The 288,358-nt window shown below is 41.1% G+C and overlaps 6 protein-coding genes and 2 long non-coding RNA genes across 11 annotated transcripts; 5 read left to right on the forward strand and 3 right to left on the reverse strand.

Moving 5' to 3' along the window:
- Positions 1–41,026: 41,026 nt before the first annotated feature.
- On the reverse strand, positions 41,027–68,226 carry LOC119719799 (basic helix-loop-helix transcription factor scleraxis-like). Its single transcript, XM_038189291.1, has 2 exons — positions 67,019–68,226; positions 41,027–42,855 (listed from the first exon to the last, which is right to left on the reverse strand). Exons 1-2 carry the CDS (start codon positions 67,580–67,582, stop codon positions 42,724–42,726), a joined length of 696 nt encoding a protein of 231 aa, XP_038045219.1. The 5' UTR covers positions 67,583–68,226; the 3' UTR covers positions 41,027–42,723.
- Positions 43,439–45,744, forward strand: LOC119719800. The gene is made up of 2 exons (XR_005269997.1): positions 43,439–43,592; positions 43,884–45,744. It is a non-coding gene; the product is annotated as an uncharacterized LOC119719800 (long non-coding RNA).
- A 20,945-nt stretch (positions 68,227–89,171) lies between the features above and the next one.
- On the forward strand, positions 89,172–199,760 carry LOC119719336 (dynein heavy chain domain-containing protein 1-like). Its single transcript, XM_038188749.1, has 91 exons — positions 89,172–89,271; positions 90,381–90,755; positions 91,214–91,292; positions 91,836–91,940; positions 93,007–93,156; positions 94,526–94,681; positions 95,729–95,845; positions 96,080–96,229; positions 97,138–97,310; positions 98,056–98,214; positions 98,802–98,885; positions 100,654–100,746; positions 100,924–101,004; positions 101,475–101,638; positions 102,751–102,937; positions 103,804–104,078; positions 105,295–105,451; positions 105,970–106,144; positions 107,177–107,395; positions 108,034–108,156; positions 109,033–109,194; positions 110,002–110,103; positions 111,747–111,944; positions 112,888–113,058; positions 113,250–113,490; positions 114,021–114,181; positions 115,401–115,535; positions 115,751–115,846; positions 116,520–116,651; positions 117,634–117,874; positions 118,210–118,383; positions 118,690–118,918; positions 119,628–119,776; positions 120,451–120,582; positions 121,364–121,626; positions 122,353–122,485; positions 123,990–124,096; positions 124,208–124,306; positions 124,854–125,034; positions 125,810–125,988; positions 126,887–127,024; positions 127,623–127,779; positions 129,456–129,736; positions 130,663–130,839; positions 131,464–131,649; positions 131,901–132,180; positions 133,152–133,317; positions 134,855–134,926; positions 137,753–137,985; positions 139,311–139,464; positions 140,969–141,158; positions 141,998–142,096; positions 142,843–143,053; positions 143,230–143,540; positions 144,093–144,291; positions 158,029–158,169; positions 159,066–159,175; positions 162,816–162,894; positions 163,918–164,001; positions 164,492–164,545; positions 164,921–165,198; positions 165,986–166,064; positions 166,273–166,415; positions 167,365–167,632; positions 168,322–168,492; positions 169,143–169,303; positions 171,457–171,660; positions 172,603–172,773; positions 173,570–173,665; positions 175,329–175,474; positions 176,127–176,400; positions 177,802–177,924; positions 178,867–179,139; positions 181,160–181,219; positions 182,253–182,409; positions 183,328–183,558; positions 183,844–184,006; positions 185,040–185,452; positions 185,587–185,771; positions 186,252–186,809; positions 187,057–187,158; positions 187,851–187,949; positions 189,760–189,931; positions 190,832–191,046; positions 192,193–192,403; positions 193,280–193,416; positions 194,340–194,437; positions 195,533–195,728; positions 196,424–196,629; positions 197,479–198,019; positions 198,449–199,760. Exons 2-91 carry the CDS (start codon positions 90,466–90,468, stop codon positions 198,818–198,820), a joined length of 16,047 nt encoding a protein of 5,348 aa, XP_038044677.1. The 5' UTR covers positions 89,172–89,271; positions 90,381–90,465; the 3' UTR covers positions 198,821–199,760.
- Positions 148,050–156,153, reverse strand: LOC119719335 (tripartite motif-containing protein 2-like). Its single transcript, XM_038188748.1, has 2 exons — positions 155,959–156,153; positions 148,050–153,066 (listed from the first exon to the last, which is right to left on the reverse strand). Exon 2 carries the CDS (start codon positions 152,987–152,989, stop codon positions 150,482–150,484), a length of 2,508 nt encoding a protein of 835 aa, XP_038044676.1. The 5' UTR covers positions 152,990–153,066; positions 155,959–156,153; the 3' UTR covers positions 148,050–150,481.
- A 2,643-nt stretch (positions 199,761–202,403) lies between the features above and the next one.
- LOC119719431 (protein boule-like) lies at positions 202,404–228,759 on the forward strand. Of its 4 annotated transcripts, none has more exons than XM_038188883.1 (11): positions 202,404–202,581; positions 208,058–208,174; positions 209,355–209,446; positions 215,042–215,099; positions 216,894–216,953; positions 218,271–218,295; positions 220,876–221,066; positions 223,034–223,165; positions 225,929–225,982; positions 226,728–226,883; positions 228,207–228,759. In XM_038188883.1, exons 1-11 carry the CDS (start codon positions 202,561–202,563, stop codon positions 228,597–228,599), a joined length of 1,299 nt encoding a protein of 432 aa, XP_038044811.1. In that variant the 5' UTR covers positions 202,404–202,560; the 3' UTR covers positions 228,600–228,759. The 4 variants fall into 4 exon arrangements, with proteins under 4 accessions (XP_038044811.1, XP_038044812.1, XP_038044813.1 ...); XM_038188884.1 differs by having other exon boundaries at positions 228,237–228,759; XM_038188885.1 differs by having other exon boundaries at positions 220,921–221,066.
- A 10,412-nt stretch (positions 228,760–239,171) lies between these two features.
- On the forward strand, positions 239,172–246,094 carry LOC119719686. The gene is made up of 6 exons (XM_038189181.1): positions 239,172–239,181; positions 239,421–239,684; positions 241,794–241,895; positions 242,993–243,085; positions 244,368–244,625; positions 245,841–246,094. Exons 1-6 carry the CDS (start codon positions 239,172–239,174, stop codon positions 246,092–246,094), a joined length of 981 nt encoding a protein of 326 aa, XP_038045109.1.
- Positions 246,095–273,179: 27,085 nt separating this feature from the next.
- LOC119719687 (monocarboxylate transporter 12-like) lies at positions 273,180–276,881 on the forward strand. Its single transcript, XM_038189182.1, has 4 exons — positions 273,180–273,375; positions 274,240–274,383; positions 274,855–275,709; positions 276,336–276,881. The coding sequence occupies exons 1-4, from the start codon at positions 273,180–273,182 to the stop codon at positions 276,479–276,481; spliced, it is 1,341 nt and encodes a 446-aa protein (XP_038045110.1). The 3' UTR covers positions 276,482–276,881.
- Positions 276,882–279,722: 2,841 nt separating this feature from the next.
- Positions 279,723–280,876, reverse strand: LOC119719754. Its single transcript, XR_005269993.1, has 2 exons — positions 280,729–280,876; positions 279,723–280,435 (listed from the first exon to the last, which is right to left on the reverse strand). It is a non-coding gene; the product is annotated as an uncharacterized LOC119719754 (long non-coding RNA).
- Between the last annotated feature and the right edge of the window lie 7,482 nt (positions 280,877–288,358).

Here is a 288,358-nt window from a genome sequence, read left to right on the forward strand (position 1 = left end):
TCAGGTCCTTAAAGCGATACAAGTATCTTTATACATATTATGACAAAATTATCGTGTTATAAGTCAACATTTACTTGATCGTACTGTAAGCATTATTGTGACAAAGAAACAGAACATTGGTTTTCATCTTTGGATGAGAAGATTAGGTATGTGTTTATTAGTTCTATTGCAATTTATCTTGCCTCACATGTGTTGTTCACACTGTCAAAATGTTCGTCGATTGCCCGCTATTTTCCATCACAGTGATGGTGCTCTTTCCATGTTGGCAAACATTTCGAAGGCAATTCGCGAATGTCTAACCACTGAAACACGATTAAATCTATTGCAGAAGTACTGTGCTGCTAAATGCTCATGCGCACCACTTTTTCAATGTTCTAAAACATTCTTTAAAACAAAGGCATTTGCAACCAGGGAGTAAGTTTATTCGAACAAGCGTTTTTCTGACCTCATTTCGAAGGGATCTCCGCACCCAGAACATGAAGTTGGCTGAACTGATAAATTATTCAAATTCCACTCTTTTGAATGCCGATAAATAATTTGGATAGCGCATACACCTTTTACATATTTTACGCTGTGTGCTCATTCCATCAGGGTAAATCATTATTGTTTTTGGATAATGTCGGCGAAATGAGGTGATTTATTCCAGCGGAGAGAAAATATACATCTCACGTCAAACCTTCAGTATTTTGAGGAAAACAAGATCCGCCCGATAATGCGGAAAACAGTTCCGCCGGTGCGTGTCGGGACTTCGGGACCGCGAATGCGATGTATTTACGAGGGACCGATTTGGGCGAGATTTATACCGTGGACCCGTCCGCGGCTCCACGCGTTATCCTAGCCGCGTCCCTAGCGGTCGGAGCCCGCGTCTGTGCCGCGCACACCGCGCGGTCCGCCCGGGCGCGCCGTCGGGCCGGCGGTACCTTTGAGTAGCCGGTGAAGGGGGCAGTTTGCCGCGATGTTCCCGTACCGCCGAGACTGCCTCTGATTGATGGTATCTATTTGTTGGTAGTTTTCTGGTCGGGCAATCAAATTTGTAAAGTGAACCAAGCCCAGGAGGTATTTGTAGGCACACATCAGGGGGCTATGTCGAAATGTGAGGATAGCGCAATGTAATGAAAAGTTTCCTTGTAATAAATTTAACTGAAAAGTCTACCATGAGATTTGTAACTAGTACACTGAAAAATCGTAAGAAAAGCGTGAATTAATAAGATAATGTAGCTTCAAAATAACATTATAACTATTGTGCAACTTGGGCTGTTGCTTTTGTAACATTTACAAATCCCTGAACTTAATTGTTTTGATCTATAAGAGGTGTGTTTTTATTGACATAGCACGACACGACTGCGTTCTACAAAACTACAAACGGAAATTGTAAAATGCAATAAAGCTCTCCTCCGAGCAGTGATATCGAAATATAACACCACCAAAAAGATGTTAAAATCGCTGAAGATTTTCGTCTGATTTTCATGGTTAAATCAAAAGGGATCAGTCATTTTAGTTATAGTTGGAATCTTTTATCCATTTTAAAACTGTGCTCTGTATAAGGTGGCGTTGAAATGACAAAGTCGTGGAGATCCTCCGCGAAAAATACTCAGCATCGCATTAAATGTCACGGCCCACTTTCGCTACTGTGAGACTTTTTCACATTGTGACGACCATTCGGAGCTATCGTAGATTTTCTCATACAACACTATTAAGAAAGTGTAATTGAAACACTGACAGGTGTTTCTTTGCGGCCGCAAAAGGTAAGACAATACACGCGTTAAGCTGTTGAGAGCCACACTCTCTTTACATCCAATCGTAACCCTTGCACTCGATTCTGACATGGGTGTTTCACCCTCGCCAAATTAAAGAATAACAGCCGCGTAGCCCTATGTAATGCGCTTCAGGCCGTAAACCTAACCCTCTATCACCCACAACTGATAGTAAACGAGTTTGAAAATTGATATCAGATCCACGCTGTGGCGCGATTACATAGATCCTTATTGGATAATAACATCTTTCCTGCTGAACGTATTCGATTTCTATACCAGCAGTAGGCCTGGCCCGACCCCGGCGCTTAACCCCACCTGCTCCATGCCTGCGCGTTCACCGATACTTACCAGAGGTTTCTCGGGGTTTTCTTCTGAGTGATCGTGGCAGTGAACCCCGTTCCTCAACCCGGGGCAATATGCGGACACTGGATACCGTATTTACGCGCACACCAGCTGGGGAAATTATTAGCCACTTAGAAAAGGGGCACACGACTGCCCGATAAATCTTGTGGGACATATCTAGATCCAGGGGTTTTTAGGGGTGTGGGTTTTTGGTTTGTGGACCAGTCGGCACTGTAGGTGCACGGCTTGATATTTGTTTCTGTCTCCAGTCAGCCTGAAGCGGCTTGAGAGTTATCAAGGTCATGACCATACAGGTTGTCTTTGCGAAGTGTTAATGATGAGTGAAACTGGGAAGAAAAAGAAAAGTTTGTGATGTGATCGGCAATGAGATGAGAATTTGCGGTTGCAACATCGTCACAAGAAAAACATTTGGGAGCGAGTTTGTGAGGTTCTGCCCGCAAACGTAATCTTATTTTTGCTTACTTCACCATGCGAACCCATTATGATGTGATTTCTTCAGGATTCTAAAGTTGAGTGGTTTTGTTTACGAAGCACAGTTTACAAATCATACCGTTCCCGAATTTTTGTCACACGAACCCTGACAATGATAGTTCGCGGCACAAACGTCCAAAATGGCTGCGGCTGTGCCTGTAGATTTACCAACGTTTGCCATCAAGTCTGACTTGGGCAGCTACAATAATTGAATGGTGTACATATCATAATACTTTTCTTGAGCCTTCAATAGGCTTTGGCTCACATTTGAGACGTAACATCATATTGCAAAGCTGCTTGGTAGTAGATGCAGTTGACACAAGAGTAAGCATTCATCGTCCATTCAGTTAGAATGACTTCTGTCCTGAGTCAAACAGAAGGTGACCTGGATTAATTATTGTTTCCCATTGAAAAGCAATTTAATTTGATACACCAATGGAGCACGCATTAAACAAGCACTTTCTTCCACTCATGTGAAGAAAAAAAAGGAATTACTGAAAGTGACCCATGCTATCGGAAGTTATGCATGTTTTACAAAAAAAATACAGCTGTCCATGGAATGCTAAATGCTTAGAAGCTGTTCAGCTAAGTGAGAACCAGAAATGATACACATACATTCAAATACAAATGAGATTTTAGTAACTTGAGTCAAGACTGAAACCTTTTTTACTGTCATATTTTGTGTTTTGTGTATGAGAAACAAATCAAGCCTTTTTTCTGAAATGACGACGGTGATTGTTGTTTGGTTTCCTTTGCAAGTTTTGGTTCACTCACGGAGGTAGGAAAACCCCCATGGTCCAGTGTATTTGAAAGGTATTCATCAATGCGTATCATTAAATGATCAATGGAGGACAACTGAGGTTTGTGGTATTTCAATTAAAATAGAGATAACCTGCGATTAGAGTATGCAAATTACATGGAATTGTCACAGTTACTAGTCAATAACAAGTACTTTATTCCTATGCTATTTATTTTCACTGAATGGGGCGAGCCACATATTTTGATATATTTTTCCAACTCGGTCACTTTCTTTTCGACTCACCCTGTACTTTAGGGTGTATGGGAGTGGTTACTTTTTTGAGAAAATAACCACAGTAATTGATTTTGAGTGGCTGGTGTCATTACGAATTGTGGACTTCTTATGAGTAATCATCAATACCTGAGCTAGTCAGGCTCCAAGACTCAAAGACTCAAGTATTAGCTGTAACTACGAGTTGTAATAACAGTTAATTCTGTGCTTGTGAAAGTCCAAGGCCTTTGTTTTCCATTTAAAAGAAATTGACGGGTACCTATTACCTCAGATACCTAACATCAGGTACCTAACCTCGGGTACCTAATCTCGGGAACCCTAACTTGGAGGGCCAATGCTTACCCTTTCTATAGTGGACAAAAATTACATATCAATTCTTTTTGACTCGCCCTGTTCTTGTAGTGTGTATGGGAGTGGTTGCTTTTTGAGAAGACGATCACAGTAATTGACTTTGAGTGGCCGGTGTCATTACGAATCATTGTGGACTTCGTATGAGTAATCGTCAATACCTGGCTGAAGGTATTGAGTCATCATTTGAAAGGTAAGACACGAGATAGATCAAGACTCCAAGACTCAAATTTTAGCGAGTTGCCGTTTCGGATTATCTGGCTAGGGTGTGACCGTCTTTGGAATAACGGATTATCTTGTGCTCGTGGAAGTCCGAGGCCTTTGTTTTTCAGATGTTTACGGGTACCTTATCAGGGGTACCTAACCTGGGGTACCTAACCTCGCAGGGCCAATGCTAACCCCTCTTGTTATCGGACAAATTGCCCATCAGTTACAGTAAGAGTGCAGTGTTCAGGTGAATATGGGTACCAGAGTCACACTATGCCCCTTTAGGCTTGGTCTACCCAACCATTGCGAAATGGTTGCATCCATCACACTCAATTTGTCAAGCTCATGGCCACGAGACGTGAGAGTCAATTCTGGGCTATTCGAAACATCTTTTCCCCCTTCTCGTGAGCGAGACTTGCCCGGAAAAGCAACCGGGATCTGTCCCTTGTCTTGATGTCTCGAGGATGATTCACCTCCAAGGATCCTGCAGGCAGCGTCATCAACCGACACCTTACGGGAAGCCAGTCCGAAGGGGCGTGGCCAATTCTTGCTCTTTAAGGGCGTATTATTTACGATCCACTGTGATCAAGAGCTGGCAGCTGTACAGACCCATTCACAATCCACAACCCTGGTGTTTGGCTGGAGTTGCTAATACTACGTGAGGTCTGCTGGAGGACGACATCGACCGCAATACGGAGCCCGGACTCCAGAAGCTAATTGACCCCGGGGAGGAGGCTGGGCTAACATGGTTGGGGAGCCTGTGGGTGCAACCCCCTGCATCCCCCTGCCCTGGCTCGAAGCACACGACCGACTTATACGTCTTACAATCGGCTGCACTCACTTAGCAATCATTACATACACTCCTCAGATTTTTTCCTCTATTTTCCAAATTCAAAAGGAACAGACGTAATAACTACCTTTCCGCCCCTGTAGGACGTAGAGAAGTCTGCGTTATGGTTTGAATTAAGGCCATATTGTTTAAAGCAGATAGCAGTGCATGCATTTTGTGAGGTTTCTTTTAAGAGAAGGTGTGGTGGCTGTGCTATGTCTTGGGGCGCAAAGACGCATCTGTCCCCGAGGTCTAAACCGGGGATTTGAAGACGGATGGCACTCCCTCTTCTTATTCCCAGAGCGTTCGATCGATGGGTCAATATCGTTTCTATATATTTCTTTTGCAAGTTTCAGTTGTGTTTGCAAAAAGTTGTATTCTTTAAAATACAACATTTTATAGGCTACACTTCGGCACCGGCCTTAAACGTACAGCGGCTCAAGATGTGAAGGTTATTAATTAAACATTTTCAGCTTAGGTACGTATGCTCAATAAAGAATTTGTAGGTATGGTAATTTCATTTTAATAACCGCTTTTCCAAGGTCAAAATGCCGCCAAGTGGACTTTGCTATCGATGACCTGGATAGGGTAATCACGAGAGGGCGCTTTACCATGTTCCTCATTGTTATCTGTACAAAAAGGGGAATTCTCTGTTGTACACCTCTTGACGGACTGATGTAGCCAATATGGCTTACTTTTTGTGAATGTGCAATTTTCTTCCACAAACCTCAATTCTAACACTATCGAAGTATCTCACATTTCGGTTAATTTCTTGTCCACATCAGAAAGGTCAAGGGTGTGTCATTAGCGCCCTCTTGCGACCGACAACCCCAGGTAAAACGTCATCACAATTTTTTTGAACTGAACAAAAGGGCAACAACAGATGCAAGAGTCATCCATTAGCAGCGAAGGTTCCACGACACTTGACGGGTTACTAATACAGAGAGAGCCGCATACCTACCTGGCCGCAATCACATGCAAATGGAAAACTCATGTGTTGGAGTACTTCCTGGCTTGCGCTGAAAGAAGTGGCCGCGTACTCCTGGGAGAGACACACACCGAGAAAGATACAAAGGAGACGCATTGCGAATATGTACAATTGCAAGTTGTAGACACAAAAACACTGTTGTGAGTCAAGGGTTGGGAGCTAGGGATTTCGCTGTGTGGACAGCACAGAACAAGCAGGACAACCCACCGTACGCACGTGCTTGGAAAACAAGCCGACAACCCAAACATTGCAGAGGCCCGCCACTGTCCATTACAGTGACTGATTGTCGACGTCATCGACTGTCATCCTGCGATAGCTAGCCAGTAATGTGCTTTCATGTTCGGTATTGTTTTCCAGTCACATCTAATCAGTACAGATTCCACGAGGTTGCCCACAACTCTCTCCCAAGTCTGAAAGGTGAAAGTCTGAGGCGGTGAGTGACACGCGTTCGTGGAACCTACTTTCTCCTGACAGGCACGCGTGTTGCAATTAATAAAAGGACAGGAAAGACACGCACCGAGATGTGGATAAGTGTCTGAAAGGTCGTCGATCTTATAAAATCATTTCATACCCTCTCCGAATTCCTGAATCTTAATCAAAATAAGGCATGGCATCTACAGGCCCCTTTCCTTGACCATTTTGACATTTACGTCGAAAAGCATCGAAGCATCAGGACTCCATTTGTACATCGCGATTACCATCCGTCCAATCCCATGCAGAAAGAAAATCCAATCTGCTGTCGTATTGTAGTTTTCTCGATTGCATGATTGCTGCACACAACATAGCACACGTCCAACTTCCTCCAGCCACACCCCTTCTCAAGACCTCTCAAAGCACGCCCACTCCAAACGCCACCGCCAAAATATTAGAAGTGGTGTCGTGTTCATTGTAATATGATACAACATAGACTGCAAGGGAATATTACGATATTCCGATCTGTATCATAATCCATAGGTTTTGGTATCGCTTGAGGCGCGCCTTTTCATGGCATCAGATATGGCGGGAACGATACCGATATGGCGGGAACTGTACAGCTAACCTAAACCACATGATCACGCGGTGTCAAGTTTCCGCGCCAAACAGAAAGAAGACACCTCCTACTCGTGCCCTCCAACAAACTTGTAAAATGATACCAATCGGGTGAGAAGGAGCAACAAAGGCCCAATATCAGTTACAAATGGAGTATAAATCACAAGTTAAAGAGCCTAATGAGTTGAACCATGAAGCTATAAAAATGTTTAACCATCAAGTTGCAATGCTATATTTATTGCATAGCTCAGGGGCCATGATAGCTCTGAGTTTCTCGCTTGTTCTGATAGTGATGTTCCGTCAATTTAGTGTGCAGGGAACTCTGTGAAATGCCATCGAATGACGGAAACAGCTCCGATAACATGCAAAGGGGCTTTAAAAGTGTTACTTGCTGAATTGTTACTTAAAATTGAAAAAAAAACTTGAGCTATCACTGATAGTTACAGTGTAGTGTTATAGGATCGCTTTTTTTCTCGACACAAAACCAGCAAATCTGATCTTGCCAGAAAGCAACTGAATCGAGCTTATAGTTCTTTTTTATATTAAGAAAACCGAGAGAAAAAATGTGACTGGTATAGTCTCTTTAAAGAATAGACTGACACCAGATTCCACCGAGTTTGTGGGGAGAGATTATAGCTGTGTCAGATTCCAGGATGTGACTGTATATCGAGGCAATAACGGTGTCGGCCAAGAGTTTGGAAATATAGTAACGAACACCAGTAGGTACGGGCAGGATACCCCGAGACCCGTTCCTCCTGCACGGGCCTTCTGTGGGTAAGGACCCGGTCCCGTCTGGGCATCGGGCTGTCAGGCCCCGGGCCCGAAGCTAGTGAAGAAGGTGTTTCATTTTAACTGTGGAAAAGAGTCCCAGCTGAATTTCCCCCCATCTCTACACCACATCTATTGATCACAGTCGCGAGTGATTAAGCTCAAAATTTTTCCCCGGTTGTAAGAAAAAAAATTTCTCATGCTCGGATATTGCAGGTCAAAACTGTTATTGCTTATGGTTTGTATAATCCACAACCGGTGGGTCAGATTGAATTTTTGCCACGTCAGCTGCTAAAAGTACGATCCTTGTTAAAATCAGAAGTTATGACGATGGGTGTAAAAATAAACTATGGCGAAACTGTGAACGGAGAGTGAAGAGTGTCGGCAGATGGACAAATGCTTGTCATGCATTGTTTTGTCGTCATAAAAGCATGCTAAGCAGGCTTTGACGTCAGTAAAATCATAACTTCTTGTTACTCACACATTCCGTGAAGCAGGATTCGAACCAACCAATTACAATTTTGATGGCTATAGTGCCTGTATGCAGAAACCTTACGTTTGTTCAAATGACATTTACAGACAAAGTAGGAGACCCAATGATGAAACACAAGCTCGAAATTAAACACAATGTCGAAATTGGTAAAAACATATCCAGAAATTGGTCAAGCGATACCAATGTATACATGCGCACAGCAGTTACTGCAACTGTCCATGTTCCAACAGCCATAACTTCTTCCCAGCAGTACCAGGTATCATCATTATTATCATTGGCATATCTAGGATGAATGAATGAACCCTAAGCGTAAGACCAGAAGATTTCAAGGGCAAGCAACCTGAGAATACTGTCAAGGCTGCTCATCAGAAAGAAAACAGGGTGCCCATGCTGTCCTCCTTATTTCGTCCTCGTCAGCCTCTGTGGGTCTTCCATCATGAACTCCCCGCGGTTCAAAGCTCGCAGCACACCCATCGAGGTGTTGATAAGGATGACAGAAAATCATCCTGACACCGTGACATAAACTACTCATAACATGACACCGATTTTGATCCCCGTTCCCCCCCCCCTTCTTCTTCCTTGCTTGACACGCACGAGAAGCCTTGGCCCAAAATGACAGGCTGCAAATTGGCGCATTATGAATTTCATATCAACAAGTTAAAAGTAGGCCTAACCATATGACTCGACAGGGGGTGGGGTACGGGTGGGTTCAAGCAGAGAGAGGGCCCGGGGTTGGACCGTGCCGGCCTGCACCCCCTTCCCTGTGCCTTGATTTTCGGAAGTCCCCCTCAAAGAGGTTTAAGTACACATGCCTGAACTGGACATTCAAGGTTATATAATATTTTTAAGGTTAACTTGAATTATATCTTATGATGCACCCTATTTATCTCGTAGCCCATCCGCTTTTGTTGATCCTATTTGAAGCCCCTTGTTCCTAGCTTACGGTCTTTTCTTGCGAGGTTTCTGTGTAGTTGTAAATTTATTTACCGTCTTCCCTTTACTGGCATAGCTCACACTTGCATTTTGTTACCATCATCTCGAAAACCGTTAAAAACCTTGATGTAAACAGCAATACATGCAATTTAATACTCCCATGAATGTGAAGTATAAGCATGCATGAATATTTAATGAAACAAATTAGCTTACTAGTAGCAGTTGTCGTGAAAGTATAGGCTGTCTCCGATCGCGAGGTGGGCCCGCTTTATTCCCTCCTATCTCATGGACGTAATCTCTTTCCACTACCAAAACCTTGGCACGTCAGTCCGAGGATTATTTTTCTTTTACCTCAACCGTATGAGTACCCAGCCGTAAATCACCCGAATAAAAGTCACCCATAAAAAAAGGGAAACCCGTTTCCCCCGTATGGGGTCTGAAGTTGCACCCCAAACGAAGTGAGTTGACGGGGCCAGGATGAGGCACACCTGCAGGGCGCTATATCCCAGCTCTCCAACGGTATATTAAGTGGACGTGGAAATTTTTAATACACCTATAAGACAAATTAGGTATAAGGTGACCTAATTTTCGGTCATTCGCCTAAAACACGTGCACAGTTAGTTGGTTAAAAAGAATGCTATTGGGCATGGTTATTTACCTAACATTGATATGAAGTTACATCACTTTTGGTTAATTTGGGTAAAACTTAACCCACTATTGAGAAGGAGTAAGGAGTATAGGCTGTTGGTATGTTGACCGACATTGGGCAAAATACACATTTGCCCAGCTTTGTTTTTATAGTGTGGCGATCATCTCGAAAACAAAAGCGATTCGAACCAAGCAGTTATCTTTTTTGTCAAATGAGACATAAATACATATTGTAAATAGTTCTAAATTAAGGACAGCCATCTTTTTTTTCTTTTGTTTTGGTCTAAATTCAAAAAAGTTTCTTTGAAATCGATATGAACGCTGCTTGTCGTCGTGAGATAGTCCTTCCAATTCACTAAGTGTACGCTTAACAAATAAGAATGATTCGTGGAGCAAAATCTGAAATGGTCCTCTCGTTCATAAGGTCAAAACCAAGTCTTTTTCAAGTAAAACGAAAAGGACCGCTTGCTAATGGCGATTTTTGTGTTCCTCATAATAAAAATTGCAGATTTATGCAGTCACTAATGGCATGGCTTATGTGGTCAGCGGGATCCGCAAAACAAAAACGAACGTGCCCCAAACCCGACCCAAACCCCGCCGGTCTGTACTCTGAGGCTGCCGCAATCCTTTGATAAAACACCGATCAAAATACATCATCGAGAAACTTTCTAAAATCCGGAAACTGTGGTCACTTCGAGTGATTGTGGTCAATATTTTTTGTTGGTCCCACAGGGTGGTCACTCAGGCGCAAATTGACCAAAGACGTGTCCGCTGCATGTTGATATTGAGGTACGTAGTAAATTACGACCTTTTGTGGCTACACGAACGGTGTTGTTAAAAGAGTCAAAATGACTACTAAAATTGATACGAATTAAGACATTTTGCTAGGTGTTAAAACAAGTTTCCCACGAAATCTGTGCCAACATTGCTCCTGATACATTGGCCTATGTAAAAAAAATGTTTTGTACCCAGGAACACTAACGGTTAAACAGATTAATACTGGCATTTAATTTACGATTTGCAAAAAGAAGTATTTATCGACCATGCTGGATAAACTCTTGTACTTCATTTTGAAGTCTTAATCCAAGAAAAAAAATATTAGAACATTTATGTATGTGTGACCACTGTATCACACAATTTATACGTAGCAGTTTATTTGCGTAGGAGCTGTTACGATCAGTAATTAAGCTTCTTCTCGGAAACCTTAACATTCTTTCAACTGTACCGGTCAAAATTACTGTAGGAAAACATGAATGATTTACACACCGACAAGCTTCACGTCAGCTCACTGCAGGCCATGTTTTTACATGTTGTGGGATGATATGTTGTTTTAAACACCAAGAGTTCAAATATTTTGCTATGGTGAAATGTGATAGTGACATCATCGTCTACCGACGCATCCACGAATCGCAGGCAGAGGCGAGAAAGAAAGACAAAATGGCTCTGCCATCTGCCGCAATGTGGGACCCATCTCTCATTGCCGTCACCAACTGCCCTACTCCTTCACCGAACTCAAGATCGTAAATACCGCTTTTGATTAATGCATAAAAATCCCCATCCCGCCCAAAATATGCATTTATGACATCTCTAACTCCCAAATCAGTCTTTCAAGAAAAAGCAAAGTACGAAGTCATGCAGTCTTCCCATTCAAATGTCCTCTTTTTTTATAAGCTCTGTATTGTTCTGTGATGGTAATTCGCAACATTTTATAGATGGTGGAGATTTGTGAGACTTGAAATACGGCCGGCCGTAACGCGGTTCTGATGCGCCCCAAGGGAGTTCCCCCGCGCAAATTCCACTCGCACTCGTGAACTTGGGGCCTCCTTTCGCGAGTTCCCTGCGGGCTCGCCGGGAGAAAAAAAAAAACCCATCTGCTAGAATCGTTTGGAAGCCGTGGCAAGATAAAAATATTCCTTAAATTACCCCGGGCCGAATTGCCTGCATTGCTAACCCCCTTCTAGGCACGTTCGAGTTGTGATTACCCAAACCCCTTAACAAATTCACAACCACAACTACTAAACTTTGTCCTGTTTTGATCCCGAAGTCCAGGTAATAAAACTGACCAAAATTTACGTGGAAAATAACCAATTTAGGTAAGGGTCGCGACGAGACGCATGATATATGCACGAACAACACTCTCCAGTGTGTCAAGTGTTAAACTTACGTCGTTATTTTGACTTTTATGTTTTAATTCTCATTTTTTTTTGGTTTATATGTTATATCATCGCAATACTTATGGTTCCCTGGTATTGTGTGATCCCCTAGAGATATACATGTTTAGGTTCGACAGTGGCTTGTCAAAAAGTCAAAGTTTCAAAACGATCCCTCGAAAACTGCAAAACCGTTGACCAAAAACCTCGGAGCGGAAAGTACGTCAGGAACTCTTGCTCATAGCTGCTGTTGCCTGGCTGTCAAGACATTCTTTTCATGATGTTATTTATTTAGAAGTTATTGAAAGTTCTTGTTAATGTCGATTGCAAGTTAAATGGTATTCTCCATGTACTTAATGGGCCATTTGGAGCATTTCGAAGAGTCGAAACGCCCCAGACGAGAATGATGTTACTCAACAAAAAATAATTTACTCTTGTGCCTGATATGGTTCAACCGTCTCTTCTCCTTTTGCCAACTTCTTTTGACATTTCTTTTGACATTTGTAACATCGATCTCTCTTGTTCTTCACCATCTTCTCGTCCGTCCTCTTTCAAGTTCCGACCGTCCTTGGTTCCTTCTCCTTCTCGTAATTGATTTCCAGCGGTCGGTCCTTTTGAGCACGACCACGGTTGGCCGAATCTCGGTCAGCTTGCTCGCAGGCACTGTCCACTCTGCGCATGCGCGACACCTGTCGTCATCCTTGCTAAAAGCGAGTCCGATCCCAGGAATTAATGGGCACTCCGGGCCCAACGTGGAGATGAATAACGACTCTTGATGACAAATCGTCACAGGTATTTTATTTGGAGGGGCCCTGTCTTTTTTGGTGATGGGCTCAACGCGGCTGTTGTTGACTTGTCAAGACAAGAGAAAGAGTGGGCCGAAGAAGGAGGCCATTATCTTTGCTCGAATTTCTTGGGTCAGAAAAACCAGCTGTGAATTTCTCTTGCAAGACTCCCCAACACATACATGAACTTCCGGTTTATTCAAGGGTTTATGTGCTGCACTGGACCAATTCGATACCGTCCCTCGGTATCGATACAACTCCCAGATGCAGAGTTGACATCGTCTTGTACCGACACCACACAACCAAAAAGCCCACTTCCAGCATTGGATTGTTGAGTGATGGTTTTAAATAATACACGCTCTTTTTTTTCATTGAAAGACTGCCACCATTCATGCTCCCTTTTTATGTAGTACCAAATAACTTCACAGTTCCAGAATTAGACCAGAAGTGGGGCTGCCATTGGCAGATGAGGATTATTTTAATCATGAGTACGTAGCTGTATTTCTGCATGAAGAGTTTGAAATAATGGTAAAGTACGATTTTTGGGTAAATATAAGTAAGAGAACTTGGATGTTGCCATCATATTGTGCATGAGTGTGCACAAAGGCTACACATTTACAAGTTTAGGTATATCCCTATTGAATCTGCAGTGGGTAAACTACAACTTTAACCAACACTTGGTCTGGATATAAAGAACATTCTTAAATGGCAATTTACGTACCAAGGCAATATGTAGGTCTATTCTTCACTGTTCACACGATACCTCTATATTTACAAAACTAAAAGCTCAAGGACAAGACATTCCATCTTTTCACCGAGGTTTTTTTTTTTCTTCTCAACTTTCTCCGACACTCGTGACAGACAAGACATAACTGGGCCCTCCTGTAAAGGTGCTAAGCCCAAAGCCTGTCTTCACCTGTTCAACTTGCTGGGAGGCGATGCTGACATCTACATTAAGACAATATATAAAAGATATACGACTGATTGATGACAGCGTGGTTGGTATGTGGCGCGGGCTTTTGACCAGTCGTGGATGGGGCAGCTGGAGGGCGCCACCATGCGGATTAATAGTGGCAGACTGGGTATAGGAAGTTACCGAAACCCCGGTTTTGTCTCTGGTTCGGCTTCAGGCTCCAGTTAGGTCCATTTTCTGTGTCAGGGACATCCGTTTCTGTAATAGGAGGCCGTGCCAAAGTCCATTTGGTTTGATTGAGCTCAAGAATAAAGCTACAGCTGGAACGAGACCGAAGATTTGAAGAAAGAAAATGGCGTGGGTCGCATCGTGTAACAAATCTGGATTCGTAAATCCGTTGCCATTCTTTTGGTTTCATTCAGTTGTTTTGTGGTTTTGTATGTTATTTATACCAGGCTTCCATCAGATATTTGTATTACTTTTTCCGAAATGAGCGACAGATTTCATCCATGGTTGTGCTGTGTCCTTATTATGTAGGTCTTTGGTTGAATGTTGCTGACAAGACTTTCTTATAAATGAGCATAATCGTTTCTGTGACCTTCTGGCACTACTTCTTCGGTCGTCAACCTCATGTGGGTTACATCTGTGTCGTCAAAATGCATGTCATTTAAACAAAGGAATGTCGCATTGAGTGTTGTACAAGGCCTTTTGACACATCTCTCTCAGGTCGTCAACCTTACACACTTTTTGTTTTGTTTTCAAGACAGGCCATTACTTTTTTCTGGACATATATTTTTATTAACCGTGACGTCAAAAATGATCCATTAGAAGTTGTCATTTTGGTAATTGCTGCGGTGCAGACTGGAATGGCTGGTAAGCTTGGAAGATGTTCTTTGAAGATTGGGCCAGAACGATTTAAAGATGTGACATGACATAAAGTCATTGTGTGGCATTCATTGTGTGAGATTGACACCCGACGTGACAATCCAAAGAGAGACAAGGTATTTTAACCACACACCAAACGGTGACCGTTTTACGTGTGACATCACAATGGTTCACATCATCTTTTGGGATCCTACGAGAGACTACATAAGTTTGGGCTTGAGACTGAGATAGAAAAGAAGTAAATTCTAGTCTATATCTATCGTTGTTTAGGCACTTGGACTTAAAAACGAAACCATTTCTGACTTCTGATTTCAGCAGCCCCCATCTTCAGTTCTCCAATCGAAGTAATCTGTATTATCTGGCTTGTCAGGCACTTTACGACTTTCTACCCTAGTCTATCTGTCGTTGTTTAGGCACATAGACTTGAAATTACCTCTAGGCAAGCAGACACTATCAGAGTTTCATGTTATCTTTTAAAATAGCTTTGATCAAATCAGTGTGACATTGGAAGATAATAGCCGCTAGCTGTTCCCGTTTTTTGTTGTTGGAATCTACCGGCACCAACCTCCGGTACGGTCGCTTGAAAAAAAGGTAGGCCCTTTAAAACAAAACCCGCGGTCATCAACCTGAAGTGTGTTCAACCAAGGAGACATCATCCAAGGAGAGGATGTCGAAGCCAACAGACCTGATCATGTAACGAGGAAAAAGAGACGAGCTATGGAGAGACATTTCATTCACGCAAGGCCAACGGGGTCAACGCACCTCCTCCCCCGTACAACAAACCCCAGGTGACTGCCGGTCGTCCTACGTTCCTCGGTCTTTTTGCGATCGCAAATTTAAGCCCCTCCCCCTCTCCCTCACACTCTTCATGATGCTGATGGCGAGTGATGAGACAAATTGCTTTAATGATCAGAGAAACCAAGCACAGAACACCCGAGATAATTAATGACGGCCGGGGGGAATAAACGAACGCGTCCTCATTATAATCAGACCAGGGAGATGACGAGAATTTACCCCTCATCTTCACCTGGACCTTGTTTCGGTCGTAACGGAAGTCCGTTCCGTTACAGCTTCTCCTTTTTGTTTTGTTGGACGGCCTTGTCTGTTTCGATTATTGCCCATTTTGATTTACAGCGTGAATTACGGCCAGGTTGCCGGTTGTGGTCTGATCCGAGTTAGCTGTAAATTAGAAAGTGTCCGTCAAAGTGACAAGTGGTCCAGGCCCGACAAAGGAAAATGATTGCATTTTGTACGGACAGTGATTGAATGACGGAAGTCTTACTTGCACATTCAAATCGTCAAGTCTTAATTTGAAATCATACGAAGATTTCAAAGTAAGATTTTTTCACAATCCAACCGCAATGTGACAAAGTGGGCATTGTTGCTCAACAACTTGATATTTGCAAGACGTTGATCAATTCAAATGCTCACACTTTGGGGCAAAATAAACCATAACACAGGGCAGATTTTTATTGAATGGTCGAGGCAATTTATATTTATACCATTGCTTCTTCAATGCAGGCAATTTATATTTATACCATTATTTCTTCAATGCACTATTGGGCCGATAGAGGGCAGCCTTCAAATTCAAAGGCACTTTTTGAACCAGTTTCACAAACAACTTTTTTGTTTTTACTATATAAGCACTTAAAACACACCCGTTCTCTTTGCTGGTAATTCGTTTCCTTCGAATGCATATTTGAAACGTAAGTTGTATTGGAAAACTATTTCACTCAGTGGTATAGAGAGGTGGTCCCGACATATTTGTTTTCTGCCAGAAATTCTTGTCTTGAATCAGACGCCGATCTCAAGGTCTTGTGAATTTCTTTTTCTTCAGTGAACTTTCCGCTGTGGCATACCAAGCGCTGACCGGAAGGAATAGGGATTACAAATTAATGAAGGCACTTTCATTGTGGAATACCTTTCTTGTTGACTCCTCTCTCGTTGTATTTATAATGAAATGCACTTTCATCAGATTGACGACCCGTGACAAACGCTTCGCGTGCAAGTTCGCTAATTACGTTCGCAAATTGATTGTGTTTTTGAGTCGTCGTCCAATGTATGTTGTTGTTTTGTTCATATATTGAACCGAATGTGCACAGGATATCTAATGCACAACAAAACGTTTATAGATAAACATATTTATATAGTCCATTTTGATAAGTGTAGGCCCTATTAAGTTACCTGACAAGTGCTATAAAGAGACAAAATTACGAATACTATAGTGTTCTGGATACTAAAATGTCATGAGTCCCCTATGATGACATGTGAAGTGGGTAACGACAAATATTACGTCACATGCACAAACGGCACTCAAATACCGCCAGGCACATTATTTGCGGAAAACAGGGTAACGAATTCGGTGTAAACCTCACAATGCTCAAAGATTATAGGAATACTGTTAAATATCAGTTTATAGCAATAATATTTATGTGAGATCATAACGTAAATCTACTTATTACGGGTACCTCAGGGGGTCATTCCCATAGGGAATACGAACTCTGTTATATTTACGTTTTGGACCACGAGCAATCGATCTAACCTATTGGCGACATTACAATGTTGCCTCTCAATAGGAGATGTGACAATAGGGAGACACTGAAATGTCTCATTAATGTCCGGTGTGTCCCTAAGGTATAACTTATGACGAAAAATGTCTCCTGAAGGGTACATTAACAGGAATAAGTTTAAAGGGAAGATACAACATTTGCAAACATCAAAAAACAAAATGATCAAATTATCACTAAATATCTCACTGGGTTGTTAGGCCCTGACAGTCCAAAGCATCCTGTAAAATCGTGGCTCCTGGTGTGCTGACATTTTCAAGAAAAATTGTATTTTTCCAGCACTGGTCGGCCGACCATCGTTGGAGAAAACTGGCCTTTTTCAAAAAGTGCTCCTGGTTTTTCATATTTAGTTATTCCGCATTTTCTTTGCAATTGATTACACACCTGTGAAGGGGTACAAGCCTGCTAGACTGATTCTCTGACCTAACAATTTCCCAAAGTCTATAAATTGCTCCGTTTCATCTTAAGTGGGGTCAGGGAGCCAGACTACAAGAATATGGTTGGTTTTCTTGGATTTTCAAAAATCTACGAACCCAAGTCAAGTCAGTTTAACAATATTTGCTATAACATACTAATCCTCCAAATCCATTATTTCTGAAAATTGCAGTAAAAGCAAATGTTGTACATTCCCTTTAAGTTTAATGACCAATTGGTTGTTGACTGTTTTCCTGGGTCCATGAATTTACCACGGATTGATTGCCCATCACCCAGAGACCGGCTGGCCCGTCTCAGCCAGCCCAGGGACCCATCATTGGGCCCGTCAGCCCCGCGGCATGAGACACCCTCAACCGCTACAAGACTCCCCCACGGGGTCCCGGGGCGAAACTAATGACCGGGCCGGTGCGGCGAAACATACCCGGAAGACTCGGCAGCGGGGGTTGGGGGAAACTGCAAAGAATTGTTTTTAGACCAAACTATTATCATGCTTATATGGTTAGAACATAGAGCAAGGGGAATAGTGATGACGGTGAACTGTACAAAAAGATGTGCTGCTGAAATATCCGGGGGAAACAAACATCTTGTTTGATAATATCCTCTGATTTAATGGAAGAAAAAACAAATTGTGTGCGAAAAAAATAATCATCCAGAACGGACGAAATAGGCTTACTTCACTGACTTTACCGCACGAGGTTAGTGAAACCTATGTTGGATTGTTGGGCACTGTTATTCTACCTGAACATTGGTATGAAGTTACCGCAATTGTTAGTTTATTCAAGTAAAATTTTACAAAAGTTTGGGAAGTATTTACCGAAAAATGTAGGCTACAGTACTGGAAAATATTCCTCTTTTTTTCCCCTGGTACTGCCTCTGTCTCCTTGGAACTCTCAACCGCAATCATGCTTCCCTTCTACATTCAACCATTCACTATTCAAGCAAAACGTGAACAGATATCTACTTTCAATATGACTTCTTTCTTGCTAATGTTCTTTATAGTTTGTAGCCCACGCCTTTGAGTGTTCCAAGCCTTGGGTTTGGGCGATACCCATGTTTAAAAAAAAGGATAGTTTGATTACCATTTGGCAAGAAGATAAGTAACGGTTACTTAATGTGCATAGGTTGTTTTACTGCAGTTGAACTGGTAAAAGAAAACACACGAAACAAAAACCAACCACAAATAGCCAGCTCGAAATGTATCCAATATCTGAACGTTTTAGCATTCTGTAGTCGCCAAGATCATGCCAAGGCCTCTCCTTGTTTTGACATCCAAACTTTTTAAAATGTGTAAGCGGTATTTATTTCTTAATTTGAAAATTCCCAAGTCCCGCTTTTTTATCTTCAATTACAAGACCTCCCGCTCACGAACGGAAGCGAGCGCGGGCTAGCGCTAGCAGAGTGGGGACGCGGGACGTTATGGGGAGATATGGGGTTCAAAATTCCTAGCCTCGCGTTCCACTGAAAGACACAACCGGACCACACGTAGGCCTACGGAATGGGTTGTTTTCAAAATGGAAGAAATTAATTTACGGAGGTGCGAGAAACAAGCGCGGTTAATTGACCGGGTCGGAGCTGATTGATCGGCAAGTTTTTTAAAGGTGCAACCGCTGCCTCAGATGAGGGGCTGCACTTATCAAAGGGGGAGGGGCAGTTGCTCGCCGGGAAGGGGGGGGGGGGCGAGCCACCATTACCGACGGGCCAGCTAACAATCAACCTTTTAAAACTAATCAGAACTCTCATGGGCAAATGTTGTTAGCAAAAGTGATGAAACAAGCACATGTTGATCTTAGACTGTAGCTTCTTGTTCTTTCCAAGTTTTAGCTCGAATTCTGGTGTAACCTGTCTTACCGTTTCTCAGATTGTTTTATCTTGAAGATTCTCCAACTGGTATGAAAACTGTCGGCTTTTTAAGTTTAATAATAGTTCATTTTGCGCTGGAAACATGTGCGAAGTCAAAAGTAATGTGATTATTAATGCATTCGAGAGAATACAGTGTTTTTATGTTTTGGAAAAGTACCAACTCGGGTTGGAGCTGTGAAAATTTCGATTCAATATTCGCGACCACGTCACTCCTCTGCTGTCTGGCAATGAACTTATAGCTATGCACAACATAAACAATAGGCCACGAAATATCTTGAAATGTGACAGTATCATTTCATAATGGACGCGAACCTTGGTACACATCTAGACTTTTCACTTCATAAACATTCACCTTCAAAACCGAACCAGATGCGGTCTGGTCCCTGACCCGTGAAACCCCATCACTCGCCCTTCATTCACCTGCAAGCGTGACGGCCACCAGACTCTTCCAATTTTCAGGAAGCCACCAATCGGAAGCTTCGTCTTCCCATCTCACAACTCATCCGTTTGATCTGATTTAAAACTAAAACCCTCATTTTTTACCGATGAAGCGGGTTAGGACACCAGGGGGTTTGTGCCCCTCCCTTCCCCTCTAGAGCAGCGTGGGGCGTCTGGTACCGTTTAACGGTGGCCTGGTAGCCCTGATGCGGTATATAGATACCGGTTGTCAATCACGGTGATTGATGCTGACGGGAAAGAGAGTAAGGCTGAGGTGAAAAATGCAACACCTTTAAGAAATATCCAGAATGAAACGGTGAAGTCCCACACGCATTTCCTTTAAATCTAAGAGGATTATCTGCGTCACGTAAGACGAATCACTATACACTAGATACATGTGGTTCTTGTGAAAGAAAATGGAGATTGGCCCCTATGTCTATTCAATCCCATTTCAACATGTTTATGCTATACTTGAACTTAGATATATTTTATCTGTTCTGATAATCGTTCTCGAATATCGATGTTTGCAGACTCGAAATATGAACCTTGTTCCGGAAAGTGTCGATACTCGGACTAGAATTACACATTAATGTGTACTGTAGTCGGAGTTGACGCTTGATCGATACCCTCAGTTCCGATTGTACTCAGTATTTGCAAAAAGGTACACGCCTATAGCAAGTTTAAGTTTTATTTTGCTGAAATGCAGCATCAAAGGCAGCACAATGTTTTTACGGCCAAAATGGTTAAAATTCAAGCTTCAAATGATGTATACAGCCAAAAATGTCGGATTCTTAAAACAGATCTTTGGTGTTTCTGATAATAAGGCATATATTTGATTTCAGCTGTAAAACTTCCTTGCTTGAGGAGTTATTTTTAACAAATTGAGACCCGATTTCAGTGACACGAGCTTTGGCTTAGTCACGGTTTCGTTTTCTTCGTTAACAGTGTTTGAGTTACACTGACTCCTTATCGGATGCCAATCTGCAAGATGGATGGGAGCACGGGACACGCCCACAAGGGAAACATCATAACGGCGTTAGCAGGTGTCGCGGGCCCGCCCCTTGTATCCTGACCGCTCTACGTGACCACAGCTCGGCATCTTTCTTAAAAATCTTAGCTTTCCCTGAAGCCTTCTCAATTATTGAGAGAAACCGAGTCTGTCTTTTGTAAGATGTGGACAGATCTGAGCCACAGAACGAGGTTGGCATCCAGAGGTCGTTCGAGATTGCAGAGATAGATCGCAAGTTAAAGTGACAGAGATTGATGAGCATGGAGAGAAGATGGTCGGGGAAAAAAACTCAGTGGGGAAATCGGCGGGATGATTAAGCATCAGGCGGCCATCTTGTTTTCTCAAAATAATAAACTAGCACATTGCGTATGCGCATACGTGGTCAGTGAAGACTTGGGGGACAGTCCACGCATGCGCCCAGCTCACCACCCAAAATCCACAGGGAGTTACAATCAACGATTCCTTTGCGAACTTTGACCAAAATATCAACTTATAAGTATTTTTTTTTACTGCAGTTTCCCTTTTCTTTCTCTTTCTTTTTGAGATTTGTCTGGTAGATTAGCTGGGCCGTCACTGACAAAGATCGATGACTAAATTACCCAGGGAAATGGAAAGTCATCGGGGAGGCATCCAGCCCAATAGGCTCATACGTCAATCCACCCAGTCCACCACAAACTCTGTTGTCCCTAGACATAGTTACACGCTCTATTTTTGAGGGTATTAAATTACAAAGTTCAGCCCTATCTTTCTTCGTATTGTGTAAGAAGTCGAGGATACTGATTTTGACAATGTGGATTAATTCATACAAAGCATAAGCAGAACCATGTGCAAGTCATATGCCACAACCTCTCTGTGGTCCTGTTGGCCTATATGACTTACTTCTTCTTTGTCATTTTTTTTTACCAAGCCACAGTATTAATTTGGACAAGTCACGTCTCATTTTGTTTAAAAAGTCGGCACATCTTCCATATATTTATCTATCTTACCGACTGACTCCCCAACTAAATGACTGCCCGACTGACTGTCACTTATGAGTCGGGCAGTGCTATCGTATATGATTACCCCGTAACGCCAATGAAAGGGCACAATTCGGCCAGTTGTGTAGACCACATGCATTAAAAGACTTCCAGTGAATGGCCATTTTGAATCAATTGAATAAGAATTTTGTGTACTCTGGGACAAACTATATTAGGCTTGTTACTGCTGGCACGTAACAATTTTCGTGGAATATTTTACACTATCTTTGTTGAGAAGAATATGTTATTTGAAATCACCTTTTTGACATGTACTGAAGTCCGTACTGAAGGAATGCACTTAATATCTTAAGCAGAACCAAGTGGTGACAATAATAATTAGAGTCACATACATGAATTTGAGTGAAGGTGCACACCTAAACTCTAGTTTATCAAACAAAAAACTTTGACACCAAGCTGTGGCCCCATTTTTTTTCTTTAACAGGAGTTGTTCCTCTTCATAATGTGCTTTGAATTTCTTGACCAGCTGTAGGCGTATTAGCGTGACCCGAGACATAGCACCATTGCTGTTGATTGATGGAGCAAAATGTGACCTGAAACTTATTTTTAGGTTTTTTTTCTGGATTCAGTTTGTGATGATGTCATCACTCCCTGGGGACGACCCCAATAAAGTTTGCCCCTCTTATTCTACATCGATCGTGCGGATTAAACAAAGGTTTTAAAATCAAATGCACTTTTCTGGGGCAATTTGATCAGCATTATAGCACTCAGCCTAAGGCAGGTATAACTCAAAGAAAGCTCAAACATTAGGATTGATTCAGTTTTAAAAAATGTTCTTTCTTGATATTGCTCATTTTTTCCCTATGTAATACTGTCCTGATTTTAGTACTCCTTCAGCTTGTTTTCCCCTGCCGATTTTCATACACGATTCTTCAATCTCGAAAACTGATAATCGATATTTAATAAGCCAGTAATGTGAAATAATTAGACTTTTTGTCTGATGTCTTGCATCGAGGTCACGAGCTTTCGTTCTTGAATGTTGTGATTTCTCTAAAAGGAACCTCCCCCCAATGTGGTCTCGGGGGCTCACCCCTGTAACATCTGCACCTCATGGTTTGTTCACTCCACCAGAAAAAGCCTAACAGTTTTATGGTGTGACCGGGTCCAAAACTCCCAAATTTGTTATGTGACAAGGTATAGGGGCCCGGGAGAGGTCTACCGTGATGTGACAGCCGGGTGCCCCGGGACTTCCTCGGGCCGCTTCCTCCCCAGATGCGCTCAATTCTCCCCGGGCTCACTCGGACCTGTCTGTCAATTTAGCATTTTGCCAGTCCCGTGTGCAGCAGCGTGGCATGCGACTTCTAGAGAATTACGCCATTCCGGTCAACTCGGCAGGTAAAAATAAAAACAAATTTTGCACGTGTGGTTGACGGTAGCGCTTGTTAAAACTTGCGTGGTGTTGAACTTAGCCATTTCCTTTACTTGAGCTTGAAGACTGTAAATGCCACTTTTTGCTGTGTAATCACGAAAAAGGTTGAACATACATGTATGGTTGTTTGGGTTTGAAACTGCGACCTGCGCTGTCCACTTGGACTGTTTATTACCGCCGCCAACGGCGCCAAGGAGCTTATGTTTTCATCGGATTTGGTTAGTTTGTTGGTTGGTTGGTTTGTCTGTTAACAAGATAACTCAAAACATTACAGACGGATTTGCATGAAAATCTGGGGTGGTCCTTGGTACAAGAATCGATTAAATTTTGGAAGTGATCCGGATCTGGGTCTGTATCCAAGATTTTTTTAAAAAGGATTCTTCACGATTTATGTGAGTTTTTCTTTTGGGTGTACTGACAATATGTCGGAAAATTGTTTAGCCTAGGCGGAGGTTTGCGCTCTCTGAGTGCTTTCTAGTTTTGAATGTGTTGTACCGTGGGTTTAGTCTTCATCATGTAGTGCCTAATTGAAGGAAATATTGTTTACAAGTTTTAAGGTATAGGCTATATCCTCATAGAGGATTGAAAAGCTTTTGAAAATAACTGGAAGTTTTTGGGAAAAAAAAGTTTCTAAAACTGTTTTGCAAAAGTCATAATTCCTTGAAGTCAGATTTTACTGCAGTCTGCAATGCCAATCAAGTGCACAGAACATTTTGACATCAATAGTGACACGCGTAATGAAAACTCGTATTTAATTTTTTGGAATTACGTGATGCCATTTCAAGATGGATTGATTTAGATTTCAGGGCCGGTAGCGTGGTTTACATTCATTGAGAGTATTTGCCCGCATGTCCTTATTGTCAACCACCTTTGACGATATTTCACGACTTACGAGGGGAATTTGGCTCGAATAGATTAACTCTTAGCCCTAGTGGATGTCGTTGACTTCAGATCTAGCCCCAGTTTCTCATCCATAATTTTCTGATAAAAACACCATTCCAACATTAGAGGTGAGAAAGTTCAAAATAATCTCACCGAAGTTAGTTGAATAAAACACATAATGCAATGCATCGTATATTAAACTTACGCAAGACACAACCCGCTGAGCATCTGCATCCTAAACTTTCACAACTCATAGTTCTCTGTCTAAAGAGTTCACGATGAGAAAAGCCCCAATAATTAGGCCTATTACGATTGGAGCAGTCATAACCACAACGTATGAATTTAAGTTTGATACAAAACTTCAGGTTTACACAAGATAACGCATGTCAGTTAACCCTGGCCATTTCTCAGTTTCACAGGCAAATCGTTGGCATAGATTGTGGCATTCTAACTAGGCTGAGAGTCTACGGTCCAGTTGAGGTACATCTTGTACCCCTCTAAACCCCTACCTCCTCATCGCGTGGGCCTGAAACCAAGGACACCCACCATGAGCCCCGACATCCGCCTAGGAAGATTGATATCACCTTCATAATTCACACCTAATCCCAATCAACAAACCCTGGCCAGCTTCACCAGGACCGTAAATTGCCCTAGACGGGCCCCGGGCTCTCCGAGCCTCCTGACGGCCCAGCTCCCCTCGTTAAATCACGGTGAACTGACTGAATCGATCGTCCGTGATTGAGTTCTAAATCTAATCCCGCATCCTTGTATTGTTTCCGGTTTTTGAGGAGATCACAAGAGTCTTATTGCGGCATGTTGTCCTCATTAAGGCGCTACTGCCAATTTGGGGTTGTCACTTCCCTGGTTTTCAGGATGAGTTGATTTATAGAAGCATAGTGTTCTACAGCACAGCTTTGCCCATCTGGACAAAGTGCCAATTTACCAAAATGTGGCCCTCATTTTCCCCTGACAAGAATAGACACCAGATTACAACATTAGACACGACGACCATCTCATCCATCGTAAATTACGGCCACTGCCACGAATCTATTTGTAGGACTAAGACGTTCGGATTTGTCGAATCAATCAAACGTGGACCTGCTTGTGTTTGTTAGCCAATGATTTTTTTTTTATTCATCTCTCTATGACTGTATAATTATCACTAACATGTCTTACGTAACGGATTGCTTTGGTTTCATGCTTTTTAACTTAGCAAGTCTTCGCAGGTCATAGTTGTCAATTCTTGTATTCTTCACCATACCTTCGGCAGTTCATCATTTAAATTACATGGTTGAAACAGTTCTCAAGTTGGATGGTCAATAATTCAAAACGTAATAATAATAATAATGTCGGAGTCTTCTATAGCGCACGTATCTACCAACTATTAGGTACTTAAGGCGCTGGAGATATGTCTATTATTAAAGAAAGGTAAATAAAGTTTATGAGAAATATGAGACCCGTTATGTAGCACCTTATAAGGGTTTACAAGGTGCTGCGGCGCATATTGCAGCCACTGCCAGAAACACCGGGGCAAACCCCTTCACTTGGCGATAAGTGTTACTGGGTTCTTTAACGTGCATTACACAACACACGGGACCTACGGCTTTACGTCCCATCCGAAGGACGAAGCAATAATGGTAAAGTGCCTTGCTCAAGCACCATGTTCCCACGGTCAGGATTCGAACCCATGTATCACGGCACACGAGTCGAACACCGTAACTATTGGTCCACGTTTGATGGTCCACTGATAGTGACACAAAATGTTGTCATAATAGGTTCTAACGATATGCCAAGCAGTCAAGTCAGTACTTGGCCTTGGTTCATAGGTACAGTACTGTATCACCGTGAACTATGAGTGGTATGGCAAACACGTTCTTAGCTTCTTGAAAAAAAACAACTTCCCTTTGCTAACAATTGAAAGCAATTAAGAAAAGCTTACAAACTGACGCTTTCCATTCGTTTTGTAAGCTTCAAAAATAGTCTACGTCGGTATCATCACAGTCATGTAACTTTTCCATTTTCAAAAGAAATACGGAATAAAGCATTTACAATTGGAGTCAGTTTTAAACGGCTGTCATTTTCCATCGACTTGACCCAATTCGGTGTGAAATCGAAGCTCGTATAGGATTTGACCGCCGGTCAAAAACAGCGATGATGGGCCTGAGCGTTTGCCTGCTATAACTTCAATAACGTTTTGCTCGCACGCAACAGCTCGTACCGTTCTCAATCTTAGGTTCACGGCCGACTCAAAGGTACGTTTTTTGAGCCAGGCCCGTAGTTAAGCTTGGTGCGAGGGGTTGGTAATTTTCACTTGAAAAAAGTGGACTTTTTGTGTTTTACTTTTCGAACGCTTAAGTGAACTCTTTACGTGCTGGATTTTGTGCATACTTTGGTATTAGAATTAGAAAACAGAAAGCTAAATATTTACCTATAAGTCGAATTCGGAGTGGGTCGTTCGACCCGGTCATTCCCACCACCCCTGGCTACGCATGTGAGCTACATCTTTATTCGATAGTAATCAATGCATGGTTTAGCCGCGTTAAATGAACCTTTATCTAGACCAGTATGCTTAGTGGTCAACTTCTAACTTTACTAGAACTCGGTGTTTATATCAGATTGGATAAATGGGCATTATAGAATGAGTTGATAAATAACTACATGTACCCCGAAACTGACGGCAATCTCATGCATCAGTTCTGGCGAAAGCAGTGCACATTGTTGTAGTATTACTCCTGTATTAAAGTTGTTATCAAAATCTGAACAATTGCTTTTAAGAAATGAAGAACGTACCAATTTGTGTAACTTCTCGACTCCCAGATTCCAAGCTTCCGCAGAAAAAAAGTGGTTCCGATTGCTCTGAATGGACGCACCATGAGCTCCTTGCATGAAGTATAGGTCCCTCTAGTTCTGAAGTTGTGCACAAGTACGATTGACCGCCTGCTCCAAGCTGTCATCCACTGAATCAAACTTTGAACGATTCTCTCTCCTTTTTCTCTTTTGAATTTTTTTTTTGCGGCGGTAGACCGATTAAATGTGACAAGTCAGTTCCGTTTCGTCTGCTCCACCACGGCTCAACCATCGGGCTGCGTGCATAAATACCTGTCGTCTGCGCATTTTTTTCAACGATGGTACACGCGCAGCGATTGGTCAGTGGTTACCTAACGCGGTCTCTGATTGGACCTCACCTGATGCTCTTCCACACCTGGTATAATTGGCGCCTCTGGATTGCCATAGGTATAGCGTAATCGTAGAAGCCTCGCCTATGCAAACTACTCCCGAGGGAGAACCGAACGGAGTGCATCAAATTCCACGAGTCTTATACCTGTTTGGACAATTGTCCACTTTATATTTTTACATCCCTGTTTAGCTCTTTTCCCTTCTCTCATTTCTTCTTTATTTCTTCCGTTGAAAGATTTTTAGGGGATAATTCGGTTTAATTTGAAAACAATTAGAGGGACCTCCGACTGCGGGCCCGTGGTCTCGGGACGTGAGCGGGGCTGACGCGGTGCCTCCGCGGGGAGCAAACGGCGCGGTGGTCGGTACACCTGAGTCAATAACGTGGGGTACCGCGGTGACACAATGATCGCGGACTCAACGTCCAATTATACCGCACGCCAAGAGCGCTGTTTTGTTTAATTTTGTAGGGGAACCCCAAAAGGATATAAACACGTCCTGTTACGTAAACCAGATCGGTTACACTGACGCTTCTGGCAAATTGGAGGGATCAGATTACCTTTTAGTTGGTACAAAAATAGTTCACAAAAGTCCAAACTGAACCATTTTTCTTGTACTTGTTTTGACCAAAAGCAGGTTTATCTTATTAGTCCTTAAAATTTAATTAACATCTGGCAAAGCCAAGAAACTTCACTTAAAAGGGAAAAAAGAGATAAGGTGTGTTCATCTGCTCACCTAGAGTTGCCAGCCAACTGCCTTACCCTTTGGTATTTTTTGGTCCAATTTCATTTTACTCGAACAACCAACGTTTTTTACCAATTGTCTGGGGTTTTTTAGTCTTTATCATATCAATGTCCATGTAACGTCTGAATAATAATTATTTTCAGATAACTAAACATACTCTATCTTAATCTTTACCGTCGAGATGTTATAACTTAACATAATGTATTAAAACACTGAACCATTTACTTAGGTCTTCGTCACAAGTTCTACTCAAGAAGGCTCAAGCTACTGTAACGCCCCCCCCCCCTTCTCCACCCCACACACCCCACCCATTCCCGAACTGCACTGTCATTCCCTGATCCAGAATATTTCAAGTTACACAGATTGACCCCTTGTATTAGTTCCGTGAATTCTCCCCAAAGTGAACGCGGCTGTCAAAAATAATGTCACAGTCACATTTGGACTTCCGCGGGACATTTCCCGAATTTTGAAAAGCCGTGGCCCGCTTCCAGACAAGTCAATCACAACTCGCCTGCGCGAGCCCAAATATTTGCACAACGTCCAAGAAAGTCAGGAGCAATTTCGAATAACGTCCATCATGTCGTGGGTACACTTTCAGAGGGCAAAACAAAAAAAAGTCTAAATAGTTTTACCACATCTGTGTGGCAGACAGGACGGGGGCAATCGAGCTGGGAGACGGTCGGGAAAAGCCCGCGCTGTCTCGGTCTTGCCACGCGAGAGAAGCCTTGCTCTACGTTCCAGTGAACGAACGCCGAGGCATGAGAAGAATGCTAAGGAAATGTGCACTTTGGAGTAAAGAAAATGTGGAAAATAACGCCGGAACATGGGGCCGTGAGGGAGCAAAGGGGGATAAAGTCTCCCTCTTCTCTCCCTGACTTTGCTGGATTGAATCTTCTTTGCCTAACCCACAGCTGCACAACTTGTGGCTCTAGGCCTGTAGATTACTGACTTGCAGTAAATTGAAAAGAAAGTTTCATGAAACTGTCCCATGAATCTAAATGTTTTGAAATACTTTTATGTTAAATCTCAGTTGTACAGTCTGTTTTTGTTATTCGCACGTGTATAAGTATAACTTTAAAGCACAAATACAATATGTGTAGAAGGAATTCAAAACTGCAGGGCAGCGAGTATGATACGGATCAGATCTTCCATAGGCCTACATTATGTAGCACGATATGAAACAAAGGGAACACCCCCGCCCCTCTTTTGTGTTGGTCATTGTGTTACCAGAATCTCAGGAATTCTTTTGAGATATATAGGGCGAATGTGTTAGGCAACAATAGTCTAGGGTGTGTATAGGGTGTAGGGAGATTGGGTGGGGGTACCCCTCTGTCACATATTGTGCTAGACATACTTCATTAACTGTACAGCAAAGTTTGGCAGCTTTTTAACGGCTGGTAAACAGCGCCCTCTGCTTTTAATTCCCATGGACATGGTGTTTCTTCGTTAATGCAGATGTCTTCTTTTTTTTTTTTTTTTTTTTTCTTTTTTACATGATTTACAATTTATGTGTGTCAGTGAATTTCTTGTGGATGTGATCATACTATTGGGCAGAGGATATAAATTTAACAAAATTCACTGCGCTAGAATTGTTGGAATGGAACACGACAGATGTCAACATCAAGTACGCACCCTGGACCCATTTGTCATAAGCTTGTTGATTCGTCACGTGTATTAACTCTATGTGATCTAGATTTCAAACCGATATACCCAATTTCTCGACCTCTACTGCCGACCTGCGTGGACTATTTACATCCAATTTTCAGGCAGTATCGGTCATTAGCGTCCAGCGTCTCAATTCACACCTCCTCTAAGTCCATACGATCTATTATAATCAAGTGCCCGATCTGTCCACGACTTTGTCAATTCCCGCCCCTGCTTCATGCAAACAACTTCAAACTGGGCTATCACCGCGTTCACGCGAACTCTGTCAACGGGCTCTGTACGGTTATGTTTCTTTCCCACGATGACGATCGCGGTTTTGGGGCCGGTACGCGTTTACGGGAATCAAGGGCCGCGATGTTTCACCACAACGCATCAAGCAACGGAAGATTTCTTGTACAAACAAACGGATCTTGTATTTGTCTGTCTTCTTCTGGGATGTGTTCTCGTACCTCCGTGGTTTAGTTGGGTTGCGGTGACTTGAAAGACACGGTGTTGTGTTCTATGTACTTCTCTTCAATGAAGGAAAGCGGGGCCATTGGATAGCCATTGGGAATGGTAACATTCCAAATGTGAGTTATTTCCTCCAAGTATCCGGAAAACGATCAAGACATTTCAAGAACGCTACTTTGTTTCGTTTCAGATGAGCCCATGTGGGTTATGTAACCAGTGGCGTAACCAGGCTTCTCATCATAGGGGATGAGTGAGGGGGGGGGGGGGACTGGATGTTACAGTGCATGGGGGCTCCCAATTTCTGTTGAAACCCGTTAACGATGGTCACTTAAATGACTAACAAATTTCCAGTGGGGCGGGGCTGGGGAGGGGCGACGGTTTTTTTTTTATTGTGGGGGAGATGCCCCAACCCTCCACACCTCCCCCCCCCCCCCCCCCCCGGCTACGCCGCTTGGTGTAACTAGAACAAAGGAAATTGTAGCCACTAAACCTGCCGATGGCGATCGGCCATGATTGATTTTTATTTTTTATTTTTTTTCATTACAATACAACAATTTTACCCAGTTATATAACCATGTGATCATAATCAATCATTTTATCAAGGTACTTCATAGGCATGCTCATCCAATAGTCAGAAAGTGAGCAACCCAAATCACCCACACCCAAAGTATAGTACATGATATACTGTAAAATCTCGCAACTTACATCAGCCCCCATCTCTCTGCGTGTAGCCTCAGATGACGCAGCATCCTTGTATTGAGATTGGTAACAGCGCCCTCATACGCCAAGTGGATGATAGGACCAACCAATAGAGGTTGGGTTCTTTACTTACCAAAACGGAACAGCAACAAGGAAGTCGCAGGTTCAAACCCCGCTCCAGTCAATTCCTTGGTTCAACGTTGAACAATATAGGCAAAAACATTGTTACAAATCAAGAACTAAATTGTGTTGGAGGAAAAGTCTATGAGAGTGTAGTTGATGTCTTGTTTGACAGCGATGGCATTGTACACTAGCTGTTTTCCCCGTGTTATGACTCTGGTTTCCCCTCCATCCATTAGACAGCTACTCTGGACGTTAATTTACGAGTTTCGAACGTGCAAGAACGCTGAATTTTTTGGGGGCATCGTGGTTTGTGGTCTTGATTTGGAGGTTAGTCGGCGATGCAGTACAGTGTATTTGTATGCCACCGACTTTCACAGCTAGGCACATAATCAATGGGGGTCTATGGCCTCGTAGTTAGCAGGCCCGTTCGTTCCCTGATCCGAGACTGGGGAGGAGGGGGGGGGGGGGAGTCTTCAAACCCCAAGGTGGAACTTTTTATTTACGAGGACGGAGCGTGGCCCATTTAAAAAAAAAATTCTGATCGGAACTCGTCACCGAGCGGGGGGGGGGGGGGGGGGGGGGGGTGTCGTTCGAACTCCCCTAGCGTACGGACCTTACTACACTAATCGAGCAAAATTAGTAGGCTTTACCCCCGGACCCTTCTGATCCCTTAACCATGAATGTCCAAGTCCTACATAGTTTCAAGAATCATTGTTTTTGATAGGATATACTCTGCTAGCTGGATTAAAATTGTTGAATAATTTAATTGTTCCCATAGCACGTCTGTCGTTGCAATCGAATGAATCTATCTGCTTTCTCTTGCAGTCTCCGTTTGTCGGTCAAAGGTTACTGACAAAATCAATCTGTCTAGTTTTGAAAAGGCATAGAACACATCAAATTCATACATGTCAAAGATCGAATAATAATTGAATGTAAGAATGTATACCCATGTGTGTGCCATGCCATGTGCGTCCCACACAGCGCTGAGACATTACCCAGCATGTGAGGGCGGCGTACTGGCATCGCGTGGTCGACCCAGTCGAATATTTTGGCGCCGGCGGGAAAAACCAATAACAAAACCTCAACACGAAACGAACGTGAGCCTACCACAGCAAATGCAGCTAGACTGACCACAGTAAAGCTTCTCTGTGGGAAAAGTGTCTTTTCTTAGTTTTACTCTTTTTTATACATTAAAGAATTAATAGTAATACAAATACGAGTTTTCCTGTTTTTCCAAATATTTTGGTCCTCCGAATAGCCATTTTTGCCTATTCAAAGTGGTTTATTGGAGCAAAAATGACACAATCAAGGAAATTTTCTGGACTTTTTGTGCAATGAACTTCTTATAATTAGATTTATGTTTAATTGCACAACGACTCTGGTTTGTTTGTTTTTGTGGAAAATGCAAACTTGTCACATTATTCTATTAAATGTGATTTGTACGTGCTCGTCAAACTTCACGTTTTTTGTATTCAACATAAACTTCTAATAACCTTAGCCGGATGCTGGTAGCAAAAAGTGGTTAAATCAAATCAGTCATGTCGTAAATAATCTGTAAACAGCACAAGGAGAAAATACCAGTGACCCAAGCAATAACTGAAATGGCCACGATTGAAATGCATTGGTTTCTTAACAGGCCACGGCGCCAGCTAACAATGCTCTGTGATTGATTACTGAAATTCCTCGTTCTCTCTTTTCCTCCCTCCTCCTTTCCCCTCCGAGATCCACATCAATTCCTCACATTTCAGCATCAGTACTTAAAGATATCTCTCACTATACATCTCCCCACTCCATCCAGTATCCTAAAACCTAGTGCCTGAGATTCCTTGAGTCCCCAGCGAACCAGCCCTGACCTAGATTCCAAGATAATAAGAGCAAACGGGACCGATCTTTGTATCCAAGGGCAATCCTCGCCTGCTGACCCAGAAAGTAAAACAAAATCGTGCATGGGATAAAATAAGCTAGCTCGGTAATACAAACTATGCACGCGTACACTGGTCAAGATTTGACGATTCTTACAACGGCGGGGTAAACAATCTATGCAAAACAGTGTAGAGGTACCGCCAAAATATAACTTGCTTTGCCTATTAAGTAAGAGCAAACATTTCGAGAATAAGTTTTTACGGTTATTTTACGTGCTCAAGGTTATATGCGGACTGCTTAATCTTTTTGATTTCATGACAATATTGTAGATTGCAGATGCAGCTACCATTCTCCCATATAAGACATGCTAACATTTCTCTGCTTGTTTTTATCATTTCGAATGAAAACTCTTGTATCTTGATTTGCATATGAGCGGATAGCATTCCCAATAGTAAAGTCAAAAACTAGCAGCGTCACATTTTTGTGCAAACTGTACGATAGTCCTTTCGGCAAAAAGAAAACGGTATTTGGGCACCGCTCGAAAGACGTGCGATTATACGAACTCATGCTTTTATGGCGAGGCCGTGATAGCTGGGATGGTTGGAGAATGACATGAATTCGCGCGCAGTGCATATACGCGGCGGTCGGTCAACCAACAGTAATTCTAGACCGTGAATTCTGAACTGATGACGGCCTGAAAGTCTACACGGAGATATACCTGCTGAATGACATGTCAGGACGAGTGGTATACTAGCCTGGTGGTGGCGGGGGGGGGGGGGGGGGGGGGGGGGTAGAAGGTAGAAGGGGGGATACACGACGATATTCTTTAACCCCTCCTTAATCAGTGTAGTACATCTCCCATACGGTTCCGGTGTAGCGTGAATATCCGACTCCATGAAATATGGACTCGTTGGTAGTATTGCGCTTGCTCAAGTATGTTAATGAGGAGAGTGACTGGTCACGTGCGAGGGATTAACCAATAATAGGGAAAAGGAGTCCGATTTTCATAGGAGTCGGATTTTCATGTGACACCGGATCACCTTTTCAGGTCTTGGTGGGCGCCCTCACGAGACCGATAGTGGAACGAAAGTTGTGTTTTTTTAAGTGGTTGGGTACCGAATATATCATCTTATTCCTGTGATTTTAAACATGTGATTGATAAGTGATTATATTTCACATGATGGACTCAAGTTTACATTTTTCTTTTCGGGAGATCATTTTTCAGGCATATTAATTTTGAAGATCGGCACGGCCACATTTTATCCGTCAAATAAGCCTATGGCGTTGGCTCGCGATCGTGCAGTCGACGCGTCAGGTTCGTGTGGGCCTATTTCAAAACCTGAATATTGACCTTAGTTTATGCACAAGTTCAAATGAAAAAAACACACAACAACGCATGGAAATCAACGCTTTTATTACACGCGAACATTTCAAGCCTAGAACGCGACCCGCATTGCCTAATCCGTATCCATCGTTCTGCTGACCGTTACATATATCAGAGATGCCACTTTTCCGGTTTTAACCGGAATTCCGGTTTTTAAAAAAAATCTCACAAAATTCCGTTTTTTTCCGGCTGTCAAATTAACCGGAAAAAGGGAAGAAAAACTGTGGAAATGCGTTGATTTTTTACCTCGTTAGCGCTCTCGATTTAGTACATTTAGGCGCACGCACGAACGTTGTTCGTTGAAGGAGTCTTAAAAACAGTCCTTGTGTATGTTAACGTTGTTGCCGAGCCTGCATGCGATACAGGCAGCCAAACGTACTGGTACTTAACATACTTGCACGCAGTATACAACGGCGCCTCGCTCGTGCTTCACCGCGTGCGGGCGTGTTGAGCGCTAAGCACACGTAGCATTCAGCCTGGAAATCAAGTCTATCATTTCAGCTATCGGTGGCTCCGATCGCAGTGATATATGTGAATACAAAAAATGCCGGGTACCAACCATGTTTTCGTCGAGCCCATTGCGTAGTGCAACGATCATGTACACCGACAGCAGTGTTGTGTTTCGTGTCGAATATTACGTTGGAAATTCGGGTAGGCAGAATAAATATTGGAAATATGGAAAAAGTCAAAGTGATTGAACGAACCGACAGCTTAAAAGGCCATAGAAGCAAACTTAAAAATAAGCGGAACTGGGCTAACCAAGATAAAGATGACAACGGGGACTATGTGTCGGACATAGATTAGCTTTTTCACACACACAAAAGTTCCGTTTTTTTCAAGCAGCTAGTCCGTTTTTTTTTCAAGCAGACTCAGTTCCGTTTTTTTCAAGCAGACCCTGTGGCATCTCTGATATATAGAGCGCCCTCTATCGCTGAACAGTCGGATGCAGACGTTCTGCTGACTCAGTAGCTTTTCATTGCATCCACGCTTTCGTCTAATACTTTTCTCGGGTTTCTCTGTTAGTTGAATTGACATTATTTTAAGACTAAATTAATAAATTATCCTTTCAATTATCATTATTCATTTATATATTCAACACATTTCCAACTCCTTTTGACCAGACCTTGATTTGTACATAGCGCCCTCAGGAGCATCACTTGAGCTACTTGGACCATTTGGACAAGTAAGTGAAAATAGCGCCCTCAAACGATTTATATCGTGAAGTCGCATTTGTATGACTGTCATTTTTTCATATTCCTGTCCTCGTCAGGAGTTATTAATATTGACGGTTTTGTTGTCATTCTGCTATTTTGCTACTTTCAGGTAACAATGATTCCTCACAAGGCTAACTTAAACTTGCTTGAGACGTGACTATGTATTTTATCTTAAATTCTTCATTTTGTTTTATTTATTATTTTTACAATTATTAACCTTTTCTTTGGGTGTTGTTTTTATTATTTATTTGGTATTAAAGATTACACTAAATTTTGTAGGATTTCAAAGAAATTTCTTGGACTATTTGCGAATTTTACTCCACGAGCAGTTCCAAATTAACGGAAGTGCAGGAAATTTAAATCTCTTCCTACCGTAATCCTCCCCCTACGCACAAAAATACAAAACGAACTCGCTAGTAGAAATGCGGATAGAAAACGTCTCTAATCGCTTATAGATTTTCAGTCGCTTCACAATTTCATGCAAGAATTTTTTTTCTTTCTTTCGAGGCGGTGACGTTACTAAGAGTACGTGCAGTAAAGCTCGGATGCTAAATTATTTCAATCCAACAGAGTTCAGAAGAGTTCACGGAGGCAGCCCAAGCATCAACTTCATCACTCTCACCCGTCATTCTCGGGTAGTTATGACCACAAAAATAGAACTCCAAGACTACATTCTCGTGTTTCGCATCCGGCCTTGTTTTATTTCGCACACCGTGAAATATCTCCGCATCGGAGGCGCGAAAAGCGATAGCCCGAGCCTGCTCTAGCTGGGAGGGTTGTCCGTCGACACCCAGCCGACCGCGCCGTCACCTGTTCGCCCCGCCGTGTTACTCGCGGCCTGGGACGGTATCAAGTGCGGGCTTAAGCCCCGCTGATGATCGCTAGCCGGAGGGCTACACGCGGGATTTCTTTTTCTTCACGTGCCGTCTAGAAATTGCCGGAGAATCGCCCTAACAAAATAATATTACCGAAAGATTACTGGGACCCGCGTGCTGGGGAGAAAGGATTTCGCGAGTAAAATGTATCTAAATGGGCGGCGCCATTTTGATTGGTTATTTTGCTCTGTACACCTGCTGGGGTTGTGAAAACGGAGCTTAGGGAGAATTTGTAAATGATCATCGCTCCTAGACAAATTGTTTCATTGGCTAAAGGTGATGACTGAGGAAAAGCCCTTCGGTATTTGTGTTGTTGTCTGCATTCGGAAAGTGTTTCAAAATGTTGGAATGTGAAGACTACATTTGGACATCTTCTTCTTGCATCGGACTATCCACTATGCAATCTTCGTTTATACAAACCCTTAGTTTAACACTATCAGGGTATTAAATCCAACCCATCCTTGTATCGTATCCTCTTGAAACCTACTTAAAAGTAAAAAAAAATATTTAAAAAATGCTATTTTAGGAGCATTCAACCCATCTTAATCTAATCAAGTTTCAATCTAGTGTAGGTCAAAGTTCATAGTAAAAGGTCAAAGATCATTTTTGCATTCAGCGTTATGGTATCTGGGTTATCTCCAAATCTGTTGAGTATTTTTCAGTCTGATTACAGTAAAAAAAAAGTTACAGAAATAGTTTCGCTCAGATCGACCTGTGTCTTCCCACTGACTTTCGATTGTCATGAGGCCGCCCTTGAGAGCTCACCATTTTGCAATTTATTAACGATAATTAGTGAACACATACTTGTACAAAAGAGCTGTTTTAAAAAAATAATATTGAAACTTACACGACGTAACGAGGTGATAGCCATCTTCTTCAAAATGATTTCCATACATCGGGCGAGAGTATTTTTAGTCAGGGGGTTAATTTGATAAAAACCGTTTGCCCCTCCGGCCTTTGCTGGTTAAAATTTTAAGAAAGGTCACCCCTCAGCTTTGTGCTCGTGCCGCCCGTCACAGCCAATCGGCGATGGAGTTGTCAGCGGCAACCAACACGTGGTTTCCATCTCAATAGGTTTTTTTTCTTTCGATCAATTCCCGCCAAATTAGGTCAAACGATTTCAGGTCCAAGATTTAGATTTCATAATGATTACCAAACGATGTTTTGAAGCCATTTTGAAGTCATTTGGCGGGCTGGCCGACTTGATGCGCATGCTCAGTGTTGCCCTGTTGATCGGTACAAGACCCCGACAAATCCTGGAGTTGTTCAATCTTCAAATCTCAGACCCTAAACGCTTCGTCTCCAGGAAATAGGTTCCCTCCCCTTGCTGCGATCCACATGACTTTTGTAAAATGTTGTCCACAAGGGAAAATGAAGAAAATTATGGTTACTTCCAAAGTTCTTCTTACATAAGCGCTTTTTGTTCGCATGTTTAACTGTGTTTAGGGACTAGGAAATGCTGCACATGTTCTTATTTTCCCTTTCATCAGAAAAGAGATTGGGGCGGAGCTTCAGTAAGCATAGCAGTATTATATTTTGTGAAGATTAAGCGGATTAAGTGAAACGATTATGAGTGATGAAGATTAAGGACTGATGGCATTTGCAGTTTACGAATTGTGTTGTTGCTGTGGATGTTTGTTGTTGTTTCTGCTGGTCCCAGTGAGACAGCCACGTGTCGTCTTTGCAGTGCACCCATCTCACATGGACCGGGCAGTGCTATCGTATAGGATTACCCCGTGAGAACTCCCCCAGTGAATAGCCATTCTTGAATAAATTGAATATAATTCTGTGGGCTCTGAGACCAAATTTACGAGGCTTGTCTGGTCTAGCCTGTGTCGTCCAGTAACGTGTCGTCTATGCACCCATCTCACTGACCGACTGACTGTCAATTGTGGGCCGGGCAGTGCTATCTTATAGGATTACCCCGTGACAGGTGCGTAAAAAGTCCCCAAGTGAATAACCATTCTTGAATCAATTGAGTAGAATTCTGTGGGTTCTAAGACCAAATTTACAAGGCTGGTCTGGTCTTGTTGGCTAGCACGTGAATCATTCAAGCTTTCAACATTTTGTAAAAGAAACAGATACACAACACACACACACTGTGAGAGTTAATAGCAATGCTACATGTATGTATTTCAACCGGGTAAACAAAACAGTACACAGAAAGTTATTCTTCCCTCTGAAAACATGTTGTGCGACAAACAGCAGCCGACTTATAAGTGTACAAAAAGTTACTGTTAAAAGTGCCCCGCCTTAAATTCATTACGTTTTAGGATTTCAAAATATCTGCCACAGAATCCATCGATCAGCAGATAAGAAAATGTAATTCATTTACTTGGTATTTATACAAACAAGAGAAAGCCGAGTACTTAAATTTTGAAACATTTACATCATTGTTAATGCCTTTTTAATTAGTGATTCATCGAAAACTTATGTCGAAGAATATCCGTATTAAAGTATTTTACAAAGTACAAAAGGACAAACTTGAAACTCTCAAATACAAACAGTGAAGAAAATGTCAATCTGTGTCGGACTAATTAAATAATAGTCATTACTAAATATTATAAAGTTATAATACAGTACATTTAGTGCTTTTTGTATCCCATTCTTAATTGGGACAAAAAACCGTACAACCCTTTGAAAAAGAATTAACCTCGGATTGAACAGCACTTGGTCTCGGAGGTTCTAGATTTCAGCCCGTGTCACACGGTCACATACTGAATTTTCTCTTAAGAATAAAGTTCACCTTTTCAGAAAGGACTGTTGTATCCTTTTTTCATATATAAAACAGAGGCTTATTGTGGAAACACAAACTACATCGCAGTATATGAGCCATGGTAATGCTTCCCACAAACATTCTGCTGATGAAAGATGACGAACCCTAACGAAATCGCGACCTTATACAATAGGACTGCACTACCAACTGGGAGAAACCAAGAACTCTGAAGCAATTTAATACGAGTCTATGAGAGTAAACCAAAAAAAAAGTTAGAATTGAAATGAATCGTACATATTCATAGTCCATATAAGGTTTTTTACCTATAGTACAAAGGTATTATTTGTTTTAAAGTACTTTTCTCGAACATAAGGCTCTTAAGTTCTTTATTCCAATTGTTCCATTTTATTTGCTGTCAATTTACTCTGTAATTACATTAATAGCAAACCCCTCAGTAAGAAAAGGTACATCGATATCTTGAAATGCGATGTTCCTCTGCAAATTTGTTTATGGTTACAAGTTGATTGTTATTGTGTTTTAAAAATAAGGCTAATATGAATGTTATTTTAGTAAAGTTGCCCCAGTTGCACTTAATGACAACCAATATTTAGAACGAGACATATACGAATTAAGAAACATGACCTCTACAAGCCTCCCGAATATTAAACCAAAAAACCCAATCCCCACAGGTAACAACTCCACAAGGAACCCAAAAGTCTGGAAAATAAACTTCACTATTGACTTTAAAAATATGATTTTTTTCCCTTTCTTCAGACTCTCGCACGTTTGATCTTTCTATCAGCTGCTATTCTCTCTCTCAAGCAAACCTGCGTTTTCCATCGGGGCATATGGTCAGACCATTTGCTTCATGTAACCGATCAGGATTTTAAACTGAATGCACTGTATAGCATACGCGTATGTCATCGAGATACTCGTCATAGTGAGGGGGCTTGGCCGCAATCCAACGAGTTGTGTTTAAAGAATGACAACTATAAATCAAACATTGCTACATTATGATTAATACTACTTGAGCGTCTGCTGAATGTTGGAAAAAAAAGTACCGTACAACTACCATCGATATTTTTATAAGTTAACGCATCTTGTTCAAAGGTACAATACTCTCATTTGGAAACATATTATAACTTGCTACGTTTATCAAGCGTTTCATAAAAACTGACACGGGTAGAAATGCGCCGTTTTGTCTAGCAGCTGAATTCGGATCAGTTGCTGCGAACTGATACTTTGCAATTTGAGAACGAAGGCATCTTTTTAATTTACAGTATGGACAGAATAACTGAATTATTTCATGGGACACCAATTAAAAGTACAATGTTTGTCGGATTGGCTTACCCAGGCGTACTTCGCACAGTACAGACCACTGACCCGTGAATGTTCTATAGACCTTTTGCACGGCAGCCATTTCAGAGAGCAGTGTATTTGTATTGCCAGGATATGCATTGGTACAGACGTTTGTTCATGCGTTAAAGGGAATGTACATCATAGGCTTTTGCTGTAATTTTCAGAAATGAACTGTTTGAGGGGTTAGTATAATAGATCAAATATTGTTACACTGACATGTTTGAAGTTTTGTGTTTAAAAATGCTGGAAAAACCAAGAGAAACAAAAGTGTTCAAGTAGTCTGGTCCCCAGACTCTACTAAACATAAAATGGATCAATTTTCAGATGCCGGAAATTGTCAGGTAAGGGAACCAGTTTAGCTGGCCTGCACCCGTTCATGAACATGTAACCAATAGCAAACAAAATTTTGACTGAACAAAAATGGTAAATTTGGAGTAGAAGTTGAAAAATATGTAGGTTTTTCCAACGGTGGTCGGCTGACCACCCCTGGAAATGTATACAAAAACACCATTTTCTTGAAAATGACTTCACACCAGGTGCAAAAATTTTACAGGATGCTTAAGACTGTCATTTACCAACATCCTAGTAAGATATTTCGTAAAAACTTGGTAGTTTTATTTTTCGATGTTTGCAAATGTTGTATATTCCCTTTAAGTATTGTGAACTATATAAAGTATAATGTCAATATTAACCAAACCGTGGGCAGATTTAGTTACAAGACTTTAATTATAAAAACTGTTTCAATTCATCCCGACAAATGAACTGCCAAACGTCCTTCACCCTGTTTTCCAATAGTCGTCTTGATAAACATACGCACCAAGAAGTGTAATTTAGTATTACTTGCCAAGCACAACACAGTTTATACGGTCATTGTGGAATCATAAGTTCATACCAAAATGCTACAGGTTAAATTCATGTTACCATTATAGCCATAATTCTGCATAATACTCATCGGTGGATCAAAAACTTGGGTTTTTTTTACTACAGCGAAATGCTTATAATAAAATCATATCTCACTTTTGCTTATGAAAGCAATATAACAAACGTTTCAAAAACAAGAATCTATTCCCGGGAGTATTAAAATCCACTATTTTGCCTGACCCCGGAAGTACTCCGGTGACCTCAGCTAGTGACCCCTCGTCCTTAGTGTACAATCTTCCATCATCGGAGGAATACACGTCATCACTGTTCTATGAGAGATAAGGTTCCACCAGTGGCTCTTCTAGTGCAAAATTGGCAATGTAACAGGACAACAGGAAACCATGCCATATTTATCATGTGCTTTCCAAACGTTGCTTATGTGTATACCAAAAAATGATCCACTTTTGTGTGTGTTATCAATCCTTGTGGATATCCGGTGTACGTTGACAATTCTTTCCCTTGAGTTTTCCTCTGGATATAGGAAACAGTACTGGGGCAGGACCAAGGACATTCGACTTCAGTACAGATATGAGACGTCAACTCAAGACGTATTTAGCTTGGCAAAATCGAGCAGGGTTGAGAAGGTCATTGCGAAAGCAACATGGGTATTGTGAGTGGTGGATTGCGAATTTATGGAGGCTGCAATTTACACCAAGATAATGATGTGCTGCATCAGATATGTGCTCATTGTGCTGCATCAAATACAACCAATCCTAACGGAGGTGGAATTTTTAAGTTTACCAAACTGTTGGATTGAAAACTAGTACACTTACATTGTACTACGGATTTACAGCTGGCAGTCCTACACCATACTCTGATGTTCAATATTTTGCTATAAAATACAAAGCACCAAATCCATCAATTTCTAAAAATTACAGCAAAACCAAATGTTGTATATTACCGTTAACCATGATTTCCTATGTGGTTCATTGAGTCTACTTCCCTGAATACTCGCAACACGACGTGAATGTTTAACCTTTTCTTGCACTTAAATCCCCTGGAATTTTCCTCTACCAAAATCCTTACAAAAAAGAAATACTAAGTTTCTTATAAACAATCCCCATGCGTAACTATAACTTTTCTTTTACAGGATCTTATTTTTACATAAACGAGAAAAAATACATATTTGTACTGTTTTTGACAAAGTGTCCGCAATAGTCCAATCAAGAACTTGGCGAAGTAATAGTCCGACACTGGGAAGGTAGTTGCGAACCTTCTAAAGGTTCTCCAAGGACATCGCTTTTTTTCCTCATTTCGAACATTGGTGCGAAGTACAGTATAAACAAAATGGCGCCCTCGTATCAAAAGAGAGTCAGTCCTGTCTGCGCATGTGCAACATCCGGGCATTTCATCTCATCATGGCGGCCGTCTGCTGGTGGTGATGGTGGTGATGATGGTGGTGCATGGGGTGTGTGGAGGGATGGTGGTGCACCATGCCGTTCATGTCGTTCATGTTGTGCCGCTGGCCAGAACGCATGGGCTGGAGGGAGAAAAGGAAGAAAAACAAAATTGTAATATGACGTGACGTTTAGTGCATGGTAAACATACCAAGGTGGCACTCAACGAAATCAGTCGAAATTGCCAGAGCTTCTTTTGAGCTACATGCTATTGAGCTAATCGGGCACAGTCAAGACAAATGCCACACAATGTCTATATTAATCGGAACGTCAATATGATCATCACAAATGAGCTGCGTAAGCTCTTTCTAAATGCACATGGAAAATGATAAAGTGATCTGAGGTCTCATTTGGCTGCCTTCGTCACAATTTTTTTTCAAAAGGCTCCGTTCGGTCAGTCGTCTTTACCAAGCTGTCTGTCAACATTCTGTTCTGCTCTGATAATTGTATTGCCTTTGTCATTTTATGGTTAACACAAAAGGAGTATCCACTTGTCAAGCGCTACATTGGTATTTTTGTATGTGCCTTCCAAAATGGTGGGTAACAGACATAACCAATAGCATTCTGAAGATAACGAAATACAAACTACATGCACCACAAAAGATATAATGGAAGTGTTACACTAATGGCGTTACTATACAACCGTGTTTTTATTTGTTACAGTGCGACCGGTATATGATCAGAACAAAATGAACGATTGAGACGAAAACTGGAATTCAACCATGTGACGAAATGATACATGTCGTGGATATCTTGTACCTCAGCGGACAGCAGAGACTCAATCCATAACACAAGGTGGGATGACATTGGTAGAAGAGAGGTAGGTGACATTGATTCATCTTCTTACAAGTGTTATTAAACAACTGTTACTTGTTAAGATTGAGAAATATTAAACAACTTAAGTTTGATCAGTCACAGACAGTCACACATTTCTTTCAATTCCTCTGCCATGCATTTGTATACAGACTACTAAAGTCTAGTAAAATCCATTTGATTGATTTTGACTGCTGTGATAGCGTAGATTGTGTAGATACCACACGAGCACCTTATTAACGTTTTCTTGAACAATGAAATATTCCCCCGGTAAAATCTCGCTATTAATAATCTCCAGATCCTCCAGATCCTCTGGTCTGGTTTCCGTTCCGCCTTCTGATTAGCGCCATACGACAACTGAAAACCGAGGACTTATTGTGAAAAAAGTCAACAACGTGATCACAAGCGAGCAGCGGACGCGGGAGAGGAAATGACGGCCGCAAAAACATCCAAACTCTCCACGATCAGATTCCCCGAGACGTGCTGCTGATGTCTGTAACTCGATACTCCGAGCAAAAAAATATTATACCGAGATTATCTTGTTGAAGAGCGGGACCGTCTGGTGGCCTTGGCGGGGGTTTGGTCCCGTGTGCCAACTGACTCCGCTTGTCCGGGGATTTGGTGTCGCGTCCCAGGCTCATCATCGGTGCTTTGATTGCGAATCTCGGTCGGGGAAAACTTTGGTCGGAAAGTAGGTCTTCGAAATCTCGCTGATCACAAAAGTACCTCACTTGCAGCCAAATTATATTCTGTAAAGTCGTCGTATATTCAAGTCTCTTGACTGACCCTGCTTGCTATTTTGAAGATTTGCAGCATTGCCTATGTTGTTACCGTCTCGAGTTGGAGTGTTACAATCCTATAGCTGTATGCGGAAGTATAATGGCGTCAGTCATTTCTGAGATCCAACTTTGAATGCATTTTTATATGTCCCTCTAACTATGTTGCAAATCTAAACGATTGAAGTCTCTAAAATTTGATTGAATAATTTGAATCTAAAGTGTTCTGTAACTGTTTGTACACGGTTGTTACTAGCAAAATAGTACTGGAGATGGCGTCATCGAAATATCACGGGTGAAATTTTCAGATAGTTCTAAGAAAGGGAGCAGATTTAAAAGCACATTTTTTGTTTTATAAAACGACATTGTAGATATTTATTCCTTTTTGGAAACGAAGAATTCAGCGTCTTTGTCTTAAAATGAGAGGGGTGTATTTTTCATTTCTGGATCCCCCGCGACCCTGACTACCTCTCTCCCAGGGCTACACCGGAAGTGGAAGGCGCTACAGGTCACATCAACCCGTAATTACATATCGCTGCCAATGTCATCACCAGGGGGCCGATCGCTCTGATATTCCCCTGTGGATCGAGATTGCACACCAAGGCGGCAGCCATCAAAGGGGAAACCTGGTGACGACACGTCAAGGCCAACTCTCGCGAGAATTACAAAAGAGAGACTTCAAGAAAAGAAGAAACTCATCCGGCGGTGTAGGAAAAAACAACAACATTTAGTCCTTCTGAAGTAAGGACTTTGGTGGACGTGATTATATCCGACGTCTTATTGTCTGGGGCTCCTTGACAAGCTCTGCCGTCAATCAGACTTTTCTGCAATTCAATGTCCAGTGAGAAGAGATATCAAACATTTATGTCAGGTTTGATAACTGCTGCCGGTTAAGGCGTTGATTGATCAGGTGCGAGGCTGTTGATATTGGTAGTAACAGCCCGATGTTTTTCAGTTGTGTAAGTTGTACCAAACGACCCTCGGAGTTTTGTAAACTAAATAATTCATGTATCCCACTATTTGTCCAGTATGGTTGTCCGAGGCAAAACTGGATAGTTAGATGAATTCGTCATATCAGGAAAGCCATCTGTGCGCTCTTTGAACGAATCGCCACAGCCAGCCTTTACTTGCAAAACAAAAGCTCTTTGGCGTTGTTACTAAGGAACACATCCAAGAGACCGTTTAACTTTCACATTTAACAAAAATACCTTTTTTTCAACGACATCATTCATGGATTGCCTAAAAAGACTAAAAGTGGCAAAGACTACAACTGGGAAATTGTAAAAAAAAAAAAAAAAAAAAAAATTGACGGCGACACCGCCAAAGAGAACTAAGCCGGTTCATACCCATCACAGTGTCATTTACCGTTTCTGGCATACGGTTTCAGATAATGATTGAATGTAAATGATAGCTGATACTACGCGAAACCAAGCCCAACCATTCCTGTACTTGCGCACAACACACACGGAGCAGTTGCCGTATAATATTTTATGGTACTTTGTTTCCCCGCGTTGGACTAGCACGCACTGTGGGCGCAATGCACCGTAAAACCATAGAGTAGGTCCCTTCTCTACGGCCAAACCAAAAGTTTGATGTCAGTAAGGGTTTGATGTCAGTGTTGCAACTCCATGTGCGTGTATATCGGACACGCCGCGAATCCCAAAGGTCGAAAACTTCACCGACATTCTCAGTTTAGATTTCCGCGATGATATCACGACGTCCAGCATGGGTAAGGTGTGGCCAGAGACCCCGTGGGAATCGAATCCAAGACCTTTAATTGACTTGCCACATTTAAAGTGATTTTTAAACGTTTTACAATGCGCCATTTTTAACAAGATGCTTCCACAATAATATTTTATGAAGCATTCTCAGCTGAGCAAAATTAAACCTAATCATAAAATTTAATTGGCAGTGTCATCCCAAACATCCCTGATCTTTGCAGATAATTCCCAAACAACCAGATTAGCTATTAAATGTTTATTATTCACAGGTTGTGTAGCCAATCACAGCCAATCCCGCGCATAGCGCACGCCAACTTCCAGCCAATCAAAACACGCGCAGCTAACAATCGATCCAATTCCAAGCGCGAAACACCTGGCGAGATGCCAGTTTGTTATCTTTCATTTTGCAGCTGTGACTTCCGTGCAGCCAATCCGCGCCTCGGAAAAGTTTTCATATGGGGACTTTCAGCCACTCAGAGGACTAGAATTTTCAACCAGATGTTACGCGTACGGCACACATGTGGCTTGTTGTCACGCAGAAACTGCCAATGGGCCAGCCTTGAAAAATTCCAAACGACCACGAACGATATCAAAACTTGTAATCCTAATTTTGGGGACATTAATTCAGATCATAACATTAACGATGTCCATGGTGTTTATGTTTATGCTTCGTGTAATTATAGTTGCTGGATGTGATGCTTGTTGTGTTATGTTCATGCTCGTCAAAATGGAAATGTGTTTGGGGACAAACACAAGCTGTTTCGGATATCCCGGTATAGGTACTTATCAAGTTACAACCAAATTGAAACTAGTTATAGGCCTTAGAAAGTGACCCTTTAATGTGACGTTACATGACTTGTGATGACGTCATCATGACATCACTTAAATGTTCATCTATAATACGGTACTATATAAGTACCTACAAAGATTCGTCCCAATCGGACTTGTACTTAAGATAGAAGGCTTTGAAAATGCACCTTTAATGTGACGTAATTTGACACCTGATGACGTCAAAATTACCAAATTACCGAGAACACAAAGTGACAAGTTATTGAAGTTAACCATAAAACCGAATTACATGGAGTGCGCAGCGACAGCAGCGGGTAGCGGGGCCTGCGCACCGCAATACGGGCCCAAAGGCGCGCGCACAGCCGCAAGGTCTGCCGCGCGCTCCGAACCCGAGGCCGTGCTATACCCCGGCAGAGAAATTATCTCGTGATAATTTCTGATCGCTTAATAGTTTTACGACCGGATTTTCTTGGTCGGGGAGAAAGTACAGCTTGGAGCCGGGTCGTCGGGGCTGTGTGTGCCGACATGACAGATGAGCCAGGACAACTGGTGTACGGGGCGAAGGAAAAGAGAGAAAAAAGTTGACTGTGTTTGGAAAGTCCCTGACGAAAGTACAACATCTGTCAACTTGTTAAACATAACTCAATTACTGGATTTCTTCAATTTGCAGTTTGTGCACTCAGGTCGACGTATTCATTCTACACACGTTGAAGGACTGAACGTTATCTTGTTAAACCCCAATCGAAGGTTTCGCACGACATCACCCAAATGGTGTTCTTTCGTTTATCAACCTTTTATCCCCCAAAAATACCCTTAAATATTATAACCGTTTACTTACACTGTATGTACACATTGTGAAACAGGTCATTCTTCCTGACAATTGGTATAAGCTTACTTCAATTCTTTACAATTTGAGTAAATTTTACCAACTTCGAAACAACATTTTCTGAAAGACTCTTAGGAGACCCCTTTGTAGGAGTGTAGATACAAAAACACGAGCTTATTATGTAGAAGAAACATGAAGCTATAGAATCATTCACTCAGTAATTGTTTTTTTTCTTGTCTCAACTATTCGCGTGATCAGGATTCATAATCAATCTCTTGCGATATTTTGAAAAGAATACTAGTGATAATCCATGACTTGAGAATTTGATTTCGACCATTTTTCTATCGTGACACTAGCGAGTCCCTTGGCTCGATGTTTCCCCTAGCGGTCCCCGCGAGCCCAGGCTTCCGTTCCGCCTCAGGCCATCTTCATCCCTGTTCCCACCGATATATAAAACTCTCCAAGTCTCAATCCTCGCTTTATCAACTTTAAAAACCTCCGAGAGTTGGGTATTTCCCCCAGCTCGGTGTTTTCCACGGGCCAGTGGATCCGCGTCGACGGCCCGGACTTTGAGAAAACACCGAGTCGAAGGTGTGAAGCGACGGGGGCAGGACCCCACGAGCAAAGGCAGAAAATCACGGTGAACCGACGGAATGTACGGACACGCTAACCGAGTGATAAGATGTGTTTAACATTACTGCAATCCTGCTGATGTCACAAAGGATGAAAAAGGTGTGGAATAAATCACCCTACGGCGTTATTCTACAATAACATCGGTACTCTTTGTTTAGGCCTTTGATAACGACATCAAACTTTTAATACAACGTTTGTTGTCGTATCCAGAATATTCCACCTTCAGATCTGAAACATCTTTAGACTAAATTTAAGCAGCTCAACACAAATAGTCGAGGGACTGACGCACAAATCAGTATTCAATACCGTTACTTAATAAGGATAAAATGCTGGAAACACAAACTGTACACCATTGTGCTCTCTGAAAAAACCTCTCTGATTTAGACCAGAAGAGGGCGCTACAGGCAATGGTTAAATTGGTTTTCTTTCTTTGCAATTTAGTATGACACATCATGAGTCAGGTCATGTGAAGAGATTTACGACTTTGCGAATAGCAATTTGTGAATAAAAAACAGAGCCTCTGACTTCGATGTAGGTATAGCAGACTGCACAGGCAGAGAAGATAGAGACATTATTGTATAATATTCTATTGATTTGATCTGTTATGTTATCCATTTCCGATCCCTGCAGTTACACTTTAGGAAACATGAATGCCTGCAAAAAATGCAATAAAACCAATGACATGATGCCATGATTATACTGATGCCTGATGACATGACTACTTACATGTTTCTTTTCTTTTCTTTTCTTGGTTAAAATCTTGTCACTACTTTCCAGCCGTGTTACAAATTTTCCTGAATGGGGCTTGAGGCCTACAACCTTATATTACTTCATTATTACATCGAATATGTTACAGCATGGAGCAAGGAAATGGTTTGAATAACATTTTGGTCATCTTTTTCGTCAAGCTTAAAAAACAATAGTGTAGACCTTATTTCGCCATCGTGTCTCCGCGCCATAAGTGGTTGTTACAGAACAGTGAGCACATCTGCAGGTGCTGAATTTAAGATCAATCTCAATTTTTTATCCCGTTGAACGGAGGAAGCGGTGTTTGACCTGAGCGAGTCTCGAGGGACCCAGCTGTACGGTGAAGCGCGTCGCTGGGACGGGGGCACTGGGCGTGTAGCGGCCGGTGCCTCAAGGTGACTTAATGCGTAGTGTGCCCGGGACGCGTACAATAACACAACGGTGTAATAACATATTGCGGAGAAATAGACTGTGAATCGTGAAGGAATGACGACACTAAATTGTACCATTTCGATATTAAAGTAGCATAAATGGAATTAGAGGAGAACAAGTCCAGCAGATTTGTACTATGTGGTCTTTAATCGCAACGAATACGTTTAAGGCGTAGAAAAGAAATCTTTCATTTATATTCAGCCTAAGTTTAGACAAACAAAATGACAGTACCAAGGAGTGACACAGAGCCGCAACCAAAGCTGAAATTTCTGGAACGCCAAATGTCCCGATTAATTAAGCTGTGTATGTAACAAAACTGACTCAATTTTGTATTCACTTTATTTTTTGATACTTTCAATTGACGATGTGATCTCATAGGTATTGCGTCTTGTCAGTCAAGCAAGTGGTGTTGACATGATGTCAAATTTCATTAACCGTAAGCTGATGTTGTTCAGTTATGCACAGTTATTATACAAACAAAATGTGGACTAAATTTGGTAAAATGGGGGCTGCATTTGAAAAAATAGTCAGATTTTGCCAACGATGGTCGTTGTATTGTACAAAATTTCAGTTTTCTTTAAAATGGTAGCACTTCTTAGATTCCATGATTTCACAGGATGCTTGAGACTATTATTCACTGACAGTCAAGTAAGGCATTTTATAATAATTTGGTAGGTTTAGGTTTTTTTTGGTGTTTGCAAATGTTGTATAAGAATCAACAACATCGAACATCGAACAATCATTAAGTTGACATCATCGGCAAGAAACACTTCTTTGCACTTTCGCCTCTTGGCCTTCCACACACTTTTGAAATAATATAGCCCCAAAATGCGAGGGTTTAGAATAACTATCCTAATTCAATTGACTCAAGTTGTTATGTGGCACCACAAACATCTGCTGATGTTGTATATATATATACTCTGCGCTCAACCCCCGCGCCATCGTTAGCCACGAAAATATTTACGATCGGCGCACGCGCGCTCAACACTACCATGACACATTGGCGAGATCCCTGGAGAGTTGCAGTGAGAAGATGCGAGATTTGATTCACGTGCGGCGTATCAGAGGCCTTGCCGGTCTGATATATTCTATAGTGGTTTAATTAATGAGGATAACTAGCTTTTGTGACCTGAGGGATATAACACAGTGGGGGATCTGTCGATGTGTTGTATTATGGCGGGATTAGTCACACATCTCAGACAAAGACAGAGTGGGATCACTGTACGATGAATCTGTGTGCGCGTACATACATTGCACATTGTCTGTCATGATGTTTATACTCTTGTAAATGACCGCCATTTTGAAATAAACATATCTGCCGCATGGACCTTGGTGTAAACATCAGTTTCAAATGAGACGTTAACTTATACATCCGCATTTGCACTCGATAACTGCACTGTTTCTTGTAAAAATACCGAACGCAAATCTGTTCCTGTTACTTTGCCAACTGACGAATTTCAAAATAACTACGAGGCCCTAAGAGCGCCCTCTAGTGGCGACGATTGTAAAAAATAAATGTACCTCGTGTCCCAAAGTTGCTTTCGCGGCTTAACAGTGCAGAGTCTAAACAATGATGTACTTATTTTTAAAACTTGCCTATTTCATTCAGCTTCACGGCTTCAAATAGCGATGTCAAAACGGATACACAATGTAGTTTGCGATTTATTGCAAGCGCATGCTGCGCATCACTCAGTGACAACTGTTCTCTGTTGTCGCTCGCAATGTTTTTTTCTTCAGTTCCCGCGCTTTCTTCCGGAGTCCGTGACAAGCCCGCATCTTTGAGAAATTATCCCGCTCACAATTTACCGTTGAGTTATTACAACCATCCCTATTCTATTGGTCTCACTTAATGAAAAACGTACCCCAAAAAAATGTCTCATAGAAAAAAAAAACATACTATGGTGAACTATCGACACTCGCATATTAGAACTATTACTGTTGCGTTTTGCTGTGTGGATCAGTTCACGCTATGTTCATCGTATGGTTATTGTACCATTCTTACATTTGAGTAGCGCGTCTGTTAGCAATCACGGACGGGATTCGCAGCCGGTTTCGAGACAGAGAAATCACGCTCCTATTTCCCCTGACGGGACGTATTACTGTGCCGTAAAAATAGCTGCACAGCGTTGGCCTTTAGCCTGTGCAAGTTGACAAACGAAAAGGGCTGGACTCAGCCTTGACAAAATGATACGGAATAGAACGGGGAGTTCACCTTATTGCATTGCCGACAAAAAGCTATCGAGTGTATACATTATGTCACACGGCGAATGGCGCGAAAACCGTTGAGAAGTCATCGCAACGTGTCAATCGACATATCTAGCGCCCTCTACTTGTGAAGGTAGAGACTAGAATGCGCTGATCTCGAGCTGCTGCAAAAAACTTTTAATATCCTGCAACTAGTATACAATTACCTAAATAAAAAAAATTAAAAACTTATACAAACTTGTTCTGGGAGAAATTGCCCAAATGTGATACAATTTTACTATTGTGTTGGGAGAATTATGTGAAGTATAGGAAGTTGATAGTTTTGACCAACAACTGTGAAGCAGTTGAGTAAACGTTGACCAATTTAGTGGACGACCTTCCCAATTCTAAACGAGGAAGAAACTCTCATACTTCTTCCCGAGTCTGCGCTCCGAACCCCCGTTAACCGGCGTGCCTAGGATGTTTGGGCCCAGGATGTTTGGGTGTCTGTACACCGTAACATTTCCTCCTTCCAAGTGCAATCCCAATCGCCCGCAATCCATCATCCTAACGCGGTATCAGAGCAACAGCCGTGCACCCATCAAGGACGAGCGATGGACAGGTGCTAGGCTGGCCGCGTAGACCCCTTCTCTTAACCCAGCCACCTGACCCGCTCTTAAAGGGAATATACATCATTTGCTTTTGCTGTAATTTTCAGAAATGGATGGAATTGGGGGATTGGAAATATAAAGCAAATATAGTTACACTGACTTTTTGGAGGTTTTGGGTTCGAAAATGCTATAAAAACCAAGAAAAACGATCATTTACCTGTAGTCTGGTTCCCTGACTCCATATAAGAAGAAACAGAGCAGTTTACATACATTGGGGAATTGTAAGGTCAGGGAACCAGTCTAGCTGGCTCGTACCCGTTCATAGGTTTGTAATCGATTGCAAACAAGTGCAATAGTCAATTGGGGCCAGTATTTGAAAAAAAGCCAGTTGTTTCCAACGCTGATCGGCCGATCAGCGTTGGAAATTGATACAAAAATACCACTTTTCTTGAAAATGACAGTATACCAGGTGCCATAATTTTACAGGATGCTTTAGACTGTCATTTACCAACGTCCTATTAAGGTATTTCGCAAAAACTTGGTAGTTTTATTTTTCGATGTTTGCAAATGTTGTATATTCCCTTTAAATACCTCGGAATGACGCCTGGCGTCAGCCCCCTAATCGTGTCAATCAAATAGCTGATGATGCTACACATTACTTCGGCCGGACATGGAAAAAAAAATAGACGTTTATAATCAAAAGTCCAGTTAGAATGTTTAGGCCAACAAGATTTAAGTTAAACATATCGCAGTAAAATGTGCCAGTTATCTGTAACAAGTTACACGAGGAATACGTTTAATTTGGTAAATGAAGAACAAAAAGAAGTAAAGAATGTGTCTAGGTAAACAAAGTTGTGAGTTGTAAACATCATAATAAAGATGTACCCATCATATATTTATCCGTTAAAACATACACAAGAAGAAAGTAAAGTTTCCTGAAATCCACTACAAAAAGTCATCCTCCGCATACATTCTTTTCCAATGAACCACAACATTGGTATTCCCGGTGACTAACATCACGTTTTACTGCAGATAGCATAATGACCCGTCTGCTATGACAGGCACTTTGTGTACTATTCGAGTGTTGAAATTTGGCCAACATTATTACCGAATCGTGAGCTCATCTACCGCGGAATGTTTGATGGTGAGTTGACGAGTCTGAGGCTAGGCACGAACGCCGGCGCCAGACTGACAAGGAACCTTGAAGATGTGGTTCCTTAATGGTTGGATGGTAAATGGCCAAGCACGTGTACAAAACTATAAAACTGTATAGTGTTGGGATGTCATAATTAGCGCCAGTTGAAGGTTGTGTTGGAAACCAGCGTCTGATGATTCACAAAACTATATTTATGTGGCGTTGAATTCACTAGCCCTCGTTGAATTTAGCAGCTCACACTGTGAAAAATGCGATGTGATTTTAACACTGGTTGTATCTATACATGATAGCAGGACCGGTGTAACACTAAAAGCTTTTCACCTGTGGTCAAATTTTGATATCAAATCTTAGCACCGCTGTTTTTCCAGTGTAGAGTGATCTATCAACACAGAGTGTTGAACTGAGAATCGGTATCCAAATGATATCAAGCATTACTAAAAATTATCAGTTTTTATTGCAAGTCAAAATTAAAGCTTGTCGGTTCAGATTCGTATGTTATCTTTACTTTGTTACTTGAAGTTTACATCTTGCGCAATCCCCAATGGTCTGTTAAATTTTACTTAAAATACAAAAACACTTATGGGGAAAATGTAGTCTTGTCGGGTTGAACAACTTTTGCCCAACATTTTTGACCAACGTTGGCTACAAGTAATTCAGTTGAGAAACTCATGCTCAAAATCGGCAACTTTTACCGAGCCAAAATTTGACTAGAAATGCATTTTTTTTGTTGCCAAATGACAAATTAGTTGAACACGCCGTGCCTCTCCCAGCGGCCCTTGCGGCGCCATGTCGGATATACCCCCTGCGAGTCTTCGGAAGAGCCCTAGGGGAAAGGTCGTGACCTGGGTCAGGGGTCATGACCCCCTGGCGGCTGGCTCAAAGCCAAGTGAGTGATACCCGGGTGCGCGGCGCGTCCGATTGTAATGTGTCAAGTTTGGGCCGCGAACCGTTTGCCGAATGTGATGGATGCCAACAGTTTGCGAACTTGGCAAAATGTCAACAATTGCGTGGATGTTATTGTGGTATAGATTTATTATTTAACTGGATATTTGCCCATTTTTAGTCTCTTTCAAACTGTTTAAGTTAAGTTCAATTTAGAGTACATGTTTAGAAAACTGATAAATCTGCCTGTGCTTTACCAAAGCTACAACGGCAACGCACAAGAATGCATTGATATTGCTTTTTCTTTACACTGTAACAAAAATAGTTGTCAAAAATTATGGAGCAATTTTTTTTTCTACCAGCACCTCCTTGGTTGTGGAACTTTTTTCTCAATATTTGGGACTGATCTGCCACGAAATGTGGCCATAAATGATACCTGACCAATGTTGGGCAAAATGTTGAACTTGAGTTAAAATTTACCCAATTTTCACGTTCTAGAAAGTACGGGGAAATATAGTCGATAAATATGGCATTTTCATATAGATAATCCACTGAGAATTTTCAAACAAAAGTTCGCAGTAATTCGTGGTCGGATTCCAGTTCAAGAAAGTACACGTGATCTGATATTATACTTTTTCTTAGGAACATACTTTGTGCAACTTTCTACTCCTCTTAAATGTATATGAAAACTTTGTGACATCACTTGTTTGTTAATTTCATTTAAAAGTGCACTTCTTTAAACATTTAAAATTGTCCATGCTTTTCCGGACAACTGATGGCGCTGTTGCTGTGATGTCATTTCAGGAAGACACTGTTCAGTTTAGGGGTTTCTGTTCAAGTGTGAACCCAAACATTTGCTCAATGAAATTATCTTTGAGAAAACAATTAATCACTGGCTTACTGCCATGTGCTGGCACAACAACGAATCACCAAAGAACAGAACATTTACAACAGCAAAATCTCTAAAATTCTGGCAAGTTTTGGTGCTGAAATAGCTGTAACTTTGAGGTTTCTACCTGAAATGACATCACACTTTTGCTCATGCATACGGAAACTAGCATTAGCATAAAAAAAAACAAACAAAAAGGCACCAAAGTACTCTTGAAAATGGCAAAAAGAAAATTTAAAATAAGTTTAAATGGGACACAAAGGTACATTTTCCAAGGACTGTGTTAAAAAAATACATTGCACGGCCCTTTAATCACAGACGAGAAACAACATTTTGGTACACTTAACATGTCTCCATCGGATCGCGTGTTAGGCTAAGCTTCGGCATCCAATCCCTAATGAGTTCGATGAAAGTTCTCTCACGACAGGCTTGCTGATTATCGTCCTCTGTCAATCCCATCAAAAATTCCCCCTCACGTGACTGTCAAAAATCCGAGATGATTAAGAGATCAAAAAATTATACATAAAGAAATGGTAAAATGTCGACCAGCAAGTTCAAAAAAATATCGTTGGGCTAATTAACAGCTGTGGAAAGAAGCAGCTTTTCCCGAGATTACTTCCTCTCGATCCCTCCCTCTAACGATTTCGTGCAAATCCTCCGCATTTCCGTAGTCTCCATGCCGCGGCACACCGTGCCTCCGCCCTTGACTCGCCGGGGAACAGACGGCCTAGTCGTTAACGCCGACCCGCTGCCACCTTAGACTGACTGGTATATACGATGATTATTTTAACGGAGTTTTTTTTCTTTCTTTGCCATCAAAACTGTGTCTTCTTTCAAACCGCTTGACGGCAGAAAAGTACGATGACCGCTTGTGATCTTTTTTCCTTCTTCGCTGAAGGTCGATCTTGGTCTGTGTTTAAAACATTAGGCGATGATGTTTGTAACATAGTTGATGCAGTTATATTTCTGGTGCACTTTTCTGTTTATAATATCCTAGGTCTTGGAACCAGTACACCTAACCCAATGTACACGAAATCTCGTCTGAAAAAAAAATGCACAGGCCTATCTGAAAATCTTGGTCACAAAATCTACATCCTCCGTTGCATCTTAATAATAACAAAGTTCAATTTCATTCTGCCTTTCGAGTTAAATTCGTTGAAGAATGGAAAATGGGTGAATGGAAAAAAAGTCCGATTTGGGCGGCATTTTGATCCCCCCCCCCCCAAAAAAAAAACCCTCCAAAGTTTCATGTCCGAAAATGTTCCTTTTTTGCGAGAGAACATTCTGGACAGTTACGGAAGGAAAACGAAATTAACTTCACCCAAAATTTTGTTTTCAAAAGGTAATACAAGAGTGTTATAACACTTGCAATCGTTCACGATGTACCCTGGGACGAGGTTTTATATGAGGGTTGAAATTTGTGACCGCCAAACTGTACATTAATTGTATGAGCTCGTGGTTCAGTACTTTTTTGTGAGTAAAGTATAAGCATATTATTTGCAACATTAACACTGTCGTCAAACCTTGTAGAAAATGTACCGATAAGTTGGTGTCATTTTCCAGTTTAAACAAAATGCTGATGTAAATAGGCTTTGACGTTTGAGCATTTGAAACAGCAGCGAAATTCAACCGACCAAAATATGTTGGAAGCCTTTCAAACGGCAGGAGTGAGGTTAGCAAGTCTTTGGGAACACTGCTTGAGTAATTACCAGTTCTTATTACTGTGAAATCGCATCTTAATTGCATTATAAACCTGGAGACATGCAGTATCAAGTGTGCGCATAGCGTGCACGCGAATCGGCGATTAGTTACGGATTGGCGGGAAAACCGGCGCGCCAAATGAGAGAGAGAGTCAAAGTGTATTTTTCTCCTCTGCTGTTTACAGCTCATGGTTATATTTCTTCATCGTCCCACTTTCAAAGGCCTCAAGATTAAAAAAACCTTCAATATCGTCAAGGACATAACTTCTCAAGCAAGTGGTACGCGTTCCACTACATTTCGCACCAGTCTATTTCTGCCACCAGTTTACCAATTCATGCGGTGAAGTGCATCCCGTATTGTCGTCATCGGGTCTGGTGCCCAATCCCTTAGATCACACAACCTAACAAAAAAAACAGGTCTGGTTTCTACATTTCATAGCCCAGCGAGCCGCTGTACTTTTTCCCAGCGTTATTTTACTCGACTTTTCTAATTTCCCATACAGTCTTACAGAAGCTGTGTCCGCATCCAGACAAGCATAATATCTTACCGTTTTTTTTTTCTTCAAGGTCCTGGATTATAGCATAATATTATTTATGGGGTTGGATCGATCCAGCATCTGGTACCTAATCTCCCGGTAATTAGAAGGCAATCCTAACTAGCTTTGCCCTCGGACCAGCCCGCCATGCGATACAACACCCCAGACTATCCAGCGATATGAAATACCTTGCCAGTCGAGTTACATTACAACACGCAATGAAACTTTTAGCCTTCTTTCTAATCACCTTTTCGGCGCCGTTTCTGCGAGTTCAAAAAAGTACTCCAAGTTAAAACCTCATCTAGTGTCATGTTTTTTTTTAAATGTTGTTTTGATAGTATAGCAATAATTCTAGCCACAAAGATAAATGTGTTAGTGCTATAAAGTTTGATTTTAATAACGGTTGCCTCAGAAACTGAAGTCTCAAAACAACTGAATCTAATTTTGATATATTTGGGGTTTTTTACCACCCGCTTATTAACCATTATTCATTTACCGATGCTCCACCATGCAAAGCCTCAAATCTTATATTATTCATTTTGCACAAATTTGCTCATTACTCATTTCGTCACTATAGATAGTATTTCTTGTTTTGATAACCATTTCTTTGCTTACGTCATTGGGCAGGGCACGGTCCCTTCGATTTGTGCCACGTTTTCGTTTGCACTATTTGGTTTGCACGTGACAAAATTATCTAATAATGGTTCAGGGTCCCAAAAAAGAGAATCACATTCCAACAAATTATTCCTAGACCGGACAGAATGCAGACAAGTTTAAAGACAGGCTTCTAGTTCTACGATTGACAGAAATGGTCAGTAGTTGTGCGTTCTCAGTCCGCCGAGTCGTATAAAAATTGGTTCGTAAACCACGTGGACAAAAGTTGAAGAGAAAGTCGAAAAGAAGGACGGAAACTCTTCACAGTTTGGTTTAACTTTGATGAATTTAATTTAAGAAGGGGGAAAGCAGGATTCTTGTCAAGTACTCCACTTTACAAGCAAAGAAACCTCGAGATATACACCACTGTTTAGGCCTCCTGCCCTAGGCCCTAGGAAGCAGCAAAACGCGTGCGGGCATAAGGAACGACAAGTGAAATTCCTCCGTACTTCGCAGTTCAAGAATGAGACCGCGTCTTCGAAGATCAACCGACCTACCGCAGGTTTTCCCCCAGCTGTAACAACCAATAATCGCCCGCTGTTTACCTCCCCTTAACCCCTTATCCCAAGTCGTCCCAGGGCTGTCCCCTCTCTCTCTCTTCCACAAAACCCACGAGAGCTCGGTAAGACACTCACGAAAGACAAACACCAGGGGATTGATGGATTGTTTTCCCAACAAACTCCGGCTGAAAAGATGCTTGGGATCTGGCCTAAGCTATCTAAACAAGACGAGGGAGAACGCAAAAGGCCCGGCTGTCCGCCAAACTGACCCGTAAAAGATGCTTTCAACAAGGCTGAAAAAGCCAGTGCCGCACTCTCGAAATCAGGAATTCGTATACGTTTACCCTCAAAAAATTTGTAATAATTGATCTACGTCTTGCCAAAGTTGATTGACTGCCTGTACTGTGTTTCGGGCAAATTCCTTGCCAAAATGTTGTAATATTACTCGAATTAATCACCAAAACGAGGAAATTCCAAACCTATCATCGGGTATCTCAAACAATACCGAAACATTTGTCAAATTTACCATTTTTACCGTATATAAGTTCACAAATTACCTTCAAGCAGTCGACCAGATTTCACTGCACGTACAACTGTTCTAATTGAAAAAACAAACCCTGACGTCAAAATTAATTTGTTCTTGGCCTCTGAATTTTCAGGATTCTGAACACCACACAAAGATAAGCAAGCAACTCCTATTCCAATGCTCTCCGAAAATTGTCACAAGAAAAGATTTTCCCCAAAACCTTTCTAACGCTGTGCGCAAACACAAATCGCCCGTTTCTGTTTATTTCTTGAAGCGGTGTTATTAAATGATCATAGTCTACCTTATAGACTCGATTCTAAGTCACTAAATGACCCATTTGTCCACGATAATAATTTGGTAAAGAGAGGCGTGGTGTTCACGTTTACTCTCAATGATCTTGGAAAAAAAAGGACCGCGCACTCATTGCCAAACCGCAATGGTCAATTCCCGTACATACCTCTACCCTACCAAACCAACTGAAGCCAAGTTACCCACTGCGTACTTTAGACCCATCGTCATACTCCTACTCTTACGAAATTGCCATCAATATTGAATGATATGAGATATCATTCCGCGGTTGCAAAATGAAGGTCATTCTTTGATGGTTTTTACACGACGTTAACCCCACGGATGGACTTTCTCACGCCGAACTGATACTCATTTGAAACCCAAGGGTCAACTTTCAGTGTGGGCTGAGAAATTTGATGCTAAACAACTAGCAAATATTTATTTTCCCTGCTGTGAAAAGTGCTTTACGGCAATAGGCCCATGTGGGATCGTGCCAGGACCGGCAGCGGCAACTTGAAGCATTGTGTTTGCCCATCACAAGTCTATCACAAGTCCATCACAAGCTTATCACAAGTTCACCACAAGTTCATCACAAGTCCATCACAAGTCCATCACAAGTCCATCACAAGTCCATCACAAGTCCATCACAAGTCCATCACAAGTCCATCACAAGTTCATCACAAGTCAATCACAAGCAAATCACAAGCACATCACAAGTCCAGCACGCAAGAGACGAACAGTAACACAGCTCATTGAATACCTTGTGACTTGTCTTGTGATGGACTTGTGATGTCTTGTGGTGGACTCGACTACATACAACACGGACAAGTTGGGGCGAGAGCGCGTCTTGAAGCACGCCGTGTTCACCAGCCAGATGGTTTGGCTGATTGCGCGGCCTTTTGCCATGGCTCCAAGGAAATGAACGATCTGATGTCATAAAACATTTAGTCAACAATTCATCCACTTGCTTGGCCAGCTCTCTGACTCTGTGAGCTATTATAGTATTACTGCTTTGGTTTTTATTTTTGCTGAGTGGTATTTGATTGGTTATTGATGAGAGGTTCAGAGGTTAGATATGTTGGTATGTCGTCGCCGTAGTCTTGCTTTCAATTTGACTCAGGTTAACCCAGTGAAAACCGTAGCCTCCAACACCAGCAGATCACAACAAATATGCACGTTCAAACATATATTTTATAACTAAAAAAAACAATACATTGAAAAGGAAACAAAATTATAAGTTCTGCCCCAAAGCTCGTTTGTTGTGTTTCAAGGACGCACAGACGCCGGCAGAGTTGGCCCAATGATATTATTATTATCATTACCTAATTTTTTTTCTCTGTAAAACTTAACATTCATTCCTTTTTCCAGGAGGAACCTCGCCTTTTCTTGGACAGGCAAACAGGTTCGAGATCCGAAGCGGATACTAGAGAGTTAAAAAAAAAACATTCCGGAACCACATTTCATTATTATTGAAGATTTGGTAAACCGCAAGAAATTGGCCGGCAGAACAGATTTCGGTTTGATAGGAAACCAAACCGTGCAGTGACACGGAGATAAAACTAATTCACGTCAATTTTACTAGAATGAAGTATCGCGATGAATGCTGGTGAATTACATGTAGTCATGTTGTCATGTTTCTCACAGCAATTTTTCTGGTTTGAAAGTACCCGAGTAGTGCATTCTTAGCGATGTGTTTGTCGCGATTCCCCTACATTTTAAACGACTTGGGCCTACTAATAGCTTACATATTGCCATCCAGCATTGCGTACAGGCATTTTGATCCCCGCAAATCTCAGCAATATGGGCAGCATTAGCCGGCCAAACCGAAATCATTTATCTCCAAACAGGGGAAATTAAACACAGACGACACACAAACACTGCAGTGATGATGATGATTTGTCATAAAAAAAAGAGAAGGTTCCGGGGAGCCATCATAGCAGCGCGCGCCACTGTGACGCGTCCCGGGGCCGGCCACTCATCACCTCCCGGGCTCCAGCGGTGCGTTCATGCCCGTCCAGTCCCGCCGCTCCGGTGGAAAAAAACCTTCCACCGCCGAACTAGGCAATAGAAAGCAACCCCGTATTCCCTCTCATAATAGAATCCGCGTGTTTGTCATCAGCCATTTTTGAATCAGAATTGGAATTATCCAACAGAAAAAAATAACTCTACTGACTTTTTTTCTTCACAAAGTACAACAAGATGTCTCAACTTCATGCCCATGATCTTTGCTGCGATACAAGTTGAATCGCCTTTTTTTTTGCTTTTAATATTTTGTCAGTTTTTCTCTGCCCCATCTTGACGTCAACACCAGTAATTGGCAATTTAACTAGATAAAGAAGGCACATCTGTTCCGCGATGAATCAATTCCACTTCGATTACCGCGATATCGCGGTTTCCTATCCGTCGATGCCCGGCCGTATTACCCCAGCGGACCCGCTCCGGTGAGGACGATCCCTGTCTGCCTGCTCATCTCTCCCCCGCTCATCACCTGGCCTCAATTTCGCTGCCAGATCATATCTTCTACCACTACACGATGAACTCGTAATGCATAATTATCAAGCAACACTGTTTCAACTTGTTAACTTACAGCTCCGTCGAAACCTTACTATTTAGGGGGAAAGACCACACACATTTGGAATGCGAAGCTTAATTAAAGGGAAAATACAACTTTTGCAAACATCGAAAAATAAAACTACCAAGTTTTTACGAAATACACAACAGGATGTTGGTAAATGACAGTCTAAAGCATCCTGTAAAATTATGGCACCTGGTGTGAAGTCACTTTCAAGAAAATGGTAATTGTGTATACATTTCCAACGGTGGTCGGCCGACCACCGTTGGAAAAACCTAACTATTTTTCAACTACTGCTCCAAATGTATCTTTTTTTTTCCAGTCCAAATTTTGTTTGCTATTGGCTGCATGTTCTGAATGGGTGCAGGCCAGCTAGACTGGTTCCCTTATCGTACAATTTTCCAGCATCTATAAATTAATCCATTTAATCTTCAGTGGAGTCAGGGAACCAGACTACTCGAACATTTTTGTTTTTCTTAGGCTGCATCCGAATCAGTTGTCTAGAGCTAGGTCTAGGTCTGCGCCCATTGAAAATACGCGGGGACGCGTTGACAATAGACGTAGCCGTAGCTCTGGAAGCCCGTTTCGGACACGGCCTTAGTTTTTCCAGCATTTTCCAACACAAAACTTCAAACATGTCAGTGTAACAATAATTTGATATATTATACGAACCCCACAAATAGTTCATTTCTGAAAATTAAAGCAAATGCCAATGATGTACATTCCCTTTAAGGACATACGAAATAAGGATAGGAATTTAGCACATTAAGGAAACACAGAAACTGAACCTTTAAGGAATTAAAAACAAGGAACTTTTGGTGTGTTTTTTTTAGCAATCCTTGTACCTTGCAGTCAATTTTGAATAAATAAGGAAATTTTGGTGAAGAAAGGAAAGTTTCAGATGAAGAAGTCAAACGTTGACAAAAGAATAAACCGCATCACCTTTGCCCTGTTACTATATCGTTTCAATATTAATACGTTTCAGATTCGAAGCAAAGAATTACGATGCCGATAATCTGAGCCCGATCAAACTGCTGAATTCATGCCAGGGAACTCCGACAAACCCCTGTCAAGCTTCGGCACACGACATGTAAGTCGAAAACTGGTAGCCATTTGGCCAAGAAAATATTTTAAAAACCGTATGAAGACCAAAACCCCAGCTTAAACCATCCTCACTAAAATAAAAACCTCCAAACTTTCAATCTGACATGACTTTTAAATTCTAGTGACTAATATCGTATTATAATGCGTGCAAGTTATGATGGGATGTAAAGCTTCCGCTCTCTGCTTCAAGAAGACAAGGCTGTTAACAAAGTCCAGAAGGAAATCTGATTCGTCTCTGTATCTGGTGAGAGACCTGATGAGGTTAAGAATTGGCAGATTGAGGACAAATATCGAAAAAGGGGGAGAGAATGACAACTCAGGGCTACATACGATAGCTCAGTCGGTAGAGCACCAGTATGGTGTTCCGGTGGTGGCAGATTCAAATCTCTCTACAATCTGTTTGCAACTCTTAGCTCAACTGAAATAAATGAAGCCATTTCAATGGCGTTTTAAATTTATAGGCCCCATATAGCCTTAGTTAGAATGAAACACAGTGCAATGACACGGTCAATTGTTCAAGGCTTACAGTTTTGTTGTAGCGGAAGCTTACAAGAAACAAACATCTTTAAACCCATTTGAATGTCCCAGCAAAGTATAATGTGCTATCTTTTGTGTCCTCTAAACGGTTGTTCCAATCACATTTCACAAGAAATTGCCACATTCCTAAGATAATAATGAGGATCCCATAGGTCTTCGTGGGCAGAATACATTATGTGAACATCTATTAACCATTACATGCCCCATACTACAAAAGGCAATCCGTTCGTTTACACAGCGCTTGGCGCATGCACTCAACACAAGATTTTACTGTTTAGCTTCACAGAAAAATGGGCGTGGCGGGGAAAACCATTTTACCCCTCTGGTAAAGATTTATGCGTCCCGTGGCAGTTGAGTTCTTAAAAAGTTTGCTGACGAGACTCGATGATGGCTTTCGGAAATGGGGACCACGTGCACCCTGAAAATGGATCCCTGGTTGTTTTTTTTTATACAGCAGGACTGGGCCGGGAAGGCTATAAATATAGTCAGGGATCGGTGCGACCAAAAAGCTGAGCAAAGCGTGGTCGTGTTGGATGGCGAAATGGGATTATTTTGGTTGATGAAATGTTGAGTCAGTTCTACCACAAACAGAAACAATTTGAAACGTTGCTTTGTCAGGGGCACAACAATTTGCTAAGCTGCGAATGTATTTGCTTAATAAAAATAGGTTATAAGCCAAATAACACTCACGGGATGTATACTGCTTGTGATTGTTGCTATTTTTGCTAACCAGAAAATGTGCTAGGAACGATTGGGGAAATGCCCGCGAAACTTTGATTTGAACGTGATGTACAACTTTTTGCACACATCAACAACAAGACTACGAAACTATTAATATGAAAAGCCAAACTTGACTGTAAGTAAGAAATAGTCTCAAGCATCCTATGAAACTGAAAGCATGACACTTGGTGTGTTTTCATTTTTCAGGTAAAGTGCATGGCATTTTTGTACAATGCATATTGATTTCCAAATCAATTTGGAAAAAAAACCTGACTAGTTAGTCCATATTTTCTTTGCAATCGGTTACACATCCGTGAATGGGTACAAGCCAGTTAGTCTGGTTCCCTGACCTGACAGATTATAAATTGTTTCGCTACGTCTGAAGCGTTGGGTCAGGGAACCAGACTACAAGAACGGCATTTGTTCTTGTTTGCTTTTCCAGCATCCACGAACACAACATTTGAAACAGGTCAGTGTTACCATATTTGCTATAAAATATTGATCCGTCCGTTTCTGAAAATAACAGCCAAAAGCAAATGTTGTTTATTACCTTCAACTTAAGAGATGGGATTGCGAGATTCGAGTCAGTTTCGTATTTCTTTCAGTCTTATGAACAATTTGGTATAGGCCCTAAACTGCAAAATGTCATCGTGACATTGCTCTATTATTCAAATGATATGCATGTAAATGTTTAGAATTTAAGATGTAACCTGTACCTCATAGTCATACTCTTCTTTACTTCTTAATATTAATTTTTTTAAATTTGTTATAATATACATATTTCCAATAGATTTTACCACAATGTCAACACATGGAGTTATACTTATAGCAGATGCGATTACATTCAAGAAAACACGTGAAAGACAGAAAATACGGTCAACTCTGGTGTCGTAAATCCTAAACCAGTTTTTAAACAGTCTCCTTTTTACTGCAAGCTGTTCCCACGTCTTCGAAACATGACAGCAGTATTTTACCTACGGCGCCTACACTGCATCAATGTTCCTCTCGTCTCATGAGGGCCCCGCGTGTTTTGATCGTTAGCATACGCGAGGTGGTACCCCGGCTACGCTACATGAATTGATGGCTTTGTTAAACTGCTCTCATGTCCCTCAGAGAACGAACCGTGCGAGTAGGGAGCATTCACACGTTAAATCACGGGCCGGTGTTTTAAAAAAGTGAATCCTTAATTGGAGCATACAGAGGATTTCTTGCTTTTTATGTGTACATGTCACGGTGTAAATCAAGTATTTTCTATTGTTCCTCATCATCGATCTTTTATACACTTAACTTTTTTTTTGCAACAGCTCCCATTGGTTTGTACACGTTTTCTAATCGAGGACGTCCTCGAGTTGACTCCTGTCCTCAATTACACAAGGATGTTCCTCGTGCGTGTCCTCGATTTACACCATAAATAAACCCATGTAGTATGTGGACAAACACCTCCTAGTTTAATATGGCATTATTTATTTGTTCTGATGTCTTTTGACTCCATATTTCTGTGTTTGTATTTAAAATTGTGTTTGTCTGCCTGTTCTGTTTTATAATCATTCGAATTTTCTTTCTGTATTATTATCTAATTATTTTCTGTATTGTTATCTATCTTTTGTCGTTAATCCTTATTCTACACTGTATTACTGAAAGCCAGCAGATGTTCGGATAGGTCACATCGCTATTGACAGTTTACACTCGTGTTTTTTTTCCCCTGACAGCACTTGTTCACTTTCAATTGTTTGTTACATCTTAAATATATCTTACATGTTTACGTCTAAAAGATTTTAATTAATTATGAAAACATGTATTGCTGTTTTACTTCCCACAAGCTTATAGTATTAACTTATACTAGCACATCCAATTCTTAGCACTGAATTGCGGTTTGTAAATAGGTTGTGCAAAATATTATGATGAAGTGATAGGACTAGTAGTAGGAGGAAACGAATATACCTGTTTTATAAGTTTATGGTAATATCAAAAGTACAAAGTACTAAACGGTTGAGAATTTGCATCTTTCAATAAGTAAAAAGTACACTGCAAAAACTGTGTTCAGCAATTAAACACTTTTCTAGAAACTTTCTTGCTACCAGTTTGTAAACATGTTTACATACATGACATACTAAACATGTTTAGAGTGAGGATGGATAATGTTTAGCAATTGAACGTTGATGTTTAGGAATTGAACACATAATGTTTAGCTCCTAAACATGTTTACAAAGTGATAGCAAAATTGTGTTTAAATTGCTAAACACAGTTTTTAGAGTGTAACTTTATTTGTTAACTTTCATGTCATGTCGTACGACTCCGAGTATACTGTATATGCATGTACAGTGCGTACATGTGCATTTTTATACAAACAGATGAAAGTTGAGCACCATTATATTTTGTGCCATCGTACATCACACACGAATATCATACCGTATATATATCAAACACACGTAAGAATGTGTGTCATGCACGATCATCAATGTGAAATACTGTGCATATCACACAGCAAGTATTTGGCAATAGTATTAAACAGTCCGTATACTTGGTTTACGTACTACACATGTCATCGAAATGCGAAGCCACGGTGAGTAATGCCACGCTGTTGTTTGTATGAATGAATGTGATCATGGAGCTGTTCCTAGCTCCATGATGTGATGCAGTAGCGACTTACCGTTGCTTTCGCAGCAGCAGAGGAAGATGACCTCATATGGCTGAGGCAGAAGGTGCAGATGATCCTCGGCCCTTGCTCGTGGGTCTGCCTGCCCACCATGGCCCGATGCATGCAGGGCTGATCCACCTCCTCATCCCCGACCAGCAGCAGCGTGCCCAGGTGGCTGATGTAGCTCGTGGCCAGCCTGAGGGTCTCGATCTTGGACAGTTTACGGTTCTTGGGCTCGGTCGGGATCAGGTCCCGGAGGGTGGTGAAGGCGGAGTTGACGCTGTGCGTCCGGTGGCGCTCCCTGGCGTTAGCCGCCACCCGCGGCTGCCGGTGGCCGTCACTCCCTGTCTCCCCGTCCCCTTCCTCGTCCTCCAGCAGACTATCCATGCTGGCTTTGGGCTTGCGCCGTCTGCCCTTCGGCCCGTTGTTGTTGTTGTTATTGATGATGTTCTTCTTTCCGTCCTGGTCCGAGCGATCCGTGGAGCAGGAGCTCTCGCTACCCGAGCCCATCTCCTCGCATAGTTCGGCCTCGGCGGCTGCGAAGACCTCTGAGACATCCAGCTTACGCTTCGACATTTCGGCAGCTGATAAAAACAACTCCTTCCTTCACAAATATCAAATTTTCTTTTTACAAATTAGTCAACAAGAGTCCCAGTCAATACCAATGTGGTTACAGTGATGTGCACAAAATAAATGAGGGATGCACAGCTTGTAATGTACATGTACGTTCGTAGCATGCAATGACAATTTAACCATAAGGTATTACGCCAAAACTGAGTCTCTGACAACAAAAGTTTAGGCCAGAATTCGGTCAGTCATGAGCGACACGTTCAGCTCCGTCACATCAATATTTGGCTTGAACTTGGCGGCAAAATAGGCCAGACTATGCCGAGTACTATTTCCCACTCGATCCTGATCCGAAGAGAAAACACCGCCACCGGGCGTACGACGAAGGTTTGATGGGGTCGCTACGCTACAGTAGACGGTAGGTCATCAGCCTCTGCACTGCTCCCCAAACGACATCCTCGGTGAACACTTGCCAAGACTGCGAAGTGGGCAACAACCGGTGTCGATCAGAGCAAGAGACTGCCGTAAACTACCGGCGGTATCTCCGTTTGTAGTTCGGATTTTTTTCGTGCGGCGGCCGTCGCTTGTGCACACTAGTAGTAAATCAGTCCGTACCTCACGGGTCTGATCAGAGCGGCACCGGAGGGAATGACAGTTCACTCACGAATACATCAGTCTGGTTCGGGTGTTGTGTGATGACTAGACTTGGTTCGGGTCGGGGTTTTGGTTTGCTGACGTACCACTGAGGTTAATTTCTCATTGGTCATTGGGTTTGCTCACTGTGTACATCTTAAACTGCTGAGTGAACTACATAAATGTACCGGAGCTTTGCAAAACCACAAACTGTGACCTAACCAGGTCATGGACACCGACCAGGGTTTGTATAACCCGATCACATGCTTTTTGCCACATCTCGACCTCATGAAATAAAGCATAGAGTTCCTTGCTCTATGAATAAAGCACATTTGAAACAACCACGGCGACTTGAATGGCGTCTACGCGGTTACCAGGGTTAATGACATAGGACTGACGTCACGCTCGGAGGCGGGGACCTTCTGTCGATTGCGGGGCACACTGCCGGCTGAACACACACAGTTACTATTGCAGATACATCACCGCATTGACACTCATTAGAAAATTCGAGACAATTCATTTTTTAACGCCAATTTCAATGTTGTCGTGCGGTACGGTGGGCTCATAAACACAAGTACGTGACAATTATTGTGGTGGCTTCAGTTCCTGGTGTGAAAGATCAAAGCTTGTAAGCGTGCAAAAAATAACACTATAACTTCATGAAATTTCTTGGTACTTCGTGTTGACGTCTGTAATAGAGTAGGTACTTATGAGACCGAGTCAGAAACGAGTTCCTCAGAGCTACGGCTACGTCTATTGTATTGCCCCGCGTTGTTGTATTGGTCGAAGACCTTGACAATAGCCATAGACACAACTTTCACACGAAGCCTTAGTTCGGTACTCCTTGAAGTCTGGTTTCCATACGTATAGAAACAGATGTCTGTAAGTTCTGTATACGCAGTGGTACACGCGTCCGTCATAGAACCAGTTTGTGGTAAACTTGCGCAGGTTAACAATAATGATCGATTGATAGACAATCTGCTTTGTGATTTGTCGGTTAACTGTACCAATGTCGGTTAACTGTACCTATATAACTAAGCGTTACTTAAAGTTGAAATGAGAGTAAAGGATTTTAGGTTTAGTTCCTGGCTGTATGCATGTAAACCATTTTTTGTGAGTAAAGATTACCAGTGGATCTGTGTCAAACTATATAATTCATACCATACAGTAATTCCTAGTAGCTTTTTACTGCAACAAAATATCACGTCGGCGATTGCAGACTATTAGTCTGGCCGCGGAAGCGTGTTGGTTACCAAAGTGAAATGTTGCGTAAAGCTCCAGTCGCGATCCCGAGAGACGGGAACCACGACCGGCAATTTATTGAACGAGGATAAAACGGTCCTCACCGATCCCGGCTCGTCATCTATCATGACTAATCCACTTGGTAAATGGCGGTTTATACCTTCAAGTTCAACCTATAGCAAATACTTGTCATTTTCTTCGGAATTGTTTTTTCCTTTCATGAGCGGTTGTTTTCGTCGACTGTTGGCGGAGAATTGTTGATGATCCTCCCGTTAGAGTCTTGACAGAATAGCTTCGGCCGTCGAAACTGATTTCTGGTGACGATTCCCAACGTCTTACCCTTTTTTTACGGGTCGAGCTTCTGTGAGGAAATATTTTAAAAGAGTATCCGGAATTTTTGGTTTGCTAGTTTTTGGTTACCGCGGGGTTCAAGGTGTCGTCGGGCTCTGAGCCCCGATTTCCCCCACGAGACGCGTGCACTTTCCTGCAGGAGGTTAAACCCGGGGAAATGAACACGGTGATCAAGTGGGATATCATGGATTGCCTTTGGTAGTGCTGTCCTTCGTCAAAATGTTTTCAATGCTAGAGCTGTTTGAGGTCACCCACGCTATTTCCAGCTCTGATCTGTGGTTAAATGAGAGTGGTGCTTCGCCAAGTGATTTTCTGTACTGATTTTGAGCTGTTGCGGCATAAGCTGGCCACAGTGGTCTAGATTTGTCTGCTTGGATCGAGGTTGTGAATATGATGCTGACTGCACGGAAATTGCTAACAGGGCGAATTTCATTGAGGTGCGTGCAAAATAACCCCTTGCTTAGCACATGGTCTTGGTAACCAAAAAGCAGCCGGGTACCACTCACATGCGGTCTTCATGCGGCATTTTGGCTGGTAACTGCTTTTGCTACATAAAGAATTGTTTTCCGAGTGATTATTTTGTGTGCTTAAAGAGTATTGAAGGGCCTACCCTTCAAATCTCCTCCCCATTCCAAAAAAATAAATGCACAGCCCCAATAAATGCACCTGAAGCGTGTTTATGTAAATCTAGATGTCACCAGTGAGCTTATTACCTTCATATCCCCTTATTTCTCTTCCAACTATCAAACATTTAACGGTTAAGATAATGCTAGGCCAATATGGCGCCCGCCGGCTACCAGGGAGACACACACTTTGTGAACCAATGCACATTTGGTCACCCGCAATAAAAATTGTACAGTCGACTTGCAATACAATAGAGAGCTATAGTTGTCACAAGGTAGTTACCTGACGTTTCAATTTTTTATGCATGAATCATTGCATTTATTACGTTCATAAATTAATATCTAGGCCCACTTATTTGTTATTCATTTGTATTCTGATCGACTGTCGAAGCAGAAATAGCAACACCGTTCTCAGAACTTCTCATATCACCTTTCATTTCCCATTTCCACTTTTGGTTCCGGTGTGGTCGGTGCCGGGCCAGAACCAGCAGAATGCGAGCAGTTCATGGCTCTACCGGTGCCAGAAAGTCTACAGAAACAGCCCCATCAGCTCACTGCATAATACTCAGAAATATCCTAATCATTGGGACCAGTGTGCGAGACCGGGGTTCCCGTGTACTTTATGACGGTGGACCGAGCACGAACAGAGTCCCTGGACCGTTGAAAGACGCTAGGTATCCAGCCGCCTACACAAGTACCAACACCCATGCTACAGAGTTTCTTCTTGGTGTTGGCTCTGTTTTAAGGATTTGGGTTTCTGTTTCACGAAGGGTCTAGGATTAAGCCTAGGTAGCCGGACTATAGGTCTAAGTTTGTAAACAGTTAAAACTATTGGCTTATGCTTATGGCATAGAGCAAGGACCTTGCTCTATGCTTATGGGGATGATTTGGAAAGAGCTGTTAAGCATGAAATATTGCTTAGCCAATTCATACCATGCTAAGTAAACGTCTACTGGGAACCAATCAGAAACAGTATGCATTCAAGTACTGGCTGGTATCCTGTTTTCTGCCTATCAAGCACTAATTATGTTCTGTGCTGAGTAGTTCCATGGTTCAGAACTCAGATGTTCAGGAATAAGGTTGCAGTGTCCTCTTCCACGGGATGGCTCTCTTCTTTCCCTCTCTGTGTGACCCAGGTTCACGTCCCGCCCTGGACTACAGGTTTGAGTTCCACAGGTTCCCTGTTTCCCACTTATGATGTTTCCAAGGTATTCATGGTCTTCTTTCTACACATTTCTTCAAGCTCTCCGACCCAAACTGGTTTTTTAATATGATAGTATTGATACCTTCAAGAATCCATGGTTCATGGAACCAGATAGATGAAGACAATGATGTTTAGCCTCTGTTCCTGAAATGACATTGACGATTAGCAAGCCTGTATCCTTTTCATGAATTATTTCGTCCGGGCGATATAACTTTTTCTTTGAGGTTTTGCCTTCACCGAAGTTAATAGGTTGATGGAGGGGCAACACCAAATAATATATTATGTCCGTTCGTTGATCCTGTCATTTCTAAAGAAATCCGTGGTTGCGGTGCCCGATTCCCCCGTAAAATTGACCTCAAGCCACGGTAGAAGGACCGACGAACCACAGCAGTCGGTGTGGATGTACTCAGCGGTTGCCGACATTGCCTCAGCCATGTCGGGAAGATGAAAGATGTGATAATTGTCTACAGACCAAAGTTAAGCGAGCGCATTACCACTGTCCACTCATGGAGGAGGCCCCCGCCAATGGCGCAAACGCTGTGCCAGCTATTGTTCAGATAATCCGCCATGGGGTGGTGCTTTGTACAATAGCATGCACAATGCTTTCGCCATTGAAGGGGGCCTATTTGAGTGTACTGTGATACTGTGTACGCATAGTCGATAGCATAGAACAGCACTAAAGTCCGTAGGCGGCCCGAACCTTGAGGCATTACAATGTTCACCAATTATGAGTTAAGAGTTTAGATTTCAGAAATGCTGCGATATTTTACCCGGTGCTGGAATCATGTTTTAATCGAAGTATTAAGGAAAGATCGCCGAGCTTTTGTGTCGCGAAGCCGAATCAATTATCTCGTTACACTTGTCATTGGCATGCTGCGAAATCGAGACGGTCGATTGTTAAAATGCTATAAAGATGAAGTGAGCAAGATTCTCGCATGTCTCGTAAAAAAAAATATATCCTGGAGTTCGTTGACCGGAGAAGATGTGTTGCTATGGTGACGCATTGCAACCATATGTGAGGTTTTGATCATCTCTGTATTGGTAGTGAAGGTCTTTCGTCAGATAGGGCCTACTCGGGTCTTGAACGAACCCGATGTTCTGCTTACGATCTGGGTCTGCAACAAATAAAATGGCAGCCAGATATCTATGTCTCTGACTGACTAATCAGATTGCTCGAAACGTCGAGTTAACCAGATCTTCTTAGAACCACACCAAAACTAAGACACAAAGTGTTATCACACACAATCACGCTCACAGACAATTGCAATAAACTCTTAAGATACGATTTGAAAGTTCTCATGGTAAGATCAAATTCTACCTCCATGGTAAGATCAGCTGAATAAAAGTAAGTAACCGGTCACACCATGAGACAAGGAATCAGTTTTTGTGAGTCTGCGCGGTCCTTCAAAGAACCGGGGGTCAACTCAACATTTCGGACAGGACGCCTTGTCTGTTGTCGAAAGATACTGCCAGTACGGTTAGACTTTAGATCGGGCTTAAATTTGGGAGATTTTTAAGAGAGTATTTGCTCTCACTAAAAGAAACAAGCCGGAAAGCATTGAACAAATAGAAAGCCCCTCATCGTGTACCATACAGTTTGCCCTATGCTAACACCCTTCACGATTGTTCCATGCTTCTCCTTCACCTCCCCCTACAGACAGCGAGTGCCGACTCGACTCGCATGTGCCAAAGGGGTCCGCGACCCACCGTCTCCGTGCTAATTATCACCAGCGACGCGCGGGGCCCCGCGCCGGCCAGTAAATCACTCACCCGGCCCGGTAGGCGACGACTGACCGCGACCCGCTACAGTCGCTCGCCGGCCGTAAACAAATTAACTGGCGGCAGGTACCGAGGGGGATTTACGCAAGGAGCTGGGGATTTATCACTGGAATTCATATCTCTCAATTCACCTGTTCTGTCGTGAGCCTTCTAGGAAGTTAATTTCAAGGGCATCGATTTCAGGAAGTAGAAAGAAGCGCTTTATTTGGTTTAAACTATAAAGCACATTTTTCCAACATTGTCTGGTTACTTATAGACTCCAAAGTTGTGATGTAGGTCATACTCATTGAAAGTTGAAACCACCATCGAAGACTTGGCTCTGCCCCAAACGGGAGTTGTATTCCAAAAATAACAAATTGGAAAACTGAAATTAACGGTGGTATCATAACCAAGTATCCATAACCAATGTCTTTGAAAAGTTGTCCTTTTGAAGGTAGAGCTGAAAGTGAGGCTAAACAGGCGGGCCCCATCGATGCATCAGTTATTTCAATGGGTTCTTACGTATACACCTAAATAGTAACGACGCCAAAAAGTCTATGTTTCGGTACTGCAGTTTCTTGCAATGGGCTTTTTCGCACGGTTGAGTTCAAAGGGAGGCTGCAGGTATAAGCTTCAGCCATCTGAATGGGTTCCTACATGGCAGAGGCACCAACCAACATCACTAATGACGCCAGAGAGGCTCTGGGTTTTTTTGGTGTTAAAGCCTCGTTTTGGTATCAAAGTGGCGATATCTCCAAAGAGTGATTCTATCATGTGAGTGCAAACCTTGGGTAAGTCTGGACCAGCGCAGTTCGTGCAACAAAAGCCACAGAAGAAGGAAACAATGTATCAACTCCCAAAAGAAAAAGAAAGTACCAATGATTTACCAGGATATCGGGGGCTGTACCGGGGAGATTGCGCCCATTATTTCCCGGGGACCTGTGTAGCTTGGTGTTGACCGCTTGAGCTCTCCTGGTGGGAAGACCAGGAAATACGCTAATCTAGCATCGGAAATGGGAATCAATCAATTGTTGCCGGTTGATTATCCCCAAGTAGTCGGCTTGGTGCTCTGATTACTTGCAGATGTGCTCTCAAAATCATTTTTTTTTTTGGTATAAGGAGTTTGATTTATATCAAATATTGTAAATCATATTTTTTGGGGGGAGGGACACACGGGATTTTGGAACAGGGACAGATGTTTGAAGTACATGGCGCAGGCGTTGGAGACAATTTCGCCCAATTTCCCCTTGGCGTGGTCATAGTGTTCAAAAACAGGCAAACGTCGGCCCAGTCTTGAATGGATACTTACGTAATAGTTGTGCTACGTACCTGATACATAGAAACATCGCGGCAGAGTTTGTTTACAAGCCTATTATATCATTTCGTTCAAATATTGCGATTGTTAATATTTATACCATAGTCCTAGCTCTATGGTTAGACACTGTGGTTCATTATGGTAAGATACATTAATTATTTAGTACATTGTATCTTCATACTACACAATGTGTGTGCATTATGCATTAGTAGATACATTTTTCTTGTATTCATTTATCCCTAACTATATTTTACTCCGATCTATTAAGTCTTTCGAAGGGTAATTGATGAGAAGCGAATATCAGAAATTCATAATCAAATTTCTACATTTCAAAAGATGTAGATGTACATGCACATTGTTGCAAGCTCAAAAGTGCCTACAACGTCTACCTATATATACATTGCTCCAAAATGGTTCAAATCGTACGAGTCTTTACAATACACTCTTTATGTACCATGGAACAACGACCCTCATTAATGGAAATGGTTGTTGGGCTTTATTATGAACAATTTGTGAATATTTCTTTATGAAAGCGATGTTTGTTTAACTGATATTTTTTCGCAAGTGTTGAAAGGCATTTTGATTCCCTTTGGTACATGGTCCCGCCAAACAATGTCCATTCATCGGCACCGAATCGGCAGAAAAGCTCCCGGACTTAGCAAACTCAGCGGGACATCGGGACAAACAGCCCAGGGGCCACCGGAGCCCGCGCCCCGCATGGCGTTTTACGACTTCACGGTGGGGGAACCGATTTCATTGAAGACTTATATATCGTACACTGAGAAGAATATTTTGAAACAGATTTCGCCAGAATTACGCACAGCAGGATCCAATTCCACAAGCACTAAGTCATTGGTAGATTTACGAGTCTATTTTGGTCGGTCTTTGTGTCGAACTTTCTTCTATAACCAACCACTTTTCGGTTCACTTTTCAGAACAAGACAAAGCAAGCCTTGTAGAGCTGGTCCCCGAGATCACGAAGTTGTATTCAATTGATTCAAAATGGCTATTCACTGGAAGTCTTGTCATGCATGTGGCCTACACAATGGGCCGGGTGTAGCCCATTCATTGGCATTACGGGGTAACCCTATATAATAGCACTGCCCGGCTCACACGTGACAGAAAGTGTGCCAGTCAGTGAGAAATGTGCAAAGAGGACACTATGCTGGCCCTCTGGGACCAGCAATCCCAAGGCGTCATTAGAAAACACGCTGATTCATCTCCGATAATGTGCACCAAAGTTTGTAATACGGGCGATTCACAATAGTGCGCCTCCAAGAATTTGCACCGCGTTGGCCAATCACAATGCGCAAAATCTGTCGACCCAATGCGCGTTTGGAAAAGGTCGACTGATTTCGCGCACTGTGATTGGCCAACGCGTTGCAAACTCTTGGAGGCGCACTATTGTGAATCGCCCGTATTAACCTATCGCGGTAGAATCGCGTGAACGCAGCTTGTGAAATATTGTCCAATTACATGATGTACAAATGGACGCGGTACGCACAACATCTGAGACAAACAAAATTGAACGTACAAAATTCCATAGGGTTGTCTAAGGGGCGTGGCTAACTCGCAAACGGCGATAGGTCAATTATCCATTTAGTACATAGATGAGCTCTTGAACAAACGGTCAATCTTTCTGCCATGTGAACAGATTTCGTGATGCGAATTTCACCAACTGAATCGTGCATTATCACCAACTGAATTCAAATTGAATACAACGCTACATCAAGAGTGCAACTTCAAGTGACACATCAGCCACTTCGGGAGTACTTAGCACAGACACCTTGTATTGCCATTAAAAATGGTGTCTCACCAAATCTGCTTCTGAAACTCAAACCCGCATCGTTTGAATCGATGTTTTATCATTTTTGCTACTTCGGTGCTAGGTTTCTGCCCGTGTTGTTTCGCCTCACATTCCCCACAATGATTCCTGATCCGTCTGAGATTGCGCTGTAATTAAAAAGAGTGGGCAGCTTTGAGTTACAGTTACAAAATTTAATGTGCTGGGGCGACAGATTTCCGTTATCATGTTCTTTTGGATCTGAACATGGGATGAAACGTAAATCCGTCACACAATGACAGAGCGCTTCATCTGGGAGGTGGCGTGATACTATTTAAAACTGACAGAGATTGATCGACCCAACAAGTGTAGTGTGTAAAGTTACACTCACTCACCCTTTCGATTCAAACATTGCAGAATGCACTCGTCGACTTAAGTTCTATAGTCCTAATTCACGAGACTGCCGTTTTCGATTGAAGGGTACCAGACTGGTACCAGCCTATTTTAGAATGGGTGCAGTGCACATTTCACTATTAAAATTATATGGGCTTTTCCTTCACTCAATTCCAAAATATGAGATGACTTTCGGTTTCTAATTTAGAACTTTACATTGAATCGAATTGGATTAATTCGGTTCATTTTGCCTCGTTTTCATAAACAAAACATTGGCAGAGCTAGCCTCGTTTTTAATCCAAGATGGCCGACTCGTGAGTGAAGCGAAGTTGTTGTTGAAGCTATTTTGGTTGTTGCTATTACTAGCACGGAGGTAGGATACATTGTCACAACTTGTGCTAGTGACAACTGACGTTGTTGGTGTGGTTGCTATACTGATGAGGTGGCTACTTCAATGACTGGTGCTGCGCATGCTCATTCCAAGTTGGTCGGGTTCCAGAGTCGTTTGCAGCATTGGCGTTAAACACGACAGGTCATCCCTCGAATGCAAGAGGGAGACATCTAACGTAATTATTGCCTGCAAAAGGTTTTCAAATATTACTTAGCATACAGTCGAAATGAGCAAACAATTCTCCAACAAACAAACCGTAACAAACAAACAGATGAACAAGCACAAGCCGAAAAGCCTTTTGGAAGACATGTTTAGCAATGTATTATCATGTTCTGCATCTTATTTTGTATACTATGGGCTCAAGTTGTTTTGTATTGAACCAACAAAACAGCATATTATAAAACTTGTGATAGCCTAATTTGTTAACTACTAATTTCACTTTAGACAACATCATTCCACGTTGTCTTAAGTGCCATTTGCTGTCGTTCGCTGGATGTAAACTTGGTAATGCAAGTTGAAATATATATAGTACACAAGTGATTAGATACCGTATATCATTCCTGCTGACTGCTGACATCCGTCTCCATTTTGGCGAGTTTGTTTTCGCCGTTTGCTCTCGGGTCCCACTCCGCCGCTCTCGTCGTAAAAACACAAACCTCGCTGCTTCGTTATGGGAGTATTTAATCAGAGGTCACGGGAGAGTATTAAACCGGGTCACGACCCCTGACCTCAGGCATTTGACGACATCAAGGCGCGCACTGACGATGACAATGCGGACAGCTGCATTGTCAAGCTGGTTATCCCGTGCGGACCAATCAACGTCGAGAACTTGAGGTCCTTAAAAGAACAACAGGTGCCATATGGAGACAGGTGTGGTACTTTTGGAGGACATTGGCACCGAATTCCTTTATGAAGTAGTATTCAATTATAAGCATGAATTTGCATGTTGATATATTTCATTTGTTTGTCACCTAATATTTTCGACAGGACATGATGTAATCGAAATTCGAAACTTCTAGGTGCGATATTTAACACTTGATGGACACTTTAGGTACAAATTACCCGGTACTTTTGTTGAGAATTCGGCCAGTCATTTTTTTCATAATTGTACAATTTTAATCATCAATTCTTGCCAAGTGCATTGGTTAGCAATTCCTCACATGAACTAACATCGGTGTCTGGTGGCGTCGCCTTTCCAAGTGTGTGAACCCCGCCTGACAATACCCGGGGTCGAAACTGGGGAACAGTTAGGTCGACAAAACGTTTCTCGAGGACGTTTATGTGAATCTCATATGCTGTAGTTGTCATGAAAAAAAAATTAAGATAAGCGACACCAAAACGGAATCTAAAAGAAATTGACATACCTCTTTTCTATCATCGCTGTTCTTCATATTGCGTCACTGCTTTTGACGTTGTCTAAATACCATATCGTACTAAAAGTCAAATAGAAATACGACACTATTTGAAGATTTTATTACTTGCTGCTGCCCTAAAAATACATAAAAATTACCACTCTGAATCTCAGAGGTAATGTGACTCTGAAAGTCAGATCAGAAGCTCACCAAATAACTTACCATTGTCACGAAACGATTTGTACTGGCGATGGCTCGAATTGGACGCCGGCCATAAGCAGGATTTGCACTGTGACAATGGCCCCACAAACTTCCTTGCTAAGTTGAAACACAACAGAGAGCAAAACCACCGTCACAGTCCCACTTTCCCAATTATGAAAAAACCTGCTTGGAATAAATTTATAGCCAGTCTGGAGCCTAGCCTTTCTCTGACTGTTATTGATTAGCGCTTTTAACTTGGTGCGCCTTTTGGGGGAACCAGACCACATTCCTCGTCCTTTGATTTACTCGGGCAGCTCTTGGGCCCCTTGCCTGGGAATATCGATATTTGGACAATCCATGTTCACTGTCACACTCGGTGAACATTCTGTCACATTGTTATGCTGGGAATTATGTGAATATGTGGACGCACATTCCTTTTTTGCACGTGTTTGGTATACGGCTGAGTGTTTGAAACATCGGTTTCGTCGTCGGCTTTGGATCCAGAAGATGAAAGGCCACTGACCGTGGAGATCTCGGATTGGGTCCATTTTTACTTCAAGAAAACCGAATCCTATAACTTGAGGTCTCAGTTTGGAGATATTTGATTTGGACATAAGTCAGAGATGGAGCTGCCTACGAAACCGAGGTTTCAAAAATCCCATTGGTTAGCTATAATTATGATCTCGATATTAAAATAATAATTACTTCACTCTTCAGAATCTGCACTTGCAAAGCTTGGCTGAAAGTGTGCAGTTTTATGGATATTTCAACATTAATTCACCCTTTTATTTCACACGAATACGAATGTCAAGCGCACGAATCTGAAACTACCACAGGAAACGTTCACCATGAAAAGTTTTCAACTTGGCATCTGGTGCAAGCATTTAGGAGTCACGTGACGTTCACGTGATGTGGGCCGATACATAGTTCGGATACATACACGTTTTGGACAATGAGTTTCCGTTGATTGTGTTATGTACCTCTTGTTCGAAGTACTTTTTAAAAATCGGGTGATTTTGTTTACGAGTGTGATTAAAGTTGTGAGGATTTAAAGGGAATATACATCATTTGCTTTTGCTGTAATTTTCAGATATGGATGGAATTGGGGGGTTGGAAATATAAAGCAAATATAGTTACACTGACTTTTTGGAGGTTTTGGGTTTGAAAATGCTACTAAAACCAAGAAAAACGATCATTTTCCTGTAGTCTGGTTCCCTGACTCCATATAAGAAGAAACAGAGCAGTTAACATACATTGGGGAATTGTAAGGTCAGGGAACCAGTCTAGCTGGCTCGTACCCGTTCATGGGTTTGTAATCGATTGCAAACAAGTGCAATGGTCAATTGGGGCCAGTATTTGAAAAAAAAGCCAGTTGTTTCCAACGCTGATCGGCCGATCAGCGTTGGAAATTGATACAAAAATACCACTTTTCTTGAAAATGACAGTATACCAGGTGCCATAATTTTACAGGATGCTTTAGACTGTCATTTACCAACATCCTATTAAGGTATTTCGCAAAAACTTGGTAGTTTTATTTTTCGATGTTTGCAAATGTTGTATATTCCCTTTAAACGCATAAGATAAATGCGTTAAAGGAAGATTAAATTGGCCAAGTGACATTCATACCTTCATGGCGAAGGAAATTGGTTTTCTGGTGTGTGAGACATTGATAAAAGTAAGATTTGAGGCTTTGCATGGTGGAGATACTAAATAATGAAAGGATTGCGGAAACACCATGTGCGAATAATCTCTAAACTAAGAGAATGGTTCTGAAAAGAACCAGAGGTACTGAAAAGAACCAGAGGTATAAACTCGACGTTCCGGTCAGTATGCTCTGACCGTCTTCAGGAGAGTGCCTAAACTCTAAGAAAGTGAATACTTAAGTAGCAAAAGGCGAAGTCTTCACACTCCATTGACTTCGCCTTTTGCTACTTAAGTATTCACTTTCTTAGAGTTTAGGCACTCTCCTGAAGACGGTCAGAGCATACTGACCGGAACGTCGAGTTTATACCTCTGGTTCTTTTCAGAACCATTCTCTTAGTTTAGAGATTATTCGCACATGGTGTTTCCGCAAACCTTTCATTATTGATAAAAGTCTTATTTATTTATGTATTAAACAATGTATGTAAGATATATTTTTATTCATAGTCTATAAATGATGGAATGTTTATCCTCGCAGGATCATTGATAAGTAATTCACGCCCAGTCGTCCATTTCCTTGTTTGGCATGACTTTCATACGTCGGCTGTTATGCGGTTAGTTTGGTATGACTGTCATAAATACACACAACTCGCGGAACTTGGCGCACAGCCCCGTTATGTGTGATGACAGGGAACTATTTAAAAATAGAGCGGCTGATCGTCACGTGTACTATCAAAGAGGTTGTGGTGTGGGGAATTGTTGTTATAAAAACCGAGTAATATTTCCGGCATTCTCAACGAAAGAGGATATTCGGTTTAGATGACCGTGAACTAGTCGAGGAAAGTGGGTCCTCGCGAACTATCCCAACCTCGGGCAGCCGGCAAAAAGTTTCAATTTCTTTGTTTTTGGATTTCCCCTTTTTGAAATTCAGAACAACAAGCTGTGATCATGTGATGACAGTGGCCTTGGGCTGGTTTGTTTTGAATCATTTTCTGTATAAGTCATGTTTGGGTTATGCCTGCTACGCCAACTTGAAAGTGTAGGATAAGTTCATGGACAAAAAAAATGGGTAGGCGTCCTGGTTTCACATGTGGCCGTTGAGGGCGCTATATGCACGCACGTCAGCGATCGTGGGTGTGCTATGTCATGATGTTGAAAGTCTGTTATAAAAGGGTGGTCATGATCTTTTTTTAATAACAGGAAAACATATTATTGTTGAGACGCTGGTTAAAAGGGGTTAGTAAAGTCTGAAGAAATGAAACAGGTTGGGTACCTATCTGGTATGGTGCTTTGTTAAGAATGCAGGAGCAACCTGTGGCATAATAATTACAGGTCTTGTTGTATTGGGTACACTTGGGAATTCGGCTCATTTTCTGGAGGGAAGGGGCAGTTGGTCAGTCATACTTCCTAAGAATGGATTTCTCTTGTTGTACAATTCTGAGCATGCGAGAGGCACAAGTGGGCCGGGGCGCCTCGGCCTTTGGCGGGGGACCTGTTCCCCTGAAGTGAGCTACGTCATTCAGTGAACAAGTAACACTCTCAACGACTCCCCTCTCTGTTTTACCACTGTTTTCGCTCTTGTCTGCCGTTTCAAAACAACATGCTCCAAGTATGATCTTCAGTACAATCTGATCTAAGTTTTTGTCCAGAGAGTTGTTCGACAACCTATTCATATTGTGTAAAAAAAAAAGAAGCAAAATTCTCCCAAAATTGGAAAGATGAAATGTCTTCTCAGAAACAATAATATACCAACAAGTTTCATAAACCTCGCATGGCACCCCAACTTATCTCCATCGCAGATGCAATAGCCAGAAGGGCAGGCCCACACAAAACCTTAAGTTCACGGCTAAGAACAATAAAAGGGACGTTTTCTCAGTTAGAAACTGAGGTGTCTGGAGTATGTAACCATTTACTCCGCTGACAGATTTACGGTTATATCCCCGATAAATATGACATCTGCCGGGTTTCCGTGAGGGTACCTGCGGGAGTAGAAGCTCCGATGCACCCGTGCTTATCTCGGTTGCTCGGGGTCTGTCAACGCCGGGGAAATGTAGACCAGGCCCGGGTCAGAAATGGGTCGTGGCACTGCGTCAGAAGTTTTTGCACTGAGGGCCTACATCGTTTCAGTGACAACTTAAGTACCGCTAGGTTTTTGGAGACTATTTGGGGAAAGTGGTTAGATTATTTTGCTTTTGTAATGATTGTGGCGTTATAGTTATTCCCTTTTGTGCAGGATACGAAATTCAAATTATCAACACATTTTGCCCAACCCTTTTTGCAGTGTAGACACCCCATTTATATCAACACCCTCGTTCCTTGAAAGCTAGATCCCCCGCACTCGTTCAGGGGAGGTTCCAAAAATAACCGGGGAAAACTCGACGTTTCGGACAGTAGGCCCTATACCCGTCGTCATGAGACGTAACGGTGGACGGGGACGTCTCTATAGTCCGAAGTCCCATTGGTCTGAAGTCCCATTGGTCCGAAGTCCCATTGGTCCAAAGTCCCATTGGTCCGACGTCCCATTGGTCCGAAGTCCCATTGGTCCAACGGCCCATGCTCCATACGTTCCTTTGGTATAAAACGTCCCATTGGTCCGAAGTCCCATTGGTCCGAATTCCCATTGGTCCGAAGTCCCATTGGTCCGACGCCCCATAGGATAAGGGTTTGGGTTAGGGTCAGTCAACCTGAACCAGTGGAACTACACAGTATTATGTTTCATCGGACCAATGGGACGTCGGACCAATGGGCCTTCGGACCAATGGGACGTCGGACCAATGAGACTTCGGACCAATGGTACTTCGGACTATCGAGACTCAACCAAGACTAAACCAGACCAAAATCTAATCGATTTGTACTTGTACCAAGGACAACCCCGAAACAAATGTTCATGCAAATCCGTGCATAACGTTTTAGGTTATCTTGTTAACAGACAAACCAACCACAAACAAACTAACCAACCAACAAACAAAGTAACCAACGCCGATGAAAACATAATGGCGGAGGTAATAACATGCACATAGTAAAATTATGGACTAAATATTTAAAGACATTCAGATTATTTTTTAATGATTTTATGTTTTTGTTTGCAAGAAACACGCTAAGCATTTTACACTGTAACAGAGTTTTTCCTGCTGTCGCGCGTAAAAGAATAAAATATGTTCTCCTTTTGTGACTTTTCGTCGAAGTATACATCTGTTTAAATGGTCGACAAGGTGTCACACGACATGGATGCGAAATGAATGCACATGCGAAGAACTTGTGCATATTTCCATAACAAAAAACACATCTGTTCTCCGCAAGAATGAAGACACAAGACATCTGTTTTACCCCTTATTTTATTATGTCGCCACCGGAAGTGCAAACTTGTACACGGCTTAAGTTTCACAGACGAAGAACAAAGCTTTGAAAATAGAAAAATTCTCGGACCTTTGTCACTGCTCCGTTTATTAATAGTTCAGATGTGCTGCAGATTTCGACCGATTTTTCCAGATGACGGTCTAGCGAGCGGGACCTGCCAGAGTCGTTTGAGTGCTGGCCGGGCCGACAGCTCACTTTCACCGGGCTTCACGCCTTGTCAGTTCACCCGCCACATCAGCTAATAGTTCGGAGTTTATTAACGCGTTTTTAATATGATCCCATAAACACTGTAAACAAAGGCTATTCTGCCCGGTGGAATGAAGCTACCTTTAATATTGTTGATTAAGTCGAGAAGAAAAAGTTGACAAATTTTCGTGAGAGGTTTCCCCACACAATACGCTTACTTGAGCCAACGTTTCTCAAGACGTGAAAAGTTAACAATGTTTCCCAGGATGAAAAAAATAATGTCATCTTTACACGCAAAAATGGCTACACTTGTAAAATAACTGTAGTCTGCAGCTGGGCCCAATTTCATAGAGCTGCTTAAGCAGAAAATTTGCTTAAGCACGAACAAACATTGCTTAGTAAAATTAGGTTACCGGCCAAAACTCCATGTGATGTACATTGCTTGTGACTGGTATTTAGCTGTTGTTTACTTAGCATAACAATCGCATGGAGTTTTGGCCGGTAACCTGATTTCATTAAGCAAGACGTTTTTGTGCTTAAGCAAATTTTGTGCTTAAGCAGCTCTATGAAATTGGCCCCACATTATGTTAGTCCAACATGACTCACAACTGACTCTTATAAACTATCATCAGGCAACACCGAAAAATTGTCAAAAACAACAATACTTGCTTCATTCACGAGTCGGCCATATTAAATTGTAAGCGAGGTAAAATCTTAATTTTTTGGGAACTTGCGAATACAAATGAAAGCAATGAAATAAAATTAATTACAAATTAGTACCAGTCTGCTTGAATGAATAATTTAAATTTGTGATTAAACATAAAGGCTACCGTAGTGTTTAAAGCCACATTTAAAAAGAAAAATTAAAAGAGAGGCTTGGAACGCATAGTCTGGCACCATCCCCTTCAACAGTTTACAAATTATAAAACACATTCTGGGAACACGATCAAAAATGAGTTCCTCGCGAATAAAGTCTATATTGATGACTAAAACATCTAAGGTGAATGGGAAAACCGTTGGAAATCAAATTAAAGTACTGATGTTTGTAAAGCGCATATTCCTTTTTTTAAACTTCTTATAGCAAAACAAAATACCCCATAAACACAACTAGCGAGCACACGAGTATCCGAGGAAACGTTATTTTAAAGAGGTTTCTGGTCTGATAAGTTTTAATAGTGTTTTGGACCGGAATTAGGATTGTTGGTGTATGTTTGAGATCACGGTCCTGCTCGATTGAACCGACCCCACTCTTGACGCGGGATACCACACTCCACGCACTCAGCTCATAGAAAGTGCAGCAGTGTCACAGGTAGTCTCTCCTCTCCAGCCGTTCACAATTCGGGCGATTCACAATGCAGAGTGCCACCAATAGTTTGCCACGGAGAGTTCATTTTTCCCAGTGCATTGTGGGAGATGGTCGAGAAATTCGCAGCGCGGGACATTTAAAATTGTTCGGTTTTTTTCCGGTCAGTAGTTTCGTAAGCGATAACATAATAGCTCAAGTTGTCTACTGACACTCATTCAAATGGGCCATATTTTGTCGACCGTAAACTTGAAAAGTTGACTCTCCATGGCAACCTCTTGGTGGCGCACTGCATTGTGAATCGCCCGAATTCTCCCACTTTCAAACGTGTGTAAATGGTCCATGGGTGGACGTCGGACGGAGTTCGTGGGACGATGCCGCCTTGGTTCTACATATAGTCCACCCAATAGTGTCCGATGGTATTCGCGGAACACGCGGTGTTCTTCAAGGGATGGGCGAGACACTTTACTCTTATTGCTCATTCCAGCATGGGTAGTGGGTCCCCTATAATTATAGTAGAGACCACTGCACTGATCTCGAGCTGCTGAAAAAACTGGTCTCATGACCTGATGAACACTGGGTCACGGAAATTTTAGAAACCCTTTGAGACATTGACATAAAATGCTGTAAGCGCTATATTATTGTCGTTGTCATTACCTGCGAAAACCAAGAGAAAGAAAAGACGGATAATGTTTTGTTTGCTTGTTTTATTTCCATTCATACATGTACATACATAAGCAACAGTTTACATGGTGTAATACAATTAAATGTAGTTAAATAAATAAGTAAATAAGCAGAATTAGAGTATGAATGGGGGTGCCATCCAGAGAAGGACTAGCCTTCTGTAATCGGAGCACCCAAAACTGCCATCAACAATGTAGCTAATTCGATGTGGGTTTGATAGTCTTGGAGATTTGTGATTATTTTTTCCTGATTTTGTTTTAAGAAGCGAAGTGTTTATCGATCTCATTGAAAATGAAATGTATGGCACTTTATGCACACTGGTCTACATCTACACATTGACACGGAGGATGGGATTGTTGTTCAGCCTCGTATGGCAGACTAACTCCAGATCTCTCGGTGCGGATACACTATCACGTATGCTTCCCGCCTGGCGCCTAGTAGGCTGCCCAATGACTCGGAATCAGTTTCGAAATCAACCGCTTAATACTTCCTATACTAATTATAGGCCCATGCTTGTTGTTTTTACGGGCCCCTGGATTCAAATAAGGATGTATCTACTTCACGCCCTGGCAGTAATTGTGTAGTTGTCAAAAGCCAACTTGGATTAAAAAAAAAAAAATCAATTATTGACAACTAAATGGCACAGAAATGACGCATGCACAACTGAACGCAAGTGAAAGTGCACCGCGGTTTCCTAAAAAAATATTAACAGTATTTTTGTATTAGTTTTTGAGGCTTTACAGCCGCACTGAAAAAGCTTTCCTTTTGAAATTTGAAGAGTATTGGCTCTGCGCCAATGATATCAATAAAGTGTCTGATTAAAAGTGATAATTAATCAAGGACTTTTGTGCATGACATGCTTTGCACTTTTCAGGCCAATCTATTCATTTTCCCTGACACCTTTATTGAAAGGGACGCAATCGTACTAATTGCAGCTGATGGATGACAAGCAATGTCTCCTGCGATTCATCAAGAATCTTTTTCGTCTTCTTTCTTTCTCGCCCTTTTTTTCCCAGGCCATAAAATCGCCCAAGCACGACACAGGAGAAATTAACGACAAAAGCATCCGTCTTGCGATCGTTGGGAATGCCTCACACTAGCACGCCATCTGAACCACACTTGACCGCACACAAGGGGAAGGTTCGGCCATACTTCGCCGTTGTTGGGGGAAAAAAAAGAAAGTTCACCGAGACAACGCCAATTAATCCAACCGTTGATTGACGCGGACAGCCCCATCGGCGCAGGTAGTCCGAACACGGTCGTCACCGGGCACTGCGGACTATACTGAACATTCCACGTTGTGTTCGGCCGGGCGAGTTTTATGACCAAAGAAAATTGGGTCATCAAATTTTACTTGGTCATTTTTGTAACAAAAGGCTTATGCTTTCTGACTGATATTCGGTCTGGACTCCTTGCACTCCAACCCTCACGCGTGACCTGCTATACCGGCCATCTTGGGGGGGGGGGGCACTGAAAAATTGCCTGGGTTAATTTTACCAAAAAGGGGGAAAACTGGAACTACCCAAACTTGGGTTGTTCTATAACCAACTGTTTGGGTTAGAATTTCTGCTAAATTCAACCAAAACTTGTGGTCATTCAAGACAAAATTTAATTTGGTCTTTGTATGACTACAACTTTTGGTTGAATTTTGCATAAATTATAACCTAAACAATTGGTTATAGAACAACCCAAGTTTGGGTAGTTCCAGTTTTCACCCTTTCTTTGGTAAAATTAACCCAGCCAATTTTTCAGTGGGGGGGGGGGGGGGGGGGGGGGCACCTGGGTGCATACATTTTTCAAGGGGGTGTTGGGGGAATAGGGTCACTGGGGGCAAACAGGGGGGGATTTTAAACAGGAGGGGGGGCATCAGGGGAGTATGGACATCTGTTCGGGGGAGGGGGGGTAGTTCCGCCACTGCTTGAATTGCTTGTGTTTGAAGTGATAATGATCACATTTTTTGCTCTAGGTCAAGATGAGCTTTGTCCAATTCCTTCAAAAGCCACTTGTTTTACTCAATTACTCAATTTTATTACTGACTTCCTGTGCAACAGTCTCTCACAATGATGCTCAGTTCTTGTCCATGAAAACCTATAATTTAAACCACACTAACTAGTCTGCTCGAAAATAACTTAAATCCAATTCGGGTCATGTCATCGATCAAAATATTAATTTGATTTTCAGTTCCAATTATATTGAGTGCATGTTGTGGAGTGTTGTGTTACATTTCTTCCGCGTTCTGCCGACTTCCTGCCTAATATAGGGTCTGGGGGGAAAAAAAAGGAAAAGGAAAAACAGAAGAAGCATTTTGTTGTCCGCGAATGACATCCAACAACGAGTTCATTGTCATGAGAAGCGCCCGAAATTATCTCAGATTAAATTTCGGTCATCAATCAAGATTTAATTTCGCTTTTGAGCGTTGTACGGAGTCCTATGAGCTTCCAATGTTTTCCTGCTGCATCGTGTAACCAATCATCAGCCGCGTTCTCTCCCTGGTGTTAGTTAGGCTCGATTTCATCAGGTCTTGTAACCAGGCCCGCGCTTAGCTGTTCATTCAAAAAATTAATTGGCGATCTACGATGCTTTCCATCATTTTTGCTCTCGATAGAGGCCGCAGCTCATTATTACACATAATGGCGCTAGAGGGCGGTATTGTCAACGAGGGATCTGTCACTGATTCACCATGAACACGCAATGAAGGCCTAAAATATAAACTTCTAATTTCACTTCGTGTGGCGACTTGACACTTTTTTTTTCATGTTCACTTACTTGTTATATCTGATTTATTAGACCTCAGTCCAAATATAACTAATTCAAGACAGTGACTGTTTCAGACAGTGCCATATCCTTTCATCAGGTAGAACTTTCGCTGACTTTTCAAGAGTTCATATTACTGACGAGATCGAGTTGGCAGCAGACTTCTCATAATTTACAAAAAGGTCTTCCTTAAAATGAAACTCAACGAAGAAGTACCCAATAGTTCGTGTTGTTTCGTGTTTTGAGATGAAAGTTTTAGATAGTTCTGTTCGGGATGTCCCCTTCTCTAGTCGTTAATTGATTGACAACTGACTGGTTCCTTACGCTTATATTTGCGCTTAAATATTGTGAGCCTTGGTGAAGGAACCAGCGAAAAAGTTTGTGGACATTTCGTTCGGTGACGATAGAGGGCGCTCGTGACATTCGGTTTATTTATGTCGGAGAGGAAAATGGCGACTTGGCAACACGAAGCTTTCGTTCGGCAGTGTTTGACAGTTTTTTAAAAACGTGAAAAACTGAATTTGTTGGTGAGTTTTCACGCAATTTGTGGGAGGGAAAATGGTTACTTATACATTGCCCAAGGGAATTCATCAATACCATTTGAAGTTAAAGTGTAGAAATCTTGAAAAATATTTTGTCGGTTTAAATCAGTATAAATACACACTGTCCTGTGATCATACAATGTAACTTTGTTCATGTTGGTGGTGCCGCCGCGGCGGGATAAACCAGCAGAAACGTGGTAGCCAAACACACATGGGAAGGGGGGGGGGGGGGGGGTTGGACCTTCCAACCAAATCAAATTTGGCTGTTAAAGAAGTCAAGTTTGTTGAGAAGTAGGCCTAGAACATGTACAAGGATGAAAATTATAAAAAACAAAACTTGTTTTGGAAAGAATGCAGTATCCAGACGCTACTACTTCACACAATCACAGTGGTTGTGTACAAACAAAGTCTATGTCTAATTTTCCTAGTATTTCCTAACAAAATTGAAAATGTTTCTCAGTCCCAGATTCATGTCTTTCAATTTGTTTGCAATGACTGACCTTTATTGAGATGATACTAGGCCTAAATGAAGAAAAAAGGAGCGTCGGGTCGCAACATTCTGCCCCTTGTTTTTCAGTTGAGTTAAACCTCATCCACGCTCTTGTTTTGTTATGGGACCACCAGCATTTTAAATGGTGTTAGGGCCTACTGTCTCAAATAACGGTAGAACACATCTCGTGCGAGCATAGCTGCATAAATGTGGCCCAAATACTGGACTTCCTCCGTATTGTGAGCCACACAGTGGTCGTATGCTATTTGTGGGGAAAAGCTGATTTTGAGGAAATGGAAATTGGGCTGTTTTTTTCTCTTGATTATTGATATCTACCATGGAAGATACTTACCTGGTTAATCCTGTTAATATTAATACTAGCCAGGTAAAATTGAATTCTGTTTCTCTAGGTGTTTAGATGTGGTTTCCAGGCAAAATCTGCAGTGAGTTTGCCAACAAGTTTGCAGTAATTTTCTCTAGGTCATAGGTCATGTTAATTAGACCCGTAAACGTGCCTACACATATAGCCACGCTCAGTTCATTTGTAGAAATCTTTTTGTAAACATACACTGCTTATTACAATGTGTCAATATTTTTAATGCAGGCTCTGTGGACATCTTTTCATCATGATAAAACCGAGGCATCTACATTTTACCATCAGTGAGCTTCCGTAGGCCTAATCCCCAACAATGTCATCATCTACCAATGAAGTACCTTCCTCGCCAACAACTACTACCCAAAACGGCACAACCCCAGGAACGGACCCACTGACGCCCCTCAACACCAAGGCTTCCTCGTTGACAGACACGGACAGCCTTGCGGACCTCCACCAGTACGCCAGTCAATGGGCCGCCGACACTAGAGGGCGCTTGGACAGGGGGTTGCGGAGGGAGGCGGGGTCAGTGGCGACGGAGGAGGATGTCTTTGAATTGATGCAACAATTGAGGGAGGTCTTTATCGCTACGCTACAGAACAACAGGTAGGCGAAGCCAACCATGGTTGTCTGCTTTGACTTGAATTATTATTATTATTGTTTATTTCTGGTAATGAAACCAAGGATTCCTCAAACTCGAAAGCCAGAAAAAAGCTGTAGAGAGAAGACAATGAGAAGAAATTGCAGTTTATAAGTGGGAGGAAAACCCCAGAAGAATATTCTGGGGGAAACCCACGGAATCAGGTAGCGACTGAAAACCCAATCCACATGTGGACCAGGGCAGGAATCAAACCTGGACAGTTACCCCACCATTTGTCTTATTTTCCCATCAAAAAGATCAAACTTTTTTAACAGGTCGAAATTGACCTCTGCAACTTTTTTAACGTCAATGAAGGGGAAAACTCTACATTCAAAATGTGTTAGAATTGACCAGGCACAGAAACCAAAACAACAATAGAAATAGTTTGACTTGTGACTTTCTCCCATATTTCCTGTTCCTGTAGCCCAGCTCACTGGAGATTCCTTCAAGATGTTTTGGATCTCATCGTGCCCTACACCCATCTCATTGAAGATCGACAAGAGGTAGACTTAGGCCAAAAAAAAAAAGTCTCCGGTTTCTGGTATGCGCGCGCGTCGCCGTAGCCATGCGCGTCGGCAAAATGAAAAAGTTTTTTTTTCAATACAAGATGATGTTTCAAAACCGCCAAACTCACTGGTTTGACTGGAATTCTGCTGCTGCATAATTTTAACGTGTTTTTAGATGGGGTTATGATCGAGAATAAGATTTATGTGGCCTCTCTGGACTCCCATATATTTGCACTAAGTTTAGTCGGGCACCATTTGCAGTCATCAGCCGACATTTGAAGCCAAAAAAAAAAAAAAAAAAACAGGTAAAAAAAAAAAAAGCCGCGTCGCCGCACCACTTTTGGGGCAAGCTCCATACCAGAAACCGGAGCCTTTTTTTTTTGGCCTTATATTAATTTTTTTTTTTTTTCAAGTCACATCTGCAGTCCAGTCTCAAGTCAAGAGACATGCTTTTCCAATGTACTGACAACAATATTTCCTTATCATTGTTCTTTCCCTGCAAATTGTGCCCTGACTGTTTTTGTACTTTGTGTATGGCAGATCTCCCACTATGTGGATAGGATTTACTACCAGGCCCAACAGAGGGCTATGAAACATCAACCTCTCCTGAACATCATGGATAGTCTGGCCAGTGTCTTTCCAAAGGTAAAATCAAACATTTGAACAATGGAACTATTCAATAAAATTTGCGAAGCTTTCAAAATATATAAAAGCTAGCGTGTGATTTCATAATAATGAGTAACAACAAAGTTCATTTTTATAGCACCAAATCTATTGAAAATGTACACAGGGACTTCACATATACAAAAGGATTAGGAAGAATATCATAATGACTGATTTTACAATAAAATAAAATGAACATTGTAATTAATCAAAATTTAAATGAAGTCATTCTAAACATGAATATCATATGTTCAAACAGTTAATTAGATTTAACAAATTGTCTGAAATTCTTTTCAACCCTGTTCACAGATCTTTAAAAATCAGTCAGTGTTTTGGTTACGCAGTAAATTTTATTGAACTACGTACATTTAAAAAAAAAAAATTAATAAGGGAATAAATATGTGCTCCGGAGGTTTTTATCACTCGTTTAATACCGCTTAGAGTCTGGGTGCTGATAATTACCCGAGCCGGAGGCGAGGGTAATTATCAGCACCCAGACTCTAAGCAGTCTTAAACAGAGTGATAAATACCGACCGAGCACATATTTATTCCCATTCATAAATACCTTATCCGTAAAAAAAATCAAATAATTCGTTCAAAAAATCCCGATTTTGTTCAACAAGTTCACTTCATGCTTTTTGAAACATCCCTCTAGCAAAATAATGGAGTGTTCAGCTGGCGAGTAAGATGTAAACAACCCTTTTATGGAGATTGACGCGCGCGTAACATGTTCTGCGCGAAGTCACGCAGAACGCACCTGGGGCGTTGCGTTTTGAATTTAGAACTATAAAATTCTGACTCGCTTGTAGTGTTGCGCATGCCTACGTGAGGATTGTGAACGTTCTACCAATGAAACGGTAAGAGGCACTGGATTTCTAGGAGTCCACATTTTATTGTGACACTGGAAAAGTGTTTAAGACCAGCTAGCCATGTCTTTATCATCCGTTTAAGACCGGCCACGTGACGGGCTCTCGACCAATAGGAATAGCTAAACTGTCTGAGGTATTTATGAATATCTTTTAAAATTTAATTTTGTATTGGCTCACAGCGTGTAGAACTTCTTACCGCTTCCGGGGGCGACAACAGGAATTTCCGGACCCCTACTCCACCCGCAGTGAGCCTGCCTAGCTTGGATGATAACTCCCATGACCCTATGCTCCTACCAGACGGCAGACATCCTTACACGCTGGAACGACCCGTAAGTACAGTGTACAAAATAAGTGAAAACTTTAAAGGGGCACTAGGTCCTGAAATCCCCGAAAAATTTATGTTTTGGATTGTTTAATTAGCGTATTTCAAACATCTGGTTGAAAGGAAACCAACCTAATGTCTTACCGTTCCCGAGAAAAGACGAAAAAAAAACCACTTGTTTACATTGGACATGACGGAGTACGAATACGTTTTTCATGTCGTTCTCAGCGTATGATATACACGTTGTATGCCTCGGGAACAGCGGTGACCAATCACCATCAATGCAAAAAAAGTGGTTTCTTCAACGTCCGCAAAAGGCGAACACTTCACGAATGAAATCACAACTAGCATCCAAACAGCTCGAATTAATGGGGTCGCAAAAGTGGACCCCGAAATTCGTTCTCGCACGCATAATACAGGAAAATCATAAAAACACCCAGTTTTGAAAGGATAGTTGTGTGGATGTTTATATCCAACTTTTAAATGTTATTTCCGATTAACATCATCTCGTTCAAAGTGCGTTTTGTAGCCCAATTGGGCTGTTCCAGGACCTAGTGTCCCTTTAACTGGTCAAATTTTGTTTGTTTTTTTGCAGTGTGAAATCTTTTTATGTGAAACTCAGCCTACCTAGAGAACATGAGAACGAAATTGGAAAATATAAGTTAAACACTCGAATTGGTACATTCACCCAAAATGTTCTGGAATCTGACAAATGTTGTAATACTATGTGTGTATTCATACTTGATTGCTCTGGACGATTTGCTCAAATTTATTTCCGGTGAAACCATTGATGCACCAATAGCATATGAGCGGAGAAGTTACTATCAATATAGCATGACGTTTTGCATTGGAACCTCTTTTTTTTTTTAAGCAAATCTATCCCGAAAATAAGCCAGGTCTCATAGCTTTTTTTTTTAATTGTTCAAAATTCTGTAAAAATAAAAGTAAATAAGTTTTACTCACTAAATTTGTTGTTGTTACTCTCTGGTACATCCTTGGTACATTGGAAAGTCAATAGTAGTCATGTACATAGTGCTACGCCCTGAAACACTGTCCTGCACACAGGTGAATACCGCACTTTTTGCAGAAAATACGAGTGTCAGTGCTGTGCCCTCTCGCAAGAACTCAAATGAAACAAATAAATACAGGTTGTACCTGAGTGAAAATGATATTATTAGAAAGAGCGAGAGCGCCCCCTTGTGATAACATGCTTACTCTACCTCGTACATGTACGAGGTTTTGCGATTTTAAGTAAGAACATTACCTCGTACATGTACGAGGTTGGCAATTTCGAACTAACAAATATACCTCGTACATGTACGATTTTGGCACTGAAAGAGTTAAAGTCTTGTTATTGACAACGATCATTTTCCCAGGGTGAGGAGGCCCGATTCCAGCCCAAGGTTCTGTGCTTCAGTGACCTACGGGAAGCCCTGCCTGCTGTGGTGCAGGAGACCACCAAACGGGAAGCTGTCTGGAGCGAAGGATTGGGATTGACTGCTGCTGCACTCAACCTGGATCTACAGGAAAAGGTGCGGGAAAGAAGTAGTATAATAATAATAATAAACGGCATTTAAAGGGAAAATACAACATTTGCAAACATCAAAAAATAAAACTACCAAATCATTTTGAAATACCTTGCTGGACTGTTAGTGAATGACAGTGTAAAGCATCCTGTAAAATCATGGCACCTGGTATACTGTCATTTTCAAGAAAAGTGGTATTTTTGTATCAATTTCCAACGCTGATCGGCCGATCAGCGTTGGAAACAACTGGCTTTTTTTCAAATACTGGCCCCATTTGACCATCGCACTTGTTTGCAATCAATTACAAACCTATGAACGAGTACGAGCCAGCTAGACTGGTTCCCTGAACTTACAATTCCCCAATGTATGTAAACTGCTCTGTTTCTTCTTATATGGAGTCAGGGAACCAGACTACAGGAAAATGATCGTTTTTCTTGGTTTTTATAGCATTTTCGAACCCAAAACCTCAAAAAAGTCAGTGTAACTATATTTGCTATATATTTCCAACCCCCCAATTCCATCCATTTCTGAAAATTACAGCAAAAGCAAATGATGTATATTCCCTTTAAGAACGCTCTTATTAGTAAACTAAATCACAGCGCTTACAGTAGTATTATTACCCCTGATCATTGGGCCAATTAAACATTCCAAATACCATCTCAGCTCCCTGGGGAGTATACAGCTCGATGCAGCCTGTTAGGCGCAAGCAAGCTTATTCAATCACAATAACCATCTCTGCCCTCACAGGTACCCATTTACTCCTGGGCGGAGAGCAGCAATGAGTGACAAGGTGCCTTGCTCAAGAGCACACACACCATGACCCCGGCTGGACTCGAACCCACAACCCGCAGCTTTACCCACAGACCACGAATCCAGTGCCCTTAACCACGAGGCCACAGCACTCCGCATATTATATTCCCATAGAGGAATTGAGAAGAATTAATTAAAAGGGAAGGGGGAAAAATGAAAGAATAAGTGAAAAGTTGGTTTTCAGAAATTTACAAGAAGCTTTTCCCACTTCATATGACTTTCAATTCTTTCTTTTTTCTGCAGGCATCTTCCGAATCCGTCCTTGCCAAGTCTTCCACCGTACAAGAGACCCCGCCCTCCTGGACTGTTGACTCCACCCTCTTTAAGGAAGACTATGCCGTCAGTGAGGAAGAAGAATCGGTTTGTGTTTGTCGTTTCTTCGGGGGGTTTTCAAAATTTTTTCTCTGTTTTTTCTTAAAACTGAATTGTGATGCCTAACTTGGGATCTTTACTACGTTTTGTTTCTTCTCATTTTGTAGTTTTGTTTTCTTATTACATGAAAAAGACCAAGGCAGTGTTGCATTGCAACTAATGATCCTGTTATTACCTAATTGTTGCTTGATTGTTTATTGACTGTTTTGTTGTTGGTTGCAGCTTCCCCCTCCCCCACCCCTGACAGGCAAGGAGGCAGTGGAGCTCTTCGGCAAGGGACGTCACCTTGGCAAGGCCAAGTTTGTCTACCTCAACAAGGCTCCCAACCGTCATTTCCAGCCCTATGACCTGGTGGCCGTTCCAAAACACAAGGTATAAGCAGAAAACTGAACTGCAGCATGCTTATGTAAAACTTTATTAATGCTTGTTCGATTATGCCATTTCTTATTTTTCAAATCATAACTCCCTTGCAGCCGATTTCAAGGCAATGCTTCAAGTAGAAAAGTTGGGCTTACCTTAAATTAATTTTTTGGCGTAGACATGCCAGTGATCGCACACAGAGAATTTTGTAGTCATGTTGTTGGTTGTTATGCTGTTGAAGTTAAAGATATAGTCCATCGTTAGTAATTTGTGCATTTTGTTCGTTTGAGCAACAAAAGTGCTCAAAATCTAAAGAAGGGTGCTGAACAACTAACCTGATGAAGTTTCAGCTTAGCTTCAGCTGTATATTCCGAGAAAAACAGCATTCTAGGATCTCAATTTCAAATCAAAAGTTGCTGAATCATGTTTTGAATTGGGCCTGAATTCAGCGTCCAAGACACGTTCTCACTGAGCCGATTGCAGCTACGCGATGTTACGCACCCATCTGACGAATTAAAGCAACTGCGTGCGTGTGCGTCGTGTCAACGCTTGCGCGCGCTTCACCGAATAAAAAAACGAACTACCAACGGAAATGTCCAACGGTGCTTCATAAGACGCACCGTTGGAAAGGCCTTCTTTCGTTGATTTCTTCAAAGTGACAGCTTGCCAGAAAGAATAATTTCACAGGGAGTTTAGTCCCCGCACTATCTTTCAACCAAGTATGTTTTTCAACAATAATTATGCCACAGTTACTTCGGGGATAGCTGCAAATGATGGACTCTGGCTTTAAGTTAGTGTGCTATTTAGTTCGCGTACTTAGTGCTATTAAGGTTGCACATTTGGAAAACACTAGTTTGAAACGAAACATGTGATCATTTTTGTTCCTTTTCAAACAATTCTGGATTTTTGTTCCTATTCAGGCGGATCCCACTGAGCACTGGATTGTATCCTGCTTTGGCATCATGCACAAGGTCAAAGGTCAGACCTCTGAAAGCATGTCACTGTATGACTGGCACAGGGAAGCCATCCTGTGGAGCACGCTCACCAAGATGCCGTTCTTCAAGTATTTCCTCATCAGAAAGGCATTTCACAGGTGAAACTTCTCTCTGGTTTCCTTGTGTGTTGGTTACAAACTTGTCGAAATTTTCCAGAATTGTTAAAAAGTCATCACAAGTCAATTACTAGTCAACCAGTCTTAAGTCAAGTGCCATTAATTCGGGCGATTCACAATGCAGTGCGCCACCAAGAGTTTGCCACGGAGAGTTCATTTTTCCCAGTGCATTGTGGGAGATGGTCGACAAATTCACAGCGCGGGACATTTGAAATTGTCAGTTTGTTCCAGTCAGTAGTTTCGTAAGCGTATGATTCGAGTATCTGTTTGCCTTTTTCTTTTTCTTTTTATCAATATGGTGTTTTTTGTAAGGCAGCAGAACGCTACGCCCCAATCTATAACAAATTAGCTCAATTTGTCTACTGACACTTACTCAAATGGGCCATGTTTTGTCGACCGTGAACTTGAAAAATAGACTCTCTATGGCCAACTCTTGGTGGCGCACTGCCTTGTGAATCGCCCAAATTCAAATGAGCTTTTCGTCTTCCTTTGTGACTTGTGATTGAAATGTGATTGGGTTGATTTCTGAGAATAATATTCCGTTTACATGGTGAGGGGAGGGGGGGGGGAGCAAATCCTGCTATGTACATCTTAAGAAAAAGTTATATTAAACAGTAGGCCAAAGAAAAAACCAAAACCAAACTCATGGCAAAGATTACAGAGAAAGGCCAAAGCCTCGTTTTGATAGAGTCTTTTTGCCCAACTCTTCCCACACCTGTCATGACAGGTGGCGGTCCAATAAGAAGTTCTTGGAGTACAGCAGCATCCGTCGTCGCATCCAGCAGTCGCTGCTACCTGCCGTGCCGCTGTTTGGTGCTGCCTTGCTGCAGGTGTCTAAGCTGCTGCAGGAACTGTCCACAGTCAAGCTGCTACCCTTGGAACAAGAGTAAGCAAAACATTCCCAAAGAAAAAAACAACCCCTGCCCCCACAAAAACAAATGAACAGAAACGACCCAAAACAAGAACAAACATAGCTGGGATTGGCTGCTCAGTCAAACGGAGGAATAAGTGGGAGTGGAGAGTTACATTACAATTTCAAAAGTGGTTTGTTAGGGACAGTCAAAGTTGCCAACATTTTCATCGGACAGACTAATTCTTTGTCAGGAACCCACCCAGTATGAGTTGTTTTTATGTGTTAAAAAACTTGCCAAATTAATTAACCTTTCTTTGGTCAGGACACTGCAAATGTGGGCCAGGGGTGTGAAATCTCAGCTTTAAAGCTGATTTCAGCTTTTTTGGTTTTGGATTTCAGCTTTTTCCCCCAGCTTTTTCCCTCACTTGCTGTGTACAAAAGTATAGGAGATCTCCAGATTCAGCTTTTTTACACCTTTTTCAGCTGTTTTCAGCTATTTTTATCAGTGGTCACTCACACCCCTGATGGGCATACCGACTTATATGACATCGTAATCTGTAACCACTTGCTGGTTCTTGTTCTGAACTTATTTTACAAGTCTATTTGTCTTTGTTGTTCAGCCGTTGTTTTACCCTTGCCGAGTTTGAGCATGCTGCCAAGATGAAACAACGAGCTGGTGAAGGAATCCTGGACAAGTTCTTCAAGTAAGTCCAAAAGTTGCCAAGAAACAGAAAAAACCAAACAAAAAACACACTTCTGAATGCAGTGAACACATTCTTATCAACCTAGAATTTAGTAAATCAAATTAGGTTTTGCCCTTCACCGACGTTTTTTAAACACTGTATACTCAGTGTGTTACCTCCCGAGTGAAAGTTGGAAAAAAATCACTCGGGTGGGACTCGAACCCACGACCTCCTGCTTTCTAGTGCAGATGTCTTACCACTCGACCACCGAGCTAACGGGATCGGTTGGCCGGTTCGAATCTGATGTACATAGCAGCGGGTACCGCATTTACTATGATAAGATGGAATTTTGCGTCGGGGTGATATAAATCAAATTAGGTTTTGCCCTTCACCGACGTTTTTTAAACACTGTATACTCAGTGTGTTACCTCCCGAGTGAAAGTTGGAAAAAAATCACTCGGGTGGGACTCGAACCCACGACCTCCTGCTTTCTAGTGCAGATGTCTTACCACTAGACCACCGAGCTAACGGGATCGGTTGGCCGGTTCGAATCTGATGTACATAGCAGCGGGTACCGCATTTACTATGATAAGATGGAATTTTGCGTCGGGGTGATATAAATCAAATTAGGTTTTGCCCTTCACCGACGTTTTTTAAACACTGTATACTCAGTGTGTTACCTCCCGAGTGAAAGTTGGAAAAAAAAAAAAATCTTATCATAGTAAATGCGGTACCCGCTGCTATGTACATCAGATTCGAACCGGCCAACCGATCCCGTTAGCTCGGTGGTCGAGTGGTAAGACATCTGCACTAGAAAGCAGGAGGTCGTGGGTTCGAGTCCCACCCGAGTGATTTTTTTCCAACTTTCACTCGGGAGGTAACACACTGATTATACAGTGTTTAAAAAACGTCGGTGAAGGGCAAAACCTAATTTGATTTATATCACCCCGACGCAAAATTCCATCTTATCATAGTAAATGCGGTACCCGCTGCTATGTACATCAGATTCGAACCGGCCAACCGATCCCGTTAGCTCGGTGGTCGAGTGGTAAGACATCTGCACTAGAAAGCAGGAGGTCGTGGGTTCGAGTCCCACCCGAGTGATTTTTTTCCAACTTTCACTCGGGAGGTAACACACTGAGTATACAGTGTTTAAAAAACGTCGGTGAAGGGCAAAACCTAATTTGATTTATATCACCCCGACGCAAAATTCCATCTTATCATAGTAAATGCGGTACCCGCTGCTATGTACATCAGATTCGAACCGGCCAACCGATCCCGTTAGCTCGGTGGTCGAGTGGTAAGACATCTGCACTAGAAAGCAGGAGGTCGTGGGTTCGAGTCCCACCCGAGTGATTTTTTTCCAACTTTCACTCGGGAGGTAACACACTGAGTATACAGTGTTTAAAAAACGTCGGTGAAGGGCAAAACCTAATTTGATTTATATCACCCCGACGCAAAATTCCATCTTATCATAGTAAATGCGGTACCCGCTGCTATGTACATCAGATTCGAACCGGCCAACCGATCCCGTTAGCTCGGTGGTCGAGTGGTAAGACATCTGCACTAGAAAGCAGGAGGTCGTGGGTTCGAGTCCCACCCGAGTGATTTTTTTCCAACTTTCACTCGGGAGGTAACACACTGAGTATACAGTGTTTAAAAAACGTCGGTGAAGGGCAAAACCTAATTTGATTTATATCACCCCGACGCAAAATTCCATCTTATCTTAGAATTTAGTAGTAACACATAAAGCTGTGTGTAATCAGTGTTTTTTTTTCTTTTCCAACAGTTACTGCAAGCTGATCTTGGAAAGAACTTGCCAGGATTCCTTTGACAAGTTGCATTTCTGTGAGGCACAGGCCAAGAAAGACAAGGCACTCTTGTGAGTATAACGCCGAAACTTAAAACCCCTCCGCCTGAAATTACAAATAAAAAAGTACTCTAAAGCCATAAAGCAGTGGTGGCTTTGCATTACCTTTCTCACTGCTGCTAAATCCTCCAAAACTTTCTGGCGTGTTTTTAAGGCTCAAAGTTTTGTATTTTTTTTTATATCCTTCAGTTCAAAGGAGTCCCTTTATGTCCAACGCCAGAAGAAGGAACAGCGAGAGCAGAACCTGAAAAAGGCCCAGGAGGAAACGAGGTAGGGATTGCTCCAGCTCATGATTGGCTAACAGAGATTTTGACCATCACTTTCATTATATATGTTGGCATTCCCTGTCTTGTGTCCCCTAGCTGGATACTTTACAACAACAGCTATTGTGTGGCTCAGTTCCAGACATCCTAACAACGTTATCATGTTCACGCAGCTCTGGCCAGTGGACTTTTGCCTAGTGACATTTGTGACTTGTGAACAAGCATTGGCATTTGAATCCAGGAAGGGAATCTTGCTGCTAGTGTCCTTAAGCTGGACAGTTTACTGCGTTCATCTGTGTTTGGGTCTTGTTAAGGCATCTCAGTAAGTTTCTCTGGCTCGTAATTGGCTTTTAGAACTTTTCCAATTTGCTGTTTATGGTAATGGCATGCCGAAGTTGCGATCGAGGGGTCTTGCTGCTTGTGTCCCCAAGCTGGACACTTTACTTCAATTTTGTTTGGTTTTGTTCTGTCGTTCAGGTATCTTGGCAACTTTGTCCAGTTGGTTGATCAGATCCTGCTGTGCCACCTCCTCGCCCTCGCCAGGACAAACATCTGCCATTTTGTCAACGACACCATGGGTTGTGGTTCCCATGGCAACCGAGAGGCGCTGTTTGCTGCCAAGCTGGTGTTCAACGAAGACAGTAAGGATCCGTTGTAATTATACTTGATTTAGTTTACGAGCTAATTTGGAACAAAGTTTTATTGTCCTCAAATTTTTTTTTAATCCAAATTTGGCCAAAAATTGACTTTTCTCCAAACAAATCAGAAATTGCTCTGATTGGAAGAGGAGCATCAATTAATATTCAAACAGCCAAAATTTCAAAGATTTGGGCAAAAATCATCCAAAAAGTAAATTTTCGACGCAGTTTTTTTCTTTTTAATAGTACATCTGTCCAGAGACCGACTTGGAATAAGTTTGTTTCTGCATTCAGTAGGGGACATTGAACAATAGAGGACAATAGGGTCCTCAATTCCCGAGAGGTCCCCTATTTGGATTCGTGTGCAAAACATATGGGAGGTCTTCCTAAAAAGTTAGAGTACAAACAAAAGAGGGACATATAGGGGGTCCCCGATTGCAGGCAAATACACACTTGCGTGTGTTTCAAGCAAATTCAAATTAGGTTTTGCCCTTCAAGCAAATTCATTTTTTTTGCCTTAAATCAGTATAATGCCTTAAAGGGAATGTACATCATTGGCTTTTGCTTTAATTTTCAGAAATGAAATATTTGAAGGGTTAGTATAATAGATCAAATATTGTTACAGTAATATGTTTGAAGTTTTGTGTTCGAAAATGCTGGAAAAACCAAGAAAAACAAAACTTTTTGAAGTAGTCTGGTTCCCTGACTCCACTGAAGGTGAAATGGATCAATTTATAGATGCCGGAAAATTGTACGGGTATGGGAACCAGTCTAGATGGCCTGCACCCATTCATGAACATGCAACCAATAGCAAACAAAATTTCGACTGAAAAAAAAATGGTAAATTTGGAGCAGTAGATGAAAAATAGTTAAGTTTTTCCAACGGTGGTTGGCCGACCACCGTTGGAAATGTATACAAAAATACCATTTTCTTGAAAATGGCTTCACACCAGGTGCCATAATTTTACAGGATGCTTTAGACTGAAATTTACCAACATCCTGCAAGGTATTTCGTAAAAACTGTTGTATATTCCCTTTAAATCGGTATACTGCCTTAAATTGAAAAAAAAAACAGCAAGGGGTTAACATTACATTTGTTTGCATTTGGCATTCAGGTACGTTGAGCCTGTACCCCAGCCGACAGACCTTCACGGACAGCCTGACCAAACTACTGCATCAGATCCCCACCCTGATCACCAGCAAGTCGCACCCTATGGAGACGGTGGCTAGCGGCTGGGTGGGCGGGGAGAAGGAGCCCAGTCAGAAGGAGGTATCACCCATGAGGAAGAGTGTCCATGACAGGTATGACAGTCATTTGTGTGTTGTTATGTCTGCCAGATGGATCTGTACTTATGATGTCTTTATTACAACTCTCTTTATTTAAAGCTATAGTCCATCATTTGCAGCTATCCGAAAAGTAACTGTCGTAATTATTGTTGAAAAACATACTTGGTTGAAAGATAGTAAGGGAACTAAACTCCCTGTGAAATTAATCTTTCTGGCAAGCTGTCATTTTGAAGTAATCAACAAAAGAAGGCCTTTCCAACGGTGCTTCTTAAGACGCACCGTAGGAAATTTAAATTAGTAGTTCGTTTTGTTATTCGGCGAAGCGTCCTCAAGCATTGGCACGACGCACACGCGCGCGCGGTTGCTATAATTTGTCGGATCAGTGCGCGACATCGCTTAGCTGCAATCGGCTTAGTGAGAACGTGTCTCGGACGCTGAATTCAGGCCCAATTCAAAATATGATTCAGCAACTTTTGATTTGAAATTGAGATCCTAGAATGCTGTTTTTCTCGGAATATACAGCTGAAGCTGAGCTGAAACTTCATCAGGTTAGTTGTTCAGTACCCTTCTTCAGATTTTGAGCACTTTTGTTGCTTCAAACGAACAAAATGCACAAATTACAAATGATGGACTATACCTTTAACTGTGGCTGTCTTGCGATTGACTTGTGACTGACTTGTAATTGACTTGATGGACTATATCTTTAAGGCACTCACAATGAGCACATACCGGGAACATGTGCAGCCCTTTAGAAAAAAAGGTTTCCAAGAATATATTTTGAGTCGTGATGATTCCCCAATATTTTCCCCATACACCACTCAATCACACAAAAAAGCACCTTTCCTAACATGGCTCACATCTTCACCTTATCCCTTCCGCAGACATCAGCCAGCTGAATCCATCCCCGACAACAAGTCCACCACTACTACCGCTCGCAAGTCCACCGTCACTTTCAAGTCCGGCCCCAAGACGACGGAAGCAGCCCGGACGGAGTCAGAGATAGACCTACCCCAACTGGACGATGAAGACTCTAGTCGCGGGTCGGACTCCCACGATGGGGAAAGTGATTACGGAAGCATGGATGAAACTGACTTCAATGCAGAGCAGACTGAGGAAGGCGGCATTGCCATCAGTGCTCCAATTTTGTCGGAAAGAGGTGAGATTTTCTTGGGTGTCCTAGGGGAGGCGGTAAGTTTTTTTTGGGCTAAATCACCATTTTTGTTAGTAAAATTGTGTAGTTCTAGTTGTAGAGTACCCTGGTCCAATGGTTACAGTGTTCGACTCGTGTGCCGTGGTCTGTTGGCTCGAACCCTGACAGGAAACATGGTGCTTATGTTCTTGGGCAAGACACTTCACTGAAATTTGCTCTCTCCACCAAGGAATATAAATGAGTACCTGTGAAGGTAGAGACCAGATTGCGCTGATCTCCAGCTGCTGCAGAAAAACTGGTCTGGCCTGATAAACAGGGGTAATAATTCATTGCAGAGCCTACGAACTGGCCTATCTGAATTTTTCGCTATTTTTAGTAGTTGATGGAATTATGTTCTTTGTGCTACTGTCTTTCTTAATATTTTAAAAAAAAAGTGATAAAAATATGGTTTTGGCTAGATTTGGGAAATTTAAAAAATGACAGATCAAAGAAAGTGGAAATTTGTTTTTCACGAAGCGACACATTTGGATAAGTCACCTTGTTAAACCCCATTGCTGCTTCATCCTGATCCCACGAAGAGTCTCAAATGGTTGTTTCAATAAAAATGCATTGAGAAGCTTCTTCAGCAGTTTTTAAATATGGTTATAATTACCACATTTATATCAATTAAAATATTAGCAATTTTTTTTGTATTTTTCCAAATAAAATTGGTCATTGAATTTCACACGCGCATGCGTATATGAGATAGGTCGCTATCAGCCACGAAGAAATCAACATTTTTTGGTCCCACGAAGTGACCTATCGGAAAATGTCGCTGTGTGCGTGCATGAAAAATGAAAGTTAAACTTTCACGAAAGTGACGTTTGATACTGGGGATATTTTTAACCTAAATCTGCTGAGTTGTTTGCCTTGGAAACAAATTAATTTCATAATTTAACTATCAAGCTATTATATGTATAAATCCTTGGTCAATCAAAAATATTGATATGGGGGAAATAACTGATCCAAAATAGGCCCAACTTTAAACGTGTTTTTCTGGAAATGACAAAAACCGAGATAGGTCACTTCTCGGGACCAGCGACGAATTGTGAAGTGCTTTGAGACCTTTGGTATAAAGCGCGACATAAAGCACCACATTACTCTAAAAGAGGCCATCTTTTAAAGTGAAACTGTTTCAAGAGGAACGGTTCCGTGAATGATCAATTTAACTTCTCTTCCCCAGAGGAAAGGACCAAGTCTACTGACCAGCTAGGGGTCGCGACCCCTGACCTGGTCATGAAGGCCCAGTTCCAGGATGACCTGCAGGTCAGAGGTCATGGCATGATGGGTCAGTACAGCCCACTCAACAAGAACAACCTCATGGACACGCTTGAAAATGAGTAAGAATTATTATTTTTGAAAATGAAAATAACGAGGTTAATTTGAAAAGATTAAAATTGGGGAAGTTTTAACTTTGGTAGAAATTCCAACATGGGAAAAATTTTGCAAAGATGGCGATCCAAGATAGTGTTTTTATTTCAATGATAATATAAATGATTACATTGTCAATATTCGCTCCGTTCACAAGTACCCCCTCACCGGCAAAGAAAGTACAGTCTGTTGGGGGTGACCGACCGACGCCATCTTGCCTGACAGCAATTTTGCCGCGACGTGCGGCCATACCACTGCGTGTACATAGTATAAATCCCCTGGTGTACGTGCGTTACACACAAGGAACGGTGAGCGTCAACCAGCTAAATGTCCCGCCCATGGGACGTCGTTGCTAGGTAAAAGGACGCCCTCTTTCGTTGGCGCACAGAGCCCATAGGAATAAATCACAAAGTATGAGTGTGGTACCAGAAACAGCTGGGAATATGCGATTTCATGAACATTTCCCTGTTTGATCGACTTGTAACAGCGTTGAAGTGACGGCGGCCATGGCCAACTATCAGTCCCTGATGGAGTCAGCGGCTCAAGACATCAAGGCATTCTGTGACGAGCAAGCATGGTTGACGGAGATCCATCAGTTTACATTGAGCTGGAGGCCGGAGTCAGTCCAGGCCTGGAAACGTGCCCAGGCTTATACTGTGGAGGTAATGTCGGTCATCCAGCATTTCAATTTATTCTATTACAGTAAACTCTGGCTAAGTCGGCACTCTCGGGGCCCGAGAATTTGTGACGGCTTACGCGAATGCCGATATCTGCTGTAAGTCATCATTTTGCCAACTTACATGAATGGTCTTCTGCGCACATGATTCATTCCACTAATTGGCTTCGATTTACCCTGGATTATCTCCTTAATACTTGAGTTGAATCCAGCAAATTAATCCTCGAATTGTATCATCACGTTTGGGATATTGATAGTGGAGACCATGGTACACATGTGTACGTGCACAGTAAAGAATTAAATGCGTGCATGGTCTGGTATACACGCACGCATTGACTGCAGCAGTAGTCATTCAATAAGACGACCCCCAAAATGGACAGAGCGCATGCGTACAGCCGAGAGGGGGTACTGGTATCGATATGCTCGCGATGCATATGCGATGCATGCAGTAGGACACCCTTTTTCGACACCGATGCATGTAGCGATCACGGGCCATGCGAAACCACTTTTCACTCGACACTTTGCCAACCGCAGTACAGGAAGTCGATGCCAATGCGTGATTTGTTGAATGCTGACTTACACAAAGGATTTTGTAATGCTTTTAATGGAAGGGGGACTGAAAGAACTGGGCGACTTATAAAAGCCGACTTAGAAATAAAAATCCAATGGTAGTCAGACGGCCGACTTGAGCGATTTGACGAGTTGTACGATGTTGGTTTAGCCAGAGTTTACTGTACATTGACCTACTCCTTGACAAATCCATAAAACAATAGAGTGTTGGGCTGGTTTGGGGCAGTACAGGGAGCAACAGACAGGGCGATTTGGGGCAGTACAGGGAGCAACAGGCAGGGCGAGTTGGGGCAGTACAGGGAGCAACAGGCAGGGCGAGTTGGGGCAGTACAGGGAGCAACAGGCAGGAAGATTCGGGGAGGCACAAGGACTAATAGGTTAAATATTTGTTGAATATGAAGCTGTGGGATTGTGAAGATGTCTTTTTGATGCCTTTCTTTATTTTCAGACCAAACTTGGCCAGATCAGGGACTGGAGCGAGAAGGTCCGCAACGTGGACCGGAGCTTCAGGACCAGCAACGGCCTCTTCCATGTGGACTGCGGCGCCATACAGGAGGACCTGGTGCCGGCCCTGACCTCGGCCTTCAGGGACCTGCTGAACTTTGCCGCTAGCGAGGCCAAGAAGTTCTCCATGGCTTTCATCTCGGAGGTCAAGATGGTTGTTGAGGTGGGAACGGAAGAGAAGTCCTGGACTTTTGATGAATTTTGCATTAGGGAGATGTTATTCTATTTATTGTAATTAATTATTTCTGGTTATGAAATCAAGGATTCCTCAAAAGCGCCCTAGGCACTGTAGCTCGCAAGCCTGATGAAACCTGTAGAGAGAAGACAAATGAGAAGAAATTACAGTTTTAGAGGTTGGAGGAAAACCCCAATAGAATATTCTGGGAAACTCACGGAATCAGGTAGGGACTGAAAACCCTATCCACATTTGGACCAGGGTGAGATTTTGCCCTTTGAGTGAATTGTATTTTACTATTGGAAAGTAGAGCCCAGCAAGCTTGGTGGTCGAGTGGTAAGACGTCAGCACTAGTAAGCAGGAGGTCGTGGGTTCGAGTCCCGCCCAAGTAAGCTTGTGAGGGTTTTCTCTAACCTTTAGGTCGACACTGAAGATATAGTGTTTAAAAATTACATCGGCGAAGTGCAAATCTCAATGTTGAAACAATCAAACATTTGTTGAAGGGGCACTAGGGCTCAGTAGGGGAAGTGTTTTATAATAGGAAATAACATGTATTATCATCAGCATGATACTCACAAATCTCTGCATTCAAAGTTGTGTGTCTTGCATCGTATTTTTTTTACCAGGGCATGAAGAACAAAGACACAGACATCGCCGTCTTTGCCAACTACGCCCAGCAGTACAGCACCTACAAAGTCAAGATGCCAGACCTGCAGAAGGAAGTGGAGTATATCAAGTCGCTCTTCGAGGTAAGATTAGGCAGGCACATTCTTCAAATTGCCCCCTTCTCAACATTTTTTTTTTTTTTTTCAAAATAAGAACATTTTGCTTATAGATGGAGTACCCATACAGGGTGTTTCAATAAAAAGGAAACCCAACTTTGAAGAACCAGTATGGACAGACTAAATGTTTACTGGCTATAAAACTGGTATCATCTGAAAGCGTAATCTCTATGCTTTTCAATGATACCTTGTTTACATTTCCAGGGTCATGCATCACTGAGCGCCACTGTCATGAGATTTTGATGCAAAATTGCAGTTGGTTCACTTTCATGTCAAACACAATAGGCATGGTGTGCGTGAGAATAAGTATTCAAGAAGAAGACACGAGTGCATAAAAAGAAACCAAAAAACAAGTCGGGTTGGTTTCAAAACTGGATTTTATTGTTTGTCATGAATTTCTTGTTTTGACCAAGCCACGTTCAAAACAATGTGCCATTTTCCCGAGGATTAACATTCAAGCCATTTTACAGACATTTTCGTAACAATAGGCACACCGTGCCCAGTGGTTTTTTTTATTTATGAAAGTGAACCAACTGCATTTTTGCATCCAGTTTTCAAGACAATGATGTTCACTGATGCATGACTCAGAAAACCTAAACATAGTATCATTGAAAAGCATAGAGATTACGCGTTCAGATGATACCAGTTTTATAGCCAGTAAACATATCGTCTGTCCATACTCATTCTTTGAAGTTGGGTTTCCTTTTTTTGAAACACCCTGTAGGAAGGAATGCATGGACGGAAAACATACATTATGTTCCTGAGGAAAAACTTCAAAACTCTCTGATTCTACTGTATCATGACCCCTTGACCCTTGACCCCTGACCTTTGACATTTTTTCAGGTGATTCGTCTGAGCTACCGCTCCCTGACCACAGATGAGGAGAAATGTGAGGAGAAGGTCTGGCAGAGCTGGGAAGCCTTCCTGCTGCAGTTGCAGGATGCCGCTGAGTTTGTCAACACCCAGACCCCGATCCAGATGAGCTACTTGGAGGACACATATGAGGTATTCAGTCAATCACAGATCAGATCACAAGTCAATCACAAGTCTGTCTCTAGTCCAATCACAAGAAATCACAAGTTGATCACAAGTCCAGTCACAATTCAAATAAACACTCAGACGCAGATCCAGATGAGCTACCAGGAGAATACGTATGAGGTATGAGAGCCTGTTGAAATGCAATCACAATTACAAAGTCAATTACAAGTCAGTCACAAGTCAATTGCAAGGCAGCCACAGTTAAAATCATAAGTCGAGTCACACAAGGTAAGCCCTTTTTCACACTAGACAAATCTCAAGGTTGACGCAGGGTTGAAAACATGCATTGTTTCACACTTGAAGAATTTCAACCCTGCATCAACTCCGAGATTGATTTCGCCCCGGGTTGAACTCAACCCTGCTCTAGACCAGGGTTGAGATTTTCAACCCGGGTTGAAATTCTTGCCAGGGTTCAAAACAGTTACAACTGAGCATGATCAGCTTGATTTGCATGAAACAAGTGTGAAATGAAGCGGGGTTGAACGCGGGGTTGAAAAATCAAAAACTCAACCCGGGGCGGCACTGGGTTCGCCCAGGGTTGGGTTCAACCCGGGTTGAAAGGCTCTAGTGTGAAAAGGGCTTAAGAGTGGATGAACAGTAACAGAAAAGTGCTTTGTTTATTTCACTTGAGATAAGATGACTTGTGAGTTACCTGTGATGACGAGTGAGTGACTTGTGATACTTTTTTTTTACTTGGTTACAGCTCCGATAGCTTAGATGCATAATTACCTATGTATGAAATTTAAATGCATTTTCTTAAACTTTCTTGGTTAGAAACTGAACGCAGAAGCGGTGCGTATTTCAAGCACAGCAACCAGCGGTGACTACCTCGACCCCTCCAGGAACCCGACCAAGCTCCTCCCACCCCTCAAAGCGGTAAGCTTGCTTGCTTTTTGGAAGGTCATTTCATAATAAAAAGTTTGGGGCCCAAAAGCGCAAAAGATCAATGTGTGCGAGACAGCTCCACAGCTTGCCCAATTGACCTTGCGATTTGCATACCACATGCAACACGCTGGCCACGTGCACTCACACAACTGACCTCTGCAAGAAATCCAGTCATTGGGGGAAAACTTTGACGAAAAAATGATCAGTGGTTTCTTAACCAATAAAATCGAGTCTTATATGAATGGAAAGAGAACTTCATCCTCTTTACAAAACCGCTACCCACAGTGTGCTCTGACATTGGGTTTTTGAGATACGTTGAGATAAACAACCAAAGGTCTCTCACAAATGTCATTTTCTGTTCCGCTCCATAGGCAATTGCCTCATACCCCACATTTTTCAATAAAAAAATGATCGGTGGTTTGTATGCCTTTCCAAGCCAGACATAGATAGACTTAAAGCCAGAAGAATGAATTTTCATAATCTTCAACCCCAAGATTTGTGCGACCGTCCGTTCTGAAGATACAAGGAATTTAGTGTAAAAATCTTTGTGGTCATTTCCCCACGTTAAAGCTTGTGTGGACATTTCCGGTTGAGCAGATGCACGCTACTTCTCATTATGCTTGCAAAGTCATAAAAATATTCATTGCAACGACGTAAGTGTAATCCCCAACTATAAAGTGGCATTCTTGTTTGAGTCTAGGACTGGACTTGAGCTCTTGCCTTCAGTAGACAAAGCCTTGATCCTTGGATATTTACCGAAACTTCACTTCTGGTGTTGGCTTCATGTCTTTGTTTAAAGCCAGAGTCCATCATTTGCAGCTATCCAAAAAGTAACTGACGTAATTATTGTTGAAAAACATACTTGGTTGAAAGATAGTAAGGGGACTAAACTCCCTGTGAAATTATTCTTTCTGGCAAGCTGTCACTTTGAAGAAATCAGCAAAAGAAGGCCTTTCCAACAGTGCGTCTTAAGAAGCACCGTTGGAAATTTCAGTTATAATTGAGTTCGTTTTGTTATTCGGTGAAGCGCATTGACAAGACACACATGCGCTCATGGTTGCTATAACTCGTCGGATCGTTGCGCAACATCGTTTAGCTGCAATCAGCTCAGTGAGAACGTGTCTCGGACGCTGAATTCAGGCCCAACTCAAAACAGAACAAATTCAGCAACTTCTGATTTGAAATCAAGATCCTAGAAGGCTGTTTTTCTTGAAATATACAGCTAAAGCTGAGCTGAAACTTCATCAGATTAGTTGTTCAGCACCCTTCTTTAGATCTTGGGCGCTTTTGTTGCTTCAAACGAACAAAATGCACAAATTACAAATGACGGACTATACCTTTGGACAATTCCACAAGATGCGCAAAATTGGTTACTCATGTTACGAAAATGTAACGTAAGTAACCGATTTTGTGCGTCTCATTTATCATACATAACACATTTTTTCTTTGGTGCTTAGGTAGGTCTAGGTCTACTCTATCTACCATGGGGATAACAGTTATTAAACCTTTTCAGTAAGGTAATTACAGCCCAAGGAAACTCAAAAGTACATCAAAAATGTAACGTGAGTAACCGTGGAATTGCCCCTTTAAAGATTATTGGAAGTAACAAATGAGATTCTTGAATGTTTTCACAGCTGATCGAAGAGTTCAACAGGGTGCAGACCCGCATGGTGCAGTGCAGCCACTACCGGGAGAAGATCATAGGCCAGAAGTTCGAGACGTCTCAGCTGGGCCTCATGCTGGCCAAGATGAAGATCCGGCTGACTCTCTGGAGCTTCCTGGAGGTGTCTAGCTACAACATCAAGGACTGGAAACAGCAGCTCTTCAGGAAGGTAGGAAGGGAGAATTTTGATAACCAGCTTCTTTCCTTTGTGAAAGGTGAGATGACGTATGGGCTAAAACAGTGCCCATCTTCAGTTGCTCTATAATAATAATTATAATAATTTGGGAGGCTAATCATCCTTACTCGCAGCTGGTATGCTGAATTGCGAAGGACGGGGCTACAACGTGGTTGGGCCGCTGGCACGTAAAGGCGCCTAAGGCTGCCGGCCACATCGACCCATATATGACCACGGAGCATAGCCTGAGATCGAAAGTGTTCGATTTTCTGGGGGGGGGGGGAAGAAAATTGGAGGGCCCGGAGAAAAACCCTCGTGGCACAGGAGAGAACCAACGCACAACTCTACTCACATGCGATCTGCGGTCAGGCCTGGATCTGCGCTGGCCAGGATCCGCACCGTGGTCACCTTGTTGAGAGGCGAGCGCTTTACACACAAGCCACCCATGCCACCCAAAATATATTGTAATCTACCAAGTATACAATTTGATAGCGTGGCGAGAAGCGATTGTAGTAAAGGACCTTGCTCAAGAACACAAACGTTGCGTGCTTGGTTAACTTTTGCCCATCAATTTGAAGCAATACATCTTGTGGAGATTGGTCTTCTCAGGATGTAGTCTTGTTCATGTAGGTTCTTCATATTAGCTTGATAACCAATTAAAGCACGCCAACCTTTCAAACCCTTGACTGCTCCAAATGACAAAATATTTGATAGTCAAGTTGTAGGCCGGTTGGTTTGAAAAAAAAAGTGTTCTAATGATTAACCCAAACCTTTGTTACAAACATTTGTCTTTTTTTTATACTTTATGGTGCTTCTTGTTAAGGAATTTACATTTGTCAATCTTCAACTGCAAGAACATCAATCGTTTTTCTTAAACTATTAGACTAAAGAGTCTCTAGTGTTAAGCGATACTAACCTTTCTTTTATTCCCTCTCAGATGAATGTGACCAAGGCGCTGGACAAGGTGACCGAGTGGCAGATGGCAGCAGGCCAGTTGAAGCAGCAGCTTCCTCCCGGCGATCGGGTCCTAGCTCACTGGTACCGCCTTCTGTCAGACTTCAAACAAGACCTGCCGCTACTCAAGAAACTCTCCAGTAACTCACTCAAGGTAAGTGGAAGCTGCAGCTTCCCCTTGGTGATCAGGTCCTAGCTCACTGGTACCGCCTCCTGTCAGACTTCAAACAGACCTGCCTCTAAGGTAACTCAAGGTCCTGGCAATTGCCTTCTGGTATGTCCAGATCTAAGATTTATCGGTAATGAACCAACAAAGTAAACAGTCTGATTTTGTTCCGCCCAAAGCCTCGCCACTGGAAGGCCCTCTTCGTCAGCCTGGGTCAGGTCTACGAGCCCTCCCACCCCTACACTGTCCAGGAGCTGCTCTCCTTCAGCCTGAGCGAGCACAGCCTGCAGATCAACACCATCTGCAACGGGGCGGCCGGGGAGTTTGCCCTGGAGCAGTCGCTGATCAAGCTCAGGAGGCTGTGGGAGGAGAAGGAGTTGAAGCTGGCCAAGCACATCCCTGTCGTCAAGCCAAAGAAAGGTAGGATGGTGTCTTTGGACGTTGATCACATCGAACCGTTAAGCTGGTTTGAATATCTGCAGACTTAGAGTTGCAGTCAAGTTGTCACAAGTCCTCATAAGTTAAACCCAAGTCATCAACTCTCAAGACATGTAACAAGAAAGGTAGAGCAGGTTCGGAATTTGACATTGACCACAGGGAACTGTTAAACTGAGTGGAACGTGTCTTGAAGTCCTAAGGAGTCATAAGTCAAGCACAAGTCAGTCATAAATCAATCCCCTGGTACTTATGGCCTGACTCATGATTTGACTTTTGATTGACTTGTGATTTGACTTGCGATGGACTTTACCACAGGTCTAGTGTGCATACTTGCCGTTCACTGTACATGGTAGCTCAGTATATTGTGCACTAGGTTTGGCTGCCATACTTGACATGCTCTCAGCCAAACAAAATTTTATTGCCATCATCATTGACAATTTTTTTTTCATGGCATTTTTTGTTTGTTCATTTTTGTTGTTTCATTTTCGCATTTACTCACTATCATATTTTAGCCGTGGTTCCAGGCAGCAGCAGTAAACACAAGAGAGGAACCAAGGGGCATTCTAAAGATGCTTCAAGCAGACAGCCAGTAGCTACTAATATGCCGGCTATCACCAACTTACCGGATATGTTTATACTGATTGGAGAGGCGGAGCTTAAATATATGCTGGAGGTAGGTATGGAGTATTGTGGGCGGGGTTATGTTTTGGTGGAGGGAAGGGGGTTATTATGATGATGTCTCTGGGAGGTAACCAGTAGCTACTAATATGCCAGCTGTCATTACATACCGGATATGTTTATACTGATTGGAGAGGCGGAGCTTAAATATATGCTGGAGGTGGGTATGGAGTATTGTGGGCGGGGTTATGTTTTGGTGGAGGGAGGAGGGTTATTATGATGATGTCTCTGGGAGGTAACCAGTAGCTACTAATATGCCAGCTGTCATTACATACCAGATATGTTCATACTGATTGGAGAGGCGGAGCTTAAATATATGCTGGAGGTAGGTATAGAGTATTGTGGGCGGGGTTATGTTTTGGTGGAGGGAAGGGGGTTATTATGATGATGTCTCTGGGAGGTAACCAGTAGCTACTAATATGCCAGCTGTCATTACATACTGGATATGTTTATACAGATTGGGGAGGCGGAGCTTAAATATATGCTGGAGGTAGGTATGGAGTATTGTGGGCGGGGTTATGTTTTGGTGGAGGGAAGGGGGTTATTATGATGATGTCTCTGGGAGGTAACCTGTAGCAACTAATATGCCAGCTGTCATTACATACCAGATATGTTCGTACTGATTGGGGAGGCGGAGCTTAAATATATGCTGGAGGTGGGTATGGAGTATTGTGGGCGGGGTTATGTTTTGGTGGAGGGAGGGGGGGGGGGGTTATTATGATGATGTCTCTGGGAGGTAACCAGTAGCTACTAATATGCCTGCTGTCATTACATACCAGATATGTTCATACTGATTGGGGAGGCGGAGCTTAAATATATGCTGGAGGTGGGTATGTAGTATTGTGGGCGGGGTTATGTTTTGGTGGAGGGAGGGGGGTTATTATGATGATGTCTCTGGGAGCTAACCAGTAGCTACTAATATGCCAGCTGTCATTACATACCAGATATGTTTATACTGATAGGAGAGGCGGAGCTTAAATATATGCTGGAGGTGGGTATGGAGTATTGTGGGCGGGGTTATTATGGGAAGGGAGGGGTCATTCTATTAACGCCCCTAGCAGGGTCTTATGAATAGGCCACAACTTCAGCAGTTCCCCGTGTGGTGCTGACACCAGATATGTTTCTTCTTATTGGTTCGTGGTGGGTATAGGCGGGTACATGATGTTGGGCAGGGTTGGAGTTGACTGATGATATTCATACTTTTATACACCTAGGATAATCTGGTGACTCTGCAGTGCATGCTGGTCTCACCCCACCTCGCCGAACTGCGCACCGAGGCAGAGGTCTGGTGCTCGACCCTCAGACATGTACAGGAGATGCTGGACCTGTGGACCGCTTGCCAGACTAAGGTCAGAGGTCATTTTAACATCTTTTAATCTGACTGTTGATTTTTGAATAATTAATTTGTTTTTAATTATGCCGCTTTGTTATTTGTGATTCTGTAGTATGGGTCAAATGTTTGTATCCTTATATGTTTACTTTTTCCAGACAAAAATCTTGACTACAAAAGTTGATACTTGCACAAATTACACATTTCGGCTCTTGTTTTTTTTTCTATTGACAGTGGCTGTATCTTAGTCGAGTCTTTGGCGACGGCGATTTGCGGGAACAGTTTCAAGATTTGGCCATCCAGTTTGACAGCGTTGACCTCAAATACCAGGTAGGATCTAAGAACATTTCAGCACTATCAGTGTTAAAAAATGTATTCCAATTCAGGACCAAGTCATCCGCAAAAGAAAAATTCCACAAATGAACACACAATTGTTAAAGGGAATGTACATCATGTGCTTTTGCTGCAATTTTCAGAAATAAATGGATTTGGAGGATTAGTATGTTATTGCAAATACTGTTAAACTGACTTGTTTTACGTTTTGGGCTTGTTTATGCTGGAAAAACCAAGAAAACCAATCATTTTCTTGTAGTCTGGTTCCCCGACCCCACTTAAGATGAAACGGAGAAACTTAAAGACTTTGGGGAATTGTAAAGTCAAAGAATCACTCTGGCAGGTTTGTACCCCTTCACAGGTGTGTAATCTATTGCAAAGAACATGCGGCATAACTAAATATGAAAAAAATAGAAGCAGTTTTTGAAAAAAACCCAGTTTTTTCCAATGCTGGTCGGCCAACCAGCTTTGGAAAAATACAGTTTTTTTAAAAAATGTCAGCACACCAGGACTCACGATTTTACAGGATGCTTTAGACTGTCATTCCCTAACAATTCAGAGAGGTTTTTCGTGATAATGTGATCCTTTCGGTTTTTCATGTTTGCAAATGTTGTATCTTCCCTTGAACATACATACAGAGATTATGCAAATGAGTTGTTCTCTTATTCAGGAGATTATGAAAGCCGTTGTCGCTGATCCCAAGGTCCTGTCCGTCTTAGAGAAGCGCAAAGGTCAGAAGGGTCACCGCGAGCTACAGGGGGATACACTCCGAGAACTTTTGTCATCACTGATCATCAAAGAGGTAAAAGACTTTCGGTAACTTTGAGTTGGAGCTAATTTATTTTTTTTTGACGACAAAGAGCAAGTATGATTAAGGTTAACCAAGGTTTGACTAATCATTGAATGCACACTAGTCAATGAGGTTTGGACTGTTCCGGCTATTTTGACCAGCTGACCAATGTTGGTCACGATTATTACGACTCAACTGCAATGACCCAGGAGAGGTAGGATCAAGAAGTTTTATGATGAAAATTTGTTCAGAAGTTGTCTTTGAGATGGTCACACATTAGATATAAGCATAATGACATAGCATACCTCACAATACAACCTCTCGTCAAGCAATTGCCCTCGGTCATAGGTCTAGTCTAAGGTCCTCACTTGGTTTTCAGGCATTTCCTAAACACTGCTCTGTATACGTCAACGCAGAGCCCATGCTTGCAACTTGCCAAAATCTTTTGGCCTCAACTGACACACTTGAATTACAATTGAAGCCAGAGTCCATCATTTGCAGCTATCCAAAAAGTAACTGGCGTAATTATTGTTGAAAAACATACTTGATTGAAAGATAGTAAGGCGACTAAACTCCCTGTGAAATTATTCTTTCTGGCAAGCTGTCATTTTGAAGAAATCAACAAAAGAAGGAAACTCAAATTAGTAGTTCGTTTTGTTATTCGGCGAAGCGCGAGCAAGCATTGGCACGACGCACACGCACGCGCGGTTGTTATAGTTCGTTGGATCAGTGCGCGACATCGCGTAGCTGCAATCGACTCGGTGAGAATATGTCTCGGATGCTGAATTCATGCCCAATTCAAAACATGCTTCAGCAACTTTTGATTTGAAATTGAGATCCTAGAATGTTGTTTTTCTCGGAATATACAGCTGAAGCTGAGCTGAAACTTCATCAGATCAGTTGTTCAGCACCTTCTTTAGATTTTGAGCACTTTTGTTGCTTCAAACGAACAAAATGCAGAAATTACAAATGATGGACTATACCTTTAATACAGGAGGAGCTCCTGAAAGGCCTGACCTCCCTCCTAGACCGCGCCCGCATCGCCTCGCCCCGCCTCTTCTTCCTGAGCGACGAGGAGCTGATTGACATGTTGTCCATGACCCGAGATAAGCGTCGCTGGGTCCCCATGGTCCGACAGCTCTTTCCGGGGATACAGGATCTGGAGTTTGCTTTACCGCCAGCTACTAAAGACGAAGCTGGCATGATGCAGACATCGTTTGATTTGCAACTGCATGGTAAGCTCCGCCTTCTCTTCTTATTTGGTATGCAGTGTCATGGTTAGCTCCACCTTCTCATTTACATATTAGCTCCACCTTCTCATTTACATAGTCATTCTCTTGTATTGAAGATTATGCTAAAAGTTTCCAATCTATTTTTTTTTTATTTATCAGGAAAATTTAGCTTACATTTTTTGCTCGTAAAAACAATCATCTTTGAACAAGCCTGTTGTCAAATGTTATTGCATGTTGTTATTAGCTAAACCGTTATTGCTAATCAAGTTTTTTTGGAGACCTTAGCAAATTTGCTTGATATCATTATGAAAGGTCTCCATTTTTTTTTTCGTGACTAGCCAACAGACTCCAGGTTGTTGCCATAGAGGGCGCTCTTGGAGAAGAGGTCCCTCTGGCCACGCCCATCAGCCCCAAACTAGAGCCCCCGCAGTGGGTGGCTGGACTGGAGACTACCACGAAGAACACCCTGGGGGCACAGCTACAGGCTTGTCTGGAGACTAGGATGAGAGGAGGTAGGTTTGTAAAAGCCTTTGAGGAAGTTTTTGAAACTCTGGTTTTGTTTTCAGTTTCGGCTCGTCTCTTTTTTTTAGAATCATTTAGACGCCTGTAATGTCCAACCAAGTAAAAGTATAGTTCAGCTTTTGCCTTACACTTCAGTCTTTGATGTTAGTGAAGCTTTATTGAACCTCGCCTCTGCTAGAGCCTAAGATGGACGTGAAGCCATCATTTCAAAAACTTAATAAGTTAGTCTTGTGATATGAAAATGCTGTTCACATTCTGTGGTGAAATCAGTGAACTTTGTTCTTCATTGCAATCAGATCGCGCTGCACCAGACAAGATCCTGGCCGAGCTGAGCCTCCTGGAGGGACCAGCGCCCTCTACCGACGGCGAGGAGGCCAAGCTGAAGAGCGCCCTCAAGCGCAGCTTCAGCCACTGGCTGCTGCGCTTCCCGGTGCAGTGCGTGCTGGTCACGGAGGCCATCCTGTGGTCGGGGGACGTCAGACGCGGGTTGAAGGACGCAAGGAAGGAGACACTGAAAGGGATCAGGTAGGAAGAGTGCAGAATCACAACAAAATCAATAAAAATGACCAAATTCCTTACAAAACAGGTTGATTGATGGTCAGACTGATCCAATTAGCCCACGGAGCTTGTGGGGGCAACAACATGTGGGCCTTCTCAGTGATTGGTCAAAACGTTATGACAGCGTTTAACTCTTTCAGTGCCTGCAGAATTTGAAAAGTTTAACCCTGAAGTGCCCAACTTTGAACTTTTTTATTAATTGTTCAAAATTCTGTAAAAAAAAAAAAGTAAATAAGTTTTACTCACTACATTTGTTGTTCTTGCTCTCTGGTATATCCTTGGTATATTGGAAAATCAATAGTAGTCACATACATAGTAATACACCCTGAAACACTGTCCTGCACACAGGGGAATTCCGCACTTTTTGCAGAAAATACGAGTGTCAGTGCTGTGCCCTCTCGCAAGAACTTGAATGAAACAAATAAATACAGGTAGTACCTGAATGAAAATGACATTATTAGAAAGAGCGAGAGTGCCCCCTTGTGATAACATGCTTACTCTACCTCGTACATGTACGAGGTTTGGCGATTTTCAGTACGAACATTACCTCGTACATGTACGAGGTTGGCACTGTCGAACTAACAAATATACCTCGTACATGTACGACTTTGGCGCTGAAAGAGTTAATAGATGGATCTATTGAATTTGTTGGCTGTATCGTTTCTCCTATTCCCAGCGATCAACACCAGAATCGTCTTGACCAGTATGTCGCCATTCTGAGGGATAACTGCAGCCGATATCTGACCTCTGAGACGAGGACCAGACTACAGATGCTGCTAGGAGCACTGGTCAGTGCAGGGCTCCGCCAGCGGGACGTCATGCAGAGTGAGTTGAAGCTCAGTCAATATTCTTAGACTATTTCCCTCCTGTGGCCTTGATGTTAAGACCTTGAGTGTGTTTCATGGTCGATAGATTTACTGTTGCCCTTTCCAACAGTCAATATTCTGAAACCTTTTTCTATATGAAAGCCTTGTTATCCCTACCTGAGCCTTCCTTGAGTGTGTCGTTTGGTCAGTATACTATTACCCTATGTCTCAGTCAGTAATCCTTTACTACTTCCCTCCTGTTGATTGATGTCAAAATTTAAGGCTTCCCTGGGTGATCAATATAACCCTTTTGCTGCAGTCAATATTGCTTGGATAAATAACTTTACTGTTGCCTTTGATCGTAGTTGATATTTGCGAGTTATTTCCCTCCTATAGCCACATTATCCCATCACATGCCTTTCCTTGACAGCATTGTCTCTTGGTCAATATTTGTACTATTGCCCTCGGTTGCAGTTAATATTCCCATGCTATTTCCCTCCAGTATCCTTGATGTCGCTACCTGAGTCATCCCTAATTTGTCTCTTGATAAATGGTCGGTCGCACCACGAAGTGACGTATCGTGTGCACAAAGTCCACAGACGATACGTCACTTCGTGGTGCACCTGACGAAATATTTGTACTATTGCCCTGGACTACAGTCAATACTTCCAAACTATTTCCCCCCCCCTATAGCCCTGATGTCCCTGCCTGAGCCTTCACTGAGTAGCTTTGATTGGCAGAAGACACTCCATTATGTCATGGAGACCAGGCCAATATTGCAAGTGCAGACTGAGACACAAGATGACGTTGAAGACCAAACACAGGGTAGGAATCGATGCTGATCTGCATTAGCCAGATGAAGGCTGAAGAAATCTTAATGACTTGTTTACTTTGGTCATAAATATACATTCATAAATACCTCAGACAGTTTAGCTATTCCTATTGGTCGAGAGCCCGTCACGTGGCTGGTCTTAAACGGATGATAAAGACATGGCTAGCTGGTCTTAAACACTTTTCAGTGTCACATAAAATGTGGACTCCTAAAAATCCAGTGCCTCTTACCATTTCATTGGTTGAACGTTCACAATCCTCATAATATATAATATAGATAATTACCCTCGCCTCCGGCTTGGGTAATTATCAGCACCCAGACTCTAAGCGGTCTTAAACAGAGTGATAAAAACCTCCGGAGCACACATTTATTCCCTTAGTTAACTTCAGGGATTTGAAGTATGTTAACTTCAGGGATTTGAAGTATGTGAAAACAAAGTTTGCCATTTGACAATCAAACCTCACTTTTATTTTCATAGTACCATTGATAATTAAGGGTTGATATTTATAGGAACATGTGATGTCACATCAAGTATTCACACGCAAATTTTGAAAAGTTATCATATTTGCCCACGCATTATGACATCAAAATCAATTTGCATTTGCTTGAAGTACAAACCATGTTTTATGATATTTCTGATTCACTTTTCTTAGCTTATATTAAACCAGCATAACAGAGTCAAGCCTAATAATGTAGAGGTATGTTTTTTTATGAAGATCAATTCATGAACCTTGTAAAAAAGATTCTATGTTTCTGGTTTTCATGTTTATGTAGGACTCGATGTCCCGCCCACACCCAAGCCATGCCCATACACATCCGTCAAGGGCAAAATCTTTGGCCCCTGCACAATCCACCAGCTCGGAGCCTCATTTGCATATGATTACGAATACCTGGGTCAGGACGCGCCATTGGTCAGCACACCGTTGAGTGACAGGTGCCAGCTGGCCATGACCACGGCGCTGAGGAGTTTCCAGTGCGGGACGGTGATGGGACCGGAGCAGACGGGCAAGGCGGAGACCATCAGGGATCTGGCCAAGGTAGGGGTCATATCGGCTGAGTTCAAGCAAGTTACTCGTGCCAACACGAGTATACTCCTGAGCACAAGATTAACAAGGGTATGATGCATACAAGGGAGAGCGCATTTTTGTACTTTGCCTGAACAGAAGTATACGCTTGCACCCAAATGTCGTGTTATGAATAACTTGATTTCTAGATGATGTAAAGGTAAATATTGAACATCTTTTTTCCTTGGTACTTGGTTGGTTCTTCTCCTAAGGACTTCCACAAGGGAGTATAACTAGGAGGCCAAAAACACTGAGGGAAACCCCCTTCTCTTAGCGATTAGTGCTACTGGGTTCTTCCGAAGGACGAAGCAATAATGGTTAAGTGCCTTGCTTAAGGGCACAAGTGTCCGGGCCCGGGCTCGAACCCACGCCACTGTTGCCTCTGAAACACCAGAGCATGAGTCCGGTGCTCTTAACCGCTAGGCCATGACACTAGGCTTATATGGAGTTAAAAGAAGGGGGACCAAATTTGGTACTTTGGGGGATAGGGAGGGTATCCCTCTGTCTGGAAGAGGGAGGGAGTTGAAACAGGAGGGGGAGGGGGTTGGAACATGACCATGCTAAGAAGTGAAGGTTTAAGTAGAAAGCGAATATCAAGAAAAAGTCGTCTGGCAACTGTTACTGAGAAGAAAATCTTATGACTGAGATCAAAGCCAAATTCAGCTTGATTAAATCTCTTCTTTGTTCTGATTTGCATAGGTCATGGGTCGTCACCTGGTGACCTTTAACTGTGCGGAGGACACCAACATGAACGTACTGACCAGACTGCTTAGTGGAATGGTGCTGGCTGGAAGCTGGGTGATGTACACCAACCTGAACCACATGACAGAAGGTGGGTTGTAATTGATAATAAAGACAATTTATATTATAATCAATACACCAAGGGTCACACAACTTAAAGAGTTGGAAATGCAAAGATTTGAATTGTGTATTTTGTTTTTTCAAACTCAGTTTCGGATTGTTACTGTGGAGCAGAGTTGAAATCTAGTCAACACAGGTTAATTACAAGTCGTCTAGCCCCTAGTCAACTCACAAGCTATTTAAATGAACTATGACTAAGGCATTCCTTTGTCGTTCATCTCTTTGACCTGACTCGTGAATTGACTTGCAATTCACTTGTGATTGACTTGTAAGTCACTTGTGATTGGCTTTTAAGTCACTTGTGATTGACTTGTAAGTCACTTGTGATTGACTTGCAAGTCACTTGTGATTGACTTGTAAGTCACTTGTGATTGGCTTGTAAGTCACTTGTGATGGACTTGTAAGTCACTTGTGATTGACTTGTAAGTCACTTGTGATTGACTTGCAAGTCACTTGTGATTGACTTGTAAGTCACTTGTGATTGACTTGTAAGTCACTTGTGATTGGCTTGTAAGTCACTTGTGATGGACTTGTAAGTCACTTGTGATTGACTTGTAAGTCACTTGTGATTGACTTGTAAGTCACTTGTGATTGGCTTGTAAGTCACTTGTGATTGGCTTGTAAGTCACTTGTGATTGGCTTGTAAGTCACTTGTGATGGACTTGTAAGTCACTTGTGATTGACTTGTACGTCACTTGTGATTGACTTGTAAGTCACTTGTGATTGACTTGTAAGTCACTTGTGATTGACTTGTAAGTCACTTGTGATTGACTTGTAAGTCACTTGTGATTGACTTGTAAGTCACTTGTGGTTGACTTGTAAGTCACTTGTGGTTGACTTGTAAGTCACTTGTGGTTGACTTGTAAGTCACTTGTGGTTGACTTGTAAGTCACTTGTGATTGACTTGTAAGTCACTTGTGATTGACTTGTAAGTCACTTGTGATTGACTTGTAAGTCACTTGTGATTGACTTGTAAGTCACTTGTGGTTGACTTGTAAGTCACTTGTGGTTGACTTGTAAGTCACTTGTGGTTGACTTGTAAGTCACTTGTGGTTGACTTGTAAGTCACTTGTGGTTGACTTGTAAGTCACTTGTGGTTGACTTGTAAGTCACTTGTGGTTGACTTGTAAGTCACTTGTGGTTGACTTGTAAGTCACTTGTGGTTGACTTGTAAGTCACTTGTGATTGACTTGTAAGTCACTTGTGATTGACTTGTAAGTAAGTGACTTGTGTTTGACTCGTGATTGACTCGTGATTGACTTGATTACTACTCGGCTATGGAGCAAACTAATATACTGTGAATTTAACCCATAAGCACATGTACTTCCTTGTAATACATTGTGTTTATTCTCTGAGAAATCAATAAAACCAAAGGGTTAAGGCAATTTCAGCTGACGAATCCAGAAATTTTCAGTTTTCTGCCCGAGTTGTCCCTTGTTTTAATGTACTGTAACGGCATATTGATTCCTCCGTAGGTTTGATGTCTGTGTTTGGTCAGCAGTTGGATCATCTCTGTCAAGCCGTTAGGATTCTCCACACATCCACAGACAACCAGTATGGGACCAGGGGCTTCTCCCGACTGGTAAGAGCAAACTTAAACAAGTCAAGATTGTTGTCAGGTACTACTGCCTTTTGGCTAGATTTAAATGATCCAGTTTTTGTATTGATTTTCTATTTGTGTTTGGCCGTGCAGCCCAGACAGCGCAGAAAGTCTCTGGCCACACTGCATTCCACCTGCCCAGAGGAGCAGGCTGAAGCACCCAGGAGACGTGTGTCGCACCATCACAAAAAGGTCAGCAGGCTTTCTTCAGGCACTTGAGAGAATTGTGAACAGAACTCATATAAATCACATTCTTTGAAGTCTCTTTTGTTTTGAAGACAGATGTTTACCTTCAACAATGTACTCTTGCTCTTTGAGCCGACTGTCTCCCAATTGTTATTGATTAAAAAGTACTTCTCCAGTTATTGCAAGAGTAAGACCCTTGCAGTTATTGTGAACCAGAGCCACGTCAGACAAAGTAGGCTCACCTAGTTCTTCCAACTTCCCAATGCTGTAAATATTTACTGATTGGGACCCTCCCCAAAATAGTCTTGGAAGGAATTCGCTCTTTTTACACTTCCGCCATAGGCATGTAGAGCCTCGATCTGGCAACTTTAGACACTAAATATAGCCGGTTCAGTGATTCCCGTGTTGGGGTTCAGATCACTGAACCGGCTATTTTTATTGTGTAAAGTTGCCAGATCGAGGCTCTGCATGCCCAATGGGGGAGTGTGAAAAGAGCGAATTGTCATTTGAAGTCACGTCTTAATACTCTTTTCAATTTGTCTCCTTGTTAAAGGAATCCAAAACCAGGATCTTCTCCATCACACCAGACGTCGTTGACAAGCCAGAGCCCCACAGCATCCCCACCCTGCCCCAACGTCGACATTCCATCGGTAAAGAGTCTCGGATATCTGCCAAGGATCACTATACGGACCACTCACAGTCAGTCCAGCTGTTCCCTGAATTCCATGCTCAGGGTGAGTCTGGGACGATAATCCGAAGGGGGACGGGGTGGGCATGGGTGGAATATTTTCCCTTCAGTTTAACCCTTTCCTTACTATGGGCGACTTTTGTCGACAAGAACTACCCTCCTTCTGATTCCCATGGGCGATTTTAGTTGACAAGGAAACCACACACAGAACACCCTTAACACAGATTTATTAACTGCTTTTCAGAAAGGCGGCATGTTGATATGTTTGGCCGCCCATACATCAACCATATGCCAGCTGAAAGAGTGTTTTCGGATCGTTCTAATGGTGTAGTTTATTCATAGTGTTACAATTACAAAAAATGAGAAAAGTGCTTCAGAAGTATCCACGCACAAATTGAGGTATGGAATGCCATTTGGTCATGTGGTGAAATGGCTTGCAGTTTGATAAATGGAACCAGATGAACAAAAAGGCATAACTTTCTTATATTTGCACGTATGGACTTCATTTTTACATCACATAAAAGAGTAAAGTTCAAGAAACAAACTTTACGCACAACACCTATGATTTAAATCACTCCTTGGCAGTGAAAATCTGGGTTGAAAAAGTGAGTTTTGGACTTGTGGTCATTTTGTTCAGGCTCTAGTGATTTCCGCATGACTGAGCAAACAATTTGGTCCTGGGGAGAGCCAAGTCAATAAACAATGTGGTAATGAAAAAGTTAAGTGTCCATTGTCTATTGTGGGTTAACTTTTCTACTAAGTTTATTGAGAAACTGGCTTTTTGCTGTAGGCTTATTGTCCTTATACCCTTTACCCCTCAGGCAACCAGTCAGACCCCCCAGCCTCGTCCGTGCCATCCTCCCACTGGACCTACAAGCCCTCCATCCTGGGCTACGTCAAGTTCAACGGCGCCCTCATGCGAGCCAGCAGTAACTTTGGCTGCTTCACTACGCTCAACACCACCAGCTCTGTCACCAGTAAAATTCCCGATACGCTGAGAGTGAGTGTCTTACATTTAATTTTAATTTTAAAATTTAGCCAAGACTGTCAAATCTTTGCAGCTTGCTTTCAGATTTCTTTCGAAATATTCTTACTAATATGTGACCTGTTCTGTCAAAATCAGACTTTTCTGGGCATAAGGCCAAAAATGATATTTTTACATATTGTTAAAATATGTTCTTTTTCCTTTTAATAGGTGCTTTAATTTTTGAAACCGGTCATTCCTGGGCAGAGTTATGCTATTTTGAAGTTCATTGTGTCGAAAAGTAGAAAAGGAGAAAATGGCCACGAACGTCACAAAACAGTAATTTCTTTAACTGATATATCTTAACAAATCATCAAAAATAGTATATGTAGAGTTCAAATTAGTTTTTTAAACGTTTATAGTATATTTTAGACATGTTTAGGATTACAAATATGCAAAAATTTGAAAATCGATAAAAATCACCCCGCCTCAGCTTTTTTTTGCCCAATCTCAATATCAACCTCTGCCCAGAAGCGTTTGCTTTTGACAGAACAGGTCACATATTTTTACAGGACTGTCCAGTCAGTGCAGTGGTTTTTCACCAAACTTCAATCTCTGAAGAAGTCGTTACAACTGTAATGTCTGATTTCAAATCGAAAGACGATGAAGCGAAACCAAAAAAATATTGCAAGTAGGCAAATATTCCAAAGAATGTATATTGCGAACCCAGCGTACAGATTCAAACCAGCAAGTTTACCCAGCAAACTTGGTTGCCGTGTGGCTAAGACGTCTGGGCTTCTAAGCAGGAGTTTGTGGGTTCGAGTCCCACAAAAAATGCTTGTGCAGTTGTTTTCTCACAGTCTTTGAAACAGTGCTCATAATTGTGTAAGTTAAGGGCAAAAGTCAAATATGCATTCTGAATTATTTCCTGCAGTCGTTAATGCGTCCCGTCGCCATGGTTAAACCAGACATGCGGCTTATACTGGAGAGCACCCTCTACTGTCGAGGATTTGTCGCAGCTGACACCCTGGCGTCCAAGCTGTTCACCTTTTCAGATCTTCTCCAGGCACAGGTGTGTTATTGACTATTTCCTGATTATCAGGACTATTGACTGCCAACAAGGGCACTAATGCACAGACAATCGCACTTGCACCTAGAGGTGACACAAATATTGACTGGCACTGAGGGCACTAGTGCGTGTATATACACCCTGAGGTACTGTGAGATATGTTTCTCCCGTTTGACGTCACTTGCTTGTTCAGTCATTCACAGTCACTTTGTCACTCTGATAGAAATATTGACTGGCACTGAGGGAACTAGTGGGTGTATACACACCCTGAGGTACTGTGAGATATGTTTCTCCCTTTTGACATCACTCACTTGTTCAGTCATTCACAGTCACTTTGTCACTCTGATAGAAATATTGACTGGCACTGAGGGAACTAGTGGGTGTGTATACGCCCTGAGGTACTGTGAGATATGTTTCTCCCTTTTGACGTTACTCGCTTGTTCAGTCATTGACAGTCACTTTGATAGAAATATTGACCGGCAATGAGGGCACTAGCAGACCATTCAGGGTCAATAATTAGCAGGTGTTGCATTGTAATCATTATGAAGGGACAGGCATGTTGACAATAACACAGTAACAATTTTATGTGTTTTCCCACCAGTTTCCTGAGCGTACGGAGTGTGTCTTTGGCCTGCGTGCCATGCAGGCTGCTATCAACATTGCCATGGTCAGACTCTACTCCAAGAGACACGTCTACCAGCTATCAGGCAGGTCCACACGCAACAGCAGCGTCCACACACCCGACCCTGCCACAGAAAGTAAGTAACATAAGACTTTAAAGCTACAGTCCATCATTTGCAGCTATCCGAAAAGTAACTGGCGTTATTATTGTTGAAAAACATTCTTGGTTGAAAGATAGTAAGGGAACTAAACTCCTTATGAAATTATTCTTTCTGGCAAGCTGTCATTTTGAAGAAAACAACAAAAGAAGGCCTTTCCAACGGTGCTTTTTAAGACACACCGTTGGAAATTTAAATTAGTAGTTCGTTTTGTTATTCAGTGAAGCGCGCGCAAGCATTGGCACACGCGCGCGCGGTTGCTATAATTCGGATCAGTGTGCGACATCGCGTAGCTGCAATCGGCTCAGTGAGAACGTGTATCGGACGCTGAATTCATGCCCAATTCAAAACATGATTCAGCAACTTTTGATTTGAAATCGAGATCCTAGAATGCTGTTTTTCTCGGAATATACAGCTGAAGCTGAGCTGAAACTTCATCAGGTTAGTTGTTCAGTACCCTTCTTTAGATCTTGGGCACTTTTTGTTGCTTCAAACGAACCAAATGCACAAATTACAAATGATGGACTCTACTTTAAGAAATTTAAAAAAATCCCTTCCAGATTTCCCCAAAAAAATCCACTCAGAGGTTTTGGAGATTTAGCAGGTGTGAGAAAGTTGTACCAAGTCGTCACAATTCTTCATGTAGAATGCTCTGAGCTTAAAACCGAATTTGAATGAGTACATCCGTTTTTGATCACGCTGATTTGCTTGCTTGTAATCGTGGTTCAAATTGTGATGCACGGGGAAACTAGATTGTCTCAGGAATCAATAAATGACATACAACAGGCATGCAACTTTTTCTCGGATCAGCAAATTTCCTTTTTTTTTCACTTCACACTTGTGCCATCAAAAATTGATAAACAGATAAATAAGCTTGAAATGTCCTCTTTTTTTTGTTACTTCCCAGTTGCATGCCTGCTTCAACTGATACAAACAGATTTAAAGGGAAAATACAACATTTGCAAACATCAAAAAATAAAACTACCAAATCGTTTTGAAATACCTTGCTGGACTGTTAGTGAATGACGGTGTAAAGCATCTTGTAACATCATGGCACCTGGTATACTGTCATTTTCAAGAAAAGTGGTGTTTTTGTATCAATTTCCAACGCTGATCGGCCGACCAGCGTTGGAAATAACTGGCTTTTTTTCAAATACTGGCCCCAATTGACCATCGCACTTGTTTGCAATCGATTACACACCTATGAACGGGTACAAGCCAGCTAGACTGGTTCCCTGACCTTACAATTCCCCAAAGTATGTAAACTGCTCTGTTTCTTCTTATATGGAGTCAGGGAACCAGACTACAGGAAAATGATTGTTTTTCTTGGTTTTTATAGCATTTTCGAACCCAAAACCTCAAAAAAGTCAGTGTAACTATATTTGCTATATATTTCCAACCCCCCAATTCCATCCATTTCTGAAAATAACAGCAAAAGCAAATGATGTATATTCCCTTTAAAGAATACAGGCACATGCCAAAATGTTTTTGATAATGCTGCTTTCTTTAATAATCTAATTATTCTGTAGCTCCAAACTCATGCATGAAGTAAAAACTGATTTTCTTTAGTCTTGAGTCTGTTGTTTAGTAGCGTGAAGGGTCAGAAGAAGTCCAAGCATAATATCACCCACGAGGATTTTTTTCTCATATCTTAGGTGATCCCTTGGATCCGCCAGACGTCATCGGCCTAGAGCAAGACGAGGAACACCGAGAGGAAGTGGCCCTAGTCTATGCCATCCAGGCCCTCCTTCTGCCCCGCCTGCAGACCCCCGACCACGCCCGCGTGGTCAGGAACCTGCTCCGTAGCGTGTTCCCCTGGGGTGGGATGGGCCGGCCGGGTACGGCCGGTCAGGAACATGACCCGTCGCTGGTGGACGCGGTGCAGTGCCAGTTTGTAGCTGACAGGCTGCAGGCCACGCCGCAGCATGTCGCAAAGGTAACACAAAGATCGGCCTATTCCAGTGAGTGGTGCTTGACAAAGGAACTTGACAGTGTTTTGTATTCATTTTTTTTTCAAGTCCCACAAATATACTGCACCTGAAATTTTTACACCATGTGAAAAGCGTTTTCCGTGAGAAACAGTAATGTTTTGCATATACACTACTCAGAGTTTAACTCAGAGTTTAACTTATGCACTGTATGCAGACTGTCGATCATTTTGCAATTAACACCATTGCCTAATTCCTGCGCAAAGTGTGTGCCATCTTAGGAGTTGAATTTCTGGCAGTGTCTCTGTTTTCATTTCATGACATAATCATTTGACGGACCGAATGCATTATCATGATACTATTCATCAATTGTGTTTATATGACTGACATACATATCCTTGTCATATGATTGGTGGAACTTGCATCACATGATTGGTGGAACTCACATCACGTGACATTCGTTATTGCTCCCATTCATGCCGTGGCTCAAAAAGTACTATCCGCCCATGGGGAATGGGAAATACTATTCAACAGCAAAGGATCATTCTTGTTCCATGACGCAGTATTTGTGTATAAATGCATGCTGGTGTGCACGTTCAGCATTGCGCGTATAATGCGTATTGTTCCAAAGAGCCAGCGCTACAGCATTGCATTCAAACATTTTCGTAAAGGGGTGGTTTGGAAGAGAGAAATACATTTTCCTCCAGTTTTTATTTGACATAAAAGCTCAAATATATCAAATGACAAGGATCTATATGTCAGTTATATAAAACAACTATTGAGTGGCTTTAAATTGTGAAATGGGAGGAATATTATCGCTCGGTTAAATGTGGACTTCGCCTCGTGAACTGGAAAAGTCCAGATTTTACCTTGCGATAATATTCCTCCCATTTCACTCTGAGCCACTCAATATTTGTGTACTATTTGTGCGCAGGTGTTGGAGTTGTACGACAGCATGAAGCAGAGGTCAGGGGTCATTCTAGTCGGTCCCTCAGGGAGCGGCAAGACGGTCTGCAGGGAGACATTGGAACGAGTCTTGAATACCTTACACTCCAGCCCGCCGACGAAAGACGACGGCGGGAACGGGTCTACCAAGAAAATATCCGTTGTGGTGAGTCGGACACGGACATTGTCACATTTGAGTGGAGACGATCGTGTAATGGCCCAAGGCTTGATTGAAGCTGGTTGAAGAAAGACATTACATCAAACTTGACAATCAACTTTGCCGTAATGAGTAGTTGTAATAGTTTCAGTGGCACAGTGCTTATAGCTTGAATTAATCCCTTGCATTGGCCAGTGTTGATTTCATTAACAATCCTTTCAATCCAGATGAATATTGAAACTCTATTTTTGTAGTAACCTGAGCACCAGAAGTTGCCAAAAGTTTCAATTTTTTACCATGGCCACTTCTCCGTTTTTAGGTGTTGCTATATTTGTTGCTTTGTTTACATGACAGCAAAATCAGTGAGAAACCTTTACTCACAAGCATTTTCAATGATCCAAATTATTTGATTTATCTTTGTAAAAGAGACCCCTTGTAAAACTGTAAAGTGTATGCCTAAAAATCTACTGTTAGAAAAAAAGTATGGAGATTGAAAAAAGGTGAGCTTAAAAAAAAAATTTAAACAAAAAGAAGGCGTTGCATGACTTTTATACAGGTCAAAGGAATGGACATTTAGCCAAGGTGTGTAAAATTCCCTGCCTTTTTTGAAGTATATTGTCCGTTTTTTTCCAGTCCTTTTCTAGTGACTTACCAGAGTCCCGAAGATCGTCCGCCAGGGAGAAGTTCCGACGGTCTGCCGGACTCCTGGCCAAAGTCAATCTCTCCTGGATGGACATCGCCAGTCAGGGAGCAGAGAAGATCGTCTACCCTGCTGTAGACGCTAGCGTCATCTTCCCCGATGCCTTGTCAGTTGAAGAGGTAGGTCGGAAACAATACTAATGTATAGAATCATTAAACCTCATATGGGCAATGCCACCGTCACTCGCGTTACATTTATATGCGGCACTGAACTGCAAGCATCAACTTTGATCTGCAGGTCAGTTTTATGCTTAACAACTACAAAATCTGGTGTCCCCTGGATTCAAAAAGACTGAATCAATTTCTGAAAGCAAAAGAAAATAACCATCTGAAAAGTTGTCTTAGCCAAAATCCTCTCTTTGTGCTATTAGCTGCTGGGCAAGTACGACCCGACTGCCCATTCCTGGCGAGACGGCATCCTGACCCGCCTTCTCCGCGACACCGCTACTTCAGCCTCCGCAGCCGAGGAGCTAGTCTCCGCCCAGACTGACAAGAAGAACAAAGCATTACTCAACCCACCAAGCGTCATTCAGCGCTGGCTGGTGCTGGACGGAGCTTTAAATCCAGACTGGACGGAGAGTCTAGGAGCGCTGCTGAAGGGAGACTGCAGGAAGATGAATTTGGGACACGGGGAACAAGTACCGATGCCTGGTGAGTTGTGAATGAGGATATTCACCTGCTATAGCATATTGAGGAATAACCTCATTAGTCTGCTCCAGCATATTGAGGAATGTTGTCATTTACCTGCCACAGCATATTGAGGAATATTCTCATTAGTCTACTCCAGCATATTGAGGAATGTTGTCATTTACCTGCCACAGCATATTGAGGAATATTCTCATTAATCTGCTCCAGCATAATGAGGAGTGTTGTCATATACTTGGCACAGCATATTGAGGAATACCGCCTTTAACCTGCTGCACCATATTGAGGAACATCCCATTGAGTAATCATTTCAATAGAAATGACCAGCAATGTTATGTGAGATTACAAAAGAGCAATACAACTGCTCGTTCTATCAACGCTGGCTGATTTTGTGCATTTTGCTTCATTTTGCACAGGTTTAGTCTTAATTTTTGGGCAACATCTGAGAAAAACGATCTACTGTCTACATTTTTTGTAGCCTCGTCACATTTTGTTTGGATCTCTTTACTTTCGGGGAGTCAGGTTGGCGTAGCGGTACTTTCCTCGCCTTCCACCGCTGTGACCCGGGTTTGAATCCCACCTGGGCCAATATGTGGATTGGGTTTTCAGTTTCTACCTGATTCCATGGGTTTTCCTCAGTATATTCCTCTGGTTTCGTCAGGCTTCCGGGCTACAGTGCCTAAGGCACTTTTGTGGGACCCTTGGTTTCATTACCAGAAAGAAAAAATAAATAAAAATAAAATAAAATAAAATAACATCACAGTTTTGTGTTATACATCATTTCAAAACTCTGTAACGGTGAACACAGTTTTTTCCAACATTTCTGACCACTTTTCTTTGAAAGAAGTTGCATATACTGGCAGAGTGTGATTGTATTACTCTGCAATTGGCGTGGGGGGGGGGGGGGTTTAAGGCCACAAAAACGGTGTTCTTTTTATATTTGCTTTTCTTTTCTCTGATGTTTATTTTTCCTTCAGATTCCTGTTCAGTCCTGTTTGAGACCACAGATCTGTCCACGGCCTCCCCGGCCCTGATCTCTCGCTGTGGTATCGTCCACTGTGGTAACGACGTCGTCCACTGGAAATCACTAGCCGAGTCCTGGCTGGGCAGTGCCAAGTCGCATTGGGAGGTCACCAACACCAGGTATTCATTACAAAAAATACTCTAATCAATACTGAAAAAAATACTTATTTGCTCAACAAAAACATTTGTGTCATGTTGTGCATTGTATTTAAAGGAGTTGACGCTTGTCATTGCTGTCGCAGTCAATTTGTGTTAGATTAAAAATAAACATTTTCAGTTTCCCCTTTTGCTTTGTTAGGTGACTTTAATTAACGCTAACCGTCCCAAATCCTCCAAAATCATCTTTGCCAAATGGAGGATTTTGCAGGATTCAGGCTACATGGCTAAAGTGTGCTGCTGATTTCGGAGGACGCACTGTGTCAAGGTCTTGGCCGGACCTTGTGTTGTTTATTCTCAGCCGTGCATAAATTTTGGCCAAAATTATACTTGAAATCCTTTGCACTACTCCAGGATGTCACTGGCTCTGCCTCAACACACATTGACAGTGATTGCTGGAGGTTTTGCAGGATTGAGGCAGTGGTCACCCCTCCAAGGACCACATTCAAGAAATATTTGAAGTTACATCCTATGATCCTAGCAAAAATGCCTAGGGAGTTAGTGTTAAGCATTCTCACAGATTGATAACTGCTTGCCATTTCCCAGGATTGCAGTATTCCTGATGTTGCAGTCCATATAGATTTCATTGTTGTCTCAAGTACCCCCTTTAGTGTGTAATAAATATTCACTTTTAAAGGGAAGATACAACATTTGCAAACATGAAAAAATGATATCATCAAATTATCACAAAATACCTTACTGGATTCTTAGGGACTGACAGTCTAAAGCATCCTTTAAAATCGTGGCTCCTGGTGTGCTGACATTTTCAAGAAAATCTGTATTTTTCCAACACTGGTCGGCCGACCAGCGTTGGAGAAAACTGGCTTTTTTTCAAAAACTATTCATATTTTTTTTATATTTAGTTATTCTGACTTTTCTTTGCAATTGATTACACACCTGTGAAGGGGTACAAGCCAGTGCTAGACTATTCTATGACCTTGCAATTCCCCAATGTGTCTTAATTGCTCCGTTCATCTTAAGTGGGGTCAGGGAACCAGACTACAAGAACATGGTTGGTTTGCTTGGTTTTTCTAGCATATACAAGCCCAAAACGTGAAACAAGTCAGTTTAACAATATTTTCTATAACATACTAATCCTCCAAATCCATTTATTTCTGAAAATTGCAGCAAAAGCAAATGTTGTACATTCCCTTTAAGACAACTTTCTTTAAAGTCATTTCTGTGCTGTTGCCTAGTTTTTATTCCATTGAAATTTTTGTAGTTCTGTTTGTTTACTTCTAAATTGTTCTACTCTTTAAATTGTGAATTTGTGACGTGCATTTTAACTTCATGTTCAGTCTTTGTCTGCTTATTTTAACGACTGTAGGATTGACCAAAGTCTGTGGCACTAACCAAAATCTCACATTTTCTTGTAAAAATATAACCCTGCTTTTCTCATTTTAATCAACTGAAATGTGTATGTTGCACTTTGGTCTTGTATGTATGTAATTTGATCTTCTGTGTTTTCTTGATGTGTTTCTTCCCTGTGTTTTGTATCCAGTGGTACTAACGTCCGCAGATTATACGAACCGTGGCTTTCTTATAACATCCACGGGAAAATTAACAAACACCGGTGGGTCTCTGTGTCAGGTGCTTTCTTAATTGATTGATAACGCTTCATGCTGTCACGCTTCACCATCAATGCAATTGTCAACTGAATAATGTGATCATTTTCATAAGCATTGAGAGTAAACTCGCAACACGGGGATGTGTGCTGCTCTGTTGAAATGAGGAATAAATCGCTAGTGCTGCCTTTAAAGCCAGAGTCCATCATTTGCAGCTATCCGAAAAGTAACTGGCGTAATTACCGTATTGTTGAAAAACATACTTGGTTGAAAGATAGTAAGGGGACTAAACTCCCTGTGAAATTATTCTTTCTGGCAAGCTGCCATTTTGAAGAAATCAACGAAAGAAGGCATTTCCAACGGTGCATTACGTGAACAGCACTTTAGAAAACCTAGATGGATTCACACATACTTTTCAACCCCAGTGGGGAGTCCTTGAGTAAACACACTTCACCCATGTCCAGCAAGATAATCCCCCTAATCACTTAAAGGGAATATACAACATTTGCAAACATCGAAAAATAAAACTACCAAGTTTTTGCGAAATACCTTAATAGGATGTTGGTAAATGACAGTCTAAAGCATCCTGTAAAATTATGGCACCTGGTATACTGTCATTTTCAAGAAAAGTGGTATTTTTGTATCAATTTCCAACGCTGATCGGCCGATCAGCGTTGGAAACAACTGGCTTTTTTTCAAATACTGGCCCCAATTGACCATTGCACTTGTTTGCAATCGATTACAAACCCATGAACGGGTACGAGCCAGCTAGACTGGTTCCCTGACCTTACAATTCCCCAATGTATGTTAACTGCTCTGTTTCTTCTTATATGGAGTCAGGGAACCAGACTACAGGAAAATGATCGTTTTTCTTTGTTTTAGTAGCATTTTCAAACCCAAAACCTCCAAAAAGTCAGTGTAACTATATTTGCTTTATATTTCCAACCCCCCAATTCCATCCATATCTGAAAATTACAGCAAAAGCAAATGATGTATATTCCCTTTAAATAAACAACCTCCTGTGGACAACACAGCTGGCTGGGTGAGTGTTGGAACTACTTTCAATATGAGCACATGGACATGTACATGTACATGTACATACAAATCACGACCAGCGGTAATAATCGTTCTCTGTCATTACTTAATGGAATTTAACCGTTCAAAAAAGAAAACAAAATAACATTTCACACACGTAAATAATAAGATATTTATATGAATTTATATCAAGGTATTTAGTTGCAAAATTGTAAGCTGAATCGTTCAGGCAGGATCTCTTATCACACTCATTATAGGATTAGTGGTGATAACAATCTTAATCCCCTGGGGCACACATGCACTCTCCCTTTAGAAAAGCTCCAAAAGTATGCGTGAGGACCCGACCAGTTGGTAGGTTTGGTCGGGTCGGCTCCTAAAGAGCTGGATCCGTCATGCGTCTTAAGCACCGTTGGAAATTTCCGTTAGTAGTTCGTTTTTTTATTCGGCGAAGCGCGCAAGCGTTGGCATGACACACACGCGCGCCCAGTTGCTATAATCCGTCAGATCGGTGCGCGACATCGCGTAGCTGAATCGGCTCAGTGGGAACGTGTCTCGGACGCTGAATTCAGGCCCAATTCAAAACATGATTCAGCAACTTTTGATTTGTAATCGAGATCCTAGAATGTTGTTTTTCTCGAAAGTTACAGCTGAAGCTGAGCTGAAACTTGATCAGGTTAGTTGTTCAGTATCCTTCTTTAGATTTTGAGCACTTTTGTTGCTTCAAACGAACAAAATGCACAAATTACAAATGATGGACTATACCTTTAAACGTACTGGGGTAGTAAACATGCCATGTAATACATTCTCATTTCACAGTGGTTCACGTTTATTGACTGTCCAACATATGGGCTCTTTGCGCGAACGAGAAGGAATTTATTACCGCTTTCGAAAGCCCGGTGGACGGGACACATGCACGTACCGTTTGCGCGCACATAACGTGAAGTACGCACGACTTATTTTATTCTGAATATGCACAAGGCCATTGGGTCTTCGCAAGAGCGTCAGGCGTCATCGGCAATGCACTTGAATGTCTCTCCCAGCATTCTCCCCAAACTCTCCCTTTCTTGCCACCGAGGGGGTACTTGTGCACGGAGCCCATGCCATTAAGAGTTTATTTTCATGTGACTTCATCCACCAATCACCAAGCTGAACCATTTACATGTGCCAACCATCATCGCCTCGTAGCATTGCTTAACATTTGTGGCGTAACCCCTGCATGCAAATTTCATATTTGATCTGCTTTAACATAATGTGGACTTCAGGTATCCATAACTTTTAATTACAAGTGCCCCTAACAGAGGGTAATGACGAGAAATGAAAGTAGAAAGTTTGTTTGTGGTAGTTTCTTGATGGAAGAGTGTTCCCAAACTTGATTAACTGTACCGCCCCAAACTGCCTTGCCTGTTACTCCACATACAGACCCAGACAGCCCCAGACCACCCCAGACCGTCTTAAAACTCTGTGCTTGTACTGATTTATGGAGGAGTAGAACAATGTAATATGATTCAATACAAGTGCTATAAAAGGGTTAATATTCACTCCCATTAAAAGCCTTGAAGCTGCACATTCCATTCTGTTGTCAGTAGGAACAGCCTGCGAAAACTACCTCAAGTGATTCCAGATTTGAGATCAACCCTTCTTTAAAATAAAAATGGCATGTGCATGTTTATGTTCTGTTTGAATTATTTTTGTTTAACTGTTTGTACAATCATGGTTGCTAGATGCTATCAGAGAATTTCACGTTCCCCAACCTTTTTGAAACTCTTCCATTTGCCTTCCTCTCCTCCCCCCCCCCCCAGCCTGCAGATGCTAACCTCCCTCATCGACGACACCCTACCCCAGACCATCGACTTCCTCTCCCGACACTGCCAGCCCGCCCTCTCGGCCGACCTCCCTGCCTCCGCCGTTGCTAAGCAACGCATCGTGGACGGCATCCAGGAGGTCTCCTCCTTCCTGCGCATCCTGTCTGCGCTGTGCGACAAGTTTCTCCTTCCAGACGAGGAATCCTCTGTCAGCAGCAGCCCAGTCCCTGGTAAGGATCTCTGACCAACTTATTGGAGAAATCTGCTAAGCATGGAAAATCTTGGCTTAGCACAGCGTACCAGCCAAAATACCACGTATTCTTTATTGCTTTTGACCGGTTATTTTTTATTTCTTATTTCAGCTGGGTGGCCCATTCAGTGGAATCCACTGGTCTCCCATGGGTTCTAGCATACATAAAAGAAAAAAAAAGTAACAATCAACATTAAAAATTAACATTCACGTAGTCACGTTAATTTTAAAAGTCATCAAGCTTAAGAAATAAGGACACTTTCAAAGCAATTACCAGACACATTAATACTAATTTACATATTAAAAAACCCACAGATATGCATATGAATGTAATGAAGATAAAAACTGAGGACACATGATGTAAAAAAGACTGACATCTTCAAAAAATCCACTTTTGTATGCACATATGAACCCTCCCAAAGCTAATTACCAGAAGCATTAAATTACATGTTAAACCCCCCCCCCCCCAAATTATGCTTATATATGAATGTTATGGAGGGTACTCACTTTTTTCATGCTTAGCACATCAATTTGCTAAGCACCACTGCTTAGTGCCTCTGAGGGCGTTGTTGAATCAATGAAATATACAGTAAACTCCGGCTAAGACGGCACTCTCGGGACCAGAGATTTTGTGACGACTTACGCAATTTTCCTTCGCTTTTCATTTTCATTATATGCCATGGCTTAGTAGCATGCTTAGTTGATCAACAACTTCTGAAATTACACAGAAAACTTTATTTGTTTCGTGTTGGGTTTCGTGTGGGGCAAAGTTTGACAGCACCAGCAAATTTAGCTTCACGTTCACTAATGGGAAGAGAATACATGTCAAAAGGTTTTGGATGCCATTTTCTTTTACGGAATGGACATGTACTTCGTGTAAGCAAACGATGCACACAATGTACAGACTGTGCATAAAACAGTGTACACGTGCGATTAGTGTATACGTGCTGGCCGATGCATCAATCACGGGCCGTGCCATTGATAAACAGATGTCAGTTTAGCAGTGTGTGGGACTTTTCCCTCTACACTTCTTGCAAACCGCAGAGCACGATGCCGACTTATACAGAGGAATTTGTGTGGTTTTGAGGAAATAGGACTGAAAGTAACACGCCGACATAGGCGAAATGGCGGCTTACAAAGGCCGACTTAGAAATGAAAATGTCAATGGAAATGCATTAGAGACAATCGGGACTTTCGTCAGACGGCCGATTTAAGCGATATGACGGTTTATACGATGTCGGTTTAGCCGGAGTTTACTGTAGGTACCAATACCTAAATCTATTTATTTTGATATCCTGTTCACAGATGGCAGACCCACCCCGTCACCCACCCCCAACCGCTCAGGGACATCCATGGCTAACGCCCCAGACCCCTCAGGACAACCCAACCCCACCAGCCTGGTTCTCTCCATGTTTGCCTTCAGTTATATCTGGGGGTTTGGCGGCCATCTGCATCACAGGTCAGTATGTACAATGAAAAGAAGTCTTTGATATACCATTTTTTTTTGGGCAGTAAATTCCTTGTATATGAGATTCAATAAGACCCAAGGGTTTGCATGGTGGACATGATCAATGAATGGAGGTTTGTGGTAACACAACGTGAATGAAAGAATTGTTTTAGTGAATTGTGTTCTGAGAAGAACCAGTTGGTTTAACTCGACGTTTCGAACAGTGAGCTCTGCTCGTCTTGATCTTGATTGATATAGCTGCTAAGCTCCTACAGGAACATCACTCAGCTTGGAAGGGGTGGACATGCTATCGACGAGTGCTGAGGGATCTAAGGGTATCACTAAATTGATTGGTGTCTCCTATGCCAGTAATGTGCTGAGGGAGGTCGTTCCAGTCCTTGCTGGTCTGATAGAAGAATGAGTGTTGGAGTCCTTTGATATTGGTGAAGGGGATCTCAAGGTAGTTGGGTTTTGAGCGTCTCGTTGTTATTTCTGGCTGCCTAATGGTTATTTCAGGTGGAACTTTAACGTCGATCTGTCCATTGGAGATTTTGTGGAAGTTTGTGAGGCGCTGTACGTATCTCCTATTTTCCAGGGTAGGTCATTCCAGTTTTTCAAGAAGAGCAGTAACAGGTGTAGAATTGTCCCAGCTATATATGTTAGTGATAAAGCGGGCAGCTCTTCTTTGAACCATCTCCATCTTCTGTTTATTGGTGGCTGTGAAGGGATCCCACACCAGGTGACTGGCGGACTCTTGCTGATGTAGTGGTTTAAGTAGTGGATGCTAAGTTCAGTGGACCATGGAGGCGGGAGAATCTGGAACAGGATGCTAAATTCCGTGGACTGTTAAGGCGGGAGATTCTCACGGGATGCTAAGATGCTGGGTAGGATGCTGAAGGGGGCTATGTTTGCTCACTGAAGGAGAGACTTCTGTATGTTAGCTTCTTTACAAACGCCTGGTGTGGCTATCGCCTACAGCCTCATGGTGTATGTATGAGGATAACTGCCAGAAACACTGGGGCGAACCCCTTCTCTTAGCGATAAGTGTTTGCTGGGTTCTTTTATGTGCATTTATACAACACACGGGACCTACAGCTTTACGTCCCATCCGAAGGACAAAGCAATAATGGTTAAGTACCTTGCTCAAGGGCACAAGTGTCCGGGCCCGGGCTGGAACCCACGCCACTGTTGCCTGTGAAACACCAGAGCATGAGTCCAGTGCTCTTAACCGCTAGGCCATGACACCCCAAAGCATGTCTGAAGGTTGGTGGTACAGCTGTGGTGAACATCCAGCAGAGCGCCAAGGGTAAAGGGGACCCATAGGCCAAAACTAATGAGGGGGAACCATGAGGATTGGGTAAGGTCCATGGGTATAGAAACCCATTGGACCTACGATGATTGTGTACAGAGCCTAATACTAGAGATGACAGAATTACCCTTTCTTTCCAATTTTCATTTTTTTTTCCTCCATAGAATTGCATTTGTATTTATTTCTAAACCACTGTATTCATGACAGATACGTCGGAGTGTTCGACCAGTTTGCGCGGGAGACTCTCTCCCGGGCCAGCTTTGACATCCACCTGCCAGTAGAGGGCAGTGTTTATGACTACTGCATCGACCCTCACCACGGCGTGCTGGTACCCTGGGGGGACCGGAACCAGGATAAGGCCAAGACCCTGCCCTCTGGGTACACCATCATTCCCGAGGTTAGGATGCGCAAATGTCACAGCGAAATAATTACTTCATTTAGAGATTCATATGTCTCAAAAATTTGTAATCTCTGTATTCCATTTGAAAAAACCCCAAATAATTTCTGATTTGCACACAAAATTTACATGTGTAATCAGTTAATCTCTCTCCAATTTTGAATTCGTTTCTTCTTCAACACAACCACAAATGGAAACTGATTAAGTAAATTATAATAATTTTTAAAGTTGTACAAAGAAATTGACTGGAGTTGGGCTGGATAGCTCAGGTGATGGGGCGCCAGAACGGCAATCCGAAGGTCGCAGGTTCAGACCCCGCTCCAGTCAGTTTCTTTCTTCAACCTGGATGGATGGTAGTATTTAAATTCTTGATACGTTTCACTAGAGCTATTCTCAGAACGAAAAACAAAATGTAACTGTGACAAAAGAACACAAATGACTAAATTAGATGATAGTATATTTATAGCAATTATTAGGGTAAAAAATAGGAGTTTTAAACATTTGTGATGCGATGAGTCGTTTGTCGGGAATTTTTATTTGGAGAAACCGGCCAAAATAGGGCCACTTCATCACATCACTGCATCACATCTCTTGGTGTTCCGACTTTAATAATTTTTCAACTAAAGATGGTATCAGCATGCGGTTTTCACAGCAGTAATGCCGAGATTGTGCTCTTTTCAAATCTGTAATAAAAAAAAATTGACCAGGGTCGACAAACGACTCATGTAGCTTGATCACATCACATTTGATCACTGGTATTATTGAATTTGGACACATTTTCTGGTTTCCACAAATCCGAAGTTTGTGTTAAAAACAAAATGTGCTTTGTTGATGTTCAGGTGGAGAGATATTTCAACATCATAGATCTTCTACTCAGCTCCAGTTGCCCTGTGCTACTGACTGGACCTCCTGGCGTAGGCAAGACGTCACTCATGCAGGTACGTGGAATTCATTCTAGATGCCGTGAAATATCTTGTCTGTTCAGCTATTGTATTCGAGTAAAAGTAAAACCTGTCTTTAGTCAATGTAAATCATCAGGCGGGCGTTCATCTTTCCCTTTTTTGGCTAACACTGATACTGTTATCCCTGGATCTATGAACATCTTCATCCCTTAAAAATTTGTTAAAGAGCCATTTTTCCTTGAAATTACAGTTAACTAAATTTTCACGGATTTTTCAACATATTAAGTCAGATTAGGAGTCCATGAAAACACCCTTAAGCAAGTCCTTTGTTTACCCATGAAGATAGACCCAGTGAACTGTTATGTATAACCAATGATAATCCTCAGTACAGTGGCCAGGGTCATTAAAAAAACGTCAAACTACCCTTACAGGATTAGTCCTATATAAGCCCCATGTAAATGTCCGTGAAACATCTCTTAAAGATTCTTTTCACGGAGAAGTGGACTTTTAATGAAAATTTAAGGGATCAGATGTTCATAGTATATGGGATGCCTGTCCATCGTCAGTTACTCCTAAGCTAATGCTGGTACCCATTGATACCTCCGGGTGGAGAGCCAAGCACAGGTAAAGTGGCTTGCCCAGGGACTTGACGCATAGCCTCCACTAAAGCTAAACCGAATTTAAAGCTCTGTGATTGGGCCACCCAGCCCCATTTACAGATCGTGAATGAAGTTCATAGATGTACATCTGACCTATTCTGATATCTCTTCTTCTCCTTCTAGAACATGGTGCATCCCAAACACTACTTCCTCAAGACCAGCCTGTCTCCCGGTCTGAGCTGTCAATCATTTGAGGATGCCATTGTCAGCAAGCTCCGCCCACGCAGCGTCGCCATGGCAGCCGTTGCCACGGGCGGCCGGCAGCAGAAATCGACTTCAAACCACCTCTTCTTTGTGGATGATTTGAATTGCGCCCGTAAGGATGATAAAACAGGTACAATTATTTAGAGATTTGAAGTTTTCAGTTACTATGTATAGTACGGATGGATGGACTGACTGACAGAGTAACTAATCATAAGTAAAGTCCTCAACTGAGACTTTCTGGCCAAGCTTGATTTAGGCAAGCCTACTCATTTTTCGAATGTCTGAAAATTTCAACAAATTTTGCAGGTTCTCTGCCTTGCAACGACGTCCTGCGCCAACTCATGACCCACGGTGGCGTCTACGACCGCGAGCGTCTCTTCTTCCAGGCTGTCGAGGGTGCCAATTTTGTAGCCAGCTGCGCCCCGCCGGGCACCCCGGGCATAGGTAGTGGCAAGGCCTGCCACCCGGTGTCTCCCCGCCTGAGCCGTCTGTTCTGCGTTCTGTCGTTCTTTCCCCTGGGGTCGGGAGCCATGGACAGCTTGCACCGGTCCAACTTGCAGGGGTGGTTGGAGGAGTTTCCGGCATATTCGCTGGCACACCACTACGAGATGGCGCAGGTATTACGATAAAACTTGGAGTGTTTTGATAAAAAGTATTTTTGCACTTTCCAAGTATGGCCTCTGAAAGACGTACCAATGGTTTGAAATTCTTAACTTCCTCAGAAACAAATTCAAACATAGGTTTCTAGAAAAAGGAGAAACCATTGTTGACAACAGGACCAAATTTCATGGTTTTGCTTGCCGTATTAAAGTGACGAATTGCCAATAACAATAGCAGAAAATACGCCGCTGACAATCATGGATTCTAAAGCCCGGTTCATACTCGGTGGGAAAGCGAACGCGAATTTGTGACGTTGTGGCAAGTATTCGAGCTGCGAATTCGTAAAAGTTGAACATATTTCAACTCGGGCGAATTTCGCAGCAAATGCTTTGTGACGTCAAATTCGCTTCGCATTCGCATTGACGTGAAGTATGAACCGGGCTTTAGGCAAGGCATTTCAGCTTGCACTTACATGTTTAGCTCTAAAAATCTGTGCAGTTCTCCTGGTATGAACTTCTAGTTTTTTCCATTTCTTCTCAATTTTGTATCCCTTTTTCATTCCCTCCCAGGCCTTACTGACGGCCACCCAGGACCTGCAGGCAGCCGTCAAGTCTCGGCTGGTCCCCACACCCCTCAGCCCACACTACACTTTCTCCCTGCATGATGTGAACCGCTTGATCCAGGGACTGTACCTCATGTCGCCTCACACCCGGGCCAGGCCTCGCCATGGCAACCGGAGAGGGGGCGGGGCACGCCCACAAGCAGCAGGTAAGAATGTGTTCTTTAAAGCTATAGTCCATCATTTGCAGCCATCTGAAAAAGTAACTGACGTATTATTGTTGAAAAACATACTTGGTTGAAAGATAGTAAGTGGACTAAACTCCCTGTGAAATTAATCTTTCTGGCAAGCTATCATTTTGAAGTAATCAACGAAAGAAGGCCTTTCCAACGGTGCGTCTTAAGACGCACCGTAGGAAAATTTAAATTAGTCGTTCGTTTTGTTATTCGGCGCAGCGCCCGCAAGCATTGGCACGACGCACAGGCGCCCGCGGTTGCTATAATTCGTCGGATCAGTGCGCGACATCGCGTATAGCTGCAATTCAAAACAATTCAAAACATGATTCAGCAACTTTTGATTTGAAATTGAGATCCTAGAATGCTGTTTTTCTCGGAATCTACAGCTCGGAAGCTGAGCTGAAACCTCATCAGGTTAGTTGTTCAGTATCCTTCATCAGATTTTGAACACTTTTGTTGCTTCAAACAAACAAAATGCACAAATTACAAATGATGGACTATATCGTTAAGTCAGTGTAAGGCTGTGGCTTTCAATTATACATGTTATATAGGCAGCTGAAGCCATTCCTCAAAGTCGTGTGTTACTGCTAGTCATAGCCATTGGACATAGCCCAATTCTTCATTCTAAAGTCATAACACTTTTGCATGGATCCTATTACACGCAGGTTGACAATTTCTCCCAAAAATCTAAATTTGGAAACAGTACAATTGGTTGTATTCATCCGTACGTTGTACACATGTTGCGTATGGGCATTATTTCTCTGATGCTTGCAACGTCGTGAAACCACTACAGCTGCGTATTTGTTCTCAGCTTTCTTTGTTGGACATCAATTTTAAATGGTTAATGTCTTGTTAATAAATGGCCAATGATCATGAAAACAGGTTTTTTGAATCGTGATATAGTGACGAGGCACTTTTTTCAAAACATTGATGCAGATTTACACCTAAATGGGTTCCTAATTAGCATGAAGTTATAACATTTACAGAACACGATGAAAAAAAAGTATCAATACTCAAACAATGTTTCTGTCAGTAATATTTAATCCACGCTACTTTCAGTACACAAAGTATATTCAGACGTCTGAAATATAATACTTCTCCTTTTAATGATCATTTTGTCCAGAAAATCGGAATTTTGATACTGTCCCATACATAGAGTATCCCTACATTGAATCACAGTACTGATTTCAAGCTGATTTTTTCTATACATATAAATATCTTTAGTAAGACTGCAAATATGGTAATGGAATGCTACTGTAGTAAGCTTTTTAAGAGTTTTATACATGGCTTAATTCACATTGACACTGAATGCAGTATTTAGGACTATGATTTTTTTAACTAAGGTTGTTGCCCTTTACCAACATATTAACACTGTATACTCAGTGTGTTACCTCCCGAGTGAAAGTTGGAAAAAATCACTCGGATGGGCCTCGAACCCAGCCGATCCCGTTAGCTCGTAAGACAGAGTGGTAAGACATCTGCACTAGAAAGCAGGAGGTCGTGGGTTCGAGTCCCACCCGAGTGACTTTTTCCAACTTTCACTCCGGAGGTAACACACTGAGTATACAGTGTTTATACGTCGGTAAAGGGCAAAAACCTAACTTTATTTACATCACCCGACACAGAATTCCATCTTATGTTTTTTTTGTTAGTATGTGCAAAATACATTTGTGTGAAGCAGTGATCAGTAAAAAATGGAGGCCTTTTCAGCCAAACTGATAATTAACTACCGTATTTAACATAAGGCCTAGGATTTGGAAGCTTTTCAATGCTACCACACTGTTAGTTCACAGTTACTCAGTGATATAATGGTTTAGTTAGCAGTCCCCCATGTCTACACTTAAATCATCCATTAGGCTTTTAGTTTCCTACGCAGATGGCATCGTATGACAGACTTGGTAAACACATTTGTGTTGTTTCATTTTTATAGTTCACGCTTGCGAAACAAAGCAAACTTCCTGTTGTTTTAAAATGAGTTTGTCATTTTTTTCTTGAGTGGGAAATTCCAATGTCACAAATATTATCTTCAGTTACATCAAGTTGTTACATGCATTTTGAGAGAAATATTTTTTTTTGGTTGTCCAAAAAAACTTGGTAAATTTAAAAATCTCGTGGAATTTTTTTCTGCACTCCTTGTACATGCATCTGTTTACTACGTCTCTGAAGTGAAGCCTACAAACATGCATGCAAACAGCAAAGGACACTTTCATTTTCATGCTTAGATCTATCATAATTCAAAGTAAATAGCAACTTCCTGCAGCACGTATGGAAAAGGGAAGTTTCATCAAAGAGGCCAAATAGTTCCCTTCATTACATGTATATATACACATCAAGGGCAGGCATCTAACACAAAAAACGTATTCATTGAGATTGTGTTGAACTAGAAATATACGACTGTTTCAGGTCACTTCTTTGACGTCATTTTTACACACAGTGATACTGTGTTTAAAGGGAAGATACAACATTTGCAAACATCACAAAACGAAAAGATCAAATTATCTCGAAATACCTAACTGGATTGTTAGAGAATGCCAGTCTAAAGCATCCTGTAAAATTGTGGCTCCAGGTGTGCTGACATTTTCAAGAAAAATGGTATTTTTCCAACGCTGGTCGGCCGACCAGCGTTGGAGAAAACTTACTGTTTTAAAAAAATGCTCCTAATTTTCATAATTAGTTATTCCGCATTTTCTTTGCAATTGATTACACACCTGTGAAGGGGTACAAGCCTGCTAGACTGATTCTCCGACCTTACAGTTCCCCAAAGTCTATAAATTGCTCCGTTTCATCTTAAGTGGGGTCAGGGAACCAGACTACAAGAACATGATTGGTTTTCTTGGTTTGTTCAGCATCCACAAGCCCAAAACGCGAAACAAGTAATTTTAACAATATTTGCTATAGCACACTAATCCACCGAATCCACTTATTTCAAAAAATTGCAGCAAAAGCAAATGTTGTACATTCCCTTTAATCCTAACCCCCTTGAGTGATTTACTAGGAACCTTCCTCACTCTTGCAAAATCCAACACCATATGGTAAACTGTTGGACTCTGATTATGGCGGTATGCCTAACCCCATGCATATTGTAAAGCATAACCAGTTCAGTGCAGTACTCACTCCAACAGATTCCAACAAAACATGCAGTTGGATTTTAAAGGGTTGGGGTGGTTAGGGTTAAGGCCTGTCCTTACATTGGGAGAAAACAAATTTGAGACAACATGGCAAGTAAAATTTGAAAGAATTTTCGACTCAAGTACATCTTTGAAGGGAGCAATTCATCAAGTCCAAATCCTTTCACATGTTCTGACCTTAACAATTAACACTGTACATGTAGTACCTTTAAAAAGTGATCTTTCATCTTTGTAGATTTATGCCTATCTTGCCAAATGGTGCTGGTATCAAATACATGTACATGTACGTATTTAGTACAGTGAGTAGGGCACGCCTATATACTAGGGTAATAAATACCAATAATTGTTTTTTTTATGTCAATACATTGCACTCATGTTCTTCTCAATTTGCCTGTCGCATTATAATTAAAGGTAGAGTGAACCATTTGCAGCTGTCCAAAAAGTAACCAACCAAATTTTTGCTAAAAAGCTTACTTGGGTTAAAGATAGTAATAAACTCCCTGTGAAATTATTCCTTCTGGCATGCTGTTATTTTGAAGAAAACAATAAAAGAAGGCCATCTCCAAAGATGTGCCAAGTGACACATTTTTGGAAATTGCTGTTTGTAGTTGGTTTGTAATTTGGCGAATCCATGAATAGGTGCAAATGTTGACACAGTGCACATGCACGCGCAGTTCAGTGTGTTACATCACATAGCCTCGATCGGCTGAATGAGAATCATGTCCTGAACGTAGATTTCAGGATTTTGTCACCAGAGGGCCAGTTCAAAAAATGACGTGGCAACTTTTGGAATTGAAATCGAAATCAAAAATATTTGTGTTTTCTCGAAATGTACAGCATTCACAGAGCTAAAACTTAATCAGGTTAGTTGTGAGACACCCGTCTTTAGATTTTGAGCAGTTTTGTTGCTTCAAACGAAAAAAATGCACAGTGACAAATGACCCATTCTACCTTTAAAATCAACAGAGAACGCTACAGAAATATATACACAGAATAACACAGTTTTGCTATTTCCAGTACGAGTTGGATTTTTTGTACACTATAATCCAATAAGTGGGAGAAATACAAAAATACATGTAATGTTAGAGTATATATATACGCAAGAGCGAACATTAGAAAAAAATAAATATTGCTTATCATCAGATTTCCGCATAAGCCACACGTTAGCCTTGTATTTCACAACGAATATGTACAAGTTGCACAGACTTAGAAATTATATTCATAAATATGTTTACAGTGAACAATACACAATGAAAGTATATATTTACTGAAAAATTGTTTTGGTGCCATATGGATACATGTATATACAGTGCATAACTACTATCCTTTCATCAATGACAAAAAGAATGATAATACATATTCCTGCATGTCACTGTCGCTGTGCTTGGCTCCCAAGTGAAGATGCAAGTCATGTAAATAATTTGTGTGCTCTGCGCAATATGTACACTAAAACTTGTTACATTTGCTAATATTTTACTTGAGAGTTTGGCCACTGTCAGTGCACAGACTCCCTAAATTTGGGCAGCAATACATGATGTATCAAATGCTTGGTTAAATGTAATGGTAAAAAAAAAAAAAAAATTCAACATTTGTTGTATCTTGTTATGGACTTACCCAATTTTCAATCAGTGTCATGAATCAACTAGGTTTTATATCATGACATTTTAATCATTTGCAAAGTCTTCATCTTTTTTGTTGTAAACAAATTTACAGCTCAACATTATATTTCATAAAATTTGATATAATGTACACAACCAACATTTGACTTGTAATTTTGACACAATAATGAGGCAAATTAAATTTCTCTACAAATTCAGGAGAAAAACATTTGTTTTAGTTACGATAGTTTGGTAGTTACGTACGTAATAGAATGAGCATTCCCTGCTCTTATACACTGAGATCTAAATATAGACATGATGTTATTGAACAGCTGGTTAATATTTCTATGTATTTCCATTGTGCAAGGGTTGTAAAAATCCCCTCAGCAATAGCTCTTGGGACCTAGAGCCCTAATAATAAATTTTATTTCATTGTCAAATTTGTCTGAGGTAATGTAAGCACTTTGCTCCATAGCTAGAGCATGATGTATGTGACACTATGTACATAAACAGTATTTTCAGGTATCACCCTCGATAATCCAAGCGCTCTGTTCTGGACACGGATCATTAACTACCTAAGCATATTCATGCAGTCCAGCTTCCAAATATGCTACATGTACATGTACATGCAAATAATTTTGTCTGCTGCGACATGTACACTGTACAACGTCTGTATTACAAAAGTTGTACTTGCTGGTATGGCCATGAGTCATGTGAATCGATTTTTCTTTATCTAAAACAGTAGTTGCGTTAAATTCTCCAGGTCTTGGGTTCGAGTCCAGCCTGGGGCTATGATACGTGTGCCCTTGGGCAAGGCACTTTGTCATTCAATGCTTCTCCCCACCCAGGAGTAAATGGGTACCTGTGAGGGCAGAGATGGTTATTGTGGTTGATTCTAGCTGCTTTGCGCCGAATTGGCAGCATTTTGCTGTATACTCCGCAGGGAGCTGAGATGGTATTTGGAATGTTTTATTGGCCCAATGATCAGGGGTAATAATGACTTGTGTACAGCGCATGGGGACCTTGTGTGAAATGCACTTTTAAGCATGGTTTATTATTATTATAAAATTAATATGTTCATAATAACAAAGTTTAATGCACTTCAAAAAACAAAATCACTTTTTGGCATAATTTGGAAGAGCTGTCATTATTATTATTTTTTTTTACACATACATGTATTGTACATGATATTTACACAATTATTTTACTTTTAACTTTTTTTGCAATAATTGACATGAACAAAGAATGCACACGTGTTACTGACAACAATTACAAAACACAATTTCTATATTTTTTACAGTAATGCACTTTGCAAAAAGATATATTTCACGAAACCCGTTACCGAAACACATGCAGTGGTAATGACTCAAACTTCCATTGAAAGCTGCCGTCATGTATTCGTGATTGATTACCTTGTCCATTTTACGGGCGGGTTCCTCATTTGAAGCTGTACTTCCGGAGGCAGTTCCCCTTATGGTCAACCTTGACGAAGCATCCATCTGTAGTGATCGCCATCGCCTCTTGGAATCCCACGATGCCGTGCACCTCCACCGAGCGGACGATGTCGTTGGAGCGGTGGCTGAAGACATGGACGACTTGCGCAAGCTTCTCATCGTGGACAAGGAGGTACCCGTCCTTGGTCACGCAAACGGAGCCCGGATGCATGAGGGTGTCGCGGTCGCCAAACTGCTTCAGGTACTTGCCGTCTGGGTTGACCCGGACCACGCACTGGTTCCCCTTGTCACTGATGTACATGTTGCTGAACTTGTCCACGCAGAGGCTGATGGGGAAGTTGAGCTGTCCCCTCCCGCAGCCCTGGTTGCCGATCTTCTGGATCAGGAAGCCTTTCTCGTCAAACAAGAAGACGCAGCACTCCACGCAGTCCAAGAGGAGGGTGTCACTGCGGGAGTTGACAGCCAGGCTCGTCACGTTCTTGACTTCGCCGGCCTGAAAGCGGCGGACAAACTTCCCGTCCGTGCCGTACGTCGAGACGCACTTGCGATTCATGAAGAACAGGGTCAGCTTGTCTTCTGGATCAATGGTCAGCAGGGCGTAGTTTTTGTAAGACACATTGAACGTGTCCAAGAACATTCCATCCCCATCCAGTTTGACGATTTCTTGGTTCTTGAAGGTGTCTGCAAGATAGATGTTTCCCTTGGAACATATGGCTATGCCGGATACATCCTCCAGAAGGATTTCCTCATCCTTGGAGATGCATTCGATGACCTTGTGCACAGAGACAACGAGTGAGGGACCTCTTAGAGGCGTACCATCTAGGGAGATGGTCAGATAGTGGTCTCCAACGATTCTTGGATGGAACTTGATCTTGTAGGATCCATCAGCTGCAAATGCATCCTCAGTTTCTGTTTCATAGGACATTGGGTCTTTCAAACAGATATCAATGTTCATATCTTTGGGAAGGGATTCGGGAATACCCTTGCCGTCAGTTGCATGCAAGCGAATCAAACACTCCTCACCAACAATACCCGATTGAATATCGGTGTGCAGCTCTAAAGCGAGGATTCTGATTGGTTCATCATGCACTGGTTCCCTGGACACAGATACCAGCATTTCGTGGTACCCTGCAATGGTAGGAGAGTACACAATGTGATAGCTGCCATCCATATTGTCTTGGAGGTCACAGGTCATTGGGTTACCCTCTGGCGATTTTAGCTCCGCCTGCACAAGGGCGCCACCCTGGGTACTCTTCTCCCCATCAAGGTTCACCGTCACGAGGCTCAATTTGCACTCCTGGTTCACAAAAGCAGGGTAGACTTTCAGTTCAGTCTGAAAGGGAGCCACGTCGTTTGTGTAGATCTTGCCCAGGTCTCTCAGGCTGAGCTTGTACTGCATCTCAGCTGCATTGTGTTGATGGCGGAACTCGATGAGACTGTTGGCGACGGGTTTGGAGTAGAAGACACGATTGTTAATCGCAGTCAGGGTTGGCTTGAGCTTCTGCCACGCTCGAGCTGTCTCAACTGGGTTCCGATTCAAGATGGCTGTCTCCGTGAACTCCCCCGTGGCCATGATGGCTGCCAGAGTGGTCTCAGCTGCATCCTTCTGATCCTTTAAGGTAGATGCCATCTTGTCGTGGACAGTCCACGTCGCCTTGATCAGCTCCTGCTCGCGCTTCTCCAAGTCTCTCCTCCGCTCGGCAAAGGAGTCCCGGATGCCCTTCTCTGTGACTTTGGCGTTGGCTGTCAGCTTGCCCATCTCTGTGATGATGTTCCCTAGGAGTGTCTCCAAGGGTCTCTGCTGCATCAGACACTTCCCCATCAGGTGACCCAGCTCCCGCCTCTGGTCGTCAATCACAGATCCCAGGTCTACCAGACGGTGACCGTTATCGATGTGAGACAGATTGGAGCACACCTGGCAGACGGCAACCTTGCACTTCTCACAGAACAGGGTCAGCGCCTGCCGGTTGTGGATTGAGCAGAACAGGCGGCGACGCTGAAGCTCTGCTTCCTGATCGTCAGTAAGATCCATCAAGACATTGACATGGTGGTCATGAAAGCCGTTGGCATACTGATGCGAGATCACGCACTCCCGGCACAGGTAACGGATACAGTTAGCGCAGCAGACCAGCGCCCTCTCGTGTTTGTCGCAGCCCTCGCAGACAAAAGCGCTGCCGAACTTGCTGTCCGGGATCTCATCCATGGCCAGATACTCCCGGAGCTTCTTGACGTTGAAGTTGGTCGGGAAGGCGGACATCCCGCTAGGAGGGATCCGGGTAGACACCCGGCAGAGAGGGCAAGGGAACTCTGTCTTGCCATTGACAAACGACGACAGGCAGTGGATGCAGAGGGTGTGAAGGCAGGGCAGGCTCTTGGGAACCCTAGTCTGGTCATCGTAGGGCTGATTGCAGCGTGGGCAGGCCAGAAACTTCTGACGGAACTGCTGACGGGTACTGTGCAGGGCTGAGCTGGTGGTGAACCCGTTCTCCATGTCTGCTCCTGGTGATATGTCGTAAAGTCTCAATCCAAAATAAACCACCACAGGTTCTTTGGCTTAGTCTTCTTAGTCTGCATGGTGTTAAAAAAAATGGGGGACAATAAAGTTGAGTTTTTGTTAACAAAAAAACATATATAATCAGGTATTGTAATCAATTCAATAACCTTAAATTTTCTTTGTATTTTGGGGTCAGATTTTTTCCAAATCCGGGGGAAAACTTGTATTCCGGACCATCAAATACAAAGTAAATGGGTACCAGCATTTGTCATTATGTACATAATATAAAAAAAAGCAATAAAAGTAACCAAGTAATCAGAACAAGTAGTCAAAACATGGTAATTTGTTCACATGCATGCATGTACAACATCTGATATTTAGTTGTAACATTGAATTTTTGTGTTCATTTCATATTCTGAAGAAAAAAAATTGAAAAATGTAAACTAGAATTCTTTTCAAAAGATTTGATTGCTTGTAATGGGCCATGACAGGCTTTTCTCGTGGCTTTCGCAATGTTTTTCTCCATCACTGTACAATATGTTTTCAGTTTACCAGATTTTGTTCGGTCGGTCTGTCACAGTTTCCGGCATGGGAATGACAACATGTGTACATGCATCGTTTTTTAAGTGTTCAACGTATATAGGAATGCACTTAGGTGTTTACGGCAACGTTGCATGAAATAATCAATACTTGTTCCTATTCTCATTGTTTATTCTGACGCCCTTGGTCATCACAGATGGTACCAACAAACGGCAAGGTAAACCCCGGCATTGAGCCGTGCAGCTGGCCTTATAGGGAAAAAAAACATCCACGTCTTTATTTTCCTCAGCTGGTAAATTATCACTGGTAATCCATCTCCATTGGTAGTCTGACTCCATGTGACATGTAAAAATGTAGTGTACGGACATGACGGAGATGTGCAATAGACCAGAATTTGTTCCAGTATGTATATTGTTGATTTATGATAAATGTTGGTTTGAATTCAATTGATATCCAATATAATACATGTAATTATAACATTAATTTTGTATATTAATGAACAACGTTGAATAAATGTCTAGCAAAAAAAAAAAACCAGGATCAGAGCCAAAAGAATTTTTTTTACCCTGAGATAATAATAATATTAATAGCGGGTTTCTATATAGCACTTTTAACTAAGATCAGAGCGCTTTACATTATTATTACCCCTGAACGTTGGGCCAATTAAACATTCCAAATACCATCTTAGCTCCCTGGGCAGTATACAGCTCGATGCAGCCTGTTAGGCTCAAGGAAGCTAATTCAATCACAATAACCATCTCTGCCTCACAGGGCCCATTTACTCCTGGGTGGAGAGAAGCAATGAGTGACAAAGTGCCTTGCCCAAGGGCACACGCACCACAACCCCAGGCTGGAATTGAACCCACAACCTGCAGAATTACCCGCAGACCATGAAGTCAATGCCCCAGACCACAAGGCCATGGCACTCCACACATACATTATGCCTTCATTTTATGAGCGATCATGTAGTGTCGGGCCCCTTGTTAGTTTTGATCAAATTAGAGTCCAGGGTGTTTTTTATCAATCAAAAATGACCTTTCAACCTAAAGCCGACTTTTCTCAATTCTAATGACTCATTTTTTTGTAATTTTGAACAGTTTCTTGAGGTAGAAAATGCAATTTTCGCTCGCGGTTTACGGTTAGTGTTATGTGATTCAGTGTGGGATTGCACATTCACGGTACATCGCGGTACAGATCGCCATCTTTATTTTCGTGTTGCGTATTGTCATCGTCATACCTCCAACTTTCCCTCAAAAATTCAAAACCTTGCCCTCTATCTGTGACATACCTGTATGTTCTTAATGTCGCCAACTAGTTTTGTAAGTCAAATAAATTAAAAGTGGTTTTTGTTCTCTTATAGGGAACAGGGCCCTACACACACTACACAATCGCCATTTTATGAATGTATATTTCTATAAATTTCAGTTCTAATCAGCTGATGTCAGGACTTCTGAAGTTGGTTACTGACAATCAAAATTTCTTATCCATAAATAGGCCTAATACATACAATCCAATTAATTTCATGTAATAGTTTTTACAGATTTATTAATTTAAAATACTTCTGGTGTGCATGAAGTTGAACAGAGCATTACATCAACAAACATGACAAACCTGTTGCACTACATACACTTCAATATATTACACACTCCTTCAAATTGTGTAAACTACGCGTGCACCATTCACACATGCACCATGTATGTCGTGCAGAGCCTGTTTTGCACATCACGTACATGTAACCATGAAGTAGTTACTGTGCATACACTCAGGTGATAAGTACATGTACATGTAAAATCACAACATCATCTCAGCAACCCAGACAAATACAATCTTGCAAAATTTATGTTGGGCGCAAACGGTCAGTCTGTGCGATCGGTTGTTTGTGTTGCGCAGTGGATCGTTCGCGTTGTGCGATGGGTCGATTCTGTAGGATATCTTGGAGTTTACTTACCTTTTTAAAGAAAAATCCTCCAGAGTTGCGAATTACAAAATGTATAAAGAAAAGGTGTTCGAAGTGGTAGTGGGATCGACCGATAGTGTCATGATCGACCGATTGCGCAACGTGATCGACTGATGGCGTACATACATGTACACTGAACGCGCCCAACATTTATATGCATACTAATAGATGATGTACCAACATGGCCAGGCCCATTGCATCGGTGTTAAAAAACCATACAATCAAGTATGACCATGCACACCACAACTCATCATCAGGCAATCACTATGCTTGAATATATCCACAGAAGACAAAATCAAGCACCACTATCAGTTTCACCATGGTTTCACTTCAGTTTCTTATTTTCCTGCTGGTTCTGATACATGTACATGTACATGTATTTGAGTTTAACACAAGTGACATGATTTCATTTGATCGTACAATAACGTGTTTAGCTCCATAATTGTACCATGAAGTAGGTGTTCCTTACCGTTATTAACTCCATCCTATCCTTCCTCCCAGGATTATACCCAAATGTAATCCAGTCGAATCAGGAGTATGTTGTCCCCAAGGTTAGGACACAATTCAGGGAATTTCCAAACAAACGCATGATGATGAGCATGCACAGTATTGAGTGAGGATGGCACATTGTGTGTACCATTCACTGCAGTCTATGTGTGGGTCTGGTGATCTGTGGTCGCCACTCATGCATAAACAATCCTCAGGCCTGGATTGTAGTAGACTTGTACAAGGCTGAGCTTCATTTTGAGGGAAATGCGAACTTAAAGGGAATATACAACATTTGCAAACATCGAAAAACAAAACTACCAATTTTTTACGAAATACCTTACTAGGATGATGGTAAATGACAGTCTAAAGCATCCTGTAAAGTTATGGCACCATGTGTGAAGTCATTTTCAAGAAAAGTGGTATTTTGTATAAATTTCCAACAGTGGTCGGCCGACCACCGTTGGAAAAACCGAACTATTTTTCAACTACTGCTCCAAATTTACCAATTTTTTTTCAGTCCAAATTTTGTTTGCTGTTGGTTAAATGTTCATGAACAGGTGCAGGCCAGTTAGACTGGTTCCATTACCTTACAATTTTCCGGCATCTATAAATTGATCCATTTCATCTTTAGTGGAGTCAGGGAACCAGACTACTTGAACATTTTTGTTTTTCTTGTTTTTTTCCAGTATTTTCAAACACAAAACTTCAAACATGTCAGTGTAATAATATTTGATCTGTTACACTAACCCCTCAAAATAGTTCATTTCTGAAAATTACAGCGAGCCAATGATGTACATTCCCTTTAAAGAATAAAAAAAATACTGAATTGTTAAGGAGGCCTAAGATTGCAAAACAGATCTATAATTGATGTAGGTTGGTAAAACCTGAAGCCATGTAGAGCATTAAAGTCAAGTTTTTAATGTAGGTTATTTTGCTCACTGATGGACTAGAGGCAAGTCTACTCAACCACCAGTGGGGGCCCAGTCAAGGGATTATGTAAATAAAACACTTCAATAGCTTGTGGTTCCTGATAATAGGCTGCGCCACACATAACACAGTAGATAGCAGGATCAGATTAGTGGGTTACCATGGTTACAGCACAATCAATTCCAACTAATTTGGCAAGAATGATTGATAATCTAATAAGTAAAAGTAAGAATGGTTGTAATTTGTATAATTATAGCCCAAGGGTCAATAAACTTTTATGTAGTTTATTGGCAGGCCAACTAAACATCATTTTTTTTCCACATGCGCTTTCAATAACGGAATGGGGCTGTGCTACATGTATTTCCATCATTTAAAATTTTTGTGGTTGAAAAGAAAAAATATTCAATTGTAGAAGATGCTTTGGCTAAAAGTAAATACATCAAATATAGTTTGTCTTCAATTTTGTTTTTTTTCTTTTCCTGTTTCTGTTTCTGTTTCAGTTTAACATTATGTTTGAAAATCGATGTAAAATAATTTTGAAGCTTCGAATTACTACTTGAACTTCCTTCCTTGAGTATTTGCAAAATCCTTTTTAATTTTTTTCTTTAAAAAAAAGCAAGGTTTTTTTGGAGAGATCTTTAATTATTTATGTGTCATTTTTGTTTCTGAAAAAAAAAATCTTTCAGTAAGGATGTAATTGTATTGTATTGTATTGTTGTATTGTTTTATTTTCCATTTGTCACAAATTAATATAATGCAAATGCAACAGTTTATTTACTACAACAATAACTTTATGTAATAGAATGCTAACTACATGTACAACACTTTGATCAATTAAACATAAATGGTGACAGATGGGGGAACCAGGAAAAAAGCCTAAGCATACAGAGCCTGGTCCCATTTGTGAATAACTTATGAAATAAACAACAATTATAGCTATAATTTAAAACAGTGGTCAATAAATTAATTTTAAATAAATTACACTTTATCTCCTTTGAACATTCTCTAAACCTCTCTAAAAAAAAAATTAAAAAAACGATATCAAGATTTTTTTCAACTGTACTCCTGTTTTGTGAGAGTTGGTCTGCAGAACAACCTTTAAATTTTTGTTTTTGTCTCTCAGCTGGCAGAGGTCGCAGGGTCGTTGCTAAAGGAGGCGATGGCCAGGCAACCAATGCAGCCCCGCCCATGATGAGGACGGTAGTCAGGCTCTGGTGCCATGAAGCTACCAGGACCTACTGTGACAGAATTGCCTCCAAGGATGGTGAGTCTGGGAACAAGATTGGGTCACTCAGTCTTTGTCATTTTCAGGATTTGGATCATTTGCCAATGTGTTCCTTCTCCCCTGTAAAAGCCACAATCCATCTCTGCCCTTCTGGAGGCATGAGATTAATAGTAAGAATATTGTTGGCTTTAAACAGATATTTTTACAACTTTTGCTGAGCAATATGACAATACATTTGGCACAACTTATACGACTTGAAACTGGATGACTTATGATTGACTTGTGATTGACTTGTGATCGACCTGTGATCGACTTGTGATTGACTTGTGATGGACTTGTAATCGACTTGTGATTGACTTGTGATCGACTTGTGATCGACTTGTGATCGACTTGTGATTGACATGTGATGAACTGTGATTGACTTGTGATTGACTTGTGATTGACTTGTGATTGACTTGTGATTGACTTGTGATTGACTTGTGATCGACCTGTGATTGACCTGTGATTGAGTTGTGATGAACTGTGATTGACTTGTGATTAACTTGTGATTGACTTGTGATTGACCTGTGATTGACCTGTGATTGACTTGTGATGACTTGTGATTGACTTGTGATTGACTTGTGATTGACTTGTGATTGACTTGTGATTGACTTGTGATTGACCTGTGATTGACCTGTGATTGACCTGTGATTGACCTGTGATTGACTTGACTTGTGATTGACTTGTGATTGACTTGTGATTGACTTGTGATGAACTGCGATTGACTTGTGATAAATTGTGATGACTTCCTTACAACTCTGCAGCTTCTTACACACATCTTTACTTGTCAAATTAATAAATAAGTGATGTTTACAAATAACAGGTTGCCAAAAACTACCCCCCCCCCAAAAAAAAAAACCCCTCAAAATCAGGAGTTAATTCTTTTGCTTGTGAAGATGAATCCTGGTTCAGCAAGCTGCTGGAGCAGATTGTGGAGAGACGCTTCTGCACTGGAGAGGAGAAACCACGGACGCTCACACCAGTCAACAATGGAGAATCCTATCAGGTAGGCAGGGTCAAAAGTTTGGATTCGGTGGCAGAAGTGGGATTTACAGAGATATCAGCTCTAACGTCAGTGGGTTGGGGTTGCAACTTCAGCTGATGTGTGAAGGTTAAATGAAACCTCATGGGCGCTTAAAAAATTGAAAAATTAACATATTTTTTGTGGCCCAAATCAGGAAAGTGATGAGATTAAACAATGATGTCTCTAATAACTTGAAGCTTTGAGCTTTGAAAGTTAATGTAAAGATCCTATAACGTCAGATTTTTCTTGAGTGATTTTACTCCTTCTTGAAGTATTGTTTGTGTGCATGACCTTCCTTTTAACTCTTTCCTAGAAGTAAGTACAATTTATGTTTTCAAAACTGAATTTCACTCTCGAGTATTTTTTCTTTTTTGATAAACATTTCCCAAGTTTAAATTTGGATATCTCTTACGGTAACACCGTGTGGAAGAATCTCTTTTCAGAAGATGTGTGGTTCTGAAAAGAGTCGGTTGGTTGTGACCTCGACGTTCCGATCCGTGTGCTCTGATCATCTTCAGGAGAAGCACACACGTCTTGTCAGAACCACACATCTCAAAAGAGATTCTTCCCCATGGTGTCACCGCAAACCCTCACTAGCTTACACCACCAACATGCAAAAATTTCAAATCTTATTGAAGATTTCTTATTAAAAATCAATTTAAAAAGAGTGCATGCCTTTTCTATTTGTTTTCTAATTCTGAAGTTGTAATGATTTCTTCAAGTTTTTCTCAGTTTGTTTTTTTCTTACCTGTTTTTACTTCCTTATTTCACCGACGACACTACAGTATTTTGACAGTCCGGGGAGCAGCCCGCCTCTGTTTTTGTCCCCCTCACCAGGGTTTGGCTCACTGCCACCAACCCCGTGTAGTTTTGTGAGTTTTGAACCCAACAAATGTACAATATTTGACTTTTTTTCCGCATTGACATCATGATGACATCATCGCTCCATAGGTTGGTGTGTTGTTGCTTAAAGCTATAGTCCATCATTTGCAGCTATCCGAAAAGTAACTGGCATAATTATTGTTGAAAAACATACTTGGTTGAAAGAAACTTAGGGGACTAAACTCCCTGTGAAATTATTCTTTCTGGCAAGCTGTCATTTTGAAGTAATCAACGAAAGAAGGCCTTTCCAACAGTGCTTCTTAAGACGCACCGTAGGAAATTTAAATTAGTAGTTCGTTTTGTTATTCGGCGAAGCGCGCGCAAGCATTGGCACGACGCACACGCACCCCCGCTTGCTATAATTCGTCGGTTCAGTGCGCGACATCGCGTAGCTGCAATCGGCTCAGTGAGAACGTGTCTCTGCCGCTGAATTCAGGCCCAATTCAAAACATGATTCAGCAACTTTTGATTTGAAATTGAGATCCTAGAATGCTGTTTTTCTCGGAATATACAGCTAAAGCTGGGCGAAAACCTCATCAGGTTAGTTGTTCAGTACCCTTCTTTAGATTTTGAGCACTTTTGTTGCTTCAAACGAACAAAATGCACAAATTAGAAATGATGGACTATATTTTTAACCGGAAAATGCTTCATTGCTTGAGTACAAATGTATAGTTGCGGTGTCTTAAAATGTGCTCCATGCTTGGTGACTTAATCTGTTCGCTGGTTTGGAAAAATTCTGTAGAAACAAACAAAATAGTTGCAATATTTGCCTGGTGGCTTAGCAAAAGTTAATATTTCTGCTGGTAGCGAGGGATTTTTTTGTAATAATCTACTCTGGCTGGTAACACATTACAACAAATGTATTCAGAAAATGTTGTAATAATTAATATATTTATTGTACTTTGCTTCAATAATCCTTGTGACCATCTGACATATTTTCATAGTATACATTCTCATCATTTTTTTCCAAACAAAATAAAACTTGAAGTTTTTGAATATGAATATCTTTTTGGAAATTCAATCATTAGATTCACAAGTGACTGACGAATCAAGTTTTTTGCGTCTATATAATTTCACAATACGCTGGACTTTCTATACTCTTTCTGTTGAGCAACTTTTTTTCAGTTTCTCAAAGTTACTAATCCAAGCAACAACATGTACTACGTTACTCAGCGTGGAACTTCAAATATTCTTGAAGTATTTTGAAACTGCAAACGTGTGTTCTTCATAACTCAGCGTGAATATCCATCTTTTAGACGATTAAATAATTTCATATTCTTGCATATCTTCTCATCAGCTTGTGCTGACTTCGCTCCTAACTTCTTGATATTTCACCTTCCCCGTTGCAAATCCACGAGATCTGTAACCTTCAGTCTCCAAGCTTGTGCATGTTGCGTGCTCTCCTTTTTCTTTGTAGCTAATGTTTCATGTAGACTAGAAAGCTTTAGCTGCTGTAGAATAGAACTTTACAGAAAGCTAACCTAGGTATTTTATTTGAAAGACATGCTGTTGGGAGTAATTGAATTGGAACCATAGAGCTATATTAAATTACTAGAGCGCTAACTCCTCATTCTCGCGCGCGGAGACGCTTTGAAGCCGTCCTGGGCGCAGACATTTTGAATTCATGTGCATGTTTGTAGAACATAATAAAATTGGATGGATTGAATTTTGAAAGTGTACTCTAAATGCAACGCACAAGTAGAACATACGCAAACAACTTAAACGCGTCATGACGGTTCAAAAAACGTCACGGCAAAAAGCATCTGCAGCGAATACGCGCACGCGTTGCGCTGTTTGCGTAGAGCAAAGTGAAATGCTCATTGGCTGATCTTGCGTTTCAGTTTTGAGCGTTTTGGCTTCGATAACACACCGGTGTGGAATACAAACGCAGATATGCAAATAGCCGTACAAAAGCCGTACAAAATTGCTAGTTCTCCATAGGTTTGTGCACAAACATGGATGTGCCCGTCAGGCATTAATTTGTACATCGAGTTAGCGCTCTAGTAATTTAATATAGTTCTATCATTGGAACTTTTTTTTTTGCAAAACTGTTTGTGTGATCAGATTGAAGGTACGCATGCTGCATGTTTTGCTGTGGAAGCATGCACATGATCCAGAGAGAATAGGTTCGCTATAGACAAATCCGGACACAAAGTCACTGAACACACATGAGGCCCCTTCAATGGAGAAACCATTGTGCCAGCTATCGTACAAAGCAACTGCCCCATTATGGATTATCTGAACAACAGCTAGCACAATGCTTGCGCCATTGACGGGGGCCTTTGTGATAGACTTGTTAGCGTGCTCGGATTTGGCCATATGTTGCAAGTGCATTTCAAGTGACCATTGGAAAATGTAAATGTGGATATATAGAACCCTGTGCTTGAAACATCCCAAAAATTTGCTTGAAACAATGCAAAACTTTGCTCTATATAACATGCATGTCAAAATCAACTTCACAAGAAGTTAACAGGTTTTTTTTGTGTGACTTGGTTTGGGATAACCTGGCCAATTTTGTGAAAACTGAAAAAGCCAAGTTTGAAATAAGATGGCCTGACACCTAACTTTTCAAGACAACGATTTGCACAAGTAGCTACAGTGAGTTTGACATGGAGTTGGCAAGATTATCAGATCCACAGTCATGGGATGCCGTCATCTGGTTTTTCAAATTGTGCAATTTTTGGCCTGGTTTGGCAGATCCAGTGATAATATTTCTTTTACTTTGTCCTTCCCTCACCAGACATCTAGCCTAGCTTCTGATGAGGTAGATGAGCCAGGCCTCACCCCTCCAAACGCTGCACTGTCATCCGCAGCAAGAGGTAACAGACCGTTCTTTGCAAACTTTGATTTAGGATCTTATATGAAATGCTTGCAGTGTGTCTGTGATGTTTGATACTTTAAATCTTGTTTGCCCTTTTTTGGGCACGGGTCATTGTAGCCCCATAAATGTGGCCAATTTACTGGACTACCTCCGTAAATAAAGGCCACACTTCCACCTTGTACAAAAACATGTCGAACTTTGTCAAATTTTGATTTTCACATTTAGGCTTAGTTTGTTGTTTATTTTTGCTTTAGAAGCATACTTACCCTCTTTATAGGGTAATCAGAAAGTGCTGCCTTTTTCAGACGTCTAATTTTCGTGAAATTTCATGTTGAAATTTTGATACGCAAATGTGTGCAAACGAATCTGGAAATTTCACGAAAAATAGACATCTGAAAAAGGCAGCATTTTCTGATTAGCCTATAAAGAGGGTAAGTATGCTTCTAAAGCAAAAGTAAACTACAAACTACATGTAAGCCTAAATGTGAAAATCAAAAATTGAGAAAGTTCGACATGTTTTTGTACATGGTGGAAGTGTGTCCTTTATTTACGGAGGTAGTCCAGTAAATTGGCCACATGTATGGGGCTAGGGTCATTGGTGCGCAACAAGTTCAAATCAGGTCTTTGGATCAAATTTGCAACTTGGTGATACTGGAGGATCGTAGTGCTTGTGGTCTTAGGCAAGACACTTTACAAGAATTACCTCTCAACCCAGGAGAATAAAAGCGTGTCTATGAGGGACAGTAGATTCATTTTGCTACTGTGTAAAGTGCAGTACAAGATGTTTATAGATCTTTAGTTGATGATTAAGAAATCAAGAACCTTTTAAATAACATTTATTTCATTTCTTTGCTTTCAAGAGGAATAATTTCAACCTGTTTGATACCAACAAGTGACACAAGCAATGTTTTCCCTTCAACTTGTTGTAAAGATCACAGCTTGGTGTGGTATTGTATATTGTTCCCCCACCTCTTCGCACCCTTCTCTATCCACACTCTTTCTATCCACACACTCTTGACAGGCACTGCTTCTGGGACAGAGGAGGGGGACCTTGATTCCGAGAGGGACATCACATCAGCCACACCGTCGCTCCAGTCCTCTGCAGGTTGGTGTGTTGGCACTGAGTTGTTGTGTTCACTGAGCTATGTTGTCATTATTTTTCGTTTCCACTTTATATTGACTGTTTGACTGTTCCATCTTATGAATAATTTGGTTGTGGTAAGTACCCGCTGCTATATCAGATCTGAACCAGCCAGCCGGGGTCCGACCTGGCAAGCTCGGTGGTCAAGTGGTAAGACGTTTGCAATAGTAAGCAGGAGGTCATGGGTTCGAGTCCCAAAATTCTTTTCATACAATCGTTCAGATCAATACTAAGTATACAGTGTTTATAAAAGTACGTCGGTGACAACAGAACTCGATATTGAATTTACCCTAAGCAAGCCTCCTGTTTAAATTCCAAAGAGGAGTTCTTTAAGGAGATGTTAATGTACAAGACACAAGTTACACAGATCCATTACTATTTGAAAAGAATCATGTACTATTTTTCAATGTTCCGACGTTCTCACTAATTCAAGAGCCATTTTCTTGTTTCTCAGGAAGCACATTGACAGAGCAGAGCATCTCAGAAGAAGTTGACAAACCAGCTACAGGTCAGTGCTGTTTTAAAACTGTTAGCTGTTGTATCACTTTCAATTATCATTGCACCAAAGATGACTCAGATGTGTGGCAACACTGTGGCGTGAAAGGTACAGTGGATGACCAAAGATGTTTGGTTTTTAGTTTTGGAAGGGAAATCTTGGAATGAATTTGGGTAGGAACTGAAAAGCCAGTAAGTGGGCCTGGCAGGGATTCATACCAGGGTCACGGGAAGAAAGTTAGGAAAATTCTGCTACACCAACTTGGCATCCTCTTAGAATTATAGCCATGATAGAAGATTGTTGGTCCAACCACTTCATATCTGGTGGCAACGTGGATGAAATTGGAACGGCAAACAGACATCAAGATTCCTTACTTTACTCTATTAGGTGAGAGCAATGACGTCCCAGCCGACAACACCGAGCCGGAACCCAGGCAACCCACCCCTCCGGTCATCACCACGCACCAGCCCACCCCTCCTCCAAAGTCCACTCAACCCAAGGTCCTGACCCCGGCCATCAAGGACGGACTGGCCAAACGCCGGGATGGGGGTGATCCGGCCCGTCTGGGGACTAAAGGACGCAGTCGAGGGGTGACGTTCCAGATTGGGCCGGTGACGGAGTCTCAGGTTGACCGGTACCGAGGACCCCTGCTTACTATGGACCAGGTATTATTAAGATGGGATCACAAGTCAATCGCAAGTTCATTTATTTTTAAGTCAAGTCTCAAGGTATGAAAACACTATGATGAAAGCATCCCTTTATCATATGGTTCATCCCCTGTTTTCTTGTGATTTTTTGCTTGCTTTCATTGGTGATTTAAAGGGAATATACAACATTTGCAAATATCGAAAAATAAAACTATCAAGTTTTTACAAAATACCTTACGAAGATGTTGGTAAATGACAGTCTAAAGCATCCTGTAAAATTATGGCACCTGGTGTCAAGTCATTTTCAAGAAAATGGTATTTTTGTATACATTTCCAACGGTGGTCGGCCGACCACCGTTGGAAAAACCTAACTGTTTTTCAAATACTGCTCCTAATTTACAATGTTTTTCAGTCCAAATTTTGTTTGCTATTGGTTACATGTTCATGAACGGGTGTAAGCCAGCTAGACTACCTTACAATTTTCCGACATCTATAAATTGATCCATTTTATCTTTAGTGGAGTCAGGGAACCAGACTACTTAAACATTTTTGTTTTTCTTGGTTTTTCAAGCATTTTCAAACACAAAACTTCAAACATGTCAGTTAAACAATATTTGATCTATTATACTAACCCCTCAAATAGTTCATTTCTGAAAATTACAGCAAAAGCCAATGATGTACATTCCCTTTAACTGGTGATTGTGAGCAGGTATTTTACAGAAAAGATTTTGTATTTTCTGCCAGTAAGGTAAGACATCTTAAGTTACTTACTGACTCAATATTAACCTGTTCCTTCATTTGACAGATTCAAAAGCCCGGAGAGAGTCTGTGTGACATCGTGTTTGCCAAGTATATCGTGTCTGGCCAACGGGAGAGCGAACGAGGTAATGTTAACAGATAAAACTCGCAAACCTAAAATTATCCATATGCTTAAATCTCCAACACATTTCGCTTTTCTCAAAATTCTTGTCCATACCATGTACATGCGCTCAAAAGTTAAAAGGCACGTGGTACATCAGTTTTGTCTTTTAATTTCCACAATCAAGGAAACATTCCGGAAAATTGGTATCCTTTCTTTGTTTTTCTGGCCAGGCTACGTTGAGTGCACGGAGCCGCAGCTGTTTGAAGGCCTACAGCGGATCCTGATGCAGTACAACAACACGGCGACTCAGCGGATGGAGCTAGTCTTCTTCAAGGAGGCGATGAGACACGTGGCTAAACTCACCAGGGTCTTTGTAAGTCACTTGTTATTCCCTAAGTCAGTGTTTTTGTTAGCTCTAAAATGGAAAAGTTGAACATTTTGGAAACAGTTGTGCTAATCATTTTGAGCTTAATCCACTTACTCCGAAGACCAAAATCTTCAAAGTCTTTAAAAATAAATCAGACCATTTTTTTTTCCTGAAATATTTCTGAAAATATTTTGGAAACAGTTCGAAATTTGTGACTTTTTAATGTTGGGAGATTGAGACATATTCTCAAAAGTTTATCAATGACTGGACACTGCATTGACTCTTGAACCTTTTCATCATCTGTATTTTCATACTGTGCAAAAAAGTCTGAATTCATATACTACTGAAGCGTCATTCCTGAAATACTTAAAGGGAATGTACAACATTTGCTTTGCTGCAATTTTCGGAAATCAATGGATTTGGAGGATTAGTGTGTCGTAGCAAATATTGTTAAACTGATTTGTTTCGCGTTTTGGGCATGTAGATGCAGGAAAAACCAAAAAAAAACAATGATGTTCTTGTAGTCTGGTTCCCTGACCCCACTTAAGATAAAACGGAGCAATTTTATAAACTTGGGGGAATTGTAAGGTCAGAGAATCAGTCTAGCAGGTTTGTACCCCTTTACAGGTGTGTAATCAATTGCAAAGAAAATATGCAATAACCTAATATGCAAAAGTAGGAGCAGTTTTTGAAAAAAAATCCAGTTTTCTCCAACGCTGGTCGGCCGACCAGCGTTAGAAAAATACACTTTTTCTTGAAAATATTAGTACACCAGGAGCCACGATTTTATAGGATGCTTTAGACTGTCATTCCTAACAATCCAGTAAGGTATTTTGTGATAATTTGATCATTTCGTGTTTTGGTGTTTGCAAATCTTCCCTTTAAGGCTTTTCTATACTAAACCCCAAATATCTCAAAAATATTTTGACCAATTTCTAAACCTTGTCTTCTTTAGGCCACCCAAGGAGCAAACGCCCTACTGATAGGCCTGACCTACGGCATGGCTCGCTCTCCGCTCACCCGCGTCGCTGCCTTTGCTGCCCGCTGCAAGTTCTTTGACGCTACCATGAGCCAGGCTGCCGGAGACAATCCGGCCATCCTCCGCGACAAGATCAAGAAGGCGAGCCAAGTTGCTGGGTTGATGGGCAAACCAGTGGTGCTGTCGGTGAGGGGCAGTTACGGGGTGAAGTGCCTTCAAGACGTGTCTGCTGTCATGTTGGAAGGTGAGTAGACAGACAGATAGATAGACTGACTGACTGACCGACAAGATCTAGCAAGCTAGTCAAATTGATGGGCTGATGAGTTAACTGGTGGGGCTGATGGTTAGGGACAGTTAAAGTGTAAAGTACCGACGAGACATGTGATTTGAAAGACTTTGAAGCAGAGTTGTAGTCGAGTACTTTTCGAGTACTTTCCAAGAACTTTGTTTATTACCAAGTATTGAGCTGTTTCTTGTGAACAACGCTGGAGAAACATTGACAGTAGACAGCAAAATGATGTCATTGTTAAGAGAACAAATTAATTTGAGACTTTGGTTACATAAAACCCCTTTTTACTTAACCTTTTGGGTCAGAAGTACCCTAAAAGTACTTGAAAAGTACTCGGCGCAGTACTTTCCAAATACTTTTGTCTTAAAAAGTTAGTTTATACAAAATTCTGATTGTCTAATGTGTTTAATTTCTTTTGGTGGGGATTTACTGTTGAGTGTCTGCATTATGCAGCTTTCTCCATACCAAACCATCATAATCTCTGGTAGCTAAGCTGGTACTCGGAAAGTATGGACTACAACTCTGCTTTGAAGCAAGAGTAAGCTGGAAATTTTGACATTGATTTGAAAGACTCTGAAGCAAGAGTAAACCGAAACTGAAGACAAAGCCGAGGTTTCAACAACACATCTTTTCTTTTCTACCAGGTACCTGCCCCGACCTCTACACCAGAGAAGAGCTGGATAACATTGCCTCTCAGATGCTACCAGGGGCAAAGGTCACGGGTCACAGGAACCAACGCCTGGAGATGGCACTGGAGAGATTCTATAGAAAGGTCATTGCAAACCTTCATGTGGTCATCTGCATCGACTGTGAAGGTGGGTACATGAGTCACTATTCTGCCCATGATCTTACCTAAAGACTTTACCTAATTTTCCAAAAACTAATCAGTTGCAGATCAGTTATTAAATTGCCATCAAATTCAATACTGTCACTTTAAAAAAAAAGACAAGAATATTTATAACTCACTATGGTGCTAACTTTCCGTTCAGATTTTTGGTGGAAAAACTGATAATTTATTTAGAGATATTTCTCTAAAAAGAGATATTTCATTATAAAAATTTATAAAAAAACATTAAAAAAATACAGTTCAAGACGCTACTTGGAAGGGACATAGATGATACAAGAAAAGAGAAAATAACAGGACAAACCTAAGCCGGCATGGGCAAGGGAATACAAATCACTATAGTTCTTAGACTTGCCAGGCCTCATGCAGGGAAGGGTCCAATGTTATCAAAAAGTCTCCGAGATCAAGCTTACAGCCATGTTCAGAGCTCCAAGAAACCCTCAAGGGCAGGGACCATCAATCTCCATTTCAAAAGAAAAGTGGCAAATCATGATTTGGTTTGTGTTGGCAGTTTCAGGTCTAATCATGGGCCCGCTGCCTTTAATATTCTATTGAACTAATTTGACCTCTGACTTTGACCTTTAACCTTACTTGACCTTGACGATATTTATCCATTGTCAGAGGGTAGTCTGAGCTCGCTGCACAAGTGGTTTAGCCGGTTCCCGGCCTTGCTGAACGCCTGCTGCTGTGTGGATATCTACCGGCCCTGGAGCCACGAGGCACTGGTGAATGTCGCCGAGCAATGGCTGAGGGTGCCAACCATGGATGCGTACACTAGGAAGGTGAGTCTGTGTTTGAAGGCATTATACAACCTATAGGCTTTGCAGACTGTGCTACAATTCGGGCGATTCACAATGCAGTGCGCCACCAAGAGTTTGCCATGGAGAGTCCATTTTTCTAGTTTACGGTCGACAAAACATGGCCCATTTGAATGAGCATCAGTAGACAACTTGAGCTAATTTGTTATAGATTGGGGCATAGCGTTTTGCGGCCTTACAAAAAACACCATATTGATAAAAAGAAAGAAAAGGGCAAACAGATAATCGAATCGTACGCTTACGAAACCAATTTCAAATGTCCCGCGCTGTGAATTTGTAGACCAACTCCCACAATGCACTGGGAAAAATGAAATCTCCATGGCAAACTCTTGGTGGCGCACTGCATTGTGAATCGGCCGAATTGAATGGAATGAAGTGGAAAATGATACTTGAAATCGTGACCCCACTTTTCAGGAAACTCTAGCAGCAGATCACAGAGCAAGCTAATTCAATTTTTCTGAAGAAAAAAAAAACCTCCGATTTTGGAACCAGTTTTAGGATGTAAGAGAGAAATTTCACATCGCGATTAACTTCATTTACTGAATTTTGGTTCATTAGTTGATTTCTAAAGGTTTTTTGCAGTTTTTGTTGTGAAGGAAATTTAAAGACACTTCTGAACCGAGTTATGACCCTTAATGGAATCAGAATCAAAGCTATACTTAATTTTGCCAGCAAGTCTGGCATTAACAAGTAATACAAATATACAGTAAAACATCAATATCAAGTATAAAATCAGTAAAATCAATTTAAAATAACTGAGTATTAACTCTTTCAGTGCCCGCGAAATTTGAAAAGTTTAACCCTAAAGTGCCCAACTTCGTGCGTTTTTTTTAATTGTTCAAAATTCTGTAAAAAAAAGAGTAAATAAGTTGTACTCACTAAATTTGTTGTTGTTGCTCTCTGGTATATCCTTGGTATATTGGAAAGTCATTTGTAGTCACGTACATAGTGATACACCCTGAAACACTGTCCTGCACACAGGGGAATTCCGCACTTTTTGCAGAAAATACGAGTGTCAGTGCTGCACCCTCTCGCAAGAACTCGAATGAAACAAATAAATACAGGTCGTAACTGAATGAAAATTATTAGAAAGAGCGAGAGCGCCCCCTTGTGATAACATGCTTACCCTACCTCGTACATGTACGAGGTTTGGCGATTTCAAGTACGAACATTACCTCGTACATGTAAGAGGTTGGCAATTTCGAACTAACAAATATACGTCGTACATGTACGACTTTGGCACTGAAAGAGTTAATTCATGTCTAAACACATAACAGTGTTGGGTAATGTAGCTTGTTTTGTGGTTTCTCTGTTAACATTTTGCCGAGCAGTAAACTTCCTGGAGAAATGAATTTACAGTCCGTCAGCGCACAGACACACAGCATTATTTTGTTGTGGCTTGATAAGAAACCAATATTCATAAATACCTCAGACAGTTTAGCTATTCCTATTGGTCGAGAGCCCGTCACGTGGCCGATCTTAAACGGATGATAAAGACATTGCTAGCTGGTCTTAAACACTTTCCAGTGTCACAATAAAATGTGGACCTCCTAAAAATCCAGTGCCTCTTACCGTTTCATTGGTTGAACGTTCACAATCCTCACGTAGGCATGCGCAACACTACCAGTGAGTCAGAATTTTAAAGTTCAAAATTCAAAACGCAACGCCCCAGGTGCGTTCTGCGTGACATCGCGCAGAATATGCCACGGGCGCGTCAATCTCCATAAAAGGGTTGTTTACATCTTACTCGCCAGCTGAACGCTCCATTATTTTGCCAGAGGGATGTTTCAAAAGGCTTGAAGTGAACTTGTTGAACAAAATCGGGATTTTTTGAACGAATTATTTGATATTTTTTAACCGAAAAGGTATTTATGAATGGGAATAAATATGTGCTCCGTCGGTATTTATCACTCCGTTTAAGACCACTTAGAGTCTGGGTGCTGATAATTACCCTCGCCTCCGGCTCGGGTAATAATCAGCACCCAGACTCTAAGCAGTCTTAAACGGAGTGATAAAAACCTCCCGAGCACACATTTATTCCCTTATTTAAATTGGCACAGGAATTACAATAATTGGAATACGAACTGCCACTCCTTTTGTTTTGTTTTTTTCCTCAGACTTATCGAGTGCCCTGGTCCAGCCTCAACCCCTCAGCCCAGGTGACCGCGGTCAGCCACGCCATGGCCTACGTCCACCGCTCGGCCATGCAGGCAGTCACCAGACTCCACAGCAAACCCTTCAAGTTCTTCAGTCCGTTGACCTACGTAGAGTTCATTGACCTCTTCAAGAACCTGGCCAGCAAGATTGCCAAAGAGGAGAAGGTAAACAAAAACCCAGACAAATGGACGGACTAACAGATTGGCATAGTTGACCAGAGGGCATCCTTATAAATTTTTTTTTTAAAAGTCTGTCACCAGCCAAAATTACGCCAGCATTTATCTTTGGTTTCAGTGATATGAAACAACTGATAATATTTCTGTTCCCGCTGGATGGGATGCTAGTCCATCGCAGGTTACTCCCCAGCTAATGCCGGTACGCATTTATACACTCCTGTGTGGAGAAATACAAGTTTGGGTAAAGTGGCTTGCCCAAGGACACAACATATGGCCAGCAGCTGGATTCAACCCTCCGATCATGTGTCCAAACCCAAACCACCAGGCCACACTCCCCACACTTAAGTACCAGTGTTCTCCAACCTGTAAAAATAACCTGGTGCCCCACCAAGCTTTCTGAGGCACCCGCCAAGCTTCAAAAGCTGCCGCCATGCTTAAAAAGTTCCCGCCATGCTTAAAAAAAAAAGGAAAAAATAATAAAAAAGACAAACAAGTGGGACTACCCTTATTCTCCAGGGTATATTTTGGCCAGAAACTCTGCCAAAAGCAGTAACATACAACACTTGTCAAACTGACAAGCCTGCCCATTGTAGCAATCAATCAGGTCAAAAGTCTCAAGGCCAAACTGCCTCAGAGTCCCTGGTCACTGATGTGTTAAAAAAGATGATGCTGAGCCAGTACTGTACTTAATTGTTAGTGTTACTGTGTTAGAAATGGCCTAAAAGCTGTTATCCGTACATAAATTACATGTTCATCTGCAAATAGCGCCCCCTAGCATAAAGAAATGTATGACTGCAAATAGCGCCCCAAACATAATTATAGCGCCCCCCCCCTCTACTTTTTGACGGCGCACCAACCTTTAATTTTCAAAGTTGGAGAACACTGAAGTGCAGAGTCCTTTATTTCCCTTTTTGTTCATCCACCACACAGGCTACCGTCTTGAAGTACGAGCGAGCCCTAGATGCCCTCAACGAGGCCTTTGAATCCATGGACGGGTTCACCCAGGAGCTGGAGAGACTCCAACCCTTACACCAGCAGGCTCAGGAGACGGCTGACATGAGACTACAGGAAGTGGAGGAATGCAAAGCTGTCTTTGCCGAGGTAAGGCCAAAAAAAAATATTCGGTCTCTGATCAGACCAAAGTTCTGGAATTGACGCGGGGACGCGGCTTTTGGGGGGGGGGGGCTTTTTTTCTTCTTTTTTTCAAGCTTGGATTGTACAGACAAGGTGGGGTACTATTTTGCTTTTTTGGTGTCCTCATGTACATTGGTGTCCTCCATAATTTGCCTTGGTGCTCTAGATCATTTGCGTTGGTGCAATTTCCCATTCCTTGGTGCTCTTTGGTAAAGCTGTTGGAGCTACCGCGGAACATTTTAGAAAAAAAAAAGATTGACGCGCATGATTAAAATCGACGCTCGCGCTGACCAGAGACCGACTTGTATTTTTTTTTGGCCTAAGGCTCAGTGATGAATTTTTACAAAAGGCATAAAGCTGCTTTGGACTTTACATGAATAAAAAATGTGAAGGAAAGTCACAATTTGGAGTTGAAATATCTTCAGCTTTTGTGAATTTGCATTGCCAATACTTGCTCACGCTGTGGCGTAAAATGTTTTTGCATTTGACTCTGTTTTCACATTGAGCACCAACCAGCTTTTCTCCACCTACATCACATGTCATTGCATAAGTTGCTCAGTGATTCCGAAGAACAAATATTTTCCAAAATGTAGGGCAGAGGTAATTGAACATCATATCAGGTTCCCATATTCTTTACCTCCCGCCAAAATTTCCAATCCTAGCTCGAGATCTTTTCATAAAGATATTTAGTTTTGCGTTTTTGCAGGTAATGTAACTCTTCTCTCTTTCACATTTTGGGATTTTCGTTGACTTGTGTGTTTAGGCCAAAGGTATGTGCCACCAGGATGAGGACGACATCGCTACAATGCAGGAGCCTCTACTGGACATGAAGAAGCAGACCCAGGACGAACTAGACAAGGTAAAGAGGGACGAACCTGTGTTCACAGGAACGGACTGCCCATCTCTCTTTCGAAGCGATTGGGCCAGACTCGAGTCCATGAAACGCTGCTGTGGGGGGATCGCCACACCTCCTCCACAGCGAGTCTGTTACCTTCCCAGCATTGAATAATGCCGGTACCCATTTAACACCTGGGTTGAGAGGGTAATTGAGGTAAAGCGCCTTACTCAAGGTCACAACACGCATGGCCGCGGTGGGGCTCGAACCCACAAACTCAGGATCATGAATCCTGTGCTCCACCGCTAGACCACACATGCCTAGATAAGGTAGAGGAGACAAACATGAGCGGATGAACAATAAACGTTTTGGTCACATTTTTAATGGCTCATGATCACAAGACTTGAGAGTGGTCTTGTGGTGTGACTTATGAGAACTTGTCATCTGTCTTCCTCCCTTAATTAACCCTCGGAGTCGAGTGACCAAAAAAATCACACCGTGAAACCACATGGAGAATTTTATCACCACACTGTTTCTAGGTCAATAACCCCCTCATGCACAAGATATAGGCAGGTCACATGGCCTTTGTGTGGGCCAGGATTGTTTACGACCTGTCTGAGCTCTGGGCGGCACGAGGGGTTGACACAGAGAGATCGGCGGCACAAAGGGGTTGGCCACGAAGATCTCCAATTACTGCACAAAGGCATTAGGCGCCTCTTGGGGCTGCTGTCTTTCAACACTCCTTACTCGGCAGTAGTTAAGGTCTGGCCAATGGGAGTCTACAGGCTTGTGGTTATGACCATATTTGGAAAATGTGGAGAATTTTATCGTCACGTGGCCACACCGAGGGTTAATAAAGAAAATATTAGTTAAAATTACCAGCAGAATGGGCGTGCGCGTAACATCGCGTAACATCACGTCAGCGATGTTATCCCGAATGACCTCGGGTCATTGAAATACCTAACTGGCTTATTGGACACACATTCAGCTTAATGGATTGTAGTATTAAATCTACAAACGAGTATTACACTGCCACACTGTGCTAGATTTGAATTAACAGCTAGAAAGCTCAGTGGTTGAGCACCAGATTCGTGTTCGCGCTTAAAGGGAAGATACAACATTTGCAAACATCAAAAAACGAAATGATCAAATTAACACGAAATACCTTACTGGATTGTTAGGGATTGACAGTCTAAAGCATCCTGTAAAATCGTGGCTCCTGGTGTACTGATATTTTCAAGAAAAACTGTATTTCTCCAACGCTGGTCGGCCGACCAGCATTGGAAAAAACTGGCTTTTTTCAAAAACTGTTCTTAAGTTTTCATATTTAGTTATTCTGACTTTCCTTTGCAATTGATTACACACCTGTGAAGGGGTACAAGCCTGCTAGACTGATTCTCTGAGCTTACAATTTCCTAAGTGTATTAATTGCTCTGTTTCATTTTAAGTGGGGTCAGGGAACCAGACTGCAAGAACATGATAGGTTTTCTTGGTTTTTCCAGCATCTACAAGCCCAAAATGTGAAACAAGTCAGTTTAACAATATTTTCTATAACATACTAATCCTCCAAATCCATTTTTTTCTGAAAATTACAGCAAAAGCAAATGTTGTACATTCCCTTTAAGCACTTTTTGGGGGCCGATTTGAAGTGTTATGCTCAGTATATTGATGTGCGTATTTGCTCCAGGTGAATCCTGTGTACGAGGCAGCGTGGCACGCCCTCAAGAGTCTCAACTCTTCCGACCTGGATGAGTTACGCACCTATAGAGCGCCACCACAAGCTGTCATCAAAGTCGTCAACGCTCTGTGTCTCATGTTCAGAGAACCCTATGAGTAAGTGTTACCATGTTTGGATCGTATTCAAGGTACTGAAATATTATCTGCACTGATGTATACATTTCAAGTTGGAGAGATGTAACTATTAAAATTGGGTTACGCTGTCTACTGCCATAATTTTATAAACAATGTATGCTCAGGGCTTTCCAAGAGCGTGCAAGAAAAAAATCACGTGCATTTCTTGGGTGGGACCTTCTGCTAACTTATGGGCTCCTTGCGCCAACGAAAGAGGGTGCCCTTTTACCTGGCAACGACGTCCCATGGGTGGGACATTTAGCTGGTTGACGCGCACCATTCCTTGTGTGTGCCGCACGTACACCAGGGGATTTGTAATATGTACACGCAGTGGTACGGCTGCGCGTCGCGGCAAAATTGCTGTCAGGCAAGATGGCGTCGGTCGGTTACCCCCAACTGTACTCTCTTTGCTGGTGAGGGGGTACTTGTGAACGGAGCGGATAGCGTTTTTAATGCAAAACCAAATTTTTAAATTCAGTCGTGAACGACTTTTATTTATAGGATCAGTCTGTAAACATTATGGTACTACCCCTGAAAAATTGGTGTATCATCTTTTTGCTCTTTTTTCATCTCGCCCCTGAAGAATATTGCTTGGAAATATCATTTAAGAGTTTTTATTTTATCTACTTTCTAGTTGGTTGAGTGGCAAAGCCCTGATCAACCGCAACAACTTCTTCCAGGACCTAGAGTTCTACGACAAGACCTCCATCGCGGACGACATCTACCACAAACTCAACATCCTCTTCATCCAGGACCCGGCGTTCAAGCCGGAGATCGTGGAGTCGTCCAGCAAGGCGGCGGCTTCTCTGTGCCTGTGGGTCCACGCGGTGTACGCCTACGCAACGATCCACCGCAACATGAGGCCTAAGCTACAACAGGTGGAGCAAGCTGAGGGCAAACTACACGAGGTACATGATGGAATGTTTTAAAATTAGTAGTAGAAACATTTATTTCAATGTTGCCATTTCCACACAATAAAATGTTACAATGCCGTGTAAACATATTATACAGAGCAAAATGCAATGAATTATGTAATTGTGTATAATGATATACATGGATCAATACTAGAACAATTTTACGACAACATTTAGGTATAAGGTGAAGCGTCACGCTTTTGTACCCTAACCTATCGACAGACAAGTGGACATGACCAAGAAAAACAGAGACAGTGACAAAGGACAAAATGGACAACAGTGAGACACACAAAGACACAACCTAGAAAAACACAAACTGGTATGAGACGAGGGCATACATCTAGATTCATAAATTATAACAAGTTATTCGAATAAACGTAGAAAAAAACCCACAAACTGGTATGATAAGAGAGCATAATCATCTAGATTCATAAATTATAACTAGTTGTTCGAGTAAGAATTGAGTAGATGTGATCTAAGGTTTCTAACAAAGAGAAGGAGGGTGATGATTTTAAGAAGTCATCTAGACTATTCCAGTATGATGTACCACGTTGAATAACGCTATTTTTAGACAATGTTGTTCTGTTGAATTGGACATATAAATTTCTCCTAGTGCTTCGGGTATTATACAAATGAATATCAGATGTGAGTATAAAAGAAGGGGTTGAAACAAGTAGGTAATGCATTGTGTGTAAACCTATACATAAATTTACCCAGGTTAAAGTAGTATAAGTCATTGAATTGTAAGAGTCTCAAATTCGCAAATAAAGGAAGGGTATGATCACGATAACCAGCATGAGATATTAATCGGACCGCTCGCTTCTGTAACATGAGCAGTTTGTTGCATTTGGATGATGAACCACCCCAAGTCAAAGTTGAATAATTTAGATATGGCAAAATAAAAATAAAATAATTCAACCTGGTTTGAGGAGTAGTAGGTTCAGAAGGCCAAAGGTTCCAATCGTCATTGAAGATTGGATACATTATTTGCTGGGATTCACTTTCAGAAGAAAACTTCCTATACTGAAGCTGGCAGAGAAGTCCACTTTTAATACTTGGCAGCATGTTTTACAGTGTCTTTTATACCCAAACTTATAAGAGCGCACTATAATTCCATGTTCTGTTTAATAGATTGAATGAAAAATATCAGACCATGTTACCACTTTGATGGAGTCGTTTGTATATTTATCGGATGTTTATTCCAAACTGAAAATTGCACGGTTCCAGTACAAAAATATTGTAGGTTTTCAAATGAGGATAGCTAGGTAAAAACCATCCCTTTATTGTTGCGTGATGCAGTTATTATGATGATCTTTTTGTTTCAAAGCCTTTTCTTAAAAAAACGAGAAATTTAAAGCAATGATAATGATTTTTTTGTTTTACTGTTTCCCACAGGCCCAAGGTCACCTTGGTGAGAAGCGGGTCAAAGCCCAGGATGTCAAAGGTCAACTGGAGGAGAAGGTCAAGCAATACAAGGAGGCCATGCGTCTAGTCCGCAGCCTGGACAAAGGCATCAAGGTCAGTCGGCAAACACTACAGTTACATGAAAGAATTGTATTAATAACTGGCTCTAAGAAAGCTATTGATGAACAATGTTATACAATCTCATTGAAGAAAAATTTGTCGGGTTGTAGCTGCTACATGCACTTTGCATTGTTGGTTTTTGAGATTCGAAGGTTTGCATGGTGGAAAGATACTAAGACAAGATAAGTTTGCGGTAGCACCATGTGAATAAATCTCTTTTGTGAGTATGTGTGGTTCTGAAAAGAACCGGAGGGACTCAACGTTTCGAACAGTATGCTCTGCCCGTCGTCAGGAGAATGAGGGATTCCAACGATGATGCGATGTTATAAGGATGGGTGCGGTGAGGCGTGAGAAGGATGCAAACTGGTGAAGCTCGAAACCGATGAAGCTGAGAAGGACGCAAGTTGACTGAGGGATGCTGGATGAAACGTTGAGTCCCTCCGGTTCTTTTCAGAACCACACATACTCACAAAAGAGATTGTTGGTTTTGGCCAGAGTTGCTGTCAATCAAAAAGTCAGTCACAAATCCTCTAGGCTCTTTTTGCCACTTAAAGCTGATTTCAGGTCGAGAGAACTTTGACGCCAGAGATAGGCTCACAACAGATCAAAATTCAAATATAGGACATTATATAGATCTTCCTTCAAATTTTGAAATTCCAAGTTCCTCTTCTGACAGGATTAACTTTCACAAATATTTGATATTCTCATTAATTCTATGACTACACAATGAATTGCTGGAATGAAAACCATACAATTTAATATTGAGAAAGGGGTAAATTGTCTCCAGGGGTAAATTCTCTGAGCATGTAAAATTACCCAGCCATATGTGAAGATTAAACCTGCTTTAAGTAAATTTTCAAATTCTAAAAGTCAAAATAAAAGAACCAAAAAATTAATCCTGTTATTTTTTTTGTTTTTGCATTTTGCTCATTTCAGAGCATCGAGGCCAAGATTACAAGAGCCAACAGCCTCATGACCAGCATGGCCACCCAGCACGCCACCTGGAAGGGCCATCTAGACCGCGCCCATGCCAACCTCAAGACCGCGCCCGGCGACGCCCTACTAGCTGCAGCCAGCGTCTGTTACCAGGGACCCCTCGACCAGGCCGGCAGGGAGAAGCTGACGGGGGAGTGGCTGGAGAGGTGTAGGAGTGGGCGGTTTAGGGACGGGAACAGGGCTGGCACGTCCTCTGGGTTGGGAACTGACAAGGTATGGAAGACAATTCGTCATTGGTTTCACGAAGGGACGGGCATGTGGATTTTAAAGAAAAAACGTTTTCGAGATAATCGCAAGAGAAGTTTCTCCGTTTTTAAAACTGCAAAAACTACTGCTTTGCAACAACTTTATGCAATAAGGAAACCTTGACGTAATTCTTTGATAGGTAAACTTTAATTTGAACCCAGTAATTATAATTAATATAGTGGTTAAAAAGCCAAAATTAAGTAGTAAAGATGTCCGTCCCTTCGTGAAAACAAAAATCTCACATTTCCACATTTACGCAATTCTTGTTCAACATGTTTTTTTATAGGGAAGGGCGCGCGTGTTCGATTACGCGCGCGCAGCTGAGAATGTATTAACAAAGATGCCCGTCCCTTCGTGAAATCGAAAATCTCTGTTTGACCTACTTCTACGCCTTTACGTGCAATAGGTTTTGTACGTGTTCAAGGGGCAGGCATGTTCGCGTCTCTTCGTGAAATCGCAAAATGCAATTATCGAGATGCCTGCTCCTGGCGTCATTAATGTTACTCTGGAATTAAAGAGGTTGTGGAATGCTCGAAGACATTTCCGTCATTTTTCGGGTATATGTAGCCTAAGGTGTGATGAAATAAAAACGACTGTTGTGTCTGTCATGAAATGAGTACAAAAGCTACTTTTGAGAGCTGTTTTTCAGGTCCTGTTTTGACCCGAACGTGATTGTGTAAAAGTCGTCGTTGGGGGCAGCAAACAAAACATAGTAAATCGTGACGTAATAAACAGGACTTGTTTATACTACGCTGCATCAGGAGTCCTGTTTATTACGTCACGATTTACTATGTTTTGTTTGCTGCCCCCAACGATGACTTTTACACAAATTGCACGTTCGGGTCGAAACAGGACCTGAAAAACAGCTCTCAAAAGTACCTTTTGTACTCATTTCATGACAGACACAATAGTCGTTTTTATTTCATCACAACTTAGGCTACATATACCCGAAAAATGACGGAAATGTCTTTGAGCATTCCATAACCTCTTTAATGATGTTTTGCTTACGGAAACATGTCAGAATGCTTAAGTACCATGTTTTAAAGCAAAATAGTGAAAATTTTGACATGCCCGTCCCTTCGTGAAACCGGTGACGTATTGATGTCTATCTCAAGTTGATTAATGAGAAGATATTAAATTCAGAGAGTAATTAGATTGGGAACTGAGGAAGTGAGGTCTACATGCAGGAACCGTGGATGATGTTAAGTGTTTACTCAAACCAGCTCCGATGTACAGGACACAAAACATGCGAATACTGGCTCGTGTAGAGTACGCAAGACCAGTATTGATCTGAATATGTGATGCGATCAAGCTAAATGAGTCGTTTGTCGACCCTGGTCAAAATGTTGTTTTATTACAGATTTGAAAAGAGCACAATCTCAGCATTACTCATGTGAAAACTGCGTGCCGGTACCATCTTTAGTTCAAAAATTATGGAAGTCGGAACACCAAGAGATGTGATGAAGTGATGTGATGAAGTGGCCCTATTTTGGCCTGTATCTCCAAATGAAAATTCCTGACAAATGACTCATGTAGCTTGATCGCATCACATATGCACTCACTCTAATTGTCTTTACTTCGGAAAAGAGCACACAGCAGTACTGGCATTGAATTGGCTGCCAAATTTTTGTTTTTCTTACTTTTTTGTTTATTTCTTATTTTAACTGGGTAACCCATTCAGTGGAATCCACTGGTCTCCCATGGGGCCCAGTAAAGAGGAGACAGTGTGAAGAAATTACAGTTTTAGATGTGGGAGGAAAACCCCAGAAGAATATTCCGAGGAAAACCCATGAATCAAGTAGGGACTGAAAACCCAATCCACATATTGGCCCAGGCGGGATTCGAACCCGGGTCACAGTGGTGGAAGGCAATGAAAGTACCCAACCTGACTTATCTTTGTCAACATTGGTACATGCATACATACAGTCCATTACATAGCTCATCAGTTTTAAAACTTTTTTTTTTACCCTTCTGTTTGCCTGACCAGAGCCCAGAGAGCAACGAGAAGAGACACATGTCTGTTGAGAACGTCAACAATTTTGATTCTGTAAGTTGTCATTTTTTGAATGAAAAATCAGAATGACCTTCCACACCATCATCACTATCACCACGATCAATGTCACCACCGTCACCAACCCCCCTCCCCCCTCTTATACCCCAACACAACATCACCACTTTGCAGATGGTGAAGCTAGATGCTGCTTTGAAGAAATGAAACCAGAAAGCCATTTCTGAACTCAACTTGCAGAGTGTCCAATTCCTTCGCTAGATTTAACTGAATGAAAAACAAAGAAACCTGTGAGAAAAAAGCTAATGGCTGAGTCTGCCTTCACCCCCTAACTTTGCATCTTTTTTGTTTTAAAGACAGAGTCCATCATTTGCAGCTATCCAAAAAGTGACTGGCGTAATTATTGTTGAAAAACATACTTGGTTGAAAGATAGTAAGGGGACTAAACTCCCTGTGCGTAGCTGCAATCGGCTCAGTGAGAACGTGTCTCGGACGCTGGATTCAGGCCCAATTCAAAACATGATACAGCAACTTTTGATTTGAAATCGAGATCCTAGAATGTTGTTTTTTCTCAAAAGATGCAGCTGAAGCTAAGCTGAAACTTCATCAGATTGGTTGTTCAGCAACCTTCTTCAGATATTGAGCACTTTTGTTGCTTCAAACGAACAAAATACACAAATTACAAATGATGGACTATACCTTTAAAACAAACACACGGGAATTTAAAACAATAGTGTTTCCTGATCAACCGTATCAATGTACAGTGGAACGCCGCTATACCGAACACCGCTATACTGAACATTCGGCTATACCGAACATCATCCTTGGCTCCCAGTTTTTTGTGTACAAAACATACCGCACATTGTTAATGAAAAAAATCAACAAAAAATTGGGCCATTTTTCTTTATTCCTGAACGTCAAACGACCCATATACATCGTGTTTGCTCCAAATCGCTATACCGAACGATCACTACTACGAACATTTTACGTGGATCCCGCGATGTTCGTTAAAGCGGCGTTCCACTGTATTAGTGGCCTCCATCATTACATTATCCCTCATTCATCCTTCCAGGGAGCTGGTCTTGACAACGGCCTGGAGGCTCGCAGCGAGTCTCTGTCCAGCGACATCCTCCTAGCTCCAGCCAACAGCAGACTGAGCGGCACTACGACCGGGGACTCAGAACCAGAGATGTATCCCATCGCGGTCAGGGAGAACTTCACAGCCGAAGGTATGGATGATGTAGTTATATTAAGTCACATATATTAAGTTGCAGTCGAGGTACTAGTAAGTATGAATCGTAAGCCAATCACAAGCCAACCACAAGCCAATCACAAGCCAACCACAAGCCAATCACAAGCCAACCACAAGTCCATCACAAGTCCATCACAAGCCAATCACAAGTCAATCACAAGCCAACCACAAGTCCATCACAAGCCAATCACAAGTCCATCACAAGCCAACCACAAGTCCATCACAAGCCAATCACAAGTCCATCACAAGCCAACCACAAGTCCATCACAAGCCAATCACAAGTCCATCACAAGCCAATCACAAGTCCATCACAAGCCAACCACAAGTCCATCACAAGCCAGTCACAAGTCCATTACAAGCCAACCACAAGTCCATCACAAGCCAACCACAAGTCCATCACAAGCCAATCACAAGTCCATTACAAGCCAACCACAAGTCCATCACAAGCCAACCACAAGTCCATCACAAGCCAATCACAAGCCAACCACAAGCCAATCACAAGCCAATCACAAGTCATCTAGTAACTTTTGGTATTGTTCACCCCCAGTTACTTCAAACTGGACTTGTGACTTGTCTTGTGATTTGCTTGCAAATGGCCTTGTGATGTGCTTTGATCCATCGCAATAACCCCGACAACAACATTGAGCCTACCCCCCCCCCCCCCAAGATTCAAAGCAAAGTTCAAATCTCTAGACTTAGCGTGTGTAATCTTTTGTTGGAGACCTCACTATGCCAAGGCCTTAAAGTTGAATTTGAACTCCAATTTCTCTTTTACAATTTATTCGGTTGTATATTTGCCTAGGTATCATTGTTAGTACAGATCACGTGAAGAATTATACAAAGGCATGAAGTTGGATTCGAACCACTCAAGTTCATTTTTTTCTTTCTTTGACAGCCATTCTGAGTTCGCCAGAGGAGCAGAAAGCCTGGCAGTCCAACCTCACCCTCCCCCACGACCAAGCCTCGACCCACAATGCCCTGTTCATGCGGACCTGCTGCATTGGCCGACAGCGCCAGTGGCCCTTACTGATTGACCCTGATGACCAGGTCGTGACCTGGGTCAAACTACTGCAGGAGAGAGGGGTGGTCAGCTTCCATGAGGGCATGGCCCTTGAGGAGGGAAGTGGTAAGAATTCATTCTTGTTTTTGTTTCATTTTTTCCTTTGGTGGATTTTGAACCCCATCTACTCAAATCGCTGCATTAAGTGTTGAAAAGTTGAAATATTATTCCCTCGTCCATTCTCGCATGAAAGTTGACTTGCCATGCAAACCTGTTTGAGCTTTTTCCCCTTTTGAGAGTTTTGACCTAATGCCTTGAGACAAAAGTAAAGTTTTATGAAATCCCTCAAACCTCGTCAGTACTTTATCGTTTCCTTGCATATTTGACAACATTTGTGTCTCTGGTTTGCAGAAACACCTGCTGCGCTCTCCATAGCCAACGTGAATGAACTGGACGACCTAGAGGATAGCTTGAGTAGAGAAACACCAACAACCAAACCCACCAGCCGGGGGACGTCGACGGACGACTGGGACACGGGCACAGATTACCCAGAAACCCCTAGGACACTGACCAGGTATGCCTCAAACCTCGAGGACAAATTATGTTCCTCCAACTAGTCGTAAAAAACGACGTAAGGAGAGCATCTCAAAATAAGGAAATTTCAACAAACATCATGCTCAGTGCAAATTGCAGTAGCCTAGTCAACACAGTTTTGCTGCAACTTTTCAAACTCATGGAGATTAACAACAATAGTTGGAGTGACATTACACTTTCTAACGTCACAGAGCACTGTTTGGAGGTTGACAATGCTGGACACCACCTGACACTAGGTGGCGCTGTTCATGGTCGCCTCTTTTGCTGACAGTTGAATGATTTTGTAATCAGGGCAGTGATTTTGCCATTAAGAAAGACAGACTGGAGACAGGTGTTAACCCTCAACCTCGTCCCCAGGGTGTCGAGCAGTACGCACCCACCACTAGCTGCTCTCTCACACTGGTATTGGATCATTTGCATGTGCAAGATTTTTGAACACGCATGCAAATGAGGAATAGTCTGGTGCCTGCCTGTGCGTTACATTTGCGTTTGTTTTTGTATGCGGTGTCTGGGGTAAAAACAGAATCAATTCGTCGCAGCGCGAGCATGGCGTGGTTACGAAAACACGATTTTATCTTAAACTGTTACGATCTTATCGAGACAACATGCAGTGTTGCATTTCATTTTAATATGAACAAATTGGAAAGGAAATTAATATTTTCGAGAAGGCATGGACCAATGATCGCGAAAACACGTACTGCACGTTGTGAATAACAACACCAAGTACACGATATAAATCCATTTCTGGCCAATTGCGGTATCGAATCAGGATACAGCAAGAAAGTTTCCTATCCAGGGCTTACTAGTGGAAAAGATGTTGGAAATAAAGTAAGCACTGGGGACGAGGTTGGTTAACCCTCTCTGAATTCTAGCAAAGGGGTTTTTTTTGGACGAGGATTCACAGACTGTTCCCCATGGGGGAAAGCATGTTTTTGACGGCAACTGATTTGTTCAATGACAGTTTTTTGGAGATATTTTCTAAGACTTTGTACCATTTTATTCATTTGATATAGCGTTGGAGGAGACACCCAGTACAACCTGCGTAACTCCTTCAACTTCCAGAGCGACGGCGTCGGGGACCTGGACCTCAGCACCTCCAACGTCTTCCAAGACGACTCCTTCTTCTTAGAGTCCTTACCCGACAATGACGCCGACGTCCAGAAACCCGCAGATAATCTCTGGATCGTCTCAGCCGATAATCCTTCCTTGGAGATCCGTCTGATCCAGGCCATGCTGCTGGGAGTAGCCGTGGTGGTGACGCATCTGGAGCGTAGGGCTCTAGGGGGCAGGCTTGCGGAGCTGCTGCGGCGGAATATCAAGTACGGGAAGGAAGGGGAGAGACGGATCATGATTGGCGGGCGGGCGTACGGTTACCGGCCGAGCTTCTCCCTGTACCTGTGTACGTCAGTTCCTCTGGAGTTAACCGGTAAGCACACAAGATTACATCAAAGGCTAGAATTTACTACTCATGAGGAATCTTGAGATCAGCTGTGAAGTACATGGCTGTATGTTATATGTAATGAAATCAAATCGTCTTCCCACCCTCCCCCCATCCCCCAGGCTCTGGTTTTGCACCCCTACCGATCGAGGACACCTCGGTCATCGACCTGTCAATCAGCACCCAGAGACTGACGGACCGACTCCTGCAGCACATCATGAAGATAGAGCGGCCCGAGTTCTACGGCCAGTGGCGGTCAATAGAGGGCGACATTCACAACCAGGAGGCCACGCTACAGCAGGCCGAGGTAAGAAGTTACGTAAAAAGTCACCGGAGTCAGACTGGCGAGGTTGTACATGCCCTTGTCTTGTTGTCCATCCGTGTGACCCTAAGAAAGAAGGAAATCAAACTCGGCAGAGCACTGGAACGGTCATCCGGGAGGTTGCAGGTTCAAACCCTGCCCCAGTCAATTTCTCTGTTCAACTTCAAAATTAAGACTAGAATGCTCTGTTCAAGTTCAGCAGAGCAATCATATAATCTAACTTGTTGCTATCTAATCAGTATTGGTTTGAGGAAAGACATTCTCTTGAGTGGGGTTTGAACCTGTCACCTCCTAAATACCGTACCAGTGCTCTATCAAGTCAACTATCCAGCCCCATGTTGGCTGTCTCCATTATTATCAATATCCGGCATAAAACATACGTTCGTTGCACTTTTTGGATTCATGACGTACTTTCCCATTTTTGTAATCAGATTTTGTTGATTTCTCATTTTTTTTTTTACCTAGGAGGAAATCCTAAGCAAGACCTTAAACCTCCCCCACAGCATCCTGGATGAGCCCACCATGAGCGACGTCATCAACCACTACCAGCAGTGCACACTGACGACAGACGCTAGCCTGCACGAGACCCACAGCCTGGCCGCGCAACTCCGTCAGAAGCAAGCCCCTTACGTCCCCGTGGCCGAGCACGGGACGTTGCTGTACTCGGTCATCAAGCGCATGTCGTCCCTCCACCCGCTCTACTACGTGCCGATGGCGACGTTCGTGCGGTGGTTCCAAGCCACCGTGGGCTCGCGCAAGAAGGACCGGGCGGACATCGGTTCGGCCCCGGCCCGCGCCGTCGAGTTGACCAACGCCGTCATGCTGGACACGCAGGCCAGAGTCTCGCTAGGGATGTTCCAGCCCCACGCTGAGCTCTTCGCGTTCCTTGTAGCTGCGGAGAAGATGCGCGCAGCCAAGAAGTTGACCGAGGAGGAGTGGCTTTGGTTTGTGGGCGGAGCTACTGCAACCAATCGGACGATGGCAGAGGGTGGCACCAAACTGCCCGAATGGATAACCCCAACAGTAAGAACAAGTTTTATGTTTCAATAAAACCGACTTCTGTAGACCCTTCTGAGGTATCGACTTTTCCCATATAAAAGCGTTGTCCTTTAGCCTTGCTCCAGTTACATATTTCATCCTATGCATACCTGTCCAATCCTAGTTTTGGCTTAAAAACATCTGGCAACAGTGCATCTGTACACAAATGATTGTTATTTAAGGAAACTATTACTTTTCGTTCGCCTAAAACCGTTTTTACCTGATCTGACAGATTTGGGCCAGCTGCAGCCATCTGGAGAGTGAGTTGTCGGCCTTCGGTGGTCTCACTCAGTCCCTGGTCAACCACAGCCATCAGTGGCAGGAGTACTTCCAGGCAAGTCACGAAAATTCCATTGACGACATTCATTCTAATGCAAATGAAAAAAACAAAACCGATTAAAGGGAATTTACAACATTTGCTTTTGCTGCAATGTTCAGAAATAAATGAATTTGGAGGATTAGTATGTTATAGCAAATATTGTGGAAATGACTTGTTTCACGTTTTGGGCTTGTAGATGCTGGAAAAAAACATGAAAACCAATCATGTTCTTGTAGTCTGATTCCCTGACCCCACTTTAGATGAAACAGAGCAATTATGACTTTGGGAAATTGTAAGGTCAGAGAATCAGCCTAGCAGGCTTGTACCCTTTCACAGGTGTGTAATCAATTGCAAAGAAACGCGGAATAATTAATTATGAAAAAAATTAGGATCAGTTTTGCAAAAAGCCAGTTTTTCCGACCAGTGTTGGAAAAATACCATTTTTCTTGAAAATGAAAGCACACCAGGAGCCACAATTTTACAGGATGCTTTAGATTGTCATTCCCTAACAATCTAGTGAGACATTTTGTGATTATTTGATCATTTCGTTTTGTGATGTTTGCAAATGTTGTATCTTCCCTCTATTGAGAAAAATCAAACTCATGTTGTGGGATCAACTATAAACCTTCAAATCTTGTCTGTAAACTGTTTGCATTCGCTGCAATCTGTATGCATATATACCATTTGTATTTGTTTCTGTTTTGCAGCATGACCCTGTCCTGTTGCCCCCCGTGCCTGGGGCTAGCCTGGCCAAGCTCACCTTCATGCAGAAGGCATTGCTGTGGAGAGTCGTCAGACCAGACAAGGTTAGCATCTTTACTTGATTTGTTTGTGTCTTCATTGTTGCTGTATTCACGGGTTCCTAGTTGTGCTAAATACTTAGGAATTCACATGAACCTATATTAACCCTCCCCACGTTATTATTGTTTGTGCCGTGTACATGGTGCAGTGTGGCCTGCCATGAATGACACATAGTGAGCTCAACCAATTTTCAGTCAAGCATGCATTAACCCATAGGCCCTTTTCACACTAGACAAATCTCGGGGTTGACGCAGGGTTGAAAACATGCATCGTTTCACACTTGAAGAATTTCAACCCTGCGTCAACCCCGAGATTGGTTTCGCCCGGGTTGAACTCAACCCTGCTCCAGACCAGGGTTGAGATTTTCAACCCGGGTTGAAAATCTTGCCAGGGTTCAAAACAGTAGTAACTGAGCATGATAAGATTGGTTTCGCCTGAGCATGATGAGATTGATTTCGCCCCGGGTTGAACTCAACCCTGCTCCAGACCAGGATTGAGATTTTCAACCCGGGTCGAAAATCTTGCCAGGGTTCAAAACAGTAGTAACTGAGCATGATAAGATTGGTTTCGCCTGAGCATGATAAGATTGGTTTCGCCCCGGGTTGAACTCAACCCTGCTCTAGACCAGGGTTGAGATTTTCAACCCGGGTCGAAAATCTTGCAAGGGTTCAAAACAGTAGTAACTGAGCATGATAAGATTGGTTTCGCCTGAGCATGATAAGATTGGTTTCGCCCCGGGTTGAACTCAACCCTGCTCTAGACCAGGGTTGAGATTTTCAACCCGGGTCGAAAATCTTGCCAGGGTTCAAAACAGTAGTAACTGAGCATGATAAGATTGGTTTCGCCTGAGCATGATAAGATTGGTTTCGCCCCGGGTTGAACTCAACCCTGCTCTAGACCAGGGTTGAGATTTTCAACCTGGGTCGAAAATCTTGCAAGGGTTCAAAACAGTAGTAACTGAGCATGATAAGATTGGTTTCGCCTGAGCATGATAAGATTGGTTTCGCCCCGGGTTGAACTCAACCCTGCTCCAGACGAGGGTTGAGATTTTCAAGCCGGGTTGAAAGTCTTGCCAGGGTTCAACACAGTAGTAACTGAGCATGATAAGATTGGTTTTGCCTGAGCATGATAAGATTGGTTTCGCCCCGGGTTGAACTCAACCCTGCTCTAGACCAGGGTTGAGATTTTCAACCCGGGTTGAAAATCTTGCCAGGGTTCAAAACAGTAGTAACTGAGCATGATAAGCTTGATTTGCATGAAACAAGTGTGAAACGATGCGGGGTTGAACGCGGGGTTGAAAAATCAAAAACTCAACCCGGGGCGGCACTGGGTTCGCCCAAGGTTGAGTTCAACCCAGGGTTGAGTGGCTCTAGTGTGAAAAGGGCTATAGAGTGTTTGTGTGAGAGGAATGCGTCAGAGTGTCGATGCACTTCAGTAGCAATAGACCCATAGCATGGCAGCCATCTTAGAGGCACAATGCTTTGTTCCACTGGGGTGCACATGATAGACCATTGTGCATTTATCAAACTACAAAAAAAAAATACCCTCCAATTTGGATGCTTCATGCCAAGGTTTGGCAGCAATGTTTTGTCCATAGACTCGAAGAAGATGGATTTTCATGAGGGAAACAAAATTTGTGCATTTTTAAACAATTTTGTGTTGATTTGTCAGATATCCAGCAGTAACATGAGAAATGACAAATTTGACAGCTTACAAGTTATCCTGTTTCTCTTGTGTGTGTGTGAGATGTCCTGCAAAATGAACACACTATCTTTGATTTCTCGTAATTTCTCTCCGTATCTTGTGATTTTCCAGCTGGCCAGCATTTGCCAAGACCTGACCATCTACCAGCTAGGATCTCACATTGCCCGGCCCTCACATTACAGCATGGATGACGTCCTGGCTCAGTGCGATCACCACACACCGGTGGTCTTCATCTTACCTGCCGGGTACACCAGGGACGGAGCTATCAACAGTGGCTGCGAAGGTAAACCAGAAATTATTGTAGCGGTACGCCATTAAGGAGGTCCGCTCAAATGATTACATTTAAGGACGCCAAGAACAACCAAGACAGACAGACAAAATCAAAACACTAGGAGGAGTCAGATTATGTTTGGTCTCATGAACTTGTTACAGATTACTTGTTTACAAAATCAATTACAATAGTTCTGGATCTGAATCTCAATCTAACTCACACAACAAGTGTTACAAAAAGCAGAAAAGATTCAATTTCCAGCTCTATAAATTGTAATAAAGTTGACAATGATAAATTATAATCACAAAGTTTGTATTTCTAAAGTTCCCTACTTAAAGTTGAAAGTGCCCTAAGGTTCCCAGGTTCCCTACGGTTCCTGGTTCCCCGAACGCCTGGCCAGTGTACGGCTGTGAACTCGGCCTTCAAATTGCACCTGACATGAAACAGTCGTTTTGCAATAAATCAACATGTGACTTAATACACGATCAACACGGTGATTAAAACTTTGAGATTACGATGACTAATTCACCCCAAATCACTCCTTTCGTCAACATGAAATAAACTAAAACCTAGCCCAGCGGTAGAAGAGAACTTGCATTGTGACATTAGAATGTAAAGAAAATACAATTTTCGCTCATTTGAAACTAAAATGTTGGTTTTCAAGCTCAAATCTATGCACACGGTACTTACACTTTGGTGTGCAGGCAGAAAAGGGCTGATATTCGCGCGTTCACGGCACTGAGTGCGCGTTTGTATACATTTTTCTGGGCTGTGTGCCAATTGTACGGTGCCTCGTAAAAGACGTCTCACTACATTATGAGTCTTTAAGGTTAGATTGGCGGATTGAGCTAGATTAACGGGTCCCTTTAAGTCATTCTTTTCTCAACACAATCCTTAATCTTGTCATTCCAGGCCACATCGACACCCACCCCATCACCAGGCTCACCACCCACTGCCGCCACCAGAAACCAGAGCGCACCTTGCACACCGTGTCCCTGGGCACACAGGCCCAGATACCGACGGTCTTACATGCCCTGGAGGAGTGCTCACAGACGGGTAAATGGCTGCTGATTGACAACTTTGATCTGGTGGGCGATGAGGGGCAGGAGATACTGCAGTTTATTCAGGTAAAGGAGAAATTTCTTATCCCTTGCTCAACGTTGATTTGGTTAAAGGTATAGTCCATCATTTGCAATTTGTGCATTTTGTTCGTTTGAAGCAACAAAAGTGCTCAAAATCTAAAGAAGGGTGCTGAACAACTAACCTGATGAAGTTTCAGCTGAACTTCAGCTGTATATTTCGAGAAAAACAGCATTCTAGGATCTCAATTTCAAATCAAAAGTTGCTGAATCATGTTTGAATTGGGCCTGAATTCAGCGTCCGAGACACGTTCTCACTGAGCCGATTGCAGCTACGTGATGTCGCGCACTGATCCGACAAATTATAGCAGCCATGTGTGCGTTGTGTCAACGCTTGCGCGCGCTTCACCGAATAAAAAAAACGAACTACTAACTGACATTTCCAACGGTGCTTCTTAAGACGCACCGTTGGAAAAGGCCTTCTTTCATTGATTTCTTCAAAATGACAGCTTGCCAGAAAGAATAATTTCACAGGGAGTTTAGTGCCCTTACTATCTTTCAACCAAGTATGTTTTTCAACAATAATTACGACAGTTACTTTTTGGATAGCTGCAAATGATGGACTCTGGCTTTAACCACCTGTTACTTGTGTTTCCCAGATTCATGTCATTTCAACATGTTTGCAATGACTGACCTTCATTGAGATAATACATGATGAAAACAGTGGCGTCAGGTGGCAATATTCTTTCCGACTTGTGACTGGACTTGTGATGGACTCAAGTAAAACACTGTTAAAAAAAGTATTTAAAAAGAATTATTTGTACATTGGAAAAAGATCAAACAGTCAGGCCCTGTGAGTGTTTTTGGAAGAAAGGCATAATTTGAATTTGGGTAAGCCTAGAAAATGGAGGGTCAATCCCAGTGAGAGGATCATTGCATTGATGTCCCTGGGGAAGACACTTTACCTCAATTGGGTTTGGTACAGAGCAAAACATGCATCTGTATAAAATTATAATTTGGCGCAACTTGCAGCTCAATGTGAAATTCAGAAAATGCGAGTGAAAAGTAAGCAGTGAAAGAAAACGCATTTTTTTTTATACGAATGTTCATAAAATGGAACTTATCCCGGCAAATATTTATTATAATTTACTTTTTTGTGGTGTCACATTAAACACGTCCTCCTTTCCTTTTCAGAAAATGGTCTCATCCAAGACTGAAGCCCCACCCGCCCCATCCAGGCCACAAACAAAGCAATCCAGCAGCAGGGGCTTTGTAGAATCCAGGGGGGCTAGTGCGGCACAGGCACAGGCCATTCCCAATCCAGCAGGAGCACCCCAGTCAGAGGTACACACTGACTTCAGGCTTTTCCTGGTCACGAGGGCGGACAGCAACAGCACGATGCCAGGTAAGAGATATCAGAGATTTCCTTATCAATTATTAGAAGTAGGCCACCTCGCTGGTACCTGGCCTCAGCGGTAAGAAAGGGAGAGTTGGGCGAGACCACTGGGAGAGACATTTAAACGTATTGCCGACAATGCCTGACGCTCACATGAAGATGCACTGGCTTTGTGCACATTCAGAATAAAATAAGTCGTGAACACTTTGCGGATATGCATGCAAATCAGTACGCGCTTGCGGGTTGCAGACCAGTAAATAAACTTCCATAGACCCCAATGGTAAAAGCTCCCACTTCAGAAATTCGGGGGAAAATACTCACAACTCACCAAGGTGTTCGAGACACACATCAAATTAAAGCTTATTTCATCATCTTTCATTTTCTTTCCAATTTTCTGGGGGTCAACTGATCACTTTTAGGAGAAATTTCCATCCGAAGATGATCACCCCTGAAAATAGTCCTGAAGCCGATCGCCATTTTGAAAAACGATGCCTACACTCCATTGCAAAATAGAGCGCTTTAAGGGCCCCAATTTCATCCAAATTGAACGGAAGTCCTGTGCACGGCTTCCACCCATATTTTTTTACAAACCCTCAAGTTCATGGCCCACAGCATGCTCAAATACTGAAGAGTTTGAGGGCATGCAAATCGTGATTTGGCCGGCGTAGGCAATTTCGGACCGATTTACTGGTCTGCACCCTGCAGTGGGTCCAGTCCACGCTGGGTTCTCAAAAGTGGTCGAAAAGCGCCCTCTCTCGCTCAGGCACGGAGCCATTACTTCACAGAGCCCATACACTGATCCAGTATCCCCACTTATGAATAATACAGTTTTCAATTTCAAAGACGTTGACAATTTCTTCATTTTTTTGTCTTTTGTTCACCCAGGTTTGATCTTGCAACACGGCATCAAGGTGACCTGTGAAGTAACCGCCAACCTACGGGAATCCTTACGCCATTCCTTCAATGACGGCATGAGGGCGCTGGAAGCCAGCAAGCACATGGTCACGTCAAGCACTGCTAAGGTATAGGCATTATTTACCTCTCAAACAGGCATGCAACTTTTCCTTGGATCCGCTGATTTCCTCGTTTTTTACTTCTCATGAATGCCATTACAAATTGACTAACACTGTACAAAGTCTTGTGTGGTTTTGAATTTCCTCTGTTTTTCTAAATTACAGAATACATCCACAGCTGCACCCGTAATGGTGAAAACGCTGAACGCCCATCTGAAATTATATAACCGATATACAGATCTTTGTCATTTGATTGGTGGAACTCACATCACGTGTCATTCATTACTTACATGTACTGCCATTCACGCCGGGGCTCAAAAAGTACTTTTCGCCCATGGGGAATGTGAAATACTATTGAACAGTTAGGATCAGTCTTGTTCCATGACGCGGTATTTGTGTGCAAAGGCATGCTGGTGTACGCGTTTAGCGTTGCGCATAGCGCGTATTGTTCCAAGGAGCCAGCGCTACAGCGTTGGGTTCAAGCATTTTCATGAAGGGGTGGTTTGGAAGAGAGAAATACATTTTTCACCATTTTTTGTATTTTGTATTGAACTAAAAGTTCAAATATATCAAATGACAAGGATCTTTATGTCAGTTATATAAAACAAATATTGAGTGGCTTTAAATTGTGAAATGGGAGGAATATTATCGCTTAGTAAAATCTGGACCAAAAAGTGCCACAGAGATTTTTGTTTTGATGTTACATTTCAAAACTCTGTAGTCACTCCAAACCACTGCAGCAGTTGACTTTCTTACGTAAGTAGCCTTAACTGTTCCGATTCTCCAATTTTCCATATACTGAATTCAAATATCAAGTTCGGCACAGATCTGGAGTGTTATTCTGACAAATCCCGCTCGAATGACCAGGTTGAATATACTGCACTCTTGTGACATGTGTTGGTGATTATTTTTGTATTTTGATTGGCCGGCAGATCACGAATGAGATGGTCTTCGGCATTTCCCTGCTGCACACCGTGCTGTCCCAGAGAAGACGCTTCAACCAGATTGGGTTCAGCAAGGATTACCAATGGTAAGCATACCCATGGAAAGAACACTCTAGGTTGCTTGAAAGCAGAGTTAAAAAAAACGAGGCGTCCAGTTTCAAGTCAGATCACAAGCTTTTCAAATAAACTCTGAGAAAAGATTCTTTTGTCGTCGCACAGTCCCTGTAACTAATGACGTTACTTGGTTAGACTGATGAGTGATTGGTAGTGGACTTGACTATAGTTGACCTGGAAATGTACCTACCGATTGAACAAGAAAACCCTTCTTTAACCCTAAAAGGGCAGGGTTATTTTGACCATCTCTCAGCCGGGGGCCGCCCCCCCCCCCCTAAGATCTCGGCCATCGAGTGACGAAAAAATTTGAAACTTGGTACATGTATAGAGCAACTCTTAATGAACATACCCAAGAAATTTCACGACTATAGGTCAAAGGGTTTTGGAATTATGGCTAATTAATTATTCATATGTACGAATGGTAATTCTGCTCTGTGTTCATGACGTATATGGGAAAATTCAGTTTTCAGGGCGCGTAGTGCCAGAAAATTTTTCGCAGCGCGGCAACCCGTGGTCTGATTTTTATGTTTTGGTATCAAAAGAAGCGCAAGGCTCAAGGCTAAAAAGTCATAACAGCTCGGGTCGCGAAAAAAAAAATTCAAGGCTATCGCGGAAAAAGTTGAGGGGGGTGGATTCCCCCCCCCCCCCGGCCCTTTTAGGGTTAAAGTGAAGATAGGACTGGCACCAAATACCCTGTGACATTATTCCGCCTGAAATGGTTTCATCCGGAAGAAAACTAGAGTTGAAAGTGGTTTTAAAAAGTGTGACTGCAGGCACATTTTTTTTACGTGCATTAATAATGCAATCAAGTTACCAGACCCAAAAAAATGTACATGTACTCGTTTTCTCTGTTTTCTCAAAATGTGTAGTATCCACTGAGCTGAAACTTCAACAAGTTAGTTGTGATGCACCCTATTTAACATTTTAAGCAATTTTGTTGCTTCCAATGAATAAATGCACAAAAGCAAATGATCCCGTGTACCTTTAGCAGATAAATATGAGCTCAACCTGCATTCCTTAATGAGAGCTCCAATCTACATTTTATTTGTGAATCCATATTTTTCCAGGTCACACAGTGACCTGCTGACGGCCCTAGACATGCTGAGGATCCAGCAACAACCGTTTGATATCTACGAGGGTCTAGGTAACCTACAGGGTCTACTCAGTAGTGTGGTGTACGGAGGCTGCATTGATGAAGCAGAGGACACGAGGGTTGTACAGTCCATCGTCAGTAGTCTGGTCCTAAACTGGCAAGATGTGGAGGTAACTAAATGTTCTTAAAATCCCTTTTTTCTTGTCTTTTGTTGACTTTAAGTGGTTTCACATTTGTATGCACATTCACTATTGTTGTAGTTTTGCATGACTCATGTACGAAGGTGCGTGTTTGACTCATGTACGAAGGTGCGTAGGTTCGAACCCTGCCAGGAACACGGTGTTTGAGCCCTTGACACTTATCTACAATTGCCTCTCTCCACCCAGGAGTATAAATGGGTACCTGTGAGGGTAGAGGACCGATTGAGCGCTGATATCGGCTGCCGCGTAGTCTCATGGCCTGATGAACGGGGTTATAATTGTAAAGTGCTTAGAGATTGTTGGTACGATGGAAAGCGCTATATAAGCACAATTATTATCGTAGAACGCTATGGTCCATTGGTTACGGTGTTTGACTCATGTACGAAGATGCGTGGGTTCAAACCCGGCCAGGAACATGGTGTTTGTGCCCTTGGGCAAGACACTTAACTACAATTGCCTCTCTCCACCCAGGAGTATAAATGGGTACCTGTGAGGGTCGAGGACCGATTGAGCGCTGATATCGGCTGCTGTGTGGTCCCATGGCCTGATGAATGGGGTAATAATTGTAAAGTGCTTTGAGATCGTTGATACGATGGAAAGCGCTATATAAGCACAATTATTATTATTATAGAAATGTATAAACCCAAGTTGCTTCTCTGTTGCAGCAAATGCCGGCCTCCATGGGAGCAGCCTCCCTCCTGGCCTCCTTGCTGCCGGCCGGTCAGAGCCAGGGGCGCCACAGTCGGGCCAGCAGCGGGAGCCAGGCCCGCCGGCTACAGCGTGTGTTTGACACCATGAAGGACGAGGCCCAGCCCGCCCAGCTGGGGCTGATGAGTGGCACCCCTGCAATGATGGAGACCAGAGAGAGCCGGTCAGTGACAATTCGTCACCGTTTTCACGAAGGGGCGAATTTCACGAAAATCGTCTGTTTTTCGAAATTTGGTTTTTTTTGGTGAAAAAGAATAAATATATCAATATCTACAACCCGGTGAGGCTATACTTTCAAAAAATTAATTAAAATCTTAATTAACCTAATTAACGAATGGGCGAATTTGCCACAAGTGCCGTTTTTTGTTTTCACGAAGGGGTGAATCAGTTTCTGCACTCTATGGTATTAATAAATTTTCAGCAAATAAATACATTGTAATACAATGACGCGTTATCATCGAAGGGGCAAATAAAATGTTTTCACGAAGGGGCGAACTTCAAGGCGCATGCGCAGTGGGGCAGAATCTGCGCGTACTGTACAAAAAATGCATTGACTCAGCCCGCAGAAGGGCGAATTCTGCGCGTAGTCACTTTAGCGTTTTCACGAAGGGGCGATTTGCTAATTGGTCTTTTTTTTCTCGTTTTCACGAACAGCCACTTCTCTTAATTGATTAATTCTGCAAAGCTAATCACCTATTTTTCTTAAAGTTTGCTACATTTAGGAAGATCAGAATCTCTTCTTTCCTCTGATAGCTAAGTCTTGCATATTTTATGCATCTTTAAGTTTGAAATTGTCAAATGAAAAAAGGACCAACTTTAAATGCGATTATCTCGAATGTTTGTTCAGACAGTGAAATACTAAATTCGCCTCTTCCTGAAAACGGTGACGAAATAAGCACTTTATTAAAATTATTTTCTTAAAATAAAAAGTTTAACTAGGGGAAAGTTGCCAGTCAGTCTTTGTTCTGGCTTCAAAAATCTTACAGTCGCTCATTTTGTTTGCAACTTTCAGATACATTTCCAGTGCCTTACAGCTCTTAGAAAGAGGCCTCTCCCACAAGGTTCCTAGTTCCTGGCGGTCGACCATTTCCCTCCTTGAATCCATCAAGCGACACCTGGAGGATCTTCCACCTTTGGAACAGCCCCCCTCTGACAGCCTCAGTTATCTAGAGACCTTCCTAAGCTCCGAAATCACCCTCTGGAAAACGAAGATCACAGCCATCCAATCAGAGATCACCTTACTGCTGCAGTCAGCGCTGGGCAGCATCGCCCTACCGCCCGAGGTAGAAGGGACCCTATTGGCCATCGGTCAGGATTGCGTACCCAAGACCTGGCTGTCCCCCGGACACCCACAATGCACTGGGGTGGGAAAGTGGATTGCGAGGTTCAAAACTCAGGCTTTGATGTTGGAGAAGTATGTCTGGGAAGGGGAGAGAGTCACATGCTTTGATTTGACAGCATTCTCAAACCCGAGAATGTTCTTGCGGAGTGTGCTGCAGGAGCACGCTAGGAAGGAATATATTGAAGTCCACCGGCTTCTTATGGAGACACGAGTAAGCGTCACGTGCTTCCCTTGGTTTTAATAATACTTTCGTGTCATTGAGCTTCTCTGTGTATATTAAAAATTAATATTTGACAACTGTTTAAGTTGTCTTTCAGGATGAGATAATTTCAGATAAACCTGTGAGAAAAAAGATGTTGCCATTTTTTTTTTTCTGACAAATTTCTTTTACTTTTCTGAAAAAAGTCACAGTTTTCAACAAACTTTCTGGCAGACCCCAGTCCTTGATGCCAAAAACGCTTCTTTATTTGGAGTTGAAATTTTTATTGTAAGATACAACATTGTACAAAATCCTGTTCTCAATCTCCTAAAAAATTAATAGCCCTTTTTTTTTGGTCTTGCCCTTCTTTTTTTGTGGACTTCTTTACGTGCCTTTTGAGTCAACTTAATTTTTTTTTCGTGTAACAATTTCTTGTATTAGGTGATGAACACCCAGGAGCTTCCGACCACACCCCCAGAGTCTGGCATCTACGTCGCCAGCCTGCTTCTCCACAATGCCGAATGGGACTCCCAGCGGCACCTGACTGTTCTTCCCCACCCTCCCGACCCCTCTGTGACCTCAATCGACGACCCCTCCCCACTCCCAGTCGTCTGCTTCAAGCCAATTGTGCCGTCCCTGGTAACCGATGATAGTCAGAATAGAAGAACAGGGACCTACCGGTGCCCCGTGTATATGCAGGGGTCAGAGGTCACGAGGTTGACCCCGGATGACCTCTTGACCCACGTGGAGCTGCCCTCAACGCTGGAGGCCAGCGTCTGGGAGCAGAAGCGTATTTTTGTCACGCCCTCCTGAGACAAGAAAGAGAAGGGCGGGGCCATCTGTATAGAAAGGGGGGGGGTTGGGTTATTAGACACAGACTTATGGGAACTCCAAGCAAAGATGGTAAAAAAACTCCAAGGAAAGATGGTGAAAAAAGTTCAATCTATTGTTCTGTGGAAAAGATATTTGATTTAAATTGTATTATATTTGTTGTGCACTTATTATTCATTAATAGCAGGTTAGGTCTTCAGATCTATAAAGAATATTTTGCTTGTATTAAACAAAATTAGTATTGTATAAAATGCTTGTAAACTTTGTTTTGTTTTTTTATGAACTTGGAGAGTCAGCAGTAAAGTTGTACAGATTTCTGTGTTGAACAATTGGTGTTTTTTTTAAAGGTTTGTTGTTTATTTAAAATTTGAAGAATGTGTGAAAAATATTCTGAAAAGTAAGGAGTAACTTGCTTTTTCAAAAAAAGATCATTTACTTTGATGCTTAAAAAATATATAAATCCGTCCGTGGAAAGGAGAATTTTTTTTTTGGCAAATGTGACATAATAATAGTGCTTGTAATAGCGCCCTCAACGGCCACTTTCTGCAGTTGCCATTCCAAATCGAAGGCACTCGAGAAGGTTATTGTAGTTTTGGTGTGAATATAGCTACCCACCAATATCGCTTATGTTTGGACTTATGTGAACATGTATAATGCATTCTTTTTTGTCACTTGAATGTTGTAAATATTCCTTTTGATTTGTGGGGTTACATATTGAATATTTTTACTGCAAGTATTTGTAAGATAACTGTTAAAAACGAAATAGGCCGTCCAAGTCAAAGATGTCTTTAGCCCTGTAATGCCTATATTTCCGTCCATGATGCGTTATTCTTCCATTACATTCGTATTGATTCTGATAACCCGTGTGTGAATTAAAGTCGAGTTTGAATTTGAATAAAAGTTTTTGCACCGAAAAAAAAAATTCTTCTGTTGGTTTTTTATAAGCAACTTAGCATAGAAATTTGTTCCTGATCAGACTGTAGGAGCCCCATATCGGCCGAAAAGAAAAACAACATTAGAAAGGTTTCACGACTGAATCTATACAAAATAAATTGAGGCCAAGGCGCTCAAGTGGTTTGCGAAGCTGAGGCTTGGAACCATGAGTTTTGCAGGGTGAGACCTAACAGTTGATAGAAATTTTGTCCAGGATTTTGGAGGAGGTGGGTGGCCGAAGTATCAACGCAGACTACCAAAAGAGTAATCAGAAAACCGAGATCAGCAATATTGTACGACACACTTCATCAAAATGGTTCACTTTAAAGAGGCTAGAGACCGTGGAGGTTAGCCACCCTAGCCCCAAGCCAACACACACACAAAAATCATCCGTGGTTCGTTTAGAAAATCAAGTTCCAGTTGGGAAAAAGTTTCAAGAATTGTAACTAAAGGTCGGAGGTATTAACGGGGGCAGGAATCAACAATTCGTATAATATGTACCAGTACCACATTTCCTTATATTTCTCGGAGTATAAAGTTTGATGATTTTTAAGTGCAGGCTGCGTCTCCCAAGACGTCAACTCGTAGCCGAAGAAGAAACAAAGATAAAGCTTGACGGTAAAAGCCCCCAAACAACGGTTTGCGTTCAAGGGTTACTGCCCCGACGGTCATGAACTGCTAGCCACGCTCCGCTCGGTCGTTAGCTGAAATCTGACACAACTTCCTGACAAAACCCTTCCATGCCTTACAAGAAATAAAAGTAGTCCAGACAATGTTGTCGACCCATTTTCAATTCATTTCATTAGCCAGGGCAGCTGTGTGTTAAATAGAGGGCACGGGTGTCAAATTGGTTGTTGAAATTGTCCGATCCAATTTACTTTGAAGTGTTGAGATTATCGATTTTGTCTGGGTCTGCTCCATTCAATGGGAAACTTAGATTTTGATTGACAGGACCATAACAATGAAGTTTCTCCCACACCACCGCACAGGTGTTCCACCACGGAAGTACGGAGGCTTCATAAAAAAATTGCTCTTACTGGAATTTTCTTTTCAAATTCTTGAATACATATGCGTAACAGCTGTTCAGACTGGTAGGCCCACTCTAGATTCGACATTTTTTGATCAATTTCTCACCAGAAGATTTCGCATATTCAGGAGTCATATCTGATGTCGTTCACCCACGGATCCTACAGACACCTATCCAGTATAAATTAAGATCGTTTTAATAAAAACACCTTTTGTATGAATTTTTTTTGGGGGGGCACTGGACCAGGGGTAAGAATCTAACTTGGTCCGGTCTACATTTTCGCAAAAAAAAAATACTTCCCTAGTTCAGTGAACGTCGGTACAGTATGCGGAGAAGCAATTCATTTTACAAAATATTGTCCTTGTTGCGCAATGACAGTACTACCCGTTCAATGTATTTTCTGCGGTAAACCGCAACCAACTACCAGCAGTGCCGTGCGGGTTGCCGCTAGCTGCTGTCTCGCATACGCGAAGTGCTCGTTGCGCCCCCAGAAAAATCCAGGGGCGCAGAAAGATTGAGCCCTCGGGCTCACACTGCCCCCCAAAAATGGAAAAGAAAACTGTGGAAAATCTTGGCATTTTCCTAAATGAGAATAACTTAATAACTGTTAAAATGGGGGCCGATGATAGGCTAGGAGAACGCTTTTAGGCCTAGATCTATTTCTCGGTCTTCAACCTGTGCTTTTGTGGCGTACCAAAGATATACTAGAGAGGGCGTACGCACAATTTGCAAAATAATGAAATTATTTTATTAATACAAATGTAATACATTTCTGGGTCAACAAAATGCTACATTTGTACTGCATGCATTGTTTTGATGCAACAACGGTCTACATGGTAACCGTGCTCTCCCAAATTAGCACAACTGTAACAGATTGTATTGCCTGTTTCCTAATAAAATGTACTTCTGACGCTCTTGACTTATTAATTAAATAAGAAAAACAACGTCGATATCAGAATTTAAGGTTTAATTTCAAATAGAATTGCCATAAACGCCTGCCTTTTATTTTAGGCGCGAAATTGATGCATCTTCTCAACTTTGCAAAAAGTTTCAAGTGGGCGTGGCCAACTGTCAATGCAAATGAAGTTTGACAGCTGCTTCAAAATTGATGGTGCGTTCCATTCCATGACAGGGGAGTACATTGAACGTAACTCCCAAGGGGCCATATATTTTTACAACACCGGACCCTGGACGGTAATATTTTTTATGAACAATTGAAAAGTTAAAGGGAAGAACATGAGATTAGTGATGAACATGATTTTAATAGTTGTTTGTTTTTCATCATTCGTTTGTATTTTTATTAACTTTTTTTTTACCGAGTTAATTTCGATTCCATTTTACAACTTTAAAATATCAAAAATTTAGAGTGTAGTTTCTTTTTATCGAGTATCCCGGGCTTTTGAAAATTTGATCGTACAAGCTACAGTTTGATTTTGTGTACAAAAATGACTGCTCGTCAACAAGTACAAGTTCCATGAACACGCAGTACATGTTTTACGTGGAAAAGAATCCAACATTCTCCGCATGCCACGCGAGTTTGCAGCCTTTGGGACATCCCTACGAATGGAATGAGTGGTATGCTCCAAGTCCAGCTGATGTCTGCCAACGCTAAATTTGATACATTGAAATTTCGCCGACACGGGATTTGCGAATCACACGGGGATTTTTTTACTACGCAGTGCCCAAATTGCATCAAATTTATCGGTTGGGAATTGTTATTTTCGACGTTTCTTTCGAGGTTTTTCGGTTCATAACTGCCATCATGACGGAGGTGCAATCTGGAGTAAGTATGAATCGCCGTATTTTTATTTTCATGGGTCAAAATCTTGTTTGTTTTGATTGAGATGGTGAGCGGTTGAGTCATAAGAAGTCATGGAAGTGGGGTCCGTGGTTCGGATGTCAGCAGGTCAGTAGTGAAGACATCAACGGGGCATCGCACCGCAAACCGGGCCATGTGGTCAAGGAAGACCCGCCACAGTTACATAACCGCGGGTTTCAAATGTGTGCTGTTACATCGTGGTAATAAATTACGTCCATTGAAGGGATCATCTGTCTTGTTCATTAGGTCGAAGATAAGTGAATGATATGGCCGAAGATTGGCGTGGGAATTCGTGTAACTGCTCTTCTCTTTGTTTTTATTGATGTTCAGTTATATTTCACGTCTGTTTGATTTCGAATGAATTGGTCATAATTAAACAGGTTTTAGTCGGCAAGTTGTAGGCCTATTATACAAGATAAGCCTGTAGACCTCCTTCTTTACCATGTTTAGTTGTGCCTCTTTTCTTAAACATGCTAAAGCATGTAAAGTATTGTGTCTGTTTTTTTCTTACCCATGTTTTTCTCTTTTGTCTCGATTTGCTTAAAAAGTTTCTCATTGAAAATTGGGAATACACCAAATTGTTGGTTTAGGTCGAGGCTAACTTTAAATAGAGATTGCATTTTTTAGCCCACCCAGACCCTTAATCCATTTTTCACTATAACTTTATAGCCTTGGCCATAGGCATAAACAATCTTCTAATTTAACTTAAGTTATGTAAAAAGATAGGCCTACTTAGGCCTAGGGGGCCTATGCCAACTCAAAAGAACTGAGTTTTCTCTGCTTCCCTGTACATTTCTCAGCTAATCAGGAGGAAAATTACGGAAGAATATGAAAGGCGAACCTTTGGCTTCTGCCAGAAAGAAAATCATGGATGAGTAGGCCTATGTCTACACCGCATCCAACAACCTTTCTTTTTTTTTCAAACCAACTAGGCCTATCTGGGGATTTAATAGGCTCAACTTTTTTGGTATACCTGATGACCTCTATGCTAGTACTGAGACATCCCAATTCAATGTTCTTAATGCTACTGCCTCAAGGAAATAACATTGATAAGAAAATGCACTCATTTCTTTATCATCCTGGAGCCAACGTGTCGTCATCAACGTTGATGTGCACACATCATGTGTCAGATGCTGCATTTTTTAGAAGTCTCTTTTAATGGAATGGCCTCAGTCACTCACATTCAGTTTGTAGGCAGTTAACTCCGTCATCAGCAGTTTTAAATTCATATTATTCTCTTCTGAACTCATTTCAGGCATGAGATTTGTCAGACTTTTGTCTGAAATCAGACTTAAGTTGAATCTGAGAGAAAGACATTATCAGTATAGAAAGAAATGCATATAATTTCAGACAGTTCATCCAATTTTCAGACCTCTTTTTTAAATTGACAATCTCATCGTTGTCATTTATACAGCCCTATTTTACAGGCTGTAGTGAAAGTATGTTTAGTATCGCCATCAAATGTATGTGAATCTTCACCTTTATATGTTGATGAAATAAGAAAAAAGATGATTAGATAAAGGACAGGAATGTCCTAAAATGTTGCTCAAGGCACTACATTACTTTAGTTCAGACTCAAAACATTCTTCAGGCTAGCTGTCACCATTGAAAACAGTTGCACTGATAAACCAACCAGTTGTTTTTTTCTTTCCTAGTCCTTATCATATACCATGAACTCCAAGGTTGTTTACAACTTTACAGATGTTGTCATTTGTCAGAGCGCCGTACTAATTGAATTTATGGCATATTTGCTCAACAGTAGTAAATTGATTGTGTCGTAATTTGTAGTAATGGGGTCACAATTGATTGGGTAAGCAGTGATAAGTTAGAAAGATTCTTTAAAATAAATTGCTGCCTGAGTCAATTTCAAGCTGAAAGTTTCTTTACTTTATATTCATCTTTGGGAAAAACTGTGAGAGAAGATGATACCTCCTAGTACGTGGAATGTTCAATCAACCTGACAACTTTCATTTGAAATTTAAAGGGAAAAGGCCTCATGTTTTTCCCAGACTGTATGTTAGGATAAACATAGAGCATCGTACATTCACTGCAGGTTGAAAAGAGAATGGAAATGTATTCGAAAATATTAAAGCTTTGTCCTTTACAATCCTCATACTAGCTTTTAATCAATCTTGTGCAACAGTATGAAAGCATGTATCTATTGTATTCAAAGAAGGTCATCAGTGCTGTTTAAATATCTGTTTTCTTTGAAAAGTTGAATCACTAAACCTGATCCCCTGGGCCTTATTCACAAGTCGGCCATATTGGATTGAGAGTAAGGTAAAACTGAACCTTCATTTTTGGAACTTGTGTAGAGAAATAAAAACAAGTTAATTATTAATTAATTCCAGTCTGCTAAAATGAATAATTACAAATTTGTAAGAACGTTCCCTAAAGTTTAAAGCCAGAATTAAAAAAAAAAAAAAAAAAAGACATAAAAAAGGCAGCATTATGCCTGCAAAAATAGTCTGGCGCCATCCCATTCAACAGGTAAGAATTAATGATATGTGTTCTGGGAACACAACAAAAATTACCATCTTGTGAATAAGGCCCCTAGTACAAAGACATGACATCCAAGAACAAACATAAAACCATGTGTTCACCCATTGACTATATGTCACCACATCAGCACCAAATGGTGCGTCTAGACTTTTCACCCTTTTGCACTTGTTTTACATTGTGTTAAAGGGAATATATGCAAACGTCGAAAAACAAAACTATCAAATTTTTACAAAATACCTTACTAGGATGTTGGTAAATGACAGTCTAAAGCATTCTGTAAAATTATGGCACCTGGTGTGAAGTCATTTTCAGGAAAAGTGGTGGTCGCCGACCACCGTTGGAAAAACCTAACTATTTTTCAACTACTGCTCCAAATTTACCATTATTTTTTCAGTCCCAATTTTGTTTGCTATTTGTTACATGTTCATGAACGGATGCAGGCCAGCTAGACTGGTTTCCTTACCTTACAATGTTCCGGCATCTATAAATTGATCCATTTCATCATTAGCGGAGTCAGGGAACCAGACTACTTGATAATTTTTGTTTTTCCCAGCATTTTCCAACACAAAACTTCAAACAAGTCAGTGTAACAATATTTGATCTAATATTTGATCTATTATACTAACCCCTCAAATAGTTCATTTCTGAAAATTACAGCAAAATGATGTAAATTCCCTTTAATTTATTCCCTGATAAGTCCATAAAATCGCCCAGTTCTTTGGCTATTTGGGGCAATACTTGAACTAATGCGTTCAGCATTGAGATGCATTTTGGCAACACGGATGAAAATTATCATTATACATTTGTATTTATGTCGCCCCTCTATCCAATTTCCAGTGCAGGAATTATCAAATTTGCAAAAGTAAAATTATCAGAACTACAAAAGTATTATGTCATGTGTTTCACAATTTTACCAGTCATATTTTTTAATCTGGCAATAGGCCCTACATGTCTTTAAGGCTTGTAATATAAGAAAAGCTTAAAGGGGTACTAGGTCCTGAAATCGCAAAAATTTCATGTTTTGGATTGTTTACTTAGCCTATTTCAAACATCTGGTTGAAAGGAAACAACCTATTGTCTTAACGTTCCCGAGAAAAGACGGAAAAAAAACCGCTTGTTTACATCGGACATGACGGAGTACGAATACACTTTTCGTGTCGTTCTCAGTGTACGATATACACGTTGTGTGTCTCGGGAACAGCGGTGACCAATCACCAATGCAAAAAAAATGGTTTCTTCAACGTCCGCAAAAGGGGAAACACTTTACGAATGAAATCACAACTAGCATCCAAATAGCTCAAATTTATGGGGTCGCAAAAGTGGACCCCGAAATTCGTTCTTGCATGCATAATACAGGAATAAGGCCAAAAAAAAAAATAAGTCGGTCTCTGGTCAGCGCGCGCGTCGATTAATCATGTGCGTCAATCTTTTTTTTTTCCAAAATGTTCCGCGGTAGCTCCAACAGCCGCACCTCCTCAATTTTTTTTACCAAAGAGCACCAAGGAATGGGAAATTGCACCAAGGCAAATGATCGAGAGCACCAAGGCAAATTATGGAGGACACCAATGTACATGAGGACACCAAATAGCAAAATAGTACCCCACCTTGTCTGTACAATCCAAGCTCCAAGAAAGAAAAAAAAGCAAAAAAAAAAAAAAAAAGCCGCGTCCCCGCGTCAATTCCGGAACTTTGGTCTGACCAGAGACCGAATATTTTTTTTTTGTGCCCAACACAAAAACGCCCAGTTTTGAAAGGATAGTTGTGTGGATGTTTATATCCTATTTTTGAATGTTATTTTCGATTAACATCATCTCGTTCAAAACGCGTTTTGTAGCCCAATTGGGCTGTTCCAGGACCTAGTGTAACTTTAATATTCCATCCAGTATGAAAATATTTTAATATAGTTGGATAGAGAATTTATACAAGAGACAAGATACAACATGTAAGTCTGTATCATCCCTACAGAGTCTCCATTTGTGCTGTGTGTATGTACAATGAACATCTACGCATTCCCCCGCTGTGGTTTATGGTGTGTAGACTCTGTGTGTAGTGAGATAGGTCGGGCATGTTGTTAGATGCCAGGGAGGGCCGTGAACTGATGATGCGCAGCCAAAAATGGATGTTGCAGATGATGCAGGCTTGGCCGTTGCTTTGAGCAACAGTCGTGTGGGATGCTTTTTTTTCTCCAGGCTGAATTATTGTGTGTTTGTTGGCTTGGAGACTTGCCATTTTTTCCCCCAGCGTTATAGAGTCAGGTTTGTTATGGAACCCTGGATATATTTTGACTTGGCAGACAAGCCCTGCTCTTGCTTGGCTCATAAACAGTTATTGCACTTGTTCTTTTGCTAAAATGAACATTTGGTTAAAATGAAATGCAGTATATGAGTTTGTAGTGGGTTCAATCATAGTCACGTTTGCATAGCAGCCAAACGTTTGCAACATTTTCGTATAGCTTTGCATCTGTAAATTGACCATGCCTTATGTGGAACAGACAACACCTGGACTTGATACCCGCCCCCCCCCCCCTAAATCCTGACAAAAAAAAGAAAGATTGGTTTTCGTTTCTTTTCCTTATTTCCCCCCCCCCCCCCCCCCCAAAAAAGGTAGGAAGCAGAAAAATTTTGTGTTGGCCTTAGTATAGCCACTTAATGAATTTCACTTGTATTGTCATTTGAAAAATATTTATACAATTATGGCCACCCCCCCCCCCCCCCCCCCCCCCCCACCCCCCACCCCCCCCCCCCCCCCCCCCCCCCCTCCCCCCCCGGCCAAAAAAGGCTCAATGTCTTACAGCCAAAGGACAAATTACTAATTGGGTAGAGAACATCAAAAGGGATGTGTAGTAAGTCCAGCAATTGCATTCAGGAATTTTTATAATGAATTATAAAACCTTTCCCAGTTTTCTTATGGTATTTCATTTTGATCTTTGCCCTTGCAGCCCGCTGATGGCAGCAACAGTTCCACGGCCTCCTCCCCGATCCCCAGCGCCCCCAACGCTCCGAAATTCGGCACCATGATTCCCAACAGGATATTTGTGGGAGGCATATCGTTTAACGTAAGTCCGTTTCTCTTGTCTTAATTTTTCCCATCCCAGCAGCATCAGATCTGCATCAGATCCCTGTGATAGCTGCGGCTAAGCTAAGTAAACAGCAGTGTTTTTCTTGGGAGTCTGCCATAGACAAGGGGTCTATCTAATGGGGAGGGGGTGGTGTTGGGTGTCTATTTTTAATTTCTGGCTCCCAGGTATTTTAATGCTCTTCATGGATTCTGATTTGAAAGAGCACTCAATGAAGAATTACCCCTGGGCAAGTTCATTTTAACACAATTTATTTGGGGGGGGGGGGGGGGGGTCTGAGATAAAAGTTAAAAACTGTTAATGCAAAATATAAGAGACTGTCATGGAAAAATTGTGACTTAAGCCGAATAAAAAAAAAACCATGTTTCTCGTCCGGGTTTTTGAAAAAAAGGAGGAAGAGGGGCTTTTTATTTTTTATTTTTTATTTTTTTCAAGATGGCCGCCATTTTAAAATTTCCTGCAACCGTTGGTGTTTCCACTGTTCAAAGACACTTTTAAAATGAAAGGCAAGTTGGACAAGAGAACTGAACATATTTACAGTGTCATTTAGAATTGTATTGGTATTGGTATTTATTTTCCGGTGAATTTGTGGACTTTTTCGGTGTTTTTTACTGCATTTTTCAAAAATAAAAAATAATACAAAAATCCAGGCGGCCTCCAAAAAGGAAGCAGGCGGGGACGAGAAACATGTTTTTGTTTTTTTACTTTATTTATTAATTTTGTTTTTCATATTAATAAAAAATAAAACCAAAAAATTCCTGATTCTCTGTTTAACTTTGTTAAAAAGTTACATACCCAGTTCTCTGCAAGAAATTGATTTTTTGAATTTGTACATATATATATATATATTTTTTAATGAAAAAAACAATAACTTTATTCTGATTTTGGAGTCTGCAACCCTGAGCCAAATTATTGTCTGACAGCCAATAATTCAAATTTTGGGAAGAAATAATTTAATAACTAAATGTCAGTGGATTTTCTTTTAGTTTGATATCTCATTCAGAAGTGAATAACTTTTAAGTCTATTTTTCGAGACCTTTGAAACAAAAACAAAAAAATTGCATAGGGAACAAACCTTTAAAATTATATATTTATTTAGTTGTTTTAATTTTTAATTTGAATTAAAACGAAATATTTTGTGCTTTCATTTTAACAACAGACATGTGAAGCCGAGCTCAAGAATTTCTTCTCACATTATGGAAGAGTTAAAGAAACTAAGATCATAGCTGATCGGGCTGGGGTGTCAAAAGGGTAAGTTTAAAGAGGCGACGAAAACAAAAAGAATATAAATTTGTACAGTCATCGCATTCTGAAAAAAAAATATTTAAAGAAACTGAGTGATGTTGAGGATCAACAGCTTAAATATTGACTACTTTCAACCCCCCTAAAAATGCTGCTGAGAAGTTGGTTTTGAGTGGTGTGGATTATCTTGCCAGGCCTGTTGTGAGTGCTAGACCAGTGCCCTAGCACTGGCTTAAAGGGAAGATACAACATTTGCAAACTTAAAAAAAACAAAATGATCAAATTATTACGAAATATCTTAAAATCGTGGCTCCTGGTATGCTGACATTTTCAAGAAAACCTGTATTTTTCCAACGCTGGTCGGCCGACCAGCGTTGGAGAAAACTTCTTTTCTTTTTTTAAACTGCTACTAATGTTTCACATTTAGTTATTCTGCATTTTCTTTGCAATTGATTACACACCTGTGAAGGGGTACAAGCCTGCTAGACTGATTCTCTGACCTTACAATTCCCAAAAGTCTATAAATTGCTCCGTTTCATCTTGAGTGGGGTCAGGGGACCAGACTACAAGAACATGATTGGTTTTCTTGGATTTCCCAGCATCTACGAGCCCAAAACGTGAAACAAGTCAGTTTCACAATATTTGCTAAAACATACTAATCCTCCAAATGCACTTATTTCTGAAAATTGCAGCAAAAGTAAATGTACATTTCCTTTAAAAATGGATTCAGCAGGGAATAAATACAATGTAATACACTGTGTTACATTGATTTCACAATGGCATCTTATGACATGGTCCCTGGATTGCCAATTAATACAGGAGCATACCTAAGCAGAGGGCAACTTTATGATCTGACCATTTTACCATATTATCAAAAGAAATTTGGTACTGTAAATGCATTACAAGGGCAATTGCCAACTCAATATTATGCTGCATGTACAATGTAGGTCATTTTTCATCTGAACGATTTTTGTGCGTCATTTAATTCTCTGTCCCAGAGGGTGAAAAATATATGAAACATCAGACATTTTACAAGGCCAAAAAAAAAATTCTTCTGGTTTCCCTACCTACCCTATTCTGACAGCCCCTACCCTAATTTTTTTTATGGAAAAAATGGGGAAAAAAACACACCCAAAACCATCAATTACTACCTTTTACCCTTGACTACACGCAGACACCTCAATATGATCGTACACAAAAAAATAATCCCTACCTACCTGCTCTATTTTTTGAATACCATGTTTTGTAATCAGAAACAGAATTTTTTTTGGGGGGGGGGCCTAAGCTTTAATAGTTAACTTTTCCATTGCTTGAAGGGCACATTTAAATTAAACAAATGTGGCTCTACATTTAATGGACAAACTTTATTATGCAGGTTCATTCTATCTGATCATTGTTCTTGACTTTTCTGACTTTTTCTTTCACTGTCTTTACTTTAAGCAACACCTCGTTTCTTTCTTAATTTACTCCATCTACCCACCACCCAAAAAGTTACCCTAAAGAAAGGACACGTACAATAGGTGACAAGTGCACAGTCCTGTCACTGTATTCTTCTCTTATGGACTTGAACAAGGCAATTACCCCCATGGTGTCATGTGGCGAATGCATTAGCTAAGAAAACAGTTGTGTTGTATTATTTTGATGGGTAAGGGCATGACAGGCTATGAGCTCAGGTCAATGAACCCCCAGCCATGTAAATAGCCCGACCCACAAAGCTATTAATCTCATGATGGAAATTTGATTTTCTGTTAAAAGCCAGAAAGTAGCTGTCTTATATAGTTGCAGATTTGGCCCCCCCAAAAAAGTCTCCGGTTTCTGGTATGCGCGCGTCGCCGTAGCCATGCGCGTCGGCAAAATGAAAAAGTTTTTTTTTCAATAAAAGATGATGTCTAAAAACAGCCAAACTCACTGGTTTGACTGGAATCCTGCTGCTGCACAATTTTAACGTGTTTTTAGATGGGGTTATGATCGAGAATAAGCTTTATGTGGCCTCTCTGGACTCCCATATGTTTGCACTAAGTTTAGTCGGGCACCATTTGCAGTCATCAGCCGACATTTGAAGCAAAAAAAAAGGTAAAAAAAAAAAAAAAAAAAAACGCGTCGCCGCACCACTTTTTGGGCAAGCTCCATACCAAAAACCGGAGACTTTTTTGGGGGGGCCTTTGGCACTGATTCTTTATAATTTGGGGAGAAAATCTGAAATGTTGAGCTTTTAATACAGACAACAAATCATATGGGCCCTACATTCCAGTGCACAATTGATGCATTAGAAATAAGAACGTTTTCTACTGATATAAGAATGATGTTGCACTGATTTTGAATTTTGCTGGTCCCAGAGTGCCAGTCCGGCCTCCTCTTTGTACATCACGACTGACTGCCTGTCGCTTGTTAGTCGGGCAGTGCTATTGTATATGATTACCCTGTAGTGCAAGTAAATAGCTAAATCCGGCCCATTGTGTAGACAAGATGCATGAAAAGAAGTTCCAGTGAATAGACATTCTGAATTGATGCAATATAATTTTGTGCATTCTGGGAGTGGACCAGCTTTACTAGATTGATTTACAGTGAAAAAAGCCAATTGTTTCCTTTCGGTTGGTGGGTAAGGCAATGAAATACATATGAGACTGACCAAATGTTGAAGGTAATGCTGACTGCGGAAACTCACTTTCCAAACCATTCTTGGCCATGAAAACTTCCACTTGCTGCCACTGCTGTTAGTAATTTCATGAGGCTCGTTCTCAGTCTGTTGAAATGTTTAAGAACGAAAAGACTAACATCTGTACAAATATAGACCGAAATGTACATGTATGCCACTTTAAAGGCCTGTACTGCACAAATTTTTTTTAAAAGCATGGTGCACTTTCACTGATCTTAATTTCATTTCAATAAGTCACAAATTGCCTAACTCCAGACACCAGATGGTCTGTGTATTTCTACTAATTAAATAAGCCACTGCTGCAGTTCAGTCGGGTGCAGTGTGAGAACATTTCCAGCTGCCGTTTCATCTCGGTACACTATTCCATCAAAAGTTGCGCCTGAAATCCAAACTGTGCAGAGATACACACTCCGGTGTTCAACAGGCTCTGTCGCCCAAGTATAATAAATACAACGCCTCATATAGAAGGCAATAAACACAGTGCAACAGTGCCTTACGTACTTCGACACTAAATATACCAAGTTGGAAAGTGCAAGCGCCGTATCCAGTGAGCTGGATTTGTCAATGTCAGCGGTCGAACAGAGGATGATCGAGCGGTCACTTCAGTGTTTTGCCGCCACACGTTGTGTTATCATTTTTGACCTGGTTCATCTTGTGATTTCTCGGAGGAGTCTTTAGGATAGAGAGGTTTTACGAGTATTTTTATAGTACTGCCATCAAAACATTGCAGTGAAGCAGTGAATTTGTGGGGAATTGTTATAACCGGGAAACCAGACCAAATCGTATTGAAAGATGTGCTCCTGATTTTTGTTTTACTGGAAACAAAACTGATTTGGGTGGGTGGGTAATATATATATTTTTTTTCTTTCTAAATTTTTGTTGCCAAGGACAGTTGGGTAGGATTATGGTCACTTAATTTGTAATGGTTTTTTTTTTGGCATGCACTTTTAACAGTTAAATTTTTAACAGCTTTACGGTGCTGAAAAACGGCACTTCGGACCAACTTCCAATGAAGTGGAAATGAAAATGTTTAAAAAAGCTGGACAATGTCCACAAAAATTAGGATTGAGGATTCACCATAATTATTTTTTGTTTAGGTTTTTATTTTATATAAGTTTTTTAAATGAAAAGATTTTGGTTCTGTATGATTTTGTGGGTTGGTTTTGGTTATAGGAAACAGGGTTATTTTTGCGGGCCTAATTAAAGTTTCATCGGCCAAGGTGATATGAGCATGGAATGCGTGATGCTCCATGAACACATTTTTCTGTGTTCAGCATTCTGGATGCTCTGATTACATCGATGTGTAAGAAATGAATTCAACGTGCAGATCAGTATCTCTCCTATAGCGTAGTTGTAGTGGTCACAGAAGGTCTTGTACCATATATTCGCCAAATGAAAACAATATGTTTCCTCCATGCTCCGACTGAGCGCGAAGACAGACTGCGTCTTATCATGTGGTCTGTATATGTGGTTCAGGAATTCTATTGAACCGTGACATGTTGGATAGAATTGAATGCCAGTCTTTGCATATCATCCATCTAGAACAATTTGGTCACTATCGTGATAACTTTGATTGGAAAAGAAATCCAGTCTGTTTCTTTTTGTTTCTGCCGCTGCTATCATGGCTTCTAGTTTATCCCTGCACAGCTAGACTGATCGAGTGATTGAGTAATTTTGCCTACATGCAGTAACAAACTCTTTAAAGGGCAGATACGACATTTGCAAACATCAAAAAACGAAATGTTCAAATTATCACGAAATACCTTACTGGATTGTTAGGGAATTACAGTCTAAAGCATCCTGTAAAATTGTGGCTCCTGGTGTACCGACATTTCCAAGAAAAATTGTGTTTTTCCAACGCTGGTCAGCCGACCAGCGTTGGAGAAAACTGGCTTATTTTCAAAACTGCTCCTAATTGTTCATATTTAGTTATTCCGCGTCTTTTTGCAATTGATTACACACATGTGAAGGGGTACAAGCCTGCCAGACTAATTCTCTACCTAACAATTCCCCAAAGTCTATAAATTCTCTGTTTCATGGGGTCAGGGAGCCAAACTACAAGAACATGATTGGTTTTCTTGGTTTTTCCAGCATCTACAAGCCCAAAACGTGAAACAAGTCAGTTTAACAATGTTTCCTATAACATTCCAATCCTCCAAATCCACTTATTTTTGAAAATTGCAGCAAAAGCAAAATGTTGTACATTCCCTTTAATTTTTTTTTTTTTAGATCTCCAATCTCAAAACTTCTTTTCACACCACATATTATTAGTCTCAAATAGGAACTGGGCCTGTACATAATTTTTATAAGTCATTTCAACAGAATAAAATGCAGGTTAAACAGATCTCTCTTTGTTATTGTGCAAATGAAGACAGAGTAATGTTACAGCAAAATTGCTCTGTTTGGAATGTACATTTCTGCGGTTCTGTAATTCGGGTGAGATGTAGCATTGCTACATATTAGCCTTTGAACTAGTGTATGTGTCAATGACATCTATAAGAAAAATGTCTCTAAGATGCTTAGAGACACTTTGTACTTCCAAAAAAATGAAGCATAATGAATTAGTTCTAGTTACTGTAAAATTGGTCTGGTGCTTTTAGAGCTCCTCCTTTTTGATCATAACACAAACATATTTTAAAAAGGGTTTCACACTACTGCTCTTCAGTAGCATTGAGGGTTTGAAACAACGTAAACAGATAGGCAGATGACGCCAAACATGATTGAGATTGTGCAAAGAGACTGGTCCCCCGTCTGCATCGATGAAAAGCTGAGATAATGTTTGAATGGTCCCCCGCCGGTCCATCACCTGACGGCACAATGAGTCAGAGCCGTCCAGGGTTACCAGCTGTCTGGCATTATCAGCGGTAGCCATCGCGTGTCGTCCTGTGTCCTACGTCTCGGTGTTGGTGATGATAATGATAATGATGGGTTTCTGTTTCCCCCTGCAGGTACGCCTTCATCACATTTGAGTCTCAAGAAGAGGCCGTCAGGATTCTTAAAGAGCAGGTATAGCTGTTATTCAATAATAACTGTATATCAAAAATTGTAAGAGGTCTTGAGACCATGATGAAAACGTCCATGATGTTATTTTAAATCGTATAAGTTGAGTGATTTTATCGTTTGTCAAGCGCCACACTTTTGTTCAAAGCCACTTTACATGCATCACTCAAGAGCTTCTTTGCGGAATATTGGCTAAAACTTCCTCTTTGAAATCTGTCAACTAAAGGCATGAGATTTTTCAGACTTTGGTCTGAAGTGAGACCTTTTGAATCTGCGAGAAAGACATCAGTATAACAAGCATCTTTCAGATCTTTCATCTAATATTCAGATTTTTTTTTTTTAAATTGACAATCTCATCCCTATAATTATCAGCCATTTTGTTGCCTCAAGAAAATATATCGGGACATATTCATGATGTTCTTGACACTTTTTTAAAACGCCGTGTCAATTTTCAACATTTGTGCAGGCACACACAATTCCCCATTTGTAGCTAGTTTAGGCCGACATTACACGTGTATGTTTCAGACCTTTCATCAATTTTCAGATTTTTTAAAAATTGGCAATCTCATTCATGAAAACTTGATCATCACATTTCAAGTATTTGAATATTCGACCGAGTCCAAGCTAGAATAAATCCATTACTAAAATATCTGAAAATGCACGGCAATAAGAGCAGGGATTGGCGCATTCCTTTTTGGTGTGGCCATATTCCTAGCCCAGGTTGGACGACGTCTTCATTGCATTACGACTGACGTCCAGGGTATAAATTCTACCACCATAGCGAAAAAAATTATAACACATTTTTATCATAGTTTTACCTGACGGAGGAAGCAGAAATTTCGCTTACATATTCCTTGTGTCCAGAATTGTGCATGCGCTGGGTTTAGAAAAGGCAAATATGTCCATGGGCAGTGTGTTTACCGAAAATAAACCGCAAGGTCCACGCTTTCGTTGAAAACATTTTCAGTACGAACTCACCGTGTGAAGACGTACACGCGCGTGCCATTTGCTGCCGTGGCGACAGCGTGCTGGGTGTGCATGCACGCGCGCAAGTAATCTTCACACGGGGAGTTCGTACTGAAAATGTTTTCAACAAAAGCGTGGGATTGCGGTTTATTTTCGGTAAACACGCTGTCCGCTGACATACTCGCCTTTTCTAAACCCAGCGCAGGCACAATTCTGGACACAAGGAATATGTAAGCGAAATTTCAGCTTCCTCCGTCAGGTAAAAATATGCAAAAAATGTGTTACAAGTTTTTTCGCTATGGCAGGAGAGATTCATACCCTGGACTCCGTAATTGCGTGTACACAACGGAGTCCAACCTGGGCTACCATATTCCCAGCCTAGTGGTGTGGTGAATCCATCTTACAAATCTTGTTTTTAAATCTGGGTTCAATTGCGGTCTGCAAAAAATCCAGGCAGTGGAAAGCTTACGTTTTGGGGTCACAGTTTATTCCTAAGAGAACTGAGTTAATGAAGAAATACTCAACTCTGATGTGTAGATTTAAAATAATAATGCTTTGAGCACATTGACTTGAATAATGCTTTTAACACATTTTTTTTTAGGTAATATACAACCACAATGGCACTGCAAAATAATTATTGATGATAAATCAACTGAAAAATTCAGTACTCAGTGGTAAATTTATGGCGTGTTTTTCTCACATATGGTTGGAAAGTGGTGTTGAGCCTTTACTGCTTTATTTTCATAGTAATTAATCAGTAAACTTGAATCAGAATCAAGCCTCAAAGTTGATTTAAAAAAATCGTTTTATTTTCCTTTTCCCCCTCTGCAACAGGCAAATAACCTTGTTTTCAAAGACAAAAAGCTCAACATTGGTCAGGCCATCCGTAAACAGGTATGATTTTAATTCTGGTTTTGCCAAGTAATACTTTATGACATAAATAAAACACAAACTTTCAATCACATAAATTGGGCCTTATTTTAACCAAACCACAATCTTTAAATTATAAGAGTCAAGATTTAAACACACATTTTATTTTTTTTTGACTGTGACTTTAAAGTAGGCCTAAAATTAAATATTGAAGTGTATTCTTGAATGCGTTTTATGCTTAAGGACAGGGGTAAGATTTGTCCGATTTTTTTTAACGGATTTCAGGAGTTTCAAAGAATCTCTTTTGAAATCTGGAATCCCTGAGTTTTAACTCAAGAAAGTACAGTGAAAGTTTATATAGAACAACAGAAATGGGTATTGTAAGGGGTGCCCTTGGTGACCCTGAAAACCTCTGCCGATTATTTCTTGAGTTTTTCCATTTTCTCCAATCTCACCCTTGATACCATCTGATTTATCACACAGTTTTGTATGTTGTTTTGAAATGTTTAAAGGGAATGTGCATCATTGGCTTTTGCTTTAATTTTCAGAAATGAACTATTTGAGGGGTTAGTATAAAAGATGAAATATTGTTAAACTGACATGTTTGAAGTTTTGTGTTCGAAAATACTGGAAAAACCAAGAAAAACTAAAATTTTCAAGCAGTCTAGTCACCTGACTCACTAAAGATGAAATGGATCAATTTATAGATGCCGGAAATTTGTAAGGTAAGGGAACCAGTCTAGCTGGCCTGCACCCGTTCATGAACATGTAACCAATAGCAAACAAAATGTGGAGAAAAAAAATATGGTAAATTTGGAGCAGTAGTTGAAAAATAGTTTTTCCAACGGTGGTCGGCCGACCACAGTTGGAATTTTTTACAAAAATACCTCTTTTCTTGAAAATGACAGCACTTCAGGTGCCATGATTTTACAGGATGCTTTACACTGTCATTCACTAACAGTCCAGTAAGGTATTTCATAATAATTTGCTAGTTTTGCTTCTTGATGTTTGCAAATGTTGTTAAATACCCTTTAAAGCGAAAGAAATTGTGACAGTTCTAAGGGGATGCAGGCGAGACAGTTATTTTGGTTTTCTATTTTAGCCTAATGAACAACTGTGATATCAAATTATACACATTATGGAAAGACGTGCACAATGCACATCTGTCTGACTGTTGCTGGAAATCCGAGAATCGTTTTGAGATAGATTCAAATGAGAACGCATGCAGAGACCCGTATTTTTTTCCGCCAATCTGCTCTAGATACTTGTGCACTGCTGTTACAAGCCCACAAAGTCTCGCCACATAACGTAACGATACTTTCTCTGTGTGTTTATTTACAGCCCATGAACCTTCCCAAGAATGTCGGTAAGTAATCTCATGGTATGCAAATGCTGGACCAGTTCGCGCGTATGTAGGACAGCGAGAAAAAAATATGGCGGCTACTGTTGTAGACTGTTAGAGGAGGCCGGACGTAAAGTCAAAAAGGGAAATGGCGATGCTGTGTTTTATCAAAGACTCTGTCATTAGTGCGACCTTTTCTAGGCATTTGTTTTGGGGATTCGTCATTTGGTCATTTGGTTGGTCGATAAGTGATGTCAGTTCACAAAAAGAGGTCGGTTCAGAAAAGTTCAAGGTGATTTGTTTGGGCCAGCCTCGAATACACTTCGCATCTGACTGACTGACTGATTGACTTTCGCATGTTTAATTAGACTTGCTTAAGTCTTACCTTGGGCCAAAAAGTTGAAATTACGCCAATGAATGGGCTAACTCCGGCCCATAGTAGGCCATTTGTGAAACGAATACCAGTGAATACATTCTTAATCGATTGAATTGCACTTTGTGTGCTCTGTTACCACATTTACTGAGTCATAATTATAATAATCTTGTTTATTTGACAAGTTTGAACACTGATTTTAAATTCCTTTCGGGCAATCCTCACACAGTCATTTGTTTTTAGGGAATTTATTAACCCTCCTGCTGTTTGAACAGTCACAGACAGTCAAAAAATCAATCCTCTTCCCCTGCCATGCCTTTCACACAGTCTAGTCAATAACCGTCAGGTCATATTTTAAGCAAGCACTCTGACTATTCAAATTCATTCAGACAAAAAGCAGGCAGGAAGTAAGCACAGCTGGCTTATTAATCACCTACAGTCAAAGCACAGCTGATCAAGTTACATTAAACAGTCACAGCAAGTCTATCCTGCTTTATGTAGACTGGGAGCTCTTAACTAATGAAAACAGTCTCTTGATTGATATTGACTGAAAGGACAACTTGGTGCAGAATGTATGTTTGCATAGGAGGGTTTTAGAGAGTTAGGCCAAAAAAAAAATAACTCGGTCTCTGGTCAGCGCGCGCGTCGATTTGAATCATGCGCGTCAACCTTTTTTTTTCTTCAAATTAACACGGAAGCTAAAACAGCACCCTCTATTGCCGCACCTCCTCAAATTTTTGTACCAAGGAGCACCAAGGAATGGGGAAATTGAACCAAGGCAAATGATAAAGATCACCAAGGCAAATTGTAGAGGACACCAATGTATAATGAGGACACAAAAAAGCAAAATAGTACCCACCTTGTCTGTACAATACAAGCTTGAAAAAAAAAACGCGTCGCCGCATCAATTCCGGAACTTCGGTCTGACCAGAGACCGACTTTTTTTTTTTTTTGCCTTAGTTTCATAGTTCGTTAATGGCCCTTCAGTAAATAAGTCAATTCAGAAAGTTAATGCTCACATGCTAAAGAAATTATTTTTTTAATAGAAAGACCAGATTTTAATTGCAACATCTTCAAACAACTTTGAACAATCCTGCAAAGTTTAATTAGTCATCGGCATTGTCAAGATATATATACTTGACTGTTTCTCATTGAGTCACAGTGGATTGGCAGAAGTTAAAAATGTTGCCGCCCGCCCAACTGTGTCCTATGTAATTGCACTCATTTGACAGATTTACACGGTCCAACTTGACAGATTTATGCAAGCATTTTGTCAGATGTGTTCCTTCCATGAACTGGAGTCATAAACCAGCAAACCTAATAATCTAAACTACATACTGTAAGGTTTCAAAGGCACAAATTTCAGTATTAAAGGGATCTGATGGTTCTTCTTGGTTAAAAGTTGAAGCTGGACAAGGTCTGGACTTGGCTAATGCAGTTATATGTAAATGAGTCTGTGATTAGAAGGGATTAACTGTTAAATCGGATTACAAGAGCTTAAGTCAACAAAGTGTTTTACAATTAGGTTAATGGTCGCAACTGTTAAATACACCTTTTGTTACAAGGTATAAGCCAGTTACTTCTACAAATTTCCTTTTATTTGGGTTCATTCAGGTGGTCTCCTTTTAAGAGGGCCTCCTGACAGTCACACATTTTTAAGAATTCGCCAACAAATTCTTGAGCTTGTTAGTATGCATGGAAGATAACCGCATTTTGACCCATTGTGAATGCATGCGTTAGGGTAGCAGGGAACATTTTTTACCCGTGGTAAATTTATTTGAATTAGCAAATTAACCATAAAAGCAGGATTTGGTGCTAAAATCAGGATTGGAAATTATAATAGGGTAACTGGAAATTCAGGCACTGTGAATGAATCAGAGGAACATAACCAGTGATATTGTGAGCACATTTCCTCTACCACGTTTGTCAATTCTGAAAAGAGATGTAGTTTCTTTGCCTAATAGAGGTGGCAAAAACCATGTCTTGGAAGGCCATGGTTTTCATTCTTTGAAAGATAACTTAATATTTTTTTTTTTAAACTTCTTGATTTTTCCTCATTGAGGTGCAAGAGCAGCTTCTGATCTTTAAAAATCATTCCCTGCTTGTAGCGTTAATACAGTAGTCTAGCTCTTCTAACCGCATGCCAAAAAAGAAACGAAAACATGCCGAAGCTCTGTCACTCTGCAGCGCCTCTCTTCTCTCTTGTTATCTTTCCCTTGTTGGGCGCCTAGATCCTGCGCTAATACCCAGCGGGATGGTTCTAACTTCTCCATTAGGCTACAGCTACACCTACCACAATGGGGTGGCTTACTTCAACCCAGCCGAGGTGCAAGCCGGGCCCCCGACCGCGCCCCACGGGCACCCACACCCGCCTGCCACTGCCGTCATTCCGCATCATCACACCCAGCACCACACGGTTAACGTGAGTATATTTATTAGTTTTCCCCAATATTGTTCTTATCTTGATGGACTGTTTCAAAGATACAGTAAACTCCGGCTAAACCGACATCGTACAACTCGTCAAATCGCTCAAGTTGGCCGTCTGACTTAAGTCCCGATTGTCCGTAATGCATTTCCATTGAATTTTTTATTTCTAAGTCGGCTTTTATAAGTCGCCATTTCACTCAAGTCGTCGTGTTACTCTCGGTCCCCCTTCCATAAAAAGCATTACAAAATTTGTTGTGTAAGTCAGCATTCAACAAGTCACGCATTGGCATCGACTTCCTGTACTGCGGTTGGCAAAGTGTCGAGTGAAAAAGTGGTTTCGCACGGCCCGTGATCACTGCATGCATCAGTGTCGAAAAAGGGTGTCCTACTGCATACACGTACATCGCATATGCATCGTGAGCATATCAATGAAAGTACCCCCTCTAGGCTGTACGCATGTGCTCTGTCCATTTATTCGTTACTGTGCACGTACGTATGTATCGTGGTCTCGACTATCAATACCCCAAACGTGATGATACAATTCAATGATTAATTTGCTGGATTCAACTCGAGCATTAAGGACATAATCCAGGGTAAATCGAAGCCAATAAGTGCAATGAATCATGTGTGCAAAAGACCATTCATGTAAGTCGGCAAAATGACGACTTAATTACAGCATATATCTGCATTCGCGTAAGTCGTCACAAATTCTCTTGTCCCGAGAGTGCCGGTTTAGCTGGAGTTTACTGTACTTGCATGTTGAATCGATTTCATATTTATTGTGATCACTTATTGTCTTGCAAAGTTTTGGGACAAACATCTGCATGTACCACATGTTTTGCATCTGTAAGACACTGTTTGCCAACAAAGGCCTCACATGGCATCCAAAATTAATCCTAGATGATGGTGATATTCTAGAAATGGTCCATCAGTTCTGCGTTTTGCTGGTGTTTGTTTCTGTTCTCATTGTTATTGTCATGTTGCCTTTGAGAAAGAGTTCTTTTGTATACATGTATTTCAGTTCTTTCTTTAGTTTGAAACAACGTTTTGTTTCACTTCAAGTTTTGGTTAAAAATTGAAGAAAAAACGTCCAAAATTGATAACTAACACATATTTTAATACATACATGCATCATTGTTCAAAAGTTGGTTCCACTAATGACATTGTTTTTGTTGAGGAGCAAATTGATGTTTACATTAAATCACTCCATTTCTTTGAAATAATTCTTATATTGACATATGTTTCATACATTTCCCAACTGATGTTAATTTGTTCATGTTCTTGTGCTAAAAAAAATTCTTGTTAATTATTAATGCAAGGTTCTGCAAAAAAACCTTTAGTTACGTTGATTCTTACTTTGAGGTTATGGGAATTAAACTTGGATAATAACTGATTGAATGCAATTTTACCTTTTTTTTCTAATTTGGTTTTAGAATTCCAAAATCATGTGCCCAAAACTGAGGAAGGGTGTTGTCTTTGATTCAGTTGTTTTGACTTTATTTGGGGTTTAAGCTAGAAATATGTGGGGGGTTTTTCCAGGTAAGTTGTTTCAAAAAGGATCAGAATTCTTCAGGTGATTGAATTGTTTTCTGAAAATGAAGACGACTGTTGAACACTGCTTATGTATTTAAAGTTGGCTGCTCCCAAAATGTAAGTCATTGGCAGTCTTATTGTTCGAAAAAGGCCAGCCTTGTTTGTCCAAGTCAGGCAAAGTATCTTATTAACTGCTCAGAATGATTCCCGGTTTGAGTAATCAGGACAAGTTTTACCAAGAATTACAAAAAAAAGTTTTCTTTTTGTTTTCTTTATTCAAAAAGTAAAATGACGGGCATAGGTCCCCATTTTCCGCAGTTGAGCAGACAAGTTCAGGTCAGAGATCAAATTGGTGTCGAGTATACGGTACTGGACGTCTTCCAGAATCACCAGGTGTAACTTCAATGTATTTGTCTGTTTTTCTTGCAGCCGTCGATGGCGTACCCCCAGTACACCATGCCGGTCATGTTACAAGCTCCGCCCTCCTCCCACTCCCACCATCAGTATCTTCCTGTCACATCCCAAACCCAGCAGGGCCAGTACTACCAGCAACCCATCAATGTTAGTTCAGAGATTGATTCATAATAGGTCTCTCTTAAAAGGGCACTAGGTCCTGAAGTCCCCGAAAATTTCATGTTTTGGATTGTTTACTTACCCTATTTCAAACATCTGGTTGAAAGGAAACCAACCTATTGTCTTACCATTCCCGAGAAAAGACGGAAAAAAACCCACTTGTTTACATCGGACACGATGGAGTACGAATACGTTTTTCGTGTCGTTCTCAGTGTACGATATACACGTTGTGTGTCTCGGGAACAGCGGTGACCAATCACTAACGCAAAAAAAAATGGTTTCTTCAACGTCCGCAAAAGGCGAATACTTTACGAATGAAATCACAACTAGCACCCAAACAGCTCGAATTTATGGGGTCCCAAAAGTGGACCTTGAAATTCGTTCTCGCATGCTTAATACAGGAATAACACCAAAACGCCCAGTTTTGAAAGGATAGTTGTGTGGATGTTTATTTCCTACTTTTAAATGTTATTTCCGATTAACATCATCTCGTTCAAAGCGCGTTTTGTAGCCCAGTTGGGCTGTTCCAGGACCTAGTGTCCCTTTAAATGACGTCACTTCCTACAGATTGCCACGTGCATCGGCATTTTGGGTGCCAAATTTTCATGACAAGCATTGGCTGTGCCACATTTCGAAGAAATTTCGAGCAACACACATGCATGTCTAGAACATTTTGCACACTGCATGCACACACACCTGATGGCGATGGATACGCAGTTGTAATTATCCTATGAAGATGGCGACCTATGGGGGAGATCTATTGATATCTAAAATATCCATATTTTGTTCCTGGTTCCAGAGTGCCAGTCCACGTCCTCTATTTACCTGACTGACTGACTAAAGCCTAGTTTCCGTATTCGATCAACCTTGTTCCCATGGGTACGAGATCTTGCTGCGCCATGTTGTTTCCCATCATGCCTTGCAGGATCTCAACCCCTGGAATTGTGTAATTTAATTTAAATGTGTCAAAATATGGCGCATTATAATTAGGCTGCAGTTTATCCGTTTTACGTGCCGACGCCATCTTTAAAATGTTAAAAGTTGTGATTTTGAAGAATCAATCCTTTCAAACATAAGGTTTGGACGTTGCATTATTTATCAAAGATTTGTATTAAATATACGTACCCCTTTCGTCCCTTTACAACTGAAGATACAGGTTTTTTTAAGCGAAAAACGAGGCCGCCATAATCCATATCATACAGGCATCGCGAGTTTTGAATAACACATTTTTTTCGTATGTGCAAAGCACGCGAGCGCATTATGGGTCAGGGGTGTGAAATCTCAGCTTTAAAGCTGATTTCAGCTTTTTTTGTTTTGGATTTCAGCTTTTTTCCTTCACTTGCTGTGTACAAAAGTATAGGAGATTTCCAAAGTTCATCTGTTTTTACACCTTTTTTCAGCTGTTTTCAGCTATTTTTTATCAGCGGTCACTCACATCCCTGATGGGTGCACCCGGCGTGCAATCTTCGAAATGCGCGCGCAGTACGCTGTGAATAGCCAGTCGGCATCGTTTACGTGTACATCACGGCCAGGGGTTAGTGAAGGAACGCGCCCATGGAGTCGAGGCTGGTATTCGATGTTTATAAACTCATGCAGACTGCGCAGACAGTGCGTGGAACCGTCGGCAAAGTTGAAACGGGCTCAACTTTGCCGATCGTGTGCGAGATAGTTGTCTGTCGATCTGGGTTGTCGGTGACATTTCCGGATGAAATGTTTCCATATGTCTGCAGTGGTGCAGTTGGGTCTTGTTTGGGTGCTCCCAGTGTTTCTTATCTAGATATGGAAACTAAGCTTAAAGCCAGAGTCCATCATTTGCAGCTTTCCAAAAAGTAACTGATGTAATTATTGTTGAAAAACATACTTGGTTGAAAGATAGTAAGGGGACTAAACTCCCTGTGAAATTATTCCTTCTGGCAAGCTGACATTTTGAAGAAATCAACGAAAGAAGGCCTTTCCAATGGTGCGTCTTAAGAAGCACCGTAGGAAATTCAAATTAGTAGTTTGTTTTGTTATTCGGCGAAGCGCGCGCAAGCATTGGCACGACGCACGCATGCGCGCGGTTGCTATAATTTGTCGGATCAGTGCGCGACATCGCGTAGCTGCAATTGGCTCAGTGAGAACGTGTCTCGGACGCTGGATTTAGGCCCAATTCAAAACATGATTCAGCAACTTTTGATTTGTAATCGAGATCCTAGAATGTTGTTTGTCTCGAAAAATGCAGCTGAAGCTGAGCTGAAACCTTATCAGATTGGTTGTTCAGCATCCTTCTTCAGATATTGAGCACTTTTGTTGCTTCAAACAAACAAAATGCACAAATTACAAATGATGGACTATATACCTTTAACTGAGTGACTCACTGGCTGTAACTTGTGAGTTAGGCGGTGCTATTGTATAGGATTACCCCATAACATCAATGAATGGGCTGGATCCATCCCATACTAGATTCATGAAAAGACTAAGTGAAAAAAAATCAATTGAACAGAACTGTTGCACCCTGGGACAAGCTTTACTGGGTTTTCCTTGTGTTGTATAGTTTATCAAGTAATATCAATTTATCGACAGATTGTACTTGGTTGCTGGTTTGTGGTGTAATGCAGTTAGGTATTTTACATCAATACTGCCACTAGTCATCTGAAGTAATCCAGTCTCAAATCTTCAACAAAAAGTTTGGTTTTGCCATCTCTGTACTGTAGCCTAATTATTATTCGTAGATGCATAATTTTGATTGATTTTTTTTTCCCATTTGTGCAGACCACTCCTCAGTGGACCACAATCCCAGGCCAGTGGCGATGGGTCCATCCCCAGGTAAGAATAATCGACAAAATTCTGTCTGCTTTAGACACTTATAACGTCACATTAATTTCACGATACGTTTAGATACTTGTTCATGATAGCATTACTTTCCATGCTTTGAACTTCAAATGACGGTGGTCCAAAGGTTTTTTTTTTTAGGGGGGGGGGGGCATCAGCATGTTACATTTGCACCAAGGGCGGAGCCAACAACAAAATGTTCACCTATTTTCCTGGGCACCGACTGACCAGCCAAATGCTGCAAATTTGGGGGGGGGGGGGGTGCTCTTTTGACGCCAGATGGTACTCTTTTTTTTTTTCGTACCAATTTATTTACATTTTATGAAGCTGTAGGGTGCATGGAACTAAAGAAGAAATCATCTACATTTATCTTCTGTTTAATTATTCAAAAAAATACTTTAAAAAGACACTTCCTTGGCAAATGGCAAATTTTCGTGGTTAGTGGGGGAGGGGGCAACTGTAAATTTGTTAGGTCGATGTTACACCCCCCCCCCCTTGTCTACGCCACTGCTTCCATGTTCGTGTCACACACACACAAGTTTTCAGGCGTAGGCAAATGGCATCCAATGAATACTTAAACATTTTGACCGGGGGTAAACAAAATTTTGTCAATGAGATTTGGAGGAAATTAAAGGTAACTGGCACCTTTGGACAGTGCGGTGGGGACAGGCGAGCATTAAATGCCATAGCTCCATTTACTTTCATTGAGTCTGACTTTATTCCTTTTTCATTTAAGCAGCAGGCAGCTAGTGGGCTGACCGGTGGAATGGTGTCCCCCCTCTACGCCACAGCTCCAGGGACTGACATGGCCATGTACCCAGCGCCTACCCCAGCCTACGCCCAGACACCAGGAGACGTGCCCGAGATGCCCATCATGGAACCCTCACAAAATGAGGTAAGGACCTAATAAACCGGAGTTTTATTGGATCTTGGTTTTTTGACCTGTCGCGGTAGAATCACGTCAATGCAGCTTGTGAATAACTGTCCAATTCGGGCGATTCACAATGCAATGTGCCACCAAGAGTTTGCCACAAAGAGTTCATTTTTCCCAGTGCATTGTGGGAGATGGTCAACAAATTCTCAGCGCGGGACATTTGAAATTGTTCGTTTTTCCAGTCAGTAGTTTCGTAAAGGTATGCTTCGAGTATCTGTTTGCCCTTTTGTTTTCTTTTGATCAATGTGGTGTTTTTTGTGAGGCGGCAGAACGCTATATGCCCCAATCTATAACAAATTAGTTCAAGTTGTCTACTGACACTCATTCAAATGGGCCGTGTTTTGTCGACCGTAAACTAGAAAAAATGGACTCTCCATGGCAAACTCTTGGTGGCGCACTGCATTGTGAATCGCCAGAATTACATGATAAACAAATGGACGCGGAACGCGCAAAATCTGAGACAAACAAACTTAGCGTACAAAATTACCAATAGGGTTGTCTAAGGGGCGTGGCTCGCAAATGGCGATAGGTCAATTGTACCCTCAAATGGGGAAAATGGTTACTGTTTTGGACTTAAAACAGGCACAGGAGATACAAGTGCGGTGGGGTCTAATCGGGAGTGTTCCAACGTGTTTGACATCCTGCATGTGCGCATAATTGGAGCTTGTGAAAAGAAGGTATACACAGGGCCCTTTGAGTCAATAAAGAGGTGTGTTTGCATGAGATATTTGTTCCCCGTATTTTAAGAAAATATTCATCAACCCACCTTGTGTAATTTTTATGAAATATTGAGATTGTAGTTTTGGCCATCGTGTCAGTTTACTTCGATACATTTATGGGAAGCATTCATGTCACTCATTAAAAATCCTAAATTCACTTGATGGTAAATCCCTTGTAATAGTTATATAATAAATTTACCCTCTCCAAAAGATGAAAATAATGAAAAAGTACACAAAGATTAATGGATTAAGAAAGAAAATGATAATATCCAGTAGAAAAAGAAAATTGGAGTGTATGCAGGTTTTAGAGTCCTGCTATCCGATCCATGCACATTGTGAATACATGTAACAGGGTCTTTTGAATAAACCATGTAAGCATGATGACCATTGATGCTGAACTTAACCATGGTGTCGTTGTGCCCATGTAACTTGCCCAACCAACTGGGTGAGATGATTGGCGCCCTCACGAAGGGTTGGTGCACGGAACGGATAGCTTAAGACACTCCCTTGTCCTGCACATTTGACCACAGAGGTACGGTATTACCCCCCACGGGGCTCTCACCAGGGTGCCATAATATCCATGGACTCCCTCCAGCCACACCAGCAGCAGCAGCAGCACCCCGGTTATCACCCCCACCACCATCAAGGTCACCCCCACGGACAGTCCGCACCCTTCCCGGTTCCCTTCATTGCCCCGCCCCTGCCGCCCAGGCCTTACCTGCCCGAGCTGTCGGCCACCGGCGCCCTGCCCCACCTCCTGCCCAAGATGCCCATCCATCAGAACAAGTTTGCGCCCAAGCGCACCATCAAGATGCCACGGCGGGACCCGCGGGCGCCCAAGATGGTGCGCAGCACCGTGGACGGCCTGCACTACACCTTAGCTCGGATGGACGATCACCCACCACCGGCAGTAATGACAGTCAATGGTTATCCCTCCACCATAGCACCTGAAACCTAAGATTTTACCGGGTTCCAAATTTTACGGAGCTGCTAAGCCAAAGAAAAATTGCTTAGCGAAATTTTTGGTGCGAAGCAAAAATCAACTGAGAATGGGTTCGGGGTGATGTGCGACGGAACCGGGTACCCATCTACTAGTCCCAGATTATGGGATCAGGTGCCCGTAACCAACTTTACAAATTACTTTAGCCCTTTTCACACTAGACAAATCTCGGGGTTGACGCAGGGTTGAAAACATGCATCGTTTCACACTTGAAGAATTTCAACCCTGCGTCAACCCCGAGATCGATTTCGCCCCAGGTTGAAATTCTTGCCAGGGTTCAAAACAGTAGTAACTGAGCATGATAAGCTTGATTTGCATGAAACAAGTGTGAAACGATGCAGGGCTGAACACGGAGTTGAAAAATAAAAAACTCAACCTAGGGCAACCCTGCTCCAGACCAGGGTTGAGATTTTCAACCCGGGTTGAAATTCTTGCCAGGGTTCAAAACAGTAGTTACTGAGCATGATAAGCTTGATTTGCATGAAAGAAGTGTGAAACGATGCGGGGCTGAACGCGGGGTTGAAAAATTAAAAAACTCAACCCGGGGCGGCACTGGGTTCGCCCAGGGTTGAGTTCAACCCTGGTTGAGAAGTTTAGTGCGAAAAGGGCTTTAGTAACTTTCAGACAAGGTTCTAAATGCCATTTGTCGAGAATTTTCAAAACAAAAACCAGGCTATATTGAAAATCAAAACAGACTTCGCGTTTCTGTACAAATTGAAACGCGCTATAGATGACGCTTGCGAAAGGTGCAGGTTACACCCGTAAAGCTATAAAGCCCTTCAGACAACTTCCGGGATTTGAATTTTGGGCTTGGGTTTCTTTTACAGGTACCTGCAGGGTACCTGTGTTTTTACCATAGAGCAATATTAAATTACTAGAGCGCTAACTCGATGTACAAAATAATGCCTGACGGGGGCATCCATGTTTGTGCACAAACCTATGGAAAACTCGACATTTTGTACGGCTTTTGTGCGGCTATTTGCATATCTGCGTTTGTATTCCATACCGGTGCGTCATCGAAGCCGATACGGCCAAAACCGAAACACACGATCAGCAAATGAACGTTATATTTTGCTCTACGCAAACAACGCAACGTGTGCGCGTCCCTCCGCTGCAGATGCTTTTCGCCGTGACGTTTTTTAAACCGCCATGACGGGCTTAAGTTGTTTGCGTACCTTCTACTTGCGCGTTGCATTTAGAGTACACTTTTAAAATTCAATTCATCTATTTTGATTGTGTTCTACAAACACGCACATAAATTCAAAATGTCTGCGCCCAGAGCGGCTTCAAAGTGTCTCAGCGCGCAAGAATGAAGAGTTAGCGCTCTAGTAATTTAATATAGCTCTGTGGTTTTTACTTCAATAGGGTACCCGGTTCTCCTGTACCACCCGTAAATGCACACGACTAGAGTGCGTCTCATTTGGTGTTCATTGCATGAATTGTGCTTAAAAGCCTGTTTTCGCTCAGCATTATTTTTCTGTGCTTCGGAGCTCCGTGGAATTGCCTCCTGTTGTGGCAAGCTCAAATGGTCTCATGATATAGCCTGGGCCGTATAGGTATGGCTTGAAGTTTTTATACTCTGAAGTAAAACAACAAACAAAAAGCAACGGAAAATATCCTAAAGTGCCATCCCACGCTTTCACCAACTGACCATGCTTGCATTCCTTTTAGGATTGGAAGTTTACGTTTCCAAAAAGATGGTATTTTGTGATCTTTTCCGAGCAAGAGAGCCTTAAACAGTTTATATTGTAATAAGAAAGTAGGTATATCTCACATTTTTTTACTGTTAGTTTCTAATGGGTTTAAGTCAGAGTTGTGGGATATTATATGATCTGGTAGGGGTGGTAGTTTCTTCTTCGGGATCGTTTCTTGTCAAGAAAATGTTTTGGATAGTCGTAGTGGCTGGTACGAAAAGAAAATCCTGAAAAAAAATTAGAGCCTATAGGTAGGCTTGGCTTATCCCAAAAAAATTGTTTTGAAAATTGAGAAAATAAAGGAACTCTGAAAATGTACAGAAGAAATTAAAATGAAAATGGTGAAAGAGTCATGAGAACGAAAAAAAAAGGAAGTAATTCCGAAATCCATTTTAGAAAAACACTTGTAAGCATCAATATTTTAGAACGGAAGATTATTATTATTTTTTTCTAATTTTTGTTTGATTTGGAGGATACATTTTAAAACAAATGTAGAGTTAAAATGCAGAAAGGTATAGCGGTAACACATTTTGCCATCAGGATGAGAATTAAGCTTGTAAGTTGTAAAGCAAAGTTAAAAAAATTAAATGAATGAAACAGATAAGCTATAAAAGGTGTTTTTTTTTATTAAGTTCAAACACTTTCTGTTGGGTTGGGGGGGGGGGGATTATGAGTGGACATTTTTTAACGTGGTTAGTTTTATTCGGCATGACCTATATCACTGTCATGGATGGATGAAACAAACTTTACAAGTTTCAAGTTTTGACAAATTTACATCATTGAGCCGATTCTCAGACATTAACAGATCCCCTCAAAATTATGTACCCCGTCCTTTATCCTGATGGACTTCAAGTATTTAGTTTTGTCAAAAGCGTTCCAAAATCACACATCACACAGTATGTTTTTCCCTGAAAGAGTAAAAGTGATATCCAGACTTTAGCTCTTGCCACACAGATAACAGTTCTGAAAAGGTTGTACTTATGTATTATACGGTCAAAATAGTTTGAGACAAACTGTAAAAGTTATGCCTTTTGTAGGAATTTCATACAGTCATTTCTGCAAATAGTATTTCACACACAATGCAAACATACTCTGAAACAAATTATGAACAGCTCAAGTTAATCTTTCACACTTAAACCAGTGCAAAAAGAGATTATTTCTCTCTCATTTCAGAGGTGTATATAATTAATCTTCATCATAATACAACGGGTAGCTCAGAAAGATAGCATTAATGAAGTGCAAGTGTAATTGTAGTGTCTTGACATAAAAACTGTTTTACTTGCTGTGCTGGTGTGTGCGTGGACTCTTAGAATCTTAGCTTACAAGAAAAGGGCTTTCAAACAAGGAAGATACTGGAGGGGAGATCAGTGTTATCAAAACAGGGTATTAGGAACAAAAAGATATAAGCACCACGGCATCGTACTTAGATAGGCGGTACCATAAACTCAAAAGGCTGTCCACGTTAAAGACCAATTATCCATGTTATAACTTCTATCACAAGGCCCCCGTCAATGGCGAAAGCATTGCGCTAGCTATTGTACAGATAATCTGTCATGGGCCAGTTGCTGTGCACAATAGCCGTGCACAATGGTTTCTCCATTAAAGGGGGCCTCGTGAGAGTTCACTGAGCACGTGTCCAGATTGGTAGTCTTGCCCAACCAGGGTACAAGAAATCGAAAATCGGTCGGCAAGGGCAAGCGCGTCAGTCTCTTCTCAAAGATGGGATGGACATAACCTTGATCTGAACTAACGCGAGGCATACCAATTACCATGCACACTTTTGTTAGTTTATTCTACCTGGTAAGTGCCGCTCACCCCTGGTCTCGGCCAGGGTTGAAATTATAACCAGAGTAGAGCACAATCGTCTTTGATTTATGTTAATGCAATATCATCTATGTTCATGCAATATCAGTGGTTTATTTTCTTTATTTCTAAACTTGCAAATAAATCTTCGTCTAACTGAGAACATCATGTCATTGAAAGTATCTAGGGAATCAAACTTTTAAATGTCATTTATGGGGCAAAAAAAATACAATATTGAGGAGGTATTGTCTGGTTCAAACTGCGTAATTGACTAAAGTTACATCAATGTAGAATAACCTGAAATACATGTATATAAATATTAAAAAGGGAAACTCGCAAATATTCTGGATACCAAAAGGGTTTTCTTAAAAAAAAAATGCTGATTCTACAAAGAAATTCAGAAAGAGTTCTTCAACGTGGATGCGAGGTTTAAAGACGCATTTCAATGGATGCCAAAGATCATATATATTGAAGAAAAAGTGATATATTCTTTCGCTATTTAGGATAGATTATAACGTTGGTTTAAATTGAAAGTCAGATTTGAAAAGAAATATTACAACTTGGGGAGAAACATTAAGATTTTTTTTTTTGCAAAATGTATTTATGCAAGATAAGAAAATTGTAGCATTACAGGAGTGAATTGATCATTATCAGGGGAAATGGCGTAAAATAAATCAAGCAATTATGGTAGTCAAACTTAAATAACATATTCAGTACATCCAGCACCGTCATAGGAATCTTGACAAAAGATGTGTACAATTCTCATCCATATTAAAAATATGGATGAGAATACTATGTAGGGAACACATTAGTTAATACTACATGTAGATGAACGCTTGAGACTTTTGTTAGGGGATGGTTCTGCACATAATTATAGCTTATCAGTCTTTTGCATATGTTTGTCTTTCAGTGCGGATATTTTGTTAAATTCAAATTTCAGTATTCGCATTAAGTTCACAATATTACAGTTACAGAAATTGTGTTCATGGAATCAGAGACATTTTTTTGTTTGTATAGTGAATGTATCCCAATGGAAATGTAGAAAAAAATGACAGGTATTATTTTATTGTCAAAATAGGAAGTAGTCTTCTTTTTTTATAGTATGATTCTTGAGCTACACTAATTGATAAACTAGGCTGCACATATTGATGGGTACCTTACTGATATTAATAATTTGTCCATCTCAATAATCAGTCTATGTAAAAAAATCATAAAAGTCCAGCGATTGCCTACAGATCATTGGATATCCATAAAACATTAAGTTTGGATTTTAATAACCGAAATAAAGCAAAGAGAACACAAAATCAAGTTCATTTTTAAACAGAGGACCTGTCATGTACATTTATTATAAACACATTTTGTGCTAGAGTTTTGTTTTGGATTTTGGATTTTTAACCATATATAGATGAAGTTTTCACAAGTATTTTGTCAAATCAAAGGTATTTGAAAAAAAAAAATAATAAAGATGGTGATTTACCTTTTATAAAGACGTATTAAAAAAAAGAAAAATGTGGCAAAATCTAATAAAAACATACTAGAGTGAAAATTGCTAGTGTTAAAAAAGAAACAAGAAAATTCTGATAGAACTGTGAAAATTCAGAAAGAAATTAGCCAAGGGGATTGATTGTCGAGGTTAGACAAAACGTTAGTGAAACTCACTGCAATTTGTCAAGTACGGTTCTCATGTATCAGTAAATTGTCTGTAAACTATTGTAAGAAACGTTCCGTCCTTGTTTGTTTCCAAATTAAAAACAAAAAAGTGTTCTTAGTAACTTGTAATAAAACTTACAAAATATTGTCATGAAGTTGCTTATAATTATTATGATGTTCCTTTTGGACCGCCCAGTGCCGTAAAATTTTCCGAACCAGTGTATCATTGTATTTAGTGCTTAGAACAGAAATTCAACTAATATTCAAATTAATTTTTTTTTTAATGTTACATACCAAAAACACCGGAAATTGCCTGCAGAAGTTGCTCTGTTCATTAGAAGGAACTAAAAACATGTTCTAACAATGTGTTATCAAACAGAAAAACTTCTGCTCCAATTGAAAAAAAAGTTGCATAGCCTCCATATAGGCCTACTATTACATTTACTCCCCAAATAGGGTAGACACCTTTAACATCATATAATTATAGCAACTTCCACTGTACATAAAATTGATATGTGATTGATGCTGATTAAGACAACCAATCGGTGTATGTATTGAAAAATTGTGTTGTTGGGACTCGAATGATGTTGAGATGATGTGCAATGAGGAATGAGCAGATACTTGTCAGTCGTAGACCTTGCTGTGTGAATGTAGTCAGGAGAATGTGGTCCCCTTTAATGAGATAACTGTCTAGCATTTCATGAGAGGCTGGCCGAAGTTTTAAAGGGGTGCGCACATTGAGGCAAAGCAGCCACACAGCATGGTCTATTGACCACAAAACTATAATGTGCCTTGGTATACAGCAAAAGAAAAATGTAGTACATACATAATAAATTCATTTATGTATATATAACGTGTGTGATTAATGTGAAATTAAAACTATGATTTATTGTTTTATACTCGAATTACAGGAAAAAAATCAATTGTAAATCATAATGAGTATATTAAAGGTTTATCCTGGTCGATTTTAGCATTACAAATTGAAAACATCTATTCCATCCTGTCGAAAATTGTGTAAGAAAGCAGAACAAAAATGGGAAAATTTTGATAGCAGAATCAACCATGCACTTTTTAATGTACTTGTAGAGTAGAGTTGTCTAGTTAGCTATAGAAAAAGAAGAAAAACCATTACCTTAAAAGTAGTGTAGAATTGTAGATTTAGAAAGAAAAAAAAATAATAATAGTTTTTAGACTAGTTTGCCGATACTGTAGAAAGAAAATTACCACCAAAGGATTTTTTTTTATTTATCAACAGTATTTAACTATCTATGCAGCTCCTCATTATCTATGCAAAAAAAGGGGCGGGGCTCAGTATGCAAAATTCCCGATTGTTTTATGCAGGGGGTGGGTCTTTGTCCGAGCGCTAGTGGAAGAGGGACTTGAAGTGTTTTTGTTTGTCTTCCAGAGTTACTTGTTTTCAAGACGATCACAAATCAGTCTCAAATGTAACTAGCTATTTCAAGAAACTACAGGAAATGCATCCCTGTAGTGTCATTATTCATCTGTTACTTAACTTGTAACTTAATTTCACTTGTAACTTGACTCACAACTTTGGAAAATTTCCCACCGATTATCGTCCTCAAAACAAACAAAACCGGCCACTCCTCCACCTGTTGTTCCTTTCATGTATTGTAGCATACACAAAATATACACAGTATAACCTTGGAATATTTCCGAACTCTGAAGGATTTCCTGACGTTAGTACACACCTTAGTTATCATTGCATCGTTCTAGTTTCTTAGTTCATATTTTAGTCCATTCAGTGGAATCCACTGGTCTTCCCTGGGGCCCAGTATTAGAGAAGACAATGTGAAATTTCAGATTTAGATGTGGGAGGAAAAGCCCAGGAGAATATTCTGGGGGAAAAACCACGGAATCAGGTAGGGACTGAAAACCAAATCCACATGTAGGCCTAGGCGGGATTCGAACCCGGGTCACAGCGGTGGAAGGCGAGGAAAGTACCGCTACGCCAACCTGACTCCCCATCATACCAGAGTCAGGTTGCACAATGTATACCGAGTCCATTCCATTAAAAAGCCCGGACTCGATATAAGGATTTAGTCTTTAAGCCTCCAATTCCAAATGAATTTTCTCTTTCCTTTTTGAATGATTATTTTACTTTTCAGGACTAATCACCGAAAAAGTATCAGTTAAACCCCCCCCCCCCCCCCCCCCAAGTATGAGCGGGTGAAGCAAGATTTAATTTGATGTATGACTTGAACATCTCGGAGAATGAGTTCGTTGGTTTTTTCTTCTATCGAGTTGTTCGAATTGTGGCATTTATAAGTTATTTGCTCGTCTGCACTCGGAAAGGTTGCACAATTCCAACCCAATGATAGTGTGTATCAATGCCAGGAAACCGTGACTAGAAGGCGTAGGCCTATGTTTCATGTTCCATACATAATACGCATTCGTAAAAGAAAAAATTAACTAAATAGAAATTAAAAACGGTAATACACATGGTCCAGTGAGCTTCATAATATGTCCAGCTCCTTATTTGTCATGTTATGTTATTGAATTTCAGTCTAGTCATCATAACATACCTTCACAGAATGTATTTTTTTCCTTTTTACCACCTGCTGGAAATAAATTATGTATGTCAGGGAAATATATTTATTTATGTATTAATTTATTTTTAAGTTCTCTTTCTTAGTTGTCGAACCAGGCCTTTATTTTCAGTTGCAATTTCAGCTGTTTCTTTTGAACAGGTTTTTTGTTTTGTTATTTTCACAAACTGTTTCAGCCATAAAAGTCCCCCTAAACACACAGTTGGTTATACATGTAATCTTAAAACACTCCTTCTCATCTCAATGACACACATTTTTTTTTTTTTTAAATAAGAGGGTTATAAATTGGTACAATTATTCGGTACATACCTAACAAACAGTGTGTACATGTAATTAAGGTAAAATCTTGTATTAGCTTAAAGAAAATGCCTCAAAATATACCAGAAAATAAAACAAATGATTTTTGTAAGTAAGGAAACCGAATGATTAAAATCTGTGTTTAACTATTACATAACAAAATAAAGCAATGAAACTTAATGTAAAACAAGCTGTGTTCATTTGGAGTTCATGTTGCGTTCATTAATAATGAAAATATTCTTGGGGTTTTTGAAACCTAGGCTTCGTGTGTGGCTTGGCTTCAGATTCAAAATCCTTTCGAAGAAAGACTGAAAAGGAACACTGCAAAGATTTGCTCCATTTTCATTTAGGATTTGATATTGAAACAGAACGGTCCCAATGTTTGAGCTGCACAGAGCCGGGGCCTTCTATTCCGAAGCCGAAGGCGAAGTAGAGATTTCGAAAACACATGATAACATTCCCAGAAAACGATGACTACATACCCCCGAAAATGAGGACCTCCCTCAAAATGGGGACTCCCCCCCCCCCCCCCACCCAGTCTTGGTTCTCGACGCTCCTTGTGTTTTTATTCAATGAGTGTACAATCAACCCGCCTGTGATAGCGGTTCGAGGCTGATAGCGGTCTGTGTGTGATAGCGCCCTCTATCAGCGATGGTTTGTGATAATGGTTTTTGGGCGGGTTGATTGTGCGCTCGTTGAATAAAAAACACAAGGAGCGTCGAGAACCGAGACTACCCCCCCCCCCCCCCTTCACAAAATGAGGACCCTAAATCGAGGACCTCACAACTACGGACCTCCCCCTTCCCAAAGTCACTCGACGTGTGCAATTGGATTGCTGCAGTTCGGATATTAAACAAAAAATGCAGTATTACATTGGATTAAAAAGTGTGGACCACAGAAGTTGTGTTCTGTGGAGCTTTTCGCTGCGAAATGAACGCTAACATCAGGGTTGTTGTGTCGCAGTTCTGTCAACTTGCTATGTGTCAGCAACAGGTAAGGTTTTAGTTTGAATTCGCGTATTTCACCTCTTTAAAAAAAAAAAAATTCACCTATTTCACCTCTTTTTTTTTTAAGGGGTTTGACTTTTTAAATAAATCACATCAGGACTCAGTTTTAAACGGCTCATAATTATTCTCAATCACAATTCTACAATTACGATGGCATTACTTCAAGAACCGTGCATGCTTTCAAGAAATTGTTTTCTTCCGCCATGTAGTCGCTAGTCGAGCAAACTTTGTCGGGATGAGGGGGTGGGGTGGGAGCATCTTCAATGCAAGTTGGTCGTGCTATAGGCCGTGTATTCACGATGAAGACAATTGTATTTATTTTTCGTTCATCTTTATGAGCTGCGGTTCCTCAAGACAAAGTTTTTCTTACACAATTAAAGATGGTCTTCCGCAAATGTCTTCCCCATGTTAAATTATCACACTCGTCAATTTTTTCATTGATTTTTCTTGAAAGATCTTCAAGGCAAAACATTCCTTCACAATTCAAATTCAAAAAAAGCATCTTTCGCAACTCCCTTTCCTCGCCCATGTTATTCAATGGCACTCGTCTCTCTTTTCAGCTGTTTCTGTCATTGATAAGCCGGCATGGTTGAGGACCACCCATTCCGCCCCATTTACTGCGGATAAAGCTGTCGACGGTGATCAAGCGACCATAGCGGTAGGACCTTCGATTGTTTTTTAATCAAAGAAATTAGATTTTTATTTATTAAAATCAATTTCTTTTATTAAAATCAATTTTTTTTTATTTCACTTATGGTCGTCATGTTCAACACATATATTATTCAACAATCGTCTAAAAATTTGAATTGCATTTGTAGTATATAAACCTTTTAAAACTCCCAAATGTTTTTTGGGGGAAATTATCTGTTCCTAAAAAAGAAAAAATTACTTGTCTCACAAGCTTCAAAAGAAAAGGAATCCCCCTCCCCCTTCGCTCTGACACCAAAAAACAAAATGATTACAACCATAAGTGCATCAGTTACAAAGTGCTACATTACGTAAATAATTTTTCCACCTGTCCGCAACAATCGGGCTTAAAAAAAATCTGACAGGCCTTAACCCCCCCCCCCCCCCCCCCCGCAAAACTTCCTGGATCCGCCCCTGATAATTTTTTTTTCGGTGCGGCTGTGCCGTGGGTTGGTTCGAATAAGTCAATGACATTTGATCAACGGCCTATCGATGACAGGAATTCATTCAGGCATTGCATAAAATGAAACATGCGTTTGGTTCCGAGTCACGATGTTGATGGAAATCTGTGCCATATACCTTTTATTCTATGGACCGTAGGAGATGATGACCCGCATCCTGTGTTGAGAGTTGACCTCCAAGAGGAGGTATGCCTGGGACGGGTGACCATCACTATACGCGACACAGACTGCGGTAAGAGCACAAAAATACTTGTTCTTGTCTCGCTCAATTAATATTTCCCATTTGGTCCACCACGCTAAAGGGATGGGAATGAGTGAACATTCTGTGAATTATTTGTAACTGTCTTTAAAAATCAGTACAAAAATGTTTTATAGTATGCAAAGGAAATTCCATCCATTTTTTTTGGGGGGGAGGGGCAATATATAACATACAGATTGAAGATTCGTTGGGGGAATTAAATCAGATTTGTCGAAGTGTACGAACAATACATCTTTACGTGTACATATCCCTTGGTGAACCTTGGCAAACCACATACAATTCAAATGAGGTTTTTGTCAATATATATTTATTCATTCAATTTATTTGTGTTCTAACATTAATTTGTTTGTGAAGGCACCCTGCCGTGTTTCACTGGCACGGTAATCCGAGCCGGGCTCAGCCTGAACTTGTACGAGAACCAACCGTGCGGCTTACCGGGCACAGCCGCGCAGTCTGCCCCGGGCACCGTGAGCAAGTTCCCCTGTGACGCACCGTACCTTGCCCGCTACGTCACCCTGGACATCGACCCGTTACTGCGTGAAGTTATCCACCCCATGCTGAAGATCGCCGAAGTTGAAGTCGAGGTCTACACGGCTGTGGAATGTACCACTTTGTCAGGTAAGAACCGATGCTGCGTGAAATTTGGACTTTGAAAATGAGGACTCCCCCTAAACAACAGAACCTGCCCTAAAAATCAGGATCTCTCCTGAAAAATTGGACCTCCTACAAAATTACCTCCGTTGAAAATGAGGACCTCCGCCTTTGAACTGCCTGTGTAATTCCCACTATTAGGCCTACTTCTCTAATCGTGTTAAGAAAAACTTCTGATAGACCTCACCTGAAAATGAGTACTTCCCCCCGAAAATGAGGACCTAGCTCCTCAAATCGAGGACCTCCCTGAAAAAGAGGACGTCCCCTACCAAAGTGCTCTGCAATTGCCCCAGTTACGTCACTGCTTATGACAAAAACTATTCCAATGGATTTGAGTATTTAATCTTAGCTGTTTTATCTCGTGCTTGCTGATGTTGATACAACCTCGCCTCTGAACATAGTAAACATCATGTCACCGCGTTCCGTCGAGTTTGTGATATCGATTGGCGTTGGCGAGTTGACAATTGTCACATATACGTGCTCTGTAGTCAGCTCTTAATTTAAAGGGCATTTGCAAACACTCAAAAAAACGAAACTGCCAAGATATTATGACATATCCAACTTGGCGATTGTAAGTAAATAATAGTATGAAATATCCTGTGAAAGCATGGAGCCTGGTATGCTGCTATTCTCAAGTGTCAGGTAACGGTGGTTAACACCTGACTATTGCTGAGAACAAACCGTTTTCTCAGATACTAACGTCCCTTAAACGGCCAGATACTACGACTTAAACTTCATGCGTAATGAATGTTTTACTTGACCTGAACAGAACCGGCAATTAGGCACTCCCTGTGACCTATGTGTTCTATCCCCTATTGTGTTCCCCACTCATTATTTGGGAAATGCAATGCGGGCTTTTTATTTTAAAAAATGAACAAGGTTCCCCTTCCAGACAGTGATGCCCCTAAGTGCCCCTCCCCTCCCCCATGCCAGATACCGCAAGCTGCACTTTGAGGGTTGAAAACGAAGCACCAGTGGACACAAATTATGAAACAGCTCAGTGGAGCGATGCCCGAAGCTAGTTAAAATTGTAAGCCCTCATATGGGATATGCAATAAGAGCCATTACCTTTAAAGCTCAAGTTTAGCGCATGGAATGAAACATCAACTATTTAACAGGGACCGTTTTTTCTTATTATTATTAATAGGCCTACAACACGATTGTTCATGTGTTTGCATGTGTAGTGTGCAATTATTTACCGATGGCTGACTCCGGGGGAGGGAGGGGAGGGGGGATTATCGATTGACGAGTGTAAGTGGATTGCAGTTCGGATGATAATTGCAAGTTAGTAAGGTCTGGAAATTGTCGGCAGCTGGAGTCATTTGTCTGTGGAGCTAGCTGTGCGCAGCGAAATGGACGCTTACATCTTGGTTGTGGTGTTGCAGGTGATGTGCTGTCAGCTTGCTATGTGTCAGCTAACAGGTGAGGGTTTTTTGTTTTGTTTTGCATCTTTTTAACTCTCCGTCTGAAACAAGGGCAGATCTTGGAAACAGGCGGGAGGGTTTGACTTTTTTAAACACAACGTACCAAGAATTTTAGCTGAATAAAGCAGCCGCCATAGGGAATATTTTTACATTTGCGTGTCTAGCTCCCCGGCCTATGTTTTTGAAACTCAATGGTTCTTGAGTCTGGAGTGCTGAACGGTAATAATAACGATTTATAGCGCGCATTTTCGCAAGTAACAATGCGCGACTAAGGACAACTCCAGAAGACAAGTTACATAGCAACTGATGAAAACTGTGTTGTGTAATCCTACAGAAATAAAAGCATAACTCAACCGTTTCGAACATGACGCTCAAAGTACTTTAACGAAGTAAAATGATATATAATATTCACATTTATTTAAATGTTTACAATATTTTTCTCTTTCCAAAAATATACAAATAAAACGAATTAGTGACTTTTGTCTGATTACAGGTATATTTTACTGATTTACGACCTGAGACAGTTTTTGGTCAGCTTATGACCTGCTACGGTCCTTCAAGGCCAAATTGTCATACCCAATTCTTACCCAATTACAAAAGTGTTCACAAAATCTCTCCCCGTATGGCAATCGAAATGCTTTTATCTTTTCAGCTTTTTCTGTCATTGGTAAGCCAGCGTGGCTGAGCACTACACATACCAGCTTTCTTGCGGGAAACGCTGTCGACGGTAATCTTGCGACCATCGCTCACAACGGTAAGACCATGGCATTGTAACGTTATGAATGAAACTTGCAATATACCTTGTCTTACTGAGTGACAGACTATTTTTAATGCGCATTCGTAATCAATTTGGAGAGGTCAACATTGTTTTACCCACAATATCTACATAGGTTATCGTGTTGAATAAGAGCATATGTTCTTTCCACTGTACATGAAAAACCAAATGGCGTAAATTTGCCGTAAAACTTGGAAGGATATTGTTTTTTTCTTTCAATATCTTTAGGATACATGAATAATTTATTCCTACGTGTTCTTAATTCAGCCTGAATAAAAGACACGGAGGAATCTACTGATTTTATGGGAAGACTCCGCTCAAAGTAAAGATAGAGCTGTCACCAAAATACCCTGTGAAGTTATTCTGCCTGAAATAGTATCATTCGGAAGAAAACAAGAATCAAAGATGGTTTTTAAAAAGTGTGCAGAATTTTTTTTTTGTAGTGTTATTTTTTTTTTGCGATATTCGTTTAAGGTATATTGGGATTATTTGCCTTTTGTGCATTGTTTTTTTCGCGTTAAGCCACGAAATTGCTTGAAACCTTAAGAATGGAACATAACAACTATCTGTTAAAGTATCAGCTAAGTTGATATATTGTTGAGAAAACACAGACGACGTATGTACATTTTCGGGGTCACGTATCTGGATTCAATTGCTAATGCACGTAAAAAAAAAAAACTGCCCGTGGGCACATTTTCTTAAACCACCTTCAACATTGTTTCAGGTGGAAATACTTCAGATGGTATTTGGTGCCAGTCCTTTCCAGGCATCAGATTTTTTTTCAGACCTTTGGCTGAAATCAGACTCTTTGAATCTTTGAATCAACGATATGCATCTTTCAGACCTTTCATCAATTTTCAGACTTTTTTTTGGTAAAAATTGATAATCTCACCCCTGGCCCTATCTTCACTTTGTATGAGCAAGGATTTCTCGTTAAATCGGTAGGTATGTTTCAAGGTAATTGAAAATAATCCTTCGTGCAAGGAGTACCTATAATTGGACCAAAACCGACTCCCAAATAAAGCAAAGGAAAAACCTGTTGAGCAAACAGAATGGTACTTTTACTCTGATCATAGGAGGTGGTGACCCACATCCTGTGTTGAGAGTTGATCTGCAAGAGGAGGTTTGCATGGGACGGGTGACCATCACGCTACGCGACTCAGGCTGCGGTAAGCATAATACTACTTTCAGCTCACAATCATTGCAAGGGGTCCCCCCCCCCCCAACTTATTTTTGCAATTTGGATGGCAGCCATCTTGGCAATGCGTTTCGCACAAATTTCACATTATTGAAAACGAGGAGCTCAGTGCTAGGCCATTGTATGAATTAAGGACCTTTGGTTTTTGTTAAACCTCTCAACAAAAGACAGCACTGTGGCCATCAGCTTCAACGCCAACTTGAAATTCTGTCACACAGGGCTGCAAATGCAAATTCAGGCTTTAAATCAATTGGGTGATGTTAGGCTTTCTCAAACTGTTATTATTTAATTGGGTGATGTTAGGCTTTCTCAAACTGTTAGTATTTAACATACAGGGTGAGTAAAAAAAAAAGCGGAACCCAAACCCCCAAAATTATATTTCATATTTAACAAAAATATTTAGCACCAAAAATTATGACTGGAATGCCAATTTCATAAGCTTCCTTTGGATGAAAAAATTACTGAAATTGGTCAATCCGGTCAAAAAAGTATCACCATTTAAACACAATGACCCTAAAACCTGTCTCGTCCAAAAAATGCATTTCAACAATCGTCGTGACAATTGTCTTCAGACATCACCAGCGATGAAATCTTAGTTTAAACGTGAACAATATGCAAAAAAGTCCTTTTGAAGGCCCGTCTTATAAAAAAGTAGATTTTGTAAATCCTATATTGTTTGCCAGGGTTGTTAATCAAAATATTGTGTGCTACAGTTGGTGACAGTTGTTGAAACAAGTATTCCGTGTCATTTTCTTCGTTGTTCCAACAGTCAAAACACACAATAAATTGATTTTTTTTTGACGAGACAGGTTTTAGGGTCAATGCGTTTAAATGGTGGTATTCTTTGAACAGATTGAGCAGTTTCAGTATTTTTTTCATCTACAAGTAGCTTTTGAAATTTGCTTTCCAGTCATAATTTTTGGTGCTACATATTTTTTTTAAATATGAAATACATTTTTGGGGGTTTGGGTTCCGCTTTTTTTTACTCATCCTGTATATCGGCAAAATATACGACTGTGTACTTATCTTGAATTTCAGGCAAAATGTCGGAGACCGCTTACATCCCTGCATAAATGTTATTGCAGCATCCGGAATATGAACATTTCAAGAACAGTTTTTGGTAAATAAAAGGAGGTATTATTTTTCCATCTCCTCTTCCTAACAAAACAAAGACTTGTAGAGAGCAGCTTATTCCTTACCAATTTTTTTTTCTTGCGTTATTTCATTTTGTTTCCCACTTTTTGACCTTGAAGGCCCACAGCCGTGTTTCCTTGGCACGGTCATTCGCGCCGGGCTCAGCCCCAACTACACCAACAACCAACCGTGCGGCTTACCGGGCACAGCAGCGCAGTCCACCCCGGGCGCGGTGAGCAAGTTCCCGTGCGACGTACCGCGGAATGCCCGCTACATCACCCTGGACATCGACCCATCCCAGCCCGGCGTCACCGCCCCTACTCTAAAGATTGCCGAGGTGGAAGTCGAGGTGTACACGGCTGAGGAATGTGCCACCGGTATGAACAAACATTTTTATCCATTTTAGACTTCGTCTGTCTGTTTGTCCGTGTATTTGTCGGTATGTCTTGATTATTCTGTAATCTCCGCCCATAATTGGTTTACATTTTCTCCCATTGCTTGTGACTGAGTTTGACCCGAGTTTGACTGCGGCCACACCTGACGTGGTCTAATTGGTCAAGGCAGTGTGCACTGTTCATTTGATGAAATCTGAATTGGCAATGAACTATCAATGACCATTGGTGTAACATACTTCGTATGTATTTTGTTGATCATGTTGGTACGGGGTTCGCATGGTAGGGCAAGCTAGACCAATCAATTATTAAGCCACGCCCATCATGAATGGACCAATCACAGCCGTGAATGATGTCCGACATGCGCACACTAAAGTCCAGCATGTGTGCACATGAAGACGACGTGCGCATATTCTCAAACACAGTGCAGTGTGGAGAGGGGAGAGAGGAGAGGGGCACGTGTGTTTTGCCACGTGCACAGTGGGCGGGTCTGTTTTGTATTTGAATCTCCCCGACAAAAAAGTGATTCACTTGATGCTGCCAGGTGCAAATTAATGATGTGCAAACCCGACCCGAAACCGAAACTGACCCGACCCGAAACCGACTTCGGGTCGGGTCGGGTCGGTTTGTTCATCTTTTCAGTCGGGTCGGGTCGGTTTCGCATTTTCATTTTCGGGTCGGGTCGGGTCGGTTTAGCCATTTTTTGAAAAAAACTGAAATAAACCGAAATAAACCCAAACAGTGAGAAATTTAGGTGATGCAATATTACTGACAGACACTGTGACCGCAGCCCATGGTGTGGTGTTGCCACCGAGCGCACTATCATGTTCCCAAGGTATTAATTTCTCCAGTCGGATCAGGACTGACAGTGAAATAGATATATTGTAATAGTTTTTATGATACCGCGTGATACTATGCGTTTGTTCAATAATATTCATATTAATATAATATTGTTCAATAAAATAATTGTTTTCGGTTCGGGTCGGTTTTACCTTATTTTTTGTCGGATTGGGTCGGGTCGGTTTGAGGGAGTTAAGATCGGTTTCGGTTCGGATCCGGTTTATATCTCTAATGTTTCGGGTCGGTTTGGCCTGGTCAGCCCGACCCGATGCACATCATTGGTGCAAATCTGGCAAATTATTATCACCGTACGGGTACCATCCGATTTTTATTCGACCACACCGCTTTTTTCCCCCTCAGAACCTGCCGTTGATACAAACTTGGCCTACTTTAGGAAGTGGTACGAGGGAGGCTCCATTGTTAACCCTGACCCCCTGTCGACAAAGAGGGCGTCATCTCTCACTCGATGCGCCCTCTACTGTCTGAAACATGCCAGTTGTTTGTCCTTCGAGTTCGCAGCAGTCCTGGGCCAGTGTCACCTCTACAGCCAAACATCGGAGGATATCGAGATGACTTCAAACACCGACTTTAACATCTACGTGCGACAGTACTAATTTTAAATACAACAAGATAGGGCCTTTAATTAAGGTTGAAGAAAATATTTAGATTTACAGAGTGAGTGGAATAGAAAATGACTGATCAGAGTTAGAAAAATATTTAAAACACATTTCGCTCGCCCACTAGTAACTATGAACATTTCTCGTAATTTGCAAACTCGATTTCCAAGTAATGTGTATTTTAATAATAACAAAAATATCTCAAAATTGAAACTGACCTCCACTGATGACAAACTGATGACTACCCATTACATACAATAAAACATGGACATTTTCGCACATCCATGAACGAACGAAAACTCGCGCATGAAAATAAACCAAAATCGCCATCAATGTTGACTTCATATTCAAAACACAAGATCTAACAGTAAAAATAATGTTTCAGTCTTGACTCAAATGATTAAAATCCCCTTAGTATTTGAATGCGTGTGTGTCAGCTGTAATTCTCACTCGGCTCAGTAGCTTCCAATGACATTCCATGGACAGCTATAAAAATAGGTTCTTTTAGTAAAACATGCATTTACTTCTTGATAGCATGAATCAATTTCAGCACTTTGTTTTTCTTCAGATGAGTAAAGCTCATTCTCTTTTATACAACACCTGAATAAATCCCCGTCATCTGATTGGTGGATCGTTGATCACATGTCAATGAATTATTCATACCAACGCGCGGTGAATAGAACTTCCATTGCACGGTGTCACTGCTGCCGGTGGTGGCGTTGTTTTAAATCGAGATAATTGAATATGATTGTTCTCAACCTGTTGAACAGTTTGCATTAATATAAATATGATGAACTTGTCGAACTTTTAAACAGTCGTTAACCTGAATACATTGGCTATTAAAAGTCAACCAATCAGATGGCAAGGATTTATTCAGGTGTTATATAAAACAAATAATGAATGTTTCACGTTCGTGCAATGGAAAGAATAATTTCATTCGGTGACAGATGAAATGTTCCATTCCACGAGGCGAAGCCTCGTGGTTTCGCCTCGTGGAATGGAACATTTCATCTGTCACCTCATGAAATTATTCTTACCATTGCACTCACAAACATTCATAATTTATATATTAAGACCATTGGGGTATCACATTTGATTGATTTTTAAGAAAAAAAAATCATTAATCCAGGTCACTTTCTTTTTGACTCACCCTATAGTCACACCAATGTAGTAATGAAACCGAGGCTGCTGTTTTTTGGTGGGGTGGGGTAGGGGGATCCCCCCCCCCCCTGTCGCTTCATCATTAAGTGCTACTTCTTTTGATGTGAAGGCCTATACCTATTTTTTTTAATATTGCGGAAGCCATGCCTTATTTTTGTTTGTGTAAATATGCCTATAATACGCGTTTTAATTCTTTTGTTGTAATTGAAGAGAAATTCAAGGGTGCATTTATCTCGATTAGCTCGTCAACTGAATGACCATATTGTGATATGTCACCACATCCAGCTCACTGGCTGTAACAATTGAAATTTTTGTTTGAAATCTTATTCAGGGGTCGTTTTATTCCAAACGCATCACGTGAAAAGTTCAATGTGCTTTAACTTGATTCCCAAACTCTTGAGTTACAATGCTTTTGTAGTTACTTCTGTTGTTTTGTTTGTTTGTTTTTCAATTGAGTGTCTTCAAGGCTTGGTAAAATTATGTAGGAAGCACTTTGAGATATTAATGGTTGCGTTATGAAAGTAAATATTCACCAAATAGTAAAATAAGTTTAATATTCATGAGTGTCGGAAAAATTTGGTTAGAGAGTTTACCATCTCTACAAATGAGCAATATTATCTTCAGAAAAACATAACTAGGAATCACTATATGATCTTAGGCCAAAAAAAAAAGTCTCCGGTTTCTGGTATGCGCGCGCGTCGCCGTAGCCATGCGCGTCGGCAAAATGAAAAAGGTTTTTTTTCAATGAAAGATGATCTCTCAAAACCGCCAAACTCACTGGTTTGACTAGAATCCTGCTGCTGCACAATTTTAACGTGTTTTTAGATGGGGTTATGATCGAGAATAAGCTTTATGTGGCCTCTCTGGTCTCCCATAATATTTGCACTAAGTTTAGTCGGGCACCATTTGCAGTCGTCAGCCGACATTTGAAGCAAAAAAACGTAGCCGCACCACTTTTTGGGCAAGCTCCAGACCAGAAACCGGATACTTTTTTTTGGCCTTAGGTGTTCTTAGTATTGAGGTTTGATTGTAAAAACTCAATATCAATTTCATTTGTGGTCTTAACGCTTTTTTAAGTTCTAATACTGTAAATTTTAGTGTTCAACCACCAATCCATTTCAGGTTTGTTTTATATACTGATATTTTATTTATCATCATCTTGTCTTTGTATTGATTTTAATTCCATTAGAGTTTGTTATTGTGTCTGGAGTAAAACGAATAAGAACTCTATCATCTTATGCATTGTGTGAATGTCAAAAATGGATTGAGTTTTGATATGGGGATTAGAATTAAAAGACAAAATGAAATACACGTTTAAACCGCAAAACAGGAGAGTCAATCTCTACTTGTTATCGACATAAGGAGGGGCCAAAAAAAAAAAAAAAAACCCGGCCGGAAATAGGGCCATTTTTTTTTTTTTTTTTTTTAAGCTGGTCCCCAGTCTTTCTTTTAAAGCAAACTGTGTTTTCTATATGTTCCCGAATCGAATTGGAATGTGTTCAGGGTTACCTTTAGGCATCTTTTCTGCAAGTTTCAAGAAATTAAATTTTTTGGCTCAAATTGAAAAAAAAAAAACCAAGGGGTTAGCCTTATATTTTTATCCAAATTTGGCCCAAAAAATGACTTTTCTCCAAACAACGCAGAAATTCCACTTGAGATGCGTGGAGCATGAATCAATATTCAAACACCCAAATTTTGGCAAAACTAGGCAAAAATCGTCCGTTTTGGGGGAAGGAAAGACAGTAAATAAGAAATTATAATTTTGACTTTTTTACCCAAATTATCGCCCAAATTATCCGCCAAATTTACTTTTCAAAGGCACATCTGTTCCAAAATCGAATTGGAATGTGTTCATGGTTACCTTAGGCATCTTTTCTGCAAGTTTCAAGAAATTTCATTTTTTGGCTCAAATTGAAGGAAAAAAAAGGGGGGGGGGGGTTTATAGCCTTACATTTTTATCCAAATTTGGCCAAAAATGACTTTTCTCGTAACAACGCAGAAATTCCTCTTAAGAGGCGTGGAGCATGAATCAATATTCAAACACCCAAATTTTGGCAGAACGAGGCAAATATCGTCCGCTTTGGGGGAAGGAAAGTCAGTAAATAAGAAATAATAATTTTGACTTTTTTTGCCAAAATTATCGGCCAAATTTACTTTTCAAAGGCACATCTGTTCCCCAATCGAATTGAAGTGTGTTCAGGGTTACCTTAGGCATCTTACCTGCAAGTTTCAAGAATTTTTTTTTTTGGCTAAAATTCGGGGAAAAAACAAGGGGTTAGCCTTACATTTTTATCAAAATTTGGCCAAAAATGACTTTTCTCCAAACAACGCAGAAATTCCTCTTGAGGGGCGTGGAGCATGAATTAATATTCAAACACTCAAATTTTGGCAGATTTAGGCAAAGATCATCCGTTTTTGGGGAGGAAATAGCCTACATGTAAATACAACAGAATTTTGAGCGTTTTTACCCCAAACTTTCAGCCAAATTTACTTTTCAAAGATACATCTGTTCCTAAATCGAATTGGAATGTGTTCAGGGTTATCTTTGCCATCTTTTCTGCAAGTTTCAAGAAATTTCGTTTTGGGCTAAAATTGAGAAAAAAAAAAAGGGGGTTAGCCTTACAATTTTATCAAAACTTGGCCAAAAAATGACTTTTCTCCAAACAACGCAGAAATTCCACTTGAGACGCGTGGAGCATGAATTAATATTCAAACACCCAAATTTTGGCAGATCTAGGCCAAAATCATCCGTTTTGGGGGGAGGAAATAGCCTACATTTAAATAAAACAGAATTTGAGTGTTTTTACCCCGAATTTACAGCCAAATTTACTTTTCAAAGATACATCTGTTCCCGAATTACATTGAAATGTGTTCAGGGTTACCTTTTCATCTTTTCTGCAAGTTTCAAGAAATTTCAATTTTTTGGCTAAAATTGAAAAAAAAACAAGGGGTTAGCCTTGCATTTTTATCAAAATTTGGCCAAAAATGACTTTTCTCCAAACAACGCAGAAAATCCTCTTGAGAGGCGTGGAGCATGAATCAATATTCAAACACCCAAATTTTGGCAAAACTAGGCAAAAATCGTCCGTTTTGGGGGAAGGAAAGACAGTAAATAAGAAATTATAATTTTGACTTTTTTACCCAAATTATCGCCCAAATTATCCGCCAAATTTACTTTTCAAAGGCACATCTGTTCCAAAATCGAATTGGAATGTGTTCATGGTTACCTTAGGCATCTTTTCTGCAAGTTTCAAGAAATTTCATTTTTTGGCTCAAATTGAAGGAAAAAAAAGGGGGGGGGTTTATAGCCTTACATTTTTATCCAAATTTGGCCAAAAATGACTTTTCTCGTAACAACGCAGAAATTCCTCTTAAGAGGCGTGGAGCATGAATCAATATTCAAACACCCAAATTTTGGCAGAACGAGGCAAATATCGTCCGCTTTGGGGGAAGGAAAGTCAGTAAATAAGAAATAATAATTTTGACTTTTTTTGCCAAAATTATCGGCCAAATTTACTTTTCAAAGGCACATCTGTTCCCCAATCGAATTGAAGTGTGTTCAGGGTTACCTTAGGCATCTTACCTGCAAGTTTCAAGAATTTTTTTTTTTGGCTAAAATTCGGGGAAAAAACAAGGGGTTAGCCTTACATTTTTATCAAAATTTGGCCAAAAATGACTTTTCTCCAAACAACGCAGAAATTCCTCTTGAGGGGCGTGGAGCATGAATTAATATTCAAACACTCAAATTTTGGCAGATTTAGGCAAAGATCATCCGTTTTTGGGGAGGAAATAGCCTACATGTAAATACAACAGAATTTTGAGCGTTTTTACCCCAAACTTTCAGCCAAATTTACTTTTCAAAGATACATCTGTTCCTAAATCGAATTGGAATGTGTTCAGGGTTATCTTTGCCATCTTTTCTGCAAGTTTCAAGAAATTTCGTTTTGGGCTAAAATTGAGAAAAAAAAAAAGGGGGTTAGCCTTACAATTTTATCAAAACTTGGCCAAAAAATGACTTTTCTCCAAACAACGCAGAAATTCCACTTGAGACGCGTGGAGCATGAATTAATATTCAAACACCCAAATTTTGGCAGATCTAGGCCAAAATCATCCGTTTTGGGGGGAGGAAATAGCCTACATTTAAATAAAACAGAATTTGAGTGTTTTTACCCCGAATTTACAGCCAAATTTACTTTTCAAAGATACATCTGTTCCCGAATTACATTGAAATGTGTTCAGGGTTACCTTTTCATCTTTTCTGCAAGTTTCAAGAAATTTCAATTTTTTGGCTAAAATTGAAAAAAAAACAAGGGGTTAGCCTTGCATTTTTATCAAAATTTGGCCAAAAATGACTTTTCTCCAAACAACGCAGAAAATCCTCTTGAGAGGCGTGGAGCATGAATCAATATTCAAACACCCAAATTTTGGCAGATCTCGGCCAAAATCATCCTTTTTGGGGGGAGGAAATAGCCTCCATGTAAATAAAACATAATTTTGAGTGTTTTTACCCCAAATTTTCAGCCAAATTTACTTTTCAAAGACACGTCTGTTCCCAAATTGCATTGGAATGTGTTCAGGGTTACCTTTGCCATCTTTTCTGCAAGTTTCAAGACATTTCATTTTTTGGCTAAAATCGAGGGAAAAAACAAGGGGTTAGCCTTACATTTTTATCAAAACTTGGCCAAAAAATGACTTTTCTCCAAACAACGCAGGAATTCCACTTGAGACGCGTGGAGCATGAATCAATATTCAAACACCCAAATTTTGGCAGAACTAGGCAAAAATCGGCCGTTTTGGGGAAGGAAAGTCAGTAAATAAGAAATAATAATTTTGACTTTTTTTTCCCCAAATTATCGGCCAAATTTACTTTTCAAAGGCACATCTGTTCCCCAATCGAATTGGAATGTGTTCATGGTTACCTTAGGCATTTTTTCTGCAAGTTTCAAGAAATTTCATTTTTTTGGCTCCAATTAAAAAAAAACCAAGGGGTTAGCTTTACATTTTTATCAAAATTTGGCCCAAAAAATGACTTTTCTCCAAACAACGCAGAAATTCCTCTTGAGATGCGTGGAGCATGAATCAATATTCAAACACCCAAATTTTGGCAAAACTAGGCAAAAATCGTCCATTTTGGGGGAAGGAAAGACACTAAATAAGAAATTATAATTTTGACTTTTTTACCCAAATTATCGCCCAAATTATCCGCCAAATTTACTTTTCAAAGATACATCTGTTCCCAAATTGCATTGGAATGTGTTCAGGGTTACCTTTGCCATCTTTTCTGCAAGTTTCAAGAAATTTCATTTTTTGGCTCAATTTGAAAAAAAACCCAAGGGGTTAGCCTTACATTTTTATCAAAATTAAGCCAAAAATGACTTTTCTCCAAACAACGCAGAAATTCCTCTTGAGAGGCGTGGAGCATGAATCAATATTCAAACACCCAAATTTTGGCAGATCTCGGCCAAAATCATCCGTTTTGTGGGGAGCGGGGAGGGAGGAAATACCCTACATGTAAATAAAACAGAATTGTGAGTGTTTTTACCCCAAATTTTCAGCCAAATTTACTTTTCAAAGACACATCTGTTCCCAAATTGCATTGGAATGTGTTCAGGGTTACCTTTGCCATCTTTTCTGCAAGTTTCAAGACATTTCATTTTTTGGCTAAAATCGAGGGAAAAAACAAGGGGTTAGCCTTACATTTTTATCAAAATTTGGCCAAAAAATGACTTTTCTTCAAACAACGCAGGAATTCCACTTGAGACGCGTGGAGCATGAATCAATATTCAAACACCCAAATTTTGGCAGAACTAGGCAAAAATCGGCCGTTTTGGGGAAGGAAAGTCAGTAAATAAGAAATAATAATTTTGACTTTTTTTTCCCCAAATTATCGGCCAAATTTACTTTTCAAAGGCACATCTGTTCCCCAATCGAATTGGAATGTGTTCATGGTTACCTTAGGCATCTTTTCTGCAAGTTTCAATAAATTTCATTTTTTGGCTCAAATTGAAAAAAAAACAAGGGGTTAGCTTTACATTTTTATCAAAATTTGGCCCAAAAAATGACTTTTCTCCAAACAACGCAGAAATTCCACTTTAGATGCGTGGAGCATGAATCAATATTCAAACACCCAAATTTTGGAAGAACTAGGCAAAAATCGTCCGTTTTGGGGGAAGGAAAGACACTAAATAAGAAATTATCATTTTGACTTTTTTACCCAAATTATTGCCCAAATTATCCGCCAAATTTACTTTTCTAGGGGCGACTATTGATTGTCGCCTCTAGCGGTACCTACCTCTAGGGGCGACTTTTGATTGTCGCCTCCAGCGGTACCTACCTCTAGGGGCGACTTTTGATGGTCGCCTCTAGCGTCACCTTCCTCTAGGGGCTACTTTTGATTGTCGCCTCCAGCGGTACCTACCTCTAGGGGCGACTTTTGATTGTCGCCTCTAGCGGTACCTTCCTCTAGGGGCGACTTTTGATTGTCGCCTCCAGCGGTACCTACCTCTAGGGGCGACTTTTGATTGTCGCCTCCAGCGGTACCTACCTCTAGGGGCGACTTTTGATTGTCGCCTCCAGCGGTACCTACCTCTAGGGGCGACTTTTGATGGTCGCCTCTAGCGGTACCTACCTCTAGGGGCGACTTTTGATTGTCGCCTCCAGCGGTACCTACCTCTAGATCATCCGTTTTTGGGGAGGAAATAGTCTACATGTAAATACAACAGAATTTTGAGTGTTTTTACCTCAAACTTTCAGCCAAATTTACTTTTCAAAGATACATCTGTTCCCAAATCGAATTGGAATGTGTTCATGGTTACTTTAAGCATCTTTTCTGCAAGTTTCAAGAAATTTCACTTTTTGGCTAAAATTGAAAAAAAAACAAGGGGTTTGCCTTACATTTTTATCAAAATTTGGCCCCAAAAAAGGACTTTTCTCCAAACAACGCAGAAATTCCACTTGAGACGCGTGGAGCATGAATCAATATTCAAACACCCAAATTTTGGTAGACCTAGGCAAAAATCATCCGTTTTGGGGGAGGAAATACATGTAAACAGAATTTTGAGTGTTTTTACCCCTAATTTTCAGCCAATTTTATTTTCAAAGGCACATCTGTTCCAAAATTGCATTGGAATGTGTTTAGGGTTACCTGAGGCATCTATTTTGCAAGTTTCAAGAAATTTTCTTTTTTTGGCCAAAATTTGAAGAAAAAAAATGAAAAAAAACACAAGGGGTTAGCCTTACATTTTTATCAAAATCTGGCCAAAAAATGCCTTTTCTCCAAACAACGCAGAAATTCCTCTTGAGATGCGTGGGGCATGAATCAATATTCAAACACCCAAAGTTTGGCACACCTGGGCAAAAATCAATGACTTTTCTCCAAACAACGCAGAAATTCTTCTTGATATGCGTGTAGTATGAATCAATAATCAAACACCCAAATTTTGGCACACCTGGGCAAAAATCATCCGTTTTGGGGGGAGGAAATCGTCGTTGTCGCATCCTTCGATCTCGTGAGACCATGGATCTGCGCCTGGAAGGTAGAGACTACATCATCAGCTTGTGCTGGAACATCGCCTACTTTGGCTATAAAGGCCGATACGTGAGTGACAGTCTCTGCCGCACACGGTGCACCTGAAGGGGGTGTCCTGAGGGGCAGCCTGCCGGCTGTTCTTTCTGCGAGCGCGCTTGTCCTCGGCAGCCTGAGTCTTCTTAGCCTCCGATCTCGCAAGTCCACCTCGTACCTCCTGTCTCCACCTGACTCGGTCAGTGGCCAGCTCCTCCCACCTTTCGTCATCAATCTTTCCGGCAAGTTTCAAGACATTTCTTCTTTTTTTTGGCTCAAATTGAAAAAAAAAAACCAAGGGGTGAGCCTTACATTTTTTTCAAAATTTGGCAAAAAAAAAGATTTTTCTCCAAACACCGCAGCAATTCCACTTGAGACGCGTGGAGCATGAATCAATATTCAAACACCCAAATTTTGGCAGAACTAGGCAAAAATCATCCGTTTTGGGGGAGGAAATACATGTAAATAAAACAGAATTTTGAGTGTCTTTACCCCAAATTTTCAGCCAAATTTATTTTGCAAAGGCACATCAGTTCCAAAATTGCATTGGAATGTGTTGAGGGTTACCTTGGGCATCTTTTCTGCAAGTTTCAAGAAATTTAATTTTTTGGCTAAAATTGAAAAAAAACCAAAAAAAAACAAGGGGTTAGCCTTACATTTTTATCCAAATTTGGCCAAAAATGACTTTTCTCTAAACAACGCAGAAATTCCTCTTTAAAGGCGCGGAGCATGAATTAATATTCAAACACCCAAATTTTGGCAGATCTAGGCAAAAATCGTCCGTTTTGGGGGAGGAAATAGCCTACATGTAACTAAAACAGAATTTGAGTGTTTTTACCCCAAATTTTAAGCCAAATTTACTTTTCAAAGATACATCTGTTCCCAAATTGCATTGGAATGTGTTCAGGGTTACCTTAGCCATCTTTTCTGCAAGTTTCAAGAAATTTCGGGTTTTTTGGGCTCAAATTGAAAAAAAACCTAGGGGTTAGCCTTACAGTTTTATAAAAAATTGGCCAAAAAATGACTTTTCTCCAAACAACGCAGCAATTCAACTTGAGACGCGTGGAGCATGAATCAATATTCAAACACCCAAAGTTTGGCAGAACTAGGCAAAATTCGTCCGTTTTGGGGGAAGGAAATAATAATTTTGACTTTTTTTGCCCAAATTATCGGCCAAATTTACTTTTCAAAGGAACATCTGTTCCCCAATCGAATTGGAATGTGTTCATGGTTACCTTGGGCATCTTTTCTGCAAGTTTCAAGAAATTTCATTTTTTGGCTAGAATTGAAAAAAAAACCAAGGGTTTTTTTAATCAAAATTTGGCCAAAAAATGAATTTTCTCCAAACAACGCAGAAATTCCACTTGAGACGCGTGGAGCATGAATCAATATTCAAACACCCAAATTTTGGCAGACCTAGGCAAAAATCATCCGGTTTTTTTTTTGGGGGGGGGGGGAATACATGTAAATAAAACGGAATTTGGAGTGTTTTTACCCAACATTTTCAGCCAAATTTACTTTTCAAAGGCATATCTGTTCCCAAATCGAATTGGACTGTGTTCAGGGTTACCGTAGGCATCTTACCTGCAAGTTTGAAGAAATTTTACTTTTTTTGGCTAAAATTGGAAAACAAAAACAAGGGGTTAGCCTTACATTTTTATCCTAATTTGGCCCCAAAAATGAATTTTCTCCAAATAACTCAGAAATTCCTTTTGAGACGCGTGCAGCATGAATTTCTATTCAAACACCCAAATTTTGGCAGACCTAGTCAAGAAAATATATGTAATTAAAACAGAATTTTGAATGTTTTACCCCAAATTTTTCAAAGGCACATCAGTTCCAAAATTGCATTGGAATGTGTTCAGGGTTACCATGGGCATCTTTTCTGCAAGTTTCAAGATATGTTATTTTTGGCTAAAATAAAAATAAAATAAAAACACAAGGGGTTAGCTTTACATTTTTATCAAAATTTGGCCAAAAAATGACTTTTCTCCAAACAACGCAGAAATTCTTCATGAGATGCGTGGAGCATGAATCAATATTCAAACATCCAAATTTTGGCACACCTAGGCAAAAATCATCCGGGGTTTTTTTTTGGGGGGGGGGGGAATACATGTAAATAAAACGGAATTTGGAGTGTTTTTACCCCAAATTTTCAGCCAAATTTACTTTTCAAAGGCACATCTGTTCCCAAATTGCATTGGAATGTGTTCAGGGTTACCTTGGGCATCTTTCTGGCAAGTTTCAAGAAATTTCATTTTTTTTGGCTCAAATTGAAAAAAATACAATTTTTATCCAAATTTGGCAAAAAAAATGACTTTTCTCCAAACAACGCAGAAATTCCGCTTGAAATGCGTGGAAAGCGAACTAATATTCAAACATCCAAATTTTGGTAGAACTAGGCAAAAATCGTCCGTTTTGGGGGGAGGAAATTCATGTAAATTAAACAGAATTTTGAGTGTTTTTTTCCCCAAATTTTCAGCCAAATTTACTTTTCAAAAACATATCTGTTTCCAAATCAAATTGGAGTGTCTTAAGGGTAACCTAAGGCATCTTTCCTGCAAGTTTTAAGAAATTTCATTTTTTGGCTAAAATTATTAAAAAAAACAAGAGGAAGCCTTACATTTTTATCAAAACGTGGCCAAAAAATGACTTTTCCCCAAACACTAACGCAGATATTCCTTTTGAGACGCGTGGAGCATGAATGAATATTCAAACACCCAAATTTAGGCAGATCTAGGCAAAAATCATCCGTTTTAGGGAAGGAAATACATGTAAATAAAACAGAATTTTGAGTGTTTTTACCCCAAATGTTCAGCCAAATTTACTTTTTAAGGGCACATCTGTTCCCAAATTGCATTGGAATGTGTTCAGGGTTACGTTAGGCATATTTTCTGCAAGTTTCAAGAAATTTCATTATTTGGGCTAAAATAAAATAAAAAAACAAGGGGTTTATAGGCCCCCCCAAAAAATAAATCGGTCTCTGGTCAGCGCACGCGTCGATTTTAATCATGCGCGTCGATCTTTTTTTCCCAAAATGTTCCGCGGTAGCTCCAACAGCGCCCTCTATTTCCGCATCTCCTCAATTGTTTTTACCAAAGAGCACCAAGGAATGGGAATATGCACCAAGGCAAATGATCGAAAGCACCAAGGCAAATTATGGAGGACACCAATGTACATGAGGACACCAACAAAGCAAAATAGTACCCCACCTTGTCTACAGGTACAATCCAAGCTTGAAGAAAAAAAAAACAAAAACTAGAAATGTGTTTGTGGACAAACACAAGCTGTTTCGGATATTTGAAATACTCTGTGCACGTGATGAACACTTGATGAAGTGACTTCGAATGTCATCTGCCAAGTGAAAAGTCAATCAGACATATAGTGCCAATTAAAGTATGATTTGAAGAAAAACATATACAAAACCTATGGGGAAAAATGCATCTTTAATGTGAAGTAACCTTACACCTGATGATGTCACGATCACGATTTTTTTCTAGGACCATCTGTGGGTGGAAGTCTAAGTGTGTACCAAGTCTAACGTTGAACGGATTTACGAAAGTGCCAAAGTAGAATGTTTTAAAACGTGTACAAACCCTATGGGGAAAAAAATCATCTTTAACGTGACGTAACCCAACACCTGATGACGTCACGATCACAAATTTCTTCTAGGACCATCTTTGGGTGATGGTCTAAGTGTGTGCCAAGTCTAAAGTACATCAAATATTACGAAATTGCCAAAGTGGAGTGTTTTAAAACGTGTACAAACCCTATGGGGAAAATGCATCTTTAATGTGACGTAACCTTACACCTGATGACGCCACGGTCACGAATTTCTTCTAGGACCATCTGTGGGTGGTGGTATCAGTTTGTATCAAATCTAAAGTCGATCGGATTTACGAAGATGTTAAAGTGGAGTGTTTTAAAACGTGTACAAAACATATGGGGAAAATGCATCTTTAATGTGATGTAACCCGACACCTGATGACGTCACGATCACGAATTTCTTCTAGGACCATCTGTGGGTGGTGGTCTAAGTATGTACCAAGTCTGAAATCGATCGGATTTAAAAAAGTGGCAAAGTGGACTGGTGGAAGAAACGTGTGTTAAACCTATGGAGAAAAAGTCTGAAAAAGGAGAGAAAAAAAAAGAAAAACTAGAGATGTGTTTGTGGACAAACACAAGCTGTTTCGGTTATTTGAAATACTCTGAGCACGGGATGAACAATCAGTGACGTCACTATAAATATCATCTATAACAGCACATTATAATATGTACATGTCAAGTTACAACCAAATCGAACATTTTAGTTCTGTAGATACCGTATATAGACCTATAAAAGAATAAAATGCCCCTTTAAGGGACTTCACATGACATTTGATGATGACTTCACTTCAATTTCCATCTATAACACATCCATGTGAATATGCATACCAAGTTTTAACCCAACCAGACTTGTACTTCCGAAGTTCAGTTTGAAGAAAAACGTGTACAAAACCAATAGGGAAAAAATGCATCTTTAATGTGATGTAACCTGACACCTCATGACGCCACGATGACGAATTTCTCTTAGGATCATCTATGGGTAGTGGTCTAAGTGTGTACCAAGTATAAAGTCGAACAAATTTACGAAAGTGGCAAAGTTGAGCATTTTAAAACGTGTACAAAACCTATGGGGAAAATGTGCATCTTTAATGTGCAGTAACGTGACATCTGACGACGTCACAATCACGAATTTCTTCAAGGACCATCTGTGGGTGGTGGTCTAAGTATGAATTAAGTTTAAAGTCGATCAGATTTACGAAGATGCCAAACTGGAGTTTTTTAAAACGTGTACAAAACATAATTATGGGGAAAAATGCATCTTTAATGTGACGTAACCTGACACTTGATGACGTCACGATCACGAATTTCGTCTAGGACCATCTGTGGGTGGTGGTCTAAGTATGAATTAAGTTTAAAGTCGATCGGATTTACGAAGATGCCAAACTGCAGTTTTTTAAAACGTGTACAAATCATATGGGGAAAAATGCATCTTTAATTTGACGTTACCTGACACCTGATGACGTCACGATCACAAATTTCTTCTAGGACCATCTGTGGGTGGTGGTCTAAGTGTGTACCAAGTGTAACGTCGATCGGATTTATGAAAGTGCCGAAATGGAGCATTTTAAAACATGTACAAACCCTATGGGAAAAAATGCATCTTTAATGTGACGTAACCCAACACCAGATGACGTCACGATCACAAATTTCTTCTAGGACCATCTGTGGGTGGTGGTCTAAGTATGTATCAAGTCTGAGGTCGATCGGATTTACGAAGAGGCCAAAGTAGAGTGTTTTAAAACGTGTACAAAACATATGGGGAAAAATGCATCTTTAATGTGACGTAACCCGATACCTGAAGACGTCACGATCACAAATTTCTTCTAGGACCATCTGTGGGTGGTAGTCTAAGTGTGTACCAAGTCCGACGTCGATCGGATTTACAAAAGTGCCAAAGTAGAGTGTTTTATAACGTGTACAAACCCTATGGGGAAAAATGCATCTTTAATGTGACGTAACCCAACACCAGATGACGTCACGATCACGAATTTCTTCTAGGACCATCTGTGGGTGGTGGTCTAAGTATGTATCAAGTCTGAGGTCGATCGGATTTACGAAGAGGCCAAAGTAGAGTGTTTTAAAACGTGTACAAAACATATGGGGAAAAATGCATCTTTAATGTGACGTAACCCGACACCTGATGACGTCACGGTCACGAATTTCTTCTAGGACCATCTGTGGGTGGTGGTCTAAGTGTGTATCAAGTCTGAGGTCGATCGGATTTACGAAGAGGCCAAAGTAGAGTGTTTTAAAACGTGTACAAAACATATGGGGAAAAATGCATCTTTAATGTGACGTAACCCGACACCTGATGACGTCACGGTCACAAATTTCTTCTAGGACCATCTGTGGGTGGTGGTCTAAGTGTGTATCAAGTCTGAAATCAATCGGATTTGAAAAAGTGGCAAAGTGGACTGGTGGAAGAAACGTGTGTTAAACCTATGGAGAAAAAGTCTGAAAAAGGAGAAAAAAAAAAAAAACTAGAAATGTGTTTGTTGACAAACACAAGCTGTTTCGGATATTTGAAATACTCTGTGCACGTGATGAACACTTGATGAAGTCACTTCGAATGTCATCTGCCAAGTGAAAAGTCAATCAGACATATAGTGCCAAAGTATGATTTGAAGAAAAACGTGTACAAACCCTATGGGGAAAAATGCATCTTAAATGTGAAGTAACCTTACACCTGATGATGTCACGATCACGAATTTCTTCTAGGACCATCTGTAGGTGGTAGTCTAAGTGTGTACCAAGTCTAACATCGATCAGATTTACGAAAGTGCCAAAGTAGAATGTTTTAAAACGTGTACAAACCCTATGGGGAAAAATACATCTTTAATGTGACGTAATCCAACACCTGATGACGTCACGATCACAAATTTCTTCTAGGACCATCTGTGGGTAGTGGTCTAAGTATGTATCAAGTCTGAGGTCGATCGAGATTTACGAAGAGGCCAAAGTGGAGTGTTTTAAAACGTGTACAAAACATATGGGGAAAAATGCATCTTTAATGTGACGTAACCCGACACCTGATGACGTCACGGTCACGATTTTCTTCTAGGACCATCTGTGGGTGGTGGTCTGAGTATGTATCAAGTCTGAAATCAATCGGATTTGAAAAAGTGGCAAAGTGGACTGGTGGAAGAAACGTGTGTTAAACCTATGGAGAAAAAGTCTGAAAAAGGAGAAAAAAAAAAGACTAGAAATGTGTTTGTGGACAAACACAAGCTGTTTCGGATATTTGAAATACTCTGTGCACGTGATGAACACTTGATGAAGTCACTTCGAGTGTCATCTGCCAAGTGAAAAGTCAATCAGACATATAGTGCCAAAGTATGATTTGAAGAAAAACGTGTACAAACCCTATGGGGAAAAATGCATCTTTAATGTGAAGTAACCTTACACCTGATGATGTCACGATCACAAATTTCTTCTAGGACCATCTGTAGGTGGTAGTCTAAGTGTGTACCAAGTCTAACGTCGATCAGATTTACGAAAGTGCCAAAGTAGAATGTTTTAAACGTGTACAAACCCTATGGGGAAAAATGCATCTTTAATGTGACGTAATCCAACACCTGATGACGTCACGATCACAAATTTCTCACGATCACAAATTTCTCCTAGGACCATCTGTGGGTGGTATTCTATGTGTGTACCAAGTCTGACGTCGATCGGATTTACAGAAGTGCCAAAGTGGAGTGTTTTATAACGTGTACAAACCCTATGGATAAAAATGCATCTTTAATGTGACGTAACCCAACACCAGATGACGTCACGATCACGAATTTCTTCTAGGACCATCTGTGGGTGGTGGTCTAAGTATGTATCAAGTCTGAGGTCGATCAGATTTACGAAGAGGCCAAAGTGGAGTGTTTTAAAACGTGTACAAAACATATGGGGAAAAATGCATCTTTAATGTGACGTAACCCGACACCTGATGACGTCACGGTCACGAATTTCTTCTAGGACCATCTGTGGGTGGTGGTCTGAGTATGTATCAAGTCTGAAATCAATCGGATTTGAAAAAGTTGCAAAGTGGACTGGTGGAAGAAACGTGTGTTAAACCTATGGAGAAAAAGTCTGAAAAAGGAGAAAAAAAAAAAAAAAAAAAAAGAAAAAAAAAAATCTTAACGAAAACAATAGCTGTTTCGGTGAGTCACCGAAACAGCTAAAAAGAAAAAGAAAAAAAAAAATCTTAACGAAAACAATAGCTGTTTCGGTGAGTCACCGAAACAGCTAACTAGAAATGTGTTTGTGGACAAACACAAGTTGTTTCGGATATTTGAAACACTCTGTGCACGTTATGAACAATCACTGACGTCACTACAAATGTCATCTATATCTGCACATTGTACGTACATGTCAGTTGTAACAACCAAATCGAACATTATCGGCCTGTAAAAGAATAAAATGCCCCTTTTAAGGGACGTCACATGACACACGATGACGTCGTCGTTACGAATTCATCAGGGACCAACTTCGGCTGCTGGTCTGATATAGTGTCTGCCAAGTATAAAGTCAATCAGCCATATAGAAGTGCAAAAGTGTATGGTTTGAAGAAAAACATGTACAAAACCAATAGGGAAAAAATGCATATTTAATGTGATGTAATCTGACACCTGATGATGTCAAGATCCCAAACCTCTTCTAGGACCATCTGTGGGTGGTAGTCTAAATGTGTGCCAAGTGTCACGTCGATCGGATTTACGAAAGTGCCAAAGTACAGTGTTTTAAAACGTGTACAAACCCTATGGGAAAACATGTATCTTTAACGTAACGTAACCTGACACCTGATGACGTCAACGTCACAAATTTCTTCTAGGACCATCTGTGGGTGGTAGTTTAAGTATTTACCACGTCTGAAGTCGATCAGATTTACGAAAGTGACCAAAGTGGAGTGTTTTTAAACGTGTACAAAACCTATGGGGAAAAATGAATCTTTAATGTGACGTAACCTGACACCTGATGACGTCACGATCACGAAATTCTCCTAGGACCATCTGTGGGTGTTGGTCTAAGTATGTACCAAGTCTTAAGTTGATCGGATATAAGAAAGTGCCAAAGTGTACTGGTGGAAGAAAAACGTGTACAAACCATATGGAGAAAGAGTCTGAAAAAGGAGAAGAAAAAGAAAACTAGAAATGTGTTTGTGGACAAACACAAGCTGTTTCGGATATTTGAAATACTCTGTGCACGTGATGAACACTTGATGAAGTCACTTCGAATGTCATCTGCCAAGTGAAAAGTCAATCAGACATATAGTGCCAAAGTATGATTTGAAGAAAAACGTGTACAAACCTTAACCCTATGGGGAAAAATGCATCTTTAATGTGAAGTAACCTTACACCTGATGATGTCACGATCACGAATTTCTTCTAGGACCATCTGTAGGTGGTAGTCTAAGTGTGTACCAAGTCTAACGTCGATCAGATTTACGAAAGTGCCAAAGTAGAATGTTTTAAAACGTGTACAAACCCTATGGGGAAAATGCATCTTTAATGTGACGTAATCCAACACCTGATGATGTCACGATCACAAATTTATTCTAGGACCATCTGTGGGTGGTAATCTAAGTGTGTACCAAGTCTGACGTCGATCGGATTTACAGAAGTGCCAAAGTGGAGTGTTTTATAACGTGTACAAACCCTATGGATAAACATGCGTCTTTAATGTGACGTAACCCAACACCAGATGACGTCACGATCACGAATTTCTTCTAGGACCATCTGTGGGTGATGGTCTAAGTATGTATCAAGTCTGAGGTCGATCGGATTTACGAAGAGGCCAAAGTGGTGTGTTTTAAAACGTGTACAAAACATATGGGGAAAAATGCATCTTTAATGTGACGTAACCCGACACCTGATGACGTCACGGTCACGAATTTCTTCTAGGACCATATGTGGGTGGTGGTCTGAGTATGTATCAAGTCTGAAATCAATCGGATTTGAAAAAGTGGCAAAGTGGACTGGTGGAAGAAACGTGTGTTAAACCTATGGAGAAAAAGTCTGAAAAAGGAGAAAAAAAAAAAACTAGAGATGTGTTTGTGGACAAACACAAGCTGTTTCGGATATTCGAAATACTCTGTGCATGTGATGAACAATCAGTGACGTCACTAAAAATGTCATCTATAACAGCACATTATACGTACATGTCAAGTTATAACCAAATCGAACATAAAGGTCTGTAAATATAGGCCAATGAAGAGCAAAATGCACCTTTAAGGGACGTCACATGACATTTGATGATGACATCACATGAATGTTCATCTATAACCCATCTTGGCATTGGTACGATCACGAATTTCTTCTAGGACCATCTGTGGGTGGTAGTCTAAGTGTGTACCAGGTCTAACGTCGATCGCATAATTTACAAAAGTGCCAAAGTAGAGTGTTTTAAAACGTGTACAAACCCTATGGGGAAAAATGCATCTTTAATGTGATGTAACCCAACACATGATGACGTCACGATCACGAATTTCTTCTTGGACCATCTGTGGATGGTGGTCTAAGTATGTATTAAGTCTGAGGTCGATCGCATTCATGAAGGTGCCAAGGTGGAGTGTTTTAAAACGTGTACAAAGCATATAGGGAAAATGTGCATCTTTAATGTGAAGTAGCGTGACAACTGATGACGTCACGATCACGAATTTCTTCAAGGACCATCTGTGGGTGATGGTCTCAGTGTGAACCAAGTGTAACGTCGATCGTATTTACGAAAGTGCCGAAATGGAGCGTTTTAATACATGTACAAACCCTATGGAGAAAAATGCATCTTTAATGTGACGTAACCTGACACTTGATGACGTCACGATCACGAATTTCGTCTAGAACCATCTTCGGGTGGTGGTCTAAGTATGAATTAAGTTAAAAGTCGATCGGATTTACGAAAATGCCAAACTGGAGTGTTTTAAAACGTGTACAAAACATATGGGGGAAAATGCAACTTTAATGTGACGTAACCAGACACTTGATGACGTCACGATCACGAATTTCGTCTAGAACCATCTGTGGGTGGTGGTCTAAGTATGAATTAAGTTTAAAGTCGATCGGATTTACGAAGATGCCAAACTGGAGTGTTTTAAAACGTGTACAAAACATATGGGGGAAAATACATCTTTAATGTGACGTAACCAGACATTTGATGACGTCACGATCACGAATTTCGTCTAGAACCATCTGTGGGTGGTGTTCTAAGTATGAATTAAGTTTAAAGTCGATCGGATTTACGAAGATGCCAAACTGGAGTGTTTTAAAACGTGTACAAAACATATGGGGGAAAATGCATCTTTAATGTGACGTAACCAGACACTTGATGACGTCACGATCACGAATTTCGTCTAGAACCATCTGTGGGTGGTGGTCTAAGTATGAATTAAGTTTAAAGTCGATCGGATTTACGAAGATGCCAAACTGGAGTGTTTTAAAACGTGTACAAAACATATGGGGGAAAATACATCTTTAATGTGACGTAACCAGACATTTGATGACGTCACGATCACGAATTTCGTCTAGAACCATCTGTGGGTGGTGTTCTAAGTATGAATTAAGTTTAAAGTCGATCGGATTTACGACGATGCCAAACTGGAGTGTTTTAAAACGTGTACAAAACATATGGGGAAAAATGCATCTTTAATGTAACGTAACCTGACACCTGATGACGTCACGATCACAAATTTCTTCTAGGACCATCTGTGGGTGGTGGTCTAAGTATGTACCAAGTCTGAAATCAATCGGATTTAAAAAAGTGGCAAAGTGGACTGCCAGAAGAAACGTGTGTTAAACCTATGGAGAAAAAGTCTGAAAAAGGAGAAGAAAAAAAACTAGAAATGTGTTTGTGGACAAACACAAGCTGTTTCGGATATTTAAAATACTCTGTGCACATGATGAACACTTGATGAAGTCACTTCGAATGTCATCTGCCAAGTGAAAAGTCAATCAGACATATAGTGCCAAAGTATGATTTGAAGAAAAACGTGTACAAACCCTATGGAGAAAAATGCATCTTTAATGTGAAGTAACCTTACACCTGATGATGTCACGATCACGAATTTCTTCTAGGACCATCTGTGGGTGGTAGTCTAAGTGTGTACCAAGTCTAACGTGGATCAGATTTACAAAAGTGCCAAAGTAGAATGTTTTAAAACGTGTACAAACCCTATGGGGAAAAATGCATCTTTAATGTGACGTAACCCAACACCTGATGACGTCACGATCACAAATTTCTTCTAGGACCATCTGTGGGTGGTGGTCTAAGTATGTATCAAGTCTGAGGTCGATCGGATTTACAAAAGTGCCAAAGTGGAGTGTTTTATAACGTGTACAAACCCTATGGGGAAAAATGCATCTTTAATGTGACGTAACCCAACACCTGATGACGTCACGATCACAAATTTCTTCTAGGACCATCTGTGGGTGGTGGTCTAAGTATGTATCAAGTCTGAGGTCGATCGGATTTACGAAGAGGCCAAAGTGGAGTGTTTTAAAAACGTGTACAAAACATATGGGGAAAAATGCATCTTTAATGTTACGTAACCCGACACCTGATGACATCACGGTCACGAATTTCTTCTAGGACCATCTGTGGGTGGTGGTCTAAGTATGTATCAAGTCTGAAATCAATCGGATTTGAAAAAGTGGCAAAGTGGACTGGTGGAAGAAACGTGTGTTAAACCTATGGAGAAAAAGTCTGAAAAAGGAGAAAAAAAAAAACTAGAAATGTGTTTGTGGACAAACACAAGCTGTTTCGGATATTTGAAATACTCTGTGCACGTGATGAACACTTGATGAAGTCACTTCGAATGTCTAAAGAGAAAAGTCAATCAGACATAATTATAGTCCAAAGTATGAATTGAAGAAAAACGTGTACAAACCCTATATGGTAAAATGCATCTTTAATGTGACGTAACCCAACACCTGCTGACGTCTTGATCACAAATTTCTTCTAGGACCATCTGTGGGTGATGGTCTAAGTGTGTGCCAAGTCTAAAGTACATTGAATTTACGAAGTGCCAAAGTGGAGTGTTTTAAAACGTGTACAAAACATATGGGGGAAAATGAATCTTTAATGTGACGTAACCCAACACCTGATGACGTCACGGTCACAAATTTCTTCTAGAACCATCTGTGGGTGGTGGTCTAAGTACGTATTAAGTCTGAGGTCGATCGAATTTACGAAGAGGCCAAAGTGGAGTGTTTTAAAACGTGTACAAACCATATGGGGAAAATGCATCTTTAATGTGACGTAACCCGACACCTGATGACGTCACAGTCACAAATTTCTTTTAGGACCATCTGTGGGTGGTGATCTAAGTATGTATTAGGTCTGAGGTCGATCGGATTTACGAAGAGGACAAAGTGGAGTGTTTTAAATCGTGTACAAAACATATGGGGAAAAATGCATCTTTAATGTGACGTAACCCGACACCTGATGACGTCACGGTCACGAATTTCTTCTAGGACCATCTGTGGGTGGTGGTCTAAGTACGTACCAAGTCTGAAATCGATCAGATTTTAAAAAGTGGCAAAGTGGACTGGTAGAAGAAACGTGTGTTAAACCTATGGAGAAAAAGTCTGAAAAAGGAGAAAAAAAAAAGAACTAGAAATGTGTTTGTGGACAAACACTGAGCTGTTTCGACCGTTTTATTAATGACTGCCGTAAAGGAGTTTCATCCAGGTCGAATGAACATGTACTGCGTATTCTATACAAAAAGTGTCTATCCTACGTCCCTGACTATGCATGAACATGAAATCTGTCAAAGTTAGCCGGAAATCGGCTAAAACGGTCACTGTGGACAGGATAGACCTCAGCAACACGTGCGCTGCGCGCGGGCTGACTGACATACGATATGTACAGTACAACGTACGTGCATGTACATGTACATTGTGGACTGTGCATGTTTTAAAGCAGAGTTATTGTCAACCTGAAGTTTTAAGCGTGCGCAGGGCATGTCCGAGTTTGCTTATTGCCTTGAAGCTTTGAAATATTTTAGACCTACCCTTAAATAGACAATTAAAGTAAAAACTAATATAAAAACTGCCATGGTTGATTTTTCAGGAATTTTTTAAGGAAAAAGGGTCTTTTCATTATAACTTCCGGTCTGATGACGTCATACACCTTAAACTTTGCACACGTCTTAAGTGGGTCAAGGTCATCATATACACCAATATTTAGGCGATTCCGACAAACTTCGCCACAGACATCTATTCAAAATACATTTTTGAAAATATTCAACCTGTCGCTAGAGGGCGCTCGAAGATTGCATGACGTCATCGGTAGATGATTTAAAGAATACTATCAGCCAAGAGACTAACACCGTTAAAAGCAAGATCATATCTATTACCACTTTTAAATAATAAGCCACTTCCGGTTTGGGCCTTTTTCGACCGGAAGCAAGGGTCACGTGATTTTACGCACACTGAATGAAATAAAGACCTCAACCTACTCTACCACTTGCCGGCAACAGAATGCTGCGGACGCGTACGGTTGATTTCTTATGCATTTTTAAATATTAAAAGTGTCACAAATTAAGTGCCCATAAATAAACACCGGATGACGTCATCATGACGTCATCGTTACACAATGTTGTTTGAATTAGGGTCATTGCTTGCACAAAGATTGGTGTAAATGAATTACTGGCAAAGTGTCGAAAATGCCCTCTGAAAATTGACATTTTTTTTTAAATTTCTGTGTACAAAGTCTATGGGAAAAATTAAATATTCAAAAATCTATAATAAATCACGTGATGACGTCAGCATGACGAAAAGTTTCAGTGCACATCTTCAGATGGTGGTCTAAGTGTGTGCCACGTTGGAAGTCGATCGGATTTGAAAAAAGTCCAAAAGTGCGTTGTAGAACGAAAACACGTTTTATCCTATGGGAAAAAAAGTGGAAGAAAAAAAAAAAGAGAAAAAAAAAAATAACAAAAACAAGAGCTGTTTCGGTGTGTACACCGAAACAGCTAAAAAGAAAAAAAAAATCTTAACGAAAACAAGAGCTGTTTCGGTGTGTACACCGAAACAGCTAAAAAAAAACTAGAAATGTGTTTGTGGACAAACACAAGCTGTTTCGGATATTTAAAATACTCTGTGCACATGATGAACACTTGATGAAGTCACTTCGAATGTCATCTGCCAAGTGAAAAGTCAATCAGACATATAGTGCCAAAGTATGATTTGAAGAAAAACGTGTACAAAACCTACGGGGAAAAATGCATCTTTAATGTGAAGTAACCTTACACCTGATGATGTCACAATCACGAATTTCTTCTAAGACCATCTGTGGGTGGTAGTCTAAGTGTGTACCAAGTCTAACGTGGATCGGATTTACAAAAGTGCCAAAGTAGAATGTTTTAAAACGTGTACAAACCATAGGGGGAAAAATGCATCTTTAATGTGACGTAACCCAACACCTGATGACGTCACGATCACAAATTTCTTCTAGGACCATCTGTGGGTGGTGGTCTAAGTATGTATCAAGTCTGAGGTCGATCGGATTTACAAAAGTGCCAAAGTGGAGTGTTTTATAACGTGTACAAACCCTATGGGGAAAAATGCATCTTTAATGTGACGTAACCCAACACCTGATGACGTCACGATCACAAATTTCTTCTAGGACCATCTGTCGGTGGTGGTCTAAGTATGTATCAAGTCTGAGGTCGATCGGATTTACGAAGAGGACAAAGTGGAGTGTTTTAAAACGTGTACAAAACATATGGGGAAAAATGCATCTTTAATGTTACGTAACCCGACACCTGATGACGTCACGGTCACGAATTTCTTCTAGGACCATCTGTGGGTGGTGGTCTAAGTATGTATCAAGTCTGAAATCAATCGGATTTGAAAAAGTGGCAAAGTGGACTGCCAGAAGAAACGTGTGTTAAACCTATGGAGAAAAAGTCTGAAAAAGGAGAAAAAAAAAAAAAAATAAAAAAAAAAATCTTAACGAAAACAAGAGCTGTTTCGGTGTGTCACCGAAACAGCTAAAAAAGAAAAAAGAAAAAAAAATCTTAACGAAAACAAGAGCTGTTTCGGTGTGTCACCGAAACAGCTAAAAAAGAAAAAAGAAAAAAAAAAATCTTAACGAAAACAAGAGCTGTTTCGGTGTGTAACCGAAACAGCTAAAAAAAAAAAAAAAAAAAAAAAAAAAATCTTAACGAAAACAATAGCTGTTTCGGTGTGTACACCGAAACAGCTAAAAAAAAAGAAAAAAAAAAATCTTAACGAAAACAAGAGCTGTTTCGGTGTGTCACCGAAACAGCTAAAAAAAATCTTAACGAAAACAAGAGCTGTTTCGGTATGTCACCGAAACAGCTAAAAAAAAAAAAAGCCGCGTGGCCGCGTCAATTCCGGAACTTTGGTCTGACCAGAGACCGAGTATTTTTTTTTTTTGGCCTTAGCCTTACATTTTAATCAAAATTTCATTGCATGAACTGACATGATTTTAATGAGTTCATTGTGTTTTTTCCCTTGTTTTAACCAAGGTTCAGCACCTTATTCAATGTTCATTTACCCGGCGCACCCCAGTGCACTGTGGCGCCGTTGCGGCAGTTTATTTTACTAGTATACTCTCTGATGTTCTCAGTCAGTCTGGTGCCAGCTTCGAATCCATGGACGCGTGAGCGTTCCTTACACTAACCCCTGGCCGTGATGATGACGTAAATGACGCTGATTGGCTATTCACAGCGTACTGCGCGCGCATTTCGAAGATTGCACGCCGGGCGCGCCCATAATGCGCTCGCGTGCTTTGCACGTAACGTCACGTACGAAAAAAAAATGTGTTATTCAAAAGTGGCAGCCTCGTTTTTCGCTAAAAAAACCCCTGTATCTCCGCTTGTAAAGGGACGAAAGGGGTACGTACATTTAATACAAATCTTTACTGAATAACGCAACGTCCAAACGTTATGTTTGAAAGGATTGATTCTTCAAAATCACAACTTTTAACATTTTAAAGATGGCGTCGGCACGTAAAACGGATAAACTGCAGCCTAATTATAATGTGCCATATTTTGACACATTTAAATTACACAATACCACAACCTCGTCCCCAGTGCTTACTTTATTTCCAACCGCGTTTCCAATAGTAAACCCTGGATAGGAAACTTTCTTCCTGTATCCTGATTGGATACCGAAATTGGCTAGTAATGGATTTTTATCGTGTACGTGTTTTCGCGATCATTCGTCCACGCCTTGTCGAAAATACTAATATTTCCTTTACAATTTGCTCATATTAATATGAAATATGATACTGCATGTTGTCTCGATAAGGCCAAAAAAGCTGTCATTTGTTCCATCAGTCGACGCTGAACGCAAGAGAGCGCCACACACCCCAAGATGCATGGTCAACCCTCCAAGAATAAGCAAAGCCCCTCTCCAGCCGTACGTATCCAACAACAGTTGGGTAAAAGGCCCAACGGTTATCCCGCCTACTGCACCTCCTGCTGTCCCTATTCCTACCGCAGTGCCATAATTTGTCGTAAAACAGCGCCCGAGTAGCGCCCTTGTCAGAATATGGACGACACTTAGAGCAGGTCCTGTGGATAAGATGTAAGATATCGATGAGTGATCTACTTCACCTTGGTTGACAAAGTATTAAAGGGAGGGTCAGTGTGTTTTGGGTGTGACACCCTAAAAATATAGTTCAATTATTTTGTTAGCACAACGAAGGTATGAATGTCCTAATGAGATGGGAAAAGAGTTTTAAATTCAGCTTTTTAATCACTAAATAGATTTAACTCAAGTCGAACTAAAGTCGATATCCACAACATATACTGCCAGCACGGCGTCTTGATGTTGAAGGAGTGGCATTGGCGCTCCTTGGTGCAGGCGGAACCGCAGCCAGTGATGGTCCCGGTGACAAATTCTCTGATGACGTGGTCGACGAGGCATGAAGAGGTGAGACGTCCGTTGGAGTTGGTAGAGAAGCAGTAATGACGAGGGGTCCACTTAGGGGAACGGACACAAACAGCTCTTTGAGGGTTTACACACTTTCTGTCATTCCACTGACCATTTCGGTTCCCCAGATCTCACCACAGTCTTCATTGTTAAGATGATCATTTGGTTCTCTGTCTGCCCAGTTAAAGAATGGCTTTAACTGACCTTGCCCCTCACACACCCATGCTCCCTCTTCCTCTTTGTCGCTGCAATCAATCCAAACACTCTCCCCACTTCCCTTCATCTGAGTAATGAACTCATTTTCAGGGTGCGAGTGTGAAGCAGCCATCTTGCCTCCCATGCCTTGGCAAGATAAGTGGGACCCCTTCCAGCTCGCCTTCTCTTCAGTGAGGCGATAGCAAGAACCCCGCCAGAGCGTCCACTTTGGTGGACATACATGTACTTGCTCATTAGAAGATGGTAATGATGGACAGAAGTCTGAACCTAGTACACCTGTCGTCAGCGCAACAATGCCAGTACAAAGGCTAACAACTTTGAACAAGAACATCATGATGACTATTAAGGAACAGTTTATAGTCTTTGACTCACTCCAAGAGTTTTGAGATGAGCAAACTACAGTTGATATGCATGTACAATACAGTTTTTCTCTGCTGTTTTTTTTAACCGCTGGATTGGTTGCGCTCGGACCACAGCCTGGCTGACGACTGATTCCCCAGCTGGCTGCTTGGGTTTAAGCATATTGGGACATCGACACAAAGTACTGGACTACAATAACAGGGGAGGCACTAACTAGGCTAGTACGTGTACCTGCAAAGGCTACAAAGATTCGTTCATAGTTCACAAAAATACCAGACAGGGCTTCATCATGGGCAGGGTTCAAGCTGGTCGTCCCCACCAGGGTTGGTACGCAGTTCTCTGTCTGTTTGTCAGCTATGTGTTGTGGCTGTGGCTCATCAAGGGACTGGGAGTGATGTTACCAACACTACAAGAGCAATTTGCGGCCCAAACTTGGCTGGTCGGCTGGATGCTATCGATTGTCACTGCACTCATATGTGTTACTGGTAAGGTTTGTAATTATCGCATCTGAGTCACTTTCATGTAATTTTTGGTAGTTTTGAGCAACACAAAATTAAGTTACATGTATGGTGCCCCAGTGGTCAACTTGAATGGCAAATGTAGTTTTATTTCATGTGCAATGGCACAAAGACTATTCGTTGCAGACACTTGTGTGTGTGTGTGTGAAATAGACATCGTAAAAAACAGCCCTATGTGTGCCTGAAGTTTCTTGACCATGATTATAAGGCACATTGTGGGCACATCAACCGTGCCACCAAAAAAGGGGACGATCACATGACTTGTTATTTAAATAAAAGTGTGACGGAAATAACTATTGGTGTGGCATGGCGGTTATTTTGAATTCAGAAACACTCAAAATCTAAAGACAGCTAGGTGCTTAACAACTAACCTGATGAAGTTTTAGCTCTGTGAATGTTGTATATCTGGAGAAATAAATATGCCAGGGTCTGGATTTCAATTCAAACTTGCCGGATCAGCATCCGGAACACGTTCTCGTTCACCTACGCGATGTCACGCACTGAGCCGACGAATAATAGCAACCGCATCATGCGCGTGTTTGTCGTTTCAACGCTTGCGCGCACCCATTCACGGATTCGACCAATTAGAAACCAGCTCCTTACGGACATTTCCAAAAATGCGTCACCAGACTCATCTTTGGAAATGACCTTGTTTGATTGTTTTCTTCAAAATGACAGAAGGAATTATTTCACAAGGATTTAATTAGTACCATTAGCAAGCTTGTTAACAATAATTTGGTCATGCAGTTACTTTTTTGATGATCTACTCCATCTTTAAGACATTCATGTATAGATGTACTCTTTACTAACCATCTTCGTGTACTTGTTTAGGTCTCTTTGCTAGGCCACTTGAGGTCATATTTGGTACTCGCACGGTGGTGACGGTCGGCGGTTTCATCTTTGGTGTGTCTATGATCATCGCTTCTTTCTCCACTAGTATTGCCATGTTGACATCAATACTAGCACTGGCAGCTGGTAAATATTTCATTCATTTCAAGAGATAGTGTATTCAATCTTAATTTACATGACAAGGATTGTTTTCAGTTTAAATTTAGTATCCCCATGATTAAAAAAATAAATTGTTTTTTTGTTTTGTTTCGATTGCCCTTTACGAATGAATTCTTTTTTTTTTTAGCATTTAAGAGGCAATGATGACTTCATATAATTCCGCGTGTTTCAGCGCTGGGCCGTGCTGGCAGTATATGTTGTGGATATCAACTTTATTAGTTCGACTTGAGTTAAATCTAGTTAGTGATTAAAAAGCTGAATTTAAAACTCTTTTCCCATCTCATTAGGACATTCATACCTTCGTTGTGCTAACAAAATAATTGAACTTTACAATTTATTTTTAGGGTATCACACCCAAAACACACTGACCCTCCCTTTAATACTTTGTCAACCAACGTGAAGTAGATTACTCATCGATATCTTACATGTTGTCCACAGGACCTGCTCTAAGTGTCGTCCATATTCTGACAAGGGCGCTACTCGGGCGCTGTTTTACGACAAATTATGGCACTGCGGTAGGAATAGGGACAGCAGGAGGTGCAGTAGGCGTGATAACCGTTGGGCCTTTTACCCAACTGTTGCTGGATACGTACGGCTGGAGAGGGGCTTTGCTTATTCTTGGAGGGTTGACCATGCATCTTGGGGTGTGTGGCGCTCTCTTGCGTTCAGCATCGACTGATGAAACAAATGTCAGCTATCAGCCGGTGAGCACCGAGCCCAATGAGGAACCAAAAGTCAGCTCAACAAGTGCCGAGGAGACAGGCAACTTGAAACAGTCATCACGGCTTGGCGCCTTCAAAGACGCCCTCGGTGCGCAGATAAAACATTTTGGATTTTCGGTTTGTTTCAAGTTCTCATTTTGGATCACAGCAGTCCCCTTCATATGCAGCCGCTTTGTGAGTGATCAATGGATGATCTATTACGTCTCCCAAGCCGAAGCCAAAGGCTTCTCTCCTTACGACGCTGTGACATTCACCACAGCTGCAGGGGGCGGCAACGTCGTTTTCAGGATTTTGCTCGGTTGTATCGTCGATAAAGGTTGGTTAAAATTGAGACCGGTGATCGCACTGATGATCACACTGAGTTCCTCAGCTATGCTGATAACTCCCTGGATAAACTCTTATTGGTTGATGATGGTCACTGCAGTTTTCTATTCTGGCAGTAGTGGAGCAGGTGCTTCACTGAATGATCTGTACACCAGGGAACTGCTTGGACCTGATCTCTTGGCATGTGCTTTCGCTTGGATGGAGCTGGTGACGGCCATTTTAGGCTTCAGCCTTGGATTCTTTCCAGGTAAGTCATATCATATCTCGTTTCATTTTATGGCTTTGGCGAGATCAGTGTATTGCATGTCAATAGTCTCAATGCAATTCTGATGTCTTAGGTTCGTCGACCAATACATGCCATGTAAACATTTACTACACCCCTACATAACCACCGATACAGTGGTTTCATTCACATTTTGACGGTCACCTGTTAAAGGGTTCTCTCAAACATACTTTAAGGGCAGTTGCGTTTATTGTGACCATGTCAAAACGTTTTTATGTCCAACATAATTGCCTTCCCTCATAACCTGAAAAAGCAATCATTTCCCGATGGAAGTTAAATTTACAGTGAATTGGAAGAGCTTTTCTCTAGGAGAAAAATAAACACAATTTATTATTATTATTAATATTTATTGATATTTTCATAAAATAAATTATTGAAAATATACAGTATGAAAACCGGTAGGTTATTGCACTATACATGTTGGCAGCAATTTCAAATGAGTAAAATTAACATTAAGAAATAACAAGCTGAAAAGCGGCATAAAACTGTCAACACGTATCTGATTAAAAATACTGGAATTATTATGTTGACACTGACGAAGCAAACAAAATGTTGACTGGTTGGAACTACTTTGTTATTTTTGTTGGCAGGTTGGATGTACGACCAGACTGGCAGTTTTGATTGGGCCTTTTTCATCCTGGGATGCATTACAGCTCTATCGTTGATGGCGCTGTTGATGGAATGTTTCCAGGCGAGATGCAAGTCCAAGCAGCCGGCTATAAGTACCCCTAATTAAACTACAAGAATGCTGGCGCGTGAAATGAAAAAAAAAACATGTTATAGAATGGATCATCTACTTTTTCATTGCAATCTGATGATTGTGGACGATAGTCTTAGTTTTAAAAACAATAACATGTCCGTGTATAAAGTGCATGTTATTGCGTTAAATTTGAAATTTTAAGATTAATTTTCAAACTACTTTATTGGAAGAACGATGTAAACAGTATTAGTGCTCATTTATATATATTGTTACTTTTTCTTAACAGAATTAACCAATGCTCAGTTTAAGAAAATTGAAAAGCACAAAGTAATACAGTACACTATAAAAAAAGATATATCCACGCTGTAATTGATTTTATAAAGCACTTTTGGTGTTGTGTTGAATTACAGTTTTCATGCAAATTTTTCTTTTCTTTTATGACAGAATCTGGTTAATTTACACTTTTGTTGTAAAATTAGCACAGCAGAGTAACGTGTTTTGTAAATATAGGTGGTTTGGTGGGAAAAGTGATATGTTATCAATAGTTTGTTTTATTTTGAAACATTATTTTAATGTAGACCGTTGTAATCTGTGAATTCAAATTCAGCTTGTTATTTGAAATAACGGCAAAGTTGGACGGTTACATCCTCATTGTAAATGAAGAAGGAAGCACCGCACTGTCTTTGAGAAAGGATGTTTTTGTATATGCCCGATTTCACAGTAGGCCTATATGTTACAAATAAATCCACTGTTTTTTAACCGTCTCGATCATGGACATGTTACAGGAAGTTCCAGTAAAATTGCAGTTCTGATGCATGCTAAGATTCACAATGCGTTCTTGAGCGTTAGCGTAGCGCTACTTTAATTAAAGAAGCTATAATGGTCTCTTTCAAAAATCAGAATATGCGTGGAGTATAGTTCTCATTACTTAACACATACGTCAGCGCTTGGGCATTACCCATTCCAATACATGGCCTTCACTTCTTCTCATCCTCACAACCACCTTTTTGAGTGGTCGGGCACAACCCGACCACTCTCTGTTATTGTTCTGATAATTTTTTTTTCCGGACAATACTTCTCCGCGGGTTTTCTCCTAAACGGTATAAGATATGAACTTGTAAATTTCAACATTTATCGGCACTCATCCGAAGTGGTGCATATTACTCTGACGTCATGATTACGTCATCGGGTGTCAAATTACAAATTACAAGTTTAAAGATTAAATGAAAAGCTCATTTGCCTTCCATAATTCAGAGCAGGGGTGGGAATGTATAACACGGAATGTATGGTTAACAATAGATTTATCTTCAAGCAAACTCGGCTCCTTGCTCCTGATTGCTCGATCCAAGGCAACAACGTACAGTGTGATAGTAAACCTAATACCACGATCTGTATATCGCACTCTGCATATCACGTTATTCCAAGATGTGCAAGCAGTTCTTTCTGCACACGCGTCTAATAGCTTAACTGCTGATACGATTGTGTACAGCATGCATCTTCCATCTTAACTGTGCGTCAAGTTCGCTTGATGATACATTTCGTTATCCCATACACACGCTCCTGGCCTGAGGCACACAGACGCACTACATTATACAAACTGAATTGCGTATTCCACTCGCGCTCGTAACTAGTAATATTGTCATAACATGCATCGATGGTTTCCATAAAATCTGACTTCGTGCGGATATATTATGCTTGGAAATTCCCTTGTTGTTCTGCGGTAACATTGCATTCTGAATAGTGTTATTGACAGGTTATTTGCATGTTTAGCATATGCTACACGTCGGTTTGTTATTTTCCGCTCATTAACTTTAAAATTTAAAAAAGCCATCGAATTCTGTTCCTCCTGCAGTATTTTTTTTATATATTTATATATAGCGGAGCTGAAAAAGTAAATTGTTAAACACAAGGGCAAAAATGCATTTCGTTCTACATATTGAAATTGATTTGGTGAAGGTAATGTACAACATTTGCAAACATAACAACTGCCAAATTATTCTTTTGAAGTTTAAAGATGTGTATTTTTGTTTGTTTGTTGGGGTCTTGGGGTGTTGGGGTGTTAGTTTGTTTGTTTGTTTGTTGGGGATGGTTTTTGTTTGTTTGTTTGTTTGTTTGGAGTTTTTTTTTTAGTTTCATTTTGTTCTTTGCGATTTCGAAACAATGCCATGAAGATGCAGAATTATCTTTCTGTGAACAAAAATTGCCATCAGTTTGAACTGCTGGCATACTGCATGATCAGTTTCAGGTAACCGTTTATTTTAACGACTTTGTGGAATTAAAACAGTAAAATCGATCCAGGGGTTGAAAAATAATACGAATAGGCCATCAGCTGAAACTCAAAAACCAGCTGTAAAATGAGTTTCGTTCCAGCAACACTGGGTCTACTTTTTTAATGCACATATGTGGGGTTCAGTACATCACAAACACTATGTCAAAAGTTCTCTAGCAAATCTGCTGCAGTTTTCTTTTTACACTTCATCAAAGTTTGCCAATGTTATGTACATGAATGTATGCTAAAAACCCACATTTTCCGGTTTGAGGCCTTGCGTTGGCACTCCCAATTTCAAAACTACAGCACTATAGCTTGTCACATCCTACACTATAGAAACTCCTGGGTCAGACTCAGTCTGCTCAGTCCTTTTCCGGGTCAAAAATTGACCCCCTTTTGGAGTCATAAATGACCCTTTTGGAGTAAAAAAAAGACATGTTTCTCGGTCATTTTGACTGAAATGTGTATTTTTTTACCCAGAAAAGGACTGAGCAAATTTGGATTCAGATTCTGGGTCAATCTGACCCATGAGATTTTAGAGTTAAAAAAATATCTTTTATGTACATTGGCAATTGGGTAACACAGAACATGACCCTTTGTTTTCTCATCTGGGAGACATCACCACAGTCCCTCTTCCAAAAATATTTCACTGTAATCGAACTTATTTGGCAGCATACAACAATGCAATTAATTTGAAGGTTTATAATGCAGTGGTGGAACCAGCTCATCATTAATGAAAGTGAGGGGGTGCCCAAAATGGAGGCGTCTTCAGAGTAAATAAATACCGGTACATGTAACCAGCAGGAGAAACAGGAAAACAGCCAAACATGCCCCTTTAAACAAAGCAAACTAACACATGTAAAAAAAAAAATAATTAAAAAATGGGTGCTATGCCCCCAAACCCTCTGGATCAGCTGTGGTGAACAAGGTACGTCACTTAAAGAACCTTCTACTTGTAAGAAAGACCACCTGTTTTGGAATGAAACAGGCTTTAAATACAATTATAAATCAAAGGACCATCAGAAGTCAGAGTCTGGTTTAATAATTTCAGAAATCAACCATTGTACATTTATTTGCTATCTGATCAAAACAGCCCTGGCCATCTTGGTTTGGAGAAAAGCCTTAAGATCAGTCTTTTGTTAAAGAAAAATTCAGCTTTTTATTTATTGATACATTGATTAGCACCAAAAAATGTTTGCATGTATATCAATAAAAAGAAAACAAAACCATAACTCATGCTATTTTGTATGCTTACACATTAAAGAGAGTAATTTGGCTTGTCATATGTGGCTATTCTCACTGTTAAAATTCACAGAATTTGCTTTTCTACTGGAACTAATTTTTAATAAATGAAAAGAATAGAAATGAATAAAACCAACACTAATGAACAGAAGGATACAATCATGTAGTTTTGAAATCTAGAAGTTACTCATTATTTCCATTAAAATGTCAAATACTAACTAGTCGTGCTGATACAACTTCAATTAAAGTTATCGCTACATCAAAGTTCTCATCAAATCTTGTGCAGTAACGGCATAACAGGATGGAGCGTATGTCTTGCTTTCTAAGCCAAAGTTTCAGTTTTGAATCCTCCTCTTAAGTCGCCAGAGATTCAACCACACCTCCAGCAGATAAAGTAGCGGTGTAGATGATGTCGCATATATTCAAGGAAAGAGACCCGTTGATATTTTCTTCTGAGCTGATATGTCAACTTATCAGTTCTGTAACAAACAAAAATAGTAAAATATAGACAGGTTTAGTGTCTGATGAACAAAAACAATGATTACTGTGGACGTGCTTTAGAAGAAAGAAAACAACTTGTTCAATCTAGAGTTAAATTACTAGAAAGATCATGTGCTCGATCGTTTTGCCTTCCACTGTAAATTTGTAAACATTGGTAGCTATTGAGAACCAACCTTTTCAGTTTCCAAAGCAATATCAAGAAGTTTTCATTTTGAATATTCTATTAAAGTTGATTTTTGTTAGCACTCTGAATAACAATCAAACAACTTACCGGTATAAAGATCCAAGGCCAGTTCCTTCGGCTTCTAAATCATTTCATGATTCCAACAGTTCAGCAAGCTGGGACATTCTCATGAAACTTAGTTGTTGATCGGGGTTGAACAGTCAGTCGCAGAACATCTTCCTTTTTCCCGACGTTCATCCTTAATATATATAGAATCAAATCGTAAATTCTATAAAAAGCTATTTTTCTATTTTATACAATCGGAAAGACTACCCTCACACCTCCATAAAAAGATTCCTTCAACAATGGAGAAAGAGACTGCACAACATTTTATTACGAGATTTTGTGCAGTACCCGTTGTACTTTGGCATCTTAATATAAGACATTTATTTTCAGTGCCAGAGGTACTCGGTTTGAACCATGAACTAAAAAAACCCTTTTTTACTGGGTTTTTCAAATAAGATCTATTTGTCATTGAAGACATTTTTCTTCATTGACTTTAGAGAATTTCATTAAAAGGAAAGTAAAGTCCGAGAACCATTCGGTAGACAAGTGACGTACCCAACAGTCGACAGCCGTAGAGAAAAAAAGGTTTTTTTTTATAACCAGGTATCCGTTATCATTTTGAATGGTATCTTTTGCAAGAAAATAAAATTTTCCTATGCATTTTCAGTTGACGCCATCCAAATCGATGCGGTTCTGTGCATTCACGGTGCATCGTGGTGACCACCAGCTTTGTTTTCGCATTGCGTTTTTATCGTTTTTATCGTTGTGTCACCCCCAGTTTCCCTCAAAGAAATTAAAACCTTACCCTTAATTCAAGACAATTTAACCCAAACATGGATTTTTTGGATCTCTTTTGGGGCACATAAATACACAATCGCCTTCATTATAATGACATGTAGGCCTACCTCCAGCGGAAGTTCTGCTTGTTGTACTGTTGCAGCTTGTCCTTGAATTAAGGTTTTCATCGAAATCAAAAAATCCTTGAGTTTGTGTGCAGCATGACACAGTTATGTGGATAGGCAATCAAAAGAAACTTGAACTTTGCCCGGAACTTTTTCGGTGAAGAAATCTGGGTGTCAGCTGAAGTGTTTGGTTTGCGTTTTCTTGCAGCATTGAGACGTTTACTATCTATAAAAACCGCCACGGGTGAGGTCGGCCGGCCGGACTGCCTTGTTTACATGCGCCGGTATGTACTGTACATACAGACATAGCAGATCCACTGCCCACACATCGTGGGTATATTCGGCGATGCCATTGTGAAATTCAGCCACTCTCTGGCACAGGAAGTGAACTTACTATCACCGGACATCAGATCCTTCGCATTTTCCCCCTCAAACGTGACAGATTATGTGTGCAAACACTTTTTTTTGCACCGGTCGATGTTTACGTTGACGCACTTTCGGCCATGGACGCCGCCATGTTGATTAAGAGTCATGACCTGCGACCTCATATCTAGTGTCTAATTGGACAGTTCACGTCACGTGGTACGATGCGTCATACGCGGCGAATTTTTTTAACGTAGGTGCGGTACGTTTTGAACGTCCACAATGGACAAATAGTTCGCTTTTTCGAGTCAAATTATCAAAAAACTGCTGGACGAAATGTGGAGAACTTTTGTAGTATCATTCTTCGGTAGTGTATTTCGGTAGAACTGTTAAAAAAATTTAGACCCACGATTGCTGGAGCGAAACGAACAAATTTTCCCATCCAGCTGACGGCCTAGGAGCGACGTTAGTTTTAATTGTCTTCTGGCTTCAGAGCTGGCCGGTTGTGTCTTCATTGTCGACAAACACAGGTAGGGAAAATGCGTTTCGTTAATCATGTTATTCCCTATTGACTAATATTTGTGAGATTGCCGTTTTACAATCGCAACGGACGATTATTGACAGCGTCCCATACTGAATCGGGCGGTTGGACATGACTTGAATAATAATAATAAGAAGAATAACATTGATAAAGCGCCATGATTTCACATCTAAATCACAACTTAACAAATGTTCCAAACTCCCCCCCCCCAAAAAAAAAATACAAAGAGAGACTAGAAAACACGCCTAGCCGAACACTACAGCCAACCGACCGACCGACCGACCAGTTAACCCATGCACCACCGACATCAACATGCATTCTTCACAGGTGGAATTCAAACCCACGATCCTTGAATTATAGAGCAGATTTCATAACCAACAGACGACCAAGAGTCTCCTGCGACAAGAGGCCAGTTCCAATTCTAAAAGCTCATTAACTTTAACATTTAAAAAGCTATCGAATTCTGTTCTTCTTGCAAAATTGTTTTCATATAGCGGAGCTAAACAAGTAAACTGTTAAACACATGGGCAAAAATGCATTTCGTTCTACATATTGAAATTGATTTGGTAAAGGGTTTTAAAGGTAATGTAGAACATTTGCAAACAAAACAACTGCCAAATTATTCTTTTGAAACTCCTTACTTGAATGTAAGTGAATAATAGTCTCAGGATCCTGTGATCCAGAATACTTTGACGTCATCAACCGGAAGTTAGGTGTTATCAATGCATACACTGATATTTTCCATATTTTCATACGTTATTTATCTTCACAAGGAACATTTATCAACTCCGAACTAATCAGTATTCACTCCCGTTTTTGACTTATGACGTCATCAAACCAGAAATAACTGGTATGTGTTATAACATATTTACTGAAAGTTGTCAATCCGTTAAAGAAGATTTTGTAAACAAATTGATTGTACTGGAAAGGATTTAGGGGTGTGTTAAAGATGAACATTAAAGTGGCGTCACGATGACGTCATCACGTGACATCTGTTGTCGTATTAAAATTGCATATTGATATAAGCCAATATCTACAGAACTACAGATCTGATTGGGTGGAAAGTTGGTATGAACCTAAACCGGAATGTGTTATAGATGAAAATTGAAGTGACATCACAATGATGTCATCACGTGACATGTGACCTCATATTAAAAGTGCATAATTTGATGGCCAATATTTACCGAAAAGCAGGTCTGATTATGTTGAATGCTGGTGTGTACCTAGACCGTGATGTGTTATAGATGAAAATCGATGTAACGTCATCATGACGTAATCACGTGACATGTTACGTCATAATTCAAAGCCCTATGAGAATGTAGACACCTATTATATGCCACCATTTAATATAAACAGAAGTACACATCCTTCCTTGATGGAACTTATACTTGCAACTTTACATGTCCCATGTCACACAAAGTTACCGAAACAGCCCTATGTTTGTCCACAAACATACTTGACATAAATCTAGTTCCTTCATTTGTGTTACTTGGGGCGTAACTGGGGTTCAGTTTGCAACTCTGAGCAGGGAGCACGAGCCTCGAGCGGAGAAGTTGTGCCTTTCATGCATCCGCGTATATTGCAATCCCTAAACAAGGACATGTATTTGGCCTCCTCCTGTTGCATGCATGCTCGGAACTTCATTTATTAATTTATGATCCAAGTTAATTTCTACCAGGTAACGTAATTGGTCGAATTTGTCGAATTCAGTTCAGTTGCAATTTTACATGCAAGTTAGAGCTAGGAAAATATATTAAGTACAAGGACACAATATTCGTGTTATATGATTATCGTTCGTTTCAAAATCGGCAAAGGATTTTTAATTGACAATATGGTATGGTAATTTTATGACTTTGATTAATGCCATATATCCAATTCCGCTTGCTGCCTCTTTATGCGCGCGCGTGCACACATTTTAATTGTGGGGCTCATTTTCTAGAGGAGGCACTCTATAGGTTTAAAGATTTAATGAAAAGCTCATTTGCCTTCCATAATTCAGAGCAGGGGTGGGAATGTATAACACGGAATGTATGGTTAACAATATATTTATCTTCAAGCAAACTTGACTCCTTGCTCCTGATTGCTCGATCCAAGGCAACAACGTACAGTGTGATAGTACACCTAATACCACGATCTGTATATCGCACTCTGCATATCACGTTATTCCAAGATGTGCAAGCAGTTCTTTCTGCACACGCGTCTAATAGCTTAACCGCTGATACGATTGTGTACAGCATGCATCTTCCATCTTAACTGTGCGTCAAGTTCGCTTGATGATACATTTCGTTATCCCATACACACGCTCCTGGCCTGAGGCACACAGACGCACTACATTATACAAACTGAATTGCGTGTTCCACTCTCGCTCGTAACTAGTAATATTGTCATAACATGCATCGATGGTTTCCATAAAATCTGACTTCGTGCGATTGTCGTCTGGCTTCAGAGCTGGCCGGTTGTGTCTTCATTGTCGACAAACACAGGTAGGCAAATTGCGTTTAGTTAATCATATTATTCCCTATTGACTAATATTTGTGAGATTGCCGTTTTACAATCGCAACGGACGATTATTGACAGCATCCAATACTGAATCGGGCGGTTGGACACATGACTTGAATAATAATAAGCAGAATAACATTGATAAAGCGCCATGATTTCACATCAAAATTGCCCGTAGACGCAGTGCAATAAAACAATTAATAACTATTCAACTTAACAAATGTACCAATCCCCCCCCCCCAGAAAATACAAAGAGAGACTAGAAAACACGCCCAGCCGAACACTACAACCAACCGACCGACCGACCGACCAGTTAACCCATGCACCACCGACATCAACATGCATTCTTCAAAGGTGGAATTCAAACCCACGATCCTTGAATTATAGAGCAGATTTCATAACCAATATACCACCAAGAGTGCCCTGCGACAAGAGGCCAGTTCGAAATTTAAAAGCTCAATAACTTTAAAATTTAATAAAGCTATCGAATTCTGTTCTTCCTGCAAAATTGTTTTCATATAGCGGAGCTAAAAAAGTAAACTGTTAAACACATGGGCAAAAATGCATTTCGTTCTACATATTGAAATTGATTTGGTAAAGGGTTTTAAAAGTAATGTAGAACATTTGCAAACATAACAACTGCCAAATTATTCTTTTGAAACTCCTTACTTGAATGTAAGTGAATAATAGTCTGAGGATACTGTGATCCAGAATACTTTGACGTCATCAACCGGAAGTTAGGTGTTATCAATGCATACACTGATATTTTCCATATTTTCATACGTTATTCATCTTCACAAGGAACATTTATCAACTCCGAACTAATCAGTATTCACTCCCGTTTTTGACTTATGACGTCATCAAGCCAGAAATAACTTGTATGTGTTCATAACATGTTTACTGAAAGTTGTCAATCCGTTAAAGAAGATTTTTTTAAACCAAAAATGAAAGTACTGGAAAGGATTAAGGAGTGTGTTAAAGATGAACATTAAAGTGACGTCATGATGACGTCATCACGTGACATCTGACATCGTATTAAAATTGCATATTTATATAAGCCAATATTTACAGAACTACAGATCTGATTGGGTTGAAAGTTGGTATGAACCTAAACTGGGATGTGTTATAGATGAACATTTAAGTGATATAAGATTTGAGGCTTTGCATGGTGGGGTATCGGTATCGTTTCGGTTTGCGGTAACACCATGTGGTAATAACTACTGCTTAGAAGATATTAGTTCTGAGAAGAACTTGTCCTGCTTATTATCAACTTTGCTAAGTAGTGTTTGTTCTGTTAAGAACAGTCGTGCTGTAAGTTCTATAAGAACTTGTCTTTTGGTCTCAACGTTTCGACTAGCCTGCTCTAGTCATCGTCAGGATGCGTTTAAGTGACATCGAAATGATGTCATCACGAGACATGTGACCTCATGTTAAAAGTGCATAATTTGATGGCCAATATCTACAGAACTTCAGGTCTGATTATGTTGAATGCTGGTGTGTACCAAGACCGTGTTGTGTTATAGATGAAAATTGATGTAACGTCATCATGACGTAATCACGTGACATGTTACGTCATAATTCAAAGCCCTATGAGAATGTAAACACCTATTATATGCCACCATTTAATATAAACAGAAGTACACATCCTTCCTTGATGGAACTTATACTTGCAACTTTACATGTCCCATGTCACACAAAGTTACCGAAACAGCCCTATGTTTGTCCACAAACATACTTGACATAAATCTAGTTCCTTCATTTGTGTTACTTGGGGCGTAACTGGGGTTCAGTTTGCAACTCTGAGCAGGGAGCACGAGCCTCGAGCGGAGAAGTTGTGCCTTCCATGCATCCGCGTATATTGCAATCCCTAAACAAGGACATGTATTTGGCCTCCTCCTGTTGCATGCATGCTCGGAACTTCATTGATTAATTAATGATCCAAGTTAAATTCAACCAGGTAACTTAATTGGTCGAATTTGTCGAATTCAGTTCAGTTGCAATTTTACATGCAAGTTAGAGCTAGGAAAATATATCATGTACAAGGACACAATATTCGTGTAATATGATTATCGTTCGTTTCAAAATCGGCAAAGGATTTTTAATTGACAATATGGTATGGTAATTTTAAGACTTTGATAAATGCCATATATCCAATTCCGCTTGCTGCCTCTTTATGCACATGCGTGCATACATTTTAATTGCAGGGCTCATTTTCTGTGTCAGATGCTCGATGACAATGATCTTGGCCTTGGTTAGGCCTTCCTTCCACATTCAACTGCAACAGGGAGATGCCGTCCCGTACGACATTTGTACGTGTCCGCCCTGAAATGGGCGCATGCTCCGGGTCGGCACCGAGCTGCGGCGGCTGACGTTGCATTATTGAGGATGTACTTGCTTGACGGTATGTGAAATGGCTGTTTATTGATTCTGCTTCTGCTATCTCTGTTGTTTTCGTTCGCCTAACAGAAGTCAGTTGACAGGGCTCATCACGTGGATGTCAACAACTTGAACCCCCCGTTGACCGTTTAGATGGTTCATTCGCCACAGTCCAGATACTAGATACTAGTGTTGCTGCTGCCCAGGGATTTGTAATCAGAGTTGTGTGATCATAGACCGGGAGCTAGGTTGAGTTTAATTAACAATTTGAGCACAAAAGGTTTGATGGTACCAATCGATTGCCCGTCGGGGGGTAGTTCCGAAATGGCCATTCTTAAGTTGCCCTAAGTCGGATGGGGGTCAGGGGACCATGGTCAAGTGTCCACAATTTTGAGTTTAATGAACAGGTCGCACACAAGCGCCGTTTTTGGACTTAAGTTTTGAGATTGACTCCCTGATACCAACAATGCTACTGTAGTAACCTCCGCGAGGGGCAGGGGTTGGGTGGAGTCTCGTTATCAACTCCGAGGAGGGGAAGTGATCCCGGGTTCCGGGCAAGAAGAAACGAAGAGTCTTGAGACACCGATGTATCCCCCAAAATCTACTGGTTTATTACGAGACTGAGATCCATGGGACACAAAGTCAACCAACATGCAACAGCGACGAATACAACTTATACAGATCTGTACGGAAAACACCACGGAAAAACCCTACGAGAGAAAAATGCACAAAAACTAGTTCATGAATTTATCCCTCACATTCAGTTTATGAATACAATTACATTATGATGAAGTACACTATTTAAAGTGAGTCACATTTTAACCTTAAATTTATCTCACAAAATACATGTAATAACAGGTCCGGCCGCCAACACTCACCCAACACTGGAGGGTTTCAGAACAACCTATGTCCCACGGCCGGTGTGCATGTAGGCTAGCAGCCCCCTGCCTGATGTACTATCTAAAAGCCCTGTTTATGCTGCATACGAAAC

This window comes from Patiria miniata, unplaced genomic scaffold (genome assembly GCF_015706575.1).
Source record: "Patiria miniata isolate m_02_andy unplaced genomic scaffold, ASM1570657v1 HiC_scaffold_8, whole genome shotgun sequence".
Classification (NCBI taxonomy): domain Eukaryota; kingdom Metazoa; phylum Echinodermata; class Asteroidea; order Valvatida; family Asterinidae; genus Patiria; species Patiria miniata.

Excerpts from the sequence above, each read along its gene's own strand:
- LOC119719799 (XM_038189291.1), bottom strand. The coding sequence starts at position 67,582 with ATGTCGAAGCGTAAGCTGGATGTCTCAGAGGTCTTCGCAGCCGCCGAG. Across the intron at positions 42,856-67,018 it reads CTGCTGCTGCGAAAGCAACG|CCCATGCGTTCTGGCCAGCG; the intron begins GTAAGTCGCTAC and ends TTCTCCCTCCAG.
- LOC119719431 (XM_038188883.1), top strand. The coding sequence starts at position 202,561 with ATGACGGAGGTGCAATCTGGA. Across the intron at positions 223,166-225,928 it reads ACTACCAGCAACCCATCAAT|ACCACTCCTCAGTGGACCAC; the intron begins GTTAGTTCAGAG and ends CCATTTGTGCAG. Across the intron at positions 226,884-228,206 it reads TGGAACCCTCACAAAATGAG|GGTGCCATAATATCCATGGA; the intron begins GTAAGGACCTAA and ends GGCTCTCACCAG.
- LOC119719687 (XM_038189182.1), top strand. The coding sequence starts at position 273,180 with ATGGGCAGGGTTCAAGCTGGTCGTCCCCACCAGGGTTGGTACGCAGTT. Across the intron at positions 274,384-274,854 it reads AATACTAGCACTGGCAGCTG|GACCTGCTCTAAGTGTCGTC; the intron begins GTAAATATTTCA and ends TGTTGTCCACAG. Across the intron at positions 275,710-276,335 it reads CAGCCTTGGATTCTTTCCAG|GTTGGATGTACGACCAGACT; the intron begins GTAAGTCATATC and ends TTTTGTTGGCAG.
- LOC119719336 (XM_038188749.1), top strand. The coding sequence starts at position 90,466 with ATGTCATCATCTACCAATGAAGTACCTTCCTCGCCAACAACTACTACC. Across the intron at positions 124,097-124,207 it reads CCAGGGGCTTCTCCCGACTG|CCCAGACAGCGCAGAAAGTC; the intron begins GTAAGAGCAAAC and ends TTGGCCGTGCAG. Across the intron at positions 186,810-187,056 it reads CCGAATGGATAACCCCAACA|ATTTGGGCCAGCTGCAGCCA; the intron begins GTAAGAACAAGT and ends CTGATCTGACAG.
- LOC119719686 (XM_038189181.1), top strand. Across the intron at positions 241,896-242,992 it reads TGCGACCATCGCTCACAACG|GAGGTGGTGACCCACATCCT; the intron begins GTAAGACCATGG and ends CTCTGATCATAG. Across the intron at positions 244,626-245,840 it reads GGCTGAGGAATGTGCCACCG|AACCTGCCGTTGATACAAAC; the intron begins GTATGAACAAAC and ends TTTCCCCCTCAG.
- LOC119719335 (XM_038188748.1), bottom strand. The coding sequence starts at position 152,989 with ATGGAGAACGGGTTCACCACCAGCTCAGCCCTGCACAGTACCCGTCAG.